This window comes from Microtus pennsylvanicus, chromosome 9 (assembly GCF_037038515.1).
Source record: "Microtus pennsylvanicus isolate mMicPen1 chromosome 9, mMicPen1.hap1, whole genome shotgun sequence".
Lineage (NCBI taxonomy): Eukaryota > Metazoa > Chordata > Mammalia > Rodentia > Cricetidae > Microtus > Microtus pennsylvanicus.
In genome coordinates this window covers 107,247,716-107,500,380 of record NC_134587.1, presented here as the reverse complement: position 1 = coordinate 107,500,380, position 252,665 = coordinate 107,247,716, and the positions used below count along the sequence as shown (strand labels likewise).

The 252,665-nt window shown below is 48.6% G+C and overlaps 6 protein-coding genes and 1 long non-coding RNA gene across 38 annotated transcripts; 5 read left to right on the top strand and 2 right to left on the bottom strand.

The window, feature by feature from the left end:
* Positions 1 to 34,929: 34,929 nt before the first annotated feature.
* On the bottom strand, positions 34,930 to 41,241 carry LOC142857903 (uncharacterized). 2 transcript variants are annotated; one of them, XR_012911888.1, is made up of 4 exons: positions 40,698 to 41,241; positions 40,317 to 40,411; positions 39,324 to 39,753; positions 34,930 to 39,290 (listed from the first exon to the last, which is right to left on the bottom strand). It is a non-coding gene; the product is annotated as an uncharacterized LOC142857903 (long non-coding RNA). The 2 variants fall into 2 exon arrangements; XR_012911887.1 differs by having other exon boundaries at positions 34,930 to 39,753.
* Positions 41,242 to 41,486: 245 nt separating this feature from the next.
* Med26 (mediator complex subunit 26) lies at positions 41,487 to 82,822 on the top strand. The gene is made up of 3 exons (XM_075987002.1): positions 41,487 to 41,863; positions 79,617 to 79,691; positions 80,280 to 82,822. Exons 1-3 carry the CDS (start codon positions 41,792 to 41,794, stop codon positions 81,897 to 81,899), a joined length of 1,767 nt encoding a protein of 588 aa, XP_075843117.1. The 5' UTR covers positions 41,487 to 41,791; the 3' UTR covers positions 81,900 to 82,822.
* Positions 82,823 to 84,560: 1,738 nt separating this feature from the next.
* Positions 84,561 to 97,751, top strand: Slc35e1 (solute carrier family 35 member E1). 2 transcript variants are annotated; one of them, XM_075987003.1, is made up of 6 exons: positions 84,562 to 85,041; positions 85,293 to 85,363; positions 87,462 to 87,599; positions 88,877 to 89,002; positions 93,584 to 93,829; positions 94,445 to 97,751. In XM_075987003.1, the coding sequence occupies exons 1-6, from the start codon at positions 84,615 to 84,617 to the stop codon at positions 94,670 to 94,672; spliced, it is 1,236 nt and encodes a 411-aa protein (XP_075843118.1). In that variant the 5' UTR covers positions 84,562 to 84,614; the 3' UTR covers positions 94,673 to 97,751. The 2 variants fall into 2 exon arrangements, with proteins under 2 accessions (XP_075843119.1, XP_075843118.1); XM_075987004.1 differs by lacking the exon at positions 87,462 to 87,599 and having other exon boundaries at positions 84,561 to 85,041.
* Positions 97,752 to 104,276: 6,525 nt separating this feature from the next.
* Cherp (calcium homeostasis endoplasmic reticulum protein) lies at positions 104,277 to 118,789 on the top strand. 2 transcript variants are annotated; one of them, XM_075986982.1, is made up of 18 exons: positions 104,277 to 104,371; positions 104,647 to 104,820; positions 107,863 to 108,047; positions 108,700 to 108,837; positions 108,908 to 109,059; positions 110,369 to 110,480; positions 110,567 to 110,656; positions 110,802 to 111,057; positions 113,139 to 113,314; positions 114,830 to 115,265; positions 115,955 to 116,193; positions 116,341 to 116,474; positions 116,810 to 116,896; positions 116,980 to 117,123; positions 117,199 to 117,315; positions 117,494 to 117,588; positions 117,700 to 117,885; positions 117,962 to 118,789. In XM_075986982.1, exons 1-18 carry the CDS (start codon positions 104,347 to 104,349, stop codon positions 118,000 to 118,002), a joined length of 2,787 nt encoding a protein of 928 aa, XP_075843097.1. In that variant the 5' UTR covers positions 104,277 to 104,346; the 3' UTR covers positions 118,003 to 118,789. The 2 variants fall into 2 exon arrangements, with proteins under 2 accessions (XP_075843097.1, XP_075843096.1); XM_075986981.1 differs by having other exon boundaries at positions 110,336 to 110,480.
* On the bottom strand, positions 118,727 to 136,438 carry C9H19orf44 (chromosome 9 C19orf44 homolog). 21 transcript variants are annotated; one of them, XM_075986991.1, is made up of 10 exons: positions 136,311 to 136,325; positions 134,684 to 134,782; positions 133,456 to 134,200; positions 130,827 to 131,103; positions 129,161 to 129,234; positions 125,207 to 125,666; positions 122,990 to 123,085; positions 121,818 to 121,984; positions 119,179 to 119,265; positions 118,727 to 119,070 (listed from the first exon to the last, which is right to left on the bottom strand). In XM_075986991.1, exons 3-9 carry the CDS (start codon positions 134,197 to 134,199, stop codon positions 119,179 to 119,181), a joined length of 1,905 nt encoding a protein of 634 aa, XP_075843106.1. In that variant the 5' UTR covers position 134,200; positions 134,684 to 134,782; positions 136,311 to 136,325; the 3' UTR covers positions 118,727 to 119,070. The 21 variants fall into 21 exon arrangements, 15 of the variants coding, with proteins under 15 accessions (XP_075843106.1, XP_075843104.1, XP_075843100.1 ...); XR_012911880.1 differs by lacking the exon at positions 134,684 to 134,782 and having other exon boundaries at positions 122,914 to 123,085; positions 130,827 to 131,100; positions 136,300 to 136,431; XR_012911879.1 differs by lacking the exon at positions 134,684 to 134,782 and having other exon boundaries at positions 121,818 to 122,503; positions 130,827 to 131,100; positions 136,300 to 136,431.
* A 154-nt stretch (positions 136,439 to 136,592) lies between these two features.
* Positions 136,593 to 157,474, top strand: Calr3 (calreticulin 3). The gene is made up of 9 exons (XM_075986980.1): positions 136,593 to 136,735; positions 136,832 to 136,933; positions 141,639 to 141,842; positions 145,466 to 145,560; positions 150,781 to 150,969; positions 153,518 to 153,613; positions 154,190 to 154,321; positions 155,444 to 155,536; positions 156,150 to 157,474. Exons 1-9 carry the CDS (start codon positions 136,645 to 136,647, stop codon positions 156,318 to 156,320), a joined length of 1,173 nt encoding a protein of 390 aa, XP_075843095.1. The 5' UTR covers positions 136,593 to 136,644; the 3' UTR covers positions 156,321 to 157,474.
* A 2,759-nt stretch (positions 157,475 to 160,233) lies between these two features.
* On the top strand, positions 160,234 to 242,359 carry Eps15l1 (epidermal growth factor receptor pathway substrate 15 like 1). 9 transcript variants are annotated; one of them, XM_075986971.1, is made up of 25 exons: positions 160,234 to 160,433; positions 179,890 to 179,931; positions 180,757 to 180,846; positions 181,386 to 181,433; positions 184,949 to 185,044; positions 185,805 to 185,867; positions 189,184 to 189,309; positions 191,919 to 191,978; positions 194,130 to 194,363; positions 197,105 to 197,262; positions 199,390 to 199,546; positions 199,786 to 199,871; positions 201,080 to 201,152; positions 201,643 to 201,804; positions 202,435 to 202,632; positions 203,350 to 203,514; positions 208,893 to 209,016; positions 209,879 to 209,929; positions 210,751 to 210,887; positions 215,117 to 215,177; positions 215,890 to 215,972; positions 225,255 to 225,387; positions 227,232 to 227,279; positions 236,945 to 237,150; positions 241,310 to 241,844. In XM_075986971.1, the coding sequence occupies exons 1-25, from the start codon at positions 160,401 to 160,403 to the stop codon at positions 241,451 to 241,453; spliced, it is 2,778 nt and encodes a 925-aa protein (XP_075843086.1). In that variant the 5' UTR covers positions 160,234 to 160,400; the 3' UTR covers positions 241,454 to 241,844. The 9 variants fall into 9 exon arrangements, 8 of the variants coding, with proteins under 8 accessions (XP_075843086.1, XP_075843087.1, XP_075843090.1 ...); XM_075986972.1 differs by lacking the exon at positions 227,232 to 227,279 and having other exon boundaries at positions 160,284 to 160,433; positions 241,310 to 242,359; XM_075986974.1 differs by lacking the exon at positions 227,232 to 227,279 and having other exon boundaries at positions 160,375 to 160,433; positions 181,386 to 181,410.
* The last annotated feature ends 10,306 nt before the right edge of the window (positions 242,360 to 252,665 follow it).

Below are 252,665 nucleotides of genomic sequence, written 5' to 3'. Positions count from 1 at the left end.
AAATAGTGCTGCTATGAACATAGTTGAACAAATGCTTTTGTAGTATGATTAGAAGTCTCTTGGGTATATTCTCAAGAGTGGTATTGCTGGATCCTGAGGTAAGTTGACTCCCAGTTTCCTGAGAAACTGCCACACTGATTTCCAAAGTGGTTGCACAAGTTTGCATTCCCACCAGCAATGGATGAGTGTTCCCCTTACTCCACATCCTCTCCAGTATAGGCTATCATTGGTGATTTTGATTTTAGCTATTCTGACAGGTGTAAGATGGTATCTCAGAGTTGTTTTGATTTGCATTTTCCTGATTGCTAAGGAGATGGAGCATGACCTTAAGTGTCTTTTGGCCATTTAAACTTCTTCTTTTGAGAATTCTCACTTCAGTACCCCATTTTTTAATTGGGTTATTTAGAGTTTTAATATCTAGTTTATTGAGTTCTCTATATATTTTGGAGATCAGACCTTTGTCTGATGTGGGGTTGGTGAAGATCTTCTCCCATTCAGTAGGTTGCTTTTTTTCTTAATGACAATGTCCTTTGCATTACAGAAGCTTCTCAGTTTCAGGAGGTCCCATTTATTCATTGTTGCTCTTATTGTCTGTGCTACTGGGGTTATACATAGGAAGTGGTCTCCTGTGTCTATGTGTTACAGACCACTTCCCACTTTCTCTTCTATCCGGTTCAGTGTGGTCAGATTTATATTGAGGTCTCTAATCCATTTGGACTAGAGTTTTGTGCATGGTAATAGATATGGATCTATTTTCATTCTTCTACAGGTTGGCATCCAGTTATGCCAGCACCATTTGTTAAAGATGCTTTCTTTCTTCCATTGTATAATTTTAGCTCCTTTCTCGAAAATCAGGTTGATGTAGGAGGGTCTTCTATCTATCTCTTGCTTTCATTGGTTAATTAATAAAGAAAACTGCTTGGCCTGATAGCTCAGAACATAGGAAGGTGGGGAAGACAGAACAAAATGCTGGGAGGAAGAAAGCAGAGTCAGATGCCTTGAAGCTCTGGCCCAAGATGGACGTAGGTTAGAATCTTCCCGGTAAGCCACCACTTTGTGGTGCTACACAGGTTATTAGAAGTGGGTTAATGAAGATGTGAGAGTTAGCCAATAAGAGGCTAGAACTAACGGGCCAGGCAGTGTTTAAAATAATACAATTTGTGTGTTGTTATTTCAAGTGTAAAGCTAGCCGTGCGGTATCCACACGGATCGAAAAGCAGGCCTGCTCGCCTCACCACTACATCAGGTGTTCATAGTTTGTGGATTAATATCCACATTCCACCCAAATAGGAAAGAATATATCTTCTTCTCAGCATCTCATGGAACCTTCTCGAAAATTGATCACATACTCTGTAACAAAGCAAACTTCCACAGTTACAAAAAAAAATTTAGTAACCACCTGTGTCTTATCAGATCACCATGGAATAAAGTTAGAATTTAACAAAAATTCTACCCCCAGAAAGCCTACAAACTCATGGAAACTGAACAATCAACTACTGAACCACACCTGGATCAGTGAAGAAATCAAGAAAGAAATTAAAGTCTTCCTTGAATTCATTAAAAATAAAGACACAACATACCCAAACCTATGGGACACTATGAAATCAGTGCTAAGAGGAAAGTTAATAGCACTAAGTGCCCACATAAAGAAAATGGAGAAAGCACACATTAGATCTTAACAGCCCACCTGAAAGCTCTAGAAAAAAAGAAGCAGACTCACCCAGGAGGAGTAGAAGACTGGAAATAATCAGGGCTGAAATCAACAAAATAGAAACACAGAAAACAATCCAAAGAATCAATGAAACAAAAAGCTGGTTCTTGGAGAAAATCAACAAGATTGATAAACCCCTATCCAAACTAATCAAACGGCAGAGAGAAAATGCAAACTAACAAGATCAGAAATGAAAAGGGGGGCATAACCACAGACACAGAGGAAATTCAGAGAATCATTAGATCTTACTACAAAAGCCTGTATGCCACAAAATTGGAAAAGGTGAAACAAATGGATACTTTTTTAGATAAGTACCATATACCAAAATTAAATCAAGACCAGGTGAACAATTTAAATAGACCTGTGAGTCATGAGGAATTAGAAGCTGTCATCAGAAACCTCCCTACCAAAAAAGCCCTGGACCAGATGATGGTTGCAATGCAGAATTCTACCATAACTTCCAAGAAGAACTAATACCTATATTCCTTATTGTGTTTCACAAAAACCTAGAGTTTTAAGAAAAATAAAAACCACCTCATGTTAATGGGTTACAAACCTTTAAATAATCTGATAATAAACTTTATGATCTATAAACTCAAGATTATATTTAAGGAACCCCAGTGGCCAACCTTATCACATTTGAAAACTGCTTCAGAAATCAATGGAATTGCAAGGCCGTTAGAATACAGGAACAGCCATGGGAAAGAGCAAAGCAGACTAAAGGGATTCACGGTTCACAGTTCAATAACTAACTTCAAAGCAACTATCATTAGGGTAGGATAGAGCTTCACATGGGCCTAAGGAATGCACATTTATCCAGCATGCTCAAGCTCCTGCATTTAATGTCTAGCTTCAGTGGGGGAAATTATTTTAAAAAGAAGAAAAGGTAGGGGAGGAGGAGAAGCTGGTGAAGAGAAAGAAAGCTTACTAACTGCGACATAGCTCAGCTGGTACATAGGAGCCCTTGCAACACAAGCCAGACAACCTGAGGTCTGTCCGTGAACCACGAAAGAGAGCAGTCATTTTATTTTATTTTATTTTATTTTTTTGATTTTTCGAGACAGGGTTTCTCTGTGGTTTTGGAGCCTGTCCTGGAACTAGCTCTTGTAGACCAGGCTGGTCTCGAACTCACAGAGATCCACCTGCCTCTGCCTCCTGAGTGCTGGGATTAAAGGCGTGAGCCACCACCGCCCGGCGAACAGTCATTTTATAAAGTTGTCCCATGACCTCACACCTGTCTCACCGCAGGGATCCTTCACTCTACCGACCCTTGAGTGTGGCTCCATGTTTGTCGTCCCTGTCCGTCCCTAGAGTCGTCCATGGCAGCCCCTCTCCCAGGACAGCTGCTGGCCGCATGCAATGCTGCAATTGGGGATGTTAGATGCAAGCTGTCACAGTCCATGCGCACAAGATAGTGCGCGGGTTGGGGGGGGGGTGTTCGCAGAAGTCCTCAAGGCGTCAGCGACCCCACCCAGACTGGAATTCTCGGTTCCCCAGCATGCGGCCCTCCAGTCACCTACTCAATGCAGCTCTCCTACCGGGCCTGCCCTCCATCACCTGCCTGGTGCTTGGGATTTGCTCTTTAACTCTAATCTTTCCGTGAAGCTCGAGTTTGGGTGCCACCCCTCCCCCAGCACAGGGAGGACCTAGCACACAGGACCCCATGGCTCAGCCAATTGCTCCCCCCTTTCTGGGGACCGCGGTCCCATGCTCACCATGAAGCAGCTGCCCAGCTGGCCGCACAGCAAGGGGCAGCGGTGACCCACTTTGGCCTTCAGCATCCCTGAGGCCCACAGCAGGGCAGCTGGGAAGAGCCCGGCTCCTACTCCCTTCAGAGCTCATGATTGGACAGCCTGTATAGAGGCCCAAATTGGTTAAAGTTCGGAATGAGACCTACAACCCATCCCAGGCCTAACTCAGCAAGGTGCAGACCTATGCATGAGAATTTTGCTTTTAAGCAGAATTTGCTCCTGCCTGCCTGGCAGGGTTGGCAATGCTGTCTTTTTGTAATCCAGTAGGCACTTCCTGTGCTTCCTCCTGGCCTAGAGCCTTTAGTGTGCACAGTCCTCCGTGCACTCATGCCCAAAGGAGAGATGGCCTCGCCTCAGAACTCAAGGAGCACCCAGCCCACCCCAAGTCCAATGGTACACTTCATTGTCTTACAAAGGACATTATAGGATTTGGAAGGGCAATGGAGCTGTTATTTCTACAGAAGTGCTAAGGACTTAATAGGTCACAGGGAGTCCTGAGGGCACTCTGGAGGATTATAGTTGATAAGATAATAATTATCAATTGCTAGAGATGCAAGAACCTAGACCATCTTTAGCCCACAGCTGGTCACATTAGATGAGGCCTATAGCCCAACATTCTCCAGGGATCTAGAATTTCCCCTATGGCACACCAAAGACAGCTCTCCCTCTATCTCTGTCTCTAAGGTTGCACAGTTTGAACCATGAATAAAAACATAACAGGGGTTGGTGTGAGGCTCAGTATTAAGACACCTGTGGCCAGCCTTGACCTCCTGGATCTATTGCCAGACTTTACACTTGGACAGCAAGAACTGACTCCTGCAAATTGTCCTTTCTCCTCTCTATGGCACAAAATAGGAATGTAATTAAAAACTAGATGAGTGTGGTGGTACACACCTTTAATCCCAGCACTCGGCAGACAGATACAGGGTGATCTCTGTGAGTTTGAGGTCAACCTGGTTTACACAGCAAGTTTCAGGACAGTTAGTGCTACCCTGCCTCAAAAAATAAATAAATAAATAAATAAAAACAAATCCTCACCCCCAAAACAAACAAAACAAAGCAAAAATCCCACAAAACAAAAAATTATTAGAAATCTAAAAAATAATCTAAAATAAAAACAACACATGCCAAACTAGCTTTGTGTGTGATTACACATTTATAACCCAAAATCTGTAGAAAGAGGCAGGAGCTGAAGCTTTCCTGCCAGCTTCACCTACAGGGAATTGGTACTACCATGGGATAAATGAACCCATCTTTCAAGAAAGTGAGATGAATATCTAAGTAATATGCCAAAGGCGGAAACATATTATATATGTTGAGTTTATATATAGAGAGATCATATCACTGGCCCATGAAATACAGCAAAAAAGAAGACACTCCTGCCAGCAAAAGATCATTTGTAACTCACGAGCTCCACAATGAGTTAACAAGTCACTAAAAGATCACCTTTGAGAGCTCAGCATCATTAGGAAAACCTTAGTTATACTGACTTGATAACAAACAGACTTTGGGCAGACATTAATAATGTTGGGGTCAGGGCAGCTCTCACAGGCTTTGCCCCTCACCCATCCTCAACAAGGTAAAAATCATATTAGTCAGGCTGTTGATCATGGTTCTGATGCTTAAAGACACAGCTGTTTAAAGATAGCAGATGTGGCATCTATTAGATGCCGCCTTGCTTCCCTGCAGCCCAGGTCTCTGCAGCTGGGAAGAGCAGAGTGCTGAGGAGGCTGCCTCCATCCCTCTCCCCAGTACGCACAGACCTGCTGGCCAGGTCTAGGGGACTTGAGTTGTGGCCTCACCCCTTATCTACTCTGTCCCCACCTCAGGGACTCAAATCACCTATCCCTCACAGAACATCTATTGTTTAATGAAAAGTTTCTTGAAGGCATAAGTCACAAAACAGTCCCACACCAGTTTGGAATTATGATTAATTAAATGGTTATTTATTTAAAGGGAAAAAAATTACAAATCACCATCCCAGACAACAGCCCTCTGCGAGCAATCAGGAACGAAGTCTAACAGCTGGAAGCCGGAAGCAAGAGAATGAGCACACGGCTACTGCTGCTTTTTAAAGCAAACGAGACCACACCCAAGTGGGCTGGTATCTTAAAGGCTATTGGCTGAGGAAGCAGAAGGAGCTCCCACAGCACCTTTTGTTTAAGTAAGGGAGTTTGTTTAGGTAAGAGAGTTGTAAACCCAATACAAAACAATATACACTAGGAACAGATATTAAGTATAAGATTAGAATTACAATAAGCATAAACAATATTAAGCAAGGAACTTATGCTAAATGTTTTGATAAACATTCTATCCTATAGAGTCTAAATATTGTATAGGAAATGGCTTGACTAGAGCATAAGAGGATGGTAACTAAGGCTATCTAATCTTCAACTCTATCGAAGGCCTGAGAAGGGAGATAATATTGATATTACTTGAGTAGGCAGGAAGTACAGTTAAGCAGCTTCCAAAGTGAACAATATATTAAAGAGACAATTAGCTACCTATATCCACAAATATCTACATGTTCGATGAACATACAGGAATTTCAGACCATTCAGGGCTATTTCTCTTACAGGTGAGGATAATTCCATTGTGTGTATGTACCACATTTTCATTGTCTACTCATCAGCTGGATATCTACACTGCTTCTGTTTCCTAGTGATTATGACTAGAACAGCAATCAACATTACTGAGCAAACATATGTGTAGTTTGAGTCTATTCCAAGAACTGCTATAACTTGGTTATATGGCAGATTTATTTTTGGCTTTTCTTTTTAGACTGGCTCTGTTAAGCCCTGATTATCCTGTAACTTGCCATGTAGATGAAGCTGGCCTGAAACTCACAGAGATCCCCTGCCTCAGATTCCTGAGTGCTGGGATTGAGGGATTTTGCCAACATACATAACACACTTCTTGTTATTGAGGAACATTTGTGTCATACCTGGAAGACATTATCTTACTGCAAACCTCTTCTGGATTAATGAAGCAGCTAAATGTTCCAGTCATTCAGACTAAAGCTTTTTTGACCTTCCAATGTGAGCTCAAAAGTTAGTGCTTGAATGAGATAGAAATATTATGAGTTGGTTTGCAGATTTTTCTGTTTGTCAGGCTCACAGCACTCAGAATTGGACAGCTGCCACTTTACAGTCTTATTCTAAGACAACTCGGACACAATCTGATGGGCAGAAAATGTCACAGCAGGGAGAGCTATGACAAGTACATATAGTCACATGTTTTTCTTGGGAGGTCCAATGGCCACTTTTGTTTTCATGTACTGGCTGTGTATGGATTTCTGTAATTGCTAAAATGGCCCATAAAGAAAATTATTCTGGTATCAGACATTGATGTTATGCATGGCTCAGTAACATGAACTTTTGTTGTGCATGATTATGCTCTAAGCCAAACAAAGATGTCATCTTCGTGAGTTCATCTGTGTTTGCCTGCAAAAGACTATCCCAGCTGAATTAATTGACTGTTGACCTTTTTTTAGACCCATATTTCTGTATGGTGTGGCAGCCAGGCACAAAAGCCATAGACACCATCTGAAGGGGTCACTTAGCTCTGCAGACAAGCTGTCTCTGCCTAACAATAGCCAGGATGTGCTGCTCCTTCTCTTTTGTTATAAATGTAGAGCGCCTGAGGAGAGGTGTTGGCTGAAGCTGGTGACCTAATGGTCAGGATGTTTGGTGTTTCTTCCTTTGTAATTTGGAGGATATCTTATAGAGATGCTAATTCAGGCCTATGTGACAGCTAGCATACAGGTAGATGCGGATGTGACAGAAGGCATTCACCTGGTTACCTAGCAGACAGCCTAATATATTTTCCCGCTCAATTGATGTGACGGTATATAAGCTGTTTGGATAATAACGTGGGAGATCGTCAGGAGAAAGAACCCAGAGATGCCCTTCCTTGATGACTGTGTAAGCTGTGTCTGATTATTCCTTGTGGCTCCGTACCAGTTCCAGTTAGGGAAAATAATTATCTGTGTTGGAGCAACACAGGTCTCAACAACTTTTCCTCATGAAAGGACGGGGAAGAATCATTGGACCCTCATCTGAATATTCAGCAACTTCCCTCCATCAGTTAAATGCAGTTCTTCCCTAATTGTACATGGCCTCATCGTCCAGAGGAGAGGAATGAAGGAAGGGTGCTTCGTGTTTGCATCCATGAAAAAGCCAACAGCCATGCTGGGCCAGTGTGCTTAGGGTCACTCACACTGGAACAGTTCACCCACGCTGTGCAATTAACCCTAGTAACCTCATTGGTTCCCTGGAGTGAACTTTGGGGGAATCACTTTTGGTTTGTTTTGGGGACTGTAGAAGAGTGAAGAGGGACTTTGCTTAGCCTCCTGTCATCAGGAAAAATTTTCTCAATAATTTCTACCAGGAGACACCTACTGTTGAGTGCTGAATGGTGTGACTACCTGGATGGGATGTGAAAAGGAGCATGATCAGATACCTGTTAAGAGCCATGTGGACAGACAATGGCAAATGTACAAAATGCATCAATGACTTTTCTCATTGTTGAGATTTAAAAAACAGTTAAAAATCAACAAAAAGGATGAAGGGCTCATTTTAGCCTACAATTGAATAGATATAGCTCATTTTTATTTATTTATTTTTGGGGTTTTTGAGACAGAGTTTCTCTGTGTAGCTTTGGAGCCTGTCCTGGAACTAGCTCTTACAGACCAGGCTGGCCTTGAATTCACAAAGATCTGCCTGCCTCTGCCTCTCCAGTATGCTGGGATTAAAAGTGTGTGCTACCACCACCTTGTATTCATTGCTAAGTGTAATTCAAAGTGGTATAACTGTCAGACATTGATCTCATTTACTGTGAGTAAACTTTAACATCTCAAGGCTTGTCCTCAGTAACTCTAACCTTGAGATAACTTCAAGATATGTCCTTGTCTGGGACCAAATTTGCAAACATATAAGAGTATGTTCCACAATGTTCTAAATATGTCCTTCATGGGCTCACAGGCTTTTAATAGTGCAAAATGCATCCACTACAAATGCAAAAGTCACCTTAGCCTTTAGCAACCCAAACACTATTCAGAAGTCCAGTTCTGAGACGCAAGGAAACCCTTCCAAACAGCTTTCATGCTTTAGGTGCACACACTCAACATTTCCATTCCAAAATAGATGAACAAAGGCATGGGAAATAAGACAGGGGCAAGGCTAGGAAGAAACCCAGTATGAAAATATCAAACCAAGCAGATTCATCTTCAGGATCTGGGGTTCATGGGAGAATCCTCTGTAATCTAATAGCCTTGGCTGCTAGTGCATCCTTCCAGGTCTGCTCTCTCTAGTATCCATAGTCTCACTTGGGACAGACTGATTGCACAACTATAGCTTGCCTGGGCATATGTTTTGCAATTGTTATATCTCTAATACTGGGGTTTTTTTCCTGGTTTTCATTAGTATTCTATTCCTGTGTAGTAACATCATAATAATGGCCACTCATATGAAATAAATAATATTATTTATAACTGGGGCTTGCTTTCAGTTCAGAAGTTTAATCCTTTGTTATGGCAGCATGCAGGAAGACATGGTGCTGGAGAAGTAGCTGAAACTTCTATATCCAGATCTGCAGGCAGAAGGAAGAGAGAGAAAAGGAGACAGAGAGAAACACTGGGCCTGGCTGAGGCTTTTGAAACCTCTAAGTCTGTCCCTGGTGACACACCTCCTCCAACAATGCCACACAATTTTTATTTTGAAACTATTCTTTCTTATTTTACAAACCAATCCCAGTTCCCATTCCATCCCTTCTTCCCGTTCCCCTCCCCACCCCCAACCTCATCCCCCTCATATCATCAGAGAGGATATGACTTCCCATGGGGAGTCAACAAAGTCGAGTTTATCACTTTGAGGCAGGACCAAGGCCCTCCCTCCTCTATTGAGCAAGGTATCCCTCCAAAGAGAATGGGCTTCAAAAATCCAGTTCAGGCATTAGAGAGAAGTCCTGTTTCCACTACCAGTGGAACCACAGACTGCCCCAGACACACAACCATCACTCACATTCACAGGGCCTAGTTTCATCCTTGCTGTCAGGCCAGAGTTTGTGAGCTTCCACTAGCTCAGGTCAGCTGTTTCGTGGTCTTGACCCCATTACTTATATTATTTTCCCTTCCATTCTTCGACTGGATTCTGGGGGCTTGGCCTAGTGCTTAGATGTGAATTTCTGTATCTGCTTCCATCCGTTTCTGGGTGAAGGTTTTATGATGTCAATTAAGGTAGTCATCAATCTGATTACAGGGTAAGGCCAGTTCAGGCACCTTCTTCACTACTACTTAGGGTCTTAGCTGTGGTTATCCTTGTGGATTTCTGGAAATTTCCCTAGTACCAGGTTTCTTGATAGCCCCACAATGGCTCCCTCAATCAAGAATTTTTTTTCTCCTTCTCTGTCCTTCCCTCACCTTGACAATTCCATTCCCTCATTTTCTCCTCCCCTTCCCCCTACCTGCTCCCCCCTCCTTTGCCTTCCTTTCTCCACATCTCCCACTCTTCCCAATTTTCTCAGATCTTGTCTATTTCCACTTCCCAAATGGATTAATGTATGTCCCTCCTAAGGTTCTCCTTGTTACATAGCTTCTCTAGGTTCATGGACTATAGGCTGGTTGCCTTTTGCTTTATGTCTAATATCCAATTACAAGTGAGTACATGCCATATTTGTCTTTCTGGGTCTGGGTTACCTCATTCAGGATGTTTTTTTTTCTAGTTCCATCTATTTACCTGTGATGTAGGTGGGTCTTCTATCTATCTGTTGCTTTCATTGGTTAATTAATAAAGAAAACTGCATGGCCTGATAGGTCAGAACATAGGTAGGTGTGGAAAACAGAACAGAACGCTGGGAGGAAAAAGGCAGTGAGGCAAATGCCTTGAAGCTCCGGCCCAAGATGAACGTAGGTTAGAATCTTCCCGGTGCTACACTTCCCAGTGCTATACAGATTATTAGAAATGGGTTAATCAAGATGTGAGAATTAGCCAATAAGAGGCTAGAACTAATGGGTTAGGCAATGTTTAAATGAATACAATATGTGTGTTGTTATTTTGGGTATAAAGCTAGCCGTGCGGGACCTGGGCAGGACGAAAAACAGACCTGCTTGCCTCATCAGTACAAATGGCGCCCAGACGTGGATAACTGAATCCATAGAAAGCTTGAGAAAGCTTGGGAAAGAATAGAGTAAAGCATGTTTTCTTGGTAGCAGCAATTTCTCGGATTTGCTCTACTTGCTAGAGGCAAGCAAGTACTCTCATCTAAGACAGGCTTCCTGACTCAGACTTAGCTGCAAAACCCTACAGCTCTTTAAGAGGTTCTGCCATGAACACTTAAATAGTATTGATGAAAAGCTGACTGCATGCTTTTCGGTTTTCAGCTGTAGCAGGAAAAAAGCTGTGCTGTTTTAAAATGCCAGTTTTCTGGGCCGTCCTGCCAGGGCAAACTCTGACTCTTTCAAACAGTCTGAATGAGTGTGGTCTGTGAACAGAATGCTGCAGCTTGCTTGCTGGCAGAGACCTTGAAACACTGTAGAGTTGTGGCAATGAACACGGCTCTGGCTGGTACCTCAGCCATAAGGCTGTAATCTCTGGAAAGCTAAGGAATGAGCTGGATCTAGCCATCAAAGCCACAGCTTTAATCCTCTCCATAAAGACTCATGTGGTAAGAAAAAGAGAGATATACAGTAAAGAGAGATTCAAAGACAAAACAATCTCTAAATGGTTTACTATGTGTTAAAAAATACATAGAGGCTAAAGGTTAAAGTTCTTAAAAGTAAAAAAGATAAAAAGGGAGTAGTTGGGTGTGGTGATACAGACCTTTAATCCCAACACTTGGGAGGCAGAAGTAGATTGACCTCTGTGACTTCAAGGGGTAGAGGTAGATTGACCTCTGTGACTTCAAGGGGTAGAGGTAGATTGACCTCTGTGACTTCAAGTTGTGATAGCACACACCTTTAATCCCAATGCCTGAGAGGCAGAGATAGACAGACTTCTGTGAATTCAATGTGTTGTAACATACACCTTTAATCCCAGCACTGGGAGAGGCAGAGAACTCTGCTAGTTCAAGGACAGCCTGGTCTACAGAGTTATTTGAGGACAAAGATATACAGAGAACCTGTATCAAAAAGTCAAAGTAAAAATAAAAAAAATAAGAGGTTAAAATAAAGCTGCATAAAGATGGAAAATATACAGAATCTTGTATCAAGAGAATCTTGATACTGTATGCTATTATGCTCTCTTTGAATAGTTTGAATGCTGAGGAAGGAGCAACAGATTCTAAAAGATTTGTTTATAAATGCTGCTGAACTAATCCAAGATAGATATTTTGAAAATACTTTGACTTCAAAATTTGGATCTAGGGTAATGATGCTTTGGAAAAGTTCTTCTTTTGTTTTCACAGAGGATGAGACCCTGTGGACTGTTTCTATCCCAATATGGTATGATAGACCACGCCCTCCTGAAAGGTTGCAGTGAACACCTTCAGAAAATCACTTCACTCAACTGCCGACTGAGATGAAGCTGGCACACAGGATACACCATAAAAGACCTGGTTAACAGCGCCCCTATACAGCAGGAAGAAGCTTGGAGAAAAATAACTGCGTCCATATTCCCAAATATTGTTTATAAATGTTCTTTTACATTTACAGGGGGATATGATATAGATATGGATAATTTGCATTGGTATAAATTTTAAGATCAATTTTTTTATATGTATATGTGTTTCTGATCTTGATTAAGGTATTGTGATTGTGTAGTTCATTTAAAAATGTAATGTAGTGGCCATACTAATCTCTAACAAAGTTGACTTCAAACTTAAATCAATCAGAAGAGATGGAGAGGGGCATTATATATTCATAACAGGAACAGTTCATCAGGATGAAGTCTCAATCCTGAACATCTATGCCCCTAATATAAAAGCACCCACGTACATAAAAGAAACATTGCTAAAATTCAAGGCAGCCATCAAACCACACACACTAATAGTAGGAGACTTCAACACTCCTCTTTCACCAATGGACAGGTCAATCAGACAGAAACCTAACAGAGAAATAAGAGAATTAATGGAGGTAATGAAGCAAATGGACTTAACAGACATCTATAGAACATTCCACCCAAATAGGAAAGAATATACCTTCTTCTTTGCAGCTCATGGAACCTTCTCGAAAATCGACCACATAGTCGGTAACAAAGCAAACATCCACAGTTACAAAAAAATATTACTAACCACCTGTGTCTTATCAGATCACCATGGATTAAAGTTAGAATTCAACAACAATGCTACCCCTGGAAAGCCTACAAAGTCATGGAAACTGAACAGCCAACTACTGAACCATACCTGGATTAAGGAAGAAATAAAGAAAGAAATTAAAGTCTTCCTGGAATTCAATGAAAATAAAGAAACAACATACTCAAACTTATGGGACACTATGAAAGCAGTCCTAAGAGGAAAGTTCATAGCACTAAGTGCCCACTTAAAGAAAACAGAGAAAGCTCACATTGGAGACTTAACAGCCCACCTGAAAGCTCTAGAAAAAAAAGAAGCAGACTCACCTAGGAGGAGTAGGAGACTGGAAATAATCAAACTGAGGGCTGAAATCAATAAAATAGAAACACAGAGAACAATCCAAAGAATCAATGAAACAAAAAGCTGGTTCCTGGAGAAAATCAACAAGATTGACAAACCCCTATCCAAACTAATCAAACGGCAGAGAGAGAATTTACAAATTAATAAGATCAGAAATGAAAAGGGGGACATAACCACAGACACAGAGGAAATTCAGAGAATCATTAGATCTTACTACAAAAGCCTATATGCCACAAAACTGGAAAATGTAAAGGAAATGGATACTTTCTTAGATAAATATCATTTACCAAAGTTAAATCAGGACCAGGTGAACAATCTAAATAGACCTGTTAGTCGCGAAGAATTAGAAGAGGTTATCAAAAACCTCCCTACCAAAAAAAGCCCAGGACCAGATGGTTTCAATGCGGAATTCTACCAGAACTTCCAAGAAGACCTAATACCTATACTCCTTAATGTATTTCACAATATAGAAACAGAAGAGGCACTGCCAAATTCCTTTTATGAAGCTACAGTTACTCTGATACCAAAACCGCACAAAGACTCAACCAAGAAAGAGAATTATAGACCAATCTCACTCATGAACATCGATGCAAAAATCCTCAACAAAATACTGGCAAACCGAATCCAAGAACACATTAGAAAAATTATCCATTATGATCAAGTAGGCTTCATCCCAGGGATGCATGGCTGGTTCAACATACGAAAATCTATCAATGTAATCCATCATATAAATAAACTGAAAGAAAAAGACCATATGATCATCTCATTAGATGCTGAAAAAGCATTTGACAAAATTCAACATCCCTTTATGATAAAAGTATTGGAGAGATTAGGAATACAAGGGTCATACCTAAATATAATAAAAGCTATATACAGCAAGCTGACAGCTAACATCAAATTAAATGGAGAGAAACTCAAAGCCATCCCATTAAACTCAGGAACAAGACAAGGCTGTCCACTCTCGCCATACCTCTTCAATATAGTGCTTGAAGTTCTAGCAATAGCAATAAGACAACATAAGGTGATCAAGGTGATTCGAATTGGAAAGGAAGAAGTTAAACTTTCGTTATTTGCAGATGATATGATAGTGTACATAAGCGACCCCCAAAACTCCACCAAAGAACTTTTACAGCTGATAAACAGCTTTAGTAATGTGGCAGGCTACAAGATCAACTCCAAAAAATCAGTCGCACTCTTATACACAAAGGATGTGGAAGCAGAGAGGGAAATCAGAGAAGCTTCACCTTTCACGATAGCCACAAACAGCATAAAATATCTTGGGGTAACTCTAACCAAGGAAGTGAAAGATCTATTTGACAAGAACTTTAAGGCATTGAAGAAAGAAACTGAGGAGTATACCAGAAAATGGAAGGACCTCCCTTGCTCTTGGATTGGGAGGATCAACATAGTAAAAATGGCAATTCTACCAATGGCAATTTATAGATTCAATGCAATCCCCATCAAGGTCCCATCAAAATTCTTCACAGACCTTGAGAGGACAATAATCAACTTTATATGGAAAAACAAAAAACCCAGGATAGCAAAAACAATCCTATACAATAAAGGATTGTCTGGAGGCATTACCATCCCTGACTTCAAACTCTATTACAGAGCTACAGTGATGAAAACAGTGTGGTACTGGCATAAAAACAGAGAAGTCGACCAATGGAATTGTATAGAAGACCCGAATTTTAACCCACAAACCTATGTACACCTCATATTTGATAAAGGAGGCAAAAGTATACAATGGAAGAAAGAAAACATCTTCAACAAATGGTGCTGGCATAACTGGACGTCAACCTGTAGAAGAATGAAAATAGACCCATATCTATCACCATGCACAAAACTCAAGTCCAAATGGATTAAAGACCTCACTATCAGTCAGAACACATTGAACCTGATAGAAGAGAAAGTGGGAAGTACCCTACATCAGATGGGCACAGGAGATCGCTTCCTATGTGTAACCCCAACAGCTCAGACATTAAGGGCAGCATTGAATAAATGGGACCTACTAAAACTGAGAAGCTTCTGTAAAGCAAAGGACACTGTCACCAAGACACAAAGGCAACCTACTGACTGGGAGAAGATCTTCACCAACCCCACAACAGACAAAGGTCTGATCTCCAAAATATATAGAGAACTCAGGAAACTAGACTTTAAAATGCTACTTAACCCAATTAAAAAATGGGGCACTGATCTGAACAGAGAATTCTCAGCAGAGGAACTTCAAATGGCCAAAAGACACTTAAGGTCATGCTCAACCTCCTTAGCGATCAGGGAAATGCAAATCAAAACAACTTTGAGATATCATCTTACACCTGTCAGAATGGCTAAAATAAAAAACTCCAATGATAGCCTTTGCTGGAGAGGCTGTGGAGGACGGGGTACCCTCATCCATTGCTGGTGGGAATGCAATCTTGTGCAACCACTTTGGAAATCAGTGTTTCGGTTTCTCAGGAAATTCGGGATCAACCTACCCCTGGACCCAGCAATACCACTCCTGGGAATATACCCAAGAGATGCCCTATCATATGACAAGAGCATTTGTTCAACTATGTTCATAGCAGTATTATTTGTAATAGCCAGAACCTGGAAACAACCTAGATGCCCTTCAATGGAAGAATGGATGAAGAAAGTGTGGAATATCTACACATTAGAGTACTATGCTGCGGTAAAAAACAATGACTTCTCGAATTTTGCATGCAAATGGATGGAAATAGAAAACACTATCCTGAGTGAGGTAACCCAGACCCAAAAAGATGAAAATGGGATGTACTCACTCATAATTGGTTTCTAGCCATAAATAAGGGACACGGAGCCTACAATTGGTGATCCTTAAGAAGCTAAGTAAGAAGGTGAACCAAAGGAAAAACATATAGTTATCCTCTTGGCTATGGGAAGTAGACAAAGTTGCCGGGGAGAAAATTGAGATCTTGGGGGTGGGGTGGGATGGGGGTAAGGGGAGATGGGGAGAGAAAAGGGAGAAGGGGAGGAAGGGGGGAACTTGGAGAAAAAGGAGGATTGGGATAAAGGAAGGTTGGATAGGGGAGCACGGAAGCACAATTCTTAGTTAAGGGAGCCACCTTAGGGTTGGCAAGAGATTTGAACCTAGAATGGCTCCCAGGTGCCCAAGCCGAGGTCCCCAGTTAATTCCTTGGGCAGCTGGGGATAGGGAACCTGAAATGACCCTATCCTATAGCAATACTGACGAATATCTTGCATATCATCATAGAACCTTCATCTGGTGATGGATGGAGATAGAGACAGAGACCCACACTGGAGCACTGGACTGAGCTCCCAAGGTCCCAATGAGGAGCAGAAGGAGGGAGAACAAGAGCAAAGAAGTCGGGACCATGAGGGGTGCACCCACCCACTGAGACAGCGGAGCTGATGTATTGGGAGCTCACCAAGGCCAGCTGGACTGTGACTGAAAAAGCATGGGATAAAACCGGACTCTCTGAACATGGCGAACAATGAGAGCTGATGAGACACCAAGGACAATGGCAAGGGGTTTTGATCCTACATAATGTGCTGGCTTTGTGGGAGCCTACCCAGTTTGGATGTTCACCTTCCTAGATATGGACGGAGGGGGGAGGACCTAGGACTTACCACAGGGCAGGGAACCCTGACAGCTCTTTGGACTGGAGAGGGAGGGGGAAAGGAGTGGGAGGAGGGGGAGAATGGTGGGAGGAGGGGGAGAAGGGTGGGAGGAGGGGGAGGGAAATGGGAGGCTGGGAGGAGGTGGAAACTTGTTTTTTTTCTCATTTTCTCAATAAAAAAAAAAGATTTAAAAAAAAACAAAAAAAATGTAATGTATAATTAGGAAATATAGGTTTAGCCGAGCAGTGGTGGTGCACGCCTTTAATCCCAGCACTTGGGAGGCAGAGGCAGGTGGATCTCTGTGAGTTTGAGACCAGCCTGGTCTACAAGAGCTAATTCCAGGACAGGCTCCAAAATCACAAAGAAACCCTGTCTCAAAAAACCAAAAAAAGGAAATATAGGTATTTAATGGATAATCATCTGTAATAGTCAAGTTTGTAGTCATATTACTTAGATTTTCTAGATGTGCATAGATATATTTCAGATAGGCATTCTTCATATCTTTCAAAGACTACAGAATATGGCATTTAATGTTTTAATAACTTAGGGCTTTTCATGACAATGAGACACATCTGCTAGTGGCAGCCCCAGCTACTTCAAGAGGAAGATGGGCATCGAAGAGGCTCCTTTTTTTTTTTTTTTTGGTTTTTTGAGACAGGGTTTCTCTGTAGCTTTGGAGCCTGTCCTGGAACTAGCTCTTGTAGACCAGGCTGGTCTCGAACTCACAGAGATCCGCCTGCCTCTGCCTCCCGAGTGCTGGGATTAAAGGCGTGCACCACCAACGCCCGGCCATGGAGTTGCTTAGCCATTTGGGCAAGAAACTGCTCTTGCCTGGACTGTTGCACAAACTGGACACAGAGAACCCTCAGAGAAGAGGACTGCTGAACTTGCCTAAAGGTGAGATAATCCTTCAGGTTTATTAACTCATGAAAGAGTCTGTGAGACATTCTGCAGGACACAGTAGAAAGTGACTGAACTGTCTTTGAAATTTCCTGCTTCATGGAAATGTCTGCTGGATACTATGGGCTTGAAGACTGAAGATGGATGCCCCAACGGTACAGAGGAACTATGGGTGACTGTACCACAGCAGCAAGATGTCTCTGTCATTTCTAGAGTTTTGGAAGTTGTTTACTTAGGTAATATTATATCCTCTGGAGTCTTTGATGGAGTTGAAGAATGGATAGATAGTTATAGTTTTCCTTAGTTATGATAAAAGATAAAGTAGATATAAATATTATAACTGTAATTCTTGCTTGATAACTGCTTTGTTGTATGTAATTTTACTATGTTAAAGTGAAAGCCTTTCTTTTTTGTTTAAACAGAAAAAGGGGAAATGATGTAGGTGGGTCTTCTATCTATCTGTTGCTTTCTTTGGTTAATTAATGAAGAAAACTGTTTGGCCTGATAGGTCAGAACATAGGTAGGCGGGAAGACAGAACAGAATGCTGGGAAGAAGAAGCCAGTGAGGCAGATGCCTTGAAGCTCTGGCCCAAGATGGATGTAGGTTAAAATCCTCCCTGTTAGCCACCACTTCATGGTGCTACACAGATTATTAGAAATGGGTTAATCAAGATGTGAGAATTAGCCAATAAGAGGCTAGAACTAATGGGTTAGGCAGTGTTTAAATGAATACAATTTGTGAGTTGTTATTTTGGGTATAAAGCTAGCCGTGCAGGAGCTGGGTGGGACAAAAAGCAGGCCTGCCTGCATCTCCTTCTACATACCTGCAAATTTCAAGATATTGTTTGTTGTTATTGTTTTTTAACCACTGAGTAGTATTCTATTGTGTAAATGTTCAACATTGTTTTATTCATTTTTCAGTTGAGGAGCATCTAAGTTGTTTCCAAGTCCTAATTATTATGAACAATGCTGCTATAAACACAGTGGAGCAAATGTCCTTGTGGTATGAGTGTGTATCCTTTGGGTATATGCTCAAAAGTAAAATTGCTGGTTCTTGGGGTAGAATTGATTCCCAATTTTTTTGACAAACCGCCGTACTGATTTCTAAAGGTGCCATACAAGTTTGAACTCCCACCAGCAATGGAGGAGTGTTTCCCTTATTCCATATCCTTTCCAGAATAAGCTATCATAAGTGTTTTTAATCTTAACCTTTATGACAGGTATAATATGGTACCTCACAGTCATTTTGATTCACACTTCCCTGATGATTAAGGTTGTTGAATCATTCGTTTAGTGTGTTTTGGCAATTTGAGATACTTCTGTTGAGAATTCTCTGTTAAGATCTGTACCTCCTTTTTAAAAATTGGATTATTTGTTATTTTGATATTTAGTTTCTTGATCCCTTTGTATGTTTTGGAGATCAATTCTCCATATGATGTGGGGTTGTTGAAAATCTTTTCCCATTCAGTTATCTGATGTTTTGTCTTATTGAATATATCATTTGCTGTACAGAAGCTTATCAGTTTTGGCAGGTCCGATTTATTTATTGTTACTTTCGGTGTCTGTGCTACTAGTGTTATATTTAGATGGTGGTCTCCTGTGCCCATGTGTTCAAGACTACTTCCCACTTTTTCTTCTAAGAAATTCAGTATGACTAGATTTATGTTGAGGTCTTTGATCCATTTGGACTTGAATTTTGTTCATGGGTCTAGATATGGATATATTTTCATTCTTCTACTTATTGAAGATGCTTTCTTTTTTTCCATTGTATAATTTTGGCTTCTTTTTCAAAAATCAGGTGTTTATAGCTCTGTGGATTATTATCAAGGTTTTTTAATTGAGTCCATTGATCCGCCTGTCTTTTTTATGCCAATACCAAGCTGTTTTCACTACTGTAGCTCTTTAATAGGGCTTGATGACATGATGGCGATGCCTCCAGAAGTTCCCTTATTGTACAGCTTTGTTTTGGTAATCCTGGTTTTTTTCCATATGAAGCTGAGTGTTGTTCTTTCAAGGTCTGTGATGGGATTTTTATAAGGATTGCATTGAATCAGTAAATTGCTTTTTGCAGGATTTTCATTTTTATTATGTTGATCCTATCTATCCAAGAGCATGGAAGATCTTTCCATTTTCTGATAGCTTTTTCAATTTCTTTCTTCAAAGACTTGAAGTTCTTGTCATACAGGTCTTTACTTCTTTGGTTAGTGTTACACCAAGATATTTTATGTTATTTTCAGCTATTATAAATGGTGATCCTTTTCTGATTTCTTTCTCACCCCATTAATCATTTGTATATTGGAAGGCTACTGATTTTTTTAGTTGATCTTGTATCTTGTCACATTACTGAAGGTGTTTATCAGCTGTAGGAGTTACCTGGTTGAACTTTTGGGGCCACTTACATATATTATCATATCATCTGCAAATAGCAAAGATTTGACTTCTTGCTTTCCATTTCATATCCCCTTGATCTTCTGTTGTCTTATTGCTTTAGGTAGATCTTCCAGTACTATATTAAATAGATAGGGTTATAGTGGAGAGCTTTGTCTTTTTCCTGATGTTACTGGAATCACTTTGAGTTTCTCGCCATTTAGTGTGATGTTAGCTATGCTTGCTGGATATTGCTTTTATTATGTTTAGACACATGCCTTGTATCCCTTATCTCTCCTATACCTTTATCATGAAGGGTTGTCATATTTTGTGGAAGGCATTTTCAACATCTAGTGAGATGATCATATGGTTTTATCCTAAGGTTTTTACATGGTTTATTGGATTGGCAGATTTCCATATGTTGAACCATCTCTGCATCTCTGGGATGAAGCCAACTTTATCATGGTGCATAATTTTTATGGGTTCTTGGATTCTGGCTGCCAGTATTTTATTGAGCAGTTTTGCATCAATGTTCATAAGAGAGACTGGTCTCTGTAGTTAGAGACTGTATATTGATTTCCCAGCCTCCCAGATCCAAATAATCACACAGAAATTATATTAATTGCAACATTATTTGGTGAATGATTTAAGATTATTCCTAGCTAGCTCTTACATCTTAAAATTAACCCATTTCTATTAATCTATGTAACCCCACAACGCTGTGGCCTACCAGTAAGGTTCTGGCATCTTTCCCCTTTGGCAGCTAAATGGCATCTCTGTGACTCCAACTTCTTTCTTGCTCTGTCTCTTCTTGAACTTCCTACCTGGATTTATTCTTCCCTTCAATAGGCCAACGAAGTTTCTTTATTAGCCAATGGTAATAGAATATATTAACAGCATATAGAGGGAAATCCCACATCAGCTCGCATTTGCACCCCTCCCACTCTTCAACTAGACTTTGGGAGCTCAGCCCAGTATTCCACTATCGATCTCTCTTTTTGCTTCCATCAGTTGCTGGATAAAGTTTGTATGATGACTTTTAAGATAGTCATCAATCTGACTACTGGGCAGGACTTGTTCAGGCACCCTCTCAACTATTGCTTAGGTCTTAGCTAGGGTCATCCTTGTAGATTCCTGGGTATTTCTCTGGTGCCAGGTTTCTTGTTAGCCCCATAATGGCTCCCTCAATCAAGATATCTCTTTCCTTGCTCTCTGTCTCTATCCTTCCCCCCTCTAGATCATCCCTGTCCCTAAGTTCTCTTCCCTCTTCCTTCTCTCCTTCTCCTCCCATTCTACTCTCCCATCTCTCTCCAGCCCCATGCTCCCAATTTTCTTAGGAGATCTTGTCTATTTCCCTTCCCACAGCTATCTATATATGTTTTTCTTAGGGTTCACCTTGTTATTTATGTTCTCTGTGGTAGTGGACTACAGGCTCATTATCCTTTACAGCTAGTGTCCACCTATGAGTGAGTACATACCATGCTCATCTTTCTGGGTCTGGGTTACCTCACTCAGGATGGTTTTTTTCTAGTTCCAACCATTTGTATGGAAATTACAAGACCTCATTTTTTTTTACTGCTTAGTAGTTTTCCATTGAGTAGATATAACAAATATTCTTTATCCATTCTTCATTTGAGGGTCGTCTGAATTGTTTCTAGATCATGGCTATTACACCTAATACTGCTAGGAACATAGTTGAACAAATGTTTTTATAGTATGATAGATCATCCTTTGGCTGTATGCCCAAGAGTTGTATTGCTGGGTCTTGAGGTAGATTGGTTCTCAGTTTTCTGAGAAACTGCCATACTGATTTCCAAAGTGGATGTATGAGTTTGCATTCCCATTACCAATGGAGAAGTGTTCCCCTTATTCTACATCCTCTCCAGCATAAGCTATCTTTGGTGGTTTTGATCTTAGTCACTTTGACTGGTGTAAGATGGTATCTCAGAGTCCTTTTTATTTACATTTTCCTGATGGTTTAGAATGCTGAACATTTCCTTAAGTGTCTTTCGGCCATTTGAGGTTCCTCTGTTGGGAATTCTCTGTTTAGATCTGTACCACATTTTTTAATTGGATTATTTGGAATTTTGATATCTAATTTCTTGAGTTATTTATATATTTTGTATATCAGTCCTCCTTCCAATGTGGGGTTGCTGAAGATCTTTTCCCATTCAGTAGTCTGCCTTAAACTTTTGCTATTTGCATTTGATATGATCGTATATATAAGTGATGCCAAATACTCTACCAGAGAACTCCTTCAGCTGATAAATACCTTCAGTAATGTGGCAGGATACAAGATCTAACAAAAAATCAGTAGCCCTCCTATATACAAATGTTAAAGAAGCTGAGAAAGAAATAAGAGAAACATACCCTTTACAAAAGACACAAATAACATAAAATATCTTGAGGTAACACTAACCAAAGAAGTAAAATACCTGTTTGGCAATAACGTTACGTATTTGAATAAAGAAGATGAAGAGGCTATCAGAAAATGGAAAGCTCTTTCATGCTCTTGGATAAGTAGGATCAATATAGTTTTACCTAAAACAATTTACAGATTCCATAAAACCCCCATCAAAATCCCAGCACTAATATTTTGTTGGTTTGGTAGATAATGAATTTGTTCCTGCCTCTAAGTCTCCATCTCAGTACTCTCAGAAGCCACCACAGTTTTCAACTTTTCAAGCTGATTTTTAAAGAATTCATTTGTGAATAAATGCTGAAACCACCACCTGTGTGGTTTTGTGCTCAACAAACATTTCATATAATGCTGAGTCCTTAGAACTGTGAGCCAAAACTCACAGAGGACAATCCTTTCCATCAGCTCTGTGCATTCCTGAATACAGCTAAGAGCTGCAATTTCTAGGAGTTGTGCTAAGTAAATTCCAAGACAACAGGAACATTTTCCTCTCTTCTGCTTTGGGTTACCCCTGCAGAGGATCTGGGAGATTGGACTTTGAACCTGCTCTTAAAAACCTTATTCAGCAGTGTTGTAGGATACAAAATCAAGGCAGATATATCAATTGTGTTTCTGTACACTATGTTGTTCTTATTGATTTTTTTGTGCTATACATTTTTCTCTGCTTCCCTTCCTACCTCTCCACAACCCTTCAAACCTCACCCATGGTCCCAATGTTCCCAATTTACTCAGGAGATCTTGTCTTTTTCTACTTCCCATGTAGATTAGATTCACATATATCTTTCTTAGGGTCTTCATTTTTGTCTCGGTTCTCTAGGATTGTGAATTGTAGGGTGGTTTTCTTTATATTGAGTGAGGTAACCTAGACCCAGAAAGACAAATATATGTACTCACTCATAAGTGACTTTTAGACATTATTTAATTTTAAAACATCATTCTAAATATCATTCCCAAAGAAAGAAAACATTAAGGGCAAATCTTATGGCAGAAGTGTCACAGCCTTCTTATATGGTCTGTGCTTGCAGAATTTTAAAAATTGTGGGTACAGCTAAGAGATGAGAAAAAGGACTTTTTAACTAAGCACTAGAAAAGATTACAAAGAGCAAAAACATGTTCTTGTTTCCTCCTTTGTCTTTCTATGAATCCAAGCAAATAAAATAAAAAAGTGGCCCTGATGCATTTTAGCTTTAGGGTATGAGCGGAATGAAATGAAAGACTGGGGAGCAATGCCTACAAAATGCTAAAAAGATTCCAAGAATAGAAAGCAAGTGATCTGAATAGTGGGTCAGCCTCCATCAGGACCTCTCACAGGTTCCAGGCACAGGGCCTGAGGAGAGGGAATCACTAGGCCTACTGAGCTCATGAGCACAGCAGGGCTGGGAAGGATCTGAACCATCACACAGTTCCCCTCAGTGTTTGGCCTCTGCAGGTCAGACAGGTAGGTCAGTTTCAGAGCTGCAATTGGCAGGGGTTTGCCGGTGAGCTGTGCACGACAGGCCAGGTTCCTGTTTCTGGAGTCTGATCCAGACACAGGCGTTCCATTCCATTGTGAGCACGTGCTCTCGCGAGTATGCATGCATCCTCATTGCTAGGAAACAACGAGGGATTCCATTCAAACTGAACCACGGACCTGCCCTGGCAGGACGCTCCTGTGGCGCGGTTGCGATAACTTGTCTGTGTTTCTAAGTTTCGGTGTGGGGTTTGGAGGGAAGTGGGTGGCAAAGGCAGGGAGATAGGGAGGGCAGGGAGGGCCTTGACGGCCCCGGGTCTGAACCGTGCAGGAAGACACTGATTATGATTCTCAGACGCAAACACCGAGTGCCTCAGGGCAGGCACCGGTAAGCCCGCATGTGGGCCTTCTGCCTGGGCTCTGGGTGCCTTGAGTACCAAACCGAGCAGTGTCCTAAATCCTTCATTCCGTATATACCTGAGGAACATTTCCAAAGGGCGAGCGCCACGGGTGACATGTCTACAGTGGAGCGCTTGATCACCTCCCATACCTACCACGTGGATAATCAAGACAGGAGGAGGTGAGAGAGCCTGTGCTGGGAGATGGGCAGGAGGGGCGGGGCCAGGCAGGCCACTCAAGGAGAAGCACCATCTTCCAGGGTTCCTTCCTAAGGGAGGGGAGAAGAAAGGCTTTGCTTCTGCTTTCATTGAGTCTATTGGGTTTTCTGCCGGCCTTAGGACCTTAAGCATCTGGAGTCTGCACACCTTGGAATGGTCTTGCTTTTGGCCTTTCTCTATGGGAAGCAAAACAGTTGGGTCTTGAAACCTTTTACATTGCCTCTTTTAGAGCATTTTATCGGACATTTTAAAAGTGATTTAGCTAGTAAGACCATATACATTTAATTTAATTTTTTTAAGTATATAAAGACTTTTTAGACTTCTGTATATGAGTGTTGTGCTTGTGTGCAATTATTTTGCACCTCGTGTGTCAGAGAGGGGCGTTGGATCCGCTGGAGTTATGAACGGATGGGGACTGCCAAGTGGGTGGTAAGAATCAAATCCAAGTCCTCTGTAAAAAAGTTAAAGCTCTTACCATCAAGCCATCTCTCTAGCCCTTACTATACATGTTCTTAGTACTAAATTATATACTGCATAAAATTTTATCATGAGATAGATTTTACATCAACATTAAGGTTTAAAAAAGGTACCAAAAAAATCTCACATCAGGGTAACTCATGTTTGCTTAAGGATCTTATGAGGAAATTTTGAACAGGGACGGTGACTATGTTCAGACCTCCTCCCTTGATGTGATGTGTGTGTGTGTGTGTGTGTGTGTGTGTGTGTGTGTATGTGTGTGCATGTGTGTGTGTTTGGCAACTACACTGTTTGCCAAGAAAACATGCCTTTCTTGTAGTTATCCACCTTATATGGCTCTGAAAGTCTTTCTGGCACCTCTTCTATAATGATGCCTGAGCTTTAGGAGAGGGTGTGAGATAGGTGTTTCATTTAGGGCTGAGCATTCTGCAGAGACCAGCTGTAGGTCTCTGTCAATCACCATCTACTGCAAAAGGAAGCTTCTCTGATGAGGGTTAATAGGGGCAGTTATCTATGGGCTTAATAACATAGATAGGAGCCAGTTTAACACTGACCTCTATGTGTATTCCAAATGAATATGCACATCTCTCTACAAATGAAAGATATAAAAATATATCTACAAATGAAAGATATAAAAATATATCTACCAATGGAAGAAAACTTAGAATACTGTCTTTGAGGTCTGGGTTACCTCACTTGGAATGACTGTCTCAAGCTTCAACCATTTACCTCTGAATTTTATGACCCAATTTTCTTATCATTTGAATGAAATTCCAATATGTAAATACACCACATTTTCATTCTCTATTCATCAGTTGGTGAACATCCAGGTTGTTTTTACTTTTCTGAAATTTGGGAATAAGACAGCAATTAACATGAATGAGAAAGTATCTAGCAGACTCGTTGGGTAGATGCCTAAGGACTGGAATAGCAGGATCATGTGGTTGATTTATTTGTAGGTTCACAAGGAACATCTGACTAATTTCCATAGTTGGCTACACCATTTCGCACTCTCACCAGGAGTGAACACCTATTCCTCTTTCCCAATATCCAAGTCAGCAATTTTTGTCATTTTGGAACCTTATCCATTTTGACTGTGATGAAATGAAATCTCAAAGTAGTTTTAATTTGTATTTTTCTGAGAAATTGCCTAACTAACATCCAAAGGGGCTGTCCAAGTTTGCATTCCCACCAGCAATGCAGGCGTGTTCTCTTTACCCCACAACATCTCCAGCATAAGTTGTCATCAGTGATTTTGATCTTGGAAATTATTACAGGTGTAAGATGGAATCTCAGAGTTGTTTTGATTTACATTTCTCTGAGGACTGAACATTTCCTTAAGTGTCTTTCAGCCATTTTAGATTCTTCTATTGAGAGTTCTTTTAGGTCTGTACTCCATTGTTTTTTATTGGATTATATTTTTTTTGGATGACCAATTTCTTGAGCTCTTTTTATATTTTGGAGATCAGACCTCTGTCTGATGTGGGGATTGTGAGGATCTTTTCCCTTTCTGTAGGCTGTTGTTTTGTCTTATTGATCTTGTCCTTGGCTTTAAGAAGCTTTTCAGTTTCAGGAGGTCCCATTTATCAATTGTTTCAGTGTCTGCGCTGCTGGGGTTATATTTAGGAAGTGGTCTCCTGTGCCAATGTGTTCAAGTGTACTTTCCACTCTGTCTTCTATAAGGTTCAGTGTGGCTGACTTTATGTCAAGGTCTTTGATCCATTTGGACTTGAGTTTTGTGCATGGTGACAGACATGGGTGTATTTTCATTCTTTTACATATTGATATCCAGTTTCACCAGCACCATTTGTTATATATGCTTTCTTTTTACCATTTGATATTTTTTGCTTCTTTGTCAAAAATCAGGTGTTTGAAGGTATGTGGATTAATATCCAAGTCTTCTATTCAGTTCCATTGGTCCTCCTATCTGTTCTTATACCAATACTAGGCTGTTCTCAGTACTGTAGCTCTGTAGTAAAGTTTGAAGTCAGGGATTGTGATGCCTCCAGAAGTTCTTTTATTGTACATGATTGTTTTGGCTCTTCTGGGTTTTTTTCTTTTCCATATGAAGTTGAGTACTGTTCTTTCGAGGTCTGTGAAGAATTTTGCTGGGATTTTACTGGGCATTGCATGGAATCTGTAGATTACTTTTACTATGTTAATTCTGCCTACCCAAGAGCATGGGAGATCATTCCACTTTCTGGTGTCTTCTTCAATTCTTTCTTCAAAGATTTAAAATTCTTGTCATACAAGTCTTCCATCCTTTTGGTTAGAGTTACTCTGAATATTTTATGCTATTTGTGGCTGTTGTCAAGGGAGTTGTTTCTCTGATTTCTTTCCCAGCCCTTTAATCATCTGTGTACAGGAGGGCTACTGATTTTTTAAATTAATCTTGTATCGTGCTACATTACTGAAAATGTAGAAGTTCCTTAATAGAATTTTGGGGATTGCCTATCATATCATCAGCAAACAGAGTTTGACTTCTTCTTTTCCAATTTGTATCCCCTTGATTTCATTTAGGTGTCTTATTGCTCTAGCTAGGACCTCAAGAACTGTATTGAATAGATATGGAGAGAGTGGACAACCTTGTCTTGTTTCTGATTTCAGTTTCTTTCCATTTAGTTTGATGTTGGCTGTTGGCTGACTGTATATTGCCTTTATTATGTTTAGGTATGTTCTTTGTATCCCTGCTCTCTGTAAGACCTTTATCATAAAGGAATGTTGTATTTTGTCAAAAGCTTTTGCGGCATCTAATGAGATGATCATGTGGTTTTTATTTTTTCAGTTTGTTTATATGGTGGATTACTTTGACAGATTTTTGTATGTTGAACTATCCCTGCATCTCTGGGATGAAGCCGACTTGATCATAGTAGATCATGGTTCTGATGTGTTCTTGGATTCGATTTGCTAGTATTTTATTTAGTATTTTTGCATTAATGTTCATAAGTGAGATTGGTCTGTAATTCTCTTTCTTGTAATGTCTTTCTGTGGTTTGGGTATCAAGGGTAATTGTAGCCTCATAAAAAGAATTTGGCAGTGTTCCTTCTGTTCTATTGTGTGGAATAATTTGGGGAGTATTGGTATTATTTTTTCTTTGAAAGTCTTGTAGAATTATGAGCTGAAACCATCTGGTCCTGGGCTTTTTTTTTTGGTTGTGAGACTTTTGTTGGCTGTTTCTATTTCTTCAGCAGTTATAGGTCAGTGTAACTTGCTTATCTGGTCTTGATTTAATTTTGGTAGATGATATTTATCAAAAAGTTGCCCAGGAATATACTATCCAGTCTTCATTTAACATTTAAAAAACATAAACTAGACTCTGTAAATCACAAACTAAAAATTAAACATGCTTTTAACACCATATGAGTTCCAGGACAAAGATACATAGAGAAGCCCTGACTTGAAAAGCCAAAAGTTAAAAATAAAAGAAATAGAGTTTAAAATAAAGCCATGTAAAGATGGAAAACACACAGAGAAACTGGATACTGTATGTTATTATGTTCTCTTTGAATTGTTTGCTGAGGAAGAAGCAACAGCTGACAAAAGATACTTGTTTATAAATGTTGCTGAATTAATCCAAGATGAGTATTTTGTAAACAACTTGACTTCAAAATTGAAGTTAAAAAATATGTTACTTGGGGCTGGAGAGATGGCTCAGCGGTTAAGAGCACTGACTGCTCTTCCAAAGGTCCTGAGTTCATTTCTCAGCAACCACATGGTGGCTCACAACCATCTGTAATGAGGTCTGGTGCCCTCTTCTGGCCTGCAGGCATACACACAAACTGAATATTGTATACATAATAAATAAATAAATAAATATTTTAAAAAAATATGTTACTTTGGAGAAGAGGTTTTGCTTTTGTTTCCACAGGAAATGAGAGGCTATGGATTCATTCTGAATTAAGAAAAATCAGGTTTGATCAAGGAAGACCACCTGAGAAATCTCTGATAGGAACAGATGGCCCAGATTTTTGAATTCTATATCTAGAACAGATTCAAGACTGCTGCCTGAGATGATCAAGCCTCACAGGACACTCCAGTCAGGACTTGATCATAATTCTAAATTTTCTTTAGGTCCCCATAAGATTATCAGTGCCCCCAACCAGCCTGGAAAACAATGCCTACATTCCCAAAAAATGAACTATGGATATTTTCCTTTGTTTAGAATGTTGGCTACAAGTTATTATGGGTAATGGTCAGGAGAAAAGCTAAAAAAAGATATTAGGTTCAGAGTTCTTGTTCCTTAAAAAAAGGAGGGGGTGGTGTAGTTCCTTCTGTATTTGTGTTCCTTTCAAGAAACTGCCTTGGCCTTCTGATAGGGCATAAATCATGTAGGCGGAGTAGACAGAATGGAATGCTGGGAAGAAGGCAGTGTAGCACACACCATGGTTCTCCTGCCTGAGACAGACGCTGGTTAGAAGCTTTCCCGATAAACCACAACCTTGTGGTGAACACAGATTAATAGAAATGGGTTAGATCAAGATGTGAGAGTTGGCCAAGAAGAGGGTAGATATAATGGGCCAGGCAGTAATTTAATTAATACCATTTCCATGTGGTTATTTCAAGTGTAAGCTAGCCGGGCGGCCGGCTGGGAGCCGGGTGTCCAGGACAAAAAGCAGGCCCGTGCCTCATACTACAGGTGGGAGTGCTGTGGGACAATGGTTTGTACCCTTTCAATTGTATTTTAATAAAATGCTGATTGGCCAATGGCCAGACAGGAAGTATAGGTGGGGCAACCATGCAGGAAGTAGAGGCAGGGCAATGAGAACAGGAGAATTCTGGGAAGAGGAAAGCTTGGTCCGCAGTTGTGACCCAGCCAGCCACAGAAGCAAGATGTGACTGTCTTGCCGAATAAAGTACTGTGCCACATGGCTAACATAGACAAGTATAATGGGCTAATATAAATTTTAAGAGTTAATAAGAAGTCTGAGCTAGTGGGACAATCAGTTTGTATTAATGTATACCTCTGTGTGATTTCTTTGGGACTTAACAACTGTGGGAACCAGGCAGGACAGAAAACCCTCAGACAACAATTGCCTGAATCCCCTCTTGGCTTTTGACTAACATTGCAACTTTCCTAGGCCCTGACAATGATAACCTAATTTCAGTATGAAAGTAGTTAGGGAAGAAAGCAGATTGCCCCTTGTACAAGGGCTAGAATGTTAGGTCAAAAGGAAAGTTCCTGGCATAGGAAACAAAATGGCTACCTATAGGACCTATTGGCATACTAAGAAAGGTACCCATTAAAACCAAATCTATCAATGGGTAAATTCATTAGCTGAAATGGATCTACAGTATGATAGGGCACTCGACCTGCTTATGCAGGACAAGGAGGTTATTGTGCAGCTTTAAGAAAAGCTCTTGGGGCTGAAGAGATGGCTCAGCAGTTAAAAGCACTATCTGCTCTATCAGAGGTCCTGAGTTCAATTTCCAGCAACCATGGTGCCTCATAACCATCTGTAATAAGATCTGGTGCCCTCTTCATGCAGGCAGAACACTTTATACATAATAAATAAATAAATCTTTAAAAAAATCCTTGTTTCTATGCAAGCCACTTGAAAATCATTAGAGAAAATTGACAAGGATTTGATTTACTAACAGAAAGAGGTGGGCTTTGCCTCTTCCTCAGGGAGGATATAATAAAAGACAAGATCAGACAACCCTAGACAGATCTCCAAAAATTTAAGGAACAGTTTGACAGTCCAGTATGGAATTGGATGCCTCCCTTCTTAACCCCTCTTCTCCTCTTCTGAATCCTACTAGTGACACTCTGTCTTACAAACCTCTTAGCTGGATTTTATCAACAAATTCAAAAGGTTTTTAAATGTGCATCGGCATTTTTTATGTGTGTCTGTGTGCCTCAAGAAAACCAAGACACAGAGTCAACAAAAAGCAACCAAGTATGTGGTGATACACACTGGGAACCCCAGCACTTGAGGCTGGAGGACTGCCACAAGGTCAACCATCACAAGCTGGGGCCACTGTGGTGGTTTAAATGAGAAAAGCACCCCACAGACTCAGGAATTTAACAGCTGGTTCCCATTTGAAGATGTTTGGGAAGGTTTAGGGGTGTGGCCTTGGGGGAGGAAGTAGGTACTGGAAGCAAAGAAAAAACTCTTTCAGTCATGGTATTTAACCCTAGCAACAGAAAGTCACTTATACATTGGTAACTGGGTGCTTGTTGCGCACACACTTAATCTCAGCACTTGGCAGGCAGAGGCAGGTAGAACTCTGTGAGTTCAAGGATAGCCTGGTCTACAGAGTGAGTTGCAGGAAAGTCAGAGCTACACAAAGAAACCTTGTCTTGAAACAAACACACAAACAAAGGCGAAAAAAGCAGTGGACTTTTTTCTTTGATGGGGGAAATTCAAAGACTACATCTGTTTAATCTGTGGTTATTGTTGCTAATGATTATGCAAGTCTTTGATAAAAAAAAAAGAGCAAGGGGGCAGAATAAACACAAAATGGGTGTTGAAGTTAAAAAATATAAATGGAAATTTCTGTCCCACCTGGTCCAGCAGCCGTTCAGTCCCAATGAAATACACAAAACTTATATTAATTATAAACTTCCTGGCCTATTATCTCAGGCTTATTATTAACTAGCTCTTACAACTTAAATTAACCCATACTTATTATCTATGTTTAGCCACATGACTTAGTACCTTTTCTCAGTTCAGCATTTTCATCTTGCTTCCTCTGTGTCTGTGTGGCGACTGCAGACTGAGTCTTTCCTCTTCCCAGAATTCTCCTAGTCTGGTTGCCCCCACCTATACTTTCTGCCTGGATACTGGCTAATCTTTACAGGGTATAAGATCATTATCCTACTGAAAAAAGGGGGCTGGGGTACACCTTTAATCCTAGAACTTGGGAGGTAGAGACAGGTGGATCTTTGAGTTTGAGGCCAGCCTGGTCTACAAAGCAAGTTCCAGGACAACCAGGGATGTTACACAAAAAAACTCGGTCTTGAAACATCAAAATAGAAAAAAAAAGAAAAAGAAAAAAAACCAAGAAATATTATTACATTGAAGGCATGTACTGAGAGGCTGGAATTGTTGAAATTAATGCCAGTAAAGAGGAGGTCTGCTCTGCCCTGGGACAGATGTCTTCAGAGCAAGACCCCACCCAGTTAAGCTTTCTTCCACCAAGGCAAAAGTAGCATGTGGCAGGGGAATTCTTGCTCTCTTAAGAGGTCATTATGTGACACTGTTAAAGTGAAGCCTGGGGTGCACTGGAAACCCCAATGTATTTGGAGTTGCCAGATTTGTGGGACTGCTAAGGACAGCTGCACACAAAAAGTGGAACCAGCCTGAAAGAAGTGTGTTGATGGTGTGGCATCATGTCAGCCCTCTGACACGAGGTGTGTGCTACCAAGTTTGCTCTGGCGTCTTTTAGCTCAATATTTTTTACTATGCTCCTACTGCTTTTTGGAATGGAATGTATATTCTGTGCCACTGTATGTAGGAAGTATGTAACTTGTTTTTTGATTTTACAGGGGTTGCATTTAAAAGATTGTCTTGATTCTCAGAAGAGTCTTTGGACTTTTAAGTAGTGTTGTAACTGAGAAAGACCATGAGGATTTTGAAGTTGGACTGAATGCATTTTTTTTTCAGCATGATATGGCAATGCATCTATGGGGGCTGTCTTAGTTAGGGTATGTATTGCTGTGAAGAGACTCCATGATCACAGCAACTTTTATAAAGAAAAACTCTTAATTGGGGCTGGCTTACATTTCAGAGGTTTAGTCCATTGTCATTACAGTGGGAAGCATTGTGGCAAGCAAACAGACATGGTACTGGAGAGGTAGTTTAGAGTTCTACATGTGAATCTGCAGGCAGCAGGAAGAGAAGTGAATTGCTAGGCCTGGTTAGAGCTTCTGAGACCTCAGAGCCCACCCCCTAGTGATGTACTTCCTTGAACAAAGCTACTCCAGTAGGGCTACACCTCCTAATAGTGCCATTCCCTATGAACCTATCGTGGCCATTTTCTTTTAAACCACCATATTCCACTCCCTGGTTCCCAAAGGCTTGTAGCCATAACCTAATGCAAAATGTGTTTACTCCAACTCCAAAAGTCCCCATAGTCTTTAACAGTCTTAACACTGTGAAAGTCCACTCTACTGTAATCCCCTGTAAAATAAAAAAGCAGATCACATCCTTCCAATATATTACGGCACAGGATATATATTACCGTTCCAAAACATGGGGAAGGGAGCAAAGTGAAGAAATACTGGACCAAAGCAAGACCAAAACCAGCTGGGCAAACTCCAAACTCTCCATCTTCATGTCTGATGTCAAAGCACTCTTCAGATCTCCAACTCCTTTCAATTTTGTTGTCTGTAACACACTTCTCTCTCTTGGGCTGTTTCTACTCCCTGTTAGCAGCTCTCCTCAGCAGGTATCCCATGGTTCTGGCATCTCCAGCATCTTGCGGTCTCCAAAACAACCTAGGCTTCACTTTCACAGCTTCATACAATGGCCTCTTTAGGACTCCACCCAGTGACACTCCTGACACAGACCTGGCCTCAGTAGTGTTTCTTAGTCATGGAGGGAGACTCTATAACCTCTTTCTTCTATCATTGACACTAAAGCCAGAACCACATGGCTAAATCTGGTAAGTTCTGCTGCTTGCTGTGGCTGGAAAGTGGCCTACTTGTTCATTACATCTTCACCAGCTTTCTGTTTTCCATGGTTTCTTTCACTACCTAAGCTTGTCTGTACTGCAACTTTCTCTGTAGGTCTCAAACTAAGAGGTCTATCTGTGTCTGCCTGAGAAATGTGGGGGTTAAAGGCGTGTACCACCACACCAAGTCCTAAACTTTTAATTCCGGTTCACAAATTTGAAGCTTAGCTAGATGGGATTTTGCCCTGAGGTCACCACTTCCTTTATTTTATTTAACGTTAGAATTTAATTTATCTCCTTAAGCACAGGACTTAGCTCCATTCCACTTTCTGGTGCTTTTCTCCTCAAATTGTACATTTCCTAGTTTTCCTTGCACAGCTTGTTCCTTTTCATTATAGATCTTACTAAGAGTAAAGACTAATAACGGCATGACAGTCAACACTAGCCTTTTTTGAGATTTCCTATGCCAATGCAATTATCTAAAACTCTTCAATTTAACTTCAGGCAGTTTTTTTGGACAGACAGAAAGCAGCCACATTCTTCACCAACAAGAGCAGTTTCTAGGCCACAAACTAATATTCTTTTCCTCTAAAACATTGAGTTGGTCCCTCACAGTTCAAATCACCCTCAGCACCAGTCTTCCATGTGCCTATTAGTGTGGCTCATTAAGCCCATCTAAAGCATCCAGCTGCTTTTCTAATCCACAGTCCCTCAAACAGAAGCCTTGCCAGGCAAACCCCACTCCTGGTACATCTTCTTAGGGTTTCTATTGCTGTGAAGAAACACCATGACCACAGCCAGCAACTCTTACAGGGTTCCTCTGTGTAATAATCCTAGCTGTTCTGGGAACTAGCTCTGTAGACCAAGCTGGCCTTGAACTCCGCCTGCCTCTGCCTCCCAAATGCTGGGATTAAAGGTGTATACCACCACCACCCAGCAGGAAAGCTTTTAATTGGGGCTGGCTTACAGTTCAGAGGTTTAGTCTGTTATTTTCATGGCAGGAAGCATGGTGGGCATGATGGCATGTAGGTAGACATGGTGCTGGTGAGGTAGCTCAGAGTTCTACATCTGCAGGCAGCAGGAGAAAAAGTCAAACACTAGGCCCAGTTTGAGCTTTTGAGACCTAAAAGTCCATCCCATAGGGAAACATTTCCTCCAGAAGGCTACTTCCAGTGAACCTATTGGGCCACCACAGGGGTCAGGAAGTAGAATGTGGTGTTTGAATGAGAATGGCCCCCTAGGATCAGATGTTTGAACACTTGGTTCCCAGTTCCTAGTGCTGTCTGGACAGGCTTAGGAGGTGTGGTCTTGGTAGATGTCACTGGGTTGGCATTTCTGTAGCTCAAGCTGGACTCCACACTCTGAGGATGCTCTTGAGTTCTGATCCTGTAGTGAGAGCCACCAGCTAGCTTTACCCGAAATAACAACACACAAACTGTATTCATATATACACTACTTGGCCCATTTCTATTAATGCGCGTAAGCACCACGAGGTGGTGACTTATCTTGCCTAACCCATATTTAGTAATCTGTGTAGCACCAGTCTTACTGGGAAAGATTCAGCATGTCTCACCAGGTGGCTTGCTTCATCGCTTCTGCCCTGGAGAGGAGCGGCATGGTGTCTGCCTGAGGCGTCTTACCTCACTGCCTTCTTCCTCCCAGCATTCTGTTCTGTTTACTCCACCCACCTATGTTCTAACCTATCAGGCCAAGCAGTTCTTTATTAATTATCCAATGAAAGCTATGGATATATGACATTCCCCCATCATTTCCCCTTTTTCTGTTTAAACAAAAAAAAGAAGGCTTTAACTTTAACATAGCAAAATTACATATAGCAAAACAGTTATCAAATAAGAATTACAGTTACAATATTTATATCTATTTTATCTTTTACCATAACAAAGGAAAACTATAACTAACCATTCTTCAACTCCATCAAAGACTCCAGAAGGATACAATATTACCTAAGTAAATGAGAAGTAAGCAACTTACAAAACTCTAGAAATCACAGAGACATCTCGCTTCCTAGACAGTCACCCAAAGTTCCTCTGTACTGTTGGGGCATCCATCTTCAGCCTACAGGCCCATAATATCCAGCAGACATTTCCATGAAGCAGGAAATTTCAAAGGCAGTCAGTCATTATCTGCCGTGTCCTGCAGAATGTCTCGCAGACTCTTTCATGAATCAGGAACCCCGAAAGACCACCTTTAGGAAAGTTCAGCAGTCCTCTCTCTGTGGGTTCTTTGTGTCCAGTTTATGCAACAGTCCAGGCAAGAACAGTTTCTTGCCCAAATGGCTATCAAACTCCATAAGGAGCCTCTTCGATGCCCATCTTCCTCTTGAAGTTGATTGGTGCTGTCAGGAGCAGACATGTCTCATTGTCATAAAAAGCCCTAATTTATTAAAACATTAAATGTCATATTCTGTAGTCTTTGAAAGACATGAAGAATGTCTATCTAAAATATATCTATGCACATCTAGAAAATCTAACTAACATGACTACAAACTTGACTATTACTAATGATTATCCATTAACAACCTATATACATTACATTTTTACATGAACTACACAATCAAAATACCTTAGTCAAGGTCAGAAATACATATACATATAACAAGATTGACCGTAAATTTATATCAATAAAGTCAAATCCATACCAATGCAAATTATTCATAACTATATCATATCCCCCTTTAAATGTAAAAGAACATTTATAAAAAATATTTGGGAATATGGGCACAGTTTTTTCTCTACAAACTGCTTCGTGCTAAATAGGGCCGCTGTTAATCAGGTCTTTCATGGTATAACGTGTGTGCTAGATTCATCTCAGTCAGCAGTTGAGTGAAGTAATTTTTTGAGGGTGTTCACAGCAACCCTTTCAGGAGGGCGTGGTCCATCATACCATATTTGAATAGAAGCAATCCACAGAGTCTCATCCTCTGTGAAAACAAAAGAAGAAACTCCTTTCCAAAGCATCATGTCCTTAGATCCAAATTTTAAAGTCAAGGTATTTTCAAAATATCTATCTTGGATAAGTTCAGCAGCATTTATAAACAGATATCTTTTAGCAGCTGGTGCTCTTTCCTCAGCATTCAAACAATTCAAAGAGAACATAATAGCATACAGTATCAAGCTTCTTTCTGTATTTTCCATCTTTGTGCAGCTTTATTTTAACCTCTATTTCGTTTATCTTTACTTTTAACTTTTTGACCTGGAATAACTCTGTAGACCAGGCTGTCCTTGAACTCTCAGAGATCTACTTGCTTCTGCTTCCCAAGTGCTGGGATTAAAGGTGTTTGCTACCACACCTTGAACTCAACAGAGATGTCTGTCTTTGCCTCCCAGGCATTGGGATTAAAGGTGTGTCCTGCCACACCTTGAGGTCACAGAGGTCAATCTACCTCTGCCTCCCAAGTGTTGGGATTAAAGGTGTGTACCACCACACCCAATTACTCTTTCTCTCTTAACTTTAACTTTTAGCCTGCATATATTTTTCAAACACTGTAAATCATTTAGAGATTTTTTTTGTCTTTGAATCTCTCTTTACTGTATATGTCTCTCCTTTTCTGACCACATGAGCAATATGGGTAGGATTAAAGCCATTGCTTTGCAGGCTAGATCCAGCCCATTCCTTAGTTTTCCAGCCTCATGGCTGAGGTACTGGCTGTAGCCATGTTTATTGCCACAAGGCTATGGTGTTTCAAGGTCCCTGCCAGCAAGCAAGCTGCAACAGTATGTCCACAGACAACACTCAAGTCCTCTCTCTGTAGCCTCAAACAGTCAAAGTTTGCCCTGGCAGGACAGCCCAGAAAACTGGCATTTTTAAATAGCGCAGCTTTTTTTCCTGCTATGGCTGAAAACTGAAAAGCACGTGTTCAGCTTTTCATCAACACTGTTTAAGTGTTTTGTGGCAGGACCTCTTAAAAGAGCTGCAAGGTTTGCAGCTAAAGCTGAGTCAGGAAGCCTCTCTTAGATGAGAGCACTGGCTTGCCTCTAGCAAGCAGAGTAGACCCGAAAAATTGCTGCTACCAAGAAAACATGCTTTACTCTATTCTTTCCCAAGCTTTTTCAAGCTTTCTGTGGATTCAGTTGTCCACCCATTGGGCAGCCATTCTATAGATGGAGCTGTGGGCTGAGTTCCTGCAGCCTGGCTCCCAGCCACTGGTTAGTTTTACCCAAAATAACAACACACAAACTGTATACACTGCTTGGCCCATTTCTATTAATGTGTGTAAGCACCACGAGGTGGTGACTTATCTTGCCTAACCCATATTTAGTAATCTGTGTAGCACCAGTCTTACCGGGAAAGATTCAGCATGTCTGCCCTGGAGAGGAGCGGCATTGTGTCTGTCTGAGGCGTCTTACCTCACTGCCTTCTTCCTCCCAGCATTCTGTTGTTTACTCCACCCACCTATGTTCTAACCTATCAGGCCAAGCAGTTTATTAATTATCCAATGAAAGCAACAGATATATGACACACCCACATCATGATCTTATCTTCCACGGTGCTGAGTGACAGTTCACTACTTTGCAATGTGGCTCCATATAGATATTCTGGCATTACATCTGGCATTACATCTGGCTTGCTTCTGACTCCTACTGCTAGGTACTATCTCCTGTGCACTGTGTGCATATTTTTCTGCTCCAAATCTTCCTTTGCAGAAATTCCTGGGATTTTCTACACATCAGGTCAGCGTGTATATAACACTGAAAGTCTCAGCTGAAGTGCCACCCTTTCAGATATGTCCTAGGTATCCTGTCCCCTCACTGCTGTTCCAGCTGCACCCTGCTTCAGAAGTATGTCTGTGTTCTTTGTAGATATCCTTGGTTCTTGAGAAAGTCTTACCAAGTAGCCTTACTGGGCCTCCCAACTTGCTGTCCTCTTCCTCCCAGTGCTGGAATAGCAGGTGTACGCACCATTCCTACTTCCAGCCCTGAGGGCCAGTCAGCTTGGCTAAGCACTTAGTGCCAAACCTGGATACCAATAAGCAAGCTTGTGCATTCTGAATTTGGATATGGCTTACGTATCTGTGAACTCCCTTTAGTTAATCAAAACTTTAATGATCTCACTTAAAATTTTTTCCTTTTATGTGAATGGTTTTGCCAACATGTATGCTTATGCACCACATGCCTGGTGCCCTTATTGTTAAAAGGTGTCTTCAGCTCTCTTGGAACAGGAGTAACAGGCTGTTGTGAGCCACCATGTTCTTGCTAGGAATAGAATCTGGGTCCTCTTGAAAAACAGAAAGTGTTCTTACCTCTGAGCCATCTCTCCCGCTACACCTCCCCACTGCCCCAACTCCACGAACTTTGGAGAGTTTCATGTACTCAGAGCCCAAGTGGACCTCAAATTCAACATGTAGCCAAGTTTGCACCTGAATTCCTGATCCTCTTGAACCCACTTTCTGACAAATGGGATTATAGAAATGGACCACCAGGCCCAGCTAGTGTCTGATATAGGTGGGTCTTGCTTGCTGGCAGGGACCTTGAAACGCCATAGAGTTGTGGCAATAAAAATGGCTACAGCTGGTACATCCCCCTGAGGCTGGAAAGCTAAGGAATGGACTGGATCCAGCCAGTCATGGCTTTAATCCTCTCCATAAAGACTCACGTGGTCACAAAAAGAAAGTAAAAGAAAGATTCAAAGTCGAAGAAAACCTCTAAATGGTTTACTATGTGTTAAAAAAATACATACAGGCTAAAAGTTCTTAAAGTAAAAAAAAAAAAGAGAGAGTAGTTAGGTGTGGTAGTACACACCTTTAATCCCAACACTTGGGAGGCAGAGGTAGATTGACCTCTGAGACTTCAAGGGGCAGAGGTAGATTGACCTCTGTGACTTCTAGGTGTGTCAGCACACACCTTTAATCCCAATGCCTGGGAGGCAGAGACTGCAGGATCTCTGTGAGTTCAAGGACAGTCTGGTCTACAGAGTTATTCCAGGACAAAGATATACAGAGAGCCTGTCTCAAAAAATAAATGTAAAAATAAAAGAAATAGAGGTTAAAATAAAGCTGCACAAAGATGGAAAATATATTGTTTCTAACTTGATCCATGCGAAACCAACTGCCTGTTCATCTATACAATTTGTTCTGACAAAGCCACACTATACCACTGAATAAACGATTAAGACTGCAGGTTTGCAGGGCATGGTGGTCATTTTAATCCCAGCTTTTGGGAGGTAGATGCAGTTGGCTCTTTGGGTTCCAGACCAGCCAGAATTGCATAGTAAGATGCAGGCCACTGGGCTGCAGTGAGTTCCTGTATTTAAGGAAGAGAGAGAAAAAAAACACTATTAATAAAAGACAGCAGGTTGGTATGTCTGTAATCCTGCACTTGGGAGGCACTGGCAGGAACAAACATTTGAGACCAGATCAGGCTTCACAAAAACACTGTCTCTAAACAGCAAAGCCAGGATTGGATGGTGGAGGAATCTTTATTTTGCTTATCTTTTAATATAAAACCTACCTTCGCCGGGCGATGGTGGCGCACGCCTTTAATCCCAGCACTCGGGAGGCAGAGGCAGGCGGATCTCTGTGAGTTCGAGACCAGCCTGGTCTACAGAGCTAGTTCCAGGACAGGCTCCAAAGCCACAGAAAAACCCTGTCTCGAAAAACCAAAAAAAAAAAAAATCTACCTTCAAAATGGGCTGCTTTCCAACTAGCACCATGAGCTCCAAACACGAGGCAGGGAGAGTGTTTGTGAGAAGTATGTGTTCACTCTACTAGTGCAATGCAGTCTTCTGCCAGGTGCAGAATCAAGCAACCAGCCATGATAAAGCTTTTATTTTTTTTATGGGGGGAGGGAAGAACAGAGAGTCTTACCATGTAGACCAGGCTGGCCTCCAACTCCAGAGATCCTCCTGCTTCCGTGTATTGGGATTAAATGTCTGGTTCCCTCCACCCCCATCGGATACTCCCTAGAAGTACAACAAATTCAAAATTAGCAGGTGTCTCCAAGCTCTCAGAAGCACATGCGGTTTCCATTACCTGTTTCCCTTCCATTTCCAGTCTAGATCTTTAAGATAACGACACAAAACGGGAGTTATTTCTCCCGAGGCCACTGAAATACAGTGCGCTAAACTCGGAGCCCGCCCTCCCACCCCAACGTCTGCAAGAGAGCTCCGCGCCACCAAGGGACAGAGACCCGGAGCCCTAACACTTGACATCCTCCGTTTCTTGGTTTGACCTAAAACTCCAGGTGACCTTGGCGCTTCCTTTCCTCCTCGGTTAGGAGTTTCTGTTTTCCGGAACCAGAGCAGCAAAGCGAATGCGAAGGGAAAGACGCAGGCTGCAGCTCCGCCAGCTCGGGCCTGGCCGCCCCTCAGGCCGGCGACGTGAGCGGCGGTTCTTCCTGTGTTCGCGCCCGGTACGGATGCAGAGCCGAGGTGCCTGCGTCGCTGAGACCCTGTAGGCTCTCGCGCTCTGCGGAGGCGGCGGCTCTCAGACTTGCCCTTAGGTCCCCTCGGCGCGCGGGTCACATGGGGACACGCACTGCCCTGCAGACTCGCGCCTCGGGCTTCTGCAGCGGCGGCGGCTGCGCAGAGTTCCGCTGAGGTTCACGTAGCGCAGGTCTCAGTGCAACCGCTGCCCTCCTTAGCGTCCCAATGGCCGTTCCATTTCCTCGTTTCTGAGAGCAGAAGGCCTTCGTTCCACGCCGCCGCCCCGAGGCAGGACAGAGGACAAGTCCGAGTTCCCGGAGCCTGCCGGGGCGCTTCCGACAGGAAGCCCCGCCCTCCGGGCCGGAGTGGGCGTGGTCTCTAGACAGCGTCTGTTGCCCCGCCCAACTGCCTCCCAACGGCTCTCTGGGTCCGGCTGTGCCGAGGGGCGGCAAGACCTGATAACTGCGCATGCCTGCACATGCGCAGAATCAATGGGAGTGGCTCACGAGCCGGCCCCTTCCAAATCCAGCGTATCCGCCCGCCCCCATCTCCCAACCTCCTCAGCGTGGCGCCGACGCTGCGTGCGGCGCGAGTTACCCAGAGTGCTCAGCGCTGGGGCAGCTCACTGGAGTTTGGTTCTCGAGGCGGCGGTGTTGGCGGCGGCGGCTCCTCCGTCGGCGGCTCCTCCTCCTCCTTGCTCGGCGGTGGCGGTGGCGGCGGCGGTGGTCCGGGGCCTGAGCTCCGGTCCCCTCCGCTTCCCTCCGTCTTCCGCCATCTCCCCTAGCGCCCCGACCTCCTCCGGCGCCGCGGGGAACATGCGGCTCCGTTCCCGGAGGCCGGCGAGTGACTGACCCGCGTCCCCCCGCCTCAGCCTGCCCGCCCGCCGGCCCGGCCGCTCCCCCCCGCTTGGCTCAGGCAATGACAGCGGCTCCGGCGTCTCCGCAGCAGATGAGGGACCGGCTGCTGCAGGCCATCGACTCCCAGAGCAACGTAAGTGACTGCCTCGATATCGGGGACCGAGGCCGCATGTGCCGGGACCCTCCCCCTCCGACGCACCCCCGACCAGGGGGCCTCTCCCGGCGGCGTCCTGTCCGCCACAGTCGCTGCCATCTCGGCCTTTCGTTCTCCTGGGTCCGGGGGCCGCAGGCAAGGCGGGCAGCCCGGCGGCTCAGGGTACCTGAGGCCGAGGCTTCACGCGGCCTGGACTGAGGGATCGCTCGGGGTTGAGATCAGATGGCTGGTTCTCGGTTGTCTCAGCCTGACCGCCCTTGGTGCTCCCCACCGTGCCCCTCTGCCTCTCGACCCCGGGACTCGTGACCCCTCGGGAGGGTCTCCTTGCGGGGGGGTATGGTGGGAAGCAACTAGTGTCCCTTCGATGGCTCGGAGAGCCCGCGTCTCCCGAGTCTCGGCCTTTCTTCCTCTTCGGTCTTCTGGCTGAAATCGCCTTCTTGGGCTCAGAGAGAACCTCAGGCCCTCCTTATCCCCAGCCTTGCAGCTTGGGATCCCTGGAGAGTCTCCCCTCTCTTTTTGACTACCTGGATATAACCTCGGTTAAACACTTTCTGGGGTCACAACTTAGGAAAGACGACCCTGAAGAAGGTGGGATCCTTCCTGTTACCTTTTTTGGCCTAAATGCACCATTGTATGTCTGACCAGTTTTGGTACTGAATTACTGCCCATCACAGTTGATTGTTCTCTCTCCCCTACCTTCCGGTTCTTTTTTCGTCTCTCTTGCCTCACCTGAGCAATGCAGCCTGATGCTTTGGTCTCATGGCTTTCGAGAGTTAGCTGTAAGGGGTCACTTTATGTCTCATCTCCCTCTGCTAAGGGTCCTATGATCAGAGGGGCAGCCTTTTCTTCCTGTATGAGCATCTCATCTGTCCTTGTGTTTTTTCCAAAGGTTTGTTGGCAATGTTGGGAGGGGGAGTCCTTGTTACAGGCAGGGGCAGGGCCATGGAAAGATGCACAGGCATCCAGGTATGAAATGCTTGATGGGAGACCAGGAAGTGGCTTTTGAGATCACTTTTTAATATGCTCGAGATGGAAGAAGAAAAAAAGATCATCTTGGGCTTGGCCAGGTAACTGCAGTTTGAGCAAGGAGGTTCTACCTATGCTTGACTTGTTACTCTTAGCAATGTGCTGTATTCTGATGTGTTGAGAAGAATTCACAGTGATTTGTGCAGTCTTGGTAGAAATGGAGGTGTCCTGATCGCTGTAAGAATCTGCTTGACAGATCCAAAGTAATTCTCTGCTTTCTGATCTTCAGACCCCATTAGGATCACCTTGATACTGATTTAGCAAGTATTTTAGACATCTTTGGAGGTGGAGTAGGGAAAGGCTAGATAAACTCTTCTAAAAAGTCTTTTCTTATGGTTTTTTTGGGGGGGGGTCTAGTGACTGATTTACTGCAATTACATGATTAGGATATTAAAAGATAAAACAAGTGATATGAAAACGTAGCTTCAGTGACTTTTGCATCTTTTATGAAGCCACAATGTTAACAGTGTAATTTTTTTTTCTTTTTTCTTGGTTTTTTGAGACAGGGTTTCTCTGTGGTTTTGGAGCCTGTCCTGGAACTAGCTCTTGTAGACCAGGCTGGTCTCGAACTCACAGAGATCCGCCTGCCTCTGCCTCCCAAGTGCTGGGATTAAAGGCGTGCGCCACCACCGCCCGGCTGTACAGTGTAATTTTTTGTTTGTTTGTTTGTTTGTTTTGAGAGAAGATTTCTCTGTGTAGCCCTAGCGTCCTGAAACTCACTTCGTAGATCAGGCTGCCTCGAACTCAGAAATCTGCCTGCCCCTGCCTCCCAAGTGCTGGGATTAAAGGTTTGCACAATCACCATCCAGCTTCCACAGTGTAATTTTTAAGTCCTGTGTATTCACTCCTTTGCTGAGAAATTATCAGGGATCTGACTGCTGCCTGGGAGAGTGTTGGAATCAGCAAGTGCTTTGACACGCCATCATGATGCTGTAGATCACATGGGACAGGGACCTTGGGGGTCCAAATGCTAGCTAAGGCTCTGACTAAAAGGGTTCTTCTGGAGGTGTAAGAAGGAAGATAGCTGAGCGGTGGTGGCTCACGCCTTAATCTCAGCACTTGGGAGGTGGAGGCCAGCCTGGTCTACAAGAGCTAGTTTCAGAACAGGCTCCAAAGTTACAAGAAACCTTGTCTCGAAAAACCAAAAAGGGGGAGGGGGGCAAATTTTAGTTTGTTTTTTTCTTTTTTCTTTTTTGGTGGGGTAGAGGGGAGCAGGGGTTAAGGCAGAATCTCTGGAATTCACTATGTATGTAGACCAGGCTGGCTTCACAGAGGATCTGCTTGCCTCTGCCCTGGGATTAAAGGCATGTGCCACAGTGCCTGGCCCCCAAACTTAGTTTCTTGAATCTTTTCTTACTATACTCATTGGGTTGTGGGTAAGGTTCTTAGAGTGGAGTATATATCTCAAAGGACTGTAGTGATAAGTGACCTCATTGTAGTAGCTGGAGTTGAGGACTTGTCTCTGAGTGTCGAGGGAAGTTTTTCCCTAAATGCAGTGTGTCAGTGACCATCCATGAACACTGCTAGGTGTATGTGACAGGTGCTGGCTTTGCAGGACCTCTTTGTAGAACTCAGCCTGGAGGACAGTCCTTGATTTCGTCCTGAGGCATTGAAGGGTACCCAAGCATTTGCGCTTTCTCCAGATTGCTCAGGGCCCAGGTAAGAGCTGTGTGCTGGAACAGGGCTCTCTTCTCTGCTGTGCTCTGTTCAGTTATGAATTCTACCACTTGGTAATTGACACATATTTAAGTTGTTCATGGAAAAAATACAAAAATGGGGACAGAGTTGAAGAGTTAACACTACAATCAACCCTCTTCAGAGAGAAGTGACAGAGATTGGTGTCATGTAACGCTTACCTTTCTGAGCATGCAATTATGGTTAACAAATTTAGCTGTTGCTGGAAAGTCAGTGCCAGGCAGCTGACCTACTGTCCACAGCCTCTGAAGTTGGGAATGACATCTGTCTGCCCAGCTCCTTGATTCAGGAGGTGTCCAGAGGAAAACAGGTGTTCGAGCCCCAAAGCAGCAAGCATTGTCCTTTCTGCCAGGCCTGTATTTCAGAAAGTTCCTCTCTCCTTTCCAAAAAACCCCTAACAGACTTCCAGAACTATGAGAGCTCCAGTCACCTCAGTGTGTGTGAGCTCAGGGTGTTGACAGTCTCTAAAGTATGTTGTAGGTCTGCTTGTGTCTTTTGTTGAAAGTAAAGGTCAGTGGTATGACTTAATCTTTCACAGAAATCATAGTGAGTCCCCCTTTGGCCAGTGACAGGGTTCTTAGTCCTAATGGTGTCCTCCCTGTTTAAGGAAATCCTGGGCTGTGTCTTCCTGAGATGTTGGCTCCTTGTGGTTGTTCCATGTCTTGCCTCCTTTTCTAGAAAAGAGTCCTGACCCCTTTCTCCATGCTGGTTCAACTCTTAAACCTGTGACTCAAAAGCTGCCTTGAAGCCCCCGTTTTTTTCAAGAAGCCCTGGGACTGCTCCGTGTCCTGAAGGCCAGCTGTGGAAGGGCCTATCTGGAGCCTAGATGACTGAGAAAATCACAGGTGACTTGAGATGTGTCTGTGGGGAATGTGAGTGTGACCTTGTGGAGGGATAGTACAGCTTCCTGGAAAAGTAGTGGTCTAGGATGGGGCTTGTCAAAGCAGGTTTGTGACCCTGGGTCACAGTGGGAGGCCAGAGAAGGCTTGTAAAGGAGGACTTGATCCAACTACTGCTACTGCCAGACTCTGGAATAGGAGATCCCAGGAGCTGCTTTCTTCTTCTCACTCCAGAAGAAGCAGTCACCATGGCTGTCATTTGGAGCCACTTGCCTCTGCTGACCTGTAAATTCCTTGCTGCAAAGTAACTAGTGGGCAGTCCTGGGAGGGCTGCTGTGGTCTAAACGAGTTGTTCTGCAAGGCCTTCTCCTGTGTGCTTGCTTCAGGAATTGATGCAAGGTGGATTGTGTGATCTTTTCTAGCTGTTGAAGGAGATAATGGATACCCTTAGTTAGTTTGTATGGCACCTGGCTGTTCTTCTCAACAGCCCCATAAAGGGAGGTGGGATGAAGCCACTTGCCTTTCTGATAGCCTAGTGCTAGTGGTGTTTGCTGTGGACAGGAGAGGACAAGATGCTTTTGTTTCTTACCAACTTCATGTAAGGTGATTGGACCAGAGTTAGGGACTTACCCAGGGTTAAGTGACAACGCTTTTGACACTGAATAGTATTGTGTGTGGTTGAGAAATGGAGACGTGACCTTGGTCAAGGCATAAAGGCAGGGGTGAGCTGGTGTGAAGAGCAGAGAGGCAGTTTGCTTTCATGCTGGTCTTGCTGCTACCCTGGCTCAGAGCATCCTTTGCAGTTAGCTCCTGTCATGTTGGGGTGTTAGCCTGGTGGAAGGCTGGCCTGAGCCTATGCTATGCATTTCCTGAGTAGGGAAGGCTGGCCTGCTAGTCCTATGTGATTGGAGCTGGGTGATAGCATCGCAGGGGCTATTTTCCAGTGCCAGTAGGCATGGAACTTTACCTTGTCTGTTCTCCAGCTTTGCTTTCTACTGCAAAGTGACAACTCTTGATACTAACTTAAAATGCCAGTGATCCTGCTGGAAAAAGGATGCAGGAACTGAGTGTGTCAGTTCTGCTTTGTCCTGTGCAGTGGTATTCCTCTTGTTCTCTGCTGTAACTAGGATTCTGGAGAAGATCAGTGTGGCAGTTCTAACTTCGGGAAACAAGGTAGCAAATCTCACTTTGGAATCAGATTTTGTTTGACTTTTTTTTTCTCTGCAGAAGGTAGACTTTGTCTTCGGAGAGTATTTTAGGTGGTCCTCAAAGTTGGAGGTCCTAGAGGCCTGGAGAGCTGTCCCCACACTAACCTGGAAGGAAGGGACTTTTGTCCTGGACAAAGTATTATATTGTATTGTCCCTTGACTTAGGATATTGCTATGTGTGCCGGACAGATATCTCAAGGTGCCAGGATCAGGGTTGGGTGAAGGGGCATCTGCTCCAGCAGCCTTTAGCACCACTAGATACCAAACTGGCCCCAGCCTGACTTCTGGGAGACTGTCTGCTTCTCATAACAGACTCCTTCTGTAGCTAGGGCTGGTCCTTTTCATTTCCTGGGAGTGAGCTGTCCTGAGGCTGCCTGACCCTATAGCTGGTTGTGAGAATAGGCAGCTGGGGTTCAGCAGGTAATAAGCAGGCAATGTGTTTTCTGGGTGGCCTTACTATGTCTACACTCCTTTCATTCTCAGGACACATGTGTTCTCTAATAGGATGCCTTTCCTAGTGAGGTGACAAGCTGCACTGTGTCTAAGCGTACCCCCAGTCTCAGGTCTGGGAGGCCATACAGTTACATCTTCAACACCAAAGGGGCTTGTGGTTTATAGAGAATTGTGGTAAATCTGAAAAGGTGCCTGAGGAGTTGACTGTTTCTCTCTAGTGCGTAATAGTGCTTTGGGTAGTAAGCAGACTTGAGTGCACTCAGTTCCCTGCCTTTGGGGACCTGGAGCCTGGCAAGGAGGCCAAAATGGTGTTCTGTGCGTGACTGTCTGAGGTGCGGTGTTTGACCTTAGGGCTGCCACTCTTGAGCCCAAATGGAACACTTTCCCTGTGTCTTATTTGCAAGTAGGATTCTCTCTCTCATTCTCTCTCTCTCTCTCTCTCTCTCTCTCTCTCTCTCTCTCTCTGTCTCTCTCTCTCTCTCTCTCTCTCTCTCTCTCTCTCTCTCTGTCTGTCTCTCTCTCTCTCTCTCATTCTCTCTCTCTCTCTCTCTCTCTCTCTCTCTCTCTCTCTCTCTGATGGGGGAGAATTGCAAGTTAAGGCACATCTATGAAGGTCAGAGGACAAGTTTGTGGAGTCAGTTTTCCCCTTCTGTGTTTATGTGGATTCCAGAGGAGTGCACTCTGGTTGCTAGGCTTGTGCACACTGCCTCTATTTGCTGGGCCATCTTGCCAAAGGTAGAATTCATTTTTAAAAATTTGTGTGTGCATGCCACATATGTGCAGGTGCCTGGGGAGCCAGAAGAGGGCATCAAGTCCCTTGGAGTGGCTGTGAGTTTCTTGATATGGGTGCAGATCCTCTTTGGATCCTCTCTTAACTGCTGAGCCATCTCGCCAGCCTATCTATCTATCTATCTATCTATCTATCTATCTATCTATCTATCTATTTATTTATTTATTTTGAGTCAGGGTCCCTCTGCCTCCTGAGTGCTGGGATTAAAGTCATGCACCAACACTATCCAGCTAGACCTTTTTTTTTTTTTTGGTAGAGTTAAAAAAAAGATTGACTTAATTTATGTGGGTGAATGTTTGCCTGCATATATGTACCATAAATGTGCTTTTGGAGGATTGTGAGTTACCATGTGGGTGTTAGGAACTGAACCCAGGTTCTATGTGTAAGGGCCGCAAGAGCTCTTAACCTTTGAACCATCTCTCTAGCCCAACATATAATTCTTTTTGATTTTGTTTTCTAACACAGGGCTTCTCTGTGTAGTTTTGGCTGTCCTGGAACTCACTCTGTAGACCAGGCTGGCCTCAAACTTAGAGATCGACCTGCCTCTGTCTCCTAAGCACCACCACTGGCCCAAGGTAGAATTCTTGAGAGTATGAAATGGCTCTGTGAGATGCACTGTCATCTGGAAGTTCAGAATTAAATGTTTTATAGCAGGTACAGGTGGTTAGCTCTACATTTGTCTCTAGTGTGAGGGGAACAGACTTGGAAGGAATAGTCTGGTTGGACAAACTGAGCGGTTTGTCCCGTGGACTCCAAGATGGAGCTGTGTACATTTCAAGCTATCTAAGAGAACTCCTGAAGGGCTTGGACATGGGATGAGGCTAAAATTTCATTTTCTTTTTTTAGTTGTCATCTTGCTCTTCTGCCTTCGGCTAGCCTGTAACTCTTGACTCAGCCTTCCAGGCAACTGGTACTGTGTGAGTGTAGACCAAGGGCAGAAGACAGGAATCCTGGGAGAAAAACCCTGTTGCCCTTAAGGCTGCTGTCTTGGATTGTCAGCTAGTTAAAAAATCCAGGGTCACCAGGACCCTTGGGCTGTGTGGTGGCCCTCTACTTCTGTGGTTCTCTATGGATTGTTGTAGAGAGAGTCTCTTCAGGTGAGGTGAGGTGAGGTAATGTGCCCTCTGGGGATGCAGGCATGCCAGGCAGCTGGGTTACTGCTCCTGAGCCCAAGAGCTTCATCACTATCTTGGATCCATCCAGTGGAAGCCCAGGGGCCATCGGAACAGAGTTCTACTGGCCTTGGTGGCGCAGGCCTTAATCCCAGCACTTGGGAGGCAGAGGCAGGAGGATCTCTTGAGTTCCAGACCAGCCTTTGTCTATAAGGTGAATTCCAGGCCAGCCAGGGCTATACACAAACCTTGTCTCAAAATAAATTAACATTTAAAAAGGTTTTTCCTGAGCTCAGAGATACATGGTGTCTTCTGTTAGCAGCAGCAGCAGCAGTTGTAACAGCCAGTGTCACTAGATGAGTACACTGGCTTCCAAGCATTTGTTTGCTATTTTATCCTGGAAGTAGGCACTTGTCTTCAACTAAGGGGCCAGAAGAGACTAAGCAAACTGGGTCTCTAACTAGTGCTGGGTGTCCCTGAAGCATGGGCTCAGTCCTAAGAGCCAGGATCTAGCTCAGAGGCTCCACTATAGTGGTTTGAAGTGTTTTGCTTGTATACATATTTATTCACTCCCTGGTTCCTGCAACTTTACCTCTTTTACTTAAGAAAAAAAACTTTTAAAATGAAAATTGATATATATTTATGTGTCTGAGTGATGTGTATGCGACATTGGTGCAGATGCCTAAGGAGGCCAGAAGAGGGCATCCTATCCCCTGGAGCTGGAGCTACCAGAAGTGTGAGCTGTGCTGGAGCCTACTTGGGTCGTAGGAATTGCAGGCCGTCTCTCCAGCATATCCCTTTCACTTACTTTTAAACTCTGGGCTCCTTTCCTGCAAGAACTCATTTTCATTTCAGCTTTCCAATCTCCTGTCCTCTCGGTGTGCTTTGTGTACCTGTTTTGTTGTTGTTTTTAAAATTCTCAAATTTGGGTGTGGCTCTGAAGTGACATTTTCAGCTGGGAATCATCTTAGATGAGAAAGCTGGTCTCCAGTGTATTTGACACCTGGGAATCAATTTTTGTACGTACTCTGGTGGGGAGCTCCATTTATCCCCATAGCTCCCTCTTTTTTGGAAATCATTCTTTTTGAGATCCACATTTCTTCCTGTGTAACATTCATTATTTAAAACCCTACCAAGCTCACAGCACATGTTTTCATTGTTGTTGTTGTATTTTTACTTATTCATTTAGAGGTAAAGTCTCCCTGTGTAGCTCTTGATGTCTTGGAACTCACTATGTAGACCAGTCTGGCTTCTGCATCCGTAGTGCTGGGACCAAAGGCATGCACCACTATGACAGGTCACTGTGTGTGTGTGTGTGTGTGTGTGTGTGTGAGAGAGAGAGAGAGAGAGAGAGGGGGGGGGGGAGAGGGAGGGAGGGAGGGAGGAGGGGGGGGTAGGGAGGGAGGGAGGGAGGGAGGGAGGGAGGGAGGGAGGGAGGAACCAGATTTTTTGGAGCTGGAGTTACAGGTAGTTTTGAGTCATGTAACATGGGTGCTGAACCACTGGAAGATCAAGTGTTCCTAATCACTGAGCCATCTTTTCCCACTTTCCCCTAGTTGTTGTGTTTTGGCTAGGTTTGAATGCCTGAGCTCAAGGGATGGATCTTCCTCAGCCTTCCAAGTGCTTGTAACTGGGGGCCTGCCCCACACCGACCTTTGATTAAGGGGTCTTGTTTTCTGCCTTTTTTATGGGGTTAGAAGCTCCTCCTACCTAGTGCCTGCTGGGTTGTCTGGGAAAGGGGCTGGTTTGGAACTGTGTTCTCAGCTCTTAAGTGAGCAGGTGAATATCAGGTGATGTCGTCTTTCAGTGCTTCAGAGCACATGTGTGGAGATCCTGTGAGGCAGCTGTCTGTTCTGGGAACTGAGGCTTGGTAGCCACATGGCTAGGAATCAGGCTGACGTTGGAGCTTGGTCCTTGTGCTGGTTGCTTGCGCTGTTACCTGTGAGAGGCCAGTGGGCACTCAGAATGCCTTTCTGCCTCCTGTTCATGTCCCAGTTTTGTTTTGTTTTGTTTGTTTGTTTGTTTTTTGATTACTTTGAGACAGGTCTTGCTGTAGCCTTGGCTGGTCAGAAACTTGCTGTGTAGACCACACTGGTCTTGAACTCATAGAGATTCCCTATCTCCTGTGTACTAGAATTAAAGGCATGTGCCACCAAGCCTAGCTTCAGGTTCCAGTCTTTAGGCCAGGCCACAGTTACCTCCTGCTAAACTGAGAGGAGACTCAGACAGACTGAGTGCCCATTACTTAAAATGCTTGGGCATAGAAGAGACTTGGAGTCTTTGTTTTTACCATGTTCCTATAGACTTCCCTTCAGTGTCACTATTGAATAATGTCACTACTGAGGGAAGAAAGGAGGGAGGTCTAACTGCTGCAGAGACCCCTGACCCTCTGCCTTTATGTCACGTGATTTGTTGGTGGTTGACTGGCTTGTATTGACTCTGGTCAGGAGCTCTGTGGTGTACACATCAGTGGTTCATGATTTGCTGAGAGGACTGTGGATAGTGATGGTGACTCCACTGTCCTCTTTTCTGTGGTCAGCTCCTGCACTTTGAGTAGCCATGTGCTCAGTCTTGTGTGAGGGACAAGGTGGTAGCCACTTGAACCTGAGCTGGGTGGACCCAATAATTGTGGTGCATGTGACAACAAAGCAAGCCATTGAGGGACTGTGTGTGTGTGTATCAGTAAGACATAGCCTCTTGGAAAGGCCTAGAGTTTGTCTCCTGGATTACTTATTGTGCCTCACTTCCTTCATTAAATCTTGGCCTGGCTCAGGTCAGGTGGCCACATCTTCCTTGGGATGAACTCTAGTTATCATGGTAATGGTAGACTGTCTTATTTTGTTTTGCTTGCTTGCTTTCTCTTTTCTTTTTCAAGACAATGTTTTCTGTGTAGCCCTGGCTGTCCTGGAACTTACTCTGTAGACCAGACTGGCCTCGAATTCAGAGATCCACCTGCCTCTACCTCCTGAATCCTGGGATTAAAGGTGTGCTCCACCACAGCTGGCATATTCTTTTCAATTAAAAGTTTTTTTTTAAGTGCTTACTTTTTTTAATATTTATTTATTTATTATGTATACAATATTCCGTCTGTGTGTATGCCTGAAGGCCAAAAGAGGGCACCAGACCCCATTACAGATGGCTGTGAGCCACCATGTGGTTGCTGGGAATTGAACTCAGGACCTTTGGAAGGGCAGGCAATGCTCTTAACCTCTGAGCCATCTCTCCAGCCCCCAATTAAAAGTTTTTATTGGGAATATAGGGACCAGGTATACCGGGGCGCTCATGTGGAGATTAGAGGACAACTTTGTGGAATTAGTTCTCTTATCTTTATGTAGGTTTGGGGGGGAGGGGCAAACTCAGGTTGTCAGACTTGCATGGGGCAGGCAGCAAGCACTTCTACTGGCTAAGCCACCTTCTCTAGCCTGTCTGTTTTCAGGGCTAGCCATCCTGGAATCCACTTAGGGTGAATGCTGCCTGGCATTACCTGCATGTCTATTGTGGGACCTTCTGTTAGATGGGAAGGAGGAAGCCTTTGGCTCACTAGTTTTCATCATTTCCTCCAGCATTCACTTAGTTGGCTGGTGACTGGACACCCATTCTTACATCCTTGGCTAACTTAGCAGTGCAGAACTCTCATGTGATATCACCATCAATTAGCTGGGTCCATGGCTGGGTCTGGAGAGCTATCTCTCTGGAGGGCCAGTGAGTCCAATTGAGATGGAAAGTCCAGAGTAAGTGGAGGGTGGTTTGCAAGAAGAGAGGCCTAAGTGCTGCCTGTTAGCGTTTTACTGCAAGCTCTGAATTTGTCTGTGATCATCCCCAGGTGCCAAGTAAGCTGTTAGCTTGTCCTGGTGAAGGTATGGTGGTTTGCCACTTTGGCCCTCACTGTAGTTGAGCGTCCCTTGGTGCTGCAAATCATCTCTCCTTGTGCTTGAGGAACTGCAGAGTCCACACAAGGGCCCCAGGCCAGAGCCCACAGCCTGTGTGGATTGAGGAGCCCCAGGCTTGGGAGCAGGAGGTCTGGTTTGGTCTGATTGCCCTGTCTGTTTCCTCCTCTCTCCCACCCCCCTGGTTAATCTGGGGAACTGGAAACTGGTACCTGTGCTTCTGGACTGCTGCTTCCCTTAGGTTGACCAGACAACAGGCCCAAGGGATGCTTCTTGTGTGGCCACTGCTTTTTCTTGTTCTGTATGCTCTGGGCAGCATGAGACCTGGTGACTCTCTGCTCTTGCTAGGTGCTGGCAGCCTGAGGCTAGCTGGTACCAAGGAGGTTTGTGAATGGGTGCTGCTGTCACAGGAACTGAAGTAGCTGAGTTCCCACTCTTGACAACTGGTGGCCGCCTAGGAAGGACCTGGAACTGACTTCCCAGGAATGGGATGTTGAGTCCCCAGTCCAGGCTGCCATGCTCTCACTCTGCTGGGCCACTTTTTCTCTCCTCCCAAAGCTGAGTCATCACTGTAGTTTGGGGTTAAAGTTGAGGTGGGAGAAGGGGAGGGAACTTCATTTTATGTTGTTCTCAGTGTAATCATTTATGTGGGGAGGGGTCCTCAAGCATGGGCAGGCTTCCTCCATGTGGTGGCAAGAACAGCAGCTCCTTCTGGACCAGCCCAGGCAATTCTGTGGAATCACTGTCTTATCTCCAATTTGGGGAGCTTCTTCAGGAGCATCTGCCCAGATATGGGAAGGGGGGTGCTGTAAGAAAGTGCTAATGCCTAGAAACAGGAAGTTTCTAGAAGAAGCAGGGTCTACTGTGCAGATAGAAACACAGTAGGTTCCCCAAAAGAGTCATGAAGATATAGACTGCAGGACCAACAGGTTGGCCACCCTGGTCTGGTCTGGGATTAGAGAGACCACACCTTGTGGTGCATTTGGCTGGTTATGCATGTATGGGGTGCTGCTGTGGAAGGTGCTCACATTGCACTAGTCCTTCCAGGAACTAGGGACATGACCTGGCTCCCGTTGCATATGGTTTCTATCCCACCAGATAGGGAGTATAAAGTGGCATTGTTTGATTTGTAGAATGAAACATCCATGGGCACCAGAGTACCTGCTGTGTTTATCACCCCAGAATTCCTTCCTGGGTTGCTGCATTGTCTTTGTGCTCATCATGATGCAGCCTCACAGTGAGCCCTGGCCCTTGCCTTCTTACTATGTTGATGTTCCCTTTCTGTGTGTATCCCCTTCTGGGACCCACTGTCCTTTACCCATCATTTTGACTATATCAGCACCACATGAAGCACTTACCTGGTTTCAGAGCTCTCTCCTTGTGCTGTTGGGCCTCATCTGTCCAGCACCCTTCCAGCAGCCCAGTCGCAATCAAGTAGGTACATCTTCATCTCTGCTCTGAGTGTGCTGAGCTGTGTTCTTTGGTGCTGTGATCTACCATTCTAGGCCACCTGAAATGATCCTGGGGTCCCCTATTTCAGGAGATTAAATTTTGGGGCTTCTAGTCATATGACCCTGTATCTTTTCTTGGTTAGTCTCAGAGCCAGTTGCTACAAACCAAGATTGGGTTGTTTACCTGTTGGAACCCACTGCTGACTACCAAGGATCCTCAGTTCCTCAGACAGCATATGTTGAAGACAGTTTGTCTCACTTGTAACCTGGCCTCACTGTTTGCCTTCCACCTTGGAAAAACATAGGTTCACAGCCTTTTCTTCTCAGGAGGATGTAGACACCACTGGCTCTGGAGGCTGTTGAGACTGGAATACAATAGCCAGCTCCACTGCCATCCAGTCCCACACCTCGGTCTGGTCAGTCATAGGGCTCTATCTTCCTGGCCAGTGATTAGATCAGGGAAGCACTACGACCCAGTGGAGCCTGTGGAAGTTGTAGCACTCTGTTGGTGGGGTTGGCATTGATGTAGGTGGGAGAGGTGGGAGATGCTTGCTGCTGGATCAGGCCTTCTGAGTGAGCTGTCTGTTCCCCCTTGGAGCTGTCCCTCAAACAATGAGAGTCAGGACAGAATTGTGTGAGTGCTTTGACTCCTAGGCTCAAACTCAGGCCTCGGCTGGTGGATCAGCTCCTGAGCACAGTAGTGCCTAAGATGAGGGGAATGGATTAGGTTTTTTTTTGGGGGGGGGGGATTAAGGTTTCATGAGGCCTAGTTATAGCATGAACTTGGCAGTGTGGGGATGAGGGTGAGGATTTGGCAGGTCCTTTGGAGAACCTTGGTTTCTCCTGTGGTACATCTGACCTGTGTGTGTCACCCACTCTCACTGAGTGACGACGTTGTGCATGCTGTTGGGCAGGACCTGATGTGCTGAGCCCTTTGGCCCTACATGAGTGCGTGTGCTCTTGGTCATCTCAGTTGCTTTCTGCTAACCTTGGAGTGAGTGTCTTAATGTTTCCAAGCTTGAGTGCCTATTGTGATATGGGGCTAGTGTCATCCTGTGGGGTCTGAGGTGGGATGGTGGTGTCACTATTTAGTCATCCTGCTTGTGAGGGATGTACTGTTTTCCTGCCCCACAAGGAAGGAGTTAGGGTTATGGTTCCATGGGTAGTGGTGGCGGCGAATGCCTTTAATCCCAGCACTTAGAAGGCAGATGCAGACATGTCTCCGAGTTCAAGGCAGCCTGGTCTACAAAGCAAGTTCCAGGACAGTCAGGTCTACACAGAGAAACCTGGGAGGTGGGGGCACTTCCATAAGATAGGGATGTAGGCATGCATTTAAAGCATTTTCTTAATTAGTGATTATTGACGGGGGAGGACCCAGCCTATTATGAACCTAGGTTCTATAAGAAAGCAAACTAATCAAGCCAGTAAGCAGCACTCCTCCATGGACTTTATATCAGCTTCTGCCTCCAGGTTCTTGTCCTGTGTGAGTTCCTGTCCTGACTTCCTTTAGTGATGGACTACAATGGAAGTGTAAAACAAGTAAACCCTTTTCTTCTTCTACTTGCTTTTGGTCATTGTGTTTCATCACAGCAATAAAAACCCTGACTAGGACATGGTCTCTCTGTGGTTCTGACTGTCCTGAAACTTACTATATAGAGCAGGCTGGGCTCAAACTCACAGAGACCTCCTGAGTGCTGGGATTAAAGGTGTGCGCCACCACCCCTGACTAATTTTTTTTAAAAGAAGATTATGTCCATAAAGAGTAATTTTTTGTGTGTTAAGAATATAACTCAAACGAGAATAAGACTTAGAAACTTCTTGGTCAGTGTTGGAAACTTTGCTAGAGCTAGGTATGGTAGTGCACACCTTAATCCCAGAGATAGAAAGAATCTGAGTTCCAGGCAAGCCTGGGCTACATAGTGAGATACTTACTGTCTCAAAAACAAAACATTATAGGCGTTGGCAGATCTAGACCTATTTCCTTTTTTCGTTTGTATGAATGTAAAATACAGTCGTACAAATGGATTTTAATTTCATTCAGACTTATTTCAAGTATTTCGAAACAATCACTCATTCATGCAATGTGGTGTCAGTGTAACAGTGGTGAGTTCTTCAGAGAAACTCACTGGACAAAGTGTGTCAGGCCTATGCCTGGTCATCTCCTGTTGGTTCCAGAACCTTGGGTACCAGGTACACGGATACTAAAGTTTATTATATAAAATGCCTGGTCTGTACACAACTACAAATACTCACATATAATTGATTTACTTATGTATGTATTTTGGGGTTTTGAAACAGGCTGGCCTTGAACTCCTGACACTCCTGCCTTAACCTCTTAAGTGCTTTGGTGACTGGTATGCAGCACTGTGGCCAGCTGCATATGTTCTGAATCATCTCATTGGTTTGTACCCAGTAAAGGCTGAACAATATGTGTGTGGTTGCTATACTGTATTGTAGAGGAAATGGCTGGCAAGGTGTACACCTGACGACCTGACTTCTCCCTAGACACAAACAGTGCAGAAGAGAACTGATATCTGCAAGTTGTCCTCTGACTGTCACACATGCATACATAGTATGCACACATGCACATGAAAGAAAAAAACAAACTCAGCTTCATTCAGTTTCAGGGCTTTGGAAGACTTCAGACTCATAAGTACAGCCCTGTTAGCGTGTCTGTGTTTCCACCAGTGGCTGGCTTCAGAGTCCTAAGTGAGGTTAGGAAGAGCTGCCTGCTCCCCACCATTTGCTCCAAATGTATGCATGAGGACCTACAGAAACCAAGATGCGATAAATTATGGGATAAATAAAACCCACAGGAAATAGTGTTGAGAGGTTTTTTTTTTTTTTTTGGTTTTCGAGACAGGGTTTCTCTGTGGCTTTGGAGCCTGTCCTGGAACTAGCTCTGTAGACCAGGCTGGTCTCGAACTCACAGAGATCCGCCTGCCTCTGCCTCCCGAGTGCTGGGATTAAAGGCGTGCGCCACCACTGCCTGGCAAGAGTTTTATTTTCTTCAATTTAATTCTTGATACTGATTCCCAAGGTTCTTGAGCAGTTCTGGCACCCTTACTGGCTTGGATAGGACAGGACTCCCGTGGTGCTGAAGAGCACAAGCTTTGGTGTGTGCAGGTGGAGAACTGGCTGCCCTGGTGCTTGTTGTTTCTCTAACTGGGTTGCAGGCTGCAGGACAGCCTCTTGTAACTGGCTTCTGGAATGTTTCTCCTCTTTCTCCTTGACTACATTCATTGCAGACTGAACTGGGACACAGGGTGTTGGTCGTTTTTGGTCTGAAGCTTGACTGGAGATTCTAGGGCTATAAGGCTTAAGTGGCCTACTCCCTGGCCTGTCAGCATAGCTCTTAGTGCATCAACACCATTGCCCCAGAAGGAATGTGAGCCGTGTGAGGAAGGGGCAGGACAGGCGACTCTGGCTGTGTACCTGCTTGCTCCTCAACAGGAATGGTGTGATTTAATTTTCTTCATCATTAGCATTGAATGCTCAGGTCTCAGCCCTGTTCCAGGGTATAACCCAGATAGATGGCTTTGGACTTGCACGTGCAGATGGCTTTCCCCTGTGTTGGAGAGCAGGTACCTCCCCTGGCCACTCCACCCAGGTGACTGACCTCACCACTGGGCTACTCAGAATTAACTGGGCTTCAGAATGCTATGTGTTCTGCTGCTCTCAGAGAGGAAATCCATACTCACTGCATCTTCAGGCTGCTTTGTACCAGCAGCATGGGTTTCTTTTTCTGGTTGAGTGCCTAGAGTCACAGGAGCCTTTCCTTCTGGCAGCCATGCTCACCTGACCTTGCCCATCTGGAGGTGGGCATGACCAGTGGCTCTGGATGGTGTACTCTGGGAGAGGTAGTGTTACAGCATGCTTCTGTCTGGTTGTTGGTGCGCTACTGAGCGCATGCCCTGGTCTTTGGCAGACTTGCATTTAGAATGAATGATGGAGAGGCAGAGCTGGCCTGTGGGATAACAGATCTTCCATGCACACATCTAGCCATCACATGAAGGCTTCAGCTTGTTGTGCTAAGAAAGAAACATGGTGAAGTACTTGGCCACAGGGCCTAGAGCTGCCACTGCTCCCTTCTGAGGGTCTTCATCTGGAGGACAAACCTTTCGCTGCCTCCTCCAACACTCATGGGTCTTTACTGTGCTCATCTCCTTCCATACTCAGAATCTTGCACCTGCTCTTCTCCCCACTTGCCTGTATCTCCAGTCTGCTATTCATGTTATCCTATCTGGATATGTGTGTGAAGAGCTAGGGGTGCAGCTAGGCTCACTTTGTGTGCCCCCATCATAATGGCTGGGTGGAGAGACTCCATGATAGAGCATTTGCCTAGCTTGCGCAAGGCCTTGATTCCATTCCCAGCATCCACATGGCGGTTTATAAATAACCACCTGCAACTATGGTTCCAGGATGCTCTCTCTAAGAATACTAGGCATGGGTGTGGTCCACATACATACACACAAATAAAACACACACACATATATAAATACATTTTATAAAATAAAAGTGCCTGCCCATGAGTGCCTTTCTCTTTTAAGTTCTCCTGATTTTGTCTGTCCAGTTACCACAGTTCTCGTTCTCTCTCTCTCTCTCTCTCTCTCTCTCTCTCTCTCTCTCTCTCTCTCTCTCTCTCTCTCTCTTTTCAAGGCAGGGTTTCTCTGTGTAGCTGTCTTTGAACTACCTCTGTAGACCAGGCTGGCCTCAAACTCACAGAGATCCACCTGCCTCTGTCTTCTGAGTGCTGGGATTAAAGGCGTGAGCCACCACCCACAGGCTGCTGTGTGGACCTGTTATTTCCTTACAGCACAGGCACCTGTTTCAAGTTGACTTTGAGATAGAAATCTGAAGCACGTCTTGAACGTTAGGATGAAGTGCTCTGTTGTCTTTGTTCTGAGCAGCATTTTGAGCCATCTGACGCCTGTTTGATTAGTGTAGTGGTTTAGAGGATATTCTCCGTCCTCAAAAACCCAGTCAGCCACAGTCACTTCAGTTCACACCCGGCACTGCAAGCTGGTGATGGCCTGTAGGCAGCTGGTTCTGTTGAGCACAGTGAGGTATGAGGTATGTTTTCCTGAGTTTCTCTAGAGAAGACAAAGTTCAGAGGTCCTGAATGGACATGTTTCCAAGCTTCCCCTTCCCCCAAGTCTAACTCTGAACCTGTAGGTCTTGAGCAGGCCTTGATTGCTGGAAATTTGTAAAATGCAGCCTCCTTCCCGAGGTTTGAGGCTATGTCTTTGCAGTGGTGGCCCAGTGTGTGCTTCCTAGATTGGGTGAAGGTGAAGGCACAATGATGGAGTAGTTTCTATTTCCAGTGAGAAAGTTACCCCAGGACCCTCTTAGCAGAACCGAGGGTGTGGGTAGAATATACATAGATCTGCCGCAGGTGGGAGAAGTAGTGAGTCCCATCAAGCCTTGTGCACCCCAGCGTTCTATTCCTTCTTAGTGCAGTTCTATTCCTTCTTAGTGCAGTCCTTCCAGCCCTGGCCTCATGACTCCCAGTGGTTCACAGCTCCCAAGAGCCTTGGGCATCCACAAGTGGCCCTGTGAACTTGGGACTGTGGATATTATATCTTCTGCCTAAGTATTTTCTTTGATTCTCCTTGATTTTCAGTATACAGCAGTTAAGGCACTGCTGACAGCTGTCCCTGATGCAGTGTCTCCTGTCTTGTGAAAGAAAGACATGTGTCAGGAGTGTAGAATATGTTCCACACATGGAGGATATGGCCCAGAATATTAGGAGGTAGTATGCGCAGCTTTTAAATGAGTTATAAGACAACACAGATGAGGTAGTGCAGCCTTTAATCTTAGCACTTGGGAGGCAGAGGCAGGTAGATCTATGAGTTCAAGGCCAGTCTGGTCTATATATGGAGTCCCAGGACAGCCAGAACTATAGAGACTTTGTCTCAAAAACAAAAGAAACCGGGCAGTGGTGGTGCTCGCCTTTAATCCCAGCACTCGGGAAGCAGAGGCAGGTGGATCACTGTGAGTTCGAGGCTAGCCTGGATTACAAAGTGAGTTTCAGGACAGGCTCCAAAGCTACAGAGAAACTGTCTCGAAAAACCAAATAAACTAGCGAAACTTGGTGGTGGCGGGTGGTGGTGGTATTTGTCTGTGATCAGAAGGAGCCAAGGTAGGATCCATGGAGGATGGCTGCTTACTGACTATGTTATTCTTCCTGACCTGCTTAGTTTGTTTTCTTATATAGCCCAGGACCATCTGCCCAGGGGTTTTGCTGCCCACAGTGGCCTGGGCCCTCCTACATCCATCAAGAAAATGACCCATAGGTTTGCCCACAGGTCAGTTAAGATTCCCTCTTCTTGGATGTCTCTAACTTGTGTCAGGTTTATAAAAAAACAACATAGCCGGAACCGGGGCAGTAATTGTGCAGACATTTAATCCCAACACTCGGGAAGCAGAGGCAGGCGGATCTCTGTGAGTTTCAGGCCATCTTGGTCTACAGAGTGAGTTCCAGGACAACCAGCACTACACAGAAAAACCCAGTATGAAAAACAACTGTACAAAAAAACTAACACACACAGTCTGTATCCCAGTACTGAGACTGCTAAGGCTGAAAGGTTGCTCTAGCCTAGGAGTTTAGTGCCAGTCTGGCCAACACAGTAAGTCCCTGCACAGAAAATAAATTCTGGTCATTCTCTCAGTTATTATTCTCCAGCTAGTTCACTTCCCATGGCATGTCTTGTGGCTTCCTGCAATAGAAGCTTAATAGATTCTCTGATAGGCTTAATAGATACTCTGATAGGTAGCAAGGGTCACTCTCCTGAAATGACTTCCTGAGGCATACTGACAGAGCTGACTATCCCATGTGCTTGAAGGCACATAACATAGGCCTATAAGGCACTACAAATGCCTGGTGGAGAAATCCGCATACCAGATTTACAGGGGAAGCTAATGTGGGTGTCCCTTGCAGGCAGGATAGGTGGCCTTCACAGCTTTGCTAGGAGCTGCCTTACTCAAGCAGCCATGTTCAGGTGTGGGAAGGAACTCAGAGGTAGAGCTGTTGTGGCTCTAGACTTGCCACTTCTCTCCTGGGGGCTTGGAGAGAGTACCTGCCCAGTCCCCAAGAAATCAAGGCAGCTGCCATTAGGCGCTTGTTGTATAGTGTAGAGATGTGATCGTCTGTCTGGTCCAGGTTTTTGGTTTTGGTTCTGTGGGCAGTGTATTAGTTACTTCTCTATTGCTGTGATTAAAACAAGGCCAAGGCAACTACTTGAAGGAAGAGTTTGCCTCCAAACCAAGTTAAGAGCTGAACACCATCAAGCTGGGTGTGGTGGTGCATACCTTTAATCCCAGCACTTGGGAGGCAGGTCTCTGAGTTCAAGGCAAGCTTGATCTATAGTTCGAGTTCCAGGGCTACACAAAGAAACCCTGTATCAAAAACCAGGGGAGTGACTAGAGCGGTGGCTCAGCAGTAAAGAGCATCGGCTGCTCTTCCAGGGGACCTGGGTTCAATTCCCAGCACCGACGTGGTGGCTCATGACGGTCGTAACTCTAATTCCAGGGGATTCAGTAGCCTCACACACATATACATTTGGGCAAAGAACACCAACACACATAAAAATAAATAAATACAAATGGGGGGCTCAGTGTGACATCATCATGGTCTGGAAGCATGGCAGCAGGCAGGCATTGGATGCTGCCTTGAAATTGCCTCTGCCAGGAAATGAAACTGTTTAGCCTCCGGACTTCTTAAGACAAGGCAGAGGTAGCCGCATTCTCTGCCAAATATTCCAAGAATGGTCTCCAGCCCAGCTGCTGATACTGTTCCCTCTGAAACCTTGAGCTGGGCCTTCACAGTCCACATTACTCTTAGCGCTACTTTCTTTCAGGCTATTACTAGCATGGCTCATAAGCCATGCGTACAGCATTCAACCATTTTTTCTAGCTCAAAGTCTCAGTCTTCAATATTCTTCCAAAAAACCAGCATGCTCAGGCCTGTCACAACAGTAGCCTAGTACCAACTTTGTCTGTTACTTTCTGTTGCTGTGATAAACACTATGACCAATAGAGAAGGAAGCTTATTTGGGTCCAGAGGGTTAGAGTCCATGATGGTGGAGCAGAGGGAGCAGGTGTGGCTAGAGCAGTTGAAAGTTGACTTTTTTGTTTTGTTTTCGTTTTTCGAGACAGGGTTTCTCTGTGTAGCCCTAGCTGTCCTGGAACTAGCTCTTGAAGACCAGGCTGACCTCGAACTCACAGAGATCCGCCTGCCTCTGCCTCCCGAGTGCTGGGATTAAAGGCTCAAGCCACCACTGCCCGGCGAAAGCTCACATTTTAAACTACAAACACACACATGCATACACACACACACAGAATGGTGTGAGGTTTTTGAAATCCCAAAGCCTGACTTCCTCTTGACATACTGTGTCCAGCAAGGTTACTCTTTTTTGTTTGTTTGTTTGTTTTAGTTTTTCTGCCTATCAGCCCTGGCTGTTCTTGAACTCATTGTGTAGACCAGGCTGGCATTGAACTTGCAGATCTGTATGACTCTGCAAGGTTACTCTTAAACCTACCTACAAAGTGCCACCAACTGGGTACCAAGTATTGAAGTACCTGAAACTATAGGGGACATCTCATTCAGATCACTATAGGCTGTATGCCCAGAAATGGTCATTTTGAAATGGTCATGGGGAGATGGAGGTTGTTGAATGGGGAGAGTGTGGCATCTCACGGGAGAGGCCACAGGTAGAGAGAACCCACCTTAGGCTGTTCAGTTGTGACTGATAGTGGAAGTTCCAAGCAGTATAGTTGGTTACTGGAGGCAGCCTGAACGCTGGGAACTAGAAGGGCTCCAGGCCCTGTTCTGACATTTCTGTACCTTTTGAAGACTGTAGTCTTTGTTGGTTGATCATACTCTGGTGTCCCTCATTCCCTGAGCAGCTGGCATGTACTGACACCGGGTCTTCAGTGTCTCTCAGTCACCCTCCTCCACTCCCGCATATGCAGCCTCCTATCCTAGTAGCTTGTGTAGTATGGGCTCTTTGGTCTGTGCCGGGAACCTTCCCTTACTTACACCCTAACCCCTTCCTGCCTACCATCATCTCATTTCCTGAAGCTAGCCAATGCTGTCTGCCTGGCATTCTCTACTAGATAGCCAGAGTGAGCTATTTAAACCTGAGCCTTTCACTTCTCAGGCAGAGCATAGCCTTAGGTTTCTCCCTAAACCCTGAATTCCACCTGGCCTGGTGCTGTCTACCCACCCTCTCTGGACATGACTCCCCTTCCTGATCAGCCTGTACATTCCCACTTTCTCTTCATCTCTAAGAGACTCCCTCTGTTGCCCCTCATTGGAGGCCCCCCAACCCAGCCCTGTCTGCCTACACTGTTTGAAGTACTTTTAATCAGGTGTCTGTGCCCTTTGAGGTAAGCCTTGTGCTTCAAGGCCACAGGCTGTGTGTTACTGAGAAAGGGAGCTGAGCAATCAGACAAGAGCCAATGCATGGCCATCAGACTACCTGTGCCCCAACCCCAGCTGTTTGATCCCAGCCAGATCAGTCAGGTGACCTTGGTTGGCTACTTCTAAAAAGATACAGTCATTTGTGAAGTTTGTGGAGGAAATGCTTAATAGTATAGTAATGCCTGCTTACTTCCACTGAGGCTAGGTGCCCCCCCCCAAACAAACATACACTGTGTTTGCCGCAGGACCCCAGAGGCACCTCAGCTCATGCTTGGATAGTGCAGAGGTATGAGAAGAAGGTAGTATTGGAGATTAATAGGCAAGAGGCAGGGACCTGGGAAGTAGCTAGAAGTTTAGAAAGAAGTTTCTGGGTTTGGTGACGTGATAGGAACAGTTCTTGGTCAGATGTGGGGCTGCTGTGCATTTTAAGGAACCTTGAAGACTGCTGTTAACTCTGAGGAGAGGCCAGGCTTCTTTGCACCAGCTGTGTATATCCTGAGACTCCAGATACAGGTTCAGGGCTGGAGACAGGAAGGGCATGGAAGTGAGGCCCCAAGGTGCCAGGGAAGGGGTCTTGTTCTCTTGGACTGGTTGCTTTAGAGCTGCTGTGCTTGCTGCTGCCAATGGCAGCATACAGGATGTGCTTCTCTGTCTTGGGCAGCTGAGGGCAGGAAGGAGTTTGTTTCTGTGATGGGTGGTTTAGTTATATGCTTTTGTGGAAACTCTGTGCTTCAGGGCAGAGTGCCACTATCTCTGTGGTCCTCACTCAGAGTCCTGGGGCACTGACCCTACAGCTGGGGAAGAGATCTTTGTTTAACCAGCCTAGTGATGCAGGTTTTGAAGGATATTGCTGGGTTTTGCTGGTGGAGCCAGGAAAATTGGGTGTACTTGGACTACTTCTCAGAGAGGATGGGAGTTGCAGTCTGGTTCACTCATGTCTGCCCTACTGTGAATTTTTGAGATACGCAGCTTCCTCAGGACCAGATGAATTCTGGTCCTCTGTCATACACACTAGCACACCACAGGCTCTCTGTCCCTCTTATTTCCCTACGTTAGCCTTGCCTTCTTCCTCTTCCCTACTTAGGTGTTTTGTGTGCCCTAGAACATTCTACTTGTCTCTACCGTCAGCAAGGGACACTGGGAGGCGGGGCTTGAGGATTGTTATTCCCTACTCTATGGGAAGCTCCCAAAGAAAATCTGGAACAGTTGGATGAGAACTCAGGACACAGCAGGGCTTCAGGGTGCCAGCCTGGGCTACATAGCAAGATACTGTGTCAGAAAACTGGGGGAGGGAGTGTTTAACCAGAAGTTGGCAATACGAATAAGCACTAGGCAAGGGTTAAATAGCAAGGACTGTGTATGCTCTGCAGTTAGGTACCTGTATTCCCACCTGGTAAGGCAGGCACTGTCACCCTCATTTTGCTCAGGAGTTTGGAGTCAGGTCCAAAACTTGGTTTCTGTTTTATTTCTTAGTGAATATATTACATTTTTCTGACTTTAGCTTTATGTCCCTGTGTGTGTGTGTGTGTGTGTGTGTGTGTGTGTGTGTGTGTGTGTGTGTGTGTATGTGTATTGGCAACTTTTAGGAATTTGTTCAGTCTACCATCTGGAGATGGAACTCAGATCATCAGGCATGCACAGTAAATTCTGTATCTGCTGAGCCACCTCACTGGCCTGTGATGGTTTTTGGTGACAGGGTTTCTCTGAGTAACCCTGCTGTCCTAGAACTTGCTTTGTAGATCAGGCTAGTCTCAAACTCAGAGATCTGCCTCTGCCTCCTGAGGACTGGAATTAAAGGGATGTACCTTCTTGGCTGAGTTTCATCTTCAGTGTTGTGAAGGACAGTGGGAAATAGTGGCAACAGCTGCTCCCCTCCAAGAGGAGCTGCCAGATAGTCTGACTTTGTTGGACATGTGGCACTTGAGACTGTGCTAGGCAGAGCTGGGGCCATACCCTTCCTGGGAAGTGGGGGATCCAGCCATGCTTTCCAGTGGAGATCACAGGCATCAGTCAGTCCTAAGGCCGTGATTGCCATACAAATGTCTTAAAATCCCACCCAGCTGTCCTAGAAAGAAGTCCAGGCCCTTCCGTCATCTTAGCCATGTCTGGTGGACTTGTTAGCTCTGCTGCCTTGACCTTGTGGTGAGGAAGACCAGACTCTCCCAAGCAAGGTGTAGGGCAGGTCAGGACAACCTTTGGGCTAACCTGTCTCATGACTTCTTTGCCCATTTGGGGCTATAACATAGGGTGCCACACATAAGGGCCACAGGTAAAAGGGACTGAGCAGCTGGGAAGGGACAATAAGCTGTAGAGTCTCATCCCAAGCCTCACTTAACCAGCACAAAGGAGAAAGGTCTTAGGAGACTCAGTTAGGCCTTGTTACCCCCTTTCCTTTAGGAGAGAGGTGGATTTAATTAAGCCTGCTGACCTGCCCCAAACTCCAGGAGCATCTCCACACTGTGCCACCATGTCCCTGAAGGGATGATTGCTTAGTAGGACATGGCAGAGCCTCATTTCCTTTCTGATTCTCTAAAGGAAGGACCCATGGGTGCTCTCTGGTTGAGGCTGGATCAGAAATACAAGCAGTAGAAGTTTCTGGACACTGCCTCTCCATACCCTGCTGGTTGTTAGAGACACATTGCCATGCTTGTGTAGAGTCAGGTCGAGTGACAAGGACAGGAGGGCAGTTCAGACACTTTGGCAGTGCTGCCAAACAGGAGGGCTCAGTTCCCTGGAGTCCTTTTCGAAGACAGCACATTTACACCCCCATTCCCATGATGGGATGATAGCATTGTGCACAGCTGAGGATTGAAAACACTTCAGGCAGTAGCAGTTGGCAGAAAAGAATTTGGACGCTTGTGGCCAAGTGGAGCCACTGGGATCAGATTCCTAGGAAAAACTGAGGGAAAGAAGGAATTGTGAAGATACGCTTTCCAGTACTGGCTGCGGGCTGTTGTGAAAGTGGGGTCAAACACCGAAGCAGGAGCCACATTGAAGGTGCAGATGTGGGGAATGCAGGCGTGTGTACTGTGAAAGCGTGATGTTTAGGACACACCGCAGGAAATGGTTACAGTACCTGCACCAGAACACAGGAGGCCCCCAATGACTTGGTTCCCTATCCAGTATAGCCTTTGAGATTAGGCCTGATGCTGGTCTCTGCGCAATCTGTACTTTATACTAACATGCTCAAGTTATTGCAGGGTATCTTGTCTTGGGCATTTGATGACAGGAATCCCAAGTCTCACCACAGGGCTCCATCCTCCAGCTTTTTAGCCATGGTGAGTTCCTGGTCTTTGTGGAGCCCTAACCATGTTGGGCATGTAATTGGTTCTGGGCCAGAACAGAGTGCTGGTGTGGTCCCTTCGTCTAGCAGGGGTAGGGAGTGGAACGCCTAGCCTTGTCCTGGTCCACTAAAGACTACCCAGTGCCATTAGCCTCCCAAATGCCTCATGGCCTAGTGATCTATGGTAGCCTACTGGTGTGTCCTCATCCTAACCCCTGAGTGCACAGGCTTCTCTGTTTACTGCCTTGAGACTTTCCTGTCACCAAGTTCCCACAGCGGTTGTGATGTTCGGTCTGTGCCTGCTCCAATGCCTGGCTTTGTACTTCATATCTCCTTACATAACACTTTGGAATCAGCTAATGGTTTCCAAGAAGGTAAACTGAAGAGCATTTTTGTGGTCCTGGCACCTTCCAGGACCACCACTTTGAAAGCAAAGATTCCCAAAAGCCAGTTGGCCTTGTTGAGAAAGTGTGGCTTGAAAGAGTAATAGCCCGCACTACTGGCTAGAGTCTTCCCCAGCCCACTCCAGGACAGCACTTTCATGTTCGTCATGAGAATCATTTCTGTCCCTGTCACCCCTCATGAGCAGCAGTTGAATACAGGACAAGTGTGCTGTCCAGACACTGACTTGATGTATTTAGGGCTCAATTTGCCCCAGAAAGAGAGACCTCAAATATTTGTAGTATTGGAGTAAACATGGCACCCAGTAGGGAGGGACCTCTACTGTTGGGATTTCTGCTGTGTGTCATTGTAGTAGGCATATTTTAAAATGGAAGTAAGCAAAACCTAGATCCCTGCACTCCATGAATTGGCTTGTGTGTGTATGTGAATGCAGAGAATCAAGAGAACTGGTGTGAGGTGGGCTCTATGTGCCCACCCCTTGCTGGAATGGGCAGACTTTCATGGTGGTTGGGAATGGGGAGGTAATATACTGGCTTTTCCTTAGGCCCAGCCTGGAGAATCTGCTACAGTTAAAATGACCATGACTTCATTCCTGTTGGCATCTGACAGATGTCACTGGGGGCCAGTATTGGGGAATTTATTCTTTCCTCCTTGCTGCCTGTGATCAGTGGCTCTACCATTTCTCGTACTGATTTGTGATGGGCACCATAGATCAGTGGCTCACCCTGAGAGCTGACAGTCCAAGTGCAGGCAGCTGTATGTCTGTGCCATTATTTGAGTTTGTGCCTTCTTTTGTTGTTGTTTGGTTGTTGTTGTTGTTGTTGTTTTTTCAAGATACGGTTTCTCTGTATGTAGCTTTGGTGCCTGTCCTGGAACTAGCTCTTGTAGACCAGGCTGGCCTTGAACTTACAGAGATCCGCCTGCCTTTGCCTCCCGAGTGTTGGGATTAAAGGTGGTGCCAGTACCACCTGGCAAGTTTGTGTCATCTTAAAGTTGGGATATGTAGTGATGTTGCAAGGCAGTGGTTGGTGAGGCAGTTGACTGGACCCTAGGAATACCCCATCCTGTGTTATGGTCTGTCACTGGTCCCACCCCCCAGGAGCTACCAGTATCTCTGTTGGAATCTAGGCAAATACTGGGGGTTGGGGAGGTAAAAAGGGGGTCATCCTTATGGCCTAGAGTTCTGAAGCTGAGTGGATGAGGCTGTGGGTGTGCCACAAGTGTGAACAGTACTAGGAGATAACCAGCTCCCTGCCACATGAGTGACTGAGTTCAGCTCTTTACACTCCCTGTGAGTTTAGGGTTGTCATGGAGATACATCTGGTGAGGGTGGAAGCAGGAGCCCTCAACCTACTGTTGAGTACAGGTTGGTGCTGGGTGGGGTGCTCTGAATCCTCTAGAAGGCCCCATTAAACAAGACCTCCAGTCCCTCACTAGAAGAATAGTATGAAAACCAGGACTCCAGGTGGCTCTTCACAGATGCAGACCACACACCCAGGGTGGGGCAGTGTGCCAGACTCCTACTTCTCTGTCTCACGGTGACTGCAACACTTGCTGCAGGTGCTGTTATGGGGAGTCACTGTTGTTCTGGAAGCTAAAGCTGCTTTGCCTTTTCTGGGAAGTTGGCTCCTACTCCTGGTGAAGTACAAGGAGACATCACAGGCAGGCTAGAAATTAGGCTTCCTGACAGTGACACTATTGTCAGCACAACTCCTGAGGGCTAAGCCCTGCCAGCCCTGCCTAACTCAGCGCCGGCCTTTCTTTCCCACTCTTCTGTGAAACGTGTCTGTGGGATGTGCTAAGTTCCAGGAAGAGGAGCTAATGCTGACCAGTGCCTGATGGGGTCTGATGTTAAATCAGGAGTATATTCTATGTCTTTGTGTCGGTACTTAGGAGACTCCTGGGGTTCTAGGCCCAACCGTTGTCCTCATTTCACTGGAGAGAGACAGAGCCCAAGGGACTGTTTCTTCTCCTGGGGTTAGAGATGCTTGTTCCTGTCCTCCATAACAAAGATACATTCTTGCTGTGGCCTCACTGCTCCTATATTTTGTGCATGTTACAATACCTTACCCCCAATTTTTCAACTCTACTAAACTATAATTAACAGACAATAGTGTTGTATGTCTGTGCGTGCATGCATAGTGGATGGGTGGATGCTAGTCACCTTTACATGGGTTTTGGGATCAACTCGTGGCTAGGCTTCTATGTTGACCCCTTGGGTTGTTATAACTTCTAAGATGATTTACCACCATATTCCCACCAGGAATGTAGGAAAGGTCTAACCCTGGGGGTATGGTGGCACATGCTTATCAGTCATGTCATTGCCCAGGAGGAAAGAGGATCAGAAGTTTGAGGTCATCCACATGAATGAATGGTGGGGGGGAGTGCTAATTTGCTCATGCCTTGTCAACATTCTTTAGTTATTCATGGAGTATGTGTTGATTTTTCATGGGAATTTTACTTTGCATTTCCTAATGACTGATGGTTGCTCACCTCTGTGTATCTGCTCTTTGTATGACGTAAAGTCTAAATGGGCCATTTGCCAGCTGGCCACCCACCACATTTATTTGCCTGATTATTGAATTAAAGGATTCTTGTTACTGTTGTTTTGTTGGTTTTTGTAGGGTGTGCATGTGTGCAGGTGCATATGTGTGCCTGTAACTCAGCTTCTGCATGCATGTGTTTAAGTTAGAGAACAATAAGAGTTGGTCGTCTTCTACTGGGTGTATCCTAGGGACTGACAGCAGGTAGTCAGACTGGCTGCTCAGGGAGTCTCCGAACTCCTTGTGGATTTCAGAATCAGCGTGCTACTTTCCTCAAAAGATTTGCTTGAATTGACATTGATCTTGAGTTGACTGTTAATGAGTTTTGGAAATTGGTGTGTTGTGATGCAGAACCTTGGTCTCTGCACTGACTGACGTCTGAAGTTTTAGATGTAGTAAAATTCATCTGTAAATATTTATCTTGATAATTCTTAAAGAATTAAATTTAACATTTATTCGTTTATTTTGTACATGTGCACATATGTGGAAGTCACAGGACAAGCTGGAGGAGTCAGTTCTCTCTGGTATGGGGATTAAACTCAGGTTGTCAGGTTTGGTGGCACATGCCTTTACTTGCTGAGTCATCTCTTGGGCCCTTCATATTTGCTTGCTCTTGTCAGTAGGGATTGGTTTGGAGTCTAACTTGAACCTGTTGTGGAAATGCTCCATCCTGTAGCTTTGCTCAGATGCCCGAAGGTCTTCCCAAGGACTAACATGCACTTGGGGTGTGATGATCACCCCTCCTTCCTGATTGGAAGACCTGTCTTTTTCTTGCAGAACCTCCTGTTCAGAGCTGAGTAGAAGAAGTGATCACTCATTTCTTGTACTGCTCTGAGGGAGGTGAGGCAGATTCTCTCTCTGCCTGGTGGCTGGGTTTCTCCAGGGCCAGCTGCCTTGCTGCCCATGCTTCTATCTGTCTGGTTTGTGCTTTTCCTTTTGGCCTTCTCTGTCCACTTACCCTGCTTTTCAGATGATAGCCATCTGCCCCATCTCCTCCCGCTGCTGCTTCCCTTGCTTACCTGTTCACACAAGTGTCCTCACCTTACTGGAAAGACATTGACATCATGGAGGCAGGTATGTGCCAGCTGCACAGGGCCAGCAGGTGAGGTTGGTCACAAGCTTGATGTATGGAGAGACACATGTCCTGCTGGGTGCAACTCCTGGTGCTTGGTCCCTGGGCAGGAAGCTGCGTTGTATGATGCCTTCAAAGTGCTTTTGTGTCACTTCCTGCTCTGATCCCAGCAGGTGTGGGTGGACTTTCCATGTGAACTGTGTAGTGCACTCTGTGCTACTGGTCTCAGGGAGACAGAGTTATGTTGACACTGTTCAGACCTTGGTCCATAGGGATGGAGACTGCTGCTTTCCATATTCATAAGATATATGGTTTTAGACTGCAGGATTTATATAGAATAGCTTATGTTCAGGGTTTTTTCATTTTGGGGTTTTTTTGTTTGTTTTTTAATTTTTTTAAAAAAATATTTATTTTTTTATTATGTATACAATATTCTGTCTGTGTGTATGTCTGCAGGCCAGAAGAGGGCACCAGACCCCATTACAGATGGTTGTAAGCCACCATGTGGTTGCTGGGAATTGAACTCAGGTCCTTTGGAAGAGCACACAATGCTCTTAACCGCTGAGCCATCTCTCCAGCCCCCTGTTTTTTAATTTTTTATTTTATTTTTATGTTTTGAGACAGGATGTCTCTGTAGTGTTGGTTAATCTGGAACTTGCTGTGTAAACCAAACTGGACTCAAAGTCATAGAGAGCCACCTGCCTCTGCTTTCCTTGGGACTTACTTATTTTATGTATATGAATGTTTTGCTCATATGTGTGTCCGTGTACCACGTGTGTGCCAGTTGTGCTCTGAGGTCAGTAGAGGGCATTGGAGCCTCTTGAATGGTTATGAATGGTTGTGCTGGAAAATAGAACCCTGGTCTTCTGCAAGAATAAATGCTCTTAACTGCTGAGCCATTTCTCTAGTTTGGTGTTGTATTTTTGTTTGATTTCTAGCACTTCTCACCATCACATATTAGAGATGGAGGGTCTCTCTCTGTAGTCTGGGCTAGCCTTAACTCACTCTCCTGAGTGTTGGGATGACAGGCATGTAACACCACAATAAGCTAACAGGCTGTGTGTTGGTGTGTGTGCATGTGAAGATAAGAGAAGAGCCACTTGTTGTGCTACTGGTCTTATTTTTGAGGCAGTATGTCTCATTAGCTTGGAGCTTGCCAAGTAGGCTTGACTGACTGGCCAATGAACCCCAGGGACCTGCCTGTACCCCACCTCTATTGCTGGGATTGTAAGCACACACCTTCACACAAAAGTTAGAAATTATTTCTCTGTCTCCCAAGTAGGCTATTGAAACAACTTTTTAAAATATAAAATTCTTCAGAAACGTACAAGCTGTAAAAGTTACTTACATAAATAATATTTATTTATTCATGTGCATGATGTGTGAGCTGCCCTGGAGGCCAGGCCTGGTTCCTGTGGGTGCAGCAGACCAGGTAGTGCACAACATGTTGTCTGTGGTTTCCCACGCTCATAGGAGAGAAACTGGGCTCAGGTCCTACTTTGGGCTGGTGCAGGATGCCAAGTGACTCCCACCATCTGCTCCTCATCAGCCCAGGTGTGTACACAGCCTCACTGCCTGTGCTCAGCTGGCTCAGGAGCCTGCTTCCTAACAGTTCCTGAAAAGCTGGCTCGCTCTTGTTTGAGATCTGCCTTGTGTACAAGGTGTGGACCTCGGGAGCCTACTTCCTAACAGTTCCTGGAAAGCTGGCTCATTCTTGTTTGAGATCTGCCTTGTGTACAAGGTGTGGACCAAGTACTGTGTTCCTTCCTCTGGTGTTGGGCCATTTCCGGTCTCCTGGAGCTGGTGTTCTTAGCAGCTCTTCCTATCAAAGAGAGGCCAGGTGGTGGAGCCCCACTCAGCCTTCTGTCTTCAGACACTTGATCACCAGGACCCTTCTGTGAGGATTGATGGCATAAATAGAAAGCTGTGCCTGGTGGGTGGAGCAGCAGCAAACTCACAGATGACATTTGGGGCAGCTCAGAGCACTCATGAAGGACCTGTGGACTGGATCCATGGTTTGGAGAATCTACTTTGTGTCTCTGTTCCTGACCAAAAGCCAAAGGGGAGGAAGGGACAGTATAGGTTTTGTGTGAAGACAGATATGCCTCCTCTGCCTTTCTCTTTGTTCTTAGGTAGCTTCTGTTACTGAATAGGCTAGCTGTGCATGCTGCTGCTCCAAGCTTTGGGCTTCCTTCTCCTGGGCGCTTTATGGTGTACAATAGTGGTCTGCATGTTGTTTGCACCCAGACTGGGTTCCTTATCTCCTGGGCAAGGTAGTGGCTTGCTCTGCTTGTCAGTCAGTGGTCTTTCTTTTGCTGGGCAGGCAGGGTCACTTAGACAATGACAGGCTACTTAGGTGCTGGCTATCCCTTGGGAGTAGGTGGGTCCTATTGATAGGGAAAGGCTTTTATAACCGCTGGCAGTGTTTGTGGGACTCTACCCCACTGTCTTTTTTTCTGAGAAGCAGCGAGTGGGAAACCTGGCCCCAATGAGTTTGAGGTGCTCACCGGGTCCTAGTGGAGAAATCTGCCTTAATCAGGCATCCCAGGAGCTCACACGATCCATGGCGCTGATGGCCCAGGGGACATGCTCCCCAACAGGCTCCATGGTTCATCCAGGTATAAGCCAAAGAAGAGCAAGAAACTGTTTCTTCCAGACCATGTCCTGCAGCACCCATTCTGTCAGCTGGGGGACAGAGTGCCGGGCTCAGCAGGGAGTGCACAACACACTGAAGGCTCACAGACTGCCGCTTCTGGTTGCCGTCTGTGGCAGGTTTTGGTTTGGAAGGCGCAGCTTGCTTGCTGATCAACACTTCCAGAATCTTTTGAGTTCAGTGGGCTTTATAAATTTTTGTCTAGACCATTTTTCATTAAAAGAAAAAGAAAAAAGCCACCAAAAAAAAACCCACAAAGACACTGTGTGTTGGTTTTTCAAAAGTCATTGGTGCTGAAGCTTCACTCAGCTCCTGGGCAGGTCCTGAGGACTGTGCTGCACAGTGCGGCTGGGAGTGCTGGTGAGGCACTAGGCCACCAGCATGGTTCTTAGACCATCACTGTATATGTCAGCTTAGGGAATCCTGTTGAGTATGAGCTGTGCTGGGATCTGCCTGGTCCTAGTTCTTCATTAGCCCTTCAGGAGAGGCAAATGACACAACACTGAAACCGTTTGGAGGGGCTTCACACAGCTTCAGGAAGCTATTAACTATGTGCTTCTTCTCTGCTGTTACAGGTCAGGGTGCTAGCTGGATGTACCCCCACACACTCAGGAAAGCAGGTTGTGCATGGTAGGCAGAACCTTATCAGGCCAGTGGGAAGAGTGTTTTGCCTTCTGTGGTCCATGTGTACCTCCCTGCCCTTCATGGGCTCAGTTTCCTTGCTGTACAATGAAGCTGCACAGTCCTTGGGTCCCATTAGTGCTAGTGCCTCTGGGGCACAATGGCAACTGCCAGCATCAGGGATTTGGGTGGTGAGCTGACCTGTGGGGACACTGGAACTCTTAAGTCTTGGTGTCTCAGTTCCATGTTTCAACTTGTGGCTGGAATTTCCCCACAGGTAGTCATTTCTTAGGTCCCAGGGGTTTACCAGCACAACCCTGGAGTAGGAATCTGATAGTGCTGTTCTAATCGTAGAACCAAGATTTACCATGAGGCCTGGTGTCTCCTGTTGGGTTTTATTTTAACAAGGACTCCAAGCCTTTGTTGGGGATGAAGTTTGCAAAGATAGTCTGGTCGTCTGGAGAGTCCAGAGTGTGGTCTTCCACTTTCTGCTGCTCAACTAAGGATGGTGAGGAGCAGCTGGCAGGAGGCGGGGCTGGGTAGACAGCACTTTCCACAGGATAATGTGGCTTGGCTTAAACACCCCTCCATGAGATATCCCCCCCCCGCACCCGCTTCCCATCTTAGTGTCCTCTACCTGGCCTCATGTACCACATGATGGTAGTATTTGCAATCCCTTTGCCTTCGGGTAAGAAACAAGGGCTCATTCACCCCTCAGCTTGCCAATTCCTTGCTTGGCCTGCAGCCCCAAGAACCTAGATAAGGTTGTGCGGGTATGCTTCCTGCACTTGCCTCTCCTTGCACACAGAAGTTCTTAAGTTAATACCATCCACCTTGGGACTCTGTGTGAATCCTGTTAGAGACCCACCTCTAGTTGGGCCCTGGCGAACTTTCAGAGTACCATAACTCCTGGGGGTACATTACTTTTTGGCTCAAGTCTGTCAGTAGCTCAGGAGCCTTCAGGGTTCTATGAGGTACTCTTGGAGTCTCCACAGATGGATGGCCTTGTAGTCTGACTTCATGTAGCCTGGAGGCATTGGCAGGTGAGCACTCACTGCACCTCCAATCTCCCAGAGTTTCCTAGAGCCAGAAAGACTCTAGCATAAAAGTAGAGGGAGGAGTAGTCACTGTTTCTGATGGGTGCCACTTGTCATATCTGGTGCTTGACAGTGCTGGACCTGGTGGTTTCTGCCTGGCTTGTTTCTCTTCCTCAGACTCACAGTGAGGTGAGCCCCAGGTGTCATGGGTTTGCCTAGCAGAAGTTGTGAGCAGTACAGGCTGTGGTCTCATGGTGAGTGATGGCCTTTCTGCTTCCTTGGTTCTTGTGATGTAGGTCCCTGCCTGATATTAAGTATGTGCTTCCTGTTACCATGACGAAATGCCTAGCACAATCAATTTAATGTTTCAGTGGTGGTGATGGTGGTGTTTGTTTTTGTTGTTGTTTTTGCTTGTCATACATTGATTGAAGTGGGGGCATGCCAGAGCATGATCATCTCATGGCAGCCAAGAAGGGGGATATAGGACAAAGAACCTAATGTCTCCTTAGGGCTCTTTCTTAGGGCTCCATTCATAAATATTCATGTTTCATCTGGGCCTGTGGTGGTTCCTTGCCCCACCTTTGTATGGCCACCACAGAGATGTTACCTGCTTCCCTGGTACCCCTGCTGGCCACTGCAAATAGGTTTCCCCCTGGGCATTTGAGCCACTGTGCACAGGCAGGTAGTACCACACTGGGTGCCCAGAAATGCAAATTAAAAAAAATGGACAGGGCCTGTAACTGATGGGGAAAGAAGGGGGAGGCCCACTTGGCCACACTGTTTGCTAAGTAAATACAGATTGATCTGTGCCTATCCATCTAATGAACAAGTGCATAGCTCAAGGCCTGGTACCTGAGCTCTCCTGTGGTAGAGCTTTAGCAGGGAGTTTGGGCATATTTGGGCATTGGGAATGAGTCACAAAGGACAAAGAACCAGGCTATTCCTAACAACAGCTATAAATGACCCTCGGGCCTTCAACGTGCTCTGTGAGCTACACATCTACCCTGAAGCTGTCCTTCGGGGCACTGCCACGGGTTCCCCAGGCAGAGTCAGAACAGGACCTGTGAGATAAGTGGATGAGTGTTGACACACAGATACATGGAACAACCAAGAAAACACTGGTGGTCTGTTATGGTGGTAGCAGTGGATTAGCCCTGACAGCCTTGTCCTAATAGCAGAACACCTGAGCCTGCCTTCCCACATCACTTCTTCCAGCTCATCCTTCACTGCTTTCTACCTAGGCAGGTTAGCTAGCCTGCCCTGGCCACTGCTGTGATGCCTGGTCACTTGACTGACTCCAGATTGTGGCCCCAGCAGTGTGGGCCTTAAAGGTGTGGCAGGTGGTTCCTCAGGTGAGTGGCCTGCAGCTGCAAGGGGACACAGAGGATATGGCATTTTCTTCAGGGCCTTCTGGAAGCCCACAATGATAAGGTGGCCCATCAGTCAGGGTAGAGCCATGGGACACTGAGCACCTAGGCAAAGGCCCCTTAAACTCAATCCGTGCAGCCCATAGTAGACACTGACTGCACAGCTGAGCATTTCTGATGCACCAACCCAACACCTGGTTCCCCAGGTGTTCTGTCCCCTTCTCCTGTCTGAGAAGAAGCAGGATGGTATCTGTCCAAGGACAAGGACGCTCTGTGCTGCCAGGGTACTGGGTCTTGGGCAGAGTCCTCTCTGCAAGGACTGCTGATCCGGACTATATGGGAACGTAGGGCTCTAAATATACCAGGGTGAGGTCACTGGGTGGAGATGAAGCCATGGAACAAGCTCTGGAGCCCAGTGGTACTGAGATCCCAGGCCAAGGAACACTGACTTTGCCTTCCCTTGGGAATGACCTCCTCATAGCACACTCTTTGCATAGGATCCCTACCTATCTTATGTCGGAGTATAGGAGCCATGTCTGTAGGCAGGCCAGGCACCCCTGGAGCAGCAGAGCCAGTGTTGTAACAGCCATCTGGATGTGTTACAGACCTAGTCTCAGACAAAAGTGGAGGCCTTTGTTCCCCAGTGAGGGGACTAGCTTGTCAGGAATACCTTGTGAAAGACTGGGACAGTGTAAAGGTCTACTGTCTGCTCTGTGCTCCCTACAGCTTCTCTCCCAGGAGTCAGAGCCCTGAGGAAAGGAGGCATGATGAGATGACTGCCTTCAGCTAAAAAAGCTGGGGATGCATGGGTCCTACAGATTGTCTGCCTCCTGGTCTAGGAACCAACCTGGTACCTCACCTGGCAGGCATGACTAAGGTGTGGACTAGAGACAGGAACAATTCTGGGTTACCCATGTGAGTCAGAGAACTGATGTGATCAGGATTCCTGGGGCTGTTATTGAAGGTGGAGGGAGGGCTTGGGAGCCCAGGGACATGGTTTCCATGAAACTAGGAACAACATTTAGGTGACATCAATTAAGAAATTAGAGATCCTGACCTGTAGGAGTAGGGAATGGATCATCCCCAAGAATCTTCAGGAAGGAGGAAGTTCACTGCCCAGGCTATGGGTGGGCAAAGTAATCAAAACATGCTGGGTTGTAGCCAGCAATTGGGTAGCAGCAGGAGACTGACACTACTGACCTGCAGGCTGATCTTCTAGTCACTGGGTTGTTTGTAGTGTGCCCCGTAGAACAGCCTCCTGGGAGCTAGCTGACACCCCTCCCCCAAATGCTGGAGCCGCTGCTTGGCACCCAGAAACAATCTACAGGGGTGTGGACTGCAGCCCCACTTACAATGACAAGAGAAGGCCTAAGTGACCTTCGGCAATGATATGCCGGCAAGTGACGTTCAGTGTCTGGCCTGGCCTAATGAGTGTGTGTGTGCATACCTGGTTCTACCTGGGGATGTGCTTTTCTCCTTGTGACCCGGAGTGCCAGGTGTATGCTGTAGGTGGAGGGGACTTAGGGCTGTGGCCAGCCAGCTTGGCTACCAAGAACCTGCAGTGCCATGGCACTACCGCCCTGTGGGGTTCTTCAGTCTGCAGGTGGATTGATTACCCACCAGGTAGGTATGGATGTGTCCTGAGAAGTGTTTAAACAGAGAGACTCTTCATTATGATAGGTTCAGTTTGTTAGTAGTTTTGACAGTTGGTGCTCTGGACTCCTCGGGAGCACCTATCATCCCACAGTTGCAGATCCTCTCCTGAATTTTTTGGAGCTTGGTCTTAGCTTGCCATTTAGGTTTGGGGTTCACTGAATTTTCCATGTGCATGTGTGTGGAGCACATATGCACACATGCATAAGGAGACCCAGGTTAATGCTGGGAATCATCACTCACTCCTCTACCTGTTCATTGAGACACATCTCTGGGTCAAACCTGGAGCTCACCAGCACAGCTAGTCTTACTAGCCAGTTTGCTCTAGGGACCCCATCTTTCCCTTCCAAAGCTGGAATTACAGGTGGGCTGTCCTGCAACCTGGCAGGTCCATGAGTTATGATTCTTATGTGTCACAGCAAGTTCAAGTGCCACTCTGACCATCTCCTTAGCCGGTGTTTGGTGCTTTGTCATATTTGCTGGTTGGTGTCTGCTTTCTGAAATGTAGCCTTCCTGGGTACACCAAAGCTATTCCCACTTACTGTATTTGTCAGTGTGGCTGTGCTGCTGGGATGTCCAGTCATATCAATCATAGCTTTTGGTCCTACCGTCTCTGCAATGACAGCCCTGGCGCCTGCCATGTTTGAACAAGTCAGTGCAGTGATGCATGGAAGGGCAGGCCCTTCTTGAGTGGGATCCCAAATATGAGCCTGTGAATTGTTAACCACCCTGTCACCATGAAGCTCAGTGCTAGTGCTGACCCTGTCTGTTTCACAAAGAGCCTCTCAGTGTCTCTCTCTGGCCTTCTTTCATGTTCTTGAAGCTGCATTGCTGCTCAGGTATTGTGCTCCAGAGTCTCTCCTTCTGGCCATGTGACACACATCTTATAGTCTGTGACATCCTGCTTTGTTCAGAGACTCTTTGAAGACCTTGGGAAGGTCATCAGGTTGACTAGTTTATTGTGATCATCTTGCTTTCCTTGGAGCCTTTGTGTGTAATTCCTCCAGTCATTGTCCAGAAGCCTCACAGCAAAGCTGTCTGTCAGACCAGGGGCAGGTCTCTTTTCATGGCTGTGGGGTTGTGTGTGTGCATACGGAAGATGGTAATCAGGGTTTTGATGGTGTCCAGTGCTGTCACCTTGGAAAGCCCTGGGCTGCTTGGCTTTCATTGGGAGAGGGCAGAGCCCTGAGCTAATAATGTGGTTCTTGTTCTTCAGATCCGGAACATGGTTGCAGTATTGGAAGTGATCTCCAGTCTGGAGAGATACCCCATCACCAAAGAGGCACTGGAGGTAAGAGCCCTGGCCCAACCTTAGGCTGAATGGGAGATAAGGGTAGCCCCCAGCCAGCTTCTTCCTGTGGCTTAGGCTCTTGAAGTCCTTCAGGGGACCAAGTGGGCAGTGTATCCAGGACATCAGTCTTCCCACAGAACTTTTCAAGAATGAAGGTTTCTGATTTCACTGCTAGGCTCCTTCCCATACCCTGCACACCTCATAGCATTTTTGAGACATAGCTTGAGCTGTGCTTTATTTAGGCAACTGGTTGGTGGCCCCGTCCTTTATTTGGGGATCAGGTCTTAGGCTGTGAAACATGCTTACCCAGACACCCTGGCAGAGCAGCTGTGTGGCCGTGAAGGCACAGACTCTGCAGGTCCCAGGAGTCAGTGGACCTGCTCCTGAGGAAGCCCCTGGGTTCCAAATCTAAGGATTCATGCTGCTACATAGTGCTGGACACACCCAAGCTGTATCCAAGAAACTGGCAGTTTGGGGGCAGGTAGGGAAAAGGTAAACCAGGAAGGGTAAGCTTACTTACTGGCTTAGCTTCCTTGTCCTGCCGCTATGTTCTTATTCTCTAAGCATGTGTCACTCTCTTGGTTGTAGGAGACACGACTAGGGAAGCTCATCAATGATGTCCGCAAGAAAACTAAGAACGAGGAGCTGGCCAAGCGGGCCAAGAGGCTTCTGCGGAGCTGGCAGAAACTCATTGAACCCGTGCACCAGAATGAGGTGGCACTACGGGCACTGGCAGGAGCTGCAGGCTCTGCCAACGGGGGCGCACACAACTGCCGGCCAGAGGTGGGAGTGGCCAGCACACCCAAGAGCATCCATGACCTGAAGAATCGCAACGACATCCAGAGGCTCCCTGGGCAGCGACTAGACAGACTGGGTAGCCGTAAGCGCAGGGGGGACCAGCGTGATCTGGGCCACCCGGGGCCACCCTACAAAGTTTCCAAATCTAGTCCTGACCCACTAGTCCCCAATGCATCCCCTCTCCCCACTAACGGGATCAGTGGGAGCCCAGAGAGCTTACCCAGCCCTCTGGATGGTAGTGGGCACATGGGCTCTGATGGCAGCCGCCTGGAGCCCAGCGAGAACGAGAAGCACAGCACCAAGATCCCTGTGAACGCCGTGCGGCCGCGCCCCAGCTCCCCTGGCCTGGGCAAGCCCCCCGTGCCCTGCCTGCAGACCAAGACTGCGCAGTTGCAGCATCTGGACAGGGCGGATGAGCCGCCTGGCCCTCCCCATCCCAGGGGGGTCTCTCGCTGCTCCTTCAGCCCCCGGAACTCACGGCACGAAGGCTCCTTTGCCCGGCAGCGGAGCTCGTACACAACGAAAGGCCCCTTGTCCAGCCCCTCCTCACGCCCCCAACCACTGGACACCATACAGGTGCCGTCCCCACTCCCACTGGCCCAGCCATCCACGCCCCCTGTGCGGCGGATGGAGCTGCAGTCCAGCGCTGAGAGCCCTGTACACTGGCCAGAGCAGCCCGAGGGCCACCCGCGGCTAACAGGGCCATCCTGCAGGGTTGGGTTGTCGCCAGACTCTTCCAAGGCGGACAGTGATGCTGCCTCCTCGGGTGGCTCGGACAGCAAAAAGAAAAAGAGGTACCGACCTCGAGACTACACAGTGAACTTAGATGGGCAGGTGCCTGAGGCAGGCGTCAAACCTGTGCGGTTAAAAGAGCGGAAGCTCACCTTTGACCCCATGACGAGACAGATCAAACCTCTGACCCAGAAAGAGCCGGTGCGGGCTGACAGCCCCGTACCCACAGAGCAGCCACCTAGGACAGAACTGGACCAGCAGGAGGCCAAAGCCAGTCTCCAGAGTCCTTTTGAGCAGACGAACTGGAAGGAGCTGTCGCGCAACGAGATCATCCAGTCCTACTTGAGCCGCCAGAGCAGCTTGTTGTCATCGTCTGGTGCGCAGACCCCAGGCGCGCACCACTTTATGGCAGAGTACCTGAAGCAGGAGGAGAGCAGTCGGCGAGGAGCCCGCCAGCCTCATGTGCTGCTGCCGCTGCCTATGCCCACTGACCTCCCCGGGCTCACTCGGGAGGTCACACAGGACGATCTGGACAGAATCCAGGCCCAACAGTGGCCAGGGGTGAACGGGTGTGAGGACACACAGGGTAATTGGTATGACTGGACGCAGTGCATATCGCTCGACCCACATGGCGACGATGGGCGCTTGAACATTCTGCCTTATGTCTGCTTGGACTGAGCACTTGGCCTGGTCATCAAGTGCATTCTCACCTTGCAGGGGCTAGGCTGGCCAGCCGGGAGGGCGGGCATGAGGCTCGCTCTCCACCCTCCTTTTGTGAAATGCTGCTACCAGTTTACTAACGATTGCAAAGGAAGGGCCGCTCAGAGGGCAGACGGCAGAGGGAGTTCAGAACTCTATATAGCAAGCCGGCTATAAAGCGTTAGTCCCCCCACCCCAGAAGAGGTGCGAAGTACCGAAGGCGGGGACCTCAGTGGTAGGCAGGCACAGGAACCCTGTGGGAGAGGTTACCTTAACAGCAACAGACGCACATCTCATCTCTGCATCTCCTGCTCTTTGGCTCTGGTGTCTCTGAGGTTCAGGCCACTTCTCCGGCCTCTGTCAAGCCAGTGTTTTCTTTCCTTCATGTTGTGCGCTAGAAGCTTCTCTGCTGTGGTGAGCTGTGGCATTGGGCGGGTGGGCCAGCTTCACCCACACTGCACAGATGCCCACCCATCTGTATATGGTTTCAGTTCAACCCCAGTTCTTAAAGAAATGCTGCAGAAACTTCAGTTTTCTCATTTATTTCATCCTTTTTTCCACCTGACCACCAGCCAAATGACTTTTCCTTTCTTTTTTCCTCTTCACATCTCTAGAAAATGCCATCTTTCTAGAGCCCTCAACCCACAAAGTTCCCGAGGGTGCTACTGGCGTGAGTTGCCCTGCTGGGCGAGGGGAATGCCGTCTGTTCGCTGGAAACACTCATAACCATTCCTTTAGATTCGTTTGCCTTATGGTTGTCATAAACGCGATTTGCAAAAACAAGGAGCCTTAGTGAATGTACAGTACCTAGACTTCTGCGTCCGCGCAGAAGGGAGCAACTTTGCTATTTGGTCCAGTAAGTGGACACCTTGTGATATAAATGTGGAAATAAAAAAAAAACATTTGCACAAACCCGTTTTTGAGTCATTTCTCATTTTATACTTAATCTTTTTCTGGAGCCCACAGCCACACCCAATGTTCCCAGTCTTGGTGGTATCCCATTTTAACTTGCTTCTGTGGCAGCAGGCAGGCCCCTCCTACCTGCCTTTCATTCATTTGGGGTCAACCACATCACCCACCCAGAGAAGCCCCCTTCTGCAGGCCGTGTAGCTGGTGACACTTTCCCTGCCCACCAGTACTTTGTGACATGGCAAGGCCCTGAGCAGCGCTACGGCTGAGTGCACTAGAACTATCTAGTTTTCTCCTCTCCCCGAAATCAATAAGCCATGATTAGGTTTCCAGGTTTGTTTTCTTTTCACTGAGATAGACATCTGTTTAATTTCATAGATGAGCAGACACAGTTACCCATAAAACAGCTGCATGGGGTCAAGTTCTAGAACATTCCGATTTTTAGGATCACAGCCAACCCATAATCACAGGGGTTTTTTTTTGTTGTTTAGTTTTGCTTTTTGTTTTGGTTTTTTTTTTTTTTTTTGAGAGCCAGTACGGATTTACAAGGCTTGGTGCAGGATGGTACCACTCCCATTAAAGGCCCATTTGAGGAGGTGGAACCCAGCTGTGTGGCCCTGGGCCTCTGGGCCAGTGTTCACTCGTGAGCGCATGTTCCTGTTGTGAGATGAAAAGGCCTTCACAAAGTTGCCAGGGCCAAATCCAATAGGAGATAAAAGCAACCAAAACCCAGTTGGTGACGAAAGGCTGTGTACCCAGCTGGAGGGCATTAGGGTACGTACAGAGGCTAGCGTCCTGTCACCGGCTTGTCTCAGACCCGGGCTTTGAAACAAGCCCTTACTACTCGGATCCCAAGACGCAGGGACTGCTCCACCTGTGTTGAGTATCCAGCAAGCCCCAGGGGGGTACACATGCGCTACCTCGAGAACAGGGATGAGCTACAAACACACCCCCGACACTCAGGCAGCCGAGTTGGGCTGCCATTTTCTAAACTGCTAATAAAGACACTGTAAAGGAGAAAGTCGAGGTCGGTGAGGTGACTAAGCAGATACACAGTTGCTGTGAAGGCAGAGAACAGGAGTTGGATCTCCTGAACCCATCTGGTGGAAGGAGACAACAGACTCAAGTCCTCCACTGACCCCACCCTCTCACACACACGAATGAATACATTTTTAAGGGACCGGAACAATTCCCACAGCCACTTGAAAGCACACTATCTTCGGAATCGAGTTTTGTCGCTAGGATGACGGTGCTGAAGTCTTGTCCTGTCTCGGGGCTCTCGCCAGCAGCTTCAGCCCGGCCGGAGGGCTCTGCAGACAAGAGTCGCAGGAAGCGCCCCGCCCTGGGTTGTCAGGGGAGGGTGACACCTACCGCGCAGCTTCCGAGGACCGGCGTCCTCCGGAGGCTCGGCTTCAGTCGGCTTCTTTTCTCCTGAAAGATCTTTTGTTAATCCGGTTCGGGCCCTAGGCATCCCGCTTTCCCAGCCACAAGTGGGCGGGCCCGCGTCGCCCCGCCAGCCACGGGAGCGCGCCTTAGCGCTTCGCGCACGCGCGGCGCCCACGGCGCGCCTTCCGGAAACCTTCCAAGTGGGGTGGGGCCCTCGCCGGAGACGTGGTTGCGGGCGCGTCGGCGGGCGGGCGGTGATGACGCGAGAGAGGCAGCCAATGGCGAGCGACGATGACGCGCAGGCCCGGAGGCCAATGGTGATCGGCCCCTGCCGGCGCTCCCGCCCCCGACCCGCGTCGGGCGGTCGTCCGGCGGGAAGGGGGCGGCCGCTTGGGCAGGATGGCGGCGGCGGCAGCCGCGGGTCCCGGCGCGGGCGCAGGGGTCCCGGGCGCGGGGGGTGGCGGCGGGGCGCGCGAGGGCGCGCGGGTGGCGGCGCTGTGTCTACTGTGGTACGCGCTGAGCGCGGGCGGCAACGTGGTCAACAAGGTGATCCTGAGCGCCTTCCCATTCCCGGTCACCGTGTCGCTGTGCCACATCCTGGCGCTGTGCGCCGGGCTCCCGCCGCTGCTGCGCGCCTGGCGCGTGCCGCCCGCGCCGCCCGTGTCGGGCCCCGGCCCCGGCCCCGGCCCGCACCCGACGTCCGGCCCGCTGCTGCCGCCGCGCTTCTACCCGCGCTACGTGCTGCCGCTCGCCTTCGGCAAGTACTTCGCGTCGGTGTCGGCGCACGTTAGCATCTGGAAGGTGCCGGTGTCCTACGCGCACACCGGTAGGTGCGGACGCGGGCCGGGGCGCACTGCCTGGGGCTTCGAAGTATGGGTACGAGTTCGCGGGCCGTCAGACTGAGACACCGCCAAGGCGCGGCCGAGTCTCAGGTTGGAAAAGGTCGGAGGAGTTAACCGCGCGAGTGAACTGACTCCAGCTATTGGGGTCGGTAGAAAGCCTTACAGAGAGAGAAGGTCGGCGTCGGGTGTACAGGCTGCAGGGACTGCCCGCTGAGTGCTTTTCCTCTCTTTGCAGTCAAGGCCACCATGCCCATCTGGGTGGTCCTCCTGTCTCGGATCATCATGAAGGAAAAACAGAGCACCAAGGTAACCCGGGCAGAAACCCTGGGCAGGGCGGGATTCCTGGTAACTGGCTAGGTTGATGACGTGGTTGGACCGTGGCAGTCCTCGAGCTTCCTGTCAAATAAGGAAGTCAAGGTGTCAGCCCCCTGGGCCTTCCCCAGTGTCCCACACTCATTTCAGACAGCAGGTGTGTGGGAAGGGGAGATGTCCTCTTACTTATTGTCCCCAAGTGCCACGGCCCTCCAGGGTCCCTTCTTCCTGTTTTGATTCCCTCTGATGGTTTGTTGATTGATGATGCCTATTGGGTCCCGTTTTGGCAAGTCACCAAGGAACAAACTAAGTTGAGACAGGTTTTCCTTCTCTTCTTTTTAAACATTTATCTGTGTGTGTATGCTGTGCCTCAGTATGTCTGCGAAGCTCCGAAGACAGGAGTCCATCTCATCTTTCCATACAAGTTACCAGGCTTGGCGGAAAGGGCCCTTACTTGTTGAGCTATCATGAAAGAATGGTCGATGCTGGACAGCTGGATCTGATGTGAGATGCCAGGCCAGAGGAGTTTGATGGTGGCAGAATCCAGCCAGTTCTTAGAAATTAAAACTTTGAGGAGCCTAACATGGTATGATGGGTCTGTCATGCCAGTACTCAGGATGCTGAGGCAGGAGGATGGAGAAGTCCAGGATAGCCTAGGCTACAGAGCTCAACTTCGTCTCAAAAAGTCTCGGAGCTGGTCATGGTGGTCCACACCTTTAATACCAGAACTAGGAAGGCAGAGGCAGGTAGATCTCTATAAGTTTGAAGCCAGCCTGGTCTACATAGTGAGTTCCAGGACTCTGCAGAGACCCTGTCTCCAACAAAAAGAACGAGAGAGAGAGAGAGAGAGAGAGAGAGAGAGAGAGAGAGAGAGAGAGAGGTTGTAGCTCAGCATGGAGCCTTTACTGAGACCTCACAGGACAGGGTTTTGCCGCTTGTTTAAACCAAGGTTGTGATGATCTGAATGTGGGCCACACAGGGCACCCAGGGCTCAGGGCTGCCTGGGAGATGCCAGTGTCCCAGCTGGAAGCCATCTCACCCTGTTCTACAAATGTTCATTTTCTATATATGTCCTATAATTGGTTTAGCTCAGAATGGCTTCCCCCTGAATCACTGTGTAAAAACTGGGCCACCTCTGACTGAGTTTTGTCCTCGGGCCCATGTTCATCCTGGCCAGCCCTGTCTGTACTGTGCAGTCTCCATTCACGGTGATGTCAAGTGGGACTGGCCTCCTGGAGTGAGTTGCTGGGGAGGCAGCCAGGTGTGTCACCTGATAACACACCTTGTGTTTATCAGTTTTCCTTGTCACTGGGAACATCGTACAAGTGCAGGTCCTGGAGACTGGCCCTCTTGGGCAGAGACCTGCCCTGCAAGGCAGATAACTCAGGCCTCTGAATTCCTGTTCTCAAGGGAAGATGCAGGATGCTGACAGAGTGAGTGGACCATGGCCAGGAGTGCAGGGACAGGCGTCCAAGTCTCAGTGGTCACTTGCCCTGAGGACAGAACCCTCTGCTGCTAAAAGCCTGGCTTGTCTTGCTTTGTTTTTACACATTTTGTGGAGACGTGAGTCCACATGGAGATTAGGGGACAGCTTGAAGGAGTTGGTTCTTTACCCACAAGGAGTTCTGGAGTTTTATGTACTGAGCCCACTAACTGGGCCTTGACTCAGTTTTTGATACAAAATCTCTGACTGGAAATCCACCTGGCTTCCTACCTTGCTGGATTTTGTTTGTTCTTAGAAACAGGATTTGAAAGTAGCCCGAGCTAGCCTCCTTTTTTTCCCATTTATTTATGTATTTGCCTGTCTGTGTGGAGGTCAGATGGTAGCTTTCGGGAGAGTCAGTTCTTCCACTGTGTGGGTCCTGGGCATCAAGCTCGGGTGTCAGGTGTGGCAGCAAGTGCCTTTCTCTTCAGCCATCTCACCAGCCCCAGCCCCAGACTCTTGGTGATCCTCCTGCCTCAGCTTCCTGGGTGCCAGGATGCTGGGGATGAAGATGGGGTCCTCCAGGTGAGGGATAGGCCACCTGAGGTTTCCTGTAGTTCTGAGTGGTGGGTAGCCCTAGCCCAGCTGAGCTCCTCTGCCCCCCTGCAGGTGTACCTGTCACTGGTCCCTATCATCAGTGGAGTCCTGCTGGCCACTGTTACAGAGCTGTCTTTCGACGTGTGGGGGCTGGTCAGTGCCCTGGCAGCCACGCTCTGCTTCTCCCTTCAGAACATCTTCTCCAAAAAGGTGTGTGCTCCCGCTATGCTGCTTGCCTACAGGGGCCAGAGCAGACGGCCGGGCAGACCCTCCTGTGCCTTCTGTCTGCCTGAGTCTCTGTTCCTTCTTTTGTTTTGAGAGCCGGCCCTAACCTAACCCACTTTGCTGATCTCTTGTGTTCCTTTTTCTTTACAAGTCTTCTTGTTACACTTTGTTTACATACTTAGTGTGTGTGTGCAAGGGCACTGCCATGGCCTGACTGTGGAGGGCAGAGAACAACTTGCAGAAATCAGTTCTTCCTCCATGTGGGACCTGGGCATTGAACTCAAGTCCTCAGGCTTGGTGACAAGCCTTTACCCATTGATCCTTGCCAGCCCTTCCACATTATTTCCCACTAAACCTGCCACCACCCCCCATTTTGTCCCATGAGCCCCTGGGATCTGCTTGCAGTCCCCACCACCAAGTGCTTGATTTGCACACACTTAACACTATAGCCCACTTCTATGTGGGTGCTAGGGATCTGAGCTCAAGTCCTCATGCCTGAGCCATCTCCCCAGCCCTCCTTTTCTTTCTAGGAACGTGAATGCTGAGCATGCCTCTGAGGTGTGGTCACTGACCCCATCTTGTCTGGCTGCTCAGTGGTTACTGTGTGGTGTCACCCTGCTGCAAAGCTCAGCCATGGCTGCGGCTCAGGGCTGCTGGGTGCTACCTTCAGCACAGAGGATCTCCTTGTTAGGAATGTGACTTATTTCCAACCTGTTGTAAGAAATACATCTGTGAACCTCTGCAGAACGTGCTGCTGGGTGCTTGGGTTAGGGCATCCCCCTGCTGTAGACCTTGGTCTGCAGTAGAATCTGTTTTTGGCTTTTGCCTGGCACTGCCTGGTGGGACTCAATAGGCTAAACCAACCTGCACTCAACTCAGAGGGATATCAGCCAGGCATGATGGTACCCGCCTGTCACAACCATGTGTGGAATGAAGTCAGGATCGCCATGAGTGTGGCCAGCCTAGGCTACAGAGAAAGACAACAGATGCAAATAAAAAAATAGCGGGGGAGGGGGGGCTTCAGAGTACCTGGCTCACCGCACCCTCCCCAGCCTGTGTGCTGCTGGGTCAATTCTGTTCTTCTGTCGGCCCTCGCCCATAGGACAGCACTTTGTCCAGGCATGGCTGTGTTCCTTCCTAAGCAAGCAAGCCCGTCTGATACCCAGTCTTGGATATCGGATTCCAGTCTCACTGGGGGCCGGAAACCCAGGCCTTGTTGCTGGTCAGGTGTCAGCAACTCTAATGAGGTGCTCTCCCCTCAGGTGTTGAGGGACTCCAGGATCCACCACCTGCGACTGCTCAACATCCTGGGCTGCCACGCCGTGTTCTTCATGATCCCCACGTGGGTTCTCGTGGACCTCTCCACCTTCCTGGTCAGCAGCGACCTGGTGAGTTGATCTGCTGGGAATGTGTGTGTCTTCACTAGCATGTGCTGAGCATGTGCTGCTTTGGGCACTGCAGCCGTGTGTTCCTCCTGGACACTCTTGAGCATCTGTCTGTGCTGGTCTGTCTTCTGTCCCTGTAGTAATACCGGAGGCAGGCTAGTTTATAAGAACATAGGAATCTTTAGGTCTCAGGTCTGGATACTGAATGTCCAGCATGGAGTGTGTTCTTCCGAGGGCTCCTGACATGTCTGTGACACTGGTGAGAGTGACAAGAGCTTGTGTGGGAGGGAGAAACCAATCTCAAACCAAGAGCCTGAGGACCAGGCTGACAGAGCCCCTGAGATGGTGGCTCAGGGTTTCTGGGTTTCTGTCGGCGTGCTTGGCCCTGATGCGTGGGAACTGTGCTGAGCACAGCGGTGTCACGCTCTGACACTGCTGGAGTGCGTCCAGAGGGGATTCACACTTGTATTTTCAGTATTTAAGTCTCCTTAATTCAAAAACCTAAGTCCAAATGGACTAAAACCCAAACTCTGTGAGCAGCTGTAGGAACTAGAGTCCTGGGAAGGAGAGGCTGGCCCCATTGCTGTCTTACACACAGCCACGGCACGCTGGAGACATCGCTCTGGAGTGCATATACTTACCTGTGTACACACACATGCTCTTTCTAGTGGGGCACTGGTCACAGTCTAGAGCTGACCAATGGGGAAGTATTGATCCCCGCCAAAAGCTGCTAGAAAGCGGAGGCTCCACCTGGTAGGCGGAAGTGAGGAAATAGCCTTGCGGTGAGGGGACTTTTTCTTCTCCTCTGCCTTTGCTTCCTTAATGAAGTCATTCCTGCTACAAAAAGCCAACAGGTTCTGAGCTACATGTCAGGACTGTGCCTCGGGGCTGGCTATGGCCAGGACAGCACTTGCCCTTGATCCCTCAAGGCCTAGGCTCCACTCAACACGACACACAAAACAAGGGACACTTACCTTCTCATCCCAGCATGCAGGAAGCAGAGACAGGAGGATCAGAATTCAGTCATCCTTGGCTACATAGCAAGTTTGAGGACAATCTGGGCTACATGAGACCCTGTCTAAAAAGAAAAGGAAATCTTGGGCAGCAGCTAGTGGGACCTGTGAGCACTGCCCCACACAGCGTCCCAGAGACTGGGTGGACTTGTGGGCCAGGGTACTGTTGGACAGTGAACACTAAGCACAGAGCTTCGGAAGAGGCTTTGACCATGGTCGCCATGGGCTGCTGGAGTTTGAAGCCCAGTAGCCTTCTGTACAAGACTCCAGGAAGGGCCAATGTCTTCTGCTGTGTTGTCCTGGGCAAGCTCCATCCTTAGCACATGATGGAGGGAGTGAGCCAAGTCCTACAAACCATCCACTGACTTGCCCCGTGGCACACGTTGTCCACATGCGTACACCATGATGTTTTAAAATACTCGAGTGGTGTCTCCCCAGTACTTGGACACGTATGTGGGAGGACCAAGACCTTAAGTCATCCACAGCTACATAGGCCAGCCTGGGCTACCTGAGACTGTAATTCCCTATCTGGAGAAAGAGACCTTCCAGACCCTCTGCGCTGAACCATCTTTCCTGGATGAGCATAGCTCCTACCCCTCAAGGCAGAAGCCTCTTCACACCACCTGGAACCCATCACAGCCAGCCACAGCTGGACAGTGGGGATCAGCAGATGTGGGAGCACAGCCCCAGTGATACGCCCTCATCCCAGCTCCTGCATCCCAGCTCAGAGAGCATCTGCTTAGAGGGGCTGGGAAGATCCTCAGAGCCAGAATCCCAGGAAGTCCACTGTGAAGCAGTCTCCCTAGGAACGGCTGCATAAACAAGACGGGGACAATATCAGTGGACTTGCCAATCTGGAAGGGAGAAAATCTCACAGGGTCCACCCCAGACAAAGAACTACAGGCCGGCTGCTAATGACTGCTGGGAGAGGGAGAGTTAGCCTTTCCCAGGAGGAGGACCCTGGCTGTCCAGTGCAGGGTGGTCAGCTCTGAAGCCATACACACAGACAATGAAAACAGGCTCAGCAGGTTGTGTGTATACATGTGTGTTCACACATGCACATGTGTGACAATAAAGAAAAGGGCTGTTAACTCGGGGTGCCTGCAAGGGGCTGACAGGAGGAAAGGGATAGAAGTGATGCAATTTTATTTCAGTTAAAAACATTTTTAAGAAGGAAAAAAGAACTCAAATGGAAATCTTAGAATGGGAGCACAGCGCCTCTGAGATGCCCGTACCGTGGTGACACCAGTGGGTCGGCAGAGATTGGCCCGTGCGCTATAGGGCAGTGCCTGTGATCCCATCCTCAGCCATGACGTAGAAGATTGCCAGAGAGTGAGGGCAGCCTGGGCTACATGGCGAGTTACCGCAAACTGGAAACAACCTACAACAACTGAGAAAAAGCTGGTATTGCCATGAAATGGAATATTACCTAGCAGTGAAGAATATCCTCTTGTTTCTCATAGCCCAGACTAGTGTCAGGCTGAATGGAAAATGCCTGGCTCTGTGTTCTATGATTTTTTTTTAATTTATTTATTATGTATACAATATTCTGTCTGTGTGCATGTCTGCAGGCCAGAAGGGGGCACCAGACCTCTTTACAGATGGTTGTGAACCACCATGTGGTTGCCAGGAATTGAACTCAGAACCTTTGGAAGAGCAGGCAGTGCTCTTAACCACTGAGCCATCTCTCCAGCCCTCTGTGATTATTTATCGAAACAGTATGCTAGGGACAAACTCCATTGCAGTTGCCAGGTTTAAGGAGAGGATGGATGCTGAGGAGCCGGGAGGACATTTTGTCAGGAAGCCATCCGGGGCCCCAGTTGTGGCTCACTGTACATCCTCCCTGGGCTGGCCACTCAGTTCTCCAAACACATAAATCTGTGAAGCTGCCATGTCTAGGCCTCCTGGGAGCAGAGCAGCACCCCCTGAGTGACCCCAGCGAACTCCTACCCAGCCAGGGCCTTGGGGCTTTTGACTTGGGTGCAGCAATTCCCGTCCCCCAAAAAGCTTTATTACGGAAACAGGAAGTGCATCCAGTTTCCGCTCCTTGCAATTTTTCTTCTCTTCCTTTAGGATGTGTGAGTGTGTGTGTGTACATATATTTGTGTGAATGTGTGTGTGTGTGTACTAGCTCAGCCTCCTGCACCTTCCTCAGTAGCTCCCCCTTGTCTTGCTGATGTAGGATCTCATTGACTGGCTGCCAAGCCTCAGGATCTGCTGTTTCTGTCCCCAAGCTTCCTGCCTCTAGCAGTGTGCTCTGTATATGTGTAGCTGCATGATTTCTCTTGTGTTTTGTTTTGTTTGTTTTTCACATGGGTGCTGGGGTCTAAACTCAGACATTTTCCTGACTGAGCTGTCTGTCTTCCCAGTCCACCGTTGGTGTTTTTGAGACAGGATCTAGGTCCTGTATTATGTGGCCTAGGGTGACTTCAAACTCCTGATCTTCCTGTCTCTAGCTCCTGAGTGCTGGAGTAGAAAGTGTGCCCACCATGCCTGGATTGGAAGCTCAGTATGATTTGGTTGACTCCGTGGGTTACTCTTGTGGGTCTTCCTTCCCCTGGTGTCTCCCTGGCATGCCTGCTAACCACCATGTTCAGAGAGGGTCCAGCTGGGACTTGTGGCTGCCACAGGATGGCTGGAAACTGACAGCAGGGCAGGAAGGTGGGTGTGAGGGCCGTCTGAGGAAGCTGATGCCCAGGACTGTCCCGTGTCCTAGCTGGGCTGCTGCATTCTCCTGGCACCTGTCCGAGAATGGGTGGTGGGCTCAGGGGCTCTGTGTCCCTCTCTCTGGAAGGTGACAGTAGTTGATAATGTCACCCATCTCCTCAGGTCCTTCTGGTTTGATACTTTCACTTCTATTTGGTTTGGGGTTTGGGTGCTGGAACGCATGACGTCATTCGTGCTCAGCACATGCCCCACCACCCCGCTGTGTCTGTGCTCCAACTCTAGAGAATGCTTTGGAGGGGAGAGCTATGTGATGGCTCGGTGGGGAGACTGCTTGCTGTGCACCAGGAGGCAGGGGATATCCCTGCAGTAAGCTGCACCCTGCCACACACACACACACACACACAATTTTGGTGGCCTTTTGAAGAAAAATTAATAGATGTTATGTGTATGGGTGTTTTGTCTGCATGTATGTCCATGTACAACATGTGTGCCTGGTGCCTTTAGAGGTAAAAAAGAGGGCATGTGATCCCCTGGACTGGTATTACAGACAATTGTGATCCTCTATGTGGGTGCTGGGAATCTAATCGGAAAAGTACTCTTAACTGACGAGCCATCTCTGCAATCCTTTGGCTGTTTTTGCATCTCTGACAAGATACCCTCAACCACTGCACCATGCAGTGGAGTGGTGAGGAGGGTCAGAGGTCATGTTTAAACTGGTAAAATGGCTCAGTGGTACAGTAAAGGCATTTGTTACCAAACCTGTCACCCACCAGTTTGAGGCCAACCTGGGCTACGTAAGATTCTGTTTCAAAAAAAAAATCTAACCACCTGCTGCACATGGTGACAGTCTGCCTAAATACATATGTGCCCCTCCCCTATTGATGCTTCCTACCTGTCTCCATAGGCCTATGTGTCTCAGTGGCCCTGGACACTGCTGCTCTTGGCAGTCAGTGGATTCTGCAACTTTGCACAGAATGTCATCGCCTTTAGTATCCTCAACCTCATCAGCCCACTCAGCTACTCAGTGGCCAACGCCACCAAGAGGATCATGGTCATCACTGTGTCCCTCATCATGCTACGCAATCCAGTGACCAGCACCAATGTGCTAGGCATGATGACTGCCATCCTGGGGGTCTTTCTGTACAACAAGGTGAGCATTAGGGGCCACTGTCCGCCATCCAGGCACAGCCTAGGGGAAGGACAAGAAGGAGCCAAGGAGGGTTATTCTGGCTCTGGGTTCCAAAGGTGCCTTACAAGGTGGGTGGGGTTTGTGTGCTGCATAAAACATACCCTCCTGCATCTGTCCTGAGCTCTGTCACGGGTGCACAAGACCTGAAGCTTCCTTGTGTCTTACTGTTTGTTTTGGAGCAGAGGCTTGTGTAGCACAGAAAGGCCTTGAGCTTCTGACCCCTGACCCCCAACACACACACACCTCCCAAGGGAGTGGAAAGACAGGTGTCTGTTCCATCTGGTTTATGCAGCGCTGGGGTGGAACCCAAATCTTTGTGCATGCTAGACAAGCGTTCTACTACAGAAGCATCTCTTGTCCTTGGTTTTGGGGTTACCTCTTTGTTGGTGGTGGTATTTTGTTTTGTTTCAGTTTGATTTTTTTTTTTAGGGTCTCATGATGCCCAGGCTGGCCTCAAGCTCACTGTGTAGCCTAGACTGTACCCTTGCCCTCCTGCCTCTACCTCCTTAGTGCTGGGGTGACACTCCCCTACCCACCCAAAGTTCCCTTGTGCCTCATTACTCTCTCTTCACACAGACCAAGTATGACGCGAACCAACAGGCTCGGCGCCACCTCCTCCCTGTCTCTACATCAGACCTGAGCAGCAGAGAGCATCTGCGGAGCCCAATAGAGAAGCCCCACAATGGTGCACTGTTTCCTCAGCAGGGTGACTTCCAGTATCGCAATATTCTCCTCACAGACCATTTTCAGTACGGCCGCCAGAGCCACCCGAACTCCTATGCCCTCAGCCGCCATGACGTGTAGGTATCATCAGGCCAAGCTTCCTGCACCACCTCTGTAAGCCCAGCAGCCTGGCTGAGCACGTAGCAGACTATCAGGGGAGCCCTAGAGCCTGATGGGCTGTGGGACATGACCACAACATGGATATGGCCACAGGCTCTGATCCTGGTTCACTCTTCTGCTCAGAGGCCATGCTCTGCTTTGGTGCACAGAGGTGCCCCCAGTACATGGCAGAGGTCTGATCTGAACTTCTGGTGACAACAGGGACCCACTCTGCAGAACTGGCATTGCTGTGCCTGCAGTCCTGGAAGCTAGCAGGAGGTGGCATCTGGGGCTTCAAGGAGAGGACAGCGGGGCTGTAGTCCAGAGGTACGGAGAGCTGACACAGGTGCCATTACATGTCCTCAGCAGCAGTGCTCCAGGATGCTCCACGGCAGTAAGCCACTTGCACTTTAGTGCTGGTGACGTGGGTGCCTACAGTGACCATCGGTTCATCAGTGATCGGTGTGGCCTTCCTCTGCCTGTGAGTGTCAGAGCAGGACACAGCCCTCCACTCCAGAAGGGGTGGCCGGTGTTAACCTTGGTTGCACCCACACCCTTCTGATGTTACAGAAGGCAGGATGATGGTGATGGCAATTTCCCCAGAACCTCAAGTTTCCCTGGAGAAGCTTTGGAGCCTAGGTCCCGGCAGGCACTGCACCAGGCTAGCCAGTGGGTGGAAACCATCTTGATTCATTTCAAAATGTGGGATGTTTGTTACTGGAGCAGTCCCTTGGAGCTCAGTGGTAGCAGGGTAATGCTGAAACATCTTGAAGCTGCAGCCAGAGTAGCAGAAGATGAAATCTACACTCCAAATATAGTGTCGCTTGTCAGTGAGGAGATGTCCAGCGGATGGGACAGCCAACCGGTCTTAAGTTTTTAGTTAAGAGTCAGTTGAGGTTGGGATGGCGAAGTGCCTGCTCCGCATGCATGTGTTGGTGGCTTCGTTCTCGAGCATCACAGAAAGCAACATAGTGGTGTGGGCCTACCTTTCCAGCACTCGGAAGCAAGGTCAGGGTCCTCACCTACATAGTGAGTTCCAGGCCAGCCTGGACCACATGAGAACCTATCTCAAGAAAAAGATCGGTTTTAGGGACCTGGCCTGCTGGAATACATCCAGGGGTTGAGCCTGGAGGATGGACACGAGTTTGAAGCCAATCTGGACTACATAATGAGACTGTCTCAAAAACAAAACGTTTGGGGACTCATCCTGGTGACCTACTCCTATGGTCCTAGCTGCTCAGGAAGCCAGGGCAGGAGGGTCTCCCAAGCCTGTGAGTTCAAGGCCAGTGTGGCAATGCAAGGAGAACCTTTTGGTTCACAGGAATATGGATTCTGGTGTGGGCACAGCAGGCCAGTGGTGGTACCCAAGGATTGTGACATGTTTTCTTTGGCAATCAAGGCACTAGTTTTGGGTTTTTTTGTTTGTTTTTGTTGTTATTGTTTTTGAGACAGGGTCTCATAATATAGATCATGCTGACCTCGAACTCAGAGATCTCTGTCCCTGCCTCTTGAGTGCTGGAATTAAAAGCATGTGCCACGACGCTCACCTGGAGACATCCCCACTAAGGCTCCCAGATTGATCTTCAACTCTTAGCTTTCTTCTTAGAGTCACTTCATGCCTCTGTCTCCATCTCTAAGCACTTAGCTGACAGGTGTGTCATAGCGCCCCAGTCCTTAACTCCTGGTTTGTTGGGTACTTGTGCTTTTGATTAATTACAGGGTTTTTTGTTTTGTTTTGTTTTTTTGGTTTTGGTTTTGGTTTTTTTGAGACAGGGTTTCTTTGTAGCTTTGGAGCTTGTCCTTGAACTCACAGAGATCTGCCTGTCTCTGCCTCCAGTGTGCTGGGATTAAAGAAGCTCTCCACCACCACCCCATCCAGATTAATTGGGGTTTTATATCTGAGGTTAGTTCATTCACAATGTCAGCCTCAGGGCAGTCCCATCTGCCTTGCTTGCTGGATTGCAGATGTTCAGAGCCCATCACCACAGTGGGAAGGGCACCTTGATAAGGTGGTCTGGTGGGTTTCCTCCCTGGGGAAGACACTGAGACCTGGCACTACAGAAGTCTCTGTGGGTGTCCCTGACGCTGTGTTGAACTCAGAATGAATTATGTCTTTTTAGATTTCCATGATGTTTCTGTAATATGTGTATTAATGCATTTTCCTTTTGCAGTGTGAGGTTTGCCAAGGAGGGAAAGGCCATATCACTTTTCTTAGTTTATAAATTAATAAATGGGATATTCAATTCTGTTCATAGGCTCTCAGTGAGTAAGAACACTAGAATGGATGCGATAATCAGGTAGACCAGGTGGCTGCGGCTCTGTGGATGCGGTACTCAAACCTGTGCATGAAGCCCTGGGCTCCATCCTCAGCATCACATAAACTGATGGTGGTGCATACCTGTTACCCACACTCAGGAGGCTGAGGCAGTTAAGAGCAGGAGTTCATGGTCATCTCTGGTAACATAGCCCATGGTTTACCTTGGCCCATTCAGTGTCACATTAGCCCCCTGGTCTTACTCGCCCATCATGGTCACCTCTCTTCTGGGATTCATGTTAGAGAAATTTTGTTGCTCTTTCCATATACCCTTTAAATGGCCAAAACACTTATCCCGGCCCACCCGACTCCTTCATTTTGCAGAAGGGGAAACAGGCTTAGAATGGTTTCGAATGTCTGTTCACTATAGAATACTCAAGTGGAGCTTCTTGTAGTTGTTTATTTCTGTGAGATGGTGGCTGCCTGTGTGGCTCAGGCTGACCACAGGATAGAGGGCAGTCCTCGGTCCTCAGTCTCGGTGCTAAGGTGACGCAGGACTGCCACACCCTGCACCTTATTTTACACCATTTATTCTAGGGAAGGAGATGAGCTGAATCTATTGAGGCAGGGAAGTACTTGAGGCTCAATTTCCTTGTGTGTTTGAAGGACTCCGGGCTCCCAAACCTCTGGGTCTGAAATGCAAAACTGTCATGTTCTTGTTTTCCGTTGTCGTCATCCTGAGGCTCCAGTATCATAGACTATTCTGTGGATTGCTATTCACCAAAAATAAACGATGGTCTCCAGGGGCTTGAGATTGGATCTGGTTTGTCAGGGAAAGTTTCCTTGCGCTCCCAGAAGCATAAGATGCAAGGAGACTGAAAATCCAGGGTAGGGAAATGGCTTGTGCAGCCCTTGCATGGCAGGGATGGAAACCAGAATTGGGACTCGTGCCCCACTTGTCATCGTAGTGCAAGGGAAATGAAGCCAGGGTCATCGGAGCAAGCTGACTGTTGGCCAGCTCCAGGCTCAGCCGGGGGCTCTGGGACCCACATGGTAGGAGAGAACCGATTCCTGCAAGTTGTCTTCTAGCCACATATATACTATGGCATACACACACACACAGAAATACTCTGAATAAATAAATACTTTAGAACTTTGAATGTGTGTAGAACAGTTAGGGGAGACACCTAATAGCAATTTCCAGTTTTTTGCAAGTAAAAGCATATGTACGCTCCTGTATATATACATGGTCACCTACGTGCAAACAAATAACGTGTACACAAACCACATATGTATGCAAGGCATTTCCTTAGATAGCCTTATGTTTTGAGACAGGGCCTCACTCTGCAGCCCAGGCTGACCTCAGATTCATGATCCTTTTCCTCAGCCCCAGGGTTAGTTGCTGCTGTGTACTTGGCACCTGGGCCAGCAAGCCCCATGGCTCCTTCTGCCTCTACCTCCCAGCACTCCTGGCTTTTTATGTGGGTGCTAACAGTTTGAACTCGGGTCCTCATGCCTTTATAGCAAGCACTGGCTTCTCCCTGAGTTTGATTCCCAACATCTACATGGTGGCTCACAACCTTCTAACTCCAGTTCCATGTGACCTTTTGGGCTCTGGGCACTGCACACATGGGGTATACAGACATATATGCAGGCAAACACCCATACACATAAAATCTTTAAAAATACAGGATCAGGGGGCTGGAGAGATGGCTCAGAGGTTAAGAACACTGGCTGTTCTTCCAGAGGATCTGGGTTCAATTCCCAACACACACATGGCTGCTTACACCTGTCTGTAATTCCAGTTCCGGGGATCTGTTATGATACCTTAACACCAATTCACATAAAAAATACAGGATCAGCGGGGCGGTGGTGGCGCACGCCTTTAATCCCAGCACTAGGGAGGAAGAGGCAGGCGGATCTCTGTGAGTTTGAGGCCAGCCTGATCTACAAAGGGAGTTCCAGGACAAGCTCCAAAGCTACAGAGAAACCCTGTCTCGAAAAACCAAAAAAAAATACAAAGCCGGGCGATGGTGGCGCACACCTTTAATCCCAGCACTCGGGAGGCAGAGGCAGGCGGATCTCTGTGAGTTCAAGACCTGCCTGGTCTACAGAGCTAGTTCCAGGACAGGCTCCAAAGCCACAGAGAAACCCTGTCTCGAAAAAAAAAAATACAGGATCAGGCGCTAGTGGTGCCCACCTTTAATCCCAACACTTAGGAGGCACAAACAAGTAGTAGATCTCTGAATTTGAGGCTAGCCTAGTCTACACAGCAAGTTACAGGACAGAGCTACATAGACCCTGCCTTGAAAACCAAATAAAGAATGAGGTAGACCCTTACACATAGCAGTTTTCAAACTCTGTCAGAAAGCTTAGAGTCACCCTTGATTACACAGACAGGCCGGCAGGAGCTTCATGAGACCCATGAATAACTCATGGTGAGAATATTGTTTTGTGTTCATTGTTTCCTTTGGAAAGTGATATGCTGAAGATACCGTGTTACTAAATATTCTTACCGAGAGAGAGATGCTATCGATCACCTCTTGGGTTGCTGGCTCTATAGAGTCCAGCATCCTTGGTGTATTCTGGCTGTAGCCAGTGTTCAAGCTGAGGGTGGTTGTGGTACCAGAGTGTGTGGTTTTAGTTTCCTGACCTAATCTGTTTCCTGTGCTGTAACAGATGATCTAACACCAGGTGGTTAATAAATCATGGTTTGGCTCACAGTACTGGTGCTAGGGCGTCCCAGAGTGTAGTTCTATGCTCATAACCTGGTGAGGGCCTTCCTGCCACACATGATGGCAGTGACCTCCCCACAGGTCTCTCTCTTCCTAGGCTTTCCTGAGATTTGCAGCAGTCCTCCCGCTTCAGGTGCTGTTTGCCATGCTTGACTCTCGCTCTCTGTGTGAGACATCTGGACTCCTGCCTCCACCCTCAAGTGTTGGGCGTACTGTCCGGTAGAGCATTCACACGCACACGCACGCAGGCACCTGAAAGCTGCTGGTTCAGCCAGGCAATCATCCCATCACCGAGGAAGCTGAAGCAGGACTCCTACAACTTTGAAGAAAACTAGGTTACATCTGTCTAGATAGCAATATTTAAAAATAAAAGAAGCCATCACATCAAAGGTGGGAGAACCAACACCTATGACCTCACCATTAGGAACCCCTAATGTTTCCACCCACAACTACTACAAGACTCAAATATGCAGATGGGATGTTTCCAACCATGAAATTTGGGGTGACCTGTTTAAACCATAGCTGGGTGGCGGGCCTCCTCTCACTGAGGGATGACTATTTTGTTTGAAAGAAATGCTGGGACCCAGCTTTCTTGATTCCTCAGTTCAGGGAATGGTGCAGTCACAGCGGGCACATTTTCCCAGCCAGTTATCCTCATCAAGATCATCCCCATAGGCTCACCCAGAGGTCCCTGGGCCTTTCATTCTAGATTGTACTAAGTGTATGGTTGGCATTTCACAGGCACTCATGGCTACCAGACTACTACATCTGTTTACTCAAGATAGGATCTCATAGTGTCCAGGTTAGCTTTGAACTCTTGGTAATCCTCCAGGCTCCTTACAGCACATCCCAGGGCAATAGTGGATCAGATCACACTGTAAGAAGTACAATCTGCTAGGTTGTTGGCACAGTAATACCCCAGGGAACAGGTGAGCTTCAAGGCTTGGCAGGTAGGGACACATGTGCTCACTCATCCAGCAGATCAACTATATTCCCTCAGAGGCTGCCGGGAGCAATGACTGGGGAACAGGGGGTGGGGCTAGTTACCTCTCCATTGGGCTGTGTGATAGCTTTTGTGTATGCACCCACAAACACATGAAGAGGGCAGAGCATGTCAGGTGTCCTGCTTTATTTCATTCTCCATGTTGTTTTTTTGAGACAGGATCTCTCATTGAACCTGGAGCAAGGCTGGAGGCCAAAGAACCCAGCATCCTCCTGCCTGACCCCACAACAGAGGTAACAGGTACATGGGTATGGCCATTCCTGGCTTGATGAGGTTGTGCGTGAAACCAAACTCAGGTCCTCACACTTAGACAGCACTCTTAACCGCTCAACACTTCCCATTTTCTAACCATTTATTTATTTAATATATGTGGGGGGTACACATGCCATGGTCACATGTGGAGGTCAGGGGGCTACTTATAGGAGTCAGCTCTTTGACTTAGGTCACCAGGCTTGGCAACAAGTACCTTTACCTACTGGACAGGTCTCATGAAGCTTAGGCTAGCTTTGACCTCCCTATGTAGTTGGTCTTGAACTCCTGACTCTGATTCCTGTTTGTTGGGCATTGAACTGAAACCACACCCTATGGCTTTAGGACAATTATGTGGCCATCTGTTGAAATACTGGGGGTGGGACCCTGGGCCTCACATATGCTAGGCAAGCACGGGTCTCTGTGTTGCTTGGCTGTTTTGGTTTCCCCCATATTTTGCAGCGTTCTGTGAGCAGTCAGGGCAGCTGCCATGGTGAGGGGACCAAAAGTGTTGCAAAGTTTTGGTCTTGGCTTGGTGGATAGGGAGTCATTCAGGTTCCCAAAGAGGTTCATTAGGAGGCAGAGTCATTGCCTAAGAAGGGCAAAGCCCAGCTGAGTAGCAAGGAGGCAGGCCTCCCTTGGCAGAACCTAGTTGCCTAGAGTTATTAGGTGGTGAAGGACAATGGGTTGGGACCAAGTGTGATGGTGCATGCCTTTAACCCCAGTGCGGGGAGGCAGAGGCCCTGTGCAGGGATGGCAGTGGGTAGGTGGAGCAGGCTGGTGAGATGGCTCAGTGGGTAAAAGCACTTGGCAAACCTGACGACCCAAGTTCAATTCCTGGGGACACTGGAATGGCAGTTAAGAGTTGTCCTCTCCCCTCCACACCTGGGGAAGGAAAGTACACTTTCCCCCAAGAAATAAAACATATTAAGCTTTTAAAATATTTACTTTCTTATGTTCCACTGGTCTTCCCATTGCTTTCTTTTCCCCCCTTGATTGTTCAAGGCAGGGTTGGTTTGTGTCTGGCTGTCCTGGAACTCGCTCTGTAGATCATGCTGGCCTCCAACTCAAAGATCTACCTGCCTCTGGTGGGATTAAAGGCATCCACCACCACAGCCCAGCTATATTGTTTTGTTTTTGTTGTCTTGTTTGTTTGAGATAGGGTTTCTCTGTGTAACAATCCAGGCTGTCCTGGAACTGGTACTTGTTTTGTAGACCAAGCTGGCCTCAAACTCACAGGGATCTGCCTATCTCTGCCTTCTGAGTGCTGGGATTAACGGTGTGTGCCATCACCGCCCTGCACAGCCAGTGTTCTTGATGGCTGAACCATCTCTCCAGAAACCCCCCCCCTCACTTCCATTGCTTTAAACCAGGGTATTTGAGTGTCCCTCCTCAGGACTGCAAAGAGTTAACAATGAAAGTGGTATTCATTGTCCCACATCTCATCCACTGTCATGGAGACAGTAAGGAGAGGGCTAGGGAAGAGCTCAGAGCAGCTGAAGGGAAGACGGGTGAGCTGATTTTACCAGTAAGTTAGGCCCCTAGTCCAAGCAAAATGCTGGGTAGACAGGCTTAAGCAGGAGTGTGACCCGGGAGAGTGGACAAGGTCACTGTCCCTAACCCACCAGCTAGCTGCCTTGCAGTTCAGGATGATGGGATAGGGGTTAGGGCAGTCTGGATGCTGGAAAGATCAAGACAGTGAGTCATGCGTTATGTCAGGGAAGAAGTCTGCAGGGAGCAAGAATGTTCTGGAACAGTCTCAGGTGAGCAGATGTAGACTTTGGTTTGCTGTGAGCCACACAAACAGTCCTGATGAGACTTACAATGTCATTTGGGGATTACAGGCTTTTTAAATTATTTTATGGATATTCTGTCTATATGTATGTCTGTGTGAGGGTATTGGATCCTGGGGTTACAAACAGTTGTTAGAGGTGCCATGTGGGTGCTGGGAATTGAACCCGGGTCCCCTGGAAGAGCAATCAGTGCTCTTAACTACTGAGTCATCTCTCCAGCCCCTTGTCTGGCTCTTACACTGAGTTCTTGGACATGAGCTCAGGTCATCTTGCTCCAGAGCCAAGCACATTACCACCGAGTGATCTCTGCAGCTCCAAGATTAGGACATCATGAAGGGTTTTCACAACAGACAAGACAAGGTTTCCAGGAGGGGCAGAGGCACTCTGAAGACTGTAAGGATACCTCACAGACTCAAGTGCATCTTTCCTCCTTGTATAATCTTGGTGTGGAGCTTCCAGCGGCTAAGGTATCCAAGAGAATTAGAAGTTGGAGATCCCGGCTAAAAAGCCAGAAGACACAGAGGCTCACAGTTAAGGGCTTGGTGGCCAGCACAAATGCAGAAAGTAAATCCATGCCAGAGATGTCAGCACACAGCTCCAAGAGATTCTATGCACTCTTTCAGCCTCTGAGGGCACTGAACTCACCTGCACAAACCCACCAGACACATACATAGTTAAAACAGATCTGCTTTTCTTTGTTTATCGAGACAGGGTTTCTTCGTATAGTCCTGGGTGTCCTGTAACTCGCTATGTAGACCAGACTTGCCTCGAACTGCCTGCCTCTGCCTCATAAGCACTGGAACTAAAGGCGTGTGCCACCATGCGTGGCAAACTAAGATACATGGAATTTCTTTTTTGTTTTCCTTTTTAAAGCTGATAGTATAGCTTCGTGCTTGCCTAGCATGCACGCTTTCCTGGCTTCCAATGCTAACTAATTAATCCCGGCGCACGCCTGTCATCGCCAACAGAAGGATCGGGAGTGCAAGATCACCCCCAAGTATACGAGGAGTTAGAGGTCAGCTTGAGTTTCCTGAGGCCCAATCTCCAGAAAGCAGAAGTAAATAATAAAATACGTAAACAAAGGGGATGGCTGCCGACGGCTGCTTTCAGCTCTCCTTCCCTAGGTCAGCACGCGTCTGCACGGTCGCTTCAGGAGACTCGTCGTTGCTCCACTTCTGTCTAGGCCGATGTTGGGAAGCCGGGCGCCCCCAGTCCTTCCAAGCCGGGATTGTGTGATTCGCCAAGCCTGGACGGTGCATGAGGCTGTGAAGGACGCAGAGGCCTGAGAGCGCCCGGACGCTCTCGCAGGAACGCAGAAACCCAAATGCTCAAGCCAGGTCCGCTCCACCCGCTCTACCGCGTAGCGGAACGGCGGCCGGTCCCGCGCAGGCGCCAAGAATCTCCCACGCATGCGCCTCGCTACCCACCGGCCCCGTGCGTGTTACGCAGCCTCTTCCAGTCCTCACTTCCGGGGTTTCCCGGCGACCGCCGTAAATGGCGCGCCAAAGCGGCCCGCGAGGCCGTCGTAAACGGCTCCCTTTGCGCCACTTCCGGCCGGCTTCTGCGGCCGGTGCTGGTGGGCGATCGTGAGGCGCCGGAGGTCGTTCCCAGCGGCTGCAGCCATGGAGATGCCGCTGCCGCCAGACGGTGAGGTCCATCCCTGAGCGGAGATTGTTAGGTTCTCCCCGCGTGCCCCCGCCGGCTGGTCGTGCCTCTCCAAGTTCCCGGCTCGGAGACGAAGCGCGCTACGGCCTCGCCGCTCCTCCCGCGGCCTCTCCCGTGGGTCCCCGCATTCCAGCGCGCGCGCTTGGCCCTATTCAGGACCCGTACACCGCCGCCTCGCTGCGGCCCGCCCCAGAGGACCCCGGCCCGATCCCCGGGTTCGAGCTGCCCCCATTGACGCCTTTTCCTCCGTCCTGCAGACCAGGAGCTTCGAAATGTCATCGACAAGCTCGCTCAGTTCGTGGCTCGCAACGGGCCCGAGTTCGAGAAAATGACAATGGAGAAACAGAAGGACAACCCGAAATTCTCGTTTCTGTTTGGAGGCGAGTTCTACAGTTACTACAAATGCAAGCTGGCTCTGGAGCAGCAGCAGCGTGAGTCCCCCCCCCCCCCCCCGGCCCTCGGCCGCCTCGGTATTCAGTCCGGGCCCCGCCGCATCCTTTTTCTTTGGGGTCGCATGTTTCGCGGTCTGCAAAGCCGGGCGGTTGTGTCTCTGACTGTTCTTTCTGTCGTTCCTGGGGCCCTGCACCAAGATAGACTGTTGAATCTGTGTGCCATAAGGAGTCATACATTGAAGTGTCATAAACTCTCTTCCCGGGCGCTGGTCGGGAGTTCCTGGATTGTCTTTGCCCAGGGGATGACGGTCTGCAGGAAGGCGGGAAGCAGAGACTTGTATCTGGGGCAGGAACTATGTAGCCCATTGTAAAGGCTGAGACCAGAGGTTTCTGTGCGTTTCGGATGCATAGATCAAAAAAGTTTCCTCTTTAGTTTCTACAGCGTTTTTTCTTTTCTTTTTTTTTCCCGTTTGTTTTAATTGGTTTTTGACACAGTTTCTCTGTGCAGCTCTGGCCATCCAGGAGCCAGCTTTGTAGACCAGGCTGGCCTCAAACTCAGAGATCTCTGCCTTCCGAGTTCTGGGATTAAAGATATGTGCACCACCCTGCCTGGCCTAACTGTATCTTAAAATGTCCAACTAGGTGAGCATCAAGAAACACATGATAATAAAAATAAAATTTAAGAGCCAGATGTGGTGGGTCAGCCCTTTAATCCCAGCACTCAGAAGGCAGAGGCAGTTGGATCTCTGAGTTTGAGGCCAGTCCCATCTACACATTGAGTTCCTGCACTAGCATGACTGCATAGACCCAGTCTCAGAAAACTGGGAAAAAAATAAAATAGTTAGGAAGCACAGCTGGTCTGTGAGGTCTCATACTGTAGCCCAGGTTGGTCTGGCAGCATGTTACTCAGACTGGCTTCCAACTCAAGCCAAACCTGCACCAGCTTTTCAGGTGTTTGGGATTACAAGTGCAAGCCAGTATACCCCAGCTTTGAATGACAATATTGTACCGGGTAACTCTAATGCTTGGGTGAGCTGTTGGAATGAGTGCCTGCCCTTGCAAAGCTATGGGCATTCAAAGGTGACAGCTGCCAAGCCACAGTCCTGATGCCAAATACTTTCTTTGGTGTGCTCTAGCATTATGTTGTGGATGGTTGATAGAAAACTTGTATATGTCAAACTTTTAAACTATAGACTTTTATAGAAAACAAACTTGAAGAAACTGTATGTTCAGAGAGGAGCCACCAGTGGCCACAAGTGTGAGCTGAGGGAAGGTTTGATATGGAGAGTTCTGATATACCAATGTGGGCTGGAGTCTGTGGGTCATAAGGTTTTGTCTCCTATTTAGTCTTGGTAGAGGTCAGCTGTTTGATGTCACTTAGCCTCAGAGCACCAAGTTCATAACCATCCTAAGGCAACAGAGAGCCACAGAGAGTTCCAACACAACAGGCTGGATTTGGGGAGAGAGGTGATTGATAGTCACCCCTTATAAGGGGGTCAGCGTAAGCGTGGAGGCAGGTGGGATCAAAGGTAGACCAGGGGATAGGTGACGGGTGGCAATGTGGGAGTAAGTTTTGATAGTGCCTGGGAGCTGTACAGGAAGTCTGCCCATACTTCCCATCTGGACAGTCACTTGTTGGGGCTGCAAAAGGGAAAGGAAAATGCATGGAAGCCATGGCAGGTTGGGGCTGGGATCAGGAGGGCTTTACGAGAGCCGTGCCATAGTAGGATCTACTGAACAAGACAGGGACAGCCAGGGGCAAACTGGAGGGAGAGTCTTGGACAAGCTGAGGGCGGGGTGGCACAGGCTGAGGGTGGTAGGTGGTGGAAGTCCAGAAGAGGGTTTGGGTTTGAGCGTAAGGGAGGAGTTGCTTGCTGAGGAGCTATGAGCGTCACCTGGACATTAAGCTCAGAAAGGGCTGCGAGCTGACTCAGTATTTTATCGCTAAACCTTGGACTGGTCTAGAATGGCGCTCAGCAAGCACTGTGATGAAGGCTAATGCTGAGTTGTTGGTTAAAACTTCTAGTCCACTGTCACCATGGCCTTATATTTGCAAAGTGGAATAAAAGTGTGAATTGTGGGCTGTTGCCTTTTGCGTAGATTATCCGTTGGACAAGACTGCTCCACAGGCCCTGTCTACAGTGTGCATAGGGCCACACTACTACAGGACACAGTTCTTACTAGGTATGATGCAGGCAGAGGCTGATTAGTGTGAGGCTATGTCTACCCTCATCTGGATGGACCACAGGGAAAGCCCAGTGCTGTCATGAGTGAAGGTCTGGGCCATCAGTGGCTCCTCCAGAGTGGAGCTCTCCCCAAAGGAGTGTGGGATTTACAGTTTAAACCAGGCCGACTAAGGCCTAAGTGATACCCGCCCCCTTGCCATACCTTCTTTGTTTTTGTTCAAAGTTCATTTCCTTTGGGTAACCCTCAGAGGCTCCCACAGATTGGCCATGTTGTTGGCATCAGGCAGGGCCCAGAAGTAGAGGATAAGCAGGCCATCTTGTTAAAGTCCTGCCTGCAGGCAAGGAAGTCCCTTTTCTCCAGACATACTGATCCCTCATCTGGCCAGCATGGGCCCAGGCACTTACTGTCATACCAGTGTGTTATTGTTGGTTCAAGCTAGGTGATCCTGGATGCTGGTCCAAGGCCTGCAGTTTGAAAGGATCACCACAGGAGGTGTGGCAGGTCTTGGAGACACTCCATCCCTGTGTGTGCTGGCTAGACCTTCAGAATATGTCTTGAGTGAAGGGAGATTTTAGGGACCAGTCACATGGAACAGACACACCCCTAGGATAGATACCACATCTCCAGCAATGGCCATAGTACCTTAGTCCTGGCTAAGAAGGGAAGATGGGCAGATTCAGCCTATGTGGTGAGGAGGTGGTACAAAGGCAGCTTTGATAATCTCCAGGAAGACCAGGTACAACAAGGGAAAAAAAGCACGGGCAGGTTGGCCGTATGAGTTGGAGAGTGAATTTAGCTTTCTTCCATCAACTCCTCCATACTGGTCAAACCTGATGCATCTCAGGGAACCTGGGGCTGGCCCTGGGCTCACAGGACCCATCTCTCTCCTACTAGTCATCTGCAAGCAGCAGGCCCCAGAGCTGGAGCCAACTGCAACCATGCCCCCTCTGCCACAACCTCCGCTAGCTCCCACGGCACCCCTCACTCCGGCCCAGGGCACCCCGTCAATGGACGAGCTCATCCAGCAGAGCCAGTGGAGTCTTCAGCAGCAGGAGCAGCACCTGCTGGCCCTGCGTCAGGTACAGCTGTTTCTTGGGCTAGTGACCATGGGGTCACCTTCCAGTAGGACTGTGGAACATTCACAGGTGTTGCTAGGTGGACTTGTGGATGCCACCACCTGGTGACTTGGTGCCTATCAGGCTGAGTGAGTAGGGAGGGACCTCATTGGCCAATCTGTTAGGCTGATCCTATTGCCAAGTTCTCTAGGGAGGAGAATCAGAAATGAAAGGAGTGATATAAGGACCTGGGTACTAGCCCCACTTGGTGTTTCCTTGCTTGCCCTTATCACACACCAAGCATGTGTGTTTGCTACCCATCATAGACTGGACACCAGAACTGGCCTCTTAGTCTTAACTGGCTTGATGGCCCATATTAGCATTTGTGGTTTGGGTTCTGGTTTGGTTTAGTTTGCTTTGCTTTTGAGACAGCATCTCCCCAAGCTGTCCTAGAATCACAGTCTTCCTGCCTTGGCCTCCCAAGGGCTAGGATCACAGGTGCCTACCACATGTTAGCCCTCATTCCTGCCTCCCTGGCTTCATTTTCCTGTTAGCTGAGGCCTATTCTGCCTACTGTGGTGCCTACCGTCACAGGATTTGGCATATGCTAAAGACAGATACCAGTGTGTCTGCTAGAGCCCCTGTTGACACCACCTGTCCCTTATGGCCTTCCCAGGAGCAAGTGACTGCAGCTGTGGCACATGCAGTGGAGCAGCAGATGCAGAAGCTGCTGGAAGAGACACAGTTGGACATGAGCGAGTTTGACAACCTGCTACAGCCCATCATTGACACCTGCACTAAGGATGCCATTTCGGTGAGGCTCAGTGTGGGGTGGGGGTGCCGTCACCTGCCTGACCACCCACTCACCCTGGCCTGACTCTCAGGCTGGGAAGAACTGGATGTTCAGCAATGCCAAGTCCCCACCACACTGCGAGCTGATGGCAGGCCACCTGCGCAACCGCATCACCGCCGATGGAGCACATTTCGAGCTGCGGCTGCACCTCATCTATCTGATCAATGATGTGCTGCACCACTGGTGAGTACGCGATCCCTCGGGCCATAGCCCACACCTGTAATTACGGGTCTCCCTCCCAGCTCACCACACCACCCCTGCCACACACACACACTGCATCCCCTCCCAGGACAGTGTCTGGCACCTCAGAAGGCAGGCCTTGGGTTCTGCTGCCTCCTTTCTACTTCCGCAGCCATCATGTGTCTGCTTTAGGCTGCTGTCCTCCCTCCCCACCACTGCTCCTCACAGCCAGATACATGGCTACTACCCTGCCTCCCCTCTGTTCAGATATATCCTGGGGGCTGCTTTTGATGACTCTCTGGCTATCAGACTTCTCCTTTGTGCTATGGCTCCAGCCTCTTAGGGCCTGGGAGGTGTGTCTCTGCATGGCTACCGGGTGAAGTTGATGGAGGAAACCAGAACCCAGAACTCTGGCCAGAGGCAGGTGCAGGAGTTCCATGCTAGTGTTACATGCTGATAACACCTGATAAGTGTGCATGACTCCCAGGAGAGCAGGAGAAGCTGGCCTGCTCCCTGCCTCATCTCCATGTCTGTCCTGCTGGGAAGTGAGCAGTGGCTCTGCTACCTACGCCCTCCTACACTGCACCTTTTTCTCTCAGTGGCTTGCTGCTGCCTCTGAGGACAGAGCCTCTGCTCAAATGGCCTCTCCCCCACTCCCTGCTATACTCTTCACCTGGACTCACACAGAAGTCTGGCCTGCAATGCCTTTCGTTACCCAGCTCCTGCCAGTCCTTGCTGCCCTGTGACCTCAGCTGTGGGAACTGAAGCTGCTAGCCTCTGTCTGCATCTTTCCTGGGTCGGCATATGGTTGCTGAGCCACTGTCACACAAGAGGCCTGGATTCACCATACTGCACAGCTGGAGGGGCCTTCCTGGGCTGTTTCTTCCTCTTTGTCCCCTCTCAGTGGCACTGGGCACAAAACCCAGGGTCTTGGCACATGGCATGCAAATGCTGTGCCCGGGGCTGACCATAACCTTTGTGGGTGGTTAGGCTCCAAGAAACCTCCTCAGTGGCCCTATGGGGCTAGGGAATCCCTGCTGAGCTGTGTCCTGACCACAGCAGCCCCACTGCACCCTTTGCACATATGCAAGCACTCTTGTGGGCCCTTCTGATAGTGAAGGCCATGTTCTGAATAGCCCTGGGGTGCACACTCGCTTGTCTCCCAAGACAAGGCACCTGCATTGTAGGTAGTCCTGTGTGGTTGGGGGGCATTTCCTGAGGAGAGGGTGCTGTGGCTGCAGCCGCATGGTAACGGGTGCGTGGCCGGGTCCCGCCCCAGGGCCCTGACGCGCGGAAGGTCTCTCCCTCACAGCCAGCGCAAGCAGGCCCGGGAGCTGCTGGCTGCCCTGCAGAAGGTGGTGGTGCCTATCTACTGCACTAGCTTCCTGGCTGTGGAGGAGGATAAGCAGCAGAAGATTGCCCGGGTATGAGGCTGCTAGGGCTGGGTGGGTGGGTGAGCATCTGGGCTGAGTGGCATGGCCTCTGCCTCACGAGTCTTCCTCTGCACCAGCTCCTACAGCTCTGGGAGAAGAATGGCTACTTTGATGACTCCATCATTCAGCAGCTACAGAGCCCCGCCCTGGGACTTGGCCAGTACCAGGTGAGCGCCACACAGCAGGGGCTACCCATCACTACAAAGTCTTAAACTGTGGATGTTTTCATCAATGAATCTGGCTGCATCTTACATACCTTTTAGTTATTGGGTCCCAGAATGGTATCTTGAATGGTGGTGTTTTCTCCACCAGGCTACTCTCATCAACGAGTACTCCTCAGTGGTGCAGCCTGTGCAGCTGGCTTTCCAGCAGCAAATCCAGAGCCTCAAGACACAGCATGAAGAGTTTGTCAGCAGCCTGGCCCAGCAGCAGCAACAGCAACAGCAGCAGCCACAGCCACAGATTCAGCTGCCTCAGATGGAAGCAGAAGTGAAGGCCACACCCCCACCAGCAGCACCTCCCCCAACCCCAGCACCTGCTCCCACCATCCCACCAACTACCCAGCCAGGTATGCAGTTCCCTCTACCTCTTACAACTGAATGCCTTGGCCAGACAGTGGTGGCACATGTCTTTAATCCCAGCACTTAGGAGGCAGAGGCAGGCAGATCTCTATGAGTTTGAGGCCAGCCTGGTCTAGAGAGTGAGTTCCACGATAGGTTCCAAAGTTACAGAGAAGCCCTGTCTCGGGGGGGGGGGGGGAAACCAAACAAAAAAACAAACCTGAATGCCCTAAATGTCATTTATTCCCCTGGTCCCCTGGCCACCTGCTCCACAGCCCGCCCACCGCTGGGCCAAGAGTAATCTGCTTATGTGCCCAGACTAGGCCAGCAGTGTCTGCTCAGCATGGCCCCCAGAGTAGAATAGAGGAGGCAGGCTAGTGTATTAATCCACACTTGGTACACTGTTAAAGGTATGGTCCAGGGCTGGGTGAGCTCAGCACGTGTGTAGCCCAATCCTAAACACACAACAACACACGTCTGATCTCGTGTTTGTAGTGTACGTGTTTATGTGTGTAAGGACCACTTACGAAGAAACCTGGGTAAGGTCTGAAATGAGTACTCAGGAAGCTGAGGCAAGAAGATTTTAAGTTTTAGACCAGCGAGTACTTGCCATGCAATCACAAGGGCCTCATTTTAAAAGTCAGATGTAAGATGGGCAATCAAGGCACACGCCTTTAATCCCAACACTCAGAAGGCAGAAGCAGGCGGATCTCTGTGAGTTTGAGGCCAGCCTGGTCTACAAGAGCTAGTTCCAGGATAGAAACCAAAGCTACAGAGAAACCTTGTCTCAGGGAAGAAAAAAAACAAAAACAAAACAGAGAGAAGGCTGGGTGTTGTTCTTAATTTTAAAAATGCTGCAAGATCCCCACGGCAGTAGGCAACAGAAATGGCTGCCGGTCCCAGAGCGGCGGCCCGAGCGGCAGCAGTGGGCCATGTGGCAGCAGACAGCGGCTGGTCTCAGAGCAGTGGTGGCGGGCCATGTGGCAGCAGGCAGTGGGCCCCAGGCAGAGCCAGCTGCTGGTCCCTGAGCAATGGCTGGTCCCAGGCAGGGAGACACATGGCGGGCGGGCAGAAGACAGAAACATGGATAGACACGACAGGCAGGGTGAGGTTGAATGTTTATTCAGGGGGTTATGGAAGGAGGAAGGGTAAAGTGGGGGACAGAGAGAGGCGGGGGGGGGGGGGAGAGAGAGAGAGAGGAGAAAGAGACAGAGATGAGGGGGAAGCAGAGAAGTGGGGAGAGAGGCAGAAGCGAAGCTGCCTCTCCGAGAGGAAGATGGAAAAGAGAGAGTAAGCTCAGGCCGGAAGCTGAAGATCAGCCTGCCTCAGCGGATGGGGAGGGGAATGGGTGTGGGTTGTCTCTTAAAGGGACCAAAACCATAACATTCCCAGGTCTTCCTTATAATAAAAAGCACACATGTCAAGGAAGCAGAAAAGGAAGGGCCCAAGATGGCGGCGGGCAGGTCAGAGGTAATGGGAGTGGGCGTGGCTTGTCCCTTAAAGCGACAGGAAAGCACAACATTGGGTAGAGTAGTGTGTGTGTCAGCTCAGTGCTGGGAAGGCAGAGACAGGCAGATTCCTGGAGTTCAGTTCTGTCTCCAAAACTGAGGCGGAGACCAGTAAGGCAACTCAGTGGGTAGAAGCACTTGCAGGCGTCTGATGACCTCAGTTTGATCCCTAGGATCCACAGGATAGCAGGAGAGAGCCTGCTGCCAAGAGTTGCCCTCTGACTACCATGAGATGAGTTCACTAAAAAAACATAATTTGAGCTGGGCAGTAGTGGTACCTATCTTTAATCCCAGCACCTGTGAGTTCCAGGACAGCCAAGTCTACACAGAGAAACTGAGAAACCCTTGGGGGTGGGGGGGAGATATGACAACTTGTAGACAAAACAGTGACATGTCATGAGCATCGAGAATGTCCGCTCTTGTATCCCTAGAGGACTGTGGTGGTGACATTGGCAGCAGTGGCTTTCAGTGACTTTAGGAACACAATTCAGTCCTGTCCTGGGCTGGGTTGGGGGTGTTAGGCTCAACAGTCCTTCCTCCTACTGACGGGCCACTCCTAACTGACTGTCACCTGTGTTTAGATGACAACAAGCCTCCCATCCAGATGCCTGGTTCTTCAGAGTACGATGCCTCGGCAGGTGTTCAGGATCCTGCAGCTGCTGGCCCTCGGGGTCCTGGCCCCCATGAGCAGATCCCGCCAAACAAGCCCCCTTGGTTTGATCAGCCTCACCCTGTTGCTCCTTGGGGTCAACAGCAGGTACGTCATCTGTTGAGACGTGTGTGACAGTTAAAGGCCTGCTCTGTGTGCTCCTAGTAGGGTCCTGTGGGGCAGCAGGCAGGGGGCTGCCATAACAGCCCAGGGACAGTGGACCCTGAGCAGACGCCCGGTACCACCATTGTTTGGGCCACACAGGGTCCTCTTTGGCCTGTCCTTACTAGTGCAGCTTTCAGGTCTATCAGGAAGGATAGAAGGAAGATGAGAAGTGGTGAGCTTCCCCAGAGGCTGCAGGTGCTGCCTGCAGTGCCAGGACTCTGGGTGACTCAGACCAGAGCAGGGGTTACATGGGACATGACCAGCCCCGTAATTTGCTAGGTGAGATTGACTGGAGCGGCTGGGTACAGCGTACTTTCCCATCAACGGGACATGGCCATGCCACTGTAGAGAACACTTACGGGTGCCAGGGATGTGGCTCTGGGCTGAGAACTACAGGTCTCAGATCTGAGCCTCACCTCTCAGGTTTAGTTGACAAGAGATGCACATCCCTGTCAACAGTACCCACGTGCCAGTGTGGGCTGTGAGCCTGCTGGGTGGGCACATGGGAACCTTTGAGGGAGGTATATGACAGGTTTTGCGTAGGCTCAGTATGATCTGTGGGATGGAGGGCTGGTCCACTGAGGCTTACCAGCCAGTATGGCGGTCTACCACCAAATCTGGAGGTTACAGGCGTTAGCAGCCCATGTAGATGGCAAGGTACTGGATTCTATCCCTAGAAGTGGGGGATAGAACCAGGCTTGTAATTGCAGTCTTTGGAAGGCTGAGGCAGGAGGATTGAGTTCCAGGCTATCCTGGAACTGGAGTGGAGTGCCGCCCATACCCCTCTTCCCCCAGTAAAAAAGACCGTGAAGCCAACCAGGCTTCTCATCCTGCCTTCATGGTACCTTAGAAATCATCCTGCACCAGGCAGTGGCAGCACACGCCTCTGTGAGTTCCAGGACAGGCTCCTAAGCTAGCTACACAGAGAAACCCTGTCTCAAAAGAAAAAGAAATTATTCCTGCTATTGGATTCGTCTCAAAACAGAAAGAAAAAAAGAAATTATTCCTGCTATTTGACAATTTCAGCCTCTGCTTCTCTTGGAAGCCAGAGGAGAGAGCACCCTACTTACCTGGCGTGGATCATGTAGCTTGCTGCCAAGCCTTGGGAGTGCTGGGGGACCTGTTGTGGTCTCTCCTGTACCAACCTAAGAAAGGCAGCTGTTGTCCTGGAGAAAGGAACAAGGACAGATGTCTAGGCTGACCTCAGGCAGTGTTCTGGATGAGAGGGTCTCTTACTATAGAGTGGGGTGGTTTAAGGCACATGGCCCAATTTGTTGGGATGTTTTGTGGCGTGGTACAGGATGTACCCCTGATGTGTCCCACTAGGGATCTGGTGCCTGTTGGGCCTGAGGGAGACACATTTGGTCCTGCTTGCTTTAGATGTGAGGTTGCAGCCCCAGTGGGGACCTAGGAGAGAGAGATAACTACAGACCTTGATCTCATGTCTGTGTTTTGCAGCCCCCGGAGCAGCCTCCATACCCACACCACCAAGGTGGACCACCTCACTGCCCACCCTGGAACAACAGCCATGAGGGCATGTGGGGCGAGCAGCGTGGGGACCCTGGCTGGAATGGGCAACGAGATGCTCCCTGGAACAACCAGCCAGATCCCAATTGGAATAACCAGTTTGAAGGACCATGGAACAATCAGCATGAGCCACCACCCTGGGGTGGTGCCCAGCGTGAGCCGCCTTTCCGGATGCAGCGGCCTCCCCACTTCCGTGGGCCCTTCCCACCCCACCAGCAGCACCCACAGTTCAACCAGCCTCCACACCCCCACAACTTCAACCGCTTCCCACCCCGCTTCATGCAGGATGACTTCCCCCCTCGTCACCCTTTTGAGCGGCCACCCTACCCTCACCGCTTCGACTATCCCCAAGGAGACTTCCCTGCAGGTGAGTGGGTAGGGCAATGTAGGAAGACCTGTTGGGGTGTCCCAGGTATGCCTGGCTGTCAGTGTTGTGGAAGTGACAGGCATAGGATGGGTATGGAATGGGCAGACAAGGGTGGCCTCCACCCTGCACCCACACGCACAGGCCAGTTGGACTTTTCTGTCTGTACTTCAGCACCGCATTCCTGCTCTTGCCTTGCTGTCCTTCCTGGCTGTTCGCCCATCTGAAGCTGTACCTGTGTCTTGTTTCTTGTGGTTGCTGTGTCAGCCTGAGCTAGACACAGAAGGCATAGACAAGAGAGTGTGCCTCAGTGGTAGAAATCCACACCCTACTCAGGGTCCTCAGGGCTGGCCTCAGGAAGGCTACCCTCTGCATGTGTCCTCCCTGTTCTCTTCAGAGGACCTCAGGCAGTTGGGGTGGAGTCCAGCAGAGTAGCCATAACGTTACGCTTCAAGGGCAGCTGCTGGCTCAGCTGTCTTGAGTCCTGGCAGAGAAAGACCTCAGCACATCCCCAGGGAGGAGGTGGAAGTTGAGCTTGCTGCCACTGGGTGCAGTGGTGTGGTCCTTCAGTCTTGTCACTTGAGTCCCCTTAGTTGCACCCATATCTGTGAGAGTTCCAGGCCTTCTTATTGGCCTTCTCACTCCACTTGGCTACAGAGCAAGCTGGAGACAATCAATGTTTTGTTTTGCAGAGATGGGACCTCCTCACCACCACCCTGGCCACCGCATGCCACACCCTGGGATCAATGAGCACCCGCCCTGGGCCGGGCCCCAGCACCCTGACTTTGGCCCTCCTCCCCACGGCTTCAATGGCCAGCCCCCCCACATGCGACGACAAGGCCCACCTCACATCAACCATGATGACCCCAGCCTGGTCCCCAATGTACCCTACTTCGATCTTCCGGCGGGGTTAATGGCTCCCCTTGTGAAGGTGATACTGGACAGGGTGGTAGGTGGTAGTGTACAGTGGAAGGAAGGGCGTGCTGATGTTGGGCTGGGTTCCTGCCTTGCCACTGTCTTCTACTGGGTGGCCAGGGAGGACTCTGCAGGGCACAGGCAATAGCATGTTCTCCTACAGCTGGAGGACCACGAGTACAAGCCTCTGGACCCCAAAGACATCCGCCTGCCACCCCCTATGCCACCCAGCGAGAGGCTGCTTGCAGCTGTGGAAGCCTTCTATAGCCCACCCTCCCATGACAGGCCGAGGAACAGGTAGGGAGGCTGGGCCCCAGGCCTGGGTGAGCCCCTGCCCTCCTAGTCCAACTTGCAGGTGAGGAGCTGGTTCCTCCAAATATTCTATGCATTGGTCTAGGATGCTGGGCATGGAGTACAGGCCTTGTGCTGTCCAATGTTGGCCCAGCAGCCATTAATTTAAGAACAGCAAGTTTATGAGGTCCCCTGGGATTCGGCTGCCTACCAGGTCCTTCCAGTGGGAAGGAGATCTAAACACATAGCAGAGCCCTAGCTGCCTCCTGGTTAGCTTCCTTCCTGGCCATTATGGCCCTTGGAGGCCATCCCAGGTCTCTCATGGGGGCCTTGTCTTACAGTGAGGGCTGGGAGCAGAACGGCCTCTATGAGTTCTTCCGAGCCAAGATGCGGGCAAGGCGGCGCAAGGGCCAGGAGAAAAGGAACAGGTAATCTGGGTGGGTGTCATGGGGCCAGCCCCGTGGTGTGTGGTGCCCTAACTGGCCATCCTCACTATGGCATTCTCCTGCAGCGGCCCCTCCAGATCACGCAGCAGGTCCAAGAGCCGAGGCCGCTCATCATCTCGCTCCAGCTCACGCTCCTCGAAATCTTCGCGCTCCTCCTCACGCTCACGATCCCGCTCCCGCTCCCGCTCCTCCTCACGCTCCAGGTCCAGGTAGGCATGCGGGGGCATTGAGAAGCCCATGTACACTGCTCCTACCAGCCCTCCATTGTCCCACTGTCCCCACAGAAGTCGCAGCCGGTCACGCTCTTCCAGAAGCCGCTCACGCTCCAGGTCCAGATCCAGGTCCAAGTCATACTCTCCAGGGAGGCGGCGACGCTCCAGGTCCAGGAGCCCCACCCCACTGTAAGCCGTTGGTGTGGGGTATTCAGAGGCACCCCTATTGCTAAAGGGCAGGTGGCATCACTTAGACCAGCTGGGCCAGCCCACAGGCCCTTTCCTACCATGCTTAAATGGCTGCTCTCAGTGCTCTAAGTCCCATTATAGAGTTCATCAGCTTACCACATGGCTCTCATCATTCCAGCTCCGCAGCTGGCCTGGGTTCTAATTCAGCACCTCCCATACCGGACTCAAGGCTTGGAGAAGAGAACAAAGGCCATCAGATGCTGGTGAAGATGGGTGAGTACCTGAGTCAGTGCCAGCTTCCTGCATGGGACCCTGCAGGAAGGTTCATGGGGGTTCAGTGGTCACACACAGCCTTGCCATGTGCACCTTCTTTGCTCTCTCAAGGTTGGAGCGGATCTGGTGGCCTTGGTGCAAAGGAGCAAGGCATCCAGGACCCCATTAAGGGCGGCGATGTCCGGGATAAGTGGGACCAGTACAAGGGCGTGGGCGTGGCCCTGGATGACCCTTATGAGAATTACCGCCGCAACAAGAGCTATTCCTTCATTGCCCGCATGAAGGCCCGCGATGAGTGTGAGTAATGGTGTGGGTGGGCAGGGCGGGCATAGTCCTGCTGGAGAGGTGGAGTGACGGCCCTGTTCTCACACAGTCTCCACGTTTGGGGCGAGAAAGGAAGAGAAGGAAGATTAACACAGGCCTCGGGTGTCACTGCGCAGTGTGGAAGGAGGTGCTGCAGATACCTCAGCCTCTCAGTGCCAGGATAGCAAAGCTCAAAACCAAGACCACCCACCCCCACCCCCAGTGATGCACAGCCCAGAGCCAGGTAGTGAGACCCGCACTGCACCCGGCAGCTGGGAAAGGTCACAAGGAATTTCATTTTGGTTCCACCTGGTTTTGTTAGAAAAGAGCGAAGGCTGACCCCTGATGTCTGGGGTCGGAGACCCTACTCCTCCCTTCGTCATTTAGCTGCATTTTATCCCTGTCCTCAAATGTTAGCTGTTTGCTATCAGCTTCCGAGGAGATGGGGTCAGGAAAAGATGGCCTCCAGAGTCCCTCCATCCAGCACAGCCTCGGCCTGCAGCTCCCGTCTGGGGAGCCCAACACCAGCGAGGAGCACCCGAGAGCATGGGGTGCCATGGAGTGCGGGGCACCAGCCAGGCAGCATTTCCTGCGCTGTTTGATTTGTGTGCCCCAGCCATTCCCAGAGGGGGAGGGAGGAGGCCCGGGTGCTCCTGGGGCTGCAGCAGCCTGGTGCCAGTTGTTTGTACAGACTTTTGAAATGTTCTTTTCAATAAAATGTAGAGCCCTCTACAACTTCTCAGCACCACATAAGACACTTGATTTTTGTTTTAGATTTCCCATAGCTGTGACGTGTGCAGATGTGTCTGACTCGGGACAAACAAGCAGACACATGTGCTGTTAACCACTGATTGTGGATTTTACTGTTTTGCCTTCAAATAAAGCCTTTTGTAAAAGATGAGTTTGTCCACCTGTGGGTGAGATGTGCACACGGGCATTGTGCAGGCTGCTCCGAGGTGAATGCCACCTGTGTTGGACACCATGCTCAGAAGACCTGTCTCAGCCCCTGGCGTGGAATATTCTCCAAGGGGCAGCTGCTTCCCTCTTGGATGATCCAGACATCTGGCATGTGCAGTCTATCGCATTGACTCGTGGCTCCATCCTGCTTTGAGTGCCTGTGGCAGGTCCTCAGCTGTCCTTATGACGTACCCACAGAGCCACACGCTGGGCAAGTGGAGGCTTAGAATCCATGTATGGTTGTTACTGAGCTGAGATTAAGCAGGAGATCCCCAGCCTTACCTGCCCCCACATGAATGAGATGGATAGAGGTACCCAGGTAAGCCTCACCTACTGGGACTTGAAGTGAAGCTCCTCCTTTGCCTCCTGAAGGGCAGCCTCCATGGTCAAGGGTGCAGGCCTGTGACACCTAATGTACTGTAGGACACAGGATGGTAAATAAAATATGGCTGGGCCCTTAGCCTGGGAGGCGGACTGCCCCAAGGTGCTACATTCAAGATGTTCTAGAGTGAAGAGCCACGCTGGGTTCTGGGTGACCTGGTCAGGCTGGGAAGTAGCGGTCTGAGAACTCACTGTGAGCTGGGTGTGGTGGTGGCACGCACCTGTAATCCTAGTATTTGGGAGGCCGGGATGGGGGAATGTAAAGTTCTAGGTCAAACCTGGGCTATACAGCAAGACCCATCAAAAATAATGTGGAGCCTACAAGATAGCTAAGTGGGGTTAAAGGTACTTCCTGATAATCTGACCTCAATCCCCACGACCCACATGGACAGAGACTCCTGTCAGTTGTCCTCTGAATGAAAGGAGCTGGGTGGGTATGGTGGTGTATGCCTGCCATCACAGCACTTTGGAGCAAGGATGAGGCAGAAGGCTTGTCATTTACGTGAAGCCAGGCTAGAGACAGACCCTGGATCCAGAATGAAAGCTGGGCAGATGGCTCTGGCTGAAAGCACTGGCTGCTTTTTGCAGAGGACCTGGGTTTGGTTCCCAGCACCCACACAGACTCATAACTGCCTGTAATTCTACCTCTAGGGGATTTAATGTCCTCTTCTGAGATCCTAAGGCACATGTATACATATACATATATGCAGCAAAATGCATATAAAAAGAAGAGGGTCTGCTGAGTGATGGCACACACCTTTAATCCCAACTCAAAAGACAGAGGTAGGTGGATCTAGAGTTCAAGGCCAGCCTGGTCTACGGAGTGAGTTCCAGGACATCCAGAGCTACAAAAAGAAACCCACCTTTAAAAAAGGAAGGAAAATCAAAATCCCAGCAAAATTCTTCATAGACCTTGAAAGAACAATACTCAACTTCGTATGGAAAAGCAAAAAACCCAGGATAGCCAAAACAATCTTGTACAATAAAAGACTTTCTGGAGGCATCACAACCTTGACTTCAAACTCTACTACAAAGCTACAGTACTGAAAACAGCCCAGTATTGGCATAAGAACAGACAGGAGGACCAATGGAACCGAAGAGAAGACCCGGATATTAATCCACACATCTTCAAACACCTGATTTTTGACAAGGAAGCAAAAAATATCAAATGGAAAAAAGAAAGCATATTTAACAAGTGCTAGCATAATTGGATTTCAACATGCAGAAGAATGGAAATAGACCCATATCTATCACCATGCACAAAACTCAAGTCCAAATGGATCAAAGACCTCAACATAAAGTCAGCCACACTGAACCTTATAGAAGAGAAAGTGGGAAGTACACCTGAACACATTGGCACAGGGAACCACTTCCTAAATAGAACCCCAGCAGCACAGACATTGAGAGAAACAATTAATAAATGGGACCTCCTGAAACTGAAAAGCTTCTGTAAAGCAAAGGACACGGTCAACAAGACAAAACGACAGCCTACAGAATGGGAAAAGATCTTCACTAATCCCACATCAGACAGAGGTCTGATCTCCAAAAATATACAAAGAACTCAAGAAATTGGACACCAAAAGAACACATCATCCAATATAAAAAAAAATGGAGTATAAACCTAAACAGAGAACTCTCAACAGAGGAATCTAGAATGGCTGAAAGACACTTAAGGAAATGTTCAATATCCTCAGTCATCAAAGAAATGCAAATCAAAACAACTCTGAGATTCCATCTTACACCTGAAAGAATAGCCAAGATCAAAAACACTGATGACAACTTATGCTGGAGAGGTTGTGGGGAAAAGGGAACACTGTTCTCAGAAAATTAGGAAACAACCTTCCTCAAGACCCAGTAATACCACTTTTGGGTATATATCCAAAGGATGCTCAATCGTGCCACAAGGACATGTGCTCAACTATGTTCATAGCAGCTTTGTTTGTCATAGCCAGAACCTGGAAACAACCTAAATGCCCTTCGACTGAAGAATGGATAAGGAAAACGGGGTACATTTACACAATGGAGTACTACACAGCAGAAAAAAAAATAACGACAGCTTGAATTTTGCAGGAAAATAGATGGAATTAGAAAACATTATTTTGAGAGAGGTAACCCAGACACATGAAGACAATTATCACATGACTCACTCATAGGTGGTTTTTAAACATAAAGAAAGCCAGCCTACAAACCACAATCCCAGAGAACCTAGAAAACAATGAGGACCCTAAGAGAGACATAGATCTAATCTACATGGGAAGTAGAAAGTATAAAAAGACAAGATCTCCTGAGTAAATTGGGAGCATGGGGACCTTGGGAAAGGGTTGAAGGGGAGGGGAGAGGCAGTGCGGGGAGCTGATAAAAATGTAGAACTCAATAAATATCATGGAAAAAAATAAATAAATTGAAAAAAGGAAGGAAAGAGTGGGGAGGGTGCTCTCCAGTGTTAGCCCAAGAAACAAGCAGCTGCAGCCTGTTTGGTCTGGAAGGGCACAGTACCCATCCCTAACATGGTGTCCAGAGTGGAGTCCAGCCTGAGGGGACAGGCACCCCAGTCCCATTGCTAGCCCACCCGGGCTATGACCAGTTACCTCTCTGGTTTCCTCTAGGGTGTGGTAGTGAAATGTTTCCCCGTCCAGGGACTGCAGGAGGGACACGTGCAGATGGCGACTGGCCTCGATGAACTGCTGCGTCAGGCTCAGCTGCTGCTTCAGCATGTCATTCAGCACCAGCACTGCAGGGCTGTAGGCCGTCAGGGCTGCAACCAGCACAGCCCATGTTGCTCAGTGGCTCTCCAGTGCTACCTGTGCCGCCCACACCTCCTCCCCCTCAGAGTCCAGATTCCTGCAGACCTGCTGTTTTCTGGCCAGTCTGCCCTCACAGCCATGAAGCTCTTCCTGAGTCTCTGTTCTATATTAACCACACACACCAACATACATGAGCTCCACTTAAGGTTAAGAAAAATCTTTAGCTGGGCATGGTGTCACATGTCTGTCATCTCAGCAGAGGCACTCCAAGCCAGCTTGGGCTATGTATGCCCAGAAAGCCTCCCACCCCTACCCCCAGTCCACCCTCAAAGACATAAAATGTTGGGCTTTTTGGGTTTTGTTGTTGTTTTTGTTTTTTTAAGAGTTGAGGTTTCACTGGGTGTTAGTTGCACTTATCTTTAATTCCAGCACTCAAGAGACAGAGGCTTGGCGGATCTCAGCAAGTTCAAGGCCAGCCTGGTCTACGAAGTGAGTTCCAGAACAGCCTGGGCTACACAGTGAGACCCTGTCTTGGGGAGGGGGGCGGGGGAGAGAAGAGAGAGGCTTCACTATAAACTCCTGCATTCAAGTGATTCCCCTGCCTTCGCTGCCTAAGTAGCTTTGATTACAGACTTAGGATCGCCAAAGTAGGGACCTTAAAAGAGAACGAAACTGGAGATAGGCAAAAATGACCTAATAGTGACCGCCTGGCAGGGCTGGGACAGACTCAAGGCTTCTCTGATAGCTGACCACCAGCCCATGACTCCTAGACTCCTGGGGTTGGTTAAACCTAGGTGTCCCTTCACCAAAGACAGAAAGAGGTTCTAGCCACTCTCAGGCTGTTCAACACCACCTTGTCAGCTGCTGCAGCACCCTCCCCCAGGGACTCCCACCCTGTCAGCTGCTGCAGCACCCTCCCCCAGGGACCCCCCAAAGTCACCTTTAGCGAGTACTGCCTGTGCTGCAGGAATGGCTGGGCACTGTAGGGAAGGAGTGAGGTCCCAGCTGTCTGTTACCTTCTATAGCGTCCGCACTGACAACATGACTGGCGATGGGTGCTGGGTCCACGTAGGCGCCTCCGAGGGTGGGGCCAATGGCCGCCATGCTACCAGCTGGAGCAAGACAAAGATGGGCTGCTGAGTGTGGTGCAATGACTCTAGCACAATGACAATGAACTAAGCTGCAGTTGCCCATCCGTCTCCTGGATTGCTTACTGGTTGATTGGAAATGGGTCTGGACACCATGGTACCCAGGTTTGCTTTGAGCTTCTGGGCACCAGAAATCTCCTGCCTCATCCTCTTGGCATCCAGAACCACACATGAACGAGCATCTTTGTTTGGTCTGCTTTTCCTGTGTGCGCATGTGTGCGTGTGTGTGCGCATGTGCAGACTGATGCTGCCATCAGGAATCCCCTGTGCATGTCCACTTTATTCTGGGCCTTCTGGGGCTGGGATGACAGGTGGCATTTATATTGGTTTTGGAGTTCTAGGCCTTAATCCTCATGTTTGCAAAGCCAGCACCGGGCCACTGAGCATCTTCCCAGTCTGCACTGTGGACTTTAAAAGCTAATTCAGGTTTTCTCCAAAGACAAGCTGGGCTGTGCCTCAGTTCTCAGAAAGCTCATTCACCTTCCACAAAGCCCTAAGTCCATCATCCCCTGATGATCATCATCATCCCCATGCCACGAGTGGTGGCACTGGCCTGTCACCTAGCACTCAGAAAGCTGAGGCAGGAGACCAAGCTCACGGTCATCCTCAGCTACTGTCCAATCTGAAGCCAGCCTAGATTAAAGGAAACCCTTGTCTCAAAAACACAAACAACCCTGAAAGGCATACGTGGAGCAAGGAGGGGGCTTAGTACCTTCCAATGGCCTCCATTGACTGCCGATGCTCTTTCCCCACTGAAGAACATCTAGCCCCCCCCCCCACCGCGACAACAAGGCCAAGCGAGGCTAATATACAGTGAATCCCCAAAGTCAAAACCATCAAGAGAACTGCAGCCTTCCCCATAAGAGGGGGAGGTGTGAACAGTGCAGCCCCCCTGCCTGCAGCTGACTAGAGAAAAGGTCCAGAGCAATGCTGGTGAGGAAAGAAGTCTGAGACCACAGCTGGAAAGGACAGAAACATCTGGAAAGTCCCATTGGGTGTGATAAAAGATGCTTTCAGAATACACTGGCGCCAGGCGTGCACGCCTTTAATCCCAGCCCTCGGGAGGCAGAGGCAGGCGGATCTCTGTGAGTTCGAGACCAGCCTGGTCTACAAGAGCTAGTTCCAGGACAGGCTCCAAAACCACAGAGAAACCCTGTCTCGAAAAAAAAAAGGAAGCTTACTACACTAGCTACTAACGTCAAACATGTGACCTGTGGATGGCAGCCCTTGAAAGTTGCAGTCTGGACTGCACCTAGTGAGGACCTGGGTGCAGGGGTTGCAGACAGGTTGGTGGGTAGGCATCCTGATGTGGGAGTGTCATATATCAATCTGTTGATTTCATTGGCTAAGCAATAAAGAAACTGCTAGGCCCATTTGATAGGCCCACCCTTAGGTGGGTGGAGTAAACAGAACAGAACGCTGGGAGGAAGAGGAAGTGAGGTCAGACTCCGCAGCTCTCCTCTCTGGAGCAGACACCTCAGAGAGAGACGCCATGCTACCTGCTCCAGGGAAGACGCACGCTATGAAGCTCCGACCCAGGATGGACTTAGGCTAGAATCTTCCCGGTAAGCGCACCTAGGGGCGCTACACAGATGATTAGAAATGGGCTAAATTAATATGTGAGAATTAGCCTAAAAGAGGCTAGATAGGAATGGGCCAAAGCAGTCTTTAAATGAATACAGTGTCCGTGTAATTATTTCAGGGCATAAGCTAGCCGAGCCGGGCAGGCGGCTGGGGTGTTTGGGGACGCAGCCCCGCCGCTGCCCCTATTACTACAGCATCCTCCTGTCCCCTCCGCATAGCAGGCACCAGGAGCAGTCTGCCCCAGTACCTGTGCCCTAAATGTCCACAGACTTAACTATCATCCCAGGGTCTGGACTGGCCTTAAGTCTTTGGTTCTGAAATTTAAGTATCAAAGCTGGGAGGCCAGAAACACACTAGCTGCTACCTCCTTATCCTGGGAAGATGAAACAGGGGGCCAACATCCCCCCAAAGCTGGTTAATGGCAAGAGCCCAGATTGGAGGACCTGTCCTTTTTTGCCTGCTCCCAAAGACGCCGTGGTGTCACCTGGGCCCCTTGCTCACCCCTGCTCCACTGACCAGCAAAGGCAGGGTCAAGAGTCTGCACGGCTGTCTCCTTCATGACTCCAGCCACACCTTGGCCCCACTTTGTCTTTGGGGATGGTCTGGGAAGACGATCTGTCTGTCCGCTGGACGACAGCTGCGACGAAGTGTCCAGTGTCCTCTCAAGTGACGCTTCTGAGGCCAAGGGGCCAGAGTACTGCTCAAAATCATCAGAGTAAGCCAGGCTGGCCTCGAGCGCAGTGGGAGTCTCCACAGACGGCACGTTGGACACACTTGGGGACTGGACAGCTTCGGCAGAACTGTCACCCAGGTGCTCCGAGACTTCAGTGGCAAGGCCCTCTTCCTCAGCAACCACAGTGGCCACGCCCCGAAATGCAGTGCTCTTGTGCCGGGCAGCCCTCTGCTCTTCCAGCCGAGCGGGTGACATGGGTGGAGAGCTTCTGCCTGACATCCCTTCCCCCTAAAAGGAGCAATGGCAGCAGAAGCAGAGGGAATTTTAGAAAGGTTAAAAATGCCCCTTCAGCCAGGCACAGCAGCGTACATCTGTGACCCAGCACTCAAGAGGGGATGGCGAATTCTAAGCTAGCCTGGGCTACACGAGAACCTGTCTCAGAAAACCAAAAGTAAAACTAAAGACAGCTGTGGTGTATCACACTTGTGTTTCATCCCTTGGAACACAGAAGCAGGAGGACTGCTCCATCTAAGGTCATGCCTGGCTACAGAGTGAGACCCTGCCCCTGATATCCCCAAAGAAAAGAATTAAAAGTATTTTTTCTGTGGACTGGAAAGATGGCTCAGCAGGAAGAGGCAGCACAACAATCTGAATGAGATTCCCTAGACAACATGAGGGTGAAGAGCAGAACCCCACAGCGTACACACACGCACGCACATACACATTTGCCTCCAGAAACACATAATTAAAAAATAAAATAAAAATACTCATTAAAAGCCAAGTGGTGGGCTGGAGAGATGGTTCAGTGGTTAAGAGCATTGCCTACTCTTCCAAAGGTCCTGAGTTCAATTCCCAGCAAACACATGGTGGCTCACAACCATCTATAATGAGGTCTGGTGCCCCTTCTGGCCTGCAGTCATACACGCCGACAGAATATTATATACATAATAAATAAATATTAAATAAATAAATAAATAAAAATAAAAGCCAAGTGGTGGTGGTGCACACCTTTAATCCCAGCACTCAGGAGGCAGAGGCAGGTGGATCTCTGTGAGTTTGAGGGCAGCCTGGTCTACATAGTGAGTTCCAGGACAGAAAGGGTTACATAGTGAGACCCTGTTTGGCGGGGTGGGGGGTAGGTAGTGGTTCTCATCACTTCTTGATTTTTGAAAAAGGGTTTCTCTATGTAGCTAGCACTAGCTATTGTGGAAGCCACTGTGTAGACCAGACTGGCCTCAAACTCACAGAGATCCACCTGCCTCTGCCTCCTGAGTTCTGGATTAAAGGAGTGTCCACCAGACCTGGCTTGATCACTTTGTTTACAAACATTATTATTACATTGTGTGTGTGTGTGTGTGTGTGCATTCACACACCACCTATCTGCACGCCTATCTCCTCATCCTCCTGCTATTATTAATTCCAGGATATATTAAAGAGCAGTGGTGAGAGGACGCACCCCTGCAACACGCCTACAGTTGTCTTAAACTCATCACATAGTTCTCCACAGACGCTGACTGACGGATTTTTGCTGGGTAGAACCTCACTGTTTCCCAAAGTCCTTTCCTGCAAATGCCATCAAACGCCTCTCCGAAGTGGATGTAATAGACATGAAAGTATTTTCCTGCCAGTTGCCTCAAAGTGAAGATCTGACCAACTGTACTCCTGTTAGCTCTGAATCCGCGCTGGGCCTCTGCCCTTGATCCTCTGCAGGGTAATGGAGGAGATCTTGCTGCTATGGCACAATAAACTAATGCCCCTGTAATCTGAGTAGCCCAGCATTTCGCTGACGATACAGCACTACTTGCTGAAAGTCCAAATGAGCTTCAGGCCATGGCAAATGGTCAGTGAAAACCTTGGTTGAAAGCAAACACTGAGAAGACTGAGATACACGGGAAGGGGCACAAGGACTTTAACATTGTAATAAAGAATCCGAACCTCAGGCAAACAGTCAGCTTTGTCTATCTGGAAGGAAACAGTCCAAAGGACGGAACTATTTCAGATGTCAAGAGGAGGACAGGGATGGCAAGGGCTGCACTCCAGGCTCTGGGAAAGGTTTGGTCAGCAAGAGACGTAATGACAACAGCAAGATTACAAGTATAGGAGACATTTGTCTTGAGCTGACTTCTTTACAACTCTGAAACCTGGACAATGAACACTCCTCAGAGCAGTGGTTGAATGTGTCTGAGATGGTGTGTCTCAGGAAGATTCTATGTGTAACACAAAGAGACAGGCTGTGCAACGATGACCTTAAGAAACATCTCCAGCTACAGAAGGAAGTAAACTACAGCGCTTGAGATGCTTCAGCCATGTTATGAGAATGAATGACAACAGATACCCAAAGACAGCACTGCTTGAAGGAGTGCAAGGGATAAGGCTAAGAGGAAGGCCCAAAAAACACCGGGTAGACAGCATAGGCCTTGGGTGTGACACTAACACAAGCATTAGGACTGCCCAGGGTGGGAACAGCTGGAGAACCGCCATAAACGGGCTGCTGGCATAAATAATGAAACGGTGATGTGTGCGTGCGTGCAAGTGAGCGCACCCGTGTTAGTGTGTGTGTGTGTGTGTTCACGAGCATATGCAAGTGCACATGGTATTCAGAGTGTGCAAATGTGAGCTCATGTGTGTAATATAGTGCGTACATATAAATGTGAGTGCACATTTGAAAGCATGCGTATTATTTAGCATGTGTGCACATGTAAGTATATGTGACAGTCCGAGGAGTCAGTGGGAACTATGGATTGAACTCGGGTTGTCAGGTTTGAGGCAAGCACCTTTACCCGCTAAGCATCTTCCCAGCTCATGGGGTCCCTTCTGGACTTAGTGTCTCTTTTCTCTCTGTCTCTGTTTCTTTTCTTTTTTGTTATTGTTTTTCAAGACAGGCTTTCTCTGTGTAGCCCTAGTTTGTCCTGGACTTCACCATGTGGACCAGCGGCCTCAAACTCAAGAGATCCATCAGCCTCTGCCTCCAGAGTGCTGGGAATAAAGATGTGCACCTCCGCCACCCTCTGGCTAAACGGTGGAACTTGTGACACGTGAGTCAGAACAGTCTTTGGTGACCACTGCAGAATAACTGAGCGGTCTCCCTGGCCTCTACCCGTACAGATGCTGGTGCCCCAAATTCAACCAACAGGTCTCTAAATGTTGCCAATGACACCAAAGGGACAGGACCGCTGTGGCCAAGCCCTGCGGCCTAAACAGAACATTCCAGCTGCGAACTTGCTGCACTCTAAATGACACATGGAGAACCGCTGTGCTCAGAGGCAGATCACCTGCCCAGCGCAGGCCCCAGCCTGGGTCTATTCCCCAAACTGCAAAGCAAGTAAATAAGGGCTGTCATGACAGCTCTGATGAGACAAGCATTCAGCAGTCTGCGTTGTGTCCCCGGGACTCACAGGGAGAAAGGAGAGGCCCACTTTACCCTCTGTGCCGTGTGTGGGCTGTGGTGCACAGTGCGCATACACACAAAACGGGGAAATGCGTGGCACACGCCATTAATCCCAGCACTGGGGAGGCAGAGGGGAGAGGATCGCTCTGAGTCTGCAGCCAGTCCAGTTGATAGAACTCTGGACTGGTCAGGACTATAGGCCGAGAGCCTGTCTTACAAATACATACATAAATGCATATGTACATACATACATAAATACGTACATACATACATAAATACGTACATACATACATAAATACGTACATACGTACATACATAAATACGTACATACATAAATACGTACATACATACATACATGATAAATCAGTTCAACAAAATGACCCATCATACTTACTTTCTGTTCCACATCTAATTTCTCTCCATCAGCCAGAACCAGATCCTCAATGGACAAAATATTAATTCTAAAATCTGTAATTTAAAAATAAGTACACTGTGAGATGGTGAGCTGGCTCAAGCGGGTAAAGCAGCCAAGCCTGACAGCCAGAGCTCAGCCCCTGGGACCCGCAGAGCAGAAGAGAGACCAACCGCTAGTTGTCCTTAATGCCCCACGGGCCCCACAGCAGCTCACAACCATCTGTGAACCCACAAAGAAAATGCATAAATAAGGAAATCTTTTAAAGAAAGAAAAAGAAGCCAAGCAAGATGGTGCTGGCCTTTAATCCTAGGCATTCAGAAAACTGAGGCAGGTGGATTTCTGAGTCTGAGGCCAGCCTGGTCTACATAGTGAGTTCTAGGACAGCCTTGCTATGTTGAGAGACCTTGTCTCAAAAAGAACAAAAGTAACAACAAAAAATCATGAATCTGGGAGAGGAATTGATGGGTGGGGGAGACAGTCCCAGAATGCATTGCACACGTGTATAAGATTGTCAAAGAACAAAACTACAAAGTTAGTACAGTGGCATGAAGAATATAGCCAATTACTAAAATGTCAGTTCTGGCTGGGTGGTGGTGCACACTAATCCCAGCACTCGGGAGGCAGAGGCAGGCAGATCTCTGTGAGTTTGAGGTCAGCCTGGTCTGTACACAGGACAGGCTTCAAAGCAACACAGAGAAACCCTGCTTCAAAAAAAAGAAAATCAGTTCTGCACCTCGAAGTTCCTCAACAGAACCATCTTCTGCCCTTCTTCATCCCATCCAGTGACAATATGACAAAGCAGCAAGACACCCCTGCTACACAGTCCACAGAAGTCTAGAACCCACTGCCAGGTCAACTTCTGTTCTCTGAATTATCTAGTCTGGGATGTAGTCCTGAGGTACAGCACTTGCCTAGCATGCAGGAGGCCCTGAGTTCAAAGCCCAGCACTGCTAAATGAACCCATTAAATAAATAGCCCAGGGGCTGGACTGTTCCTGAGACAGGGTTGCATATAATCCAGGTGGGCATCAAACTCAGTGGGCACCTGAGGGTGACCATGAAGCCCTGGTCCTCCTGCTTTCCCTCTGGTCCTCTTCTGTGCTAGGATGACAGATGGGCACTGCTGTCACCAACAACCACAACTTTTCATTTCTTTTTTAGATGTATTTATGAGTGTTTGTCTTCACGTTTGTGTGTTTAATGCCTGCAGAGTCCAGCAGAGGGCATCAGATCCCCTAAAACTGGAGTTAGACGCAGTTTTGAGCTACCATGTGGGTGCTGGGAACTGAGCCTGGGTCTTCTGCAAGAGCAGCCAGAGCTCTTAGCTACTGAGCCATCGCTCCAGTGCCACCCACAGCTTTTGAGTGTTTCCCTTTCTCTGACAAAGGGTAGGCTATGAGAGAAGAACAGACTCAGGGCCAGGCCTGGCGCACAGGCCCGCCTTCTGGACACTCAGTGGGAGTCACCCATTAACTGTTAGCTATTATCTCAATGATACAAGGACCGCGTGTCGTGCCGGGCTCGACCTCCACAGTACTGCTCTAGTGGCACTGAGAGAAAGATTGTCCTGCTGCCAGTGTGACAGGAATGCCACCCACTTACCCCTGCCCACTGCAATGCCCTGGGACAGCAGGGGGATGGGTTACCATGGAGACTGTCATCAGCAGCTTCTGAGACTGACTCCTCTGAAGATCCCACCTCACTCCTGCTGGGGGAGGAAGCCAGTTTGATGCACCCCATCTTTGAAGATGCTGACTTTGAAAGGTCATTTGTGATGGAAGGTGAGGATGTGAGGGAGGCTGTGTCCCCAGCATTGAGAGTCCAAGGGGCGTCTAGCTGAGGTGAGGGATGAGAAGGCTTTGAGCTGGACGGGTCCAAAGAGAGCAGAGACAAGACTTCTGGCTGAGCTGGAGGCGGGTCCTGCTTTTGTAAAAAGAAAGGGCTGAAGTTACCAACACAAACAACATAAATTCTTACCATCCCATGGAGCCACTAGTGGGTGGATGACCAGCAAGATGGCTCAGGGAGCAAAGGCGCTTGCTGTAGAGTCTGAGGATTTCAGTTCATTGGGACCCATGTGGTGGAGGGAAGAGAACTGACCTTGGAAAGTTGTCCTCTTAGCTCCATGTATGCATGCATACAAATACACTTACTTGCAAATAAATAAATGTTAAAATATATATATATATAGCCAGGCGATGGCAGTGCGCACTTTAACCTCTGCACTACGGGAGGCAGAGGCAGGTGGAGTGAGTCTGAGGCCAGCCTGGTCTAGAGCGAGTTCCAGGACAGCTAGAAATGTTATGCAGAGAAACCCTGTCTCGAAAAACAAACAAACAAACAAAAAATCCCTACTCTAAGGGACAATGACAAGTAAAGTACCTGCCACGTGAGCACAAAGATGTGAGTCTGACCCTGAAATGTGGATGTGGACACTTTTCATCCCACCTCTGGTGAGGCTGACATCAATGGGTCCCTGGGACCACTGGCCAGCCAGTCTGGGCTCATCAGTGAGCCTCAGGTCAATGAGATCTTGTAGGGACAGCCAAGACTGACCTCTGAATTCCACACACCTGCACACGTGTGTCATACAGTTACACATTTGGATGATCACGGGGTTGGGCGTGGCTGAGAAAGGAGGGTCTCGGGTTCCGAGTTTCTTTCCTAGGTGCGGATTCTGCATCCAGCCTAGCTAGCTGATGCAGGTACAGTCAAGGAGGGGGCAACTGCACCCCGTTGGTCCCACCCAGCTCAGCGAGGGTGAGCAGATGAAAGAGCCCTGGAGAAGGCAGCAGGTATCAAAGCAGGGCCTAGAACCTTCCGGAGCTGAGCTGCACCAGTGACTCTTTGAGTGACAAGCATCTTCAGTCACCTGACACTTGCTCAGAACAGATGCAGGGACTTCCAAAGTGCTTCAGCACGGTTATGTCTGGTACCCACAAGGTGACAGAGAAAACATCGTGGACAGCTCAAGCCTGCACACATGACAGAGTGAACAAGGGGGATAGGACTGAGTCAAAAGTATGCTGTCCAGATGCACACCTGTAATCCCAGTGCTCAGAAAGCAGAGGCAGGCAGCTCTCTGTGAGTTCGAGGCCAGCCTGGTCTACACTGCTAATTTCAGGACATCCCAGGGTACATAGAGACCCTGTCTCAATAAAAAACAAAACAAAACAAGCCGGGTGGTGGTGGCGCACGCCTTTAATCCCAGCACTCGGGAGGCAGAGGCAGGCGGATCTCTGTGAGTTTGAGACCAGCCTGGTCTACAAGAGCTAGTTCCAGGACAGGCTCCAAAGCTACAGAGAAACCCTGTCTCAAAAAACAAACAAACAAACAAAAAACCAAAACAAAGAACAAGAAACTCTCCCCTCCATGTAGGCTCACTCTTGTAGTGCCAAAAAGTAGCACTCAGGGTGCAGGGGAAGCAGGACCTAAGGTCCTGCATGCTGATGACGGCAGCGCTAGGCCAAGACCTGTCAGCTGCTGTTCAGTGGCATCAATCAGCTTCCTGACTGGACTTAAGGCCCCTCCACAGGGGTCACCCAAGACTGCTACTTTGAACTTACTTTGAATCCGGGCCCAGAAGAGTCAAGACATTGAGAGCCATGCTTTGGTATCGCTCACCCTGGGCTACGGTCATCAGCTGTCTTTCGGTCACTTCTGCTCCTTAAGTGTCCCCAGTAAACTCACTCATTCTCCAAGCTAGATTTAGTGCTGATTTTGGTTTCATTTGCCACGGGCTCCGTCTGGGCTGGGATGTCTGGTCTCATCTCCCTGGCGATGGTGCCACACCACAGCTTGCTCCCACGGGCTAGTACAGCTTCCTCACACAACCCAAGACCACCCAGGCACAAGATTACAGTGGGCTGAGCCCTCCACATCAATAAACAATCAATAAACATCAATAAACAATTCTTCAGAACACGGTGGTAGGCCCATCTGATGTGGGCAAGCGTTCGACTGGAATTCTCTCTCCCAGGTGGCTTCTGGCTGTGTCAAGTTGACAAAGCCAGCTAGGACGAGCCACTTGCTGCTCTCTAAAGGGACCCGAGTTTGGCTCTCAGCACCCGCATCAGGCGCCTCACAACCCTCTCTAATTCCTGTCTCTGTAGGCACCTGTGCACACATGGGGTGTCACACATACAGACGCACATATATGCACAAAAGGGGGGTCTCTGAGGTGTAGCTCACTAGCTGACCATCTGCTTGGGATGCTCAAAACCCTGGGTTCCATCCCCAGAATCACAAAAATTCTAAAACAAAAGAAAAGCTCACCAAAGTCAACTTTTCAGGATCGCTCCTGCTGGCTTTGGTGCCAGTGAGCACCAGGTTCATATTTGTTTCTTTCTCTCTAGAAGACTCCGTCAAGCTTCTGAGCAACATTTTCATTTCCTCTTCATCACTGTCGGGAGCATCACATTTTCCAGCAGGTTCTTTCTGTCTAGGTGGTGGGACGCTCTTCCCTTTCTCCACCATGGGCTCCGGGGACCTAGCTTCCGTGGGCGGCTCTCTCCTCTTCAAAAACCTGCTACCTTGCTCTCTTTGCCCGTCGCTCTTTGCCGTGGGGCTTTTACAGGCTTGTTTCTGGAAAGTTCTATGTGGACGCTGAGAAGGAACATCAGACGCTGCATCTGTCCCCTTCTGACTTCGCCATTCACTGGTCTTCGAGTCAGACTCCGTGTCAGACAAAGCCGTGGGCGCCTGCCTCCGCCTCCGGATCTTGGTTTCAATCTGGGCCAGCTTCCGGAGGGCCTCATTGGCTCTGGTCTTGGAAGAGATAGTGGGGGGCCTCGAGCCCAACCTTGGCCCCCTCCCTGGCGTCGTCTCCTCTTTGGGCATCAGATATTTGTCATCCATCGTCTGGTGTCTCTTTAGGATTCTGTTCTGCCCCAGTGTCACTTGGCCGAGACTTCGGGCTTGGATGTTTCTCATCTTTTCCATCCTTGAGTCCTCTAAGGACATATCACTGAAGTCAAATACACCATGGCGAGGGCCAATGGGCCTTCTTGTGGAAGCCATTCTAGGAAAACCAAGATTGTGTTTTTAGTTTTTTAAAGTATTCATTTATTTTTGTTTCATTTTGCTTTTTCAAAACAGGGTTTCTCTGTGCAGCCTTCACTGTCCTAGAACTCACTCTGTATGTCAGGCTGGCCTTGAACTCAGAGATCCACCTGTTTCTGCCTCCTGAGTGTTGGGATTAAAGATGTGCACCACCACTATCTGGCTAAAAGTCTTTTAGTCAGCTGTGATGCTACACACCCTTAATGTCTGCGTTCAGGAGGCAAAGGCAGGTGAACTTCTATGGGTCTGAGGCCAGCTGGGCAATAAAACTAACTTCCCTTTCCCCAGTGCTGGCCCTGGGGACCTACCTAGCTTCAGGTGGCTCTTTCTTCTTCAGAAATCCGCTACCTTTCCCTCTTTGGCAGCCAGCAAAGGTTCAGCCAGCCAGTCAGAGCTATGTAAGGAGACCTCAAAAAAGACAAAAAAAAATGTGGATGTGTACCTGCTTGAGTGTATGTTTGTGCACCGTAATCATGCAGGAGTCCTTGGAGATTAGAAGAGAGGTCAGGTCCCCTGGATGCAGGAATTGAACCCAGGTCCTCTGCAAGAGCAATCATCTTTTTTATTTCTTTTTTTTTTTTTTTTGGTTTTTCGAAACAGGGTTTCTCTGTGGTTTTGGAGCCTGTCCTGGAACTAGCTCTTGTAGACCAGGCTGGTCTTGAACTCACAGAGATCCACCTGCCTCTGCCTCCCAAGTGCTGGGATTAAAGGCGTGCGCCACCACCACCCGGCAAGAGCAATCATCTTAAGAGGGCTGGAGAGATGGCTCTGTGGTTAAGAGCATTGCCTGCTCTTCCAAAGGTTCTGAGTTCAATTCCCAGCAACCACATGGTGGCTCACAACCATCTGTAATGAGGTCTGGTTCCCTCTTCTGGCCTGCAGACATACACACAGACAGAATATTGTATAAATAAATAAATTAATTAATTAAAATAAAAAATAAAAATTATCTTAACATTTGATTGTGTTTTATTTATTTATTATTTGTTTTGTTTTCCGAGACAGGGCTTCTCTGTAGCTTTGGAGCCTGTCCTGGCACTAGCTCTTGCAGACCAGGCTGGCCTCAAACTCATAGAGATCTGCCTGCCTCTGCCTCCCGAGTGCTGGGATTAAAGGTGTGCACCTCCACCGCCCGGCTCATTTTATTTATTTAGTGTGTGTGTTTGTACTGTGGAGGTCAGAGGACAAACAACAGAGCATTTGGGTCTCCACTCTACCACGTGTGTTCTGGAACTAAGTTCACACCTTTCCAAAGTGCCATCAACTCACTGGCCCAATGAGGTTACTTATAAGACTCCCTTATGTTACTCGCCTGTGTGCCAAAGCTCCCACGTGGTAGAAAATCACTGCCTGATAGAGAACGAACACAGTTGTCTCCACACACAAAGAGCAAAGAAAGAAAAAGATACAAGGCAATAAAATCTGGAGTAAGTCATTCCAAAGGGGCCCAAGTGAAACGGAAATGTATGAACATATTCATAGGTCATTCACAAAATACAAAACTGGGAAATAACTCAGACGCCCATGAACTAGTGCGCAAACCGCGGGAGTAGGAAATACAGTGGCTAGGGTATTATTAACTTGTAAAACGGAGGGCAAGAGTCCTGGCTCAACCCTTGCCCACAACGACTTGAGTTTATTCTGAGAACCCATATGGTGGAAGAAGAGAACTGATTCCTGCAATTTTCCCTCTGACCAAACAAATAAATGTAAAAACTTTCATTGTATATACTTTTTAAAAAGTTTTATATATTCACGAGCGCAGGGGTACATGTCCGCAATCTCAGTACTTCGAAAGTGCTGCACGAGGGAAAATCAGGAGTTGAAGGGCAGCCTCGACTACACAGGGAGCTCTAGGCCAGCCTGGGCTACCAGAGATGCGGACTAACATAACACACAAGATAAAGGAAACAAGCAGTACACACTGTCGCCATTCAGTTTCCTCGCCTTTAGGAGCAATCCTTACGGGATCGCGGTCTGGTACGCTCCAACTGGGGAAACTGAGGTGCGGGGATGGCGCCCCTTTCCCGAACTCCCCCCGCGAACCCAGATGCTCACTGTGAAGTCACCTGAGGAGCTGCGTTGGCGTCTTCTCGCATTGCCTGGCCGCTACGACAGAGCCTGGCTTTTGCCGCAAAGCACAGGTCCCGGGGTGCCGTTGCCCCAGGAGACTGCCCCAGGGCCACGGGAGACTACATCTCCCGTCGGACACCGCGCTCCACCCACCAATGAGCGCCTCAGGTCATAATCGCGAGGCGTCACGGGAGTGGTAGTTTCAATGTGCACTCTCAGGGACCCTCAGGTCACAATCGCTAGGCATGACGGGAGTTGTAGTTTTTGGGTCGCGACCGGTGGGCAGGGCAGACGCCTGAGAGCCAAAGAGCGAGATTCGCGCGCGCAAGGATGGCCCTGGCCCGGGTGTCGCTCTGGGTTATCTGCATGCTGCGCGTGGCGCTGGCCACTGTGTACTTCCAGGAGGAATTTCTAGATGGAGGTGAAGGCGATGGCCGTGGTGGCTGGCGTCCTCGTCCACCATCCGTGCTCATCATCCCTAGCACTTGGCAGCGCTAACCCTCCTGTCTCCCCACAGAGCGCTGGAGGAACCGCTGGGTGCAGTCCACCAATGACTCCCAGTTCGGCCACTTCAGAGTCTCGTCGGGGAAGTTCTATGGGCATAAAGAGAAAGACAAAGGTTAGTGTAGAGTGTGGAGCAAATAGAGTGGCGTTAGAAAGCCTCACGGGACCCGCTTAAGTCACGGCATTGAGTCACATGCAGGCTCTGTCCTACCTTGTACAGGTTTCCATTAAAATTGGTGGGGTTATTTTGGTTTTAGTTGAGACAGTCTCATGTAGCCCAAGATGGCCCTAACTCCCAGCGGTTTTCCTGGGCCAGCCTCTCAAGTACCGGTTACTTTTTATGTATCCTATGTATTTTTGAGGGAGGCTGTGTACCCTGAGCGTTGGAATGACAACCAAGTATTCAGGAGTCTTCTTGAGTACTGGAATGATAACTGGACCAGCAAGAACGACTGTTTTGGTACATTTTCAGTAGTTGCCCAAAATTGCCTCATTTCATGAAAGTTAGAACAAGGCTGTGGCACACACGTGTGAGAAAAATCACAAGTTCAAGACCAGTCTGGCTATGTATAGTGAGCTCTGGGCCAGCCTAAGATATAGTCAGATCTTGTCATAAAACAGACACAATCGAAATAAAAAATGGAGCCATCAAGATGGGTCAGCAGGTAAAGGAGTTTATAGCCAATCTTGATGACCTGAGTTTGATCCCCAGGACCCACAGGGTAGAAGGAGAGAATCTCTACCTACAAGTTGTCCTCTGACTGCTACACATGCTCCCACACTACAAAATAAGTAGATGTAATTTTTACTTTATTTTATTTTTATGAGATATGGTCTCTCTTTGTAGCCCTGGCTGCCCTGGGACTCAGTGAGATCTGCCTGCCTTGCTTCTGCCTCTCGAGTGCGGGGATTAAAGGCGTGCAGCACCATCCTGGCTAATAAATGTAAACTTTAGCTGGGTGATGGTGGCGCACACCTTTAATCCCAGCACTCGGGAAGCAGAGACAGGGGGATCTCTGTGAAATTGAAGGTAACTTGGTCTACAGAGTGAGTTCCAGGACAGCCAAGGCTGCACAGAGAAACCCTGTCTCAAATAAATAAGTAAATAAATATAGAGAGATGCTGGCAGGAGGATTAAAGGTCAAAGTCATTCTTAGCTACATAGCAAGTCAAGGACAACCTGGGCTAAATGAGAGCTTGTCTGGAGAAAAAAGATGTTTTTTCTGAGATAGGTTCTCTCTAGGAAGCCCAGGCTGGCCTGGGACTCCAGACTCTTCTGCCTCCGTCAGCCCCATGCCTGGCTCACAGGTGTAAGTCACTATGCTGGGAAGTTTCATTTTGGTTTCTCTGTATAACAGCCCTAGCTGTCTTGGAAATTGCTCTGTAGACCAGGTTGACCTCGAATCTTAGAGATCCACCAGCCTCTGGAGTGCTGTGGTTAAAGGCTTGAGCCCCCACTGCCGGGCTGGGGAAGTTTTTATTGAAACATCTGCACCACAGATGAAATGCAGTCACAGCAGCTCATTTGCATATCCCTTGGATGCTACAAAGTAGCTCAAGAATTGAGACAGAGACCTGGTGACCCACTAGGTCTAAAATGTACCCCATCCAGAGTGGGGGTGGGGCTCAGTCTTGCCTAGCATGCCCAGAGCCTCTGCACTACAGAAACGGTGTGGTGTGGAGAGAGCAGAAGGAAGGCGGTGGGGGGGGGGATGTGGGGGGAGAAAGGTCAGAACTTCCAGCTAAGAAGCCAGCAGCTGGTGCTTTGGAGGCAAAGGCAGGCGGATTTCTGCATTCGAGACCAGCCTGGTCTACTGAGGTCCAGGACAGCCAGGGCTACATAGTGAGACCCTGTCTCAGAGGGAGAAAAAAAAGTAGTATCAATAATAATATAAAATAATTTAAAAAGCAGAAACAGCCCCCCCCCCCCCAGCTCTATGACTAAAGTGGGTAAAACAAGCCAACTATGGCATGGATGAGCCAGAGGATGTGGCTGTCTACCCACTGATTGTTCTGTCCCACAAAACCCTCTTGAGTAAGAACAACAGATCGGGCCTGGTGCCTGGGGCTCTGGAAATCTGGATTCCCTGCATGGTCTCCAAGGACCATGACCTAGCAGTCACAGATGGAAAGATGGTAACAGGAGAGAATATGGCACCTAGACACAGAAGTGAGGAATTGCGTGACCCTTGGGATTGCCTGGCTGTGGGGGTAGGAGTGGGGTGGGGCTCTGAATCTCATGTGGGAATAGGGAGCTAGCTTGGAGTTGAGGCTTAGGTGTGTGGATCAACACCAAATTTGGACCCTTGAGGTAAAGGAGCTTGATACCAAGACTAACTCCCCACGTATGCCCTGGGACCCACATGGTCTAACTCCCCGCGTGAGCCCTGGAACCCACATGGTCTGACTCCCCGCGTGAGCCCTGGGACCCACATGGTCTGACTCCCCGCGTGAGCCCTGGGACCCACATGGTCTGACTCTCCGCGTGAGCCCTGGGACCCACATGGGATGTTGGTCCTGGGGTATATAAGAATGCAAGCTGAGCAAGCCATGGGGAGAAAGCCAGCAGGACCCCACTCAGACTTCACAGCAAGCACCCTGACCTGCTGAGTCATCTTAACCTGCTGTGTTGATTTTGAGGTGGTTTCGTGTAGCCAAGACTGGCCTCGAACGCCTGGCCCTCTGACTCCTCCCGGTTACTTGGATATCCCACTCCCACTCTATGTGTTGCTGGGGATGGAGCCCAGGTCTCCTGCACAGTAGCTTAGGAATTTTATAACATAAAGTCTAACAGTGGTGGAATTGCGGATGTGGTCCAGGGGGAGAGCCGGTGCTGAGGATGTGCCAGGTCCTGTGTTCCCAGCACCTGGGAGGCAGAGACAGGGGATCTCTGAGTTCAAAGCCAGCGTGGTCTACAAATCGAATTCCAGGACAGCCAGAGTTACATAGTGAGACTCTGTCTCAAAAAGAGTGTATTTTTGTAAATTGCGCGCGCCTGTGTGTGTGTGGTATGTGTGTGTACCAGGCACGTGTGATAGTGTAGAGGGCAGAAGTGCCCTGACATGTATATGGAAATTAGAAGACAGCTTTTGGAGTTGGCCTTCTTTCTATGACATGGGTCCTCAATTGTCTAACTCCGGCCATCAGGCTTGGTCACAAGCACCTTTACCCACTGGGCCCTCTCACTGGCCCCAGCAAAGGATGTATCTTAAGTCCATAGGTGTCTGGGTGTGTGAAGTGCAGGTCTCGACAGCAGAGAGCTTGTTATGGTATACTTCAGCACAAGGCTGTAGGTGGAGGTTTCCTGTCCTGACTGTGTTGGGTCCAGGAGGGTCGCACAAAGATGGGAACAGACCACCAAAGTCTAATAAACCAGAAGCAAACTTTGTTCCAAAAACCAGATTCCAGGAAAACCAAAAGCAAACGTAATTTAAAAAAATAAAAAAAAACACTGCAGGGCACAGAAGCTTATTGGCTAGCTGAGACCACAGCCAGAGATGGTGTTTGTTAGACTGTGGCAAAAGGCCAGTTTCTGAACCAATCTTTTTATAGTAGGGCCACCAACTATTAGGTCTGAACAAAGGGGTTTTTACAATCTTTCCCAGGTCAGTCAGCATAGACCCTAAGGAGAGGAGTGAGTTCTACCGTCAATGGGTAACTAGGCAGCTATCATGAAATGTATTTCAGAGGAAATTACAGTGAAAGTCACTAATTGCAAGAAAACAGATGTCTTTAGCAATTAGTTAGAAAAGGGGACTGCTAGCAATATCAGAAGGTTAACAAATTAGAATTAATTGGTTCTTAGGCTGGGAACTTAGAAGATAGCAGAAAGTTCTTCACACTTTCTCAAGGTAAAGCTCAGATACAGACTGCCATACTTTTCAACCCCCATTATCAGAGCTCAATAGCCAAACCAGGTGTTTGCACCCGTGTCCTCTGTCTCTCCCAGTTCCTCCAGGCAGTGCATACTGGAGCCCCTTGCCTCCCCTTTGATGGTCCAGTTTCCCATAACAGAGACAATGTCTAACCCAGACGTCACGTATCTCTGTCTCCTAGAGGTTAACTCAGTTCATACCTGTCGTTTATCAAGGATGGCCAGGACGTTACTCTTAAGTTTGCAGAGAGAAGCTCTGGCCTTGTAAATAGAACAGCCAGTTGTAAAATGAAATGACCTAGGCTGATGGAGGCTTCCTAAGCATCTGAGAAAATAGTTCACTGTGAATGACTGATCCTTGATCTGCTGAGAAAGCTGCGGACAGTCTGTTCTCATTCTCCTAGACTTATAGCTTTATATTTCTTTATTTCTACATTCCTATTTCTGGAATCTACATTTTTATTTTCTTATTCTTGGACTCTTCAACTGCCTGGTCCCAAATAACCACTCAGAGGCTTAATATTACTTATAAATGTTCAGCTGATAGCTCAGGCTTGTTACTAGCTAACCCTTACATTTAAATCAACCTATTCCTAGTAAAATCTATGTGTTGCCATGGCTTTACCTGTCCTCTAGCATGTCTGCTGGGTGGCTGGCTGGCGTCTCTCTGACTCTGCCCTCCTTCTTCCCATCATTCTCAGTTTGGTTTTCGCTCCTAACTTCCTGCCCAGCTACTGGCCTGTCAGCTTTTTATTAAGCAATGAGAGTAACACATAATCATGGTGTAGAAAAGGACTGTTCCACAGCACACTACGGCTGCTTTGTGCACAGTAGGTAATGCAGACAGGACCTCTGCTATTGGAGGGTCACTGGAGTCATGAATTTATGGTCCTACAAGTTGCCGAGTTCGTCGTCTGATGCAATCACACTCGTTTTCTGTTGGAAGGCCTGCAGACAACTCAGAACAGCAGGTTCTATGCCATCTCTGCGAGCTTCAAGCCATTCAGCAACAAAGGGAAGACCCTGGTAATTCAGTACACAGTGAAGCATGAGCAGAAGATGGACTGTGGCGGTGGCTACATCAAGGTATTTCCCTCCGACCTGGATCAGAAGAATTTGAACGGAAAGTCTCAGTACTACATCATGTTTGGTGAGTTCAGCAGGGAGGGCAAGCGTTTCCAGCTTCACACCGAGGCTCTGCCGACAGAACTAACGGAGTAGTATTGAACCTATCTGACCCAAGGTTTGCAGCACTGTTAATAAACCAACACAGGCTGATGTTCTCGGGACTAAGAATCAAAAAGCCACCAAGCGGTGGTGGCACACGCCTTTAATCCCAGCATTCGGGAGGCAGAGCAGGTGGATCTCTGTGATTCGAGGCTAGCCTGGTCTACAGAGTGAATGCCAGGACAGATCCCAAAAATACACACAGAAATCCAAAAAATCAAAAAGCCAAAGGACTCTGATTCTGAACCTGGGGTTTTTGTTTTTAATTCATTTAATTTACATGCATGTGTGTGCAGCATGTACGTGCAGATGACTGCAGAGGTCAGAAGAGGCCATCAGTTTCCCTGGAACTCCAGTTACAGGCAGTTGTGAGCCATCATATAGGTACTGGGAACAGAACCTGGGTCCTCTGCAAGAGCAGCCAGAGCTCTTTATGGCTGAGCCATTCCTGCAGCTCCAGAAACTTGAGGGAGTCAGCTTTTTCCTTCCTCTATTTGAGTTCTGGGAATTGAATTCAGACCGTCAGGTTTCACTCAGGCTTCACGGCAAGTGCCTTCACCTGCTGGTCATCTCACTCGCTGGTCCTCAATGTGACTTTGTTTCAAGGTGTGAGCAGAAAACATACATTTAAAGAGTGAGATACTAGCCGGTCCGTGGGGCACTCTTAATCCCAGCACTTGGGAGGCAGAGGCAGGTGGATCTCTGTGAATTCAAGGCCAGCCTGGTCTACAGAGTGAGTTCCAGGACAGGTTCCAGAGTTACAGAGAAACCCTGTTTAGAATAACCAAAAACCAAAACCAAATCAAAACAAACCAAACAAACAAACAAAACAAAACAAAAACAGAAAAAGAGAAAGAGAGTGAGATGTTAATGGTGGTCATAAACACACCTCCCCATGGTAAACCCTGCCTCCCCAGCACCTAGGAGGGAGGCTGGGAGATTGAGAGCAGGATGCCAGCCTGGTTAAATAACAAGACCTGGCCTCCAGAGATTCAAGACATTGATAAAGTCTGGGGTTTCAGTGGGGACACGGGACAGTTAAGTCAACATACCTTCCCCAAAGTGACAAACTCTGGCTGCTGAAACAAGTCCAGACTGTCAGATAAAGGGAGGTGGACTTTCTGGCCCCTTCTCAGAGTGCAGTAAAGCTTGAAAGATTCCAAGTGTGGCTGGGGCTGCGCTCAGTTGCTAGCATGCCAGCTGCCTAGCATGCAGAAAGCTCTGGGTTTTCTCCATCCCTGGCACCTCAGAAAGCCGGCATCATCCCAGTTCTTGGGAGGTAGAGGCAGGAGGATCAGGAGTTTAAAGTCATCTTTAGCTACAGAGTTTATGGCCGGCCTGGGCTACAATGATACCCTGTCTCAAACCCCTCTAAAAATGTAGAAAATAAAAAAGATTGGGGAGATGGCTCGGGGGGTAACTCTATTTAAGTTTAAATCCCCAAAACTCACATAAAAAGCCAGATGTGACTGTGTGTGTCTGCAGTCCCAACACTGGGAGGTAAAGACAGGTAGACCCCTGATAACGCTTCAGGCTGGCCGTCTGGCTGGAAGGACCAGCTTCCGGCTCAGTCAGGGTCCTATCTCAAGAGTGTAAGATGGCAGCTGATAGAGAAAACCTCAAGTCTTCCTTCTGCCCTCAGCATGTGCACACAGGCAGAGCATTCTACACGTTCATGTGTGTTGACAGAGGTTTCTGTCCCACCCAGTCCCTCAATAAACACGCAGAAACTATATTATTTGCAATCCTGTTTGACCAATAGCTTAAGCATATTGCTAGCTAGCTCTTACATCAAGAATTAACCCATTTCTGTTATTTTATATTTTACCCTGAGGCATGGTCTACCAACAAGGTTCTAGCTAGCTGCTGTGTCTTTCTCCTCTGGAAGCTTCATGGTGTCTCTTTGACTCCGCCTTCTTTCTCCCAGTTTGGTCCTGTTGTCTCCATCGCCACCCCCAGCTCTACCCTATCACAGGCCAAGACATATTCTTTCTTTTTTTTTTGTTTTTTTTTCAAGACAGGGTTTCTCTGTAGCTTTGGTGCCTGTCCTGGAACTAGCTCTTGTAGACCAGGCTGGCCTCGAACTCCCAGAGATCCGCCTGCCTCTGCCTCCCGAGTGCTGGGATTAAAGGCGTGCACCACCACCGCCTGGCCCAAGACATATTCTTTATTCATTAACCAATACAAGCAACGCATATACAGAAGGACCTCCCACACCACATGTGTACGCATCACACATGCAAGCATGCATGTGCACACATATGCACACACACACACCTTGTGCTAAAATGATATAAATTCTTTGGGCTGCAATGTAGCCCAAATGATGACCACTTGATTGGCTAGTGTGAGACCCTCTGGGACCCACTCTCACCATTGTAAAAAAGCAAAAAGACAAAACAGCACAAAATGCCTTAGCTCTTTTTGTGCTTTTTGTCTTGTTTTGTTTTTTGAGACAGGGTTTCTCTGTAGCTTTGGAGCCTGTCCTGAAACTTGCTTTGTAGGCCAGGCTGGCCTTGAACCCACAGAGATCCGCCTACCTCTGCCCCCCAAGTGCTGGGATTAAAGGCGTGTGCCACCACCACCTGGCTTCTTTTTATGCTTTTTAAAATTGCATTTTATTTTCTTGTAATTTTTTATTTGAATTAAATCCAAACATTAAAATGAGTGTTTCTTATTTTAAAGGACATATATATTTGGGGACTGGAGAGGCAGCTCAGGGGTTCAGAATGCTTTCTGCTCTAGTGGAGGACCCCAATTCAGTTCTCACACCAGAGACAGGTGGTGGTTCCTAATCTCCTGTAACTCCAGATCCAGGGGATCTGGCTCCTCCTAGTGGCCACCACAGGTACTGGCACACACGTACACAGATTCGCAGAGTCACACACAGTCACACAAAATAATCCTTTCTAATTTATTTATGCGAGGCATGCATTGCCATAGTGCACATGCGGAGGTCAGAGGACACAGTGCAGGAGTGGGCTACCTCCCTCTCAGCCTTTTGAGCCTTCTCTCCAGCTCGCTGTTTTGCTCTGAGTCAGGAACTGTATGTGCCACCCAGGCTGGAATCGGTGATCTTCCTGCCTCGACCTCCCAGCACTGTGATCTCAGGGGTGGACACTGCCCAGTTGGGCCTTGTTTTCTTTCTTTAAAAATTTTAAAATGATTTCTTTTCATTTTATGTGTATTGCTGTTTTGTCTGCATGTGTGTCTGCGTTTGAGTGTCAGATCTTGGACTTACAGACAGTTGTGAGCTGCCTTGTGGTTGCTGGGAATTGAACATGGGTCCTGCAGAAGAGCAGTCAGTGGTCTTAACTCCAGCCCCCGGGGCCTTGTTTTCTTGTGTGTGCTGAGTCATATTGGGGTTGAAGGTGGCTTTGGCAGGAGGGAGCAGGCACCAGACCTCTGCTTCAGTGTCTTCTGGTGAAGTCAGAGTGCCCCGGACAGAAGCGTCTCCTCTCTGTGTTGGGGGAGGATGCTTAACTGAGTGTTTCTGTGTGCTGATGCAGTCTGGAAGAAAATTGAGAGCACCTAATTTTTTTTTAGGACCTGATATTTGTGGATTTGATATCAAGAAAGTTCATGTTATCTTATATTTCAAAAATCAGTATCATTCAAACAAGAAGCCGATCAGATGCAAGGTGAGCACACTAACATCACGGTGAGCACACTAACATCTCAGTGAGCAAGCAGCTCTCTCCATCTGCCCTCGTTCTCCTTCCCTCCCTTGCCCTCCTCCTTTATTCCTTTCTTTCTCTCCTTCCCTTATTTCTTTCCCTTTTTTTAAAGATTTATTTATTATGTATACAGTATTCTCAGTACTCTTCCTACAGGCCAGAAGAGGGCACAGATCTCATTACAGATGGTTGTGAGCCACCATGTGGTTGCTGGGAATTGAACTCAGGACCTTTGGAAGAGCAGCCAGTGCTCTTAACCACTGAGCCATCTCTCCAGCCCCCCCTTATTTCTTTTAAGCTTATTATTTGTAATTGTGTGTGTGTGTGTGTGTGTGTGTGTGTACACACATATTTGCGCACACAAATATTTGGGTTTTTTTTAAATATTTATTTATTTATCATGTATACAATATTCTGTCTGTGTGTATGCCGGCAGGCCAGAAGAGGGCACCAGACCCCATTACAGATGGTTGTGAGCCACCATGTGGTTGCTGGGAATTGAACTCAGGACCTTTGGAAGAGCAGGCAATGCTCTTAACCTCTGAGCCATCTCTCCAGCCCATGGGTTTTTTTTTTTAAAGATTTATTTATTTATCATGTATACAATATTCTGTCTGTATGCGTTCCTGCAGGCCAGAAGAGGGCACCAGATCTCATTACAGATGGCTGTGAGCCATCATGTGGTAGCTGGGAATTGAACTCAGGACCTTTGGAAGAGCAGGCAGTGCTCTTAACCACTGAGCCATCTCTCCAGCCCTTGTTTTTGTTTTTTTGAGACCTGGTTTCTCTGTAGCTTTGGAGCCTGTCCTGGAACTCACTCTGTAGACCAGGCTGGCATTGAACTCACAGAGATCCATCTGCCTGCTTCTGCCTCCCGAGTGCTGGGATTAAAAGCGTGCGCCACCACTGTCCGGCTCCTCGCTCAGATTTTAAGACAAATCAAAAGAGCTAGGCCTCATAGCATGGGCCTTTAATTTCAGTCCTAGGAATGCAGAGGCGGGAGGGTTTCTCTGAGTTTGAGGGCAGCCTGGTCTACACAGTGAGTTTGAGGGCAGCCTGGTCTACACAGTGAGTTGCAGACCAATCAGGACTACATAGAGAGACCTTATTTCAAAAAGGAGAGGTGGGGGAAGAGCAAAGGAGCCAGACTCACTTTGGGTGTGCTTATCACACAGTCTGGGACTGCGTGTGTAAATGACTATAAAGTGATGGGCAGAAATGCCATCCCCTGCCCGGAACATGTTAGCAGAAGATAAGGAAAGGCCGCTTTAAAGGGTCTGTCCCATACGATGCCTCCCTGGCTGGGTGGCTAATAAATCCTTCCCACCACCCCTAGGCATTTTACTCCTTCTGAGGGGAGTGGGAAATACCGTTTCTCTTCTGTCTAGTCCCTGATGACCAGGGGCACCTATACCTCTTTAGTTAGAATAAAACTCTCCTGATCAGTCCTAGAGTCAACAGAGGCAGGTGACACTGGCTGGGGCTTGAGGGCTCAGGGTGACACTGGAACTTGAGGACTTTGTGGGTTTGTTTCCATATTGAGATCAGGTCTCGCATAGCCCAGGCTGGTCTTAAACTTCCTGTTTATTTAAGGATGATCTTGAACTCCTGATCTTCCTGCTTCCACACCAGCATATTGGTTTGATTTTAAAGTCCTACACTAGCATAGGTTGGGACAGTGCTGTTGGGAAAGGCTACCTGACCATCTAGATAAGTGACTGAGTACAGAGAGACGCTACCTCAGTATGGAAGGTGGAGAGCCATTGAGGAAGACGTGTGACCTCAGTCCCCGGTTTCAACATGCAGGCACATACACATACAGGTGCCTTGCACACATATGCATTGTACACATACACACAGAGAAAAGAAATGTACAAGGGCTAGAGAGATGACTGTTCATGCAAAGAACCTGGGTTTGCTCGCAGCTCCCACACAGAAGCTCACAACCATCTGCAACTCCAATTCCAGGGAACAGAAACCATTTTCTGGCTTCTGCAGGCTGTGTTTATTGGAGGGGGGTGCATTCATTATGTAACCCTCGTTAGCTTGGTCTTAAATTCACAGAGATCTGTCTTCCTCTGCCTCCCAAAAGCTGGGCATTAATGGTGTGCGCCACCACATCTAGGAAAATAACAGCTTTTAATCATTTGTAAGGCTGCTTTCTGCATGCTTTTAAAAACATTCTTGTAGGGCTGGAGAGATGGCTCAGCGGTTAAGAGCATTGCCTGCTCTTCCAAAGGTCCTGAGTTCAATTCCCGGCAACCACATGGTGGCTCATGAGGTCTGGTGCCCTCTTCTGCAGAAATATTAAAAAAAATTCTTGTAGCCGGGTGGTGCATGCCTATTAATCCCAGCACTCAGGAGGCAGAGGCAGGTGGATCTCTGTGAGTTCGAGACCAGCCTGGTCTACAGAGCTAGTTCCAGGACAGGCTCCAAAGCCACAAAGAAATCCTGTCTCGAAAAACCAAAAAAAAAAAAAAAATTAACCCTGTCTCAAACCAAACCAAACAAACAAACAAAAAAAAAAACATTTTTTGTGTTCTGTTCACTCAAAGGCAGAGAAAATCTTCCAAGAATATGAGGGCTTGAGGCCGCTTTTAGCGTGGTGAGCAGAATCCTCCAGCCACACGTCACAGAATAGTCGTCACCAGCCTGAATATTATGGACTTGCCCCCATAACCTGCTGCCAGAGGACCTTCCCCTGCCTGCTTCCTCATATCAGCAAGGAGCTAGAACTGTGAAGAGCTCTATCAAAAACTGAAGACTAGGGAAAGAGATGACTCAGGGGTTAAGAGTGCAGAGGACCTGAGTTCAGATCCCACCACACATGTCAGGTGGCTCACAACTGCCTTACTCCACCATGTAGCCTCCAGTGCCCTCTTCTAGCTTCCACAGGCATCTGTATGCATAAGTGCACACACACGTGTGTGCGCGCGCACACACACACACTCTCACAGCAGCATGCACACACCAGAACTAGCCAGTTCTAGCTAGTCCTAGAACTAGTTCTGTAGACCAGGCTGATCTTGAACTCAGAGATCTGCCTGCCTCTGCCTCCTGAGTGCAGGGATTAAAGGTGAGCTCCACACACACACACATTTAACACAAAAACAATCTGAGAACAAGGGGTTCACAAGATGGTTCAGTGGGAAAACCCACCAAACCTGACAACCTGAGGTTGAACCCTGGACCCCACGTGGTGGAAGGAGAGACTTGACTTCCAAAAGTTCTAGTCTGTTCTGTCCTCCATACTCTAAGGATGCACATGTGTATACACAGATACACATGGATACAAATATAATATGTTATCATTATATTATAAATATATCTTATATGTATTATATATTCAGAGGACTAGGTTTCTAGCCCAGGTTCTGATGCTGGAAAGTTCCAGAACCATCCTCACATGACCTCTGGCTCCTAGTGCCCTGTCAGGAGTCCGGGTTTACAGCAGAGATTCTGTCAACTTTCTAACTGTAGAATCTGGAGATAGGGCAGTTCAGCGGGTAAGAGGTCTTGCTGCCAAATCTGAAACCTGAGTTCAATTCCTGGGCCTTACATGGTAGAAGAGGAAAACCCAAACATCCTCTGACCTCCAACTACCAAAGAAAATGTAACAAAAAGAGATCTGGAGAGATGTGGAGGGGCCTAGAAAGACAAGTTGAAAATGTTACTGTATTTTTTTTTAAACTCAGATAAAAAGATGACTTTGGCTGGGCAGTGTGGCCTTTAGTCCCAGCACTCTGGAGGCAGAGACAAGGTGGATCTCTGAGTTCGAGGCCAGCCTGGTTTACAGAAGGAGTCCTAGGACAGCCAGGGCTATGCAGAGAAACCCTATCTTGAAACAGCAACAACAAAAAAGTTGACTTTGGCATTTTAGGGTGTTGAAATGTAAAATTATAAACCTGTGAGCTCCAGCATAAACAACCAAAACCAATTTGTAATCTCAGCACTCAGGTTGAGGTAGGAGGATCACCGTGGGTTCCAGGTCAGCCTGGGCTCATCAGAGAACTCAGGGAGAGGCAGGGTTTGGTGACTGGCACTTGGCTGAAGCAGGAGGGCAGTTGCCAGTTGGAGTATACGGAGGAGTGAGCCACCGTCTCAAAAGGTGGGCTTGGGAAGGAGCTCAGAGAAGGAACTGCTTGTTGAAGAAGCAGCCCAGGGACTTGAGTATGAGCCCCAGCCTGTAAACCCAGGGCTGAGTCTGCGTCGTAAGGAGACAGCAGTCAGTCTAGCCCCGCTGTTGAGCTCCAGACACCCGGTGTCTGAAAATAAGGAGGGCAGAGATAGTGGGAGGAACCTGACCCGACCTCTGTCGTCCACGCAAATGCACTCAGACTAGTCAGAGACTTGTGGTCTCCCTGCCTCGGCCTGTGCCACCCCCAACACACCCAGCTCTGTTTTATCTGCACTGCCCTCTCTGTGTGTGCTGTGTGTGTGTAGGTGTGTGCTGTGTGTGTGTAGGTGTGTGCTGTGTGTTTACGTGTGTGCTGTGTGTGTGTAGGTGTGTGCTGTGTGTGTGTAGGTGTGTGCTGTGTGTGTGTAGGTGTGTGCTGTGTGTGTGTAGGTGTGTGCTGTGTGTGTGTAGGTGTGTGCTGTGTGTGTGTAGGTGTGTGCTGTGTGTGTAGGTGTGTGCTGTGTGTGTGTACGTGTGTGCTGTGTGTGTAGGTGTGTGCTGTGTGTGTGTAGGTGTGTGCTGTGTGTGTGTAGGTGTGTGCTGTGTGTGTGTGTAGGTGTGTGCTGTGTGTGTAGGTGTGTGCTGTGTGTGTACGTGTGTGCTGTGTGTGTAGGTGTGTGCTGTGTGTGTGTAGGTGTGTGCTGTGTGTGTGTAGGTGTGTGCTGTGTGTGTACGTGTGTGCTGTGTGTGTGTAGGTGTGTGCTGTGTGTGTATAGGTGTGTGCTGTGTGTGTGTAGGTGTGTGCTGTGTGTGTGTAGGTGTGTGCTGTGTGTGTGTACGTGTGTGCTGTGTGTGTAGGTGTGTGCTGTGTGTGTGTAGGTCACAGGACAGCTTGTGGGAGTCATTTCTCTCCTTCCACCAATGTGGGTCCTGTGGGTTGCATTTGGGTCACCAGGCTTGGTGGCAAGTGCCTTCCCCCAGTGAGCCATCTGCCACCCCTTGTTCCTGTTTTAAAGTACACATCTGGACACACAATAAAAGTGTTCCTCACCATGGCTTCTGTGCAGGTTGATGGCTTCACCCACCTCTACACCCTGATTTTAAGGCCAGATCTTTCTTACGAGGTGAAAGTTGACGGCCAGTCCATTGAGTCTGGCAGCATTGAGTATGACTGGAACCTGACATCGCTGAAGAAAGCAGAAACTCCCTCAGCAGAGTCTAGGGACTGGGACCAGGTGGACACTGGCCGAGCCCAGGTAGGTGGGCTGTAGCCTGGGATGCGGTGAGGGTCCCTGGGGCCTCCCTGCACTGCATCCCTGCCACACAGACCTCTCTCCCTGGGGACTGGCACACACTCAAGGGACTGCAGAAACAATTTTAATGGGGTGTTTGTTTTTCACAGAGACTCACTGTGTAGCCCTGGCTGACCAGGAGTTTACTATGTAGACCAGGTTGGCCTCGAACTCACAGAAGTCTACCTGCCTCTGCCTCACAGGTGGTACTAAAGGTGTGTGCCACCAGGCCTGGCCATTGTGGGGTTTTAGTCACACAGATATTAGGTCCAATGCAGGGACAGGCTCTCACAGGGAATAATAACAGCCCAAGATAGTTTGCTTCTGGCCTGCAGCTTTCTGGTGCTCCGTTGTCATGAGGTTTCTATGCAGCTTCTCCCCCTCATTCCCTGCTCCCACCCTAAAATTAGCTGAAGAGAGCGAAACCCATCATGGCTGCAACACAAACCAATAGACAAACAAAAGCCAGGTGGGCACACGTGTCGCTTGGTGGGGCACACGGGTCGCTTGGTGGGATTGGTGTCCTACAGCCTTGGTGTCTTCGTTAGGGTGACTATCACTGTGATGAAACTCCATGGCCAAAGCAACTTGGGGAGGAAAGGGTTCCATCCTGAAGGGAGTCAGGACAGGAACTCACACAGGGCAGGAACCTGGAGGCAGGGGCTGATGCAGAGGCTGTGGAGGCCATTGCTTACGGGCTTGCTCCTCATGGTTTGCTCAACCTGCTTCTTTTTCTGTTTGTTTTTGAGACAGGGTTTCTCTAAGTACCTCTAGAACTCACTCTGTAGACCAGGTTGGCCCCGAATTCACAGAGATCTGACTCTGCCTCCCGAGCGCTGAGACTAAAGGAATGTGTCACCACTTCCTGGCTCAGCCTGCTTTCTTATAGAACCCAGGGCCACCAGCCCAGGGATGGCATTATCCACAATGGGCTGAGCTCTCCCCATCAACCACTAATTAAGATGGCCAGAGAGGTGGCTCAGTGGTTGATTAAGAGCACTGACTGCTCTTAACTATAAGGAAAAGAAAAGAAAACTGCCTACGATCCAGACTTATGGAGGAATGTCCTTCCTCCCTCCTCCTTCCTTCCTTCCTTGGTGAGGGAGAATTGTCTGTCAATCATGTTTTAAATAAACGCTGATTGGGTCAGATCACCGCAGAAGCAGGATATGACTTGCCACACTGAAAGAGGTACCAAGCCATGTGGCTAACCTAGATAAGAATAATGGGTTAATATAAGCTACCAGAGCTAATAAAAAGCCTGAGCTAATGGGCCAATCCGTTTTTAAGTTATGGAGACCTATGGAGATTTTCTTTGGGACTAAACAGCTGCAGGAGCTGGGCAGGGCATAAACCCCCAACAAGCAGGACCTAATGCTACACTTCCTTCCTTCCTTCTTTCCTCCCCTCCCCTCTCTCTCTCCCTTTCTCTGCCTTGAAACTCAGAGGTCCTCTTGCCTCTGCACCCCAAGTTCTGGGCTCAATGGTGTGCACCACCAGCCTATGGAAGCATTTTCTTTATTTTCTTTTTTTTTTAGTTTATAAACTGATTGGCCTATTAGCTCAAACTTCTTATTAACTTGTATAACTTATATTAGCCCATTATTCTTATCTATGCTAGCCACATGGCTCGGTACCTTTTTTCAGCAAGGCAATCACATCTTGCTTCTTCTGCGGCGGACTCACCTGGAAGCATTTTCTTAATTGAGGCTTCCTCCTCTCAGATGACCCCAGCTTGTGTTAAGTTGACATAAACTCCCCAGCACACTTGGAAACCACTCTAGTGAACAGGAGAAGATATGTGACGGGAGTTAGGGACCTGGCCTGCCAATCTGTTTCTAGGTTTTTCCAGCCTATATGCTGCTGCCCACCATCTTCCGTAGGCCATCTGAGCTCTGTCCCAGCTCCACTGAGCATGTTGGCTCCTTAGGTCCCCCTGCCATCTACACTAAAGAATTTTCTGGGGGTGGTGAGATGGCTCAGCAAGAAAAGTGCTTGCTGCTAAGCAATGAGGACCTGAATCTGATCCCTGGATGTTGTTGGTTCCCAGCTGCTCAGCTCCAAAATAATTAAATCACTGCTTGGCCCATTGGCTCTAGCTTCTTATTGGCTAACTCTTACATATTAATTTAACACATTTCTATTCTGTGTATTGCCACGAGGCTGTGGCTTACTGGGTAAAGTTCCAGCGTCTGTCTCCAGTGGGGCTACATGGCTTCTACCTATTCTGCCTTTCTTTCTCCCAGCATTCTGTTTAGTTTTCCCAGCCTAGCTAAGTTCTGCCTTGCTATAGGTCCAAAGCAGTTTCTTTATTCATTAGTGGTAATCACAGCATCCAGAAGGGACTCCCACATCACCTGGAACCCACGTGGAGGGAGAGAACTGACTCCAGCGAGTTGTCTTCTGACCGCCACATGCACACATATGCATAACAAATGTAATACAAACATTTTAAAAGCTTTCCTTTTTCCAATGTGCCTCTGGTGTCATGCTTTCCTTTCTATATTTGAAGGACTGGGAAAAGCATTTTCTGGATGCGGGTGCCAGCAAGCCAAGCGATTGGAACAGTGAACTGGATGGGGACTGGCTGCAAAAGCCACCATACCAGGTGTGTGGCTTCTTCCTGCAATGACTCTGGACCCTGGTAGTGGTCCTTACCTCTGTCCCCACCTGTGCTGTTAGAAAAGAATATTTTCAGTGTCACAGGAAGTAAAAGTAACCTGGCAAGGCAACTTCTTTTTGTGAAAAGGACACATCGTGACCCAAGCTTGCTAGCAAGCACATGCGCAGGAAGTTCATTTTGTTTTTATTCTAACACAGGTGGTGACTGTGTCTCAAGGGAACCTGATCATACAGTCTTTTGAGGTTGGCTACTTTTGAAAGAGTTTATGCAAAGGAAATGAAGGGAAGGGGAAAGGGATTGGGTAGCTGCAGGCTATCAAGTTCCAAGAATTAGGGGCAGAGTGCTTTTTAAAAAAAATGTTTTTAACCAGGTCAGGGAAGCTAAACGATTTGCATGTTGTTTTTTTTTTAAGTAGGGGAAATGAAAAGACTTGAATTCCTTTTATAAGTTGCAGAAAAGAATATTGGCCCTTGGTGGACTAGCCACCTTGGATAGGAAAAAACAAGAAACAAACATTTCTGGTGCCTGTGATCCAAGCCTGGCAAGCATCTACCTTTCTAGGATGGCCTGAAACCTGAGGGCATCGATAAAGATGTGTGGCTCCATCAGCAGATGAAGCCTGCCCACTACCTGACGCAGTACGACCTCTCAGAGTTCGAGAACATCGGTGCCATTGGTCTGGACCTGTGGCAGGTGACTTGGCTTTAAGTTTGCTTTGCTCTAATAGCTCTGGGCTGGACCTTGCTTTGTAGCCCAGGTTGGCCTTGAAATCATTATCTTTTTGCCTCGGCTCCCTGAGTGTTGGGATGCTAAGCATATGCCACATAGCCTGCTGATTTAATAACTTGAACTTTAACATAACCCGCTTAGTACACTGTCGTGTGTGTGTGTGTGTGTGAGAGAGAGAGAGAGAGAGAGAGAGAGAGAGAGAGAGAGAGAGAAGATGTCTAGTGTCTAACTATATCACTCTGTCTTACTCCTTTGAGAGAGGGTACCTGGAGCAAGTATGGCATCCAGTGAGCTCCAGCATCCCCTGCCTCTGTTCTTCCTACCCGCCCCCCCCAATACTGGGAGTCGTAGGCACCTGCACAACCATATCTGGTTTTCCATATGGGTGCTGGAGATTTGAACTCAGGTCCTAAATGCTTTCTCAGTGAGCATCCTCACCTATTGAGCTATTTCTCCAGCCCTTGATGTATTATTTTTATAGCTGTGTGTGAATTGTGTATGTGCACATGCGTGCAAGTGTCCTTGGAGGCCAGAAGAGGGTGTCTGATCCCATGGAGCTGGAGTTCCAGGCTGTCATGAGACACCTGGTTGGATCCTATGACCTGAACTCCAGTCTGCTGCAGGAGTGGCAAGCACTCTTAGCCTCCAGCCCTCTCTGGAGCCCCAGCCTGTAGTTACTTTTCATTGAACACTTTTGTTATCATTGGCAGTTGCATGTGGTCTTGAAGACACAGCATGTGCCTGACACCTCTGCCCTGCAGCAGCCCCGTCCTTTGGAGCTGAATGTCACTCCTGTCAGCTGTGGGATGTGCACTAGGGGTGGTGCCTGGGCTTCTGTCCCAGCTAGCCCCCAGTTGATGTGCACTAGCCACACTTAGGTGCTAGTAGTGTAATCCAGGTCCTCCTGCATAGTAAGTGTGCTCCACCTTTGGGGCACCCCGAGCCCCACTGGATTAGGCTTTGCTATCGTAGAAATGGGTTTAACCACGGCCAATGACAGCTGATCATGGGTGCATACTGAACTAAGCTCCCCTGATCATGAGAAAGGTCCATTGCCCACTGATGAGGGCCCATTTCCATCCATAGGTGAGATCTGGAACCATCTTTGATAACTTCCTGATCACGGATGATGAAGAGTATGCAGAGCGGTTTGGCAAGGCCACCTGGGGGGAGACCAAGGTAGGCATAAAACACCGAGCTCACTTTTTTGTTGTTGTTGTTGGTTTGAGACAAGGAGGCATTCTGTATACCACGCTGATCTCAAACTTACCCTCCCCTGCCTCCCAAGTGCTAGGCTAAAGGTGTGCACCACCAAGCCTGGCTTTCTTTCTTGTCTGTAATTAATCTGCACATGAGTGCGGTGTCCACAGAGGCCATCAGACGGAGCTGGATCAGTCGTGAGCTGCCTTGTGTGGGTGCTGAGCACTGCCTCAGGTCCTCGGAAGAGCAGTATGCCTGAGCCATCCTGCGGCCCTTGTCTCCTTGAGAGGGGGGGGCCTTGGTAGAGCTTTGCCTGCAGTGGAACTCACCACATCACTCACAGGAGTCTACTCTTCTGTGTGCTTCCCAAGTAACAGCGCTGTGACAGCAGACTGGCCTTCACCTTGCTGTCGGGGTGACCTGACTTCCTATCCCTGTGCCTGTGTGCAGGTGCACCATCACACCCAGTTTTTCCCAGTCCAGTGCTAGGCAAGCATTAACTGAGGCGTAAGCACTCTACCAGCTGAATTCACACGCTCTTGTGTGTGAGCCCCAGCCCCAGCTCTGGCCGCTCCTACTCTTGTCCCTCCAGGGTCCAGAAAAGGAGATGGATGCCATACAGGCCAAGGAAGAAGTGAAAAAAGCCCGCGAGGAGGATGAGGAGGAGCTGCTGACGGGGAAGTTCCGCCAGGAGCTGCTGACGGGGAAGTTGCGCAGGCACGACAACCATTTCAGCAGATTCCACAGGCAAGGCGAGCTGTAGTCATCCCCACTCTGCATGCAGAGGACTGGCCCAGCCTCCACTAATACACTCTGAATGTCACACGTTTGCATGGTCATTTTTCCAGTTCCTGAAAAACAATTCCATGTGTGTGCTGGGGTCCCCTAATTTCCCCCAGTGTACAAATCAGGTTTCCCTCGGCTGCCTCTGGGGCGCACACCTTTAATCTCAGGACTTCGAGGCAGAGATCTCTGGGAGTTTCAGGCCAGCCTGGTTTATATTTCACATTCTAGGGCAGTCCTAGTTACATAGTGCGACATTGTCTTAAAAAAAGTTTTCTCTACAAAGAACAGACCACTGGAAGCCCGAGATCTGTAGCTGGCCATAAATGACACACCTTTTTAAACCTCTTAAATATTTTCATGAAATAAAAGATGGTAAAATGAAATTTTAAAAAATTATTTATTATGTATACAGTGTTTTGCCTGCATATATACCTGCAGGCCAGTAGAGGGTGCCAGATCTTATTACAGATGGTTATGAGCCACCATGTAGTTGCTGGGAATTGAACTCAGGTCCTCTTTAAGAGCAGACCGTGCTCTTAACCACTGAGTCATCTCTCCAGCCCGGTAAAATGAATTTTAAAAAATATTTTATTTTTTTTTACTTTAAAGATCTATTTTTTTAAAATTTGTGTGTCTCTGAGCGTTTCTGTGTGTTTGTTGTACCACATGCAGGTACCCATGGAGACCAGAAGAGGGCGTTGGATTCCCTGAAACTGGACTTACAGGTGGTTATGAGTCACCTGACATGGGTGCTGGGAACTGAACTCGTCCTCTGGAAGAGCAGCCAGTGCTCTTAACCACTGAGCCCCCTAGTTTTCTTTTAAATTATTTGAAAGATTTATTTATACTTAAGTGTTTTGTCTATGTGGTGCTTTGAATAAGAATAACTCCCATAGGTTCATATATTTAAATGTTAGGGAGTGGCACTATTAGAAAGGATAGGAGGTGTGGCCGTGTTGAAGGAGGCTTTGAGGTTCCAAAAACCCACATGTGGTCCAGTGTGTCTCTGACTGCTGTCTCTGGATTAGATAGAAGCTGCCAGCTGCTGCTCCAGTGCCATGTTTGCCTGCCATGATGGTCAAGGACTCTAGAATTCTGGAACTGTAACCCCCAATAAACTCTTCTATAAGCTGCCTTGGTTATGGTGTTTTTTATTGATATTTATTTTTTTCTTTTTTGGTTTATTGATATTTATTGAGCTCTACATTTTTCTCTGCTCCCCTCCCTGCCTTTCCCCTCCCCCCTTCAACCCTTGCCCAAGGTCCCCATGCTCCCAATTTACTCAGGAGATCTTGTCTTTTTATACTTTCTACTTCCCATGTAGATTAGATCTATGTCTCTCTTAGGGTCCTCATTGTTTTCTAGGTTCTCTGGGATTGTGGTTTGTAGGCTGGCTTTCCTTGCTTTATGTTTAAAAACCACCTATGAGTGAGTATATGTGATAATTGTCTTCATGTGTCTGGGTTACCTCTCTCAAAATAATGTTTTCTAGTTCCATCTATTTTCCTGCAAAATTCAAGCTGTCATTTTTTTTTTTTGCTGTGTAGTTTTCCATTGTTTAAATGTACCACATTTTCCTTATCCATTCTTCAGTCGAAGGGCATTTAGGTTGTTTCCAGGTTCTGGCTATGACAAACAAAGCTGCTATGAACATAGTTGAGCACATGTCCTTGTGGCACGATTGAGCATCCTTTGGATATATACCCAAAAGTGGTATTATTGGGTCTTGAGGAAGGTTGTTTCCTAATTTTCTGAGAACAGTGTTCCCTTTTCCCCACAACCTCTCCAGCATAAGTTGTCATCAGTGTTTTTGATCTTGGCCATTCTTTCAGGTGTAAGATGGAATCTCAGAGTTGTTTTGATTTGCATTTCTTTGATGACTAAGGATGTTGAACATTTCCTTAAATGTCTTTCAGCCATTCTAGTTTCCTCTGTTGAGAGTTCTCAACCTCTGAGTCATCCCTCCAGCCCTGTACTCCATTTTTTAAAATTGGATTATGTGATCTTTTGGTGTCAAATATCTTGAGTTCTTTGTATATTTTGGAGATCAGACCTCTGTCTGATGTGGGATTAGTGAAGATCTTTTCCCATTCTGTAGGCTGTTGTTTTGTCTTGTTGACCGTGTCCTTTGCTTTACAGAAGCTTTTCAGTTTCAGGAGGTCCCATTTATTAATTGTTTCTCTCAATGTCTGTGCTGCTGGGGTTCTATTTAGGAAGTGGTTCCCTGTGCCAATGTGTTCAGGTGTACTTCCCACTTTCTCTTCTATAAGGTTCAGTGTGGCTGACTTTATGTTGAGGTCTTTGATCCATTTGGACTTGAGTTTTGTGCATGGTGATAGACATGGGTCTATTTCCATTCTTCTGCATGTTGAAATCCAATTATGCCAGCACCACTTGTTTTTTGTTTTTTTTAAATATTTATTTATTTATTATGTATACAATATTCTGTCTGCGTGTATGGCTGCAGGCCAGAAGAGGGCACCAGACCTCATTCCAGATGGTTGTGAGCCACCATGTGGTTGCCGGGAATTGAACTCAGGACCTTTGGAAGAGCAGGCAATGCTCTTAACCACTGAGCCATCTCTCCAGCCCCCCAGCACCACTTGTTAAATATGCTTTCTTTTTTCCATTTGATATTTTTTGCTTCCTTGTCAAAAGTCAGGTGTTTGAAGATGTGTGGATTAATATCCGGGTCTTCTCTTCGGTTCCATTGGTCCTCCTGTCTGTTCTTCTGCCAGTACCAGGCTGTTTTCAGTACTGTAGCTCTGTAGTAGAGTTTGAAGTCAGGGTTGTAATGCCTCCAGAAGTACAAGATTGTTTTGGCTATCCTGGGTTTTTTGCTTTTACATACGAAGTTGAGTATTGTTCTTTCAAGGACTATGAATAATTTTGCTGGGATTTTGATGGGCATTGCATTGAATTTGTATATTGCTTTTGATTAAAATGTAATATTAAAAAATGCCAGGGTAGCAGAAGAGATGGTTCATTGGTTAAAGGTCCTTGTTGCTTTTCCAGAGGACCCAAGTTCGGTTCCCACTCACACGTGGAGGCTCATAGGTGCTCTTAACTCCATCTCAAGGGCATGCAACAACCTCTTCTCTCCTCGGCAGGCACTGGCGTGCATGTAGCAGACACACAGACATACATACATTAATTACAAAGGAACCAAAAACGAACCTCAAACCAAACTGTCAGGCCACACCCACATCTGCAAACAGAATCAGAGCCAAGTCTGCAAGTCTGTTTAGTAAGTTCACTGGGTTATACCGACACCGCACAGGGCCCATGCTGGACTTGGGTGTCATGGTACCTTGTCTGTTCCTGTGTTCCTGGGAAAAATTCAGTAAACCCTAAGCATTAGTAGGGGCTGCTAGAGTAGAGAGGTTAAGACGGAGCCTGAGTTTAGCCAAACTCCGAGATGCCGACCCAGACTGGGTGGCGCACAGAGGGCTAGGAACAGGAGAAGCCTAGAGCATCCCCAGCAGCGAGCCCTCCACCCACAGGGAGGCCCGCTGCCTGGTAGGGAGGCTACTGCCCTCTGGTGTCCCTGCCCCTCAGAACCTGCCTACACCACGTCCCGGGCTCGTTCCTTCCACTCCAAATAGTCTAAGCACGCGAGTCACGCCCCCAGGCCGCCCACTCCGGGCCAGCTGTGCTCCCGATGCCCCGCCCCTGGTCCCCACTAGCAGGTCTACTCTGGACGACTGCGGTGACCCAGACTATAGGCTGTAGGCTCCGCCCTCGATGGTAATCGTGCCCATCCCACTCCACTCCAGTTAGACTACGCGCCAGAGCCTGTCCATCAAGGCCCCGCCCCGAGCAGAATCGCCCCGCCCCTTCGGACAGACTACGCTCGAGGCCTCGCCCCTCTACTGCAAAACTGCTCACGTGAGGCCCTGGGTTCCCATCTGCGCAAGTGTACTCTCGTCCTCCAGCCCTCAGGCCTGTCATCGCGCTGGCCGGGCTGCGCGCGCAACGCAGCCCTCTTTCGTCCTAGTGCGCAGGCACGGCTCCGCCTCCGCCCCTTCGGCACTCGGGAGGCCGAGTCCGCACGAAGATGGCGGCGCCGCTCGTCCCCCTCTCGCAGCAGGTATGGTGCTGGGGCGCGCCTCGGGACGGTGCAGGCGGCTGGTGCGGTGGGAAGGGCGAGGCACCGCGGAAGCGCGGCTCCAGGGAACGGCGGCGGCGGCGGCGGCGGCGCGCGCCGAGGGCTCGGGCGACTCTGAAGGTGACAGGCCGGCGCGGCCCGCGGACTCTCGCGCCCGGCGACCCTCCGAGAGGCTGCGAAGAGGTGACGGGGCGCGGCCGCCGCGCGTGTCTGCTCCGTCGGGGCCCGGCCAGGCTGGCAGGGGCCTGTGAACCGCGTCGCGCTTCGTCTCCGCGGAGGTGGGCGAGGGCGGTGGGCCCAGTCTGCAGTCTTTGTCTCCCGCGGGGTCGGGCGTCGGGGCGGATGGCGTCCCTGCGTGCAGCCGCGCGGGATTCCGGGACGCGCCGCAGCGCCTCCGGCCGCCCAGCCCTCCTTCCCCAGGGAGCCGCTTCCGCTGCCCCTGCGCGCTGCGAAAAGCGCGGATCCCACGCCCCTACGGTGGGCGCCCGTCTGCGTTCTCAGAGTCGCCCTGTTCTTTCTTTCTTTTTTTTTTTTTTAAAGAGCATCAGACGCCACAGGGATGTCCAGAAAAGCCACGAGAAAGCCCCTGTGCTTCTAGCAGAGTCATTCATTCATTCTTCAGCCTCTCTAACGTGCGTGGGGTCAGGTGCTGGGAGCGCAGCAGTCTCTCACTGACAAGGTCGCTGGTCAACTGGAGGTGACACCCATAAAAATTAGAAAGTACTCCTGTCCTGCTAATTTACCAAATTACCCGTTTGTCCCCACAGCATATTACAAGCCCTTTGCTAGAATCATCTTGCATGGAGTCATGGTTACCAGTGAGGAAACACCTTATGTTTAGATCTTGACCCTAGCTCTTCCTCTTCCTGAGTGTCCTTGAAGCAAGCTTCTTGGCCTCAGCACACATCAATTACCTATTTGAGCTTTAAAATGCGTTAGGGCAAGGTGAAGAACTATGCCTAATTTGAAGCTCTTTTGTTCCCATCGCTAAATTTGGGTGTTTGGGACTAGAAACCACTGCAGGTATGAATGCCAAAGTCGGTAGGAACTGATAGGCAGGTTGGTGTGCCGGCTCAGCTGGGCTGCCCGAGAAAGAAATGCAGGGTTGTAAGCCCTACAGGCAAGCAGTAGCCGCTCAGCAGCCCTGACAATTAAGTGTGGCGACCAGGGGTTATTAATTAACGCGTTTTTACAGCACCAGTGAATGTGTTCTGTAAATGGTTAAGGACCAGGCAGATGTGAGATATGTGTTAATATGGAGCCTGGCTTCCAGTTTCCAGTTCCTGGTCTCACTCCATCCTCCTGCTCTAGGCTTCCAAGTTGGGACTGCAGGTGATGTGGCCTGGACATGAGGTATCATTGTTAGTAGGCTTGGAAGGGATGTCTCCGCTAAGCCCATTGAAGGAGTGAGTGCTCTTGGCTGTGCTTTCTTGATAAAAGTGTATGTGTGCACTCCTGTTTGCAGAGACCGGAAGACAACCTTGGGTGTCCACCTCTTTTGTGACAAGTTCTCACTGGCCTGGAGTTCATCAATTATGGCATTCTGTCCAGCTAGCAAGTTCTCTACCTCCCCAGCACTTATAAGTACATGTCACCATGTGGTATTTGTGTGAACTCTGGGGAGAGGGCATGAATCAGGGCAAGCATGTTACCAACCGAACTGTCTCTAGCTCAGGCACTACCTCTGGCTTTTGGAAGAAGGTCTTTTTAAAGTTTCTGATTTCGACATTGGCCATAATTTGGATTTTTTTTTTTTTTAAATTTGGGCCATGGTAGTAGCTGGTGGTTATTGAGTGCATGGGAGTTGGGTACATGCTGCCAATTTTTCCAAAACACCAGAATATTAAGGAGGAGGTTCCTGGCTAAGTGTGGTGTTGACTCTCAGCTAGTGCTCCAGAGACCCTGCTTCTGATTTACTGATAAAGTAGCTGCAGCGTAGAATGGTGTTTTGTCACAGCTATGTGACCCACGTGAAAACATGAGTCAGCTCACGAGATTCACCTTAGAACCTTGTGGAATAGAATCCTGATTCTCTTTTTCCCTGTGAGCACCAGATTCTGACTTGCCTGCCACATGCTCTGTGGCACCACATTGTGGCCAGTTTTCTGCTCCTTGAATATTCCAGCTGTCATGGTGTCCCTGAGGGCTGTTCCTCCTTCCTGAAGTACTCTAACCTTTTCCCCTTTTTGTGATTTGGCTCCTGGTTCCTTCCCTTCCTTCAGTGGCAGCTCAGATGTCATCCTTCCCAGAGGCCTTTACTAGTCACGGCACATGTCCATGTGTGCCTCACACGACCCCACAGTCTTCTTTTTAGTCCTCAGAGTTGCTTGTTTGTCTGCTGTGTCTGTGTCAGACCTGTCACCAGTGGGAGGACAGGCTACTTGCTCAGCGGTCCAGCATTCAGGAAGTGTCGTCCAAGTGGGTAGTAGTCCCCACATGGCCTTTCTTCCCTGAGTGGGATGAGCTGTGGGTGGGAACAGGAGCTGAACCAGCAGTGGAGATGCTAGCTTGCTGTGGCTCACAAGTTCAGGTTATACCTTCTAAACTGCTTCCCGTCCATGCTTGTATTTTTGTGTTGATTATTTTAATATTATTTTTGTATTTATTTAGTTTATTGTTGTGTGTGTATGTATGTAGGAGTGTGTGCCATGGTGCATGTGGTGGACAGAAGGCAGCTTTCTGTGTTGATTCTCCATGTGAGTCCAGAGTCTTGCTGGTTGCTCAGGCTGGCCCCAAACTTGTGCTGACTCTCCTGCCTCAGCCTCGAGGACTGTGATCACAGATAATACTTGACTGCACCCTATCCCCTTATTAGCAGAAGGCCTGGTTCACAACTCCCTTGCCTGCTCCTATAGGGGCAGTGTGCTGAGGGCTGAGTGCAGGGTTTCATGCACACTAGACAATTACTTACTGAGCAGTCCTTACATTTATGTGTGTGGAGGTCAGAATACAACTTAGGAGTTGGTCCTCTACTTCCATCATATGGGTCCTAAACATTAAACAGGTCGTCAGGCTTGGTGACAACCATCCTTACTTAATGAACTAACTATCTCTCTGACACTAAGTTGCCCAAACTGGCCTTGAACTCTTGGCAGTTCTCCTGCCTCGCCATCCTAAGTACTAGGATTACAGTATGAGCCACCTGCTCAGCTTCTATACCTTTCCCTGCCTTGTTTTATTTGCTTATATGTATTTGGGTGTGTGTGTGGGGGGGGGAGGGTGCGTTCCTGAGTTAATTATACCACATTTGTGCAGGTGCTCATGGAGGCAAGAGGGTGTCGGCTTCACTAGAACCGGAGTTACATGTGGGTGCTGGGAACTGAACCTAGGTCCTCAGTAAGAGCAGTAAGTCCTCTTAAAGGCTGAACCACCCATCTTTCTAGCCCACTGTGCCTGCCCTTGAAGCTCAGACCCAGGTGTAAGACAAGGTCCTTAGAGCCAAGCCTCGGAGCTCACATAGGATCCCAGGGAAATCAAGGGGAGGATTCTGGGATACCATTTGGATGGTTGAGGTGTTCTGAACAGAAGACTTCGGTGTGGTTGAGCTTCCAGCCATAGGACCAGTGGAAGTCCACTGCTCTTCTTTCTCCACCAGCCCCAGAGGACATTTCCTGTTATTCTCTGTCTTCCTTCCCAACACCACCCTGGCCATCGGGATGTACAGTTCTGCCTCTACTTCCCAGCAGATTGCACATGAGTGCCAGTAAACCCAGCCTCCACTTTGCTCTCCCTAACCCAGGAACCCTTGCTCTTTCAGAGGTGCTGGGGCAGAGCCTGAGGCCTTTGTCTACTCAGCTTCCTCCTCTCTGGTCAGGGGCTTTTGCCATCTCCCACCTCTCTGTCTACCTTCTTTTTCTCTGCCTTCTGGTCCCAGCCTCCATGCCCAGCCCTCTAAATCTGCCATCAGCAGATGCTCCTGACACACTCCGCCACCGCTTTGGGGCCTGCTGGACTCTGGAATAGGCCACTTCCTGAGCCTTGCAGTTCTCTGGGGCATCAGTCTCATTTCCCTCTTTTCTTCCTAACACTACTGTGGGATCTCTAGCCACTCTCTTGCTCCAGAACCTTCCATTACTCTCATTCTCTTAGCAGAGGGATAGGGAGTAGCTCTGGTAAAGTGCTTGGCCCTTCAAAGTGAGTCTGGACTGGTGAGCCAGCACCCCAGTCCCACTCTGCTCCGCTCTGGCCCACTTGGCCTTGTTGACTACTCACATTGTTCTGACCCTTGTCTTCCACTCACCAGCAGGCTCTGTTGTTGCTGGTGCTGTAGTGGCGCAGAGAGACTTCTGACTTCCCTTTTGCCCTGCTGGGCCTCAGATTTCATCCTGCCCGCTCCTTCTGTGGGTCTGCTGTTCATAGTCCTCACCCTCATACTGAAGGTACTGCAGACTGGAGGAAAGCACCTGCTTTCACGTCTTACTTCTAGAGGATTTGGGGACACTTTATTGAACCAAGTACTGTTGTTGTAGGTTTTGATTGTTTCCAGGGCTGTGGATGAAACCCAGGCCCTTGCACTTTACTGGCAAGCTATCCCCCAGCCCGTCTAGAAAGACTGTTTATCGCATGGGAAAAAGCTGAGACCGCAGTAGTCAGGTGACTTGTGAGGTCCCATACCTGTGGGTGTCACATTGGAGTTGACCCACAGCTGCTTACTGAGGAGGCCCCACCACCATCCCATTCTTCTATACAGCCTGCTGGTCACCTTGTTCAGAGCTCTGAGCCAGGCTAGTGTGTCTAGAATGAACATTGAGGGCCTGGGGACCCTCATTTGTCCCCTTGTGCCTGTGTTATCTTTCTGAAAGGCTGGTGACTGTTCAGTATGCCTTGATGGACAAAGAGCAGGGGTCTGGGGCAGATTTGGCCCTGGAAAAACTGTACTCCCCTGGCTGCTTTGTTGACCTCTGTTGCCTGCTTTTTGCTGACTCCTGAGGCCCTCCCAAGCAAGATCACATGCTTCCTTCCTCAGCGCCTCCCCCCCCCCATTCCCATGCCCATCTTTGAGCCTGGGTTAGCTGCTTTTAGGAGCCAAGTGCCTGTCTTTGCCTGAGATGCTCTGGGGAGCTGAGCATCACTTTCTGATGAGACCTCTAGACTGTGTTACCAGCTATGATGCACAGCTGCATGTTAGTCTCCTCAGCTTGGCTTCCCTGGAGCAGCCAGTGTCCCTCTAGAACGCCATTCTATGCAGTGGGTCTAGGCAGGCAGCCTGTCAGCCAGCATTAGGTAGGCAAAGGCAGGATTTCTGTGAATTGAAGGACAACCTGGATTGTGTGGTTCCAGGTCAGGCAGGACTATGTAGTTTAAACCTGACTAAACAAAGCCAATACACATTGAGAGAGAAGAGGGGAGCGGCTGTATCGTGGGTTGCTGGGTTAATCATCTGGGTCACTCTGGTCATTGTTGTGGTTGTTTACTGTGTAGAGGGGTAAAGTGAGTTGGAGCCATCTGGTCCCTGGTTGGGGTTGTGCCTGGCACTTTTACCTGGCCGGGCTCTCTGACCAACTTTTTTTATTGTGCTGTAGTTTCCTGGAAGGATTGTTTCCAGGTATCAGACACAGATGTCACTGGCTGCCTGCAGTAACTGCTCCTCAGAGCATCTGCTTGTTATATCCTTGTACTTTTTTTTTTAAACATTTACATAGTTGTGTGTGTTTGTGTGGACATGAGTGTGCCACTACTGTGTGTGTGGTCAGAGGACAAGTGGCCCCAGGCTTGGCTTTACCTGCTGAACCATCCATCTGGTGGTCTTCAATGTGTTGCGTACATTGTGTACATTTTGGGGGAGAGGGTTAAGACAGGTTTATCACCTGGTCTCATCTAGAACTTGCCTTGCCATCCTCTCTCCTCACCTCCTGAGTGCTGGCATGACTGATGGCACCTGCCTTCCATGTTCTTGGACTGTGGGTAACTTAGGGACAGAAGGAGGAAGGTGTTTGGTAAATAGGACATGGTGTGTCCGGACTGCAGATGAGTCTGGGACAAAAGGCTGACAGGAGGCTGCTTGTCTAGAGCTGGCCTGAGGCCAAGGGTTGCAGTGGAGTGACACCTACCCACTGTCCTCAGGCAGGGTCACAGCTTGCTGATGGGCAGGGTGGTGGCTCCAGTGGTCTAGGGCATGATGGATTCCACTCCCCATGGAGTTTGAGCCATTAGCTGTTGTGGCTGATACACAGTCTGTCACGCTTAGTTTGGTGTAAGATTGCTAGGGTCTGAATCAGCATCAGTGCCTCATGTATTCTATAGGCAAGTGCTTTTCCTCTGATTTCCATCCCAGAAACATCGATGCTACACATTTGACTCCTGCTACTTGCTGCATGGAAGATCTCTCACCTTCTGTTTCTAGCCAGGCCTGCATCTTACTGACTGGAAGCTGGAAGAGGCATAAGAAGCCCTGCTTGAGAAGGGCTGCTGCTCATCAGCATGTGGGGGAGAGCATCCCAGGGTTCCCATCTCCTAGCACTGCCTGCCTCGTTGGCTGCCCAGGGGCCTTTGCACCTGCAGTGGCCTATCTGGATCCCCGCCCCCTTCTTTCTGTTCACCTGCTCTTTCTGCCTCAGCTGGGCTGTCTCCTCAGGGAGCCTTTTCTCACAGATGACTGTCTGGTGTGATGGACACCCTGTGCTTTGCCTCATGCCTGCTTGTGATTTCTGTATTCTTGCATTCTCTCTGTCTCATTTAAAAAAAAACAAACAAAAACATCTTTTGAGACAGGCTGTCATGGAGCCCAGGCTGGCCTGGAACTTTCTGTGGAGAGCAGGATGGCCTTGCAGTCTGGTTTCCCTTCCCCTGCCTCCCAAGTGTAGGGATGACAGGCATGCACCACCATGACCATAGTATGTAGTGTTGAGGGTGTACGCTACAGCCTTATGCATGTTAAGATAGTGCTCTAGCAACTGAACTATATAGCCCTGGGATTTAAAAAAAAATATTTTGAGGCAGCCCCCCCCCCCCCCCCCCCCAGTGTAGCTCAGGCTGGCCTCAAAGTTTCATCTCCATGTTTCAGTCTCCTGAGTAGCTGGGTGGTCACAGCAACACATGATATATATGTTGCCTCTCCTGCCAGTGCTTTTTATTCATCCTGTATCCCAGGGCCTTGATATTAACTGCCAGGCTGTTAGGGAATGTGAGAAATACTGGGTGGGGCTGTGTTGGGGCCAGCACTGCCACAGGGAATGCTGGATGTGCAGTGGCAGAGGAGCTGGTCAGAGGGCTTCAGGAAGAGCAGTGGGGTGGCTCGTGGAAGGGATGTAGTCAAGAGAAGCAGTAGCTGTGGGGACCTGTGAGATGACTCATTGGGTAGAGACACTTGCCACCAAGCCTGATGATTTGAGTTCAGTTCTGGAAGCCACATGGTAGAAGGAGAGACCCAACTCCTACAAGTTGTTTTCTGACTTCCACAAGTGCTGTGCTCATGCTCATCCCCTCATTCAACAGATGAATGAAAGAAGTAGCCATCACCTATGCAGACCAGAGCCTGAGGCTAGCCCTCGGTGCTCCAGGGCAGCCACGGGACACCTCTTACCTCTGCTTTACAAACTCTTTGGAGGATGGAGAGGGCCTCATCACAGGAAATTAGCCTACCCTTTCCCCTGCCCCCAGACCTTATTTTTCTGGTGCTGGAAATGGAAGCCACTGAGTCACCCATGTTAGAACGTTTATCTTTGCTGGAAAATGTAAAATTGAAAAGCATGCTCTTTTTGGATTAAGAGAAGCCAGTTTTCAGGCTGGCGTGTGGCTGCAATTTTATGCAACATTATTGCCCCCATTGGGCTGGATGAACCCTCAGGTCCCCTCCCTATCTCTCTTGGAGTCCTAGATGCAGCTGAACCTGGTGGGGTCTGGAAGGCATTTGCCTCTAAGTTTGGTTCTTAGGAAGGATCTCTAAGGCTGTCCCTATCACTCCTGGGAGCTTTGGAACCTTGTGGGTGGGGCTGGGAGTCTGGGCCGGCTGGGTCTGCTGAGTGCCCTGTACCTTGGATTGGTATCCTCTCTCAGGCCGGATTCTTTCACTTGAGGGCTCATAGCTTAGTGGCAGGTGTGTGCCTGGTGTTGCTATGGGGCTAAGGGAGGCAGAGAACAGCCAGTCACATCACTCAGCATAGCAATAATTTGTGACACTGCCTGGATGTGTGGTGACCTCAGCTGGCAGGAAAGGAAGGAGAGAATACTGCTGTGAGTGTGACTGAGGGGTGGTGGTGGATGTGTCGCTGTGAGCTTGTGGGTGAGTGCATTAGCTTGCATGGTCTTAGGGTTTTCTGTCATTGCGATGGCATTCCGTAGAGACTGGACCTGAGACTGGAAACTTTTCTCCTCTAGTCTTTCCTCGGCCTGGTCTGCAGTGGTGTGTCTTTGCCTTGGAATGGTGAGGCCTCTGAGTAGAGGAGAGGCTTTGTGCTGGCAAGTGGGCCAGGCAGAGGGGATACTGGGTTTCACTCTTTCTTATCTAGATACACTTTGATCCTGGTCCTCTCACCCAGCCAGTGCACTCCTGTGCCTGTGTCAACTGATGGGCCTTAGCTCAAGATGTTGGAGCTCAGGGCCTACTGTCTAAGGACTCAGCTAGTAGCTGGCCAGTGACCAGGGTTATTGATGTCACCAGTGGTTGTCCAGAGTGGGAAGGTGCAAAGCTCAGGGTGGGATCGAGGAGTCCCGGCGGATTGGAAGCACCCCAGGAGGAGGTCAGATGCATTCAAACTCAAGTCCTAGGACCTGAGTTCAGGTAGGGGACAGCGGACCAGGCGGGGGAGTCAAGCTGGAAGATGTAAGGTAACAGCCCTAGGGCCATGGAGGAAAGGAGTCTCTTAAGGCCAGGGTGTCCTTGAGAGAGAATGCTGTGCAGAGTGGGCTACTCCGGAAGTCTACTGAGCTAAGGTGCCATTTGGGGTGACTATCTCCAGGCTTTCCAGGGTGCTGTTCAAGCACAGGCAGAGTGGGAGAGGATGGTCTCTGAGCTGGGTGGTGGGCTGTGTCTGAAGTCTCGGCTTCTGAGTAGTTTTACTTGGTATGTGTTGACTGTCCCCTAGACAGACTCTGAGAAGACTCTGAGCAGAGTCTTCCTTTCTACTGCCCCAGCTTTAATGGCATCCTGCTCACAATCACATTTGCACCTCAGCTTCTGCCAGGATGACAGCCACTCCCCTAGCCTTGCATTTCCTTCTGCACACTAAGTCTGAGAGGTCAGTGTGAGGGTGCAGCCCTCCTGGCCCTCGGGTCTGTAGCCTTGTTACTCAGCGGGTGCTCTTCTGCTGGGATGACTCCTACACCAGCCCCCAGTCCTGTCTCCTTACATCATCGCTGTCGTTGGATGATTGCTGACATGGCCCTCCCTGCTGCTGGGGTGACAGGTCTCAAGACACTTGGCTTCTGTCGTCCTCTCCTGCAGAGCCCTGGATCTGCTGGATCCTTGCACCAGCCTTGAAGCCCCTCATTGTGTCACACCGTCCCTGTCTGTTATTCTGGGTTCTCTTTGCTCAGAGCACTGTCATGTTGATGGAATAAGCAAGCAGGGGAGGAGTAATGGAGCCAGAGGCCTACCTCTTACCTCTCTTTGGGGAAATCGTTTGTAGAGGGTTGGAGAAACCTGAGTGGAAGCAGGGTAGATAGGATGAGCGAGTGAATCAGTACAGCCGAGGACCACAAGACCTTGGTGGTGGGATGTGGAGACTGAGATACAGAGAGGAGGCCTACTGTCCCAGGGTTGCCCAGTGAACCAGGGCTCGCCTAGGAGGGGAATCCACATCTGTTGAATAGTGCAGTTGACCCCTGCACAGAGCTGTTTACTTTAGCTCAGGCTTGCCTGGAACTTAGAGCCAGCTTCCTGCTTTAGCCTTCGAAGTGCTAGGGTGACAGGTGTGGGCCACCATGTCAGACTGGGACTTCTTGCCTTAGTGAGGTCAGTTAGGGTAGGTGGAAGAGCTGGCAGAGCCAGGTATGCTGTCTGAAGGTGGGCTTATCTCAGAAAACTGCTGCTCCTGACCTAGGGTCATTTCTTGTAGTGGAGGCTGGGATCCAAGGTCACCTGGTAGCTATTGATGCTCTCTACTCTTGAATCTGAGCTCTGGCAATGTGGATGGAACAGGTGAGACCTTAAGATTTTCCTACTCTGTTCCATGTGATCTTAACCACTGAGCCATCCATCTCTCCAGCCCCATTTGAATTCGGGAAGTTTCCTTCCTTCCTTCCTTCCTTCCTTCCTTCCTTCCTTCCTTCCTTCCCTTCTTTTTTGAGACAGGGCCTTTCTCTCTCTGTTTTCTTTCTTTCTTTCTTTCTTTCTTTCTTTCTTTCTTTCTTTCTTTCTTTCTTTCCTTCTTTTTTGAGACAGGGCCTTTCTCTCTGTGTGTAGCCCTGGCTGTATTGGAACTCGCTCTGTAGATCAGTCTGACCACTAACTCAGAGATCCTCCTGCCTCTGCCTCCTGAGTGCTGGGGTTAAAGGTGTGCACCACCACGACCCAGCATAAGAATTCATTTTTATTTGTTGCTCCAGTGCAGTGGATGGAACCTAGGACACTGCATGCACAGTAAGTGCCTGGGATGGGCCTGGCCTGAATGTGTAACCAGGTCTTACGTGTATGCAGCAGGCGCTCTGGCTTCTAAACTGTCACCTAGCCCTGGATTCTAAAGATTTGTCTCCTGTGCTTTCTCCTCAGTGTTTTGTATTTTTACATTTTACATTGAAGTCTGTGCTCATTTTTTTTTTTTTAGTTTTTACCTGTATCTTTTATGTGTCAATCACTAATGTGACCAGCAGCTGTGGTCCACTTTGTTCTGTGTTTTGCTTCCTCTAGCACTGTGCTGAAAACTACCCTTCTGGCCACCAGGCCACCTCCTTCCCTCATAGTCTTCAGATGAGGCCCCTGGTGTGACTTTTACTTCTTAAAAAGAAATTATCACACTTATTTATGTTGGGGGACACTGTAGTATGTATGTAGAGGTCAGAGGACAACTTACAGGAGTAGGGGTCAGACTCAGGTTGTCAGGCTTAGTGGCAATTGGCTTTACCCACTGAGCCATCTCACCCTGCTGTGCTTTTCATTAGATTCCATTGGAACAGGGCTAGGGTCTGACCCAGTAGTGGAGCTAGTGTGTGCCAAACTCAAGGTTCCACCCCTGGCATTGCAAACATGGGTATCGTGCAGGGCAGTGTGGTGCTGCAGTCCCAGTGCTCTGGAGGCTGAAGCAGAATGACTGCTGGAAATTGAGGTCCGTCTGGGCTACATAGTGACATCCTGTCTCCAGATGCCATAATAATAATGAGCAGACAGGTCTATCTAGGCTCTGCTCTGCCCTACATGGTGCACTGTCTTCTGCCCCATTATGACATGGCTGCAGAAAGCCTTGTGATCAGGCGCATTAGCCTTGCTTCCTCTTCCTCCTCTTCTGGCTTGTTTATTTTTATTTTTGTGTGTGTTGGTTCCTGCATGAATTTATTCGAAATGTATATTCAGGTGCCTGTGGAGGCCAGAGGAGGTGTCAGTTCCCTGGAACTAAAATTAAAGATGGTCGTGAGCTGCCTGACCCAGGTCTCTGTAAGATCAGTATGTGCTCTTATGCACTAAGCTGTATCTTTAGCACCCTTCACCATTCATTCTTTTAAAAAGGGAGGGAGGCTAACAAGATGACTTAGTAGGTAAAGGCACTTGCTGCCAAGCCTGACAGCCGTGAGCTCAATCCCAGGACCCACAAAGTGGGAGAAGAACGAGTCCTTTAACCTCCACTTACAAGCTGTGGCATGTTTGCATACACAGCTTTTAATTGAAATAGAATTACACATGAACACACATTTTTTTTTAAAAAAAAGTTTAAATATAAATTAAAACTTTAAGGTTGATGAGATGGTTCGGCTGCTAAAGGTGCTTGCTGCCAAACCTGATAATATGAATTTGATCACTGGGACCTACATGGTGATGAGAGTCGACTCTCACAAAGTTGTTCTCTGACCTCTGTGTACACTGGCATATACACATGCATAGGCATATATTTTAGTTCTGCTTTTGTGTATCAATCTGAGAATGATCCCGCAGTTAGCAGAAGTTTGGCTGGAGTTTGGAGGAGTTGCTTACACCTGCACATCTGGGGTGCATAGGTGCAGCTCCTGCAGCTGCATTGTTCCACCTCCAGAGCAGGGCAAAGAATGTGTGCATGTGCTTCTGCCGGCTCTGCTCCATGACTGGTCTTGACTTTGCCAAGTAGACAGCAAGGCTAGCACTTCTGTTCTGCAATACAGGCTGTGCATTGTTTTGCTTGAAATCCCAAATGAGCAGTGCCCCAAAAGTTCTTCAGACATGGCTCCACAGGCAGGAAGTTGCACACCTGCCATTCTGGGACTAGCTTGCATGAAATATGGTAGGAAACTCACTAAGCTCTGTGTGTGTGTGTGTGTGTGTGTGTGTGTGTGTGTGTGTGTGTGTGTGTTATGGTAAAAATAAAATGCTGTGGATACCCGAGGGCGACAGTGGGCAGTGGGCCATGAGACCGTGTGCAGGTCCCCAGGCTGTGGCAGGCAGTGGGCAGTGGGTCCTGAGACCGCGGTGGTCCATGTGGCAGGGAGAAGATCAGAGAAAGGGAGGGAGGGAGGGAGGGAGGGAGGGAGGGAGGGAGGGAGGGAGGGAGAGAGAGAGAGAGAGAGAGAGAACCAGAGGGGGGGAAGAAGTGGGGAGAAGAAAGAAGGCAGAAGCTGCTTCTTCGGGAGAGAGACTGAAGAAGGACACTTAAAAGAAATCCCACACTAGCTCAGAATTGAGAAATAGACATTTATTTAGGGGTAGACTCACAAATCAGAATCCTCTTCTGGACGGAGATCAGAAACCAAATACCACAGCCGGAAAAGAGAGCAGATGGCATAAATAGTATAAGAGGCCCCACCCCAGTGGGCAGGTAACTACTGGCTATAGGATTTCCTATAGCACCTCCCCCTTTTGTTTAAATAAGAGAGTTCTAAGCCTAATACAAAATTATATACAACAAGAACAAATATGTTTAATAATTATCCCATCCTAGTTTAAGTCTTGTATAATAAATAACTTGGACAAGTCACAAGAGGAACGTAACTACAACTGTCTAGTCTTCAACCCCATCGAAGATCCGAGAAGGGAAATAATATTACTTGAGTAAACAGGAACTGCAATCAAGCAACTTCCAAAATGTCCAACAAATGACAGAGACAACTGGCTACCTGGGCAATCACCCAAAGTCTCATTTGCAATGTTGAAGCAAACAGCTTTGGCTAAGGCCTAGAATAACTGACGGACCATTTTCAGAAGCAGGACATTTTTCAAAACCATCTTACCCTGTCTTGGCAAGATTTGACAGTCCTGCTTATCCATTTCTGGATATTATGTACCTTGTTAGTGGTTGGGGCATGGGCATTTCTTTGCCCAAAGGCCAGTTTTGCCAAGAAGAAAACAAGCTCCAAGTGGAGTGTCTTCGGTGCTCAACATTCTCTTGGGAATATATCAGTGCTGCCAGGAGCAATCGTGTTTCACTTCAACAGAACCCTAAATTATTTAAATGCCATATTATACAGCTCTTTGAAGTGGTTGAAGATTACCTATCTATGCAGAATATAATCTCTGTGTATCTAAAGAACCTGATTAGTCTAACTATAAGCATAACAAACATAGATGACTATGGATCTATAATTCTTTTTTTTGTTTTTATTTTATTTTATTTTTGAGACTGGGTTTCTCTGTAGCTTTGGAGCCTGTCCTGAATCTAGCTCTTATAGACCAGGCTGGTCTCGAACTCACAGAGATCTGCCTGCCTCTGCCTTCCGAGTGCTGGGATTAAAGGCGTACACCACCACCGCCCGGCTAGATCTATACTATATAACTTAAAGACGAAGACTTCATATTAGAATATTGTACAATAAACAACTGTGCAAAAACTGAGGACAATGACCTCAAAATGTAAAACAATGTATAAGTATCTTGATCAGAGGTAGAAATGTACATTGCAATATGATAAATATATATCAATATATAAAAAATGTTTTAAGCAGAGGTAGAAGCATGTATTCAATATTCAATATAATTTAACTTTGTATCAATATACAAGAATCTATACCAATGTAATTGCCTAAAATAATAACACAAGTATTCACTCTATTACTCACTATTATTATTAGTGTGAGTAAGCTCACACTAATCTATTATCCCATCCAATTTCCTTTTTTTTCCAAAGAGATCCCTGAGCCTATAAAAATTTCCCCCCTAACCCCCAACCCTATATCAATTATAATCAACTCGTAAATGATGTCCCTAATCCTGAGGACAAACTTTGTTGGCAGAGGGGACGAGACTGAAAGAAAGAAGAGACTTCCTGCAAGCAGGAGGGAAGATCTGTCTGCCTCAGCAGAGGGGGTGGATGGGGCTTGTCTCTTAAAGGGACAGGACAGATCATTACTGTGTGTGCAAGGCTCCTGGGAACAGCTGAGTTCTGTGTTTAGACTTGAGTTCCATTCAGAAGATGGTGCTGTGTGGTATGAAAGAGCCCCGAAGCCCTGCTGACCTGGGCACCTTATAGCAGGATGTTCTGCCAGCATAATTGCTAGTGGGGGATGGCCTGCTTTTCTCAACCATTTTTTTTCTCTTCCTAATTTTTACCTTCCTCCCTCTTCCCCTCCTCTCCTTCCCTCATTTGTTGAAGTGATGAGAATAAAACCTAGGACCTTGTCCACACACATTGATGTTCTACCACTGAGCCCCAGCGTTGTCTCTTTGTTAATTTAAAAATATTTTATTATTATGGGTGGTGGGAGAGCATTGCCACAGTGTGTGTAGAGGTTAGAAGACACAGTGTATATATGGAGCCACCCCTCGCCTTCCATCTTTGTGTAGGTTCTGGGAGTGAAGCCAGTCATCAGGTGTGGTGATTAGAATACAGATGACCTCATAGACTCATATCTGAAGCTTAGTCACTAAGGAGTGGCAGTATTTGAAAGGATTGTAAAGATTAAGAGGTGTGGCCTTGTTGGAGGAAGTGTGTCAATGGGGCTCGATTTTGAGGTTTCGGAAGCCTATGCCAAGCCTAGAGTCTCTGTCTATGTCTGCAGGTCATACTGCCATGATCAGCTTCTCTTTCTGGTTGTCCCCCCTGTGAAGTTCCTCATTCCCAGGCCCTGCCTGAGCTCTGGCCTGGCCTAGAGAGAGCTGTTACTCTGGGGGTCAAACACCCATGTAGTGGAGTCTCCTTCCTGCCACATACTTGCCACATGACGGAATGCAGGCCAGCATGCCCTGGGGGTAAGGCTGGCATGATAGGACTGGCACTCACACCTCTGCAGGGCTGTGCTTTGAATCATATGGGAGTCTAGGCTGTCCCTTCTTACTGTGCCCAGCGCAACCAGGATTGGGTATGGGCTCCCCGGGGAAGCAGCAGGCTGCACCTGTTTTCAGATGACTTTGTATGCTCAGTGTCTAATCACGGCTGCTTTGGTTTTATATAGTGCATCATTGTGGAGCCTCGAAAATGCATTTTCCCAGGTCACATGCCTATGTAACTGTCCCACACCCAGCACTGCTACACATGGGCTGTCTTTGTAGCAAGTTAGAATCAAGTGAAGGCCTTCCAGCCTGGAGCTCCTGGAACTTCAGCACTCACTGCTTGCATGGGCTCGCATATTGTCTGCCCTATAGCCTTGCCTTATAGGAGGATTGAATGAGTAGCTCAAGACCAGGCATGGTGGCATGCATATACTGCCAGTAGTCCCAGCCTTAGGAAGCAGAGGCAGGAGATTGCTGAGGGTTTGAGGTCCGCCTGAGATAAATCGTGAGTGCAAGATATGCCAAGAATATGTACCAAGACCCTGCCTGAAAATGAAATGAGATGGAAGTGTTGGATGTGAGACATTGAGTGAACAGTGTCCTCCATCAGGAGGGGTAAGATGGTCTCGGATATCCCAGGGTTCCCTCAAACTCCACACCAACCTGAGATTGCCCTGAACTCCTGACCTTCCTGCCTCCACTTACTTGGGGGAGTTTGGGGATGGCAGACATGTGCTGTCATGCTCCACTATGATCTGTTTATTAGGAGAGTGGATTATACATTTTCCTAGAAGTCTTAAATTTTTTATTATTTATAAATTCTGCCACCTACTAAGGGCTTTAGAGCTTCTAGACCCTCCAGTTTAGGAGCTGGGAGCATAGTTCAGGTAGAGGTAGACTAGGATCAGTCCTGAGTACTGAACACACACACACACACACATACACGCACACACACACACACACACACGATAAACCCTCCTCAAAGAGTCACAATCTTTAAAAAAAAAAGTGTGGGTGTGAGGAGTGGAGCTCTTGGCAGGATCCTGTCAGGATTAGGGTTGCTGTGATGTGATTGCTAAAGCACCCCCTCCTCAGAGTTGCTGCCATGTTCCATATTCTCTAATGCACATGAATTGTGGTGTTGCAAAGCTGCTTCAGTAGCAGTGTGTAAAGCTGTACCATGTCCTCTCCCTGCCATCTCATCCAGCTGGAGGAGAAGCTGAGGGACCTCGTGGATGGGATGCTATGTTGGCTATGTTGTAATGGACAGTTATGATGTCCTGGCTGTGTAGTGGGCCTGCCCCTGCAGCTTCTTGCCCTCAAAGCCTTGTCATCTGGCTGGTTCCTCTCTGTCTGTGCCTCTCCCATTGGGGTCAGACTTGTGAGCATAGCTTGTGTGGCAGCTGTGGGTCAAGAGGCCTCTGTCCTAGCTTGGGAGCTCACTCGGGGACCACTGCCCTTATCATGAGCTGGCTGTGACTGAGTGAGGTCTTTGCTCATGCTTGTTTCACAGATTGGCCATGACTGAGGCTTGGGTGGTGTCACAGTGAACACTCAGGCAGCCTGCAGGTGTCACTTCAGTGTCCCCAGGAAGCCATGACATAAGAGGAATCATGGCTCATGTCTGATCTGCCCTGCTTCCTTGTGTCTGTCCACAGTATTACAGTGTGAGCACTAATAAAACCTTTGCTATTGTTGTCCTACCCCTAGGCTTGTGGGACTGTGGCTTCTCAGGATGGATATCTAGCTCCAGGGGTGGAACAGACTTTCGTGAACCTGGCTGTGGCCGCCTCTCTGGATACTGGGCTGTGTTTCTCTTGATCATGGATCTGGTAGTTTTGCTTGTTTTGGGTTTTGTTTTGACCGGGGCTGGCTCTCTCTGTGTTGCTCAGATTAGTTAGCTTTGAACTCACTGGCTTGAGTGTGGCTCTTGTTACTTCTAGGCCCTTGGGAAGCTTGAGCCAAAACATGCACCAAACCTACCGCTGTCTATCATTGAGCCACAGTGTCTTGAGAGTGGATGCTTGGTGTACTTGGGTGCTATGGAATTGAACTACCTCCAAAAACTTGAGGAAAATATTTCCAGTCTAGACTTTACCATTGAGACCTGTGAGGTAGATGAGCTATGGCAGGTACTGTGCCATTGGCACCTTTTCTCACACATGACAAACAGCCTGTCTCCTTTCTGTCAGTCTTACTGCTCTGGGGAGGTTGTTCTAGAGACTTGCTGAAGTATTTAGTTATGGATGTGTGTGCATGCATACTGCTTGTGTGGAGAGGTTAGATGATAACTTGGGGGAGTCTGTTCTCTCCATCTTATGGGTTCTGGAACTCAAATTCAGGTTATCAGGTTTGTAGAGCAAGCACATTTACCTGCTGAGATGTCTTGCTAACCCTGCATAGTGGCATTTTCATATGTTCTTTCTCTAGCATTTGCTCCAAGCCTTAGGTCTTTTCCTGCTGTTCCACCTCTCCCCCTCTCTCTCCCCTGCAGCCCTCTGTACTTTCCCTCCTGCCTCTCATTGTCTGGGTATTTTGCTCTGCTCACAGGTGCCTGGTTCCCCCAGAGAAACTGATTATAATTGCATTGTTTTGAATCTGAAATGATCTCGTGCTGTTCAGTGCTGGTTCAGAGCTTGGGGTTCCTGCCCTGGATTATCCTTTTGCGGTCACAGGACAGCATCCCTTCTGACTCAGTCTCTTGACCGCTAGCATCACAGGCAGCCCAGGCCAAGGAAGTTTATTTATTTGTTTATAAAGACAGAATCTCACTATGAAGCCCTAAGTAACCTGAAACTCACTATGTAGATCAGACTGGCTTCAAACTCACAGAGATCCTCCTGTCTCTGTCTCCTGAGTTCTGGGATTTGAAAGTGTGTGCCACAACTTAAGGAAGGTTTGATAAACCTCTTAGGAGCGCTCAGCCTCTCAGTCTCCCTGCAGCTGTGTGGATGACACCCTTTAACTTATCCATCTCTCTCTTCATTCGACCCTGGTGTGTTTTGTGCTGGATGTCCAAGGCCTGGGCCATTGGTCAAGAAGAGATTTGCCTCTTGTAAGCTCTGGTGGTTGGGAAGGCCAAGCAGGACACCTACATCTGGCCAGGCAGAGGGAGTGGGCAGAACACTCCCCTATGGGGACAGGGTGATAGCAGCCTGATGCTTCAGAGTATGGAGCCCCCTTCTTAACTGTTACTTCTCCCAGTTCTCACTGGGGTTGATGCTGCCTGCATTTGAGCTTCAGCCTCCATAAAACACCAACATAGGGAAGCCCTTTTCATATAGTTACTTTTTTGGGGGGGGGGGGCAGGGTCTCACTACATAGTCTAGGTTGTCTTGACTCACAAGACTTCTGCCTCGGCCACCCCTCTGTCCAATTCTGTGAGACCCCACTGCTGCATAGTGGCTGTTTACTTCCTCATTGGGGTAGTTTGCTCCCCCAGATGACTTCTTCCTCCCCATAGAGGGGTATGCTGTTGAGGCCAGTGAGGGACGGAGGTGGTAGTTAGAGCCCGATAAGTAACCTTACTTTCCGGGCATGTTCTGGGCTGAACAAGGGGTGTCATTGGTGTGGAATGGAGGACTCTTGGCTTTCCACACAGATGAGTGGATGCTTTCAGTTTGAGGCTGTCTCCATCCTGGAGGATGCTGCAGCATGAATCTGTGTGCTGTCACTTGTCGGGAGACTGGCAGAGGACAGGACGGGTGCATTCTGGTGACTCAGGGTCACATCCAGAAACTCCACCCACACACGAGGTGAGGAAGGAGGCTCTACCACTGCCTCTCCCTCGGCGAGCCTCATTGCTGGGGTTTGGCTTTGCTCTGGCTGCCAGGTGCACACATTCTTACCAGAACCAGGGTGTATTTTGGTGATGGCAAAACATTGTGTATTGTCACCTTAGAAGTCTGGCAGGAGTTCAAGAGGAGCTTGGGACTGGGTGTGAGTTTCTGCCTCTAATATCAGCACTCAAGAGCCAGGGTCAAGAGGATCACTAGGAGTTTAAGGCCAACCATGGCTATCTAGCAGTGTCTTGTTCCAACACAAATGAAACAAAACAACCAAAGGCCAGCTTGGACAACACCTGAAGAGGAAAAAGCCCAAAACGGGAGGGTACTTTTGTGCTGTCAGGCCATATGTCCACTTGTGACCACTTTCTGACTTTTCTGTTCTGTTCAGATTCCCAGTGGAAATCCATTATATGAATCTTACTACAAGCAGGTATGTCTAATTGCTATCTTCTTGTTTTACATTTTAATTTATTTTACTGTGTAGGTGTGAATGTGTTCACTTGTGCCATCGTGTGCCTGTAGCAGTCAAGGAACAACTCTTGGGATCAGTTCTCTCCTTTCGCCACGTGGGTCCCAGAGATCAAATTCAGGCTGTCAGACTTGGTAGCAGGAACCTTTGTCCACTGACCATCTCTCCAGTCCACCAGTGCCTTTTTATATATTGTGTATGTAATCGTGTGTGCATGTGTGTGCTAGTACTGGAGATGGAACCCAGAGGCACCCATCTTTGTTGTTGAAGTTGGGAACACACTTAAAGCAACTTTTTGTGAACACATATGGAGACAGCATCTGTAAGTGGTTGTGTCGACTCCTGTGAACACACGTGGAGATAGCTTAGCTACCTCTGCATCTGTAAGTGGTTGTGTCGACTCCTGTGAACACACATGGAGATAGCTTAGCTACCTCTGCATCTGTCAGTGGTTGTGTCGACTCTTGTGAACACACGTGGAGATAGCTTAGCTACCTCTGCATCTGTAAGTGGTTGTGTCGACTCCTGTGAACACACATGGAGATAGCTTAGCTACCTCTGCATCTGTCAGTGGTTGTGTCGACTCTTGTGAACACACGTGGAGATAGCTTAGCTACCTCTGCATCTGTCAGTGGTTGTGTCGACTCTTGTGAACACACGTGGAGATAGCTTAGCTACCTCTGCATCTGTAAGTGGTTGTGTCGACTCCTGTGAACACACATGGAGATAGCTTAGCTACCTCTGCATCTGTCAGTGGTTGTGTTGACTCTTGCTGTCCTTTTTTAGGTGGACCCTGCCTACACAGGGAGAGTTGGGGCCAGCGAGGCTGCGCTGTTTCTGAAGAAGTCGGGGCTCTCTGACATCATCCTGGGGAAGGTAGGGAAGATGAAGCATAGTCTCCTAGCTATGCAGACCCTCCCTGAGTAGCGCCAGGACACTCAGAGCTTCTTTGCCGTAGCTGGTGGAGCTAAAGGCCTTTAGAACTAACCTTTCAATCCCATCCTAGCATTTGAGAGGCTAAGGCAGAAGGATCATGAGTTCCCAGCCAGCCTGGGCTATATAGTATAACCTGTTTTGAAAAAAATAAATCAAAGCAACAGTGCTAAGCATGGCAGAGAGCTCCCTTAATCCCAGCTCTCTTGAGGCAGAGGGCTATGGATCTCTGGAGTTTGAGGTCAGTCTTAGATGGTGGTCCCCGTCAAGGTAGAGTGCTTCTGGTGTCTTGATAGCTGTGGGTTTGCATTGCTATGTAATGATTGAATAGGGAGCTAAGTGGGCATCTGGGGTTCTTTGGGCCCTGCCACCAAATGGCTGTGTGCCTGGCAGAGTTATTGGTCCCAGCGCCCATGGCAGAGAAGCAGTTAATGTGACTTGTGACGACAGTCATACTTACAGGCATTTTTATGTCTCCACAGATATGGGACTTGGCGGACCCTGAAGGTAAAGGGTTCTTGGACAAACAGGTATATACACATACACAGAGCAGGGGAGGGGCTGGGCACCCCTGAGGCTGGGCAACTTGTACATTTCTTCCACTGTCTGCTATCATCCACACACAGCTCCCAGGCTCAAGTGAGGAATTCTCACTTTGGAGTACAGGTCTGTAAATATCCAGCCCCTGACTCAGTGACATGCCTTTGACTGTCTTGGGACTGTCTCAGCGTCTTTACCTGCTGGTGTCATAAAATTGCCCTGACAGAAGCAGCTCTGGTGAAAGGGCACCTGTGACTCACAGCTCTAGGCACAGCCATTTGGGACAAGTCAAGCTGGAACCTGAAGTAGCTGGTCACATCCAGTCAGAAGTACAGGGACCTGAATGCTCTCTTGTGTTCATTCAGCCCAGGGCCTAGCCCAGGGGTGTTGCACCCACACATCCCAGGAACCTCTCACAAGCCCACCTAATTGAAGCAGCTCCTCACTGAGACTTCTTCTGAGGTAGTTCCCATTGTGTCACTAAACAGCAAGGGGGCTGGAGAGAGGACTCAGCTGTAACCAAGTTCAGGTACCAGCACCTACATTTGTCAGCTTACAGCCACCTCTAACTCCAGCTCTGAGGGATCTGATGCCTTCTTCTGGCCTCTCAGAGCACCCACCCTTACATACATGTATACATACATACACACCTTTAAACAAAACAAACCTAAACATCGTGAAGAATTTACCAGTGATTAAAGCACTTTAAAGATTTAAGGTAATTAAAATAAATTGTACTGTGTATGGTAGTGCACACCTTTAATCCCAACACTCAGGCAGCAAAGGCAGATGGATAGATCTCTATGAGTTTGTGGCCAGCCTAGTCTACATATGGAGTGCCAGGCCACCCAGGACTATGCAGTGAGACTTTGTCTCTTAAAAAAACCAATCAAACAAAAAACCCCACAGGAGTGGAGGGGAGACTAGAAAAAAAATTGTGTGTGTATGTGTCCAGACCATGGAGGTCAGAAGGAGGTGCTAGATCCCCTGGAGGTGAGGTGATCTGCAGTTGGGAGCTGCCTGATTGGGGTGCTGGGAACTGAACTCTGCAGGAGAAGCATGTGCTCTTAACCACAGAGCTATGTCTTCAGCCTAAAGACTGTTTTTTTTTTTTTTTTTTTTTTGATTTTTCAAGACAGGGTTTCTCCGTAGCTTTTGGTTCCTGTCCTGGAACTAGCTCTTGTAGACCAGGCTGGCCTTGAACCTTGAACTCACAGAGATCCTCCTGCCTCTGTGCCACCACCGCCCGGCCAAGACTGTTGTTTTTCAAAGTAATTTTAGAATTCTCTAAAGAGATCAAGTGTAGTTGAGTGGGTTCCTACACACCCTTTCTAGCCCATGTTTGTAGCCAGCTCTTCCCAGGGATGCCTGGTCACACAATTCCAATGCTGTGTCACTGCTGTGGTTACAGCACTAACCAGGGCTTGCAGTCAGGCTGGGTGTACCATGGAGGTGTGTACAGATCAGCCTGCCTCTCAAGCCTCCCCTTGGAGCCCTGGGATCTGCTCTTCAGGAGTATTCTGAGTGGAATTGTGTTTGTCCTGAAGTTCTGGCTGTGGGAGCCTTACACAAGGCTTTACGGTGCTGTGCTCACAGGGCCTGGGTGCAAGTGAGTTCCCCAGCTCTTCCCCCAAGGTACTGTCTGAACTGCTCTGTGTTCTAAGGCCTCAGCCTGTCCGTCTGCTGGCCACTGACCACCAGCACCTCCCACCCTTGTGATTGGGTTGCTCGGCCGCTTAGTGAAGGTGCTGAGGGACCTGATTTGATCCCTCTGACCACCATCCTGCCCTGTTTTCATGTGATTCTCCACAGCTCCTGTGAACATCTCTATGAAAGGCGTAGCTCTCTCCCCATGTTCTTAGGCCAGGAGAGAAGCTCTGCTGTAGGGTGCACACCTGCCCTAGCCTGTGCCACTGATAAAACCACAAGCACCTGGAGAGGAAGGGTTACTTGATTTACAGATTACAGTCCATCATTGAGGAAAACCAAGAACTCCGGGCAGGAACTGGAGCAGAGGCCATGGAGGATCAGTGCTTCCTGGCTTGCTTCCCTGGCTTGCTCCATATGGGGCTTGCCCAGCCTGCTTTCTTATAGAATTTAGGACTGCCAGCCCAGGGGTGGCACTGTCTGTGTGAATCATTAATTAGGAAAGTGTTCCACAGACAGGTCCACAGGCCAGTCTGATGGAGGCAGTTCCTTGATCAAGGTTCTTTTTCAGCTGACTTTATTTTCTGCTAGTTGACAACTCATCACAGAACACAGGCCCTGCTAGCACTCAGGAGGCTGAGGCAGAAGAATTGAGAGTTCCCCTTTAGACTCAACTGCGTAGTTAAAGAACCTGTTTCTAAAAGGAAGCCAGAGGAATGCTTACTGTTCTTGCAGAGAATTGAGTTCAGGCCCCAGTACCCCCAGGGCAGGACTGCTTACAACTGCCTGTACCTCTGGGCTCTGAGGGTGGCACATACCTTTAATCCCAGCACTTGGGAAGCAGAAGCAGGCAGATCTTTGAGTTTGAGGCCAGCCTGTTCTACAGAGCGAGTTCCAGGACAGGTGCCAAAGCTACACAAAGAAACCCTGTCTTGCAAAACCAACAAAAGAAAAAGAAAGAAAAAGGAGGTCAGTGAGATAGTCCCTCTGGTGAAGGTGCTGCCAAGCCTGATGACCCGAGTTCAGTTCCTAATCCCTAGACTCACATGGTGGAAGGAGAGAGCTGAATTCCCTCAGGATGCACATGACCCCTCTTCCCAAATAAATATCAATAGTTAGTTAGTTTCTTTCTTTCCTTCCTTCTTTCTCCCTTCCCTTCCCTTCCCTCCCCTCCCCTCCCCTCCCCTCCCCTCCCCTCCCCTCCCCTCCCCTCCCCTCCCCTTCCCTCCCCTCCCCTCCCCTCCCCTCCCCTCCCCTCCTCTCCCCTTCCCTCCCCTCCCCTCCCCTCCCCTCCCCTCCCCTTCCCCCTCCCCTCCCCCTCCCCTCCCCTCCCCTCTCCTTCCCTTCCCTTCCCTTCCCTTTTTTGAGACAGGGTTTCTCTGTAGCTTTGGAGCCTGTCCTGGAACTAGCTCTTGTAGACTAGGCTGGCCTCGAACTCACACAGATCTGCCTACCTCTGCCTCCTGAGTGCTGGAATTAAAGGCGTGTGCCACCACCACCCGGCTACTAATAGTTTCTTTAAGCAAAAAATTTAAATCCAATACCTGGGCTGAGGCCCGGTTTAGGAGAAAAGTTCTGGCATGGTATTCCTGAGGCTTCAGGTCCTATGCCTGCTCCACAAAAACAGAAACAAAGCGGGCTGTGTATATTTGAGTTGTCAGTCATTGTGAGCGTGTGGACCACTCCAGCATTGTGACCTAGGAGCATTGCCTTTGAGAAAATCCCTTTGCTTGAAACGTTTCAGTGCTCAGTACTCACCAATGGCTGCCTGCTATGGTGTCTGTGGTCATCACAGTGGAAGTGAGAGTTGTTCTGTCCTGCCTTATGCTGTTCATGTCTCCTCTTTTTGGGTCTACAGGGTTTCTATGTTGCACTGAGATTGGTGGCCTGTGCACAGAGTGGCCATGAAGTCACCTTGAGCAATCTGAGCCTCACCATGCCACCACCGAAATTTGTGAGTGTGCAAGCCATCATACTCTCTTGGTCCCATGTGTGCACATCTGTGTGAGTGATGCTCCATGTTTTCTCTTGTCTTTCCTGTGAGATGCGTATATCATAAAATTCCCCATGTTTTACATGCGCAGTTCAACTAGCATGGTGGCACGCCTTTAATTCCAACATTTGGAAGGCAGAGACAGGTGTATTTCTGAGTTCTAGGCCCTAGGCCTGCCTGCTCTACAGAGCTAGTTCCAGACAGCCAGGGCTATACAGAGAAACCCTGTCTTGAAAATAAAACAAAATAAATAAAATGCATAGTTGGGTAGCCCTTAACACATTACAGTGTCGTGCAGCCGTTAGCCTGAGTTCCAATTCTCACCTCCCAAAAGGAAGACTTTGGGCCATGTCTTATTCTTCGTCTCCCCATCTCCCCGTCCTTGGTAGCCACCCATCTTCTTTCTGTGTAGGCTGTCTTTTCTGATGCTGCTCTCAGTGGAGTCACACAGAGTATGGCCTTGTGTGTACATCTTTCACTCAGTCTGCCCAGATCAGAACACTGTACTGTTGTGACTGTGGCTGAGCTCTGTGATGTTGCCTCTACCTTTGGCTGTTGGGAGCAGCACAGCCATGAATGGATTTGCGTGTGCACCTGTGGGTTTACACCTGGGAGGGGAGCTGCGGGGTCATAAGTCATTCCCTGTTTGTGACCTTCCCACTTTGGAATGAGATCCTTTTGGTTGTGTTTGCATATGTGATCCTGTCCTTTTTTTCCTCAGCATGACACTAGCAGCCCACTGATGGCCACACAACCGTCTACAGAGACCCACTGGGCTGTGCGGGTAAGTGCCGTAGTTGATGTGTGCCGGATGTATTGTTTGGAACACTCGGAAGCACCTTTGCCATCTCTATGTCTTCATAGAATCAGAGGATCATATCTGTGCTTGGATTTTGTTTTTAAGATTTTATTTTTAATTGTTTGTATGTCTGTGGTGGGTATGTTGCCCTTGAAGACCAAAGACAACAGGGTTGGGGGAGTGGGGGGCAGCCTGGAGCTGGAATTACCAGCTGTTGTGAGCCACCTAACTTGGGCATTGGAAACTGCACTTGGCTACTCTTAACCTCTGAGTCATCTCTCCAGCCCTTGTTTATTTTGTTTTTTTGCTTATTGAGAAAGGGTCTCATGTCATCCAGTCTAACATCAAGCTCAACCTGTAGCTAAAGCAGCTCCCGTATTCTGATCCTCTGCCTCTGCCTCCCTAGGATGGGGAGGGCAGGCACTCTCGGCTTGAAAAATCAAGTTTCATATTCTTTCAGTGTAGCTGGCAGCTGTGTAGGAGCAAAGGAGCTGAGGATCTGAGGTTGCAGTTAATTTCTATGCTCTCAGGCTGCATCTGGGGCTGTGTTGCTTGTATTGGTTCTTCAAGATAGAGAAGAGACACACTGCTATTCAGCCGTCCAGCTCTGCCATGACCCATCTTCCCTCTCTGAGATGCCTACTGCTTTGCAAAAAACCTCACCCAGCTCTTAAGGTGTTCCTTTTCCATGTAGAAGGACAATGTGGTCCTGCCCCTTGGAAGGACAAACAGGCATGGTGGCTGTCTTAGTGTCTATTTCAGTGAGGAGACACGTGGCCACCACAGCTCTTAGAAAGGAGAGCATTTCAGTGGGGATTGCTTATAGTTTCAGAGGTTTAGTCTATCAGCGTGACAGGAAACCTGGTGGCATGTAGACAGACATGGTGCTGGGGAGGAGCTGAGAGTTCTATCTGTATCTGTATCCACAGGCAACAGGGGAGGGAGAGCCACTGGACCTGACTTGGGCTTTTGAAACCTCAAAGCCCACCCACAGTGATACTTCCTCCAACAAGGCCACACCTACCTCAACAAGGCCACAACTCCTAATAGTACCACTTCTTGGTGACCAAGCATTCAAATCTATAAGCCTTTGGGGGGGGTCCATTCTCATTTAAACCACCACATTCCTACATCCTGGCCCCCATAGGCTTTGTAGCTATAATACATTCAATCCAATTTCAAAAGTCCCCAGTCTGTCACAGTCTTCACACTGTTTGAAAGTCCAAAGTCTCTTCTGAGACTCATGACAACCTCTCTTTGTCTGTCTCTCTTTACAGGGTTTCTCTGTGTAGTCCTGGCTGTCCTGGAACTCACTCTGTAGACCATGCTGGCCTCAAACTCAGAGATCCACCTGTCTCTGCTTCTCAGTGCTAGGATTAAAGATGTGTGCCACCATGCCTGGTCCTAAACTTATCTTTAATTTCTTTTCACAAGTTGGAAGTTTAGCTGCTTGGAGTCTTGCTTGAAGTCACCACTCCCTTTATTTCACTGAGCACTGTACTAACTCCATTACACTTTCTAATGCCCTTTTTCTCCTTGAACTGGACCTCTTGTGATTTTCCTTGCTCAGCTTGCTCCTTTTATTGTGTTAGATCTGAATGAGAGTGACTACTACCAATAGTCAGGCTGCGGAGGTGCACACCTTTAGTCCTAGCACTCAGGAGGCAGAGGCAGAGGCAGGAACACAGATGCGCTTCTTGCCCCTCCTCTGGACTTGTCCTGCTCTTTCATTAAGCAATAGTTTTTTTTTTTTTTTTTTTTTTTTTTTTCGAAACAGGGTTTCTCTGTAGCTTTGGAGCCTGTCCTGGAACTCCCTAAGCAATAGTTTGAATCACTTTTGCCTTGCTAAGAGAAGAGGAAGGAACCTATGACTATCTCAGGGCAAGTAAAAAAAAAAAATCAGAAAGCTGGGCCAGGCAGTGGTGGCACACACCTTTAATCCCAGCAGGTTTCTGTACATTCTGTAAATTCAAGGCCAGCTTGGTCTACAGAGCGAGTTCCAGGACAGTCAGGACTACACAGAAAAATCCTGTCTTAAAAGACAAAAAGGAAAAAGCGAGAGAGTGACCTGTTGTTGGGTTTTCTTTTACTCTAGCCCCATGTTGGAACACTAAAATGTTGGTTTTTTACTCTTTTGGCTTTTTTTGTGGGACCTGCCACTCAGCTGTCAAATCACGTGGAGGCTTATCCTTAATTATAAACGCCTGGCCTTAGCTTTTCTTAATTTGAATTATCCCAACTACCTATTGCTTCTGGGCTTTTCCTTTTCTTACTTACTTGTGTGTATCTTACTTTCACTCTTCCCCTCCACGGCTGGCTGGGTGACTGGCCTCTGATACCCTCCTCTGTCTATGCTTGGACAGACCTAGAGATTCTCAGGAAGGGCTTTGCCCTGTTTAGTTTGTTTCTCTGACACAGGATCTCCAGTAGCCCAGTCTGACTTCAAATCTCTATATAGCAAAGAATGACCTTGGGCCCCCACCTCCACCTCCTCAGTCCTGGGATTGCAGATGGGCCCTGTGGTTTATGCTGTGCTGGGGATGGAGCCCAGGGATTTTTGTGTATGCTGCACTGAACCACAGCACACTTTTTTTTTTTTCGAGACAGTGTTTCTCTGTGGCTTTGGAGCCTGTCCTGGAACTAGCTCTGTAGACCAGGCTGGTCTCGAACTCACAAAGATCCGCCTGCCTCTGCCTCCCGAGTGCTGGGATTAAAGACATGCGCCACCACCGCCCGGCTCACAGCACACTTTTTAAAACTTCTTCCTTAGTGATGAGATTAGAATTTAAGGCTTCACTGTGCTGAGCCCCATCACAGCTTATGTTTGAACTTTGAGAAGGAAGACTTCTGCTCTTTAAATTGAAGACAGGGTCTCCCCATGTAGCACAGGCTAGCCTGAAGCCCTTCATCTTCCTAGCTCCATCTTGAGTGTTGGAATGAGAAGTATGAGCCATTGGCCCCACTAGAGGTTGATTTGGACCATGTTTGCTACCAAACTAGACATCTAATAAGGTTCCTTGAGCCTGCAAAAGCATCGCCCTACTTGGCTAGGTCCCTTTTGCCATGAGGCAGAGCAAGATATGGACCAGCTTCTCTTGTGCTCACCATGGCCCCCAGGCCACAGTGCCAGGGAGCTATCCCCCACCCCACTCCACCCCACCCCACCCCACCCCACCCCCAGCCATAAATTCTCTATCCCCAGCTTGCTCACCCTAGAACAGCTGAGCTCTGTATAGACAAGCCTGGATTTGAATCCAAACTGTGTACTCTGTACTCATTCCAGCTCCTTCTTTCCTGGTAGGTGGAGGAGAAGGCAAAGTTTGATGGCATCTTTGAAAGCCTTCTACCAGTCAATGGTCTACTCTCTGGAGACAAGGTCAAGCCAGTCCTTATGAACTCGAAACTCCCTCTGGATGTGCTGGGCAGGGTAAGGCCTGGGTGCTGTCCCGTCCCGTCCTGTACTGTGGTGTGTCTGTCCGCTAACAGTCACCTTTCCCTCCCACCGTGCACTGTGCCACCAGGTGCGTCCTATGTGTCTGGCTCTTCTGTAGTTGGAGGATCAGGACTGCTCTTCTGCTGCTGGGAAGATACTGGCATCCATCTTCTTATGACAAGAGGCAGGGGCAGAAGGGAGATGGCTAGATGTACCTATAAGAGCAGAGCCTGCTCCAAGCCTGCCCAGCACTGAACCCCTTTCTTTTGGGTATTTGTTTCTTTCCATTTCTTTTTAAGAAGCTGTCTGCACAGGAGTAGATGTACATGAGGACTTCAGAAGACAACCGTGTGTGCACTCTTCAACTGCTGGCTACTGTTTTTTAGACAGGGTCTCTCCCTGGGCCTGGAATGTACTAAGTAGCTGGCTGGCCAAGAGTCCAGGCTTCATTCTGTCTATGTCTCCCCAGTACTGGGGTTACAAGTGCATGCTACCACATGTAGCTTTGAAGAACAAGTGACGTTGGTTTTTTTTTTTTTTTTTTAGATTTCATTGTGTTTCCCTGGTTGACTTGAAACTTATTATATAGACAATATTGGCCTTGAATTCACAGAAATCTGTTTGCCTCTGCCTCCCATGTGCTAGATTAAAAGCGTGTGCCACCATGCTATCTACATTTAAAAACTAAGTAAAACTAACTGAGCTTGTTAGGCTTTGCGGCAGCACCTTTACCTGCTGAGCCATTTCATTGGCCTTTGTCTTCTGTTTTTAAGCAGATGCTTTTTCCTGCCTGTCAGTTTTGAGGTTTAAGCATTTTCAGCTCTGTTGCGGGTTTAGAAATAGTCTTAGATACTCCTTTTTTGGTTTTATCATTTACCCCATCTTGACTGGGGATAACCTTAAATTCCCAATCCACCTCCATAGTGCATTTCATCTATCTGTCTGTCTGTCTATCATCTATCTGTCTATATCATCTATCATCTATCTACCTATCTATCATCTACCTATCTATCATCTATCTACCTATCTATCATCTATCTATCTATCTATCTATCTACCTATCTATCATCTATCTATCTATCTATCTATCTATCTATCTATCTATCTGCCTTAGTTTTGGTGGCTGTGGACATGCATACCTATAATCCCAAGAGACTGAAGTAGGAGGATCTAAAGTTTGAGGCCAGCCCAGTCTGTAGCAGGACCCTGCATCAGGAGCCTCTCATCAAAAATGAACCTCAGATTTGTTCATATTAGTGCAGTGTGTTTGGCTCCAGACCCCCCCACTATAGGCACGATTCCTTTAGAGGGATGTGGCTGTGGCCTAAGATTTCATCCTGCCAGCCTGCTTCCTGGTGTATGTGGGACAGGCAAGCTTATTGTCATCTGTGAGGCCTTGCTACAGAGGGACCATGGGTGTTCAGTCAGAGCCCAAGTCCCTAGCCTCCAGCAGAGCCTAAAAACAGCAAACATTGTCCTTGGTGGCTCTCAGAGATCATTTCCTGATGCTCATTAGATGTGCCTCTGTCAAGTTCTAGACTACAGGCGTGTGCAGCATTTCCAGTTACATTTTAAATTAGACTTTAAAATCTGTGATACAGGGGCTGGAAAGATGTCTTAGGGCTTAAGAAAACTGCAGAGGACCCCAGTTTGACTCAAATTTCAGTTGAAAGAGTTGCCTGGGATGTGGTTTTTATCCTAGCCTTTGTAGGCACAGTGAACATGTTTTAGGAAGGGTATAGGTCTCAGCTTTGGTCCTCAGCTCCCTCAGAGGATGGTTTTCAGAGAGCTGCAGGGTGGCAGGGTTGTTTTGATTTCTTGTTTTGATCTTTTTAGGTAGGGTTTTAGTCCCTGTTCTATATTGCTGTGAAGAGACACTATGATCGTGGCAACTCTTTTAAAAGGAAGCATTTAGTTAAGGTTTGCTTACAGTTTCAGGTTAGTCCGTGATCATCACTGCAGGAAGCATGGTGGCAGGCAGGCAGGCACGGTGCTGGAGCAGTAGCCGAGAGCACACATTTGATCCACTGGCAGAGATGCAGGGAGAAACTTGATCTGACCTGCTTTGGGCATTTATCCTGCAGTGACACAACTAACTCTTCCAACAAGACCACACCTCCTAATCCTTAACAGCTCATCAGCTGAGGACTAAGCATGCAAATATGTGAGCCTATGGGGGCCATTTCCATTCAGACCACCACAGATAACCTGTATACTCTAGGCTGGTCTTGAGCTTCCAATCCTCCTGCCTTAGTCTCTTGTCACAAACCAGCTCTTAAATGCTTTTCCTCCTCCTCCTCCTCCTCCTTCTCCTCCTCTTCTTTCTCCTCTTCTTCCTCCTCCTCCTCTTCCTTCTTCTCTCTTTCTTTCCCTCCCTCCCTCCCTCCCTTCCCCCCTCCCTCCCTCCCTCTCTCTCTTTGTGTGTGCGTGTGTGTGTACATATATATGTGTGTGTGTATGTGGGGGTGTGTGGAAAGACAGATAGACAGCTTCTTAAGTGCCTCTGCTTGCTGTGGCCTCATTCACTATTAACTCAGATGTTGCTTGTGCTGGGTAAGACTTTATAGGCACTTCCTCCCCTTGTATCTGTCTGTCCGTTGCAGGTCTGGGACCTCAGTGACATCGACAAGGATGGACATTTGGACCGAGATGAGTTTGCTGTGGTAAGCTCCTCCCTTTTTGAGGCCTAAGGAAGTACTCACGGGGTGGGTATGGGAGTCTCTGTGTGACATCTTCTAATACTTAGAAAAGGTTCAGGGGCACAGCAGAGTCCGCAGCTGCCTTCACTGATCCAGTGTAGTCTTACAATGCCTGTTCACCATCCTTCCTCCTTTTCTGTCTCTTCCTTCTCCTCCCTCCCCCACTTCCTCCCTCTTCCTCCTCCCATCCCTCCCTCCCCCACTTCTCTCTGTCTCTCTCATACACGCACACTTTTTCCTGGATCATTTTCAAGGAGATAAATTGCCAACACAGTGCCTTTATTTTTGTAATAATTGGAGCTGGTCTTTTTTTAAAATTTTAATTAAATATCCATTCAAATATTTATACTTCCTTCCCTCCTCCCAATCCCCTACGAGGGATTGGTCCACCAATGAGGCAGTGTGCCTGTTCTAATGGGAGCTCACCAGATTCAAGCTGGACCGGGTCTGAATGAGCATGTGATCAAACCAGACTCTCTGATTGAGCTGGTCTTTTGTTTGTTTGTTTGTTTTTGTATTTTTTTTTGAGGCAGGGTCTCAGATAATTGGAGCTGGTCTTTTTTTGTTTGTTTTTGTGTTTTTACAGAGAGACAGGATTTCACTGTGTGGTCCTGGCTATCCTGAAACTCACTCTGTAGACCCAGCTGGCCTCAAACTCAGATATCCGCCTGCCTCTGCCTCCCAAGTGATAGGCTCAAAAGCTTGTGCCACCGCTGCCTGGCTTGAAGCTGGTCTTAAACTCCTGATTCTTCTACCTCTTATTTCCCTAGTTTTAGAATTATACATGAACAGCGCCTGGACTTCCAGTTACATTTTAAAATAGACTTTAAAATCTGTGATATTGGGGCTGGAGAATTGTCTCAGGGCTTAAGAGCATAGCAGAGGACCAGGGTTTGATTCCCGTCTCCTTCATGGACACTCACAGCATCTGTACCTTCAGTTACAGGAGATCTGACACCCTTTTCTGGCCTCCTGAGCTCTGCACACACCTAATGGACAGACACACAGGCAGGCAAAACACTCATAGATAGAAAAATAAATCTCGAAAATCTGTGATTTTTGTCAGTGTGTACCTGTCATCCTAGTACTCAGAAGGCTGAGGCAGGAGGATTGGGATTCATATCAAGACTGCCTCCATATAAATAAATACATAGACATGATTTAGAACACGTCTCTCTGCTCCCCTGCCTGTCCTCTCTCTGTCCCCTCTGGGATCTACTCCGTGTCTCCTGAGTATTTTGAAGTAGAAGCTCCTTTCAGGGTCTGTGCACTTCCAGATTTCAGAAATTTGGTAATCAAGCTTAGTGGTCATACCTCATACTGATGGACTCAGGGCTGTTACATACATGTATTTCACTTTTCCTGTTTGTTCTTGGCTATTACAACTTTTTTATTGCTAATAGATTAATAACGATTGAAATAAAGTAATTGCAGCAAAGACTGGGGCTCAGTGGGTAGAGTACTTATTAGCGTGCACAAAGCCCTGGAGTCATTCCATGCCACATAAATCAGGTGTGGTGGCACATGCCTGTAATCTCAGCACTCTGGAGGTGGTCACAGCAGGAAGATCAGGTGTTCAAGGTCAGTTATTTAGTGAGCATGAGGCCAGCCTGAGAAACATGTCTCAAAACAGTCATGGCAATGTACTGTAATGGAAGTGTTACGAATGTGGTCTTTTGTTTCTGGAATTTCCTACCTAACATTTCAGACCACGGGTAATTCAAACCTTGGCAAGGAACCCTCAGATCTGGCTGTGTGGTGTCTGGGCAGTTGTTTCTGCTCATAAGGAACCCTCAGAACTGGCTGTGTGGTGTCTGGGCAGTTGTTTCTGCTCATAAGGAACACTCAGAACTGGCTGTGTGGTGTCTGGCGGTTGTCTTTGCTCACAAGGAACCCTCAGAACTCTGTGGTGTCTGGATGAATGTCTGTGCTCACTTCACTTGCCTAAATTCAATATGGCTCAAGAAGCTGCAGAGGAGGCTGATGTCTGAGAAAAGATGAACAGATTCCTTGGAGCCTCTAGGGTTTCCCATGGCTCCCAAGACTGCACGAGACTCTCTTTCAGTTCTGTGGCCCCTGCCCCTCAGTTCCTTTCTCTTCTCGTTGGCACCACAGGCCATGCATTTGGTGTACCGCGCCTTGGAGAAGGAACCAGTGCCCTCCGTCCTGCCCCCATCCCTCATCCCACCCTCCAAGAAGAAGAAGACAGTGTTTGCAGGAGCTGTGCCTGTCCTGCCTGCCAGCCCCCCACCCAAAGACAGCCTCCGCTCCACGCCATCCCATGGCAGCGTCAGCAGCCTCAACAGCACAGGCAGCCTGTCTCCAAAGCACAGTGTCAAGCAGACTCAGGTCAGTGTCCACTGTCCGGTCCTGCACGCATCTACCTACCTACCTACCTACCTACCTTCCTTCCTTCCCTCCCTCCCTCCCTCCCTCCATCCCTCCCTCCCTCCTTCCTTCCTTCCTTCCTTCCTTCCTTCCTTCCTTTTAATTGATTTTTATTGAGCTCTACATTTTTCTCTGGTCCCCTCCCTGCCTCTCCCCTCTCTTTTCTTTTACATATGAGGGTGCCCTTGAATTTGGGGCATAGATGTTCAGTATTGAGATTTCCTCTTGATGGATTTTTCCTGTGACTAAAATGAAATGTCCTTTTTTGTCTCTTTTGATTGATTTTAGTTTGAAGTCTATTTTGTTAAATATTAGGATAGCTACACCCACTTGTTTCTTAGGTCCATTTGATTGGAATATTTTTTCCCAACCCTTTAATCTGAGACGATGTCTATCTTTGAGGTTACGGTGTGTTTCTCGTATGCAGAAGTATGGATTCTGTTTTTCCTATCCAATCTGTTAGCCTATGCCATTTTATAGGTGAGCTGAGTCCATTTATATTAAGGGATATTAATGACCAGTGATTACTATCTCCTGTTAATTTAGTTTTCATGGTTGGTGATGTTTATTTGTGTGCTTTTCCCTTCTTTGGAATTTACTGCTGTGAGACCATCAATTGTCTGTTTTTGTTGGTATAGTCGACTTCCTTGGGTTGGAGTTTTTCTTCTAGTATTTTGTGTAGGGCTGGGTTTGTGGCTAGGTATTGGTGAAATCTGATTTTGTCACGGGATATCTTGTTTTGTTCTTCAGTGGTGATTGACAGTTTTTCTGGGTATAGTCGTCTGGGCTGGCATCTCTGGTCTCTTAATGTCTGCATAACACTTGACCGCGACCTTCTGGCTTTCATTGACTCCAATGAGAAGTCAGATATAATTCTGATAGGTCTACCTTTATATGTTATTTGGCCTTTTTCCTTTGCAGCTCTTAATATTCTTTATTTATTCTGTATGTTTAGTGCTTTGATTATAATGTAGCGAGGAGACTTTTTTTTTTTTTGATCCAGTCTGTATGGTGTTCTGTAAGCTTCTTATATTTTTCTTTAGGTTGGGAAAGTTTTTTTCTATGATTTTGTTAAATATATTTTCTGTGCTTTTGAGTTAAACTTCTCCTTCTTCTATACCTACTATTCTTAGGCCTTTTCACAGTGTCCCATATTTCCTGGATATTTTAGGTTAAGCTTTTGTTAGATTTAATGTTTTCTTTGACTGATGAGTCTATTCCCTCTATTATATCTTCAGCGCTTGAGATTCTCTCTTCCATCTCTTGTATTCTGCTGATAATGCTTGCGTTTGCGGTTCCTGATCTTTTTCTCATGATTTATGTTTCTATAATTCCCCCAGCTTGTGTTTTCTTTATTGTCTCTATTTTAGTTTTCAAGTCTTGAATAGTTTTTTTCCTATGTTTGATTGCTTTTTCTTGGTTTTCTTTAAGGGATTTGCTGATGTCTTCCAATTTTTTGTTTGCCTTTTTCTCCATTTCTTCGAGGGAATTTCTCATTTCTTCTTTAAGAGTTTCAAACATTGTCCTGAAGTTATTATTTAGGTTATTTTCTTCTGCTCCATCTATATTTGGTTGTTCAAGTCTTGCTGTTGTAGAGTCTTTAGGTTTTACTGGTGTTGTGTTGCTCTTTGTGACGTTGCGTGTGATCTTACCTTGTCTACTCATCTTTCCTCTAATAGGTGTGGTTCTTGCTGTCTGTATTCTGTTGATTAATGTAGGTGCCGGTGAATCCAAGGCTCAGATGGTTGTTCCTCGTGGTACAGTCAGTGCCACAGTTCTAGTTACCCTGTTGGTCACTCCCAGACTCTGCTCCACTCCCTTGGAGTTTGCTGTCTCAGGCCTGCTCTAGCCTAGATTTTCAGCTCAGACTTGTTTCTGTAGATGTCCCTGGTCTGGATCTGTTCCTGCAGAGGTCCCTGGCTTGGGGTTGGTCCTGTACAGGACTCTGGCTCTGATCTACTCCCTTGGAGTTCCCAGGCTCAGGTGCACCCAGACCCGTAGAGAACCTTGCTCAGGCTTACTCCCTCAGAGTTCCCAGACTCACAGAGGTCCTGGCTCAGGCCTAGTTCCTCGGAGGTCCTGCACCATTATTTCTTGACAGCAAAAAAAGAGAAAACTTTGATTCAATTCTCTAAAAAAATTGACTAGAGGTATGGGCCTGGAGAGATGACTGCTTCTCTAGAGGACCCGGGTTTAATTCTCAGCACCCACATTGCAGCTCACAGTAGTCTGTACTTATGCATGTGATGCATAGACAGTAACACCAATACACATAAAATAAATAACCTAGAAAAACTTCTAGAAGGATTCAGAATTAACTTTCTTGCTCACTTGAAGGTAAGTGAAATTGTTCCCTGGTACCTGTGAAGCCTGGGCTCCAGAACCCCCAGGGTGCCAGTGGCCTGCAGTGGTGTCCTCATTGAAGTGATGCAGTGTCTTCACAGAGCCCAGAGTGTGTGCTCCTAGACTTTCCACATTCAGAGAAAAGACTCACCTGGGTTCAAGTTCCAGCACCCAGTGGCAGCTCACAGCTGTCTGTAACTCTTGTTCCAGGGAATCTGATGCCCTCATGCAGACATATCTGCAGGCAAAACACCAATTAAAAATAAATAAGTTATTTTTAAAAAATGAAAAGAAAGCCTAGATGTTAGCTCAGACTAGAACAGGGCTCATGGGTAAGTCACTGTTGTAATATGTTTCAGCCGCCAGTAGCCTGGGTGGTGCCTGTGGCAGATAAGATGCGCTTTGATGAGATCTTCTTGAAGACAGACCTGGACCTTGATGGCTATGTGAGTGGCCAGGAAGTAAAGGAGATCTTCATGCACTCGGGCCTCACACAGAACCTTCTGGCACACATTTGGTAAGAGTGGAAGCCATGGTGAAGGTGGCTCTGAGAGGCTGGGAAGTGGGCAGACAGGAAGAAGGACTCCAGTTTCCCAGGTGCCAGTGAACAGGGAAGTTGGGTCAGCCTTCGTACTGGAGAGCTCTGTGGGACAATTTCTCCACAAGCCTTACCTTGCTTCAGTTACCTGGAACAATCATTCTGCCTGCCACTTGGGTAAGCCAGAGAGGGCCTTGACAGTTTAGTGAAGTCCTACTTGAAAGGGCAACACCTGCTTCCAACAGGGAGGAAGGTAGGGAGTAGGACCCTTGTTTGTTCCTCAGTGTTATGGGAACCCTTTCCTGGGGAGATGTAACAACACCCACCCCCCCACATACACACATAGTGCACCAAGGATATACCCAAGTTCATAACACTGAAGTCCATTGGGGCACCAATGACTTAACTGGGCTTGCAGTTGATAGGTGAGATGTTTCTTACAAGAGTGTGAGGCACCCCAGAAAGGCTGATGACCTCCACAGCGGCACTGATGGAGGCCTCTTCAGTTAATTTTCTACACTCGGTGGCCCTTGGCACATTCTGGGATCCTTGGCTATGTGAGATTAGCGCAGAATTACATACAGTGTTTGGGATGTGTAGATGAGGGTCTAGCAACCCTCCCTACCCTGTCCTCCTATGGGAGACTGATTTAGTTAAAATTTCTATAGTTGTGATAAAACACTATGACCAAAAGCAATGTGGAATGGTTTGTTTTTGCTTACATTTTCAGATAACAGTCCATCACTGAGAGAAATCAGATAGGAACTCAAAAGGGAATGTGGAGGCAGGAGCTGAAGCAGGGGCCATGCAGGAGTGCTGCTTACTGGCTTGCTTGCTCCTCGAGGCTTGCTCAGCCTTCTTATACAGCTCAGGACCACCTGCAAAGGGACCACCCACAGTGAGCTGCCCCCTATTTTCAGTCATTAATCAAGAAAATTCCCGCACAGAGCTGCCTATAGTCCAATCTGATGGAGACATTTTCTCAAGAAGCCTCTACCCAGATGTGTCTGGGTTGTGTAAAGTTTAAAAAAAAATCAGCCAACACAGGACAGACAGTCATGAGCCAACAGGCTCGCTCTCAGGGTTCTCACAACTGTTCTGGTGTAGATGGTGGCCACTGTGTAACACTTGGTGCTGGGTGGAGGAGCCATCTTCATCCTCCCTCTGCCATCTCAGAATGGGGTTCCTGTGGTTGCCTGGTCCAGGGCATTGTTAGCTTGTCTAGAGCCAGGGCCTTGAGTGACTTCCTGACCGCAGCAGGGAAACTGAGCTGGTTACATGATGGCCAGAAAGAACTATCTTGAATAATCCTAGCCAGGCAGGGAAGAGAGCTGGCCAAGGGGCCTCGGTCACGGTGTTGCCTCTTTAGACAGGCTGCTGGCTCCTTCAGAGCTGAGCTGCTGCACTCAAGTAATGCAGGAGCTACAGAGAGCAGCCCATGTCTGCTGTTTTTCAGCAGTGCTCTGCAAGTAGCTGCTGCCAGAGTGGGCCCTTGAAGACCTTGTGCTCTGCCTTTGGCAGTTGACTGCATTTTACAGCAACTGCAATCGGTCACCAGTAGTGGAAGTGTTTGCCCCTCATGAGGCCATTCACTGCCAGTTCAAGTCTGGGGCATTCCTGTTCTCTCTTATTCCACACTAGGAACAGAGAGGCCAGAGGCAAGTTCCTGGTGGTACAGACACTGTGGCAGGGACTATGTCTCCAGACCTCCATAGTGCAGCTCTTGTCCCCACTGACTCACACCGGTAGATCTCCACATTCTCCAGGAATCAGAGTGTAGGCCTGCACCTTCTGCACGGGAGCTAATGGGGCAACCACGTCTCTACAGTACCGTGAATGAGGTGAACCAAGAAAGCCTTGACCCTTACAGTCAGCTGGAAGTGTATGCTAGGGGCAGGGTCCTTCCTGAGACCAGGCGCCTCAGTTGTGTAGGCCAGACCCTCACTCCTGTACTGTCTGTCGGCCTGTTACCAGCCTTGAGTAGGTGCTCATCAGCACTAGGGAAATGTGGAAGCCATGCTCAGGGCTTGCTTGGTAAGTGGGGCATGCTCAGGGTAAGTGGCAAGCACAGGTGTGGTGTGTAATTGCATCCCACGTCTCTCCCAGGGCCTTGGCTGATACGAGACAAACGGGGAAGTTAAGCAAAGAGCAATTCGCGCTAGCTATGTATTTCATTCAGCAGAAGGTCAGTAAAGGCATCGACCCTCCTCAAGTCCTCTCGCCAGACATGGTACCACCCTCGGAGAGAGGCACTCCCGTTCCAGTGAGTAACCAGACACCCTTGCTTCTGTTGTTCCCGCCACCCACCAGAAGGTGGTGCTGGTGCTCCAAGAGCCCCTAAGTCCTCAGTCCCCAAGCCCAGGTTGGGGATGGGTGTGGGGTATCCTGTGACTGGGCCACCTGGAGTGTTCTCAGGCCATTGGCCAGCACTTTGGTCCCCTGCTGTACCAGAGATGTGGGCTGTTGGCTTCCTGTGACTCTGTGTCTGACGATTTATCCTAGGATAGTTCGTGTGCTCTCGGGTCAGGGGAATTCACAGGTGTTAAGGAGCTGGATGACATTAGCCAGGAGATCGCTCAATTGCAGAGGTATGTGACTGCCCTCTTCCCTGGTGGCTCGTGATGCAGTGGCCTTGTGTCCATGCCCCCAGTAAGCCTCTGAGGGACAGGAGAACACAGTCTTTTCAGATCTGCTTCTGTTTGGGTCTTTGTTGCTCTGAGCCCACATTGTCCAGGTAGCCTCAGCAGGTTGTGGCTACACAGTTGCACAGGGACACAGCAGAGATGAGCCCAGCTTAGGAGAGAGACCCTCATCTGGAGCACCTGGTCTGCACAGTGGGCCAGTTCCTCACTGCCCTTCACCACAGTGGGTGACTGCTACTGCTCTCCATGTCACTCCTCATGGCTCCCCGAGCCCAGTTTTGTTTCCAGTCCTGCCTTTCAGAAAATTCTACTGTGTCTCCCCATGCCCACAACAGCTCCTCAGAGTCCACTGTTTGTTGTGGTGCTGGTTGGCATTCATGTGCAGACCTTTGTCCCCAGTGTCCCTCTACTCTTGTTGAGTGGACCCTCAGTGTCAGACTGCTGAGTAGCATTTCCCTGGGTGTGGAATGTAGGGGTGGTGTCTCTCTGTACGACAGTCATGGAATTGAGCAATGTGGTGACATAAGTGTGTTATGGAGGTGCCTGTACCAACTGTCTGGGGTGTTGGAGCCCATGGAAAAGGTGTGTGCCTGAGCTTCTCTCTGGGTCCTTGCCCCTTTAGGCCCAAGTTCTCCATTTTCTTGCTGGCTGTCAACTGGGGTGGGGGTGGGGGTTGCTAATATTGGAGACCACTTTTATACCTCCCTGTTTACCTCCTGAACCTTCAGAGTTAGTAAGGGCTTGGCTAGTCCCTGTCACACTTAGGAGTCTCCATTTTCTTCTCTGGCCATCAGATGGGGAAGACACTGTGCTCTCAGGCAGTGAACACTGGGAGAGGAGCCTCTTGGGTGCAGGTTCCGCTGTGCCCTAGGGTGGGGGATTGTTGGTTAGTCCAGGAGTGTTGCTGTAAAGAGTACCTAAGACTAGGTAATGTTTAAAAGAGAGCGGCTTCTTTCCCTCAGTTTAAGAAACTGATCTATCTGGTCTCTGATGAGGACCTCAGGACATAGGCTGTCACAGTGACATAGGACCAGTTTTATGGCAAACCTGAGGGGACAGGACACATGAAGGGTCATGGGTCATTCGAGGTCAGAGTCACAGCTGCGTACCGTGAGTATGGACTCACTTTTTCTGTGTTGTCTTTAAACCTGCAGAGAGAAGTACTCACTGGAACAAGACATCCGAGAAAAGGAAGAGGCCATCAGACAGAAAACCAGCGAAGTACAGGTATGGATGCTGCACCTTGGCTTGTATTTTTTTCTTCTGATACAGGGTTTCTCCGTGTAGCCCTGGCTGTCCTGAAACTCACTCTGTACACCAGGCTATCCTTGAACTCACAGGGATCACCTGCCTCTGCTTTCCCAGGTGTGTGCCACCACTGCCTGGCAGCTTGGGCCTGTTTTGTGCTGAGTGTAGGGAACATGCTTTAGAAACAGCTTTGGGATTGCAAGGTGTTTTTGTTTCCTTGCCGGCATCGGTGATGGAAGCTGGGGTTTCATTCATACTTGGTAGGCAATGACCATAAAAAACCCTGCCTCACTTGTGCTCAGGTGCCAGACAAGAACCCAGGACCTCATGCTCACCCTCAGCCAGCACAGGGATAGAGCATCATCTTACAGAAGTCCAACAAAGCCACAGCCAAGCCCAGAGAATGCTTTTAATCTCTCCTTGTTCAGGGCCATTAACAGTGTCAATCAACACCTTCCCATTTCCCTAGGAGTTACAAAATGACCTGGACAGGGAAACCAGCAGTCTACAGGAACTTGAGACACAGAAGCAGGATGCCCAAGACCGCCTGGATGAGATGGACCAGCAAAAGGCCAAGTTGCGGGACATGCTGAGTGATGTGCGGCAGAAATGCCAGGATGAGACCCAGATGGTGAGTCCCACGGTGTGGAAGATGTTCCGAGTGTCCCTAACAGCCAACAGATGACCGAATGCCTGGAGTGGAATCTCCCGACCCGTGAATGATCCCTCCATCTCTAGAGATCAAGTTGCAGAATTGCATGGCTTTCATAACCATGGCCTGGACACCTGGCTGTGGTCTCTGTCCCACATCAGGAAACAGCTCCGGGTGCCTCTCTGCCGCTTCCATTTTATGTGCATTGGTATAAAGGTGTCAAATCCCCTGGAACTGGATTTACAGACAGTTGTTAGCTGCCATGTGGGTGCTGGGAATTGAGCCCAGGTCCTCTGGAAGAGCAGTCAGTGCTTTTAACCGCTGAGCCATCTCTCCAGCCCCCCCATTCTGCCTTTTAAAAAATGTTTATTATTATACTCATTTTTTTGTGAGAGATATTGTGTGTGTGTGTGTGTGTGTGTGTGTGTGTGTGTGTGTGTGTGTGTGTGTAGGTTAGAGGATTTCAGTGGGGCTTGGTCCTTTCCTTTCACTCTGTGCACCCACCCTGATTTTGAGGCTCGGCAGTTTCCATGTGTACCCAGCTTCACACAGTGAAAAGTTCGATGTCTTTCTGTCCCTGACTTGTGAGTTCCTTGACTGTCACTTCAGATCTCATCACTGAAAACCCAGATCCAGTCTCAGGAGTCAGACTTGAAGTCTCAAGAGGATGATCTCAACCGGGCCAAGTCAGAGCTGAATCGGCTGCAGCAGGAGGAGACACAGCTGGAGCAGAGCATCCAGGCGGGACGTGCCCAGCTGGAGACCATCCTCAAGTCCCTGAAGTCCACGCAGGATGAGATCAACCAGGTATTTTGATGGGGCTGGCTTCTCCTCTTCCCCTTCCTTTTGTTTTCATTAGCAGATACTACACAGCAGGTATCATTTTGACGTTCCTGTGTTTGCCTTCCCATCATTCCCAATACTCGTTTTTAAATTAGAGGAGACAGGAAACAACAATTGTAATCACAAAAAGCTGGACATGGTAATGCATGCCTTTAATCCCAGCTCTTGGGACACAGAGGCAGGTGGGTCTCTGTGACTTTGAAGCTAGCCTGGTCTACGTAGTGAGTTTTAGAACATCCAGAGCTATGTAGAGAGATCCTGTCTCAAAACAAAACAAAACAAAAATAAAGAAACAGAGGTTGGGTCCAGGACCAGTTGGGTGCACTGAGCTGTCTCTGTTGCATGACACATGTGTCACTGTCCTCCGTGAGTTCTCTGTCTGGGAGTGAGGGAAAACATGCGCATAGTGAAAACCTGAGCGGTAACAGATTGCCATCCCAGATTCTGTATAATTGTAGTTGGTTGAGAATTGGCAAATGTTTAGGGGAGCAAGTACTCCTCTGGGGGTTGGACTGCAGAGCCCTGGAGCAGTAGGGTGTCTTGGTTTTCACGGATCAGTGCATCCTGAGTAGTATACAGCATGCGCAGGGCAGTCCTTCCCATGAGCGTGATCCCCTGGGGAAGGCATCCTGCTGGCTGCACCCCAAGCTATTCTTGATGTCCATGGTATTTATCTTGCAGGCGAGAAACAAGTTGTCGCAGCTTCAGGAAAGCCATCTAGAAGCTCACCGGAGCCTGGAACAGTATGACCAGGTGCCCGATGGGGTCTCTGGCACCAGCCTGCCTGACCTGGCCACCCTGAGTGAAGGCGTCTTGCTGGCAGAGAGGGGCAGCTTTGGAGCCATGGTAAAGGTCGAGTAAGCGTCACCTGGTCCTCGTGGGCTCTGCTGCAGCTGCAGAATCTGCACATAGCACTGGCTCCCTCGGTGCATGGCACCCCTTGTTTTTGATGGCAATCTGCACAGGGCCCAGTTGCTGGTGGTCAGATTTATCCAGCTGTCTAGAAGCTGTGAAGTCCAAGTGTTCCATTTCCACAGAAGTGTTTCTATTGTAGAGGGCAAACCTAACCAAAGCCAATGTGGTCCCATGCAGTTCTGTGTTCCACTGATGGTGCTCTTGGGGTGCACGTGTGTTATTCAAGTCCAGTGATTCTGAAAGATGGAAAACCACTGGAGGTACAGCTCGTAGTGAGCACCACAGGTCCCAGGTTCCATCCTGCAATGCACATTAAAAACACCGCAGCTTGTCTGCCTTCCAGGTGCTCTGTGGTCAGCTGTCAACTGGCCTTTCTGGGAGAACCTCAACACTGTGGCCTTTACTGCTTGTGAGCCATCAGCCCAGGCAGTGTAACCCTTCTCTCAAGTTGTCAATGCCCATTGTTGGAGCCATCAGCCCCCGCCTACGGATATCTCTTCGGTTAGGCTTATGAGTCCTGGTATTTGGGCTGCTATGCTGCTCTTAACCACTTGGCCGCCTCATCTTCCAGGGCTCTGCCTTGCTCCAGCCCTGCTGCTTCTCCCTTCTTGTCTTGTGCTCTAAACACAGCCACCTTTCCCTCTCTTCTCTGTGTTTCTTTCGCATCCAAGAACTTACAGGGAAGTCTGTATCTCTGCCTGTCCCTTGTGTCTGCCCACAGAAGTTCCCTTCACTTCTGGACTCAAAAGCAGGTGGCTTCCTGCCCACCTCAGCATCTCAGGCTTCACTGTTCCATGGGATTCCCATGGAATTCCCTGCGCTGTGGCCTGTAGCTGGTTTCTTGTGACTGCCCTCTCCACTTGGTCTCACCATTGCTTCCCATGCAGCTGGCTTGTCCTGTGTCCTGGGCCAGGGAAGTGCTCACTCTAAGCCTGCCCTTGTAGACTGCTTGGTTTGTTGTTTTCTGTCTGTCTCTTGAGACAGGATGTCACTGCAGGCCAAGCTGGCCTGAAACTCCAGAGATTCCAGTTTGGGGATTAAAGGTGTGTGCCTGGCTCTCCTTGGCTTTTATCGGGCTCACATCCTGGGCTGCGTCTTTGCAGTGGGTGACAGTTTGCTGGTGGCTGGTCATTTCTGCTACCACCTGAGGCTTTTGTACCTGGGTATTTTTGTTCATTGTTGAAACAAGTGGAGTTTGTATGGTTGACTGTCACTTGTACAGTGTAACTATCAGATATATTACCTAAAAACTCAGTACTTGTGTATGAAGGAACCCACATCTCTTTGTATAAATAGTTTTAAGATAATTTCTGGGGCTATTGCCATTTCTTAATAAACACTTTGAAGCAAGGTCTTTGTTCAGTTTTCCATCTGGGGACTGTCTGGAGCAGAATGCTCCAGTTCTCTTCGTGGGGTGCAGCTAGGGGCTGTGCTTATGGAGAACAGTGCAACCAGAGTGGACATCTAGAACTTTCTGCAGGTGATTCTTTTTTTTTAAACAATTTATTTATTTACTTATTATGTATACAATATTCTGTCTGTGTGTATGTCTGCAGGCCAGAAGAGGGCACCAGACCTCATTACAGATGGTTGTGAGCCACCATGTGGTTGCTGGGAATTGAACTCAGAACCTTTGGAAGAGCAGGCAATGCTCTTAACCACTGAGCCATCTTTCCAGCCCCTGCAGGTGATTCTTGAGTCACTGAGTTGAATGTTAGGTTCCCATCGTGGAGACATAGGATCTTAAGGCCATTCTCATTTCTGTGTGTATATCCTTAATTACTTTTTTCTTTCACAGTGCTGTAGGTGGAGTCCAGGGTCTAACATGTTAGCAAGGACGGAGCCCAGGGACTCACACATGTTAGCAAGTACTTAACCACCAAGCCTTGAACCAGCCCAAAGTCATGTTTATTTCTTGTGACTGATGGATACACAGCCTACCCAGCAGAGAAAAAGCTGTGAACTATCCCATTTGTTACTTTGACTCATCAGCACAGTTGGGTCCTTGGTCCCTTTCAGCTCCAGTAACATGCAGGAGTCAAGGTTTTGGACTCCCAGCAAGTAAATGAGAGCTACTTAGCTGGTTACTTGAACTCAGCTGAGAATGGGAATATTAAATCAGGACAGTTAGCAGGAGCTCCAGCATTGGGCCCCCACCCAACACACTTTTCATTTTGTTTTGTTTTGTTATTAGAGGCAGGGTCTCATGGTATTGCCATGGCTGACCTGGAACTCAATTATGTAGACCAGGCTGGCCTTGGGCTCAGAGAGATCCATATGCCTCTGCCTCCTAGTGCTGAGATAAAAGGGATGCACCCCACACCCAGCCCCCAACGCTGTAAAAAGCAGGAATGTCACAGAAATTTTTTGGTGCCCTCTGTGACCATATCTATACTCTGAAAGCAGGCAGAACTTAAGGCTAATTGCTGCCTTGCTTTTGAAGGTATTGTCTGCATCTGAGCACATGGCTCATCAGTGGGGGCTTGCCTAGTGTATACAGTGAGGCCCTTGGTCCCATCCTCCATGCTGCAAAAGCTAGTAATTATATGAAATTAGTTCATGTGTTTTACCTCTGTTAAGGAACTTATCACCTCATCATTGAGTGACCACATGATTCAGTGTTCTGGGAAGATGGTATCTGCTAGTGGCATTGTAGATTGGTTCATCCGCTTCTAGGCATATGCTGATAGCATGTGTCCTGTATTTGGAAGTGCCACGGGCCTGTGCTTAGCCTTGTATTCTGTCTCCCAGAGTGACATACCCTTCATTCTGGCTGGTAACTGGCTGTGTTCTCATTTGTGGGTAAGGAAAAGCCTTCATTCCAGCTCCATTTCTTCCTTACTCTTAATGTGAGCCAGTGCCTTGGCTACAATGCTGAGCTGTACCCAGCTGTTCTATGGCCCCCTTCAGGGACGATGTCAAAGCTACATGAGGTGTGCGATTTCTCTTGACATTGCTGCATAGGCCCCACCATCCCACTATGTGAGAACTGGTAGTGCACTTCACAGGCACGTTTGTGCCATTGAAACCCACTCACTCATCGCCCTCCCAATAGATAGTACTCCGCCCTGTCCATAAACGGCAGCGTAAGCTTCCTTTCTGAGACCAAGCTCCATCCCTCATCCCTTTGTCTCTTAGACACAGCCCATTCCTCACCCAGGGCTAGTCCAAGAGTCTTCTGCCTGACTCGGCTTTCTTAGGTCATAATCTTCTGCCAGTGTCTCTCTGTCCTTGAACCACAACAGCTGTGTGCCCTTCCTTTGCCCATGGTGTGGTAGAGAGGTCCATCTTCTGCCTCAGTGCACGGGGCAGTCTCCCATCACATTCCTCTCCGTCCTGAACCCCAGCAGCTGCACTCGGGTGTGCATCTCGGGGCTGGCAGCACCCAGGCGTCTTCAGCAGATGCTGCGCTGACTGCATCTGTGCTTAACCTCCCTGAGCGCCAGGCCTGGCTTCCCTAGGAAGGCCTGTGCCCAGAAGCTCTGAAGAATTGGTTCCAGGTAAGAAGATGGCCCACCACTTCTTCAAGTTGTAACTACTGCTTACTATTTCTTTAATCTTTATTTCTTCATTTCCTGAGAATCTTGCTATGTGGCCAGGCTCGTCAGGAACTCTTGTCCGAGGTGCTGGAAGCCTTATTAGACTGTGTCCCTTTAGACATTTGTCTGCTTTCACAGATGCCCCAGCTTTGAATGACTTGGTCATGGGAGAGTGCTACTGTAAGCCATCTGCTGGCCATGATAGCGCACACATTTAATCCCAGCAGTCAGGGAGGCAGAGGCAGGCTGATGTGTGAGCCCAAGGTCAGCCTTGTCTACATAGTGAGTTCCAATCTAGTCAGGGCTGCACAGCGAGACCCCTGTCTCCTTGGGGGGTGGGGGGATTCCAGTTCAGTAGCCCTGTTTCTTGGAGGATTGTGTCTTTCTTAGGCAGAACAGAAGCCTGATTCTCAACCCAACATTCTGCTTGCAGGGGTCACCCCACCCCTCGGCCCATTTCCACTATGGAAAAGCACTCTTCAAAAGTAAATGTTTTTTTTTCTGCTGCTTTGAATACACTTGCCAGTTTCTAGAAATAAGCACCTTTTTATAAAAATGCAAAATGCCCTGCATGCTTTAGCAACTCCCACTACACCAGGGTCACCCCAGACCTTACTTCCTGCTTGGGCAGAAACGGTCCACTTCTTTCTTGACATAGAACTGTGGGGGCTGGGAGCTGATGGCACTGCCCCCCCCCATCATTCCACTTTTTGCCCCTGTGAATGTCGTAAGTCCAGGGGCCTTTTATGAATGGGATCACACAGCATTTATCTCTCTTGTCACTGACCTCTTATTTCTATTTAGCTTCACATCCTCAAGTCTCCTCTTTTTTCTATTTATTTCTTTTTATTTTTTAAAACAGTCTTTTCTCATTTTACATACCAATCCCAGTTCCCTTTCCCTCCCCTCTTCCTGCTACCCCCACCTTCCACCCATCCCACCATCCACTCTTCAGAGAGAGTGAGGCTTCCCATGGGGAGTCAACAAAGTCTGACACATCTAAGGCCACCCCCCTTATATTGGGGCTGAGCAAGGTATCCCTCCAAAGAGAATGGGCTCTAAAAAGCCATTCAAACACTAGGGATAAATCCTAGTCCCACTGCCAGTGACCCCACAGACTGCCCCAGCCACACAGCTGTCACCTGCATGCAGAGGGCCTAGTCTGGCCCTATGCTGACTCTCCCGCTGTCAATCTGGAGTCAGTGAGCTCTCACTAGCTCAGGTCATCTGTTTCTGTGGGACCATCATAATCTTGACCCTTTTGCTCATATGATTACTCCTCCCTCTCTTCGACTGGACTCTGGGAGCTTGGTCCAGTGCTAGCTGTGGATCTCTGCATCTGCTTCCATCAGTTGCTATATGAAGTTTCTATGATGACAATTAAGGTAGTCATAAATCTGACTGCAGGGGAAAATCAGTTCAGGTACCTCTCCACTATTGAAGTCTCCTCTTTTCACAGCAGAATTTTCTTCCTCTTCAAGGTTGGATGTTATTCTACCATATGGGTGGATTAGATTCCATCTATTTGCTCATTTCCCTCAGTGATTTATTGCAACACTGCAAAGCTGTGGTGCAGTTTCCATGTGTGTCATGCCTGGTTTCTATTGCATCTCAGCAAATAAACCAGCGTCTAGGGTTGTTTTTCTGAAATGTCCACTTGTGGGACTACTCTTGAGGTATTCTGTCCTGGCTCACACTGCGTCAAATGCAGGTCTGATTTAGGTGTAGGTCAGAAGTAACTCAGCACCTGTTCTTTCTTCACAATCCTAGGATGATCCTTTCAAAAACAAAGCCTTACTGTTTAGCAACAACTCCCAAGAACTACATCCAGACCCTTTCCAGGCGGAGGACCCCTTCAAATCTGACCCATTTAAAGGAGCTGACCCCTTCAAAGGTATGCCCAGCCAGTGAAAGGACTGTTGTTTCCCCTCCTTTTTAAATGCTTTCTTACGGCGGCGTATGGGGTTTTCACCTGCATGTGTATGCATCATGTATATTCAGTGCCACTAGAGGGCACGAGAGGACGTCAGAGCCACCATGTGGGCACTGGGACTTGAACCTGGGCCCTCAACAGGATCAACTGACACTCTTAACTGCTAAGCCACAGATTTTTGTTTTTTGTTTGTTTTGGAGATAGGATTTCTCCATGTAGCGTGGCTGTCCTAGAACTTGCTCTGTAGACCAGGCTGGCCACGAACTCACAAAGATCCTCCTGTCTCTGCTTTGCTTGTATTGTGATTAAAGATGTGTGCCACCATGCCTGAGGAGCTTTCAGATTTTGATCTTAGATGTAAGGGACAGATCCAGCAGCTTTGGCTGTCACAGGTCATTATAACATGACCAGGACAACCACTGTGTCTCTATTCTGTGACTAAGCAAGTTAGGAGGAAATACAGGGATCCAGAGTGGAGAAGGAAAAATGAGTTTATGAAGACTGTAGTTCTTTCTGTAGCCAGCCAGGCATCTGGGCCATCTCAAGTGTTTTCCTGCTTGAGACTGCCACTTTCACCCATGAACTTTCTGTGACAGGGCCGGGGTGCACAGGGTCCACTTTTTTCCCTCAAACCAGGCAGGAGACATGTCTGTACTGCCCTCCTCCACTCAGCTGACTGCAGGAGACATGTCTCCACTGTCCTTCTCCACTCAGCTGACTGCAGGAGACATGTCTCCACTGTCCTTCTCCACTCAGCTGACTGCAGGAGACATGTCTCCACTGTCCTTCTCCACTCAGCTGACTGCTGCTCTCTTTGCTCCAGGTGACCCCTTCCAGAATGATCCCTTCACAGAGCAACAGACGGCAGCCACAGGTAAAGTCTGGCTTTCTTGTGTCCCTGACAATGCTCAGTCTCTCCATACTCTGGGGACACGGTCACTTGTGCCATAGCTGCCTATGTGTGTGTTATGTAACTGTCACACATGGTGGGATTTTCCACCACTCATTCCAGGGACTGTGATATCATAGGAAAAGACAGCCATCATATGTCATGTGTGCCTTTTTTTTTCTCCTGTGTTGGCATTGCCTAGTGTGACCAAAAGCCTGGATTCCTTCTCCAACCACCGAAACAAACAAGATTTGGAATATTTGCATCCCAGCAGAGACTCCCATCCTGTTCAGTGCCTGGTCCACCAGTGTGCTTCCTGATTACAGAGCAGAATGTACCTATCACAGATTTCTCCTTTAACCCCAGAACTCAGTAACTCAGTAGGCAGAGACAGATGGATCTCTTGAGTTCAAAGCCAGCCTACATAGCAAGATCCTGTCTCAAGAAACTTCTAACTGGTGTGTGTGTGTGTGTGTGCCACGTGTGGAAGTCAGGGCACAACTTGCAGGAGTCAGTTCTCTGCTTCCTCCATGTGCATCAGGCTGTTAGGTTTGGCAGTAAATGCCCAGTAAAGCTTTTGACAGATGTGTAAAACTGTGGAAGATTGAAAGACAGTCCATCACCCAGAAAGGTTCTCACTTGGAGCCAGTGTCCCCATCCTAACCCTGGGGCAACCGATCACTCACAATTTGTGCCTCATTCTGAGCCTTCTCTCCCTGGCGTCCACTCCTTACCTCTCCCTGGTGCCTGCTCCTTATTACGTCTTTCTAGTATCTTTGCTCACCAGTTGTACCCTCTCTTTCTAGACCCATTTGGAGGGGATCCCTTCAAAGAAAGTGACCCATTCCATAGTTCAACCACTGATGACTTCTTCAAGAAACAGACAAAGAATGACCCATTTACCTCAGACCCCTTCACGAAGAACCCTTCCTTACCTCCAAAGGTGAGTAGAGTAGTCTCTGTGTGGGGTCCACTCGGGCAGGTCTGATTTGATGTGTGTTTGGATGGGGCTGTGGTGTTCAGGAGGCTGGCTCGCTTGGCCAGGAGCTGGGATTATAAGGGGGGTCTCATTCCTGGTCAGTGAGGTGGCTCCCAACACTGTCTGTCCATTGCCAAGTCCTGTCTTGTGAGCCAATGTACTACAGTACCAAGTCAGGGCGAGGGCAATTCCTCAAATAGCTCTTGTCCCTTCCTGACCCTCTCCTCTGCTGTGGTCCTCTGCCTCCCACCTCCACTCCATCTCCTCTGCTGTGGTCCTCTGCCTCCCACCTCCACTCCCTCTCCTCTGCTGTGGTCCTCTGCCTACCACCTCCACTCCATCTCCTCTGCTGTGGTCCTCTGCCTCCCACCTCCACTCCATCTCTGCTGTGGTCCTCTGCCTCCCACCTCCACTCCCTCTCCTCTGCTGTGGTCCTCTGCCTCCCACCTCCACTCCCTCTCCTCTGCTGTGGTCCTCTGCCTCCCACCTCCACTCCATCTCCTCTGCTGTGGTCCTCTGCCTCCCACCTCCACTCCCTCTCCTCTGCTGTGGTCCTCTGCCTCCCACCTCCACTCCATCTCTGCTGTGGTCCTCTGCCTCCCACCTCCACTCCATCTCCTCTGCTGTGGTCCTCTGCCTCCCACCTCCACTCCATCTCCTCTGCTGTGGTCCTCTGCCTCCCACCTCCACTCCCTCTCCTCTGCTGTGGTCCTCTGCCTCCCACCTCCACTCCCTCTCCTCTGCTGTGGTCCTCTGCCTCCCACCTCCACTCCCTCTCCTCTGCTGTGGTCCTCTGCCTCCCACCTCCACTCCATCTCCTCTGCTGTGGTCCTCTGCCTCCCACCTCCACTCCCTCTCCTCTGCTGTGGTCCTCTGCCTCCCACCTCCACTCCCTCTCCTCTGCTGTGGTCCTCTGCCTCCCACCTCCACTCCCTCTCCTCTGCTGTGGTCCTCTGCCTACCACCTCCACTCCCTCTCCTCTGCTGTGGTCCTCTGCCTCCCACCTCCACTCCATCTCCTCTGCTGTGGTCCTCTGCCTCCCACCTCCACTCCCTCTCCTCTGCTGTGGTCCTCTGCCTCCCACCTCCACTCCCTCTCCTCTGCTGTGGTCCTCTGCCTCCCACCTCCACTCCCTCTCCTCTGCTGTGGTCCTCTGCCTCCCACCTCCACTCCATCTCCTCTGCTGTGGTCCTCTGCCTCCCACCTCCACTCCCTCTCCTCTGCTGTGGTCCTCTGCCTCCCACCTCCACTCCATCTCCTCTGCTGTGGTCCTCTGCCTCCCACCTCCACTCCCTCTCCCATAGCTGCAGTAAAATATCACAAGTAGCTGGACACTTGTTGTCCTCTCTGCTCAGGAGGGTGAAGGTGGGAGAAGAATTGAGCCTAGGAGTCCCAGGTCATCCTGGGCAACATGTATCTATATGAATTTGTGTGTGCCACATGTGTGTAGGTGCCCTGGAGGGCAGAAGAAAACATCATATCCCCTAGAGCAGGAATTCAATTTGCTGTGAGTTACCTGACATGGATATTGGGAACCAGACTCAACAAGAGAGCACCAAGCGCTATTAACCACTGAGGAGTCCATAGCCCCTAGTGTGTGTGTGTGTGTGTGTGTGTGTGTGTGTGTGTGTGTGTGTGTGTGTGTGTGTACACTTGTCAGTGCCACAACATATGTTGATGTCAAGATAACAAGTTGAGTGGGGCGGTGGTGGCGCACGCCTTTAATCCCAGAAGAGGATTAAAGGCAGATCTCTGTGAGTTCAAGGCCAGCCTGGTCTACAAGAGCTAGTTCCAGGACAGGAACCAAAAGCTATGGAGAAACCCTGTCTTGAAAAATCCAAAAATAATAATAATAATAATAATAATAAATAACAAGTTGATATCTTTTCCACCAAGTAGGTTGTTAGGATTGTTGACTTAGATTGTCAGACTTGACAGCAAGCACCTTTGCTTGATGAATTGTCTCTTGGCTGTGCTCTGGGATCAGGTGGTGCAAATCACTGAGTTAGATAACTTCTGAGTTATCACCCTCTTGGGTGTCGGCCTCTTTTCTGTTACTCTAAAAAATTCCTGAGGCTGACAATAAAGCAAAGAGGTTTATTTTGGTTCAGAGTTCTGGAGTAGTGTGGCCACTGGTTTTGTTGTGGGGGCAACATAGCAGCAGCCAGAGAAGGAAAACATCCCTGCCCAGAAGGAGCATTTTTGTGGAAGTAAGGAACCAAAAGGCTGAGAGGTGCCAAGCTTCTTACTCTTCCCTCCATGTAACTTTCAGAGGACCTAACTGCCCCTGCCAGACCTGACGTCATGATACAAGTGACCTCATATGGCTGGACATATAGCCAGGGCACAAGTGCACTCAGAATGCTGTGCCAGTTTCCCTTCCGGCTGTTACAGAATATAAGAAACAACAGAATTCCAGGCCATCCTGGCCATCATAGCAAGTAGTGAGACATTGTGAGACACTGTCTCAAAAACAAAAACAAAACCCCAACGGGGTTGGTGATGGTGCTGGGGTGGTGGCTCGGCAGTCAAGAACACAACTGTGAAAACCTAATGTGGGCGTGCAGACCCCAGCACCTGTGAAACAAGTTACCTGTGATCTTGGACATGTACAGCATGCCCTGAGCTGGGTAGAGACAGGAAGATGGTTGGGACTTGATGGTCAGCCCAGCTTCAGGTTCAGTAAGAGACTGACTAAAAGAAATAAGGCAGAGGCTGCCTCTGGCCTTTGCTGTACACACTCACACCCACACACTTAGAAACAAATGGATTTCATGTTGAGATTGGGTTCCCATCCCTAATATAGCTCATTATATATGTACAATTTTACATCTTCTAGAATCCAGTCACTTTGCCCAACATGTTGGAGAGTGAATCACAACCTATAATTGTTTTTCTGTTGAGATTTTTTAAAGAAAAGATTTTAAGAAGTTTTTATTTTATTTGTATAGGTGTTTTGTCTTCATGTCTGACTGTATACCACATGAGTGCCTGGTGGCTATGGAGTCCAGAAGAGGGCATCAGATCCTTGCACCTTGAGATACATACAGGTGCCGGGAGCCCAGCTCTGGCCCACTGGAAGGACAGCCAGTGCTTGAAACCACTGAGCCACCTCTCTAGCTCTGAACTTTTTTTTTTTTTAAATGAGACAGGTGTTCTCTAGCCTGGAACTCAGAAATCTGCCTTTCTCTGCCTCCACAGTGCTGGCAGCATTTGTTATTTTTGCTTTGATCCTTTCTATATGGATCTCTCTCTGTCTTCTATTTCTCTTTTCCTTTTGAGGCATATTCTCTCTGGATAGTCCCAATTAGCCTCAAAAGCCTGCAGCAATCCTCCTGCCTTGACCTCCTTTGTGTTTGGATGACAGGCACGAATTTAAAAGAGTTAACCACTCCATTTTATTTATTTATTTATCTATTTGTTTATTTTCTTATTTTGGCCTGAGACAGGGTTTCTCTTTGTAGCCTTGGCTGTCCTGAACTCACTCTGTAGACCAGGCGTGGCCTCAAACTCACAGAGATCCACCTGCCTCTGCCTCCCCACTGCTGGGATTAAAGTCGTACGCAGCCAAGCCCTTTAAGTACTCATAGAATTGGCCAGGCATTTGTCATTTGTCATTTCTGATTCTCTTCCTTCCATTGAAAGACAGACTTCCCTCCCGTTATTGAGCCACACCGTCAGCACCTCACTGGGGAATTCTAGCCAAAGGTTTTACCCCTGAGCCATGCCTCTAATCCTCACAGGAGCTGGCGTCCTTCCAGACAGTCTGTCTGTTAACACCAGTGCTGGTGGCCATTTGCTCATTGTCCTTAATGGGAATAGTCCACAGTTTCCAAGCATGGTGGCCCTCACCTCTGACCTCAGCACTGGGAAACAACCTAGAGGATCACTGGTTTTGAAACAGACCCAGGGATTCTAGGCAGGGACTCCACTTCTGCCAGATCTTAATGCCCTCTGTGCCTGTGGCTTTGGCTCACTTCTTAGGCCTCCAGTTTACTGGTAATTTGTGGGGATAATAGCATTGGTTGTCTGCTGCAGGGTGCATGTTGAGGGTTACCCTCCACAGCCCAGGTTTGTCTGAATCACCCCACCCTCCCTGAAGTGTGCTATTGCTTATGGCATTTGAAATTGTTGGAAAGTACAGGTATGAATGGATAGATGACCGAGTAAATTCTTTCTCTCTTGTCCCTCAGCTCGACCCTTTTGAGTCCAGTGATCCTTTCTCTTCCTCCAGCATCTCCTCAAAAGGATCAGGTGAGACCTGAGGCTCTCCCCCTTCTCCCCACCACTTCACACCTCAGTAATTCCCTCAGTCCCTATATTTGTATAGCCTTAGGTGTAGACCATAAGGCCAAAGTGGATGTTCCCATTCCACATAGGCCTGTCTGTCCCAACAGGAGCTGGCGTCCTTCCAGACAGTCTGTCTGTTAACACCAGTGCTGGTGGCCATTTGCTCATTGTCCTTAATGGGAATAGTCCACAGTTTCCAAGCATGGTGGCCCTCACCTCTGACCTCAGCACTGGGAAACAACCTAGAGGATCACTGGTTTTGAAACAGACCCAGGCATGGTGGTGCACACCTTTAATAAGCCCGCCACTCAGGAGTCAAGAGGCAGGAGGATCTCTATGAGATTTAGACCAACCTGGACTACAGAGTGAGACCTTATCTGAAAAGCCGGGGATGGGGGAGTCTCTCCTAACTGATGGCCCTACACACACATAGACTGTGTTGTGCTGGCCACCCTCAAATGGCTCATTTTCTCCATGTCACCTGCTTCTCCTGGACTGGTAGGTCGGCAGGACCAGTCTCTCCTTTGATCACTGTGATCCATGAGCCTCACAGAAGCCATCTTCCCAGAGACATTCATGGCCCCAAGTTTCCTACTCCTGGACCCTAGGATTACCTCTTGATGCTTAGGCACATCTCTTCAGACCATAACCCCAACTGTATTGGTGCTCCTCACAGATCCCTTTGGAACGCTAGACCCCTTTGGAAGCGGCTCCTTCAGCAGTGCCGAGGGCTTCGCTGACTTCAGCCAGATGTCCAAGGTAAGACTCCTCCCAGGAAGTCCTAGCCACAGCTTGTGTCTACCCGCCTCTTGTGGCTGGGCAGATAGAACTGTTGCCACATATGTATGTGCTTGCACTTGTCACACTCTTTGAGTGCAACTCTACACAGCAGAGAGCGGATAGGGCCTAGAAAATGCCCTGACCTGGGATAGGCTATGTTACCTGTGTACATTTGAAGCTGCCATGGCCAGGTCCCTCCTGGTGCAGTCATTCCACTGCCCATCTTGCTCTTAGATCTGACAAACAGGAAGTGGCTCCTCTGTGACACTCAAGGTCAGGGAGTGGCCCAAGGCAGCACAGTTGTCTGTGTGCCTAGGGAAGGAAGAGTCAGACACGGTGGTCCCAGGAGGCATGACAAGTCTCAGGTTTGAGGTGTCTGGAGAAAGTGGACCACACAAATGTCTGGAACCTCCAGGGACCAACTCCTGAGGTATTAAATGGTGAGGCAAGCTCACAGCAGAGGTGAACAAATACGCACATGAAGACAGCTTGTACTGTTCAGGGATGGAAGCCATAGCCGTGTTCTCAACAGGGTCCTGTAAAGCTTCCCTGTCTGCTCTGGCTCTGTGATGCACAGTGGCTAGTGTCACTCATTGAGGGAACATGGAGTTTAAGAGCTCAACATCTTGAGCTCAGCAAGCAGTCAGCCCAAGTAGAGCAGCTCAAGGCCTAGGTGGGTGCACATCTTCCTCCAGCACTTGGTAGTGGGCTCAGGTGACTTGGAGGCTAGCCTGGGCTACTAGGAGCTAGCCCTGCCTGAGAAGAAAGCTGCAGGGCTCATCCTTATGAAGAACTTGCTAATCTGGAGTTGTGGTCTTAGTGAGATGGACTCAGTCACCAGTCCCAGCCTAGCATGCCAGTGAATGTATGTTGGTATCATCTTTAGTAATGAATTAAAAAGTCAAACCAGCTGTAGCAGCAAACCATGGAAGGCTGAGGCAGCCAGCCTGGGCTGTGCAGGGAAGCACTGCCCCCAGACATCTAAGAACAGTAGTGCTACAGGTGTGCTCTCCTGTCCTGCCCTGGCAGGGCATCATAGCTATGCTTGAAACATGTGGTGTGCCTTGCAAATGTTTCTCATGAGGCTCAGTTTCCCTAGCAGAATCCATCTTTCTATTGGGGCCAGGTGGTGGTGAGAGTCACCAGGCAGCAATCCTGTCCCCTGTTGGTTTGGTTTCGTCCACCTGAAGGAGGCGGTAGGAGGGCATTCTGAGGGCATCCCTTGGTATCCATAAAGATGTATTGCATGATGCCCAGGGGATATTAAAATCCTCACTAGCATCCCTCCGTGATTTAACTCAGTGCCACAGACTGCATGTCTGGGTGGCTTTGAGTGTCCATAGTTCTTTTGCAGTCAGAGGAACGCAGCCTGTGTGCACTCACTGTCTTTCTGTCTTCAGTGTGAGGGTGGTGGAAACCCCAGGAGATGGAGGCCAACCACATGGGGTCCCTGCCCTCCCCCATCATGCCTTCTTTTCACTCTGTCCCAACTGTGCAGTCACTCTCAGGGGCCAAAGTCTGGCAGCTGTAGCAACATGCAATGCGACATGGTGCTTCCAAAACACACTTGACATGCTGCAAGTTTTGAGCACAGTGACAGACCTACAGAGCAGCACAGGGAGGCAGGTCTGGCTTCCAGCACACTCAGGGGCCCCATACATGCAGGTCCAGGAGCAGCCAGTACCTCGGCAGCACCTGACTTTGGAGAAGCAGAGGCAGCCCTGGGAGCCCAACTCCTATAGTCAGGGCATGTTGGCCACATGGGGGCAGCAGCTTATAAGGGCTGGTGATCAGGAGCTATGGCTCCTTTCTTTTTTCCTTTTTTTTTTTTTTTTCTGTTTTTCGAGACAGCGTTTCTCTGGAGCTTTGGAGCCTGTCCTGGAACTAGCTCTGTAGACCAGGCTGGTCTCGAACTCACAGAGATCCGCCTGCCTCTGCCTCAGCCTCCTGAGGCAGAGTGCTGGGATTAAAGGCATGCACCACCATCGCCCGGCTATGGGCTCCTTTCTGAGAAGCCAACTATTCTAGGCTTGGAATCTGTTCTCTGTTCATTGTCCGTCCCAGGGAAGGTCTAAGCAGTGTACAAGGTATCTGCAGTTGTAGGTTGCTGATGGGAAGGGCGTTTTCTCCACTGCACTGTGGCTAGCCACTGGCTGGTTGCCCATGCTCATGTAAGCAGCCCTAATTAAGCTCAGAATCACAGAAACCAAAGACGTGGAAGTAGGAGTGAAGAAGGAGCTTGTGGGAGTGGAAAGGAATGACAGGACTACGGGAATACATCACACACGTGTGAAAACGTTAGCGAGTTCTAAGTGTTCACTGAGAGGTCATGACCATCTGTGTGGCTGGGGGTCAGGGCCTGGGCCTCTCTACACCTGGGATGCTGGGATTTGAGACTGGAGTAGATGCTAGCTCCCACCCCTATCTAGTCATTCCCTGTCCCTCTGCCCAGTTACTATCCAGTTGCATAGATCCCCTTCTCCTGATGATAAGCCTCCCCAGATAAGCCTCTGTCTCCCTATACCCCCCACAACTGGGATAGGAAAGCCAGGCCCACTTCCTGTTCTCGGCACCAGGCCAGGACACAGTTGGCTGGGACTGTGGAAAATCCTGTCCCGTACACTGTTTACACCATCCTTGGGCTCTTTGACTTCATGACACTTGTAAAGCCTGTGCCCGCCCCACCCCTACCCCCCACTGATTTTCCTCTCTGGTTACCTTGTTAGTTTTCAAGAACAACACCCGGTATAAATAAGTCTGGAGGGAAATGAAAGTAGAGTGGTGAGGGCTTTTTTCTTTTAGCTTTCTTTTTTCTTTTTTTTAACCATCACCACCACCAGCCTTCTGCACCTGATCAGGGTGGGGCCACAATGCGTGCCGTTCCTCGCTCCTCAAGTTAAGAGTGTCCTACCTCACACAGCTGTGCTGAGGAAAGTGACAGCAGGCACCTCAGGGAGCCCTTCAGGCAGTGGAGGACTTTGCCTTAGGGGTTCTACTGCTGCAATGAAAGTCTATGACTAAAGCAACTTGGGGGGAAAAGGGTTTATTTGGCTTCCACTTCCACATCACTGTTCATCATCAAAGGAAGTCAGGACAGGAACTCACAAAGGACAGAAACCCGGAGGCAGAAGCTGTGGAGATGTTGCTTACTGGCCTGTTTCCCCTGACTTGCTCAGCCTGCTTTCTTATAGAACCCAGGACCACCAGGGATGGCCCCACCTACCATGAGTTTGGCCCGCCCCATCAATCAGTAATTAAGAAAATGCCCACAGGTTGGCCTACAGTCAGATTTTACAGAGGCATTTTCTCAACTGAGGCTCCCTCCTTTCAGATGACTCCAGCTTGTGTCAAGTTGACATAAAACTAGCCAGTATAGGTTCCCAGAGGAATATCTAGGCAGTTGTTGAGCTTTGGTGACATTTGCTTGCTTTAAAAATGAGTTCCCCCGACTGCAGGTGCGGTCAGTGGCACGAGCCTGCAGAGCATGATCAGGGCCCTGGGTTCATCCCAGCACTCCAGCCGAAAAGGAAATCAAAGTAAGTAAGTTCTCTAAAGTGTGTTCATAGAGCACTTCAGAATGTAAATAAGGCTAACTTCTTTCACCTTCTCTCCACCCGCACCCAGAAGAAAAGCCACCTGTGAAGTAGCGGGGTGGATGACAGCCCATTTTCAGTGACTTTTCAACCTTGTCGTGGTTTTTTTTTTCTTTCTTTTTTTTAAAAAAATCTTTGCAGTGGTGCTGATGGAACATAGGGTCCCCTGCATGCCAGGCAGGAGATTCACCCCTTAGCCACGCCCCCAGTCCTTTTTGACTGTTCCTCAAAACTGCTTTCCAGAAGGTCTGAGCAGTCTACATGAACACAATTCTGAGGCCGTTGCAGTGGCCTTGTTCCTCCCCAGTTCCCAGGCTTCACAGGAACCTCGTTAAAAATACAGCCTGCCTTGAATCCACTGCCTGACTAGGAGAGAGCCAGATCCCAAAGGAAACATGGTGGTAAACCTAAAATCATCAAAACTAGGGATACAAGCTGGCCTGGTGAAAGACACCTTTAATCCCAGCTCTTGGGAAGGAGAGGTAGGTGGAGCTTTGTGAGTTCAAGGCTAGCCTGATCTTCATAGTGAGTTCAGGTCAGCCAGGGCTATACAGTGAAGACATTTCCTCAAAAAATAAAGAAAAGGAAGAAGGAAGGAAGGAAGGAAGAAAAGAATAAAACTGGTACTGGGAAATTCCTGGGCATTGTGGCACTAGATAAGCTAGACCACTGTGAGGAGAACCAGGCTGACACAGTTAAGGCCCAAAGAGACATTGCAGCTAGCCAGAAGGTCAGACAGCATTGTCAGCAGGTATCAGGGCTTCCCAAGTCAGGAGACCAGGGACTGTGTCCACACTGCACCCTCTGTCCACTTGTGTATTTCAGGCCCCAGGACCAGGACTGTATCACACAGGCCATCACACAGTTCACTTCAGCTAACAGGTGACTTCTCTTTGGGAGGAGTGGTGCAGGTGTTGTGGCACCCATGTGGAACTCAAGGATAGCTTGCTTGAGTCAGTGTTTTTTTCCACCATTGAACCTGAGGATCAAACTCAGGTCACCAGGCTTGCTTGCTTGCAAGTACATTGAGCCTCTTGCCAACATCAAAAGAAACTGAGAGGCACATACCTTTTCTGTTATCATGTGTCTTGTCTGGAGGCTAGAGAAGCATGCATATAAGGGCAGCCTCGGGTTTATAGTGAGACCCTATCTCGAAAAAACAACCTCTAGCCTGTAGATGGCCCTAGTCTACCTCCTTCCGCTCCCCAGAGGCAGGAGGAGTAAGGGTCTGTAGACACAGGCTCCAGAAAGAGATAGGATCCTGCTCGTGTGCCTCACCATACTCTTAGCCTGTGGAGACCCATCTTGGGAGCCCTTCCCCAATGGATGCCTGAACCTGGTGTTCACTTTCCTCTGCACCTGCAGTTCTGACACAGTATGACTTTTAAACAAGGCACAATTGGCAAATGAACAGTTATAGCTATGCTGCAATGTTATTTGAGATTCAGGAGCTGTTTTTCTGGAACTCCTTCTCCATACTCTCAGTGTGAGGGACTGTGACAAGGTGGGGGCCGCACTATTCATTGTGGCATCTCTGCTGATGTATCCAGTGTGTGGCAGACATTTTCCCTAACTCTTCCTTTCCAGGACACTCTTGACAATGAGGCTGATTGTCTCTGTCATGTCACAGATGGGAAATCAAGGCAGAGAGCTGGGCTGGGATTTCAGCCCAGGTTGGGAAACCCAACTCACCTCACACCATAGACACATGCCATAGATGCTGCAGCACCTGGCTTTTCCCGGGGTACTAGGAAGCTCAGGTACTTGACCTGTTGGCTGTGTCTCCAGCCCTAGAACACTGTTTTCTTTTGGAGGAACTGCCTTCTCCCTGTGTCCGCTCTTGGCTATTTCTCCCCTGAAGCCATTGTATGTCTCCTTCAGCCTGAGAATGGGGAGTTCTCGGTGTCTGCCCTTCAGACAGTGCCATGGAGTTAGTCCAAGTCTGGGTAGTAGACAAGCTGTACTAGCCCTGGGTCAGCACTGACATGCGGTACAGTCTGGGCAAGCCTTCCTGTGCCTCAGTTTACCTGTGTGTGATGGCAGTAGAGCTCTCTTGCAAGCCCTTAGGAAGACGGTGAGAGTAGCAGGACAGCCATCTCCATCCTGCCTGGGAGCCAGAGGCACTGAGGGGCCTGGGGAAGGAGCTGTAGCTTCTGCAGGCCCTGCCGTACCCCTGCTGCAAAGAACTTGTGACTAGAGCCAAGCGTCTTCCCTGTGACTGGATGAGTCACACTCTCCCCACCTCTCCAGCAGTGTGATTGTTTGAGTTCTGCCTTGGGTGCTTTGGTGACTCTGTCCTCGGCCTGCCCTGTGGGGAGGAAACAGAAAGCACCAGCCCTCCTCTCACTCTCTGGGCTCCTTTGAGGAGTCTTGTGTCATTTTTATTCTCACTGCCCAGTGTGCCCAGTGCTGTAGACACACTGTGGTGGTAGCCATGCCATCACACCTGGCTTGGTCCTTCTGGTTTTTGTCAATAGTGAATTTATTTGACCTGGACTTTACTATTTTATATGTTGGGTAAAATGTGTTCTTTACTTTATTTAACATTTTGTTCTTTTTGAGAAAGAGTCTGTCTTAGAGTTTCTTTTTTTTTTTGGTTTTGCAAGACAGGGTTTCCCTGCGTAATAGTCTAATAGTCCTAGCTGTCCTGGAACTAGCTCTTGTAGACCACCAGGCTGGCCTCAAACTCACAGGTATTCATTCACCTGCCTCTGCCTCTCAAGCGCTGAGATTAAAGGTGTGAACCACCACGGCCCAGCTTAGTTAGAGTTCCTATTGCTGTGATGAAACATCGTGACCAAAACAGCTTAAACAGGAAAGGGTTTATTTCACTTAAACTTCCACATCAGAGGAAGTCAGGACAGAAATTCAAATGGACAGGAACTTGAGGCTGGAGCTGATGCAGAGGCTGTGGAGGGAAGCTGCTTACTGGCTTGCTCCCAATGACCATCAGACCAGAGATGGAACCACCCTCAATGGGCTGAACCCTACCCCATCAACCACTAATTAAGAAAATGCCCTACATGTTTGCCTGCAGCCTAAATTTATGGGGACTTTTTTTTTAATTCCAAGACAAGGTCTCTCCTTATAGCTCTGGCTGTCCTGGAACTCACTCTGTAGACCAGGCTGGCCTCTAACTCAAGAGATCTGCCAGCCTCTGCCTCTCAAGTGTTGGGATTAAAGGCATGTGCCACCACCACTCAGCTGGAGGCATTTTCTTAATTATAACTCCCTCTTCTCAGATGATGTTAGCTTATGTCAAGTTGACTTTGAATTGTCCATGACAGAGTCTCACCCTGTAGCACCCTGACTGGCCTCAAACTCAGACATAGATCTGTCTGTCCTGGGGTTAAAGGTCTGTAGCACTGTATCCAGTCAGATATTTCACTTAAGAAAGAATTAGTTTATGTGTACGGTATTTTGTTTGCATATATGTCTTATGCAACAAAGCTCTGTTAGACTCCTGGAGCTGCAGTTACAGATGGTTGTGAGTTGCCATGTGGACCTCACAAGAGCAGCCAGTGCTCTTCATCACCCATTGTCCCTGCGTTTCACTCTATTGTTTTCCACCATATTTTATTTGGGTAAGTGTGCCAAATGCCCCAAGGTGCACAAGTATTAGAGGAGTTTCTTGTTTCCACCATGCAGGTCCAGGGATCACAGCAATCCCTCTTAGCATTTCCATTTCTCTTTCCTATTTGCATGCTCTCCACCAGGTGTGATAGTACCTGCCTGTCCTCCTAGCACCCAAGAGACTGAGGCAGGAGGATCAGGAAACCTACCTCTTGCCATACCACAGAGATCTTTCTCCCACATGGGAGGCTCCAGCTCTTTCCTGCAAGTATCTCAAATGATCTGGCCACTGTGGTTTGTCCACTGTCTGTCAGAGGGTGTCTCCCCCATAGGTAAGAGGCACTGCATCCCTATGATGCTGACACACAGGCACCTGCCAGCCACAGACACTGACCCTGAACCGGGAAGGATGCCATGAGTGGTGGGAGCCCTTTACCAGCAGGGGGAGGCCCAGGCCCACCACTGAATGAGTTCCAAGACAGAGTGATTATTGACAGGCAGGGCTCGGACCAGAGTGGGGTCCATCTGCTAAACTTCCCCTGGGGTCTCTAGTACTTGGCCGAGTTCCCAGGGGACCTCATAGAGCTTCATAGTCCATCGTATCTCATCATCATTTATGCCCTGGCAATGCTTAAGTGTGCGTGGGCAGCCTGTTTATGGCGGTTCTCCAGCTGTTCCTACCCTGGGCAGTCCTAATGCTTGTGTTAGTGTCACACCCAAGGTTCCACGGTCTTCCTCTATGCTGTCTACCCGGTGTTTTTTAGGCCTTCCTCTTCACCTTATCCCTTGTACCACCATACCTAGCTGTATTTATTTGTTTTGTGTTTTGAGGAGATGGGCTCAAATGAGGCCAAGACCTGGCACCTGTACGCCCTGAAGAGCGCTTAGAGTGCGCTTGGTACACCAATCCCATGTGCGGTCTGACTTCTGTTTACCACCCCTCCCTCCTCCTCCTTTCTCCACCCATCCATCCACCAGACTACCCCCATCAGCCCACTATGTATCTGTCTGCTGTCCATCTACTCGTTATCCCATCCATCTGTCCTGCTCTTCTCACGTTGCTGTCATAAAATATCCTGGTCCATCACTGTGGGGAAGTCAGAGTGTAGCTTGAAGCAGCCAGTCATACTCACAGTCCAGAGCAGGGGATAAATGTGTGAATGTTTGTATTTAGCTCTCTATCTCTGCTTATAGTCTATGGTGCCACCCACAGTGGGCAGGTCTTCCCACCTCAGTTCCTGTAATCGTAATCAAAATGGTCCCTTCTCCCATGCCTACAGGCTAACCTTATCTAAACTTGGAGCCCTCATTGTTGAGAATTTCTTCCCTGGTGATTGTGGATTATGCAGGTTGAGGATTTAAACTAACCATTCTACCACCCATTCACCTACACACCCATGCATCTACTCACCCATTTAACCACATCAGTCTATGCGTTTATCCATCCACCCTCACCATGGCTCATCCACGATATGTCCCACCCATGCTAACCCACAGGTCCCATCCACCCTTACCCACATGTCTGTCTATCCATTCACCACTCCCTCATCCGTCTGTTTATAACTGTCTTATTTCAAACGGGAATTGGGGCTTTAATTGAGACTAAAGCCTTGGGTAGGGAAACAAGCTGAAGTAGAAGTAGCTGCCACAAGTGGGTAGAGCTAACGGAGGTAGTGTGGTTGTGCCAGCAGATGAAGGGGGACAGGCATTGGAGCAGACACTCCAGCCTGAATCACTCAGCGGGCTGCAGCATACAGGCTCTGGGGGCAGAGAGAGGGTCTGTTCCAGAATCAGACCAGCAAAGGCTGAAGCCATACGCATCTCTGAACATGAGCTGAAGTCCCAGGAACCCATGTGTAGTGTTGAGCTGAGAAAGATCCCATAATGGAGCAAGAGAGACCATTGGGGAATAGGGTTACCCTCTGCTGCTTGTATTGGTGGCTTCCCTTTCATTCAGAGGGCCTGGCTTTTGAGGGTGGAGGAAAGTGGAATCTTGAGAGGACCCTGGTCTTGCCAGGGCTCTTGGTGCGGGAGTATTTGCCCAGTGCCTTCTTTTTAATGTCTGTTTTTGCCTCTTTCGTGTCCTCTCTTACAGCCCCCACCTTCTGGCCCCTTCTCCTCCTCCTTGGGAGGCACAGGATTCTCAGATGACCCCTTTAAAAGTAAACAGGACACTCCCGCTCTGCCTCCGAAGAAGCCCGCTCCTCCACGGCCCAAACCGCCCAGCGGTCAGTACGCTTCCTCCTCTCGCGGCACCCGCCCGTGGGGACAGGGCGGCGGGCGCAGGGCCCCTCCATTGAGCAGTCCAGAGTAGAGTAGACCCCAGGGTAGGAGAGTTTCCCCTCTACCCCAATACCTCCCCATTGCCCTCTGCTTGAGCTGTGTGTGCTATGCTATTTCCCTGTCTCAAGGTCCAGGCTGTGATAGTATCCACATGAAGGTCCCCCTGAAGGCGCCTGCATCAGTGTACCTATATCTGCACCATCCCTTAGTGTCCAACATCCTCCTGGCCTCATGCCGTTCCCACGATGGCTGCAGCAGGGACCCTGAGTGTTGGGGTAAGGTGGTAGTTTTGGCCCACCTGGTCAGGAGAAGGCTGCCAGAGGGGCTTCCTGCCCTCTTCCCTATAACCTCACAATCCTGAAGCCTATTCTCCAGAGAGGGCCACTGTGCCCTCCCCTAGCACATCCTGAATACTTGTGACTACCATATGAAGGGTTGAGGACAGAGCTCAATGGCCTTGCATGCCTGAAGTCCTGGCTTTAATATCTAATACTGAAAAAGAGGAAACATTTCTTTCCAGTCCCTAATAAGAGCAGGTGGCCACAGGGCCACAACTGTCCCTACAGGCTCCTGTCCATCATCCACCCCACTCTGCTATCCAGGTTGTCCTTGGCAGCAGGACACCTTCACAGACCACCTACAGAAGATAGAGGGAAGGTTATCCTGAAGAGGCTGCCCTCCCCTCCTGTCACCAGTGCCTCTCAGGGACAGGTTGGCAGACTGTATGATGAGAGCATACTCTCTGTGAAAAGGCGGGAAAGGGGCACCTGTAAAAGACCTGGCCTGGAAGTACAGGGGAGTTCTTCCACTGTGGGTAGCACCCTGCACTCCATCACTTCGGATGTAGCATATAAAAACATGTGCACACCTGCACATACATGCCCCTCATTCACAGGCAGTGTGTGTGCGTGCCCACATGCATATTCCATCACTCACGGCTCACATGCACTTTGAAAACAAAAGCTTGAATGTGTGTGTGCCTATGTATGTTTTGCGTATGTACTCATGGTGTCAAATGTTGGAGTGTCAAGTGAGCATTCATTCCTACAGCGTGCCCACTGCCTGTGTCAGATGTGCCACAGGCATTCACCTGCACACCTGCAAACACTACACTCACTCCTGCATCATGTGTGTCCACAGACATGCTCTCATGAACACAAACAGTGCTGACACTGTCCCACATGGCCTCCCATGTCCTTGTGTGTCCTCTCCTCACGCTGAATTTAGAGAGCAGGCAGCTTGTGAAGTGCTGAGTGCTCAGTGGCCCCGTACCTCGCATTGCAGTGGAGTCTTCTCAAGAATCGGCCCAGGATCGGGACCTCATGGCCCTCAGCCACCTGTTTGAGGCTCTGAATCTGGTGCTTTTTCCATGATGTAGATCTGGGTTCTGTCACAGCCACTGTGCCTTGGGTGTGTGTGCATGTGTGTTCTTGCTGTCTGACTTTGGGAGGCCTGGTGCATCCCTTATCTTTTCTAATGCTAATGAGACCCTGCTATAGACAGGGCAGGCAACACAATGTCTACTTACCACAGAGGAAGGGGAACAAGAGGGCATGGGGGCCACCCAGAGTCACAGGGGAAGATGGCATCTGCACCTGGACTTGGTCCCCACCTCCCCTCCATCACTTGTCTCTTGTGACTTGCCATTTGCTCTTACATCAGCAATCAGGAGAACCCAGGCAGGAGGGTCCCAGCATCCTGAGAACTGGGGCTCTCTCGTGCACTGTAATCCTGAGCAGCTGCAGAGTACCTGTGGGGGCCTAAGCGTTTTTCATTTCACTCTACCCAGAAGCAGCAGCTGGACAGAAAGGCGCGGCCATGTACACACTGCTGGGTGGTAGGTACAGATGTGTGTGGGGTGCATGTAAGCCCAGCATCCTATGCTGTGGTTGTGTTAATCTCATGCTAGTCTAACCATGCAGGTACCGCCATGGTACCAGTGCACAGCTCAGGACCCTCCCCCGCCTTAGCTGACTTGTTAATTAGCCCTGTTTGATGGGAAAGCATTTGGCATCAAGTGCCTGGTTCATGCATGGATTTGGAGCCTAATCTTGCGCTTCTTCCTGTGTCCCATCCACACCACACATGCCACAGCTACTCTCAGGTGGATGGGGCAACCGTTCACACTGACATGGCTGGACTTGCTCAGGAGCCAGGGCACTTTCTGTCTTCTGACCACTTAAGAAGGGACATAGCCAAGCTGAAGTGGGGCCTTTATTTTATTTTATGTCTGAGACAGGATCTCTGTCATAACCTGGAACTAGACAATTCTCCTGCCTCAGACTTCATGCCTCATCATGCCCTGTTTTTGGATGGTGCTTTTCTGCCCACCCTTTTTCCATTGAAGAAAACCACGTGACCAGTATACAGCAAAAACAGCCCTCAGCTCCATCGTTCAGATCCTTGCGATATCACATGTGGAATTCTGCAGTGGGAGAGCTGGTCCCAGCATGGCTAGGAGGGGATGGAGGACCCTGCTCCCAAGCACCCCTATGGGTGGGACCCCAGAGAACGTGGGACAACGGCAGTGCTTCTCCAGACTGTTTTAGCTGATTCAAGCAGGAATTGTGAGTGACAGTGGCTTTCCTCATTGTGGACTGCCCTGCATGTGAGATGTGCTACCATCTTACTGCCTGGGCTTTTCTAGCCCAGGGACAGAGACTCTCTGAAAAACCCTGCTGAGTCCGTGTGCCTGGAAGTGGCCACTTAGCTTTGGTCTACCTTTCCAGCAAAAATCTAAGGAGTTGTTCAGTCAGGCTGCTTTGGGGACATGAGGGCCTCAGGCAGATGTCCATGGGCTGCCTTGGATACATGCCCAAAGCTCACCTGCCTCAGTTTTCCACAGCCTGGGCCCAGGCTTGTAAGTAAAGCACATGGCATGATGAATGGTGTACAGGTCTGCCTTGCATTCCGTGTGCACCCAGCCGTCCCAGGTGCAGGGTCCCCTGAGGGTTGCGCTCAGGATGTATAGTTTGGGTCTGGGCGGCATATAGTTACATGCTGCGTTCTCCCAGCTCCATGTCTCTTGGGGTCTTCTGTTTGCCCTAGCTCATTTCAGTTCACCTAGGGATCAGCTGCGTCTGTTGTGGTGCCCCCCCACCCCAATGCCAAGGATACAGTACTCTCCTTGAAGCTACAGAGTATGTATGTAGGCTGCTGGGGTGTGCAGAAAAGTTGAGTGTTTTGAAAGCGCTGCATTTTCATGCCTGGAGATCTTTTCTAGAAAGGTCTGTCAAGGTATTAAATAACCTGCAGGTGTCTGTCTGAGCCTGAGGCAACTGACTGCTTTCAGACGCATGCAAAACAGCTTGAAAACTGCCAGTGAGCGCACACCTCCCCCAGGTAAACAGTGGTGTATTTTCTGCAACGGACGAAGACGGAGATCAGTCAGAACTCACCGCTAAAGTTTCTAGGTAAAAGTTGTTGATTTGCAAAGAGAGAAACAGATTTTTTTTTTTAAGTGCAGGAAACGGCTGTGTGGGCGTCAGTGATTGGGCTGCCTGAGATAGCGGAATCCTGACGGGCCCCACCCTGCCACTTCCTGCCAGTGCTGCCCTGCGGCTCCTAGCAGAGCCTGCCCGCTGCCCCAGCGGCACCCACTCACCAGCCAGTCACCTTTAACCTCTCTCCAAGTTAATGATCATCTTTATTACTACTCATGACCTCTTCTCTACAAGGCCAGGCACACGATAGGGATAAGGTCATAGTAGCTTTTTGCTCCTTCCCACAGTGTCACCATCAGTACATTTACGTTAGCAAATATCTCTCACTCAGGCAACATGAGAATGGTCCGGACTTGTATTGAATTTGATGCCCTTTCCAAAGCAGAAGCAAAAAGTCACTTCTACCGGGACAACACATCCTCTCCCACCCGTGTGAGATCTATGCAGAGTGGCATGAGTTCCTCACAGGGTCACTGGCCTGCAGAGTACAGGCACAGAGAATGTTCTAGGACCATAAGCATTCCACTCCAGTGTGCTTTCAACCCTCCTGTGAAGTCCCAGGCCAACGACAGAACCTGCGTGTCTGGGTCCTGACACTGGCCATACTGTGCGCGAGCCTCTCGTTACTGTGTATTGTCAAATGGCATCGCCATCTGAGCCTGTGGTTAGCACCTCTGCCCTGAATATAACTACTTTAATTCCGTTCCCACGATGGTGGCAAAGAGATAATGCAGCGGGTATACTAGAGAGTTTAGAATGGGACACACTTATTCCATTTCAGGAAGACACTGGCATTTGCTAGCCAGCCAGCAGGGGCAGAAAGCACCCAAGCCACCTGAGACTCCTAAACTGGTGGAGCACCATCACCCCCATCTTGCCCTCATTCACTGTACCCATTGCCTGTGCAGATGCTGGCTAAGGAGGTACCCATAGCTGAAAGGGCTGCTTCCCAGGCTATGGGTTAATCCATGCTTCTCCAGCTGGTTGTAGTAACCCTGCAATTCCTGTTCTGCAGAGTTAGCAGAACAGTTTGAAATAGAAGTATTTGCCTAGGTACCTTGTCACACCCACCCCACTGTACCCAGCAAGATGATTCCAATGGATGTCCTGTAACTCTATTACCTGGTATGCAGTAGTGGGTAAACGCTACACCAGGGGTGATTCACATCCAGACAGTGGAGGTCCTGGGGAGCCTGCGGGACATAAGCCCAGAGAAATAGGGTCTTCCTTTCCACCTGCATTTGTGGTGATAAGTGGGCATGAGCAACTAAACTTCCAGGTCCTCACTGAGCTGAGGGTCTACCTTTGACTAACCTAAAGGACTCAGGCTATTGGCTCCAGGTACAACCTCCCTGGCCCTCTGGCAGGGTCACTCACAGCTTGTCAGAAATTTCACCATAAAGAGAACCAAGTAGAGGGCCTGGAGAGATGGTTCAGTGGTTAAAAGCACTGGCTGCTTTTCTAGAAGTCCTCAGTTCAATTCCCAGCAACCACATGCTGACTCACAACTGTTTATAATGGGATCCAATGCTCTCTTTGTCATGCAGGTATACAAGTAGAGCACTCGTGTACATAAAATATATTAGGAAAAAAAAAAGAGGGGAGCTAGAGAGATGGCTCAGTGATTAAGAACACTGCTCTTCCAGAGGACCTGGATTCAATTCCCAGCACCTACATGGCAGCTCACAACTGTCTGTAACTCCAGTTTCAGAGGATTTGAAACCCTTACACCAATGTCCATAAAATTAAATAAAATTAAAAAAAAAAAAAAGGAAAGAAAAGAGAACTAGGTAGGGTTTCTCCCCCTCAACCCTCCTTGGGCTCCATGGGCCTGTGACCCTTTCCAGCATAGGTCATTCATTCCCACTGCAGACATCACGGTCTGTGCTGAGTCCCCCCTTCACAGAGGTAGCATTCTGGCTGTGTTGGCCCTTGTAAGGAAGAACAAAGGTCCCTGGCAGCCCCACGGCTGCCACTTCTCTGCAGAGAACATCTCCCTGAACACCTACTGGAACAGAAGGATCGTGTCAAAAGTGACTTCTCAGAAGACTGATGTGTGCCAGAAATGGTGGCTTGTGCCTGTGATCCTAGCACATGGGGCACAAGGTCCCACTGGGGCTGCATAGTGAAACACCAAAACAAATGACAGAACACAGGGCAGGTGGTTTGTAGCGATTTGTGTCAGCCCTGCCCCCCAGCCTGTTTTCTTCTGTAGGCTAATGTTACCCCGTTCACCAGTTCCTCGTTAGAGCTCAGAGCGACCCTTGTGAAAACTCGGAATTATCTTTCTTGCTTCAGACCTCTTTGTCTTTTGTGGACCCTTTTCATGGTGGGACAGCGCCGTGTCTGCCAGCCCGGCAGACTCCCAGACTCCCATGACCCCTGCCCATATCACAGCAGACAAAATAGCCCAAGCACAGGTGGGGATAACAAATATTTGTTCAGCTTTTCTCCTCAGCTCAGACCCAAACCTCATCCTGTCCCTTCTGATGCGCCAAGCAAGACTTCTCAAAAATTGGTAAATATTTTGGGTGGGAAGTTTTGGCACCATGATATGATCCGGTACATCAGATTTTTATCTCCTGGACTATGCTGCTATACTGTGCTCTGATCTGCCAATGTGCAGAACTGCCTGCAAGCCCTCAGTGGCCTGGGCACCAAGGCTGCCAGAACTGTCAGCGGGAGAACGGAGGTGTGAGCAGAAAGAACTCCTTTCTTATGACAGTTGAAAGTTTGAGTCAGGCAATCTGATTTCTCTCTCCTCTCTGTCCCTACGTAGTCTCTGCTTTGTTGGTAAGCTGTGAGCAAAAAGAGATGAGATTTCTGGTGACTTCTTGGTGTCCCTCACCTAATTCCCGACAAAAGGACTCCCAGAAAAGCCTGGCAGTGAGAACAACCAATGCTGTCCAGGGCAAAAAAGGACAGTAACGGTGTGTGGGTGCCCATGTCGGTGCATGGCAGTGTGGGAACGACCTGGGTTGCAGAGGGTAATGGCTGGGGTGGGGCAGCTGCCCTGACCACAAACCTTTAGTCTTTGTTTTCTAGTTGTCTTTTTTGGGGGGTGTTTTTCCTGTATTTATCTCTCATCTGCAGAACTGCGTTTTCTAAGTACAGCAGTGAATTGTGTCAACAGAACTCAGAGTTTGACAGGGGCAAGCACATGCTCTCTCTTGGGTGCAAATTTTTTTCCCCTTTTACAGCACGATGTTTCACTCTATAGCCCAGACTGGTTTGCCTGGAACTAATGATCCCCCTGCCTCCGCCTTCTGAATACACTAGAGCCCGGTCCTGATATTTGATATTCTTCTTAATCAAATTTCTAGGGCCCCTGCACCCCAGACCTCTTGACTGTTCTTCTGTATCAGTCACCCCTCTTGGAACTGATTATTGAGATCCAGTGTGTTATTCGAGCCTGGCTCTGGGAAGGAATGGCTCAGGGGATCCCTGAGAAGCAAGCCCAGAAAGGCAAAGGCACTTCCCTGATCTTTAGCCTCTGGCTGTGCTGACTTTCTGTGCTGTGAGACAAACAGCCTCAAAAACCTGAAAAATTAAAGAAATTCTTCCAGGGTGGGGCCGGCCACTGAGTAATTTTTTTTTTAGCAGAGTGTGCTGTGGTAAACCATGGAGTTCGTGTTGTTTTTGCCGAAGTCAGTGCTGTGTGTGGTTTCGGTACACCGCTCGGGTGGCTGTTGAAACTGCTGTGGTTTCCACATACGACCTACTGTGCTTCTTCAGTCCCCTCAGCTAGTGCAGCGGCCGGAGAGCATGGCCAGGGGTACCATGCCCGCTGTGGCATCAGTTATCACGCACCATCCCGTTAAATTTTCATGTAACGTTTTTATTTTCATTTGTTATTTTGAGGCGTAGCGGGGAAAGAGGAGTCGTCTCATTCCCCCTGCCAAGCCTCCCAGTTCAAGGTGTGTGCCACCATGCCTGGCTAGACAATTCTTTTATTGTTGTTTATTTCTTCCCTTTGTTTTGGTTTTCTACATTTATTTGCTTGTGTGTGCACTTTGGTCAGTGACACACAGGTGAGGCTCAGGGCAACTGTCAGGACAGTTCTTCCATTGTGTGAGTTTGGGGATTGAACCTAGATGTCAAGCTTGGGAGCAAGCACCTTTGTCTTGCCAGTTTTGTCTTTGAGACATGGCCTCAGTCTTTTTTAGTTTTTTCTGATCCCTTTTCCGCAGCCATTTCTCTATATTCGTGTCCCAAGAGCCAAAAGCACTCTGACTTTGCTTCCTACTGCTGGGGTAGACAGAGTGACTTTGTCACACCCGGGATCAGCTTTACCTCGAAAAATGGGAAAAGTGATGAAGGAATTAGCAGAAGTGGTTACATAAAAGCAGGAACTAGACCCGGCCTTGAAACAATACAGCCACCAAAAATAGCTCAGTGCCAAGTAGGAAGCCACGGCCAGGGTCTTCCTTCATTGCTCAAGCTGTGGGCACAATCCAGGGCCACACCAACCTGCAAGTGGCAGGGACCTGCAGCGCCTGCACACCAGCACCCAAAACACAGGCACCTAAGAGAAAACCGTCTCCCTCCTGAAAACAAGAGGCAGCAGTTGCTCCTGGCAGGTTTCATGAGCACAGTCGCGATTTCTAAATAACGGTTTCGGCTGCAGCGAGTCTTGGTGTGAAAGGCTCTTTTCATCTCTGATCGCCTCTCTGCTCTCAGAAGCCTCAGCCTCAGTTGACTGCAGCCGGCTAGGCTCCTGACTGCCCTCCCACCAAAACAGTTTTTTGTGTCTTATTTAATCCCCAAGCCAAGGGAGAAAAAGCTCTTCATTAAATAGACTAAGAGTGGTCCAGAAGTGGCTAGTCGCCTCCTTTCCCTGCCTAGCCTCAGCACATCCTGCAAGAAATGTCCTGCTCTTAAATTCTTATTGTTCATTGTTTTTGAGACAGAGTCTCATGTAGTCCAAGCTAGCCTCAGACTCTGGTAGCTAATGTTGAACTTGAACTCCTGGTCCTCCTGCCTCAGCCGCTGTACTGGAATCAAAGGTGTGGCTAGCCACACCTAGTTTTTAGTGGGTAGGGAATGAAACCCAGTGCTTCACTCGGGGCTGAACAAGCGCCCCACCCTTGTTTTTACTTGAGATGAGGCTGGCTAAGTAATACAGTCTAGCTTCAAGCTCATAATCCTTCCTCAGCCTCCCAAGTACGGATGACAGTCTACATAACACGGTCAAGGCCAGCCTGGGTTATATGAGACCATTTCTCAAAAAACGATAATTTTAACAATAGTGACCTGCTCTTCATAGCTGGGGGTCAGGACTTCTAGCCATGAACTTGATGGAGGGGTATGGAGACAGGCTGAGTAGGCAGCAAGGCTGTGTGGAATCCTGGGAGCCAGCTGGTTCCGTCCCTAGCCTACGACCTTGCTCAGTCAGTACTAGGTCTGCACAAGCATGAGTTAGTGTGTATTTATGCATGGTGGGGCATAAGATAGCATCTAATTTGAGAGTGCCCAGGTTTGGGATCACTGCAGAACCCTGGGAGGAGAGTCAGTGTGGTTCTGGGACTTTTCTAGTACTCCAGTACCTAGGGAACTCAGATTTTGTGCTACAACGAGCCACATTTCTTCAAAGGCCCACAGCCCGCCCGCCTGCCCTCCCTGCCTCCCTCCCAGCTCCTGATTAGGCACTGAGAATGGGGAGCAAGGTCCAGACTCGGGTGCAGGTTCCAGCCTTCGAGAAGAGAATGAGAAAGCACATAGTGACTTGACCACCAGGCGTGGCAGGGAGGCATCTGAGCCAACAAGTGGGCACTGGAACAGCCTCCACAATATGACCTTGCACGTGGATGGGCTGTGCAGATGAGGCCAAGTGCATGAGGGGCTGATGGGGAGGGCTCTGTGGCAGGACCCCTGGCAAGAGGGGGTTTGTTTAGGGTGGAAGTTACAGAGACAGGGACCTCTCCTATGTCACACTCCCTTTGCCTGGGTGAGGCTCCCAGACCACAGGATGAAGAAAGGCCCAGGACAACAGTTGGACCCTGGGTCAGTACCAAGTGTGCTGGAGCCTTGCAAGCCTCCCCAGCCTCTGCTGGCTGCCATTTTGTTCGTGCCTGTTGGGTGGGCTTGCTGATGATTGGCCTGCAGGGATATTTGGGAGTGGGAGAGAGATAGGCTTTAATAAGCCACAGGGGTCAGAACCTCTGTGGAATGAGGTGTGTACCTATCCTTCTGACGGGGGCTCTTATCTTTTTTTTTTCTTTTTCGAGACAGTTTCTCTGTGTTACTTTGGAGCCAGTCCTGAAACTAGCTCGTGTAGACTAGGCTGGTCTTGAACTCACAGAGATCCGCCTGTCTCTGCCTCCTGTGTGCCGGGATTAAAGGCATGTGCCAGCACTGCCCAGCTATCCTTTTTTTGGGGGAGGGGGGAGCAGCATCCCGAAGTGATGCTCACTGGACTCCTCCCATGGCCATGCACTTGCTGCGCCCTCCTGTCACCAGGTTCCACTCCAGATGTGTCTTGTGAGTGTGTGAAATATAGCAGTATAGCAACTGCAAGAACCCTTACCTACCCTGTCAAGTTGTTACCTCCTAGTGGTGGGTGGCACCAGGTCACTATTATGTGAAACTTCTCATGGTGCTACACCTCTAACGTAAACTAAGCTGAGAGACAACCTGGTTCCAACTATTGCACTTTACAGCTGTCTGGATCCAGGCTGCCATTGATGCTTTCTTCTGAAAGCTGCAGCCAGGGTTCCATCAGGTGCAAGAGTCAGCTCCCGAGTATCATTCTGACAACACCCCAGTCTCTCCTTCCTGCACCACACATGAGGAGAGAACTTTTCCTTCACGAACCCCAGAGCAGAGAGTGGAAGGTGTGAATTGAGTTTGGAGCCCTAGATAGCTGGAGTGGGGTGGCTCAGTAGTCTGGGGGAAACAGAATACAATGCTAGGACTTTTTACTTGCATTTATTCACTTGCTGGGGGTGGGGGGTGAATGCCGTGGCACATGTGTAAGTCAAAGTACCTTACAAAGCTGCCTGTCCCTCCCATGTTGGTGCCTGGCGTGGCTCAGGTCGTCAGGGTTGGTGGTAAGCGCCTTACCTGCTCAGGAATCTTGCCAGCCAAACTGCTATCAGGCTGTGCACTGGTCTACTTTCTTTCTGAATGATGATTTTGAAACCATGAGAGCCGGTGTGAGTAGTTCATTAACACCAGGGAGCTGTGCTGACCTGGCCTTTGGGACTGATGTCTCAGCCATGTCGGATGTCCGGGCCCTGTGCTTGGGCAGAGGTGCAACATCAGGATGCAGGAGTACCTGCCTGCCTTGGAAAGTGTGTGGTTGGTATTTGTCACTTGTAATCTTGCCCTGTGCTCTGCTCTGCCTGTGACCTTGTCACCAGGGAATCCTCCCTGCCCCCTCTTGCTGTCCTTAGATGTTTTTATTGTGTCTCTCTGCTCAGCTGTGATGGGAAAGGTGTGATGGGCTGGGCTAAAGTGAGTCACGTGCAAACAGCCTGCCTGTCTACTCCTAGGTATTCTCTGAATGAAATATAACTATAGGGAAGTGAGGGCCAGTGACACCTCAGAACCACACCTCGGTACTGGGACCCAAACTTGAGTTCTAATGTGTTTTTAACTACTAAAGACAGGTCCAATTTTAGCTGCTGGTGGGTCTGTGTGTTTATGTGACCTGAAGTGATCTTGGGCCAGGTGTGGTGGCACAGACCTGCCATCCCAATCTCTTGGTAAGATGAGGCAGGAAGATGAGTTCAAAGCCCAGCCTGGGCTGCATGGGAAGACCCTGTCTCAAAAATAACTTTAAAGCAATTAAATCATTCTTCTGGCACCGCTCACAACCCTGTTGTTCCTCTGTTTGGGGTTATTATCAACTAACTCCATGCTGTAACAAGTTCAGAGTGGGCATAGGGTCGTGGATTCCAGACCCCCCCCAAAAAAAATCAGAGTCCCCAGGGCCACTGCTCTCCCCAGAGAGGCAGCCAAGGGCCCCACTCTGCCCTCCACCCTGTCGTAGTGAGTAACTTGTGTTTCTTTCTTTTTTGTTTTTGTTTTTGTTTTGTTTTTTCCCTAAACTTTCCAGGTCAGAGTACACCTGTAAGCCAGCTTGGTTCTTCAGCCTTCCCCGAGTCCCCCGATCCATTCCAGCCACTCGGGGCTGACAGCGGCGACCCGTTCCAAAATAAAAAGGGGTTTGGGGACCCATTTAGTGGCAAAGATCCATTTGCCCCCTCCTCTTCATCTAAACCTCCTAAGGCCTCTTCCTCCGGCTTTGCCGACTTCACCTCTGTAAGTTGAGTCCTCCCTCGGCTGCCTTCCTGCCTGGCTTGCTGCTTCTTGGGGGTGGGGGTCCCTCTGCAGCTACAGACACTGCTCCTGCTGCTGGCACCTCCCACCATCCATCTACTGCTTTTGTTATTTATTCTGCACTGGCCTCTAAGAAAAATAGGTTGTCTATAAAGATAAGAGCTACAGTTTAATGGACTGCAGGAGGATGAAATTTCTCCTGGGAGAGTGGCACGGAGTGTGCCTGATCTTTGTGTTCACTGGGTTTCTGTTTGAGACATGGTCCCTATGTAGCAGAGGCTGGCCTGGAACTCAAGAGTCCACTTGCCTCTTCCTTCCAAGTGTTGAGACTAAGGTGTGCGCCACCATGCTGGTCAGTGAGTTTTGGAGATTGAGCATGCAGGCACTTCCCAAGACTGACTGTGAACATTTCCTAGGCCCTCGGAGTCTTTAGAAAGGACTCTGAGCCAGGTCTGCCTAAGCGAGACAAGAGTCCAGGTAGGACATCTGAGAATGAGAGATCCAGCTACTTCTGTTCTGTTTGATGTATTAGCCACGATGAGAAAGAATCCACCCTAGACGACCACCCTGGAACCTCTTCTCTCCTTCACGGGTTCAGAGAGGCCACTTTCCCAGGCCAGGGTCTTCCTGGAATCAGCCTGGGCTCTCACCATCAGTGCCCTGTTCTCCTTCCTCAGGGCAGCCTGTGCTCTGAGTGTATTGTCTTCCCATAGTCCATGTCATTTTCCCAGAAGCGTTCCTTTGTAAAGGTTTGTGAGTTCCTCGCTGGGTTGTCTTGGGAGGCATTGGGATCACTACTCTGTTTACTCATTTCTTACTGTTCTTCGAGATAAGCCCAGACTGTAGTTTGTAGCCTAGAATCAGTAGTTGTGAACTACTGATCCTCATGCCTCCAAACAGACCTGGAGGGCTGAAGCGTGGCTTGGTGGTGAGAGACTGGCAGAGCCGCATTCCCACTACAAACAAACAACACAAAGCACTGTATCAGAGCATAGTAAATACCCAGGTGCTCCCTAGCTGTTAGTGACATGCATGGGATGTGGCTGTATTGTGGCTTTATTTGAATTACATAAACAGAGCTGGGCCCAATGGCACTTACCTCTTATCCCAGTCCTGGGAAGCCGAGGCAGGAGGATCTCGGGGTTGAGGCTAGCCTGAGGTACATGGGGAGATGATGTCTAAAAATAGTAATAATAATAAACATTGACCCTGGCTGTCTTGTGGCCCCTGGGGAGCTGTGACTTTTCCGAGCTGCAGCCCATTCATCTCTGTTGGTAGTGCACACAGTGTGCCTTTAGAAAGAGACAGAAGCTCTTTGAGTTTTTTGGATAGCACCAGGTGTATTTTCTTGTGGGAACTATTAACCAACAAGGTCAGGACTGGTGCTGTGCCCAGTCCACACCGGCTCTCTTATATCAGCACTAGGCAGGTAAAAGCAGGAGAATCAGGAGTTCCAGGTCAGCCTGGGCTACAAAAATAAAATAGTCCGTTTAAAAAAACAAACAAACAGGGCACAGCTGTTGCCACGTGACTCCAGTGCTCGGTTTAGGCAGGGAAGAGTGGTGGTGGCGCTGAACCACATTGTAGAGAAATGACTGTGGCCTTTCTGAAAAGCCAGTTCACTTCCTGTGCCCACACCGGCGGAGCGCTCCGTTCCTCTGCAGTTTCTCGTAAACACCAGGTTCCGAGCTGTGCCTGGGCTAACGACTCCGTTGTCCCAGAGTGCTTACTGGCTTCAGGTTTATTTTTCAAGTTTATCGGTTTGTTGTTTTGGTCTCGTCTAGGCTAGCCTCAAACTCTTAGCTTCTGGGTGCTGGGATGTTGGGTCCTGTTCCCATACCTAGATTAACTTTTCATTTAAACACCCTCATCTCCAGATGGGAAACCAAATCCCGCCTGCCCTGGCCTGGCCTGGCTGTGTTCCCATCAGCACAGTGCAGTCCCCACCTGCGGCAGGGGTCCAGTGGGATCGCCCTCCCTGAACCTGCTTTCCAGGCTCGCTGGGGCTTCAGTGCTGTGCAGGCTGTGCAGGCTCAGAAAAGGCTGTAGTCACCTGTGGAAAACAGCTGGCTGGGGTAGACTTCTGGAAGCTGATGTCACTCATGCAGGCTGGCCATGCTATCCTTGGCACCTGCTGTGGCACCCCAGAGCTTTCTAATGGTGAGCCATTTCCCTCGGTAACTTTGGAAGCTGCTTTTTTTTTTTCAAGACAGGACTTTTCTGTATAACCCTGATTGTCTTGGAATTCACTCTGTAGACCAGGCTGACCTCGAACTCACAGAGATCCACCTGCATCTGCCTCACAGATGCTGGGATTAAAGGCGTGCACCACCACCTTCTAGCTTTAATGGAAGCTTCTTTTCTTGGGCTCTGGCTGTAGCTCAGTGGGCAGTGCTCATGAAGCCCAGGGCTCCATCTCCAGCATCCAGTAGTTGAGGAGTTAAAGAGACCCTATCTCAAGAAAGGATTTGGTAGTTGGTACCTTTGATCCCAGCAGTTAGGGAGACAGATAGATCTCTGAGTTGAGGGAAACCTTGGCTGTATAGAGAGAACTTTCTTGAAAACAACAAAAAGGTTTCTTTACATCCTGGCAAGCAGGGAACGGTGGTGCCTATCAGAGGCCCAGGGAATTCAAGGCCAGTGTGGGTTGCCCAAGTCCCTGCCCTAGAAAACAGCCACAAACAGCCATTCTGCCTCGGGCCTCATGTGTGTTCCTTAGAAGCAGCCACGGGTGCAAATTTAGCAGAACAGCTGACAGCCTGCACAGCTTCCCTAAGAGCCAGGCAGACATCAGATTGACTTCTCTGGGCCTCGCAAAGGTGTCCATGAACACACTGAGAAGTGGAGGCAGAGCCTGTCTGTACGCTCCATGCAGACAGATTTCAAGGGGCTTCAGAAATAAAAGCTTCTTGACCAAATTCTCAATGATGATGGTGTCTGAGAAAGGGGACTCCTTGCAGCTGACAGTACGAAAGGAAGCGGCACCCAAGCTGCTGCTCAAGGGGCGCCTAAGACACCCCAGACTCAGGTCACCCCTCTGCGACCCAGAAAAACCAATCAGAGCTAGTCAGTACTACTGAGAAAATATCCTTGCTAGAAACTTCTCTCGGCCCAAGTGCTTGAGGCAGATCTGTGTGGGGTTCTTTCTCTTGGCCTCTAGCTCAGAGGCACCCCGGTTTGTGGGATGAGTGAGGTGCAGTAGAGGCGGGGGCTTGTTCATCCTGGACTGTGGAGGATGAAGCCCTTCTTCCTGCGGCCCATCTTTTTTTATTTTGTTCCCCATGAAATTTTGGGAAAATTCCGTAAGACAGGGGGAACAGATGAGGGGTCCCAACCTGAGCCCTGGTGAGGGTTCCTGGGCTCCACCCCTTCCCTGGGAGGCCACACTCCCGCCAGCAGCATAGCTGAGTAATACTCCGGTAGACGCCTTGTCATTGGCTAGGAAGTCACAGTCCTGTTCTGGGACTCTTCGGTTTCTTGTGGCCCCCATATCTCCCACCTAGACTTTCCAAGGTCCCCAAGCCACTGTCCGTGTCAGTTACTGGTGACAACGTACAGACGATTCATTCTGAGGGCCCAGTGCCCTGGTGAAGCCGCTGCCTGTGCTCCTCTCCACAGTCCTTCCCTCCTTCCCCAAGGAGCTTGTGTTTCATCCCTTGTCTGCTGATGTCTGTCTGTTCTCGAGGACACAGATCTCCACATTCACTAGAAGAGATGGTGATTAGGGGACTGTTGAGGTCCCTATACAGGCAGTGGACTGGCTCCCTGGGCGCTTGAGGCCTCTCAAGAGGACTTGGAGGAATTAAGTAGCTGGGAGGGTGTGGCTCCAGCCTAAGGAGGATGGAAACTTTGACAATTGGGGTAGCTGAGGCAGGAGGATTGGCCAGCCTGGTCTCCATAAGGAGAACCTGTCTCAAAAGGAGAGAGAAAGCTGGAGGATGTGCCTACAGAGTTGGTGGGCCTGCCTGCTAGAACCTTCCAGCACCAGGCCAGGCTGCCTCTCTCTGCAGGGGTGGGTGTCTGGTCCTCCAGTTAGCAGCTCAGGTTGGATGCACCTTGCTTCTTTGTACATGGGGTGAGGTCAGGGCCCTTCCACCCACATTCTGGGTCCCCCTCTCACTTTCCCAATCTTTTTTTATAGTTTGGCAATGAGGAGCAGCAGCTGGCCTGGGCCAAGAGGGAGAGTGAGAAAGCGGAGCAGGAGCGGCTGGCGAGACTCCGGCGACAGGAACAGGAGGACCTGGAGCTGGCCATCGCGCTCAGCAAGGCTGACATGCCGGCTTAGGTGGTGCAGGGAGGCCACCCATGCTCAGCACGCGTCCCGCTTCAAGCCGTGCTATGCCACAGCCACCACAGCCAAGGACAAGCTGGCCGTAGAGCCTTGGGCTTTGGGGCCTTGTTCAGAGGCAGTAGATGCAGCTTACCCCTGTGGTTGGGCCAGGAGGGCAGCTGGCAAAAGGCCTGGAAGCTGTGGGTCTGTCTGCAGTGTGATGGCTATCAGTCAGGCTTCACCTTCCAGATCATTCAAAGGCAGAGGAGGCCTCCAGTCTCCTGACTGCAGACAGGTCCCACCACTAGGCCCTCCCCACATCCACAAGACAGCCCCCACACACATGATGTATGCATTCGTTGTATAAAAATGAAGTTTGAATGATTAATATAAAATATTTTAATACAAAACATGAAGCTATCTTGTTTTCAGTCTAGGAGCATGGGTCAGTGGCTCCTGTAGCAGGGCTAAAGAGAAGTACTAAATTGTTTCTTGTGCACGGTGCGTGTGTATGCCTGTAGGTGCTGGCAGAGGCCAAAGGGGCTATTGTATCCCCTGGAACTGGAGGTACAGGAGTTGGGAGCCATACAGTGTGAGTGCTGGGTCGCCATCTTGGTCCTCTGCTAGACGTACACACTCTTAGCTGCTGGTCCAGCCCTGCACTGCATACTTGTCTTATTTATTTACTTATTTTTGCATTCTATTTATTTATTGTGTGTGTGCACATGCATGAATCCATGATGCACAGTGAAAGGGCAGAGGTAGTTCTTTTCTCCAACCCTGTGATACCTTCAGATTGGAATAAGGTCATATTGGCAGCAAATGCCTTAACCAAGCGAGCCATCTCAAAGGGCCATTTTGTTGTTGATAGTAGTGGGTTTTGCTTTTTGTTTTTATTAAATGTGTATGACTGTTGTCTGCATGTATGTCTGTGCATCCCTGGTACCCATGGAGGTTGGAAGAAAGCGCCAGAGCCCCTGGAGCTGGAGTACAGAGCCACCATGTGGATGCTGGCAACTGAACTTCGGTCATCTGCAAGAGCATCAAACACTCAACCACTGAGCCATCTCCCCACACCCGCTCAGATACTAAGCTTTGAAGGCAATTTATGATCACAGATAAGCCAGTTTGACTTACTCGTTTTCCAAAATGCATCCTTCTCCCTCTGCAGGAGACAAGTGCTCTTGAAATGCAGTTTGCTAGCACACCCTAGGACAGAGACAAAGGTAGGCAAGGGCAGCTGGTCAGCTTGTCTGCATGAGTTCCAGGACAGCCAGGGCTGCGTAAAAAGACAGTGATGCAGGTCAGGCACCTGGAATCAGAACTGCTTCTAGATGTCAGCTTTCTGAGTGAAGACGAATCAGATGCTCACACGGCCGTCTATCACTGGGGCAGGTGGAAATGCTGCCTGGCCACGTGAGGGCCTCTGGCCATGGTGGGAGATGACCTGTTTCCCTAGAGCTCAGTTTATTTCATGTGTTTAGAATCTGACTTAGGGATGGAGTGGGGAGCTGATAGGTGCCTGCTGCTCTTGCAGAGAACCCAAGTTTCATTCCCAGCACCCATATCAGACAGTTCAGCTACAAGTGTCCCCGGCTCCAGGGCACCCACTGCCCTCTCTGGCCTCCTTGGATACGCGTGTGCACACACACACACACACACTTAGTGGTGGTGCATGCCTTTGACCCTACTGTTTGGAAAGCAGAGGCACAAGTAGGCAGATCTGAGTTTGGGCCAACCTGGGCTTCTGTAGTGACTTCAAGGTCGCCAGGGCCAGACTGTTTCAAAATAGATAAGGGACTAGAGAGACAGCTTAGGTTAAGAGCACTGGCTGTTCTTGCAACGGACCCTGGCTTCATTTCCAGCACTCGCATGATGGCTCACAACCGTCTGTACCTCTGCTCTAAGGGAATCACTACCCTCTTCTGACTTTGAGTACCAAGCATTTATGTGTTGCACATACGTACATGTAGACACACACATATATACAGACAAACCTGTTTGTTTGTTTGTTTGAGACAGGGTTGCTCTGTTTGGCCTTGACTGTCCTGGCCTCAAATGCGTAGATCTGCCTGCCTCTGCCTCCCTAGTGCTGGGATAAAAGGTGTGCATTATTACTGTCCGACTTCTTTCCCAGTTTTTTAAAAAAGTGAATTATTAGCCTGGGCGGTGGTGGTGCACGCCTTTAATCCCAGCACTCAGGAGGCAGAGGCAGGTAGATGTCTCTGAGTTTGAGGCCAGCATGGTCTACAGAGCAAGTTCCAGGGCAGCCAGTGCTACACAAAGAAACCCTGTGTCTGGAATGAAAAAAGAAAAAAACTATACCAGCTTCAGGAAGCACAAACCTTTGGTCACCTCTACCAGCAGAAAAGCCAGGAGTCCTCAGCAGCGCCGTTCAGGTCACGTAGCCTGCTGTGAGATGTCTCCATCACGGTGTTTGAAAAGCCTTTGATTTGTGGCTTTATTTTCTTACTCTAAAAAGCTCCACAAAACTGCCTGCCTCTGGAGGCATGGAGCTTCAGGTGACACTGTTTTGGCATCTACCAGCTGTCAGACTTGACGACAAGCACACGACCTCTCCAGCCCTTCTCTTTCCTTTTTTATGACCATTTTAGATTTAGGCTCACAGAGGTGTACAAGCGTTCCAGAAGCCCCTCGCCTCACGGCCTGTTCATTTGGTCAGCAGTTACCCAACCGTCAATGGCTTGAAGCTGCCCCCACTTCCCTCAGCTCCTGTGCCATCCTGGGTCCATGTGGGCCTTTAGCCCACGGTTTACTTGGCTTCTGTGGGCCCTGACCTTGGGCATTTCCCGCTCCCCGCCCCCCCCCCCCCGTTTGATTGTGTGTGGGTGTTCGGCCTGCGTGTGCCTGTGTACCAGGTGTGTACAGTGCCCTCTGAGGCCAGAAGAGGGCGTCGGATTCCCTGGAACCAGAGTTACTGGCTTCCCAAGCGGCCATATTGTAGTGGAACCTGAACTTGGATCATCTGCAAGAGCAGCCAGCGCTCTTCACCCTGAGCCAGCTCTCCAGCCCCAGCCTTGAGCCTTTTAAGGCGCAGAGATGATGTATACTGCCCACGTCCCTCCTTGGGATTCATGTTGTTCACAAGGCTAGAGGAAGGTTACAACTTCATGGGCAGAAACACACAGGCGTGGATACCCTATCTGTGCACTTAGCATGCAAGCATGAGAGACTGAGTGCAAATCCCTAGACACTCTGTAAAGTAAATCCAGGCAAGGTGGCCCAGGTGTACCCCCAGTGCTGGAGGCAGAGACAGGAGGATGTCTGGGGCTTGCTGGCTAGCCAGGTTAACCAATCTGAGCTCCAGGTTCAATGTGAGACCCTGTCTTTAAACAAAAACAAAAGATGGAGAGAGACTGAGGAAAACACCTGACGTCAATTTCTGGTCTCTACAGCCAGGATACACACAGGATAGCCACACAGAAGAAAAAGGGTCTCGAAAGCCAACCAGGTGTGGCAGTGCACACCTGATCCCACACATGGGAAGCTGAGGCAGAACTAAAGAGCTGTGGGAGATGCCGTGTCTCAAGAAAGGAATAGCAGGAAAATCTGCGGCCTGTTGTGCAGTCCTGCACTCCACCCTGGGACCACAGAAGCTGGGTTTGGGGATGCACGCTGTCATCCCAGCACTGCAGAATCCGACGCAGAAAGTTTGGGAGTTCAAGGTCATACTGAACTACTGACCCTGACTCAAAAAAAATGTTTAATAACAAACAAAAAGCTGGGCATTGGTGGCGCATGCCCTTAATCCCAGCACTTGGAGGCAGAGGCAGGAGGATCTCTGTAGTTTGAGAACGAGAACAGCCTGGTCTACAGAGTGAGTTCCAGAACAGCCAGGGCTACACAGAGAAACCCTGTCTCGAAGAACAGCAACAATAATAATAATAGTAAACAGTAAAGGGGGGCTCGGGGTGATGCTCAATGGCAGAATGTCCTCAGCTTGGGTTTGGGGGAGCCACTGCCTGCGCCAGGCACATGGCAGATGAGCTGAATCAGGACTCGCGAGGTGTTATCTTGCAGACGCTGAGATTCACCGTGCAGATGGCCTGAGGTCACGTTGAGGGCTGTTGGGTAGGTAGAAAGAGTCAAGGTACAAAACTGCCCCAGCCCTACAACAGTTTACTACTGTCAGACTCCTGCGGGACTGAGTCCCAGCTTCCAACCATGGACGGTTTATGAGACGGCCGTCCATGTCCTGAGCCCCTTCTATGGGGCTATTTTAGGACCAAACAGGAAGCAGCCAGAAAACAAACTTGCCACCAAAAATAATAGACTTGCTATTTTGGCCCCTTATCAGCTCTAGTGCCTTTCAAATGAGAGCCTCCCACCCTACAGGTTTTTTTCCTCAGTAAAAAGTTCCTAGGCACTGGACAAACTGTATCAGGAGGTGAGATTGGGGAAAAAAAAAAACATAGGGGGAAATGGAAACATGATCATTATCTCTTGTTTATTCCAAAGAAATTCCATGTTGGGGGCAGCGCCGAGCTGTGTGGACCTGCGCGGGTCTGTAGGATGAGCTCTGGTTTGTTTTCTGACTGATAGACAGGAACCTCAACCATGGGTCCTGTTTTCCATCTTTTCTGGGTTTTGTTTTGTTTGAGGGGAGGGGTTCTGTAGCCTCCAGCTCTCCACGCTGCGAAGGCTGGCCTTGAACTCCAGGGCCTATTTCAGCCTCCTGAGGTTCACCCTCGTCTTCATCAGAAATCCTTTATCAGGGACCGGGACGTGGCTCAGCGGGCGAAGGCACTTGCCACCAGGACCTGGGTTCCGTCTCTGGGACCCACTTGGCAGAAAGAGAAAACTGACTCAAAAATTGTCCTCTGATGTCCACGTGCACACGTGCACACACAAGCTGTGGCATGTGGATTCCCCCACAATCCATCAATCAATGCAATAATTAAAAAAATAATTTAAAAAAATTTAAAAAAGAGAAAAACTGTTAAATGTCTATTTTGTCAGTGGGTAGTGGTGATGCATGCCTGTCCTAGCATTTGGGAAGCTAAGGAAAAGAGAGTGGAAGTTTGAGACTAGCCTGGGCTACATAGCAAGACCCCCCTCCCAATTAAAAACAAACGTGACTAACTTCGCTGGCCGCCTAAGAGAGAGGCGCAAACCCTGGTTCAAACATTGACTCTGAAATGGTATGATTCAGCCTGATAAACACAACCCGGAATCATTTCACTCAGCCGTGGCAGCTTGAGGTACGGCAATGTCATCTCAGCACGTGGGAGGTGGAGGCAGAGTAAGGAGTTTTTAAAGCCAGCCTGGGCTTCTTGAGACTGTCTCACACAACAGTAAATAAAAACTAATAACCAGCCGGGCGGTGGTGGCTCACGCCTTTAATCCCAGCACTCCGGAGGCAGAGGCAGGTGGATCTCTGTGAGTTCGAGACCAGCCTGGTCTACAAGAGCTAGTTCCAGGACAGGCTCCAAAGCCACAGAGAAATCCTGTCTTGTAAAACCAAAAAAAAAAAAAAAAAAAAAAAAAAAAAAAAAAAACCCAACAAAAACAAAAAAAAACCCTAATAACCAAGGATGGAGATGGACGCCTTTAGTCACAGCACACGGGAGACAGAAGCAGGCAGATCTCTTTAAATTAGAGCTAGCCTGATCTTCATGGCAGACTCAAGTCAGCCAGGGCTAGTAGTGAGACTCTGTGTCTAAATAAACAAGTCTCACTGGCCAGGGAGATGGCTGAGTGGGCAAAGGAGATTGCTGCCAAGTCTGAGGACCAAAGTTCTAGCCTGGGGTATCCACATGGAAGGGCTGACTCCTGCAAGTTGTCATCTGACCTCCACCATGACCATGGCCCTCGGACGTGCACGCACGCATTAAATAGATAAATAAATGCAGCTTTAAAGGCGACATTAGCATTATGCTAATCTGGGTGTGGGGCGCACTCCTGGTACCTGGGCTACCAGGTGAGACCGTCCTCCCCTCCAGAAAAGTTGGCTTTGTTTTTATGGGCTTTGTTGTCAGTTTCTTAGTTTTGAGTTGGTCTGAGGTGTCCCAGTCTGGCCTTACACAACGTGCAGTGGTGGATGACCTTCAACCCCACAATCCTCCGCCTCGGAAAGAATGTAGGGGAGCAGGAGAGGGGGTCTCAGTCGTACTCAGGCCGTGGGGAGGCTGAGGCTGGAGGACCAGGGATGCCATACCTTGAACCCCTCCCCCCATAGTTTTTCCTTTGTTTTGTTTTTTAAAGGGAAACTTGAGGAAGTGACAGTTCAAAGTTGCTCTCTTTGCAAACTAGGAACAAACAATAGAAAAATCTGGGCTTGACTGGCCTGGCTTCTGTAGGCGGCCTCTTTTGTGTGAGGCTCAAGACTGGGAGGAATTCTCTTTGTCCCGTCAACTGAACAGCCTTGGTTAGGTCTTGATCCTTCCCAAGGTCAGAGAACCAGTTCCTCCTGGCTCCCAGACTGACCTTTTGGGCTTTAGTGGCTTCGCTTCGTCGGGACCCAGTTCCACAGTATAAAGCCAGACACTAGTACTTGCAAGTTTGCTGTAGAACTTTCCTTCCTGGGTGAGGCCTGGCCACACTGAGGAGCTTGCTGGTTAGGAAACAGCCTCATGTAGCTCAGGCTAGCCCTAGTATGCGACATAACTGTGGACCATTTTGAGTGCCTCCATTTCCCTTGTGCTGGGATGATGGGTGTGCCACCTGGTTGGTGTTGGGGATGCCCAGGGCTTGGTACAGGCTGGGAGAGTGTGCTGCCCACTGAGTGCCAACCCCAGAACAGGGCTTGCTCACAAATCTTTATCTAGCAGGCAGTTAAAGGTTTTGAAGTAGGTGGAGTGTGGTCCCATCTTGTCAGGACATTGCCTATGTCTGAGAGTTTGAGACTCTGCCTGCAGCATAGCACACAGCCAGGGCTGGTGAGATGGCTTAGCAGTCTCAGGCTCCTGCTGCCAAGCCAGAAGACCTGAGTTCCAACCCCAGGCCCCACAGGTGGGAGGGAAGCTGGTTGCCCTTGACCTCAAGGAATGAACAAATCAACAAGAAAATGGAAGTAAATTCCCAGAACTAAGCGGTCCCAACTGATCCTCTTTGTCTTTCCTTCCAGGTCAAGTGACAAGCTGGCTCTCCCACCGAGAGCAGTCCCTCTGGCAGCCCCAGGGCTTCAGCCTTCCCTCTGGGAGAACTCGTATTTCTTGGGGTTGGTTCATTGTTTTAAGAATCTAATAACCAAAGAGAGGGGCACAAGCAGAAAGGCCACGGGGGGTCAGGAATTCAAACCCACTCTCAATTGCATAGCAAGTCAGAGGCCAGCCAGGTCTGTGGGCGGCCCTGTCTCAAACAGCAGAGATTGGGCCAGCATGGGCCTGATGGCTCAGCAAGTGAAGGTGTTTGCAGCTGAGCCTGATGACCTAATGACCCCGTGGGCACGCGTGGAAAGAGGCAACAGCTTCCAGCAGGTAGTCCTCCAACTTCTACATGTGCATGGAAGTGTGCGCGGGACAGATGCAAAACCGATCCACATCCTGTGAGGGCACATGTGTGCCTGAGGCGCTGGGTCTCACACCATCACTGCAGAGCCCCCAAGTCCCCCCAAGACAGTAGTAAGTAAAGCCTTCCCCAGAAAATAAGCAAGCCAGCCAGTAGAGTGGGGGGGGGAGCAGTGCGAGAAAACTATGTAGCAAATGGCGTGAGAAGCATTGATCTCGGGTGTTTGTGATTCCCACCACAGGAGTCCCTCCAAGAAAGGCACAGCTACAGCAGTTGTTCAGCAATAAACACCGGCTTCAGTGGGAGTGACTGCAGATGGGCGGAGCTCCAGACTGGACCCAGCTCTAGATCTGAGGATAGGATATCCCTGGCCCCACTCGGGCTGCTCAGTTGCTTCTGCTCTTGCCACTTTCCCTCAGTATGGGATGGAGGTCAGAGGACAACTTTAAGGAGCTGCTCTTCCTCCAGCCTGTGGGTCCTGGATAGAATCCCAGTGCTTGGCCTTGGTGTCAAATACCTCTACCCAGCGAGCCCTCTCACCAGCCCCTCCTCGAGACGCTTTCCAACATATTTGTTAACAGACTGTGATCATATTTCATCCCCATTACGCTCTCCTGCCCCCTCACACTTCTGGTGACCCCCTTCTATTAGGGTGATCCCTATGCCCAACCAGATCCCCTTCTATTGTGCACATGCACACACGTGTGCACATGGTGTGACCCAAAGGGCCAAAGAAAATGTCTCTCCATCCCTTGACAGCCATGAACCTATTAACTGCCTCTCACACTCAGGGATGGGCGAGCTTCCTGAACCCTCCGCCGTCCATGATGGAGTGCTGAGGGCCCAATCTGTGCAGGTGGTGACAACTGACCAACAGCACTAAGGACCACCATGTCATGCCTGGGAGACAGCTATCAACAGTTCTCTCCCTCTGACACAGGGTCTTACTGCGTAGACCAGTAGACCAGGCTGGTCTCAGACTCACAGAGATCCATGTGCCTTGCCCAGGCACTGGGATCTAAGGTTTCTGCACCCACCTGGAAATTTGGCTGACGATGGGAGACCCTGCCTGCTGCTTTCTGAGGGATGGTGCAGGCTCACTGTCCCCAAAGCCTTCTGAAATCTGACCGTTCACGTGACCCCTTGACGTTGGGGTGTCTAAAACCACGGTGCTAACTTTAAAGGGAGACCCCCCTCTGGGTGCAGAGGCCACTGCACTCTGTGGCATGGCTGGGCAGCATCACAGCTGGTCACAGCTTCCACAGTGGTTATTTTTGTAGCTGACAATGAGCCTTACTGGAAGTGGCTTGGCGCTCAGAAAGTGTCTGCATTTAAGCTTGAGCGCTTGGAACACATAAACCCCTGGGAGCCCACAGCCGTTCCAGAGCTTGGCCCAATCACTCTATGCTCTTCACAGTAGCTAGACTGATTCTGCCTTTGAGCCCTTGTCCTCCGCTGTGCCTGCCCCTCCTCTTGTCTTCCCGGGGTCGTCAGTCCCCTGCCCCTATCCCTTGTCCAGAGAGGCATTCTGACCCATAGAGGGAGAAAATACTCCTTTCCAATATTCAACTTTTTCCTTCTTTTTCAAGACTCCAGACAGAACCCAGGGCTTTGCACAAACGGGCTTTGCAGTCCACTTCCCAGCTATGCTTCCCCAGTCCAGCAGAGCACAGCTTCCAAAAGACACCACAGAGTGTGCACGCGCTACACACACTCTCACACACACACTCACACACACACATTCACACACACACACACACTAGAGTAGTTGCAGGAATGCCCTGCTGTTGACTGGTGGGAACTGCTGTGCCGCTGTGGCCACCAGCTTCTGAGATGACAAGCCTTCCTTCACAGACTCAGAGATGACTCAGAACGATCCTCAGAGCCCCTGGCAATATGGCCCGAGTCACCCCGGGGCCACACTGAGGAAATGAGGCATCAGGATGTGTCTGAGGTTTTGGGGTTCAACTGAAGTGCTCTGGGAATATGGAGAATTCTGTTCCCAGAGCCCAAGTGGGTTCCTCTGGATCCAGACAGGGACTAAGTGGCTCCCCAACTCCTTGCCCCAGGATTCCCTCTTCGTTCTGGAATACCACTGAATACAAAGGCTCTGGTTGCTGAGTTTGTTTCTCTTGATCTTGGGACAGTCCCCAAAAGGCCAACCGAAGGTTAAGGTTGAAATTAAGGTTTGCTGAAGTGAAGGTCGGCAATTCAGGACGTGCTACAGCAGGCTGCATAGGGGCCTGCTAGGAAGAGCACCTGCTGCTCCTCGTGGAAAAGGAAGTACCAGCTGTCAGTGATAACTCATTCACAGATACAGACAACCACTGACAGCCTGCAGCGCCAGGACGCCGATGCTCCCTTGGGACTCAGGTGTGCCCCCACGCTCTGCAGCGCCAAGACGCCGATGCTCCCATGGGACTCAGGTGTGCCCCCCCCCCGCACTCTGCACGCTGATGCTCCCATGGGACTCAGGGTGCCCCCACGCTCTGCAGCGCCAGGACGCCGATGCTCCCACACGCTATGCCGTGTCTAGACTCTGATGCTCCTACAGGACTCTGGTGTGTTCCCCACATTCTATCCAGTAGCATCTTGGCCTTGATATCAAAAATTCTTGGATACTAGATTTCTGTCTCTTTCAGGGACAAAGTCACAAGGACAGGCCATAACTGCTGTCTTCTCTGTTGACTTCAGGTAGTCGTGGTCCCTCTCCCTGATAGTGCCTGGACTAGCACAGGCGGCAGAGTACTCATGGGAACCAGAGTGGGTTTCCCAGATGAGGGATGCAGAGCTGGGCCATGGATTCCAGAAGGGCCTTTGTAGTGTAAGGAACATTTTACAGAGAAGTGCTGCAGAGAGCAGAGGGAAGAGACTGCACGGAGGGAAGTTGGTAAGGAAGTGAAAGGCAGGAACGCAGAGTGAAGGTGTTTCCTCAGTGCTCTAAAGCTCTGAGCTTACTGCCCAGATGCAGCCCCAGCCCCTCACTGGGGGATTCTAGGCAGGGGCTCCACCCTGAGCCACGCCCTCAGCCCCTCACTGGGGGATTCTAGGCAGGGGCTCCACCCTGAGCCACGCCCCAGCCCCTCACGGGGGTGGGGGGGGATTCTAAGCAAGGGCTCCACCCATGAACCACGCCCCCAGTCCCTTACTGGGTCTACCACTGAGCCACTAAAGCCACGGTTTCTTGTACAGGCTTGAGCCCCAGACCCAGCCACTTTTATGCTTTGAAGACAGGTTCTCGTTATTCAGTCCAGGCTGTCCCGGAACTTGTGATCCTCCTATCTCAGTGTTTCACATTCTTGGAAGACAGGTATGACAGCATGTTGAAGACCTTTGTTCCTAAGTCTCCCTCAGTTCCCCTTGTGGCATGTGGGTCCGGTCTTTGGAGCTGTCCAGGCCACAGCTGAGAGGCGAGGGCAAGTGGGCCGGGTGCGAACAGCACTTACCCCACAGGCCGCTCCCAGTTCCAGCAGCCCTGGCTGCTGCTAACCCGCAAGTTCCGGGTGGCACCCAGAAACTGGCCCACTGTCCGGGTCTTCCAACACCCCCCTAGCTGTCACCCCATTTCATAGAAGAGGAAACCAAGGCCTAGAGTGTGGTGGGACCCAGCTGACACTGAAGTCACTTGGTGTGAATCCTCAGATGGCTTGATCAGACTTCTTTCTGTAGCCATTGCTTGTTTGTTTGCTATTGAGTCTTTTGTAGCCCAGGCTGCCCTCAAACTCACCCTGTAGCCTTGAACTTCTTACCCTGTGGT

What these genes read in the sequence shown, in the direction of transcription:
- Med26 (XM_075987002.1), top strand. Translation starts at nt 41,792, where the DNA reads ATGACAGCGGCTCCGGCGTCTCCGCAGCAGATGAGGGACCGGCTGCTG. An exon ending in CCATCGACTCCCAGAGCAAC is followed by an intron (nt 41,864 to 79,616) that starts GTAAGTGACTGC and finishes CTTGTTCTTCAG; the next exon opens with ATCCGGAACATGGTTGCAGT. An exon ending in TCACCAAAGAGGCACTGGAG is followed by an intron (nt 79,692 to 80,279) that starts GTAAGAGCCCTG and finishes TCTTGGTTGTAG; the next exon opens with GAGACACGACTAGGGAAGCT.
- Slc35e1 (XM_075987003.1), top strand. Translation starts at nt 84,615, where the DNA reads ATGGCGGCGGCGGCAGCCGCGGGTCCCGGCGCGGGCGCAGGGGTCCCG. An exon ending in AGGAAAAACAGAGCACCAAG is followed by an intron (nt 85,364 to 87,461) that starts GTAACCCGGGCA and finishes GCCCCCCTGCAG; the next exon opens with GTGTACCTGTCACTGGTCCC. An exon ending in TCCTGGTCAGCAGCGACCTG is followed by an intron (nt 89,003 to 93,583) that starts GTGAGTTGATCT and finishes CTGTCTCCATAG; the next exon opens with GCCTATGTGTCTCAGTGGCC.
- Cherp (XM_075986981.1), top strand. Translation starts at nt 104,347, where the DNA reads ATGGAGATGCCGCTGCCGCCAGACG. An exon ending in GATGCCGCTGCCGCCAGACG is followed by an intron (nt 104,372 to 104,646) that starts GTGAGGTCCATC and finishes TCCGTCCTGCAG; the next exon opens with ACCAGGAGCTTCGAAATGTC. An exon ending in GGCCAGGAGAAAAGGAACAG is followed by an intron (nt 116,897 to 116,979) that starts GTAATCTGGGTG and finishes ATTCTCCTGCAG; the next exon opens with CGGCCCCTCCAGATCACGCA.
- C9H19orf44 (XM_075986984.1), bottom strand. Translation starts at nt 136,340, where the DNA reads ATGCGAGAAGACGCCAACGCAGCTCCTCAGGTGACTTCACA. An exon ending in GCTCCTCAGGTGACTTCACA is followed by an intron (nt 134,201 to 136,299) that starts GTGAGCATCTGG and finishes TGGTTTTCCTAG; the next exon opens with AATGGCTTCCACAAGAAGGC. An exon ending in CCCTAGAGGAAACCAGAGAG is followed by an intron (nt 119,266 to 121,817) that starts GTAACTGGTCAT and finishes TGTGTCCTACAG; the next exon opens with TACATTAGGTGTCACAGGCC.
- Calr3 (XM_075986980.1), top strand. Translation starts at nt 136,645, where the DNA reads ATGGCCCTGGCCCGGGTGTCGCTCTGGGTTATCTGCATGCTGCGCGTG. An exon ending in AGAAGCCGATCAGATGCAAG is followed by an intron (nt 145,561 to 150,780) that starts GTGAGCACACTA and finishes GCTTCTGTGCAG; the next exon opens with GTTGATGGCTTCACCCACCT. An exon ending in TGGACACTGGCCGAGCCCAG is followed by an intron (nt 150,970 to 153,517) that starts GTAGGTGGGCTG and finishes CTATATTTGAAG; the next exon opens with GACTGGGAAAAGCATTTTCT.
- Eps15l1 (XM_075986971.1), top strand. Translation starts at nt 160,401, where the DNA reads ATGGCGGCGCCGCTCGTCCCCCTCTCGCAGCAG. An exon ending in CTGACATCATCCTGGGGAAG is followed by an intron (nt 180,847 to 181,385) that starts GTAGGGAAGATG and finishes ATGTCTCCACAG; the next exon opens with ATATGGGACTTGGCGGACCC. An exon ending in ACCGAGATGAGTTTGCTGTG is followed by an intron (nt 191,979 to 194,129) that starts GTAAGCTCCTCC and finishes TTGGCACCACAG; the next exon opens with GCCATGCATTTGGTGTACCG.